At 41.3% G+C, this 288,358-nt stretch overlaps 2 protein-coding genes and 1 long non-coding RNA gene across 4 annotated transcripts in view; 1 reads left to right on the plus strand and 2 right to left on the minus strand.

The window, feature by feature from the left end:
- The window catches only part of LOC112955795 (astrotactin-2), a 172,190-nt gene extending 156,445 nt beyond the window's left edge, over positions 1 to 15,745 (plus strand). For both annotated transcript variants that reach the window (XM_026049158.1, XM_026049160.1), the window contains 3 exons: positions 6,923 to 7,023; positions 8,462 to 8,645; positions 15,282 to 15,745. In XM_026049158.1, coding sequence (XP_025904943.1) covers positions 6,923 to 7,023; positions 8,462 to 8,645; positions 15,282 to 15,519 — 523 coding nt within the window. In that variant the 3' untranslated portion in view covers positions 15,520 to 15,745. The remainder of the gene's footprint in view (positions 1 to 6,922; positions 7,024 to 8,461; positions 8,646 to 15,281) is intronic.
- A 12,083-nt stretch (positions 15,746 to 27,828) lies between these two features.
- Positions 27,829 to 208,102, minus strand: PAPPA (pappalysin 1). Its single transcript, XM_026049405.1, has 22 exons — positions 207,706 to 208,102; positions 180,261 to 181,329; positions 153,033 to 153,178; positions 148,276 to 148,569; positions 143,796 to 143,988; positions 137,288 to 137,409; positions 131,136 to 131,643; positions 114,246 to 114,374; positions 112,591 to 112,682; positions 100,745 to 100,941; positions 82,089 to 82,202; positions 81,464 to 81,599; positions 77,850 to 78,063; positions 68,888 to 69,056; positions 61,633 to 61,816; positions 58,935 to 59,145; positions 58,165 to 58,336; positions 54,252 to 54,399; positions 51,224 to 51,333; positions 43,792 to 43,863; positions 40,248 to 40,346; positions 27,829 to 28,503 (listed from the first exon to the last, which is right to left on the minus strand). The coding sequence occupies exons 1-22, from the start codon at positions 208,100 to 208,102 to the stop codon at positions 28,396 to 28,398; spliced, it is 4,884 nt and encodes a 1,627-aa protein (XP_025905190.1). The 3' UTR covers positions 27,829 to 28,395.
- Positions 208,103 to 248,675: 40,573 nt separating this feature from the next.
- On the minus strand, positions 248,676 to 256,262 carry LOC112955785. Its single transcript, XR_003250943.1, has 2 exons — positions 256,127 to 256,262; positions 248,676 to 248,800 (listed from the first exon to the last, which is right to left on the minus strand). It is a non-coding gene; the product is annotated as an uncharacterized LOC112955785 (long non-coding RNA).
- Between the last annotated feature and the right edge of the window lie 32,096 nt (positions 256,263 to 288,358).

Raw genomic sequence — 288,358 nt, forward strand, 5'->3', positions numbered from 1 at the left:
TAGAGCTCAGCAATGTCCCTGGCTGAGTCCAGCATTCCAGGCAGGCTTCAAATGCCCCAGCAGTAGCATCTGATTGCTGCAATATTTGTGATGGTGCCAACCCCAGGGAGGCAGCACGTGAATGTCCACTGCCCTAAAAAGCTTAGCCCACATCCTAAGCTGCAGGACCTCCCTGTTAGGCTGGAATGTGCCTTGTCCTGGTSCAAGGTACCCAGCTCACCCTGCTAATTGGCACCACAAATTTGGGCACAACATGACCAAACAGCCTGGAATTCAGGGCCCAACAAACTCACTGAGAAATCCTCTCTTTGCAAAAAATGTTCCTTTCTTATGGTTTGCTTGTTATTTGTGGTGAGGGTGTGGATGGTGTTCTCTGTTACCTTTCTTAATTATCCCAAATCATGGAGTCGCCAAMAAGCAATAAGTTAAACTACATTCCTGTGGCTTGTGTGGATGGCTGTTTTTCTGGTTTGGGGTGGTTTTTTTTGTTGTTGTTGTTGTTTGTTTGTTTTTTTCATTTTTACTGCAATGGTTTCTGAATCGGGAATGCTCTCATTAAAGACTTTCTGCGCTTGCCCAGACTCTGCTGTTGGCAGGCAAGTCCTGTTCTTGCTTGATATCTGTCAATGAAAGCTCCTCAGTGGCTCCTTCCCACAGCCCGCATGGTTGCACATTGGTGGGACAGTGTTGGGGTGGCCCCCTGGCCATGCTTGGGAGCGTACATTGTCTGGCCTGCAGKGCTCAATTGAAACATCCATGGTTCTTCTTCCATCCATCAGCATCCATGGACTCTCCCATGAGAGAGAGTCATGAGTCATTGCAACRTGAGTCATTCAGGGAGGCTATCTGGGTAAGTCTGTTGTCTTGTCCACTAGCCTGGGGAGGCCGAGATGGAGAAGGTCATTGTTGCTGTCTGAAGATCTCTCCCTTGCTCCTTYAGAGGCACTGTAAAAAAGAAACATGCATATGGGCCCCCCAACCAAGTCTCCCTTTCACAGCCAGCAAGCCCCACTGATTCAGAATCTTAAACAGCCAAATAAACGACACATGATCACACAGTTGTCTCCCAACATTTCTCACTCAAGAGCACCGTAAAGACATTAAACACTCCCCAGCTGTCCATCCTTAAAAACATCTGCAGTAGCGAGCCCTTCACCAGCGTGGCCAAGAGAACAGAGGAATAGAGAAGGGGAAGAACTGGGGAAGGATGGTGCTCTCCTGTGGTCTCCAAGARCAGAGATGCGTGGAGAGCTCTGGGCAAGCAGGATGCTGACGTTGTATGTACTTATGGGCATTGTTCCTGTTCATTTCATGCTGAACATGCTCGAGCCCAGGCATAATCTGAACTTTTCTGGCATCCCATCGCTCCTGCTGAGTCCTCATGCTGAGATCACTGTTCCTCGCGGCTGGCTCGGGCCAGCTGCCTCCCCTCTGAATGGAGGGGATGTCGTGGGGAGTGTGGGGAGGACGGTGGAGATTGCCAAGACCTAGTCCATGGAGGGCTTTTAAACAGAGATCTTCAAATTGTTTTTCTGATGGAACAGGAAACTAGAAGGGCTGGCAAAGTGCAAGTGTGATGTGTTTGTGTCAGCACACTGGACCAGCCTCAGCTGCACAGTGTTGGTTGCATGCAAGCCCCGAGGCAGACTGCTGTGGAGGGCCAGAAGAAGCTGAAACCAGAGGGGTGACAGCAAAATATGCACACAAAACCAAGGTGGCTTGCCCCAAAGAGATCAGAATGTGTGTTTGCATGAGTCACTGGTAGTACTAGCCACCCAAAGAGGCTAGAGCAGACCCTTTTTCTTCACCATGCTTTGGTCTTCACTCAGGAACAACTGGTGCTGTTCCCCACTTGCCTTCACTGCTATTGCAGAAACCGCCTTCCTTGGAAAGTCTGCTTGGAGCAGTGCTTTTCTTGCTACAAAGCTAGTGACTTTAATTCTGAGCCTGCAGAGCCAAAACCCAAAAGCCAGTGCTTTGAAATAACAGGCGGAGAGTAGAGGGACAGAGCAATAGCACCTTGCATGATGCTCAGGGCATGTCTGCCAAGCACCGAGGTTCTGCGGCGATCTGTGTAACACCTGATCCTGTGGCTGTTGAGCGAGGCACTGTGCCTGAGCTTATCAGCCAGGTTGAGCAGCCAGGAGCTGTTGGCAAGAGCGTAGCACTAGGCTGTTGTGGTTGCACCACCATGGAAACTGTGAGACAATATTTCTGCATGATGCTGGACTCTGGCATGTTGCTAGAACAGCATCTCTGCCCTGTCCCCTATTTACATGGAGCAAGGATCCCCTTAGCACAGTCAAGGTTTGCCTCATAGCTGCAGATTGCATGCAGCAAGCTGCTTGCGGACACGCTCCGTTACTTAGCACGGGTGCCCCACAGCTGGCAGGCGTGTTTATTGGACTCCTTGTTGAACCCTTGTGCCGGCAGCCCCGACAGCTTGTTTGCAATCCTGCATCTCATTGACCAGCTTGGGCCCAAAGCCCAAGAAGCCCAGAGGCTTGGAAAGGGCAGTACACCAGTAAAACAAAGAATGTTTACAATATCTCTGTAGGATGTAAAGAGATTGGCCAGTGAATGAAGTGAGGTCAGCCCTCAGAGGCAGCGGTCCTTATCTCCCTCCCCACGAATGAGGACCGTAAGTAAAACACTCAAACATCATAAGCATCATGAAACTGAGTTAAAAAAAAAAAAAAAAAAAGTGAGCTGGTGGTGGTGTCTTTAAGTAAATAACACATTCTGGAGTTTCGTTCTCAGTCTTACAGTTTTGTGACTTTAGGTTTTTTTCTGAGTTTAAAAAAGCTAGAAACATATTGTTCTGAGTTTTTTTGTGCGTTTTCTTTCCTTGTTTTTTGTTTTGTTTTGTTTTAATGAAATTAAGAATCTTCCACAATCACTTGATTCCTGGAACTGGAGCTTAAACCCCCTGCTTAATCTTCCTCTCCCAAGAAGTATCTTGCGCCTAGTGATAAAATCCAGGCTTTAGCCAGCTTTGGGTGGAGTATCTATGGGAAGGTGTTGTTGATATTTCATGAGGCCACATATTAATTGCTTTCTATCTCTCTGAAAGTTCCTGCTGGTCCCAATGGGTTTGCTTATAGTAGTAAACATTCGAGTGGCGTTACTTTATGTGACAGCCCAAAACTGCTGGGCTTTGCTGCAGAGGTGGCTGCATTTGTGAGCGTGGATAGGCAGATTGCTGCCAAGAGTGTATGTGCTTCCAGTGGTGAAATGCTCTTTGGAACCCCTTTGGGCAAAATATATCTTAGTATTTTGATAAAGGCAGAGTTCATATGTGATTTTACTAAGAACACTGACGAACAAGAGGCTTGGACATGAGACAGYAGCAGGTAGCCACAAGCGCCTTTGGAGAACGCAGGGAGAACATGAGGAAGCATATTGGGGAAGTGTATTGCTAAACAAAACACCTCTAGGTTATGAAAGACTCTATTTTAGATATTAGCTACCATATGGCTTTCCCGGTTGTCTGATGTAATTTCATGCACGGAGCGTGAGCCTTGGRCCTTTTGATTTATAGCCTTGATTTTACCCCAGATCTCCTTTAGGCAAAATACACCGAACTTCTCTTTGCCCTCATTCTTCTTTACAGATTATCTAAAGGGCCATATTGGGATTTGTATATTCGGGTGCAACCTTATCGATGTCTGCCAGAGGTTTCTCCAGGAAAGGAGAAGTAGGTAGGAACCCACTGTGATTGTGCCCATGCTGCTCTTTGCCTTGGGTGAGTGGACAATGTTACAGCAGTGGCAGACAGACATGTGCTGAACTGCCTCTGGGAAAGAGCAGGGCCTCACTCTGCCACTGATGTCTGCTCCTGCAGGCTGGGGTGTGCTAGGGAAGGGAAATAAACAATTAGTGTCTAGACATTGATGAAAAAAGATGAAGGATGGCTGATGAAAGTTCTGTAAAATTTTACAATGGTTGAATTTTTTGCACTTCTACTCCATCAAAACCAAATTCTGTAAACAAGAATTCTAAGGCAAGTGGGAACTTTTTCTTTCACTCAAGGCAGTCCACTGACAGGTACTAGACTTTAAAGTCTCTCAGATGTTAGATGAACAGTTCATGTGCCTTATGTGTGCTCTCACTTTGGGATGGAAGAGGAAAGCATGTAGGGTTTACACTGACTTTACACCCTCTTAATTGTCTATTTCTTTAAATAAAAGAAAGCCAAACTCAGCACTCTGTGCTGTGCAATTAACTGACTGTAAATGTGTTTTACCACAGAAAAGATAGATGGATGGTCAAGTGGTTTGAGGATGAGGTTGGAAGACATCATCTTCTGCATTTGCAAACCACTCATGTGTCCGAGTCTCTTGTAGGCAAAATGCTTCATCCCATATGTCTCTGTTAACCATTGATAAAAAGAAAAAGAGGTGAGCCATTAATACTACTGTGCTTCAGGGTGATCTTTTGGACCATAATTAATGTTAAAACCCTCTGAGATTGCCATTTGGAAGAAGCTGGAGAGGTGCTAGACTGTGTGCTACTGGGGCCTGCCAGCTCCCACCAAAGCTGAATCTGTTGGTGCTGCTTTCAAAATGTCGCTCATTGACAATGAAAGTAAATTAAAATTTTTTTGAAAGTAAAAGTAAAGTAAAAAAGTAAAAGTAAAGTAAAAGTAAAATTTTTGAAAGTAAATTAAAAATTTTCCCACATAATTCAACTTACAAGATTTTTGAAAGAAGACTGGTTTCAGATGAGTTAAAAGAGTTCTTTTTGACCAGATATCCCTTTGATATTTTTCCATTTGGGGTCTGTTTTTTTTTTTTTCCAAAATATCTGCTAAGACAGTGATGAAATGAAGTGCTTGTTTGTTGGCATATTATTGATTGCAGCCCCRACCATTGCAGCCGAGTGACTTTGCCTGCAGGCACTGGGCAGCATGGAAGCATGTAGTCCATGGGCTAACGTAGGTCTTCAACATCATCCAAAGGGCTGAAACGTGCTCCGACTCCCTGCCAAGCAAAGATGCTCCCTCTGACCCCATAGGCAACAGCATAGATGATGTAGGTACTAATWGCTGACTATTATAATTGTATTTTGATAAAATTCTGCTATGTTTGAGAGAAGTGCTCTGGAACCGATTACCACAGAGCTAATGGAGCCTCGCTAACTGAACCGCTGTGGTCAGAGCAGAGGTTACACATTAACTGTGCTCACATATTCCAAAAAGAAAATACAACAACAAAACCATGCAGACTAACTAATGAAGTGACCCCAGGATTGAAATGGAGATTAGCCAGCAGAATAAATATTCTCATTAGTCCCTCTTAGAGCTTGTCATGCCTGTCAGGGCAGAAGGAGCATTGCCTACTAGTTAGGACATGGCCAGAGCAGCAGAACTCCTTGGTCCTGTGGAAGAGATGAGCACTGGAGAAACATATTGAGAGACTTGAGGCCACCTTAAGTCTCTCATCTATTCCAAAAAGGAAGAGAGAGGGTGTCTCCTCCAGAATGGGATGTGAAGCACTGCTGTTAGACTCCTGCCCTGAGCTAGAATTGCCCCATAGAGGACCCTCCTGCTGTCCCAGTTGTTGCAGGAGGATGGCCCATGTGTAGGGCTTGTGAAGCCAAGCAGGGTGGACATCGCTCTATGGATGCACACACATGGAAGGACATTCTTCAAATTAAGGAAAATGACACCATGCCAAAGAATTAAAAAACATCTCCTTGCGTGAGCTTAGCACGTATGTCTCCTGCCCAACCTGGCTTTGGGAGTATGAGAGTTGCCTTCCTTGTGCACAAGTGGGTTCCTTGGCAACCTTTCAGGCATGAAGGAGTATTAAGGAAATAACATTAATTGCTCTGAGAGGGTATGTCCTACGCTGGGAAGTGCTGACAATTGCTACTGTGCAAATGTCATCTCTTATCAGCTGCATGCAGTGGGGAGAGAGGGAAAGGGAAAGGCAGGCATTGCTCCTGTCCCCACTGCAGGTACTCAGGAGTTTGAAGTACTCCTTTAAGTAAACGTGCATTAGCCTTTCGATCCTGTTTAAGCGTCAGCTGCTTTTATGGTGCTCTTTGCACTCACTCGCAAGAGCTACTCAGTTTTACCTTAGGATAAGGAGCTGGGTTGTGCAATTCCTTGTGTATTCCTCAGCACTGGCATCTCAGGTCTCCAAGGTGTGCGACCTCCTGCACTTTGTCAAAGCTAGCTTGAGTTGTCRTGCCTTTTGGGAGAGTGGGCAGAAGATGGTTATTCCTCCTGCTACGAAGTCTTCTCAGTTTGAAACTTTGATGCTGTGACCAGGACACTCTCAGCTCAGCATCCCCGAGTGTCCCATGCAACCACAGGCTGCTCCATGCTTCATCTGGTGCAAAAGCCCCATTTTACTGTCAGATACATTAATTCACCATTAATTTCAAGTGTGAAATTATCATTCCCACCCTTCTACCAACCCCACCCTCTTGAGGAAACAAGGAAAAAAACAACCTCAAGGGCTGGCTTGCAGGATGTGTCCAAGCTGTCACTTGTCAGCACAGTGCCTGCTTATGACAGGAGTTATTGCTCTTTTCTCTAAGGCAGACCATAGGGGAACCCTGCGTGCAAACAACACAGCACAGTCGTGTTTGCGTTGGTGCATGGCAAGGCAGCCCTGGGGATGTTTGTGTCCTGTCACAGGCATAAGGCTGTGGTGTAAAGCCCCAAAAACCACAGGGCAAGGGGAAAGGCAGCTTTGCAGGCATCGGGGACCACTGGGGCGCTGGCTTCTWTCCCATGGTTCTTTCCTGTTGAAGCCTAACATCGTCTTACTTCTCCTTGAATCGCCAAAACTGACTGACATGAACCTGGACCACATTTTTCTCTTTACTCCTAAAGGCCAGTTATTATAACAGCTTGCCAGCAATGGACTGAGGGATAAGCATGAATTTTTCTTTTTTTCCTGCCTTCCAGATTTACCCTATATGCAGTGGATACACGAGGGAGACACTCGGAGCTGAGCACGGTCACYTTGAGGACAGCCTGCCCACTGGTAGACGACAGCAAGGCAGAAGGTCAGTGTTCAGGCGCCTGATTTTCCAGAGCAAAAGCCATTTCCCGTTAACTTTGCATTTCCTGTATGCACTGTTCTCCCATCCTACTCTTGTCTCTCCCAATGTGCAAACTTCTATGTATTAGGGCACAGGCATATTATGCTGGAAATGGATGACAAATTTCAAGTCCCTTCAACTSCAGAGCTTATTTCTACTGTGTTCCTGTGCAGCCTCTCTCCCTGTGCAAGACCATGGGAGCTGTTAATTTGCGTCTGACTTAGGTCCCCTCGAAAAGGAGAGAGTCCATATCTCTTATTGCAAAAAAAAAAAAGAGATACTGTCCTGGGACAGCATGGTGGGAGCAGTGCATGGGACTATCGGGCTGGTGTTTTAGAGAATTAGTTTTAAAGAACTAGTGGCAGCTAGTTTGGTTCTGAAATGGAAACACAGATAAAAGCTTGGAGGTTTGTGTTTTCAGATTTTTTTCCCTCTCACTTCCTGAACATTTTACTGCCTTTAAATGTAAAAACATTCATCTAAATGTAAGGTAGGTTTTCTTTCTTTCATTCTTTTTTTTTTAAGCAAACAAAAGGAGGCTTTGATTGATGCCTTGTTTAAGGTTATTGATAAGCACTTCCAAGAAAAAAATGAGCAAAAATGAGACTAAAAAGAAGGAAATATTTTTTATGCTCTTTTCATTTCCAGAAAAGAGCTTTTTCTTTTACAATAGAAAGTACACCCTCTTGTTTAACAAATCTTTGAACTGCTCTTTTGGAATAGTCACAATGATGATTCACTGCATTCTGGCTAAATTACCATTTTGTTATCAGCAATGTCATTTTCTTTCTGTCCTTTAATAAATCATGGGGCCCAATTCACCAAACAGCTTATTTGCCCATATATCCTCCTCTTGCTTTTCCTAGCCTGCTGATTGTCGTCCTTTCCCAATAGTTTCCCTGGGCCTGAGCATCCCTCTTTCACTCACTTTCATTCCAAAGCTCTCCTTTCACTTCCGTGTCCTCACTGGTCCAGCAGTCCTCTGTGTGTAGTAGAACTTCAGAGGGTGCAACCCCAATCCCTTGTACTGCAGGAAGGCGTAGTAGCTGTGTAATTATTTTCCTCTTTGTGATTTAGGGAAGAGCTTGTCCATCCTAACTCGGCAAGTGAGGATGTGCTAACTGGTGGTTCTTGGCCAGCAAGTCTCTCCCCGCTTCTCCCACTCTTTTGTGGTGTATGGCTGGAGTTACTGGGGCCTAGCTCAGCACAGGGTTAGCCAGAGGCCTTGCTAAACAGCGTGCATGTTGCTGAGCACCACTGCAGGCAGCATGTGAGGAGCAGTGGGGAGGCCACCATCCCAGCCACTCTTCCCAATCTGCTAGTTTCCCCCAAAGACTCATTCTTCTCTCTCCTATGTTAGCAGGTTCTGCCCATTAAATTCTATCCCTTTGATCCTTTTCAGAGATAGCGGACAAAATTTACAACCTCTACAATGGTTATACCAGTGGGAAGGAGCAGCAGACAGCCTACAACACACTGATGGAGGTCTCCGCTTCCATGCTCTTCCGTGTCCAGCACCACTACAACTCCCATTACGAAAAATTTGGTGACTTYGTCTGGCGCAGTGAGGATGAGCTGGGGCCCAGGTAATTGTCCTTTCTCTTCCTTCTCCCTTGCTGCTTGACTGGAGTGCTGCACTGTTTGATCACTACCAACGTGAATCTCATTGCCTTCTCATGTCTGCAAGATATGAGAKATTCCCCCCTGTGTTGTTCACCAGACTGTCCTACAGTCCTCTGTGAGTGCAAGGACCCATTCAGGAATGGCTCAGATGAATAATTATGAAGTGTCCAGCAGCAGTGTGGCAAACCAGCCTAAGCTGGGTGGGAGATAGAGAAAATAAGGAGATGAGTGTATTGGTAAGGCCGTGTGAGGGTTCAGGGTCATAAATTAGGCAGTTGCAGAGTGAATGGACTGTGTGTAAAATGAGACTGACTCAGAGCCTCTTAAGCTGTAAAATCTTGGTAGATGAGACCATGGCTTCTCTGAGATTCATGAGTGCCTTGATTATTTGTAGGGTGGGTGGCTGGAAAGAGTGACTGGGGGAATGAAGCAGAAATGCAGCAGGTACATTTATAGTAAGGATGATGTGTCAGCAGCATGCATTTGATGTCAAGAGATGCAGTATGGAGGGAGCAATAGTCCCAGAGGTATTTCAGGACTATAGTATGTCCATCCTTATGTTGTTGTATCTGTACCTGGCAAATAGCCAGGTAAGAAATAGCATCAGCAGGTGCTCTTGGATGGAGGACCATGTCGAGGCACATAGTGCAACCCCCAGTATCATGCTCCCACAGTGGACAGATCTTTCTCTGTGCTGTTTCTACATCTAGAATAATTATGGAATTATGTCCATTCCCCATGGACAGTAAAGCAGAAGACCACCTGCCTCAGGTGTGACTTCAGGCACCTATTACAATCTGTTGTGGCTGAGGATGTGTATCAATGCAAATATCCTGCTGCAGGAAGATTGTTCTTGTGTGGTAACTGTGGTAATCCCCTAGAATGGCAGAGCTAAGATGCTAGCTAAAAGATTATTRCTTTCAACTGTAGCTTTACAATTTGATAACATGAAAGTAGTCAATGACTGAGCAATCTGCATGTGGTAAAGTTGGCTCTACTAAATAAGATGTTTTATGGAAATTTCCTTCTATATATTACTCGCTATATGTATCTGATCTGACAGATCTTTATCCTCACAACAGTAGATGGCTGCTATACATTTTGTAAATATTTCTGAGATTTCCTTTACTGCCTTCTCTCTTTCCCAAGACAATAATTCAGCCCTATTGATGTAGGCACTGGAAAGGTCTTCCTAAATTTTCATGCTGTGATGTGCCTGACACCATACAAGGATGCCAGTGAGGGAACAGTGCATYGTCTATTACCTATATGAAGTCTTACACTAGAAATGTGTTTTCTTTACTATAAATTAGGGAGGGAGGGCTTGTTAAGAATTGTTAAGAATTCTTGTTAAGAATTGTTTGTGTGATTATAAAGAACAACATTTCTAGAGGGACTGTATCTTCAAAACACTGCTGTACAATGAAATGGTTAATAAGCAGATCCTGAGAGATCACAGCAGTGGAGTAACACATACATGGACTACATCACATTCAGAGGGATTGCAGAGTTCCTAGCAAAGGCTCTTTAGCCMGACTGCCACATAACCTCAAGACCCCCTGGGATATGTTCAGTAGAAGCTGTAGCTCTCTAAATTGAGATCCTTCATAGGTTTCAACTAGCCTTGACCTCCTTTGAAGTTCTTTGTCCAGCATCTTGCCTAACATGTTGTTCTATGAGAAGATGAAGAAAGGAAACATGAAAGAATGGAATGAGATGGGATGATTAATTGCAGTCCATGAATAGCTGGCAAAGATTTTCCTTCTCTCTCCCGACTCTTATCTGCTTGTTGGACACACTGAGGATTTGTCCATAATACCAAGATGACAGTTCCTCACAGCAGTTTTCACTCTTCTTGGACATAAATCCAGGCTAGTCTGTGGCTCACCTCCTACAGAGATGACCTTGGTCGTAATTTCTGTGGTAGCTCATTAACCTCTGACAGGCAGCCACTGTCTCTTGCTTCCTACTACCTTCCTTCTCCTTTGATGACACCGCAAAGTTATTTGTCACTTTTAACTGTTCATCTCTATAAATCCTTGGGGGCCATCCCCCTCTTCTAACATGTTCTTATTTCTTCTGTTACTTGATATTCAGCACACTTATTTAAGGATATTATCTGGCTTGATACTTGCTATCTGGCTAAGACATTGCAAGGTGACATTTAAATTGCCCGTATTGCCCCACTGTATACCAAGTGACATTTGGAGTCACTGGTCAATTTTACTGCAGTCTGCCTTCCACAGAAAGACAGATGATCTCCTTGCAGAGATCACATGTCCTGTTACATACTTAAGAAATATGTGACTTACAGCCCAGAGGAAATGTTTATAAATGCCACTGCAGCCAGTGCCAGGCTCTGGACAAGAACGAAGCGCCATCATCCAGACTTAGTTCTCAGGAAGGTKGGACAGAAATGAAGGCACTGACAAAGCAGAAGGCAAGTAAAGATTTGCTAAGGGACACCATCTTGTAACACAATTTTAATTGATGGATTGCTCTCTTTCCCAAGGGGACAGTCATTTTTGTACCTGGAAATGTTTATCAGATGAGCCTCAGAATCACAGTAAATGTTCACTCATAAAAGCTGAGCGACAAGAGGGAAGTTGATTGCCTCCATGTAATAAATACATCACACTGGAGTCCTCATGAGCCCAGTTTCCATGAAAGCCACAGGTTACTGCAAACAGCTGCTTGTGAGAAGACACACAGCCAGATGTCCCAACCAGACGGTTTACATTAAGGAGACATTAAAAACTTAGCTCATAGGTGGCCCTAAACCAGGACTTTCTGTGGTCAGCAGCATCTTGGCACCTGGCTTGCTCTGTCCTACTAGTCTCCTGTAGCAACACCATCTTTCCTGCTCCCCCAACAGACACAAAGTGAATCTTGCAAAGTTAATTTGTTCCAACAGAACAGAAGAATTTGTCTAAACCAGTGAAGGTTTAATGCTACTGTGCATTCAGATCTTTGGATCTCTTCAGCAATGATGCTTCCTGACAGCAAGGAATTATTTTTTTATTAGTTTTTCTTATGTATTATTTTTACAGTCACTGCAGTCAGGGTCTTGCTTTCAGGAAGAAGAGGGAGAAATCAGCAGGAGGGTTAAGATCCTCCTTCCATGCCCCTACTTCTGGCTACCAGGAGCAACTGGGCTCAAAGCCTCTCCTTTTCTCAGGCAAGGGGCCTGCGCAGACAGGCTGTGGCAGCAGCAGGAGACAAGTRTCCTCAGCAGTGCACAATATCCCCAGCAGCTGCCTTTTGGTACTGAGGGGGAATGCAATGTACTGATGGGAGGCGTCGATAAGAGGCCAGTGAGTCCTGGACTCATTATCCTCCCAGACGAGGGTCTGACAGACCCAAGTCAGTTCTCAGTAATGTGGAAAAAAGCCTGAATTTATGGCAAAATCACCCCATATGGCAACAGAGCAGCCAGGCAGCCACCCTCTCCCTGCAGCAGCGCTGGGAGAATTATCCTTTCCTCCAGCCCAGGTGTCACTACTTCTCTGCTGCTTTGTGATTTCCTAACTTTCTTCTTGGTCAGAGAGAGCAGCATTTTGCTGGCTCTGAATAAGTTCTCAACCCGCATGAGCCATCAAGGTGAATAATCTGTGTTCCCACTGCAACTGGGGATGAACATGGGCAGGTAAATGAASAGGGGAAGGTGAAGTCTCTCCTTCAGGGAGCACCTGGTCCAGGCATGGCCATGTCTCCTGCTCCCCTGCATGTCCTAGAGTCAGACCTGGCAACTGAGGGGTCTCAGGGCCTTCACATACTGGGGAGGGAGGCAGACGTGCAGAGCAGCCACTATTTATAATCCCCCCTTYCATCATTTATGACTGCAGTTGTGACCTCCTAAATCCTTCACTTCAATGGAGACCAGAATCAGTTGCTGGCTGGCGCCAGCTTAAAGCAGCAGTCCCTGCAGTGTGACAGGCTGGGTGGGCACTCRCTAGCTCATGCAAGGCAGGGACAGCCCGGACTCGGGCCAGGGTTATGGGGCGAGGGGGAGGAGGGTTGCTTCATCCCTTTCCAAGCTTCAAAGCATGGGCAAGATATGGCCATGGGCAGCCATGAAAATGATCCCCCCTACGCACTCCCCTGCCGTCCCATCCTGATTCCTGCCCTTTAATAAGGCAATAAATTACTGTTCCTGGCAGGGATGAGGTTGGTCAGCATTTAGGAAGATTTCATTTCCAGTATTTGAAAAGGTGGTCGTTCTGACCCGTCAGCCCTCCACAGGGAGCACTTGGGTAATACCCAGGACTTGATTTATGGTGTTAAATTGGCAGCCCAAGAACTGCTTCTATAATTTATTGCCAGCCTTCACCAGAAAGCTTCTCTCTCTTTCCCACCCCTCCCCTCACCCGCTCTGTCTCTCTATTTCTCCTTCTTTATTTTTTTTAAGAGGGAACAGCTGACAGCCAAAAGTTAAATCTAACATTTACATATGACTTCATTAACCCCACTAAAAAAAATCTGAAAAATCTGAAAAAGGTGAAACCCATCAAACTGGGCCATTGGTGCTGTTGTGAGGATACTAGAAGTGACGGACTTGATTCCTTCCCTCCCCATTATCTTCTTCTTGTCCACGATGTGCTGTCCCTGTTGCTGTYGTCGTGTCCACAAAGGGGTTTGCATGCATCAGCATCCTCCAAGGGCCTGCTGCACCAAGCACACTGCAAGTGAACAGGTGTGCTGAGATCAGCTCCAAAATTAGCACAGCCTCCAGCAAAGTGGACATCAACAGCTCTAGGCGGTTTTACCCTGTATGTCTTACCACCATAAGCTGTTCCTCACACATGAGTATGTTTTGCTGGACATATGTAGTTGCATGCTGGGGAGCCCAAGCATTATTTCAGATGGATTAGGGACAAGCTGCAGTTACCCATCACTGTGATATGCCTCAAGTGCTGGTCATGGCCACTTGCTGTTTTTTTCCTATTTTGTGCTGGCTGATGAGTGGGGAAAACCTTTCAGCCTGGAGAACTGATCAGAGTGGAAAGGGGGTGCTGGGTTGACCTTCAGACCAGCGCATTGCCTGCATTGGCATGGTGTTCAGCCACCGAAACACCTGCTGAGCACAAGGAAATATCAGGGACAAAGTGAGCAAGAGTGAAAAATTCTCCTTTAGCAATAGCGATGATTTACATTAAATAAAAGTGGCTGTGGAACCCCAGYCTATTGGAGAGACTGTCATGGTTTGTCCAGCACCAAAGGACCTGTTCTTGGCAGTGTTACCTCTCTTGATCTTCAGTGGGAGCAAAGGAAGGTCTAGAAGGCTAGGTGTCTGCCAAGCAGAGTAGTGTGAGTAGAGATGTTCTACCATAGATTGGGCAAAGCTTAGCTCATGAAATCAGTATGTGTAGGTGTGTATGTAGGCAATGAAYAGGTAATGAGGTTCACATTGCCTCCCGGGGCTGACCTTTGTGTGTGAAACCAATGGACATGCACCACCTTCAGACTTAGCATCATCCCAGAAGGGTGAGCCCCTTGCTGATCTCTTCCCCTGGAAAAAGGAGTCAGAGCTGCTCTTTTTCTGGAAGGGGAAGGGTAGTTTTCTGAGAGCAGCTGTGATGATAGAGCAGTGGTTTGTTAGCCRTTCATCTGGTCATCTTGCTCTGGAGGGAGGGATTCGTAGTTGGCTGCGGATGCCTGAGTGCCCTTTTGCCTCATCTCTGTCTCTGCCTCTGCACTTTGGTCTGAAGCTCATGCTTCGATGACTCATGGCAAGTCCTTCCTTGGAATCTCAGTCAGTGGGATGCCTTTGGGTGTGCAGCCACATCAGAAATAGCTGCTCTCCCTCCTGACCGTGCAGCTCACAATCCATGCTGAAGCACCATAAAGCTTTCATAATCAAATAATCCCCATGTTTATGCCTCGCTGACTGACAGCACTGCCCCTCACATATCATTATCAGGAATTTACATTCCTTTAGGAACTACAAAATCCCCTAACCCCAAATCCAGAGCTTTCCTGTGGCACCAGAGGGAGAGGAAATAATCTGTGATCTTGAGACTTTCAGACCACTGAAGTAAACCCTCTTGCCCTCCCTTTGTTTGATTTAGCACTTTGCAGACTCCCACGAGGGGGATTCTTGGTTTCTTACAGATTTGTTTTGTCTTAATGTGTTGTGCTGTGTTTTTCATCTTCTCTCTTCTAGCGTTGGTCCTGTTAGGCCATTCACCTCCATGAGACTTGAGATCATGCATGAGGGGAGGTTGTGCTCATGAGTCAGGGGAACAGTCACAGTGCTGGGGGTCTCCCTCATGTGTCATGGGCCAGGAGGTAGAAGGGGCCCCAGCATACAGATGCAGTGATGCCCATAGCCACAGCAGCAGACAGCAAACCCAGGATTCAGTGAGGAGTGAGGTCCTTTGAGACCCATGACCCATCTCCTACATCAGTTTGGTGAAACAGTAGATATACTACAAACTTTTGTAGCAAAGCAGCTCTTCTCTGACTAAAACAGGGACAGCAATGGCTTAGGCAACAGGTCTCGTTCTGTTTGCTGCACGATAGGAGAACCTAGGAGTGTTGACCTATATTTTTTTATTTGCGCTCCCTTCCCTGTCTCCATCTCCGTTTCTGTCTTCCAGGAAAGCACACCTGATCCTAAGGAGGCTGGAGAAGGTCAGCAGTCACTGCTCAACCCTGTTGCGCAGCGCCTACATCCAAAGCCGCACGGAAACCATGCCCTATCTGTTCTGCCGCAGCGAAGAAGTCCGGCCGCCYGGCATGGTCTGGTACAGCATCCTGAAAGACACCAAAGTAACGTGYGAGGAGAAGATGGTCTCCATGCTGCGCAACACGTATGGAGAGTCCAAGGGGCGGTGAGGGACCGTGAGGGCCTGGAGCTGCGGGAGGCGCCGGCACTCCGAGGAGTCCAGGACTTGGGAAATGCTGAGTGTCTGCTGGGGCTGGGGGAAGGGATCGGAGGGGGTGGAAGGGGACAGCAAGGCAAGCAGGACTTTCCCTCACAGACAGCAGAGAAACAAGAAATCAGCAAGTTGGACTTTTAATTTCCTTTCCTTTTTCTTTTTTTTTTTAAATTTTTCAAGAGAACAAAAAAAAAGTTACCTAATTTGACTCAGCATAAAAATCTCTCCTTTTTAATCTTTTCTTACTGAATTTCCTGGACTACATGCTCCTAATCCCCCGACAGAGGCCGGAGCCGGCGCGAGGGCCGGCAGAGCAGAGCTGCGGCCCATGGCACCCTCCCACCGCAAAGGCTCCGGTGCCTCCACCAAGGGCTCCACTGCCGCCGCCGGGTGCTGAGACCCGTGTGGGAGCAACTGCAGCGCTGGGAGGCCATGGACACCCCATGAGAGCGGAGTCGCAGAGGTGAATGCCAGGCAGGTGCAAGGACGTTGTGGGCACGCTGTTTTTTTTAAATACACAGAGTTTACAGAACGGCTCCACACAGAGCCTTCGTTCACAAGGCTCCTGACAGCTTGTTCTGCGTATTAAAGATTCCTATTAAGTCCATCCTCACTGCTTCTTTGGTATTTCTTACTGTCATTGCCTCCCCACTGCTTGGTCAGTCATAGGGTCACATGAGGTGGAATGGATGGTTTGGTGCAGATACGTGACCAAGACAAGATGCTTGATTTGGAGACCAGCGTTGAACCCAAAAGCCAGACGCTTAGGGAAGGACAGGAGGAGAAAGTGCAGCCTCTGCACGTGGGGTCCTGTTCTTCCCCAACATCCACCTCATCCGCAGATGCCAGTGGGAGCTCTACATGTATGGGAAAGCCCAAGGAGGAAGCCAGGGGCTAAAAAGACATGGAGAATCTGGTTTCTTTTACTGTCAGATGTGGGTTAGGCTGGCCCGAGTGCTGGGTGGGTAATGGATTTCTCAGCCTAGTAGCCAAACCAAAAGGGTAGGAGGGTGAGAGGAAAAAAAGCAAGAATCGGATAAGCCTAAAGCTATTTTTTTTCCTTTTTAAAGCAAAGCAGCAAACTTGAAGGGACACTGGAAGGGGATGAGGCAACACTGTGGGCTGAATGAATCAGTTCAGTCAGCCCAAAGCAAAGTTTTGTGTAATCTTCAGGGCCTTTAACCCTTTACAGAAAACACAGACAAGCAGGAGGTGAACACCATTATGAAAATGTTCTGAAACCTAACRAAGTTCCAGGATTTAGTGTGGATGAATGTTAGGTGGCAACTTGTTCTTCTCAAGCTRAACCTATTTATCTGGTCTCAACTCAGCTAATGCTGATTGTTTCATTTTTTCACCCAAAATGCGCCTTTTTTTTTTTTTTTTTTTAAGTGTTGCTTTTTCCCTTCGGTTATATCTCATTTGTTTGGAATCAGTGACACAAGGGTGGGCTCAAGGCTGTCCCTCTCCAAAGCTGAGGTGATGATAGCTCCTGAACCAGGGGCCGTCGTGGCAGTGGACACTGCTGTGGTGTCACTGCTGCTAAACCTGTCTTGGCAGCACTCCTCACAGCAGCACTATGTCCCATTAACCTCTCCGGCTGTTTGGAGGCAACTGGACACCAAGGAGTTTGGAAGCACGTTTATTGGGATAAATGGGACCACTTCAGCGCCAACAAACAAACAGTGGGGTCATTTGGGCTCAGCTCCATGAATCCCTGACTCCTGTGACTCCCATTCTTCCTATGCACAAGCTGGGACTGAAGGATTTCTATGAGTTGAAGTGAGGCCGTGGCCCATGTCAGCTGTCAAGCCTTGCACCTCCAGGAAGGGGAGATGCTGGTGCGGGAGGAGGTGTTGGGGTGATATTTGTTCAGCTTTGCTATTGTGCAAAACAAAACACAGCAAAAACCCTTGAAGTGCAAATGTGAAGGCGTCAGGTGCCTGGACTGGTGTTTCTGGCACTGTGGTGTCATGCTGAGCAGCTTATTTCGTGTTCTGCCATGGCACAGTAGCTGCTCTACGAAGGTGGAGGTGCAGAAACAACATCCTCTCTGAGGAAGCCTGGATGCAGATGGACTGTGGCTGATCCGTCCCCTCCTGCCACCACAGAGCAGTTGGGCCATTCAGCAGGACTCAGCACCCACCAGGGACTTCCAGAGCCCCCGCACAGAGCCCGCCGGCTCCCAGCGTGGCGCTGCTCGCCCTACAGGCACCTTTGAGCGGCCTGACGCACTCTTGTTTTCTCAAGGCTCGGGCCCACATCCTTGTCTCCTCCTGTATTTTACAAACTGGGTGTTTGTATTTTGTTTTTTCTTTGTTTGCTCGGAGATGATTCATTTCTCCTCAAAGCCCTTTGCGACAGCTGAGAGAAACTCTGTGGTTTCCCTCCGGGTAAGCGCCAGCCGTGCCTGACCTGCCAGGCAAATCGCTTGTGTTACTGCAAGGGGCTCCAGGCAGCTGTAGGTGTTTCAGGGATAATGCTGCTCATGGCATTCCTGACTGTTGTGGTGAAAGGAGCTGGGAATATGGGACAGCAGCCACAATCCTGGCCTTTGAGCTGGATGTTCTTCAGTACATTCTGGTAGGGAGGCTCCACTCTGATACCATCAGCTTCCCTCAGCGATTCCATTTGCACCTCAGATAGGCATGGCACATGCAGGGCCTGCAGCGGGACTCAAGGGGAAAGGGCCAAGCAGGGCTATTTCTCCACAGCAGGTCTGACAGGTGGGAAGGAGACCTTGATTCCCGCTGGAGCAAAGTTGGAGTAGCTCCCTGGCAGGTTAGTCCTGCTGATGGCTCCRCATGGCGCTGCTCCTGCTTGTGCTGCTCCGTGTGCAGCAGGTGAAACATCTCAGCGTCGCAGGGAGGCAGCGGGGGCCGAGCTGAGAGCTGTCCCGGAGCGCACCTAGCACCCAGATCACAGCCAGGCCAGCACAGTGCGAGAGCCCCTGGCCTGCCAGGCTACCCTGGCGTTGTGTWCCGAGCCAAACAAAACTGAGGAATTTGTCGAGGTTACACATTCCCCAGCTCCCAGCTGAAAGGAAGGGCCTGTATTTTCTCTCTGGAAACTTTGGAGAATGTTACCCTCTGGCTTTCAAGATAAACAGTTGTAGTCAGAGCCTAGCAATGCTGGCAAAGCACTGCATGCTCTGCAGCGCGTGTGCCCACACACCAGCCTGGCTCCAGCCCCCAAGGGGAACCGTGTCCCTGCTCCAGGACAAGCGGCTCCAGTCATCTACTGCCCTGCTCTTCCAGTGGTGGAAAGCAAGTGAGGCTAAAAGAGCGAATCAGCAATTTTAATGGATAAACTTAAAATTTCTGCCCCAAACTCCTTCTCTTTGTTGCCAAATTCTTTCCCACTGGGTATCTTGCTTTGCTGCCAGGATGTGCTGGTTTGGAGCAGGCCTACATCACCATGCATGGTACCTAGAGCACAGCAGCACCCTGCACTGCTCTGCTCATCCTGGGCACAAGTAGCTGGGCCTGAGGCTTCCATGCTGCAGCTTATCATGGTCCACCTCATCATGTGCAGCTTGGAGGCAGTCAGGGAAGAACAGGGACACAGAACAATAGCCATTGTTCAGGCACTGGGCTCCCCACGCAAACCCTCAGCTCCGCAGCAGCCCCCGCACCGGCAGCCGTGTCAGCCTCATGGAGCAGGGGACCTTCGCCTGCCACTAGTGCTGAGCTGGGCTCCACAGCATGTGATGTGCCCGGGGAACGGGCGGATCTGAGGTGCCCTTAGGGAAGRACATGGGCTAGCTGGGTCTTCCAGTTGGTCCCGAAAGTGTTAGTGAATGCATTTGTTGGAGGAAGGGTGTGGATGTGTATGGTGAAGAATGAGTGATCATGGGTAGGGCCATGATCCAGCAGATCCAAATGCTGTCACACCATGAGATATAGGTGCAGTGAACACACACGCRCACATACATGCACGCACGTCAGTGAGACACTCAGTGACCCTCTCACCCGTCAAGCTCAGGTCACCTAAACCTCTGCAGAGAAACCACCTCCCACTGCTAGGCTGAGGTGCAGCTTTCTGGACATGCTTGCAAGTCTGAAGTCCCACACATACAAGCGGCCAAGGTGAGGAAGTCAGATTGTTCTGCTTTAATTTCTGCAATTTTGGCCCCCCTTCAGAAGTAACCTGCAAGGACAGAGTGCCCCACACAGCTGTTTAGCCTGGAGAGGAGGGCAAAGGGAAGGAGAGGTTTGACCTTCTCAGTAGCCTGAATGGTGACCATGCAGTAGAAACGTATGTGTTGCACCAATTGCCCCGCAAATTTGAGCATTTCCAGTAGTGCTGGTGGCAGCCGSAGTCCCTCTGCCCAGCAAGACTGATACAGCTGCCGGTGCAGGGGCTGCAGCGGAGCAGAGGGTTCGTGCGGGGAGCCCGGTGCCCGAACAATGGCCATTGTTCCAGCYGCGCGGCTGGCACTGGTGCTCAAGYCGCTGCTGGCTCGCGCTGYGCCRCAGCAGATGACACACTGCTTTGGGACAGCTTCTGCCCACGTCAGAGACCTCTGGAGTCAAGTGCTGCATTTACTTCTTTATTTATTTATGTGTTTGTTTTTTCCCCTTTTATCTTTTAATTTTGCTTTGTTTCATGGCAGACTCTCTGGAGGCTGGGAAGGGGTCAGTGGATGCTGGAGGCTGCGCAGCAGGGGCATCCCAGATCTCCTTCAGCACTGAGTGAGCAGAATGGACAAAGCCTTGTTACAATAATGCTAAAACTTGTAAACTATCCCCCTGTGATGTGCTGGCTTCCTCCATGGCTGGCAAACTGTGTGAACTGCACACGGTGGGCAGCAATGGGAGCTGGCTGGAAAGATGCTGAGCAGTGCTGGGCTGACCTAGCAGGTATTTCCACTGTCTTGAGGGTGAGTCCTGGTGCATGGGGCATGTCTGGGGGATAGAGACCTCTCTGAGGCACCATGTGTCAAGGGACTTGATCCTTGTCCAGCAGCTCCAGCGTTTCGCTCTGCGGAGGTCAGGGCAGCCCCTTCTGTGTTTTAAATGTCTGTGTGAAAAATTTTAGCASTGCAATATTCATGAAGTAGACACTAAAAAGGATTCCTTTCCTCTTCCTTTCTCCTAGCCGCCCTCCTGCCTTGCTAAGTGCATTTAGCAGCTGCTGAGGTGTGGAGCAGTTGCACATTATGGGAACCACAGTGGTGATGTTTCCACACCAAAGAAGCCTGTTGGTATTGGCAGAGCATCCCCGGGAGGTCAAAGGGCCAGGATGGGAACAGGGTTGAGCTCTCTGTGTGTATGTGTACGCACCGTGTACGCACACACGGTGCTCCAGTGCTTAAATTGCCATGCGCGGGGCACCCTCTCCTGMACCTACGCAGGTGTTTGTGCAAGGGGCTGCCGAGATGCTGCCACAGCCAGGCCAAGGTGCAGCCTGAGAGGATGTGATGCTGTGGGCAACCCTGAACCACATGTTTGTGCTGGGATTTGGCTGGCTCTGACTGGCTGGTGGCCAACAGGGCACGGACCGAGGGTGAGGGGTGGCATTGCTAAGGAGACACCATGTTAATAGAGCAACATGTTCAAAAGCACCTGGTTGCTTTGAGCATGTSTGTGTTGCAAGGTGCGTGTCCCCTAGACAGAGCGATGCTTTGAAGTGTGGCCAAAAATCATCTTTGTGTTTTAACTCATTAATAAATAAGAAATGCCAGCAAGCCTCAAGCATAAGCATGTTCAGCTAACTGATGAGCGTAGCCCAGCCTGAAAAACAGCTGAAGGATTTCACTGAAAAGCCCTTTAAAACCACTTTGTCACAGTAGTGTCACACAGGGATGTCCTGGGACATGAAATGGTGTTAGGGAGGTGGGCTCTTAGCTGCTTTAGGGATGTCTGTGATGAGGCTCCTGGGTCAGTATCTGTCAGGGCTAAATAGCGGCTGTCCTGCACACACATCCCCGACTGACCACAGTCTGGAGCTGTCAATTGTTGAACCAATTAACATTTTAAAAGTTGAATTGATTTGCCATTGCCATCAACAGTGTAAGGCAGCATTTCCTGCTCTGCCACACCAGCCTGTAACTAGGGGGTAGGCTTTGCAGGTGAGTCCCTGAGCACAGCTCTAAGTTAGAGGGGGATTAGACTAGGACTCCCGGTCTGTAGCATGAACATGAGCATGACCACTGGCCATGGGGATTTATCCTCACTGGATCTGCACAGACTCCTGATGCAGCCCTTGCAAGACATTGGATTAGCATGGGGCAGTGCGAACCCGGCTCTCACTTGACGGTTGGAGACTGATCTATCTTTAATGGTGTTTTTTGCTCATGTGTCCTAAGACTTGATGTATACGGTGCACTTAGTTCAGTGGCTGCGTGGGGTTCACCATCAGTCCTGCTTCTCTCTCAGGTAATACCTTTGAGCCCAATGAGTGAATTCCTGATGCAACACAATTTGTGGTTGACAGCGCTCCGTAGCTGGTGGAGGTGGTCAACAGAGGCCTTTGTCAGGGTTTTTTTGTTGTTATTATTTATTTTATTCCATACAATTAGAAATGCCCAACCTTTGAATGGTCAAGCACCTCTCCCATCAAACTCTGCATAGGGCAGCAAATGCACCAAGGGAAAAATGATCTGGAGTGACTTCTCCCACAGCTGCAAGAGCAGCCGCAGCCTGTGTTTGCCAGAGCAGGCAAAACAGGGTGAATTTGAATGTTTTTAAGTGTCATCTCTCTTTTGCATGTGGTTTAAATGCGCCTGCTGAGAGCTCAGCCCAGTGCCACTATGTGCATGAATGTCTTCCCAAGGGCTGCCCAGTTCTGACAACAAGATTGACCATGAGTCGTGGCCAGGCCATGCCTTGAGTTCTGAGCACCAGACCATGAAATATGGGTCTGASTTGACCTGTGGCTATGCTGGGCACTGCCCCCCAGCCAGGTATCTTACTCCCCAAGTCCTGCCCTAAAAACCCTGTTTTCTTTCCAAAACTCCTTGCTTGCTCCTCCCAAAGCCCCAAACCTGCATCAGCCCAGCCCCACAGTGTCCCCGGCGCACGGGCACCGGCGCAAATCAAAGGAGACATGGCGAGAGCAACCATCCAGTTCAGAACTCTTTAATACAAGCTTATATTGTTCGTGTTTTCTGATTCTTGGTTCTCCCAGCATCAGGGGACATTAACTCTCATATGTGTGTGAGCATGTGTATGAAGATATATACAAAATCACACAGTTAAATATTTAAGCATACAAGGCATTATATATTTATATAATATAGAACTTTAGGGTATAGGAATCGACAATTGCAAAATATTTCTGATGCATCTGACATAACTTTTCTTGAGTGAAACATGACCTGTTTCTGAAAGACCAGAGGAAGTTGTTGTTTATTTAAAGAAAAAAAAACCTGTATAAAGAAATTCTGTGAAAAATGATTTTTAAAAAAAAAGACCTCATGAACCAAAAAGGACAACTGTTAAAAACTGTATTGAAAAAAAAATAAATTAGATGAACAATTGTGTAAATATAAATTAAAAAAAGATGACAATCTTAATAAATAAGCTTTACTATTTACATCTTTATATATTGCTTGGAGACTTAAATTAGATCCGTTAAAAACAAACGAACGCAAAATAAAACCCAAAATCGGAGCAGCAAACGTACAGGCGTGAGGTACAGAATTAAGGGTTGAACTGTATTTTGCTTGGTTTTTTTTTTTTTTTCTTTTCTCTTTTATACAGTAGACCAGTAGAATTCTTGTGAAAATAGATCCTCAGCACTTCATTGGATTATTGGTTGACATGGCTTCCAAAAGGTGCCAAGAAGGATTCCATAATAATAATAATAATAATAATAATAACCATAATCATAATAATTATAACAATAATAAAAGATACAATATGATACATAAATATGGAAGAGCAGTTGGTAATATGAATACATTTTTCTCTAGACGAGATCACAGTTTTATTTGTAAATATTACACTGATATATATATATATATAATATTACACATATAATATTATATATATATCATATATATTTATATATATATATTTATATATATAGTATGGCTCAATCCTGCTCCCAGTGAAGTCAACAACAACGACAACCAAAAATCCTGTTGACTTGGATGGGAGCAAAATTCAGCCGATCATCTGCAGACAGGTAAGTAATTACAGAGGCCGTACAATGCAAACTCCGCAATGGTTCTGATTCCCTCTTTAATTGCTGGTGAAATGTTTCATTAAAGCCCTGGTTCTTTGCACTCAGAAGATGGAAACTGGTGGCTGAATTGTAGCCTCTCCAAATGAATGCCAAAAAACATAAAAGACCAGACCAAAGCAGAATGGGAACCAAAGACAATCTTGACTCATTAGCTCCGTGTCTCAGTCTAACAACAGGACTAACAACACCAACAAGTAGCACCAAGATTCTTCATCTAAAGTATGAACTTAGCTCCTGCTTCTGGCCTCAAAGGAAGTAATTATTTTTCTCAGGAAATTGATAAATCAAGTGAAAATGGGAAAATTCAGTTTGCCAGACCAAGATAGAATTAAAACCTTAAGCCTCACTTTGCTCCTGCTAAGATGACCAGAGTTTCTGAACCTCAGGAACTGTCCACCAGCAGCCTCCTATTGGCCAAATCACCTGTAGCTCCAAGGCAATATGYCCACCCAGACCTGCTCCCACTTCAGTCTTGGCCATGCTCCTACTGGACCCAGTGACTGAAGTGCTCAGGTGGGACCAGCCTCATCCCCCAGAGCTCTGGCGTGCACAACCTGCTAGGTCAACTGGTGGCAAGGGCATGTGAGGACCCTCAGGAAATGATGGGCTGGAGCTGGGGAAGGGGACCGTTTGCACCCCTGGTTCCCGCTAATGGAAATCACCTGTCTGATCATATAGCAGCTTTTCCCTTCCCCTTCCCTCTCAAGGCTCTCGCTAGCTGTTCTGGATTCAGACTGTGCAATGCTTCTGAGTGCAGTAATTAGAGCACAGTGAAATACTGGTTAAATGAGTATGTACAGTTGGATAACATAAAAATAAGCACAAATACACACTTAGAAAAATAATCTGGAAAAAAAAAATTAATAAACTCCCTCCCCTCCCAAAAAAACAACAATATACCAGGGGAAAAAACACCTTAGCCTTATTTCCTGGACTTACCACAAAGCACAAGGAAAACAAAACCAGACAATGTCATAAAACCTCATGGTACTTCTAGGGGAATCTATACTTAAGTATCTAGCACTCTACTCAGCTGGCAGAATCAGTGTTTTCCTTTCAGACACACAAAAATAGGCTTTTTTCTTTTTGTATTTGGATTATATAGTTGTATTTTTTTTCCATTTTTATATTTTCATCATTTCTTCCTCTCTGTAAAGCCTCACTAGTGATATTTTTTCCCTCCACTTGAACCAGTTGCAGCAAGAAACTTGTTAGTTGTTGAGTTTTTTTCCCTCTCTCTTTTTTTTTTTTTTTTTTCCCTTAAAACACAGGTAAAAACCTAGAACAAACCGACAGTTACAACCAAGTGAAACCGAAATCGGAAGGGAGGTAGCTGAAACCCGACTCCAAAATGCCCTCTGGTGCCATCCTCCTTTCTCAGCTTGGGAGAGACAGTGGAAGATGCAAGAAAAGCAAGAGGACACCAGCTCAGCCCATCTGCGAGAGGTTGGGAGGGAGTGGGATAGCAGCTGATAGGTTTTTTCCACCCCGTCACACACCTTTCACCGCTTTCTGCTCCAGCTTCCCTTGCTTTAGTCACTGGGACCACTTGTACTGAGTAGCAGTGGTCACCTGCAGCCAGCAGATTTGCTGATGGCTCCTGTGGGGTGTAACGTTGGCTCACAACAAGTGACAGAGACACCCTTGGCGCTAATGTGTGACCTGGACTTTATGAGCAGCTAAATTTCATATTCATGAGCACCTCTCCTGCTCATCCAATTGTTTTATTTTAGCCTATGTTCCCATCTTGGTGGGTGGAAGATGGCAGGTTAGTATTCCACTCAACACCCCATACGGCCTGATCAAACATCCTTCAGTCCCTGAGGGTCCTTCCTAGGTACTGCATCAGGCTATTAGGGCCCTTACAGTGGTAGATGCTGAGATGACACCTGGCTGGTCTTCCTCCAGTACAGAGTCCATGATGTCCCAAAGCTCCTCTCTGCTATCTGCTCTGGGAGATGCCTGCTGAAATTCAGAGGACAAGGTCGGGAATCAGCTTTGCCTCAATGAGACCTTTTCCTGATGGAAAAGTGCCATTGGTTTAATGTGACTCAAAGCAGCACTTCCTTCTGCACCTGAATCTGCCACCTCATTAGAGGAGATGGACAGTGTTGACATGGCAGTCAGAACTAAAAAAATGACAGCATGGAAGGCCTGTCTGTGGGGAAGGGGCTGCTCCAGTGAGCAATCCCCTTTGGACTGCAGGGCTGGAGTTGAGGTGTGAGACTGTGCTGGGAGAGGCTGCTGTCTCCCCCATGGTAAGCTGTCCTCATGAGGTGAGAAAGACTCCAACTCTGCGAGCAGATGTTGTGGCCCTCATTGGGTGGAAGGAGGTCAGCTGCCCCAGCGCTCCCAAAAGCCCACAGCAGCAAGTTACAACAATGCTTGCAGTGCCAACAAAAAAGGGGACCTTAAAAGAAGCAAAAGGGAGCCACCTCACACTGACTTGTTTTTGTTAATTAGACTCTTCTTGAGTGTCAAGAGGCAAAAGTGTAAGTCTTGGCCACAACCAATTTTTTTATACTGGAGGATGTCCAAATGAGCTCCTGGGAAAGATGCACAAATACACTGTGTCTGCCTTTCCTCTACACCTCCCACACAGTGGAGGCAGAGACATCGGCACTGCTCCTATGGCCAAGCCCACTCTGGGAATAACTAGAGGCTTCATAAGCAGGAGCTCTTCACCCTTTATTACAACCACGTCTCTGGGCCTCTGAATTTTAATTTTTGATATTCATATCTGTTTCATTCCAATAGAAACAACCCAAATGGTGTGCAATGCCCTTTCTATTTGGAGAACAGCCTTGCTTCTTTGCATCTACAACCTTGTTCRTTTTCTGTTTCTAGTTTTCTACTGATTTTTACATGCTTCTCTGTGAGCTAAATGATTTCTCTTGTATTTCTTCCTTGCTTCAATGCCTAAATATTCAATAAGCAGGAGTAGGAAAGTTCTTTCCAACTTGTTTTTTTATCCAGTAGACAGTACAATTCAGGAGATTTCCAAGGAACAGACAGAATTAACACTTGGAAGGACTTTTTTTTTTCAGATGTGTGCTCTTTTTAGCAGGAGCCTGAAGCAGCAAGAGACAAGCCCAGGCCACATTGTAGAGATCTTTGCGATTTATGTAAAATGGGTTGTAGCAGCAATGATTGCACTGGACATTGCAGTGACTCAACATGATGAACCCTAATGGTTAAAAGAATCCCCACCGGATTGGCACAACCTGTGCCCCTCTGGGCTACAAAGGAAGATAAAGTTTTACAAAAGGGAAGTATGAGGGTTGCCTCAGCTAAAGTCATTCTTTCCTAAAGATTACAAGCAGCTAATATCCTGGTCTCTCTAAGATGTTCAATGCAGAGGCCTAGCAGTTAAATACTGTCAAATATCGCCAAAATTTTAATACTGTCTCCAGAAGTCCCTTCTCCTTAGCGAAGTCTCCTCCTCCCTTTTCCCTCTCCTGAGAGAAGAGGAATATCAAGTAGTTGTTAGAGATATACCACCACAGAAGGGAAATACAAGAAGTTTAGAGAACCAGTTGGGTGGATGGAGGCCAGAAAGCAGATTCTTTTGGCTGGCTGGTGTCCTGTTTTCTTGCCCCAATGCTGAGGAAGAGCCCAGAGGGTTTGAAAGGCAGGCTGTAGATAAGCATTAAGGCAGACTGTTTGGTTGCTTGGGGTTGTTTTCACCCTGTCCTGACACAGTAAAGAAACTAGTTTTATGAGACATAGCAGCAGGAGTAGCAGCAGCAGACATGCTCAAATGACAAGTGCGGGGGGTGAGTTACCCTCTCTGTTCCTCAGAAACTATTATCCACATTCCTCAATGCCAGTCCTTAGACTCTCCACTCCCTGGCTCCACCACAGGACCACATGCCCACCTCAACACAGATATGCCCCAGAAGCCCTCTGGTTTCCAAGCAGGTTGCAGAGAAGCTTTCTGCTTACCTTTTGAGGGCAGCTGTAGAAGGAGGAGCTGTACAGAAAAGCCACTGCAGTGTGCTGAGCTCCCTGTCTGGAAGTAGCATTCCTGTGAGAAGTGGATGCCCCCCATGTTTCAAGCTAGCTGGGCATCTAGCAAGTCACTTGCCAAGATGCACAGTCCTGTGGAGAACCCACCCCAACCTCAGTGCCTCGAGCATGAGATACCTTGGCATTCAGCATCAGAAAAGGCTCAGCTTGGGAGTYCTCCAAGAACACAGCCTCTTCCATGAATGATCTAAGTTGTGAGTGCTGGAGAGGGGAAAGTGTTTTTGTGTCGATCATAGTCTCTCACTCTTTCTCTCTTTCCCTACTTACTTCTATAAATATGTGTATATAAATAGTTTGTTTCTCACCTTAAATCTAAATACAAACTGTTCAAATTAGGTGGGCATAGCATGCTGTTTTGATACATAAAAGTCTTCTTGACTTAACTCTTGGTTGTTTTTTCTTGTCATCACTATTTAAGATATAGTTAATACATAAACCTCTACTTTGAGTTCTCCTTGGACAAAAATTAAAGGCAGACTGGTTGAATTCTAAGGGTCCCTGGTGCAGAAATGCCATCCAGTTGAGCAGCTAAATGTTAAAAACGATACCAAAAGGGTGTCTCTCCTAGCCTGCCTTCAGCAGTGTAGTCTTCCTTTCCACGTTGCTGGCATTACCCAAGACTGAAGCCATGGGGGTCTTTCTGATTGTGCTCTTGGGCATTGGGATCCCGGCAAGCACACTCTCCTTGTAGGTCACAGGACATAGGGAAAGGAGTAACCTGGGGAAGGAGAAGAAAGACACAAAGACATGAAGGAAGGAACTCACTTTACTATAGCACTCTGAAGAATATATCAAATTTCTGGAGTGATATCCTCAGAAATCAMATGGAGTCTTCAGCTGCATTGTTTTTTACAGTGATTTATTTTTATGCTGTGTTAGTACACTAAGACTTCAAATTACCTACCTGTCCATAACAGAGGTTGTGAAATGTTTAGAGAAGCCTGTTCAGCTCAATCCATTACTGCTCATTAGATCCTCTCTCAACAGCTCACATCAGATATATGAACATAATTGTCCAAGGAGATGTTGTCTTCTTCAGCCACCCTAAGGCTTTTTGCAGTAGTTACCATTATGCTTGGATCTCATGATGTTCCTAACCTCTTCTGAAAACTAAAGCTTTCCACTGTAGGACCCTATGAGTCACATGCTGCAAAAGTAAATGTCCATCTGTGTATTCAGTTTTGAATATTCTTGGCCTCATTTACTCAGGAACTGAATCAAACACACTACCTAACAGATCAGCTGGACTGCAGTCCAGCAGAAAGAGTACCCTAAATATCTGCTGTGTCTAAGGTCAAGAGATTCAGTTAACAGGTACTGAGAACAGTTAATGAATGCAAGGTGAGAGACTCAGCCATGTGCAGATAAGATCTGACAGAAGCGTGGGAAAGAGCTGAATCAATAGCCTGCAGCTCCTGGCTAGCGGAAGTTGTTTTTGGCCTGTTGCATCATGGTATTTACATAAAGAAAAAGGGGTGCGGGTGGAAGAGTGTCTTGTTTGGCCTGAAGTGAATTCCCAAGAATTTCTCCCATCTGCACAAACTGAGCAGATGACCTCATTCCCCTCCTTTACACTCCTTCCAAAACAATGCCACAACCTGTTCAAATGTTCCCAGAGAGTGCTGCACGCGTGCACTTGGTCTGCTTCATTTGGCTTTGCTGCCACATGTTTGCTCTCTTTTATAAACACTTTTCTCSAGGCCATGAAGCCTGGGGCTGTCTATTCCCTATGTATCAACAACAGCACATCTGGGAGTGTGGACCAAGCACTGTTTACGAACGCATAGCTGCCATTTCCATCTAGACCTTCCATACGTGTGCCTGCATGTCCATCTACAGCATGCCTTTCTACTGACACATACAGGAACAGGATGGAGGGGGGCGTACGTATCTCTATTTCACAACCGGGGAGCCTAAGGCAGTGACATGCTGACAGTAAGAGACATTAAATATCCAATGCATATCACCAAATCAGGGTAAAGAGAGCTTCATCCCATTACTTGCACTAKATTCCCAGAAGACCTGACCCTCCAGGTAAAACAGGGTGAGGGCTCTTTATCAAGCCACAGCCTTGGTGACTTATAAGCTAAATAACCAACCAATGAATAATCTGGATCTACATTAGTGCAAATGTGGAGGTTGTGAAGGTGATATTCCAAGATGTTAAAAATGAATCATTTCAAATAATTGGACATTGAAGTAAAGTTTTTGAAATTGCAGAAAGCAATGAATTTAGGGCTCACTCGATCCATTCTAAGCCAGTCAAAGTAGGACATTTGTATATAACAATATACAAATATGTTTAGATAGGAAAATGGAATCTGTAAACAAGGAGTTTAGGGAGAAGGCTGGGAAGGGATTGTTAATGATGGAATTAAAATATTGAGGAGAAAAAACATTTTTATAGATGGAAGAAATTGATTTTTTTGTTGTTCAATGTAGAAGGAGTAGAAAGAGCATTCTGATTTAGATTAATCAGTTAATTTCAATCAATCAGTTCAGGTTTGACTTTCCACTCTAGGGCACAAGAACCAAAAAAAAAAAAAAAAAAAGCGAAAGTTATGTCTTGAATTAAATGTGTTCAATTGAGCTCCTTTAGAAAATGCCAAAACAAAACATTCCAATACATCTGTGGTTTTCCCACACACTCCTCACTTTCATTTTTTATTCTAAATTATTCAGTTCAATCTTGATTTGGCAATAGATTTGATCAAAAAATCCTCCCTGTAGTAAAATGCTCTAGCTGCTGGCTAGAGATGAAACCTGAGATCTTGATTCTTTTATTTGCCTTAATCAAGCTTTTTCCTTTCCCCGGCCTAATTGCATCTGTAACAATCTAATAAAGATGCCTAAGTGACCTCTATATTCAAAGGAGAGTGACAGTCTCAGAGAGTACATATTTTGTTGAGAACATAGGACCAAGTACACCAAACTTGGGCACTACAATAAAATGTCTAAAATTAGAGATGACTTCCCTATTGATCTTTGTCTCTGCTACTCTCCATGCACTAGGGGGTAATATTATTTCTTGCTGGCATGGAGATGCTATAAGTGCAAACATATCATCTGTGAGAATGTCAGATCCAAGAGTGAAAGCCTTGCAGGACAGTCTCCAAACCACCAGCTGTCATTCCCCTAACCTAACAGGCTATGCTGAAATAGTGATCGAGCATAGGAGGGTTTCTTCCTGATCAGATTACCCCTATTCACTTTATATGCTTTAAAGATATTTGCATGAAATTTATTTAGTACTATTGTCCAAATGCTTTCGCTTAGGGCAGTGAGTTTCAGAGATTCATTTTCTTTTGTGTGACAAGGCAGAGATTTCTGTGGGTGATGAGCATATTCATAAACTAGACAAGATAAAATTTTCCAAACAGTAGCAATACAGGGTTTTCCATTTTCAAATAAGTTATAACAAATGCGCATTTGAGATCTCCAGGGCCTGATCTCCACCTTCATTTAGGGACTCTACCCAGTACACCGTATCTATTTGAACTGTCAAAAGTAGGTAACTAAAAGAAATCTTAAAAGAGTTTGCCTGTCTTTTGTCTTAGGCTTGTACAGTGATAACCTCACGGAGTACAGAGCTATGAATAAAGAAATAGAAATATTATTAGAATTTATAAAATATAAATATAAAAATTAGAATATTACTAGAAATAATGATAAATGCCAAATGTTTTTCTGAGCAATGGTCCACTTAGGTATGGAACTCAGAGATATATACTACAAGATTAACTGCCTGTTTTCTTTTTAAATAGGTCTATGAAAGTTCAAATCATTAACAAAACATGCATTGCACTAAAATTTCCAGATGCAGCCATTGTAAAACAAATATTACAGACTCAGCTCTACTTTCCTCCATGTTCCAAGAGTTGCATTTCTCCTACATCTTCCCTTGTGCAAAACATGTCTAATATACAGTTGTGCAGGCAAAAAAAAAGAAAAAGCTAAAAATTAAAGGTAGGGCAGGTCTCCTCTCTTTGGTGAAACAGAAGGATATTGTCTCCCCAGACAASCTAAAATAGGCTGAGAAAGGCAGATCCAAAGAGCAGTTATACCTGCCTACATACACACACACCCCTACACACTCACACATCTACATTGTGGAGATGAACCAGAAACCCAGACACAGCTTGGGACAACACAGCACTTGGGAAATGTGGCTCACACTTCAGTCCTACCAGACCACAGGCCTATTTTCAAGATGAATGCCCCAAACAGGCATAGCTTAAAAGTAGTCTCTTATGGCATATGTTATATGGTACTCCCTGCCCTAAGTTTAAAGGGGCAATTGCACTAAGCAGGAGCWATGGATTGGATGTGAGGCTGAAAAGGAAGATCTGGACTCCTCCTGCTCTYTTAGTACAACCAATAAATTTCTCCCACAGCTTTGGTCACATTACTCCAGGTACTGGGGCACCATGGCAGCACAGACTGTATTGGAGGTATAGTTACCAATGCAAATGCTTGCTGAGTAACACACCAGAGGTCTGCAACACCTCTGCCTTGACCAACTCACTACTCATGCAATGCAGTATATGAACCCATATTTGTATCTGTGACAAAGAGGTGAGCATTCTCTCCCATGTCATATGGTGAAACCACAGAAAAAAATCAAGCTCCTACTTGGAAACAGGGAGCCATTTGGTCAGGAAGGCATGCTCCAAGCTAAGAAAACTAGGACAAACTGATGCAGAACTGGGATTCAGGTCACGAAATGACTCAGAGGCCATGAATTCTCATTACAAGACACCTATCTAAAGCACAAACAAGAGRCTCGTGATATCCAGCAAGAGATCCCTGGGAACTGCTGTAAAAGGCTGGTCAGTAGGAAATTGGTGACAATGTTGACAGGATGATAAGGATGGATGGGAAAACAGTTATGCAAAGGGATGGATCTCATCCCTTGCATACTCGTATCAGGTTGATCCAACTGTAACTCCCATGTGCAGTACATTTGCTGCTGGTTCACAGTGGCATCAGTGCAAGCAGAATTCGGCCCAGAGGGAAAGACATGGCTAGGAGAAAGGGGGAAATTTACCTCCTCTCACAGGGAAGAGGGGTACAAAGTGCTGTGTGCAAAGCCAGTTGTTATATTTCAGCTGAAGTGTTTGTGAAATCTCCCAGACCAGAATAACTGGAAATATGAAGAACCTGCTGCAGACAGACCCTCTGTGGGCAAACGCACAGTGTCAAGATAAGCATGGCAGGCTGTGCTAAGTGTCTCAGGCCCTGCCCTCCCGAGACTCTCACAGTTCAAACACCAGGGAGTATTCTGCTCCCTAATGACCCTTGTGGGACAAAATGCTTTTTCTAAGGGTCTTCCCAGTGTTTATTGGCATTGAGGTCATAGGGGCTGTTCCAGAGATAATGAAACAAGAGCGAGACCACTTTAGCTCTTTTCGCTGTGTGCAGGATTTACACCACACCTAAGTCATTGCTTTAACGGCCCTGGGAAACGCTACAGGGATGCTCTCATTTCRGTCCAAAGCATATGGTTTTGAAAGCTTGAATTTTGTTATTTGCCATAAATCGGGCATTTCCCCCATTAAAATCAGCATGCCTGGATGCCATCTCTCACATGGTAGAGCAACAAGATATAGCTCAATTAAAGTCAACAGACCTGATGCATCTAGTTTCTCAGTTGGGTATAAATCAAGAGCAACTCCACCAAAATGTGTGGAACCCCGGTGSCACAAAGCCAGCACGGATGCCAGGGAAAGCCCTGATGCAGCCCTCCTGCATTGGGATCTCAGTGCCACATCCTTGCGTCCCTGCCTGCACGCTGAGACAAACAAGGGGCTGAGCTGATCAAGGGAGCCCGTTTGCCAAACCACATGGAGCACAAAAGCAAGCAGAGCTTCTTTGCTCAGCCATCAGCCGTGCTTCCTACCCTTGTGCTACTGATTGTGCAAACATGAGTGTAATTAGTCTAAATAATCACCAAAGATTTAATAGAAGACAGACCACCCAGAGGCCAAATAGCTGGTGGTGTAGCAGGGAAGGTTTGTTCGCTGTTTTTTGTAACACTTGCTAATGAAGTGAAGTCGGGTAGCTAAGCAAACACCCTCCACTAGCACTTCCCCTGGGAACACTGTGTGTTGTGGGAAGTCCTATGTCCCCTGAAGCCAAGAATGTTCTCTCAGGATAGGCAACATGTGCTACTACCATCACTGCTTTTAATTTATCACTTAGGCTTAGGAAAGGCTCCCTGAGCTGTTGTGAAATCAGCTCTGAGCCCCCTAATATGCTTCCATCCCAAGCAACCATGACTGAAAATGCTCCACACATGGCAAACAGCTAGCCACTCACACTGTGATCAAAAAATCACGACTAAGTGAGTTCACTCAAATGGCTGGGTGAAAAAGCATGCTTGGAGCATGCATTAGCACTGAGGCACTTCCAAACATATGAAGCAACACTTCTCACTGTGTCCTTCCTTCCTCCGTGCTCACCCACCATGCATTGTATCTCTCCAGCTAATTATAGTGCTAACAAACACACTGGGGACATTCAAGATGTTCAGTATAGTTATCATGTCAAGAACATCAGTTCTTCTGGATAAGCATAATTTTCTCAGCCAGAGTGCTAAGTTATGCTGCTTACTATGGGAACTGCCTCAAAACCATCTCAGACCTGGTATTTCCCAAGCCAGGTCTGTGTTGCATAGAGAGCTGAGAGAAGGCAGATATTTCTCCAAAATACTGAGAGGTGGTTGTTTCTCTTTTCTTGTGACTAAACYTTTAGCAGATATCCTTTCTGAGGAGACAGGGACAGTCTTTGGAAATCCCTGCTGGAGCCAGCAGCAGTCCATCAGTTCAAAGCTTCTTTCTTTAGGCCTTGAATTCTAGACCTTAAAGTCTCTAAAGAGGTTTTGATAAGTTGCATATCTTTTAGATAAGCAAAGCTTTGGATGAATCACACATGGTTCTCTTCTACCACAAGGCCTCATTTGTTTTCTGTTGAGGCACCTGCTGTTTTTCCTCTCCAAGGTGTTGGACAGAACTGTCAAGAGGCTGGAGGGGAAGCATTTTAGATGGACATTTTTACCAGGATTCTTCTTATTTTTTTCTAAGTAATATAGAGATGGGGTAAAACCTAAGTGATGAAACTGAATGAGACAGGTTTGGAGACGTTTACTCCTACAAGCTGAAAAGGAGAGTTAAGCAAGATGAGAGCTTGGCCTTTTGAATGGTTTAGGTTGGGGCAAACCCAGCAATTTATGAGGATTTAATTTTGCCTGGACAAATTGCGGAGACCACACTGTAGGATCTTCAACTAAGCAAATATATTTTGATTGAAGTTTGGAACAAAGCACACAAGCAAAGCCTACAGAGAATCCTGGAATCATTATGATGGGAAAAGATACTCAAGATCAGCAATTCTAACCATAAACCCATCACCACCATGCCAACTAAATCATGTCCATACGTTTGTGCTTCTAGCTGTCCTTTCACATACCTAACATAATTATTTTATGTCAATGATAAACTTGCATGAGGGTGATTAGCAAAAATCTATCTTCTGTGAGGCCTTTCTAGACAGTCTTCTCTAGAAAGGAAAAGAGAAAAGAACTGAAGGAGAATAGCGATTGCAGAGAAGATTTCCTGAAGCTAATAGGAAAGAAGTAGCCATAAACACTCTCCTTGGATCATCATACAGTCCAGGAATTCCTCACAGACAACTTCCATCCTAGAGACAGACTTATTCCAAGGTTATTTATTTTTCTCATTTTAACAATGTCATGTATTTAATATTTTAATAAACAGTATTTTCTTCTATCTGCGGCAGGATACAAAGCATGAGAAGCTTCTTAGAATAGCCAGGCAAAAGTGAGTTGGCCACCTGTACTGGATCTGGAGAATAAAAAGATTAAAAGATTATGTGATTTTGTTTTTGTCCTTCATGGAAGACTTCATCCCCTCCAGATACACAACAGAAGCCTTCTCTCCGTTGGAGGTTTGGATGGCAGCGGCCTTCCTGTCTCTCCGAGCTGCTCCTGGGCCATGCACAGGGCAAGCTGCAAGGCAGCACAGCCCCTTCCYGCTAAATGCAAACTGAGCCGCCCTTACGCTGTTCCCCAGCGCGGCCAAATGTGCTCATGGCTGACCCATCAGCAACAAGTGGCTGCGTTTGACAGGGGCTGCAAGACATTGGGTCTCTGCTTCCTTCAGTGGCCCTCGTCTCTGAGCCAGCCCCAGACTCTTGGCTGCTGCACCAGGACACTGATCAATTAATGAACAGCAAAGAATTCAGCTGAGGAGTGCCTCTTTCTCCCACCTGCTGACTGCAATTGCCTTAAATTTATGCACAGAATATGCCTGAATTTTCCACTGCCATTTGTAGCATTCAAAGAAGGTTTTTAATGATTTCTTTTAAGCTCTCTTTGAATTGCGAATAGTAGAGGGCAAATACTCATTATTTCCTATCTAAGCAGCAGCCTTGATGGGTCGGTGATTGGTCAGGTAAGTCACACAGCTCTGTTCCTCTTTTGGTGCAGAAATGCACAAGGTCGTTTGCTGCTAACGCTCATCTGAAAAGGTAAAATGTGCTCCAAGTGGATGCTGAATGCTACTCAGAAAGGCTCCCGTGCATTTCCAGGCCAGAAAAACAGGAGTAAGCAAAATCTTGTATCAAGTCAAGGCGTGAATATTGGTTGAATCTTTAAAGTGAGTAAAGTGAATGTTGGTTGAATCTTTTATTTGCACACAGCCTGGTTCACAGCACGGTGTGCAGCTGGAAGTGTTTTTGGAAGGGCAGCGGGAATGCAGTGAAACTTAAGTCTTGACAGTCTGCGAACATTAAAGATCTGAAGTCAGCTCTTACTTGACTGTTAACTCCTGAATCTTCAAATGATACAATGTTAATCTTCAGTCCTTTCCTAAAATAATGTGTAGAGTTGCTATGTTCTGTTAAATGTGAACCATGTGTCACCTCAGCAATGGCTGCAATGGTGAAAAGATGATAAATCTAAGGCTTGTAAAATGTCCTGTGACACTATGGGAGAAAAACAGGTGTTGCCTAAATGTTAGACATTTATGAGTAAACTTGCAGGGGTTTTAAGAGACTGACACATCTGCCATATAGTGTGTAACCCTGAAAGAGAAGGAGCAACGCAGCCTCTTTCATGTGTCTCACTCTCTGTACAACTGTATAAAAATACATCCTCATCTGGTATTGCAATTAACAGAGCTGGGCTCACCTCTCCTTATGTTTCCTCCAGGTTTTTGGCTTTTACACCCAATGTGTATTTTAAAACTACGCCTTTTTAAGTAGGTGGCAAATTGCACTGRAAGGATTTGGTATGCGGAGTATTTTTATTCAGCTCCCTTTTCTCTCACCTTTCATTCTTTTCCCTTTGGAATATCTCCTTCGACATTCCACTCATAAAGCTCTTCAAAGGCAGTACTATATATTTGAATAGTGAGGCCTCCAATCTGTTCTCCAGTCCAGGGCCTCAGACAGGAAAATAACTTGCAAGGCCGAGTGCCAGTGCCCCTGCAGCCGAGTGTCTGCATCGCGGTCACGGCACGTGAGATACTGCCTGGCTCCTGGCATATTGTTACCCCCTTTATCCTATACATTTAATAAATTGGGAATTAGCTGTCTCCCTTTCGAATTTGGAGGCCAAAGGAGGTTTTCTTGCTCCCTTTGAGTGCAATGTTCGGCGCACAGGTTGTTGTGCTTGTGGAGAGAAATGGGAGCCGAGCATAGCAATTCGGAGAATGCAAGCAGAATGCATAGCAATCTGCTCTGTGCTTCTAAGACAGGGTTTGCAAAAGCACATCTAAGGGAAGTCTCATCCATTCTGCCACATTGATATGATTTGCAGGGAAGTCAGTGGAAGCAGATCTACCTCCAGAAAGCTTGGAAACCTCTCCCTTATGRGTGAAATGCACTAGACATGGGACCAGCTGCCTCTCTCTTGACCATTTGCCATCTGCAGCGGGCTGTTACAGCGGAGACCAACACCTGACAGGGCTACAAAACATGTTCACCCTCTTGGGTGGCCATTTGGTTTCTGGGTGGCAGCGAATCTGCAGATATTTTGAGGATGACTCGTCTTGCTGGTAAGCATTCATGACTACGCCTAGCCTGATGAGGATCCCTGCCCAGCAATAAATTCTGCTCCCAAACCTTAATCCTCTCCCTCTTCCTAATAATTCAGTATCTTTTGTGTCTGAGTCCTGTCCCCACCCTGACAAGAGTGTCCTTATGGCTGTTGTGATCTTAACTGCTGTCCTGATGGGGCTGGTTCCAGGCAATCCCTTCCCAGCTACCTCACTTCTATTCCTCTGACATCTCTTGGGATTTTTCATCCTTTACTCTCCAGCCTGGAGGCAGCTTTCATTTCTTGCTTTTTGAACACTCTGTGTTGTAGAGGACAAGGACAAAGCCATGCTGAGCTACCAGGCACTTCCAGCCAACCCCTGCTGCCTGCGGGCCTGGGACGAGAGCGAGCAAACTGAACCAGTATCTTGCAGCAGCCCCTGGGTTGCTCTTCCCAAGGAGGTGGCAAAATAAAAAAAGATCAGCTAGAAATGGGAAATTCTTTGTAGACATGATATGAAAAATGAGCTGCTGTGTGACCCTTCTCATCCTTGGAGTGTCCATATCCGGATCTACGTCTCATTACAAAAAGGAGCACCTTATAGGCTGCCCATGCCGTCCTCCACTCTTGGGGAACACGAATATTCATCTGCTACTGCTTCCCCTCCAGCATGCATTTCACAGGAATCATTGTAAAAGAAACACAGTAACATGGAGAGAAAATGTTTCCAAAAAAAACAGTGTTAGAATATACCTCTTTCCCCATATCTCACACATTGAAAATTTACTCCTTCCACTTGCCGAGAAATGTCATCTTCCGTACCCAGACTTCCTGGATGAGGCAGATACAGCTCAAAGCATTGGTTGGAGATACTTAGCTGAAGCAAGGAAAAGAATACTTTGCTGGAGCAAAAGCTGACTGAGAAAGGATGGCTTGCTAGTGAGAGGTATTCAATCCTCAGCTGCACTACAAAGAAAGCTCTTCCTTACATGGCTGCGATGGACATCGTTTCATATACTGAGCCTAATTTTCCTGTCTAGTCTCAAGTTCTGTTTTTTATTCGTTTATCGGATACTTAACACAGCTTAATTTTCTGCATTCTGATCTACACCCAAATCTTAGGGACAAGGCAAAAATCTTACACATCTAAGGCTAACATTTCTCTCCTGTCTTAGATAAAAAAGTTCAAAATCTATTCTGGTTAGCTATATATGAAATATTGCACTGATTCAAGTTGCAAGCTCCATCCCTCCAGTATCCTGACACTGTAGTATCTCTAACATTGGCCAGAAATAAGTGTTAACAGAAGTATACAAAATAGGTGATTTATAGAGAGATCCTTCCCTTGGCATACCTCTGAGGCTAAAGCAGTCAATGGTTTGAGCATTCTTGAGCCAGAAACTGCATCCAGGTTGTTTTTAATAGCCATTGATGGACATAGCCTCCATGAATGTGCTTATTCTCTTTTTGATTTCAAATATGCTTTTCATTTCGTCACTCTGTGGCAATGAGTTCTACTACTCAAACACACTTTGTGTGAATAAGCATTGTCTTTCAATTGTGTGGGATCGGCTTCCAGGTAATTCCCCTTCTATTTCCTTGTTGCCCTGTGATAAGAAGCAGTGGATTTTATTTCCCTAAGCATTTTCCCCTCATTAAATAATGATTCTGTAAATCTCTACCATTATCCATGCCTATTTTATTTTTTGTAAGCTTTGCAAGTCCAGATCTCTGTAGTTTCTTTTTGCATAAAAGGTATTTTATATTTGCAACCTGTTCTGCTGCACTTCTCCGCATCCCTGCATGCCTTGCTATATCCTCTGGGAGATGGGATGGTGAGAAAGGCATGGACATGTGGGCACACATGGATCCAAGTACAAATTCACAGTGATCCTTTTCTTTTGCTCTCTCTTTCTTTCCTAATTATTCCTAACCTCCAGTTTCCTTTTTTGAGCATGCAGTACAGGTAAATATACTCAGAGTTTCTGTGCAGTTCTATTGAGTATTAGGTGCAGCTAACTAGCAGCTTTCCTGAAGAACATGCACCAGGGTTTTGGAGCCAGCCTTTGTCTACTAAGCACTTAGGACACTATTTGCAATAAGAATGAACACTTCTTACTGCTATGTTTGAGGATTTACCTTGCACAGGTATAAGGCAGGCTAAAGTATGAAACACACACACAAAAAAAAAAGATTAGAGAGAATTTTAAAATAAAATAAGAACTCAGTGCCTATGGTGAGCTGATGCCTGTTGCACTTGATACTTCTGAACATCCTTCTGAACATCCTTTTGTATATCCTTCCGAGATCTTGGATCCTCTGTTCTTATAAAAATGCACTTTACCATGGCACAAAGCAGCACTCACTAAGAAATTCCTAGGGAATGGAGGAACAGGCACACATACCTTTTTGGTCTTGACTGTTGAGGCACAGCAGTCTCCACCATCATAGTTGCAGAAGGCTCGGTTGTTGATGGAGTCACAGTAGTTGTCTCCCATGAAAGGCTAGAAAATCAAAGAGCAGGAAAAGGCTGAGGACATGGATAAATCTATGACACAAAGCCAGAAGAAAATGCCTTCAAGGTGTCATACAGTTTGTAACATTACCAGTTTTCTGTAAAGCAAAAGGTATTTTTTCCTTCTTTCAAAGCAGACAGAAAAAAAAAAAAGAAAAAGAAAAGGAGAGAGGAAGGGAAATGATCCCTTGTCTGCTTTTTACATCCCACATAAGATGATGCCTAAGGAATATTGATACGACTAGGCCCAGAGACAGCATCAAGTCATCTAAAAAAGTGCCGCCTTTTTACAGTTTTAAAGAGAAACAATGTGGGACAAGAAGATTAGGTATAGCAGCAAAACTGGCTTGCTTTTAATAGTTGCAGTTTTCCTAACTGTGCAACAAGTGTCAGTAATTGGGTATACACATATCAAGAAAAGAAATGAAATTGCTCTGAGCTCATCACAGCGGACACAGGCTCTCATTCTCAGACCAGAAGTGACTGTGCATCATCCTRCTGATGACACAATCTGCTGTGCTCCACATCTCCGAGGTAGGATAATGGTAATTACTCAGAGAGATGTTGTGGAGAGTTATTAAAAATCATAAATTACCTTGGAAAAGAAGATGTGATCACTAACCTATGTACTGCATAAGAAAAATCATTTGCTCTACACAAGTGCAGAACGCTTGTTCAGTGTAGAACAAGCGTCATGCTGGGTTCCTGAAAGAAGTCATCTTTGCAGATAGAGCTGGGAGGCTCACCGAGGTTTCCTGGAAGTATTTATGCTAACTGCAGTACCAGGTTTTTCCTGATGATAGATACATCCAGTACTGTTAATGAGAATGTGGGCATCCTTTCCCTAGAAAGAGCTATGGCCATGCTTATCAATATTGAAATGGGTCCTGTTGAGTATTGCAGAGGCAGGCTTTCAGTGCTAATGTTTCGCAAATTTAAATATTTCCCTGAGGGTGCAGGAAATCGAGGCAGCCACAACAACAATATCAGACCRGAGCAGGACTACCAGAAAGTGACTGACTAATTGAGATTCACTTTTATAGTTACATGCAAATACTGCAAATGATGACAAGGAAATCAGAATTGTAGGGTGTGGTTCCTAGTCTTCTAAAATGACTTAACTCTGTTCTATAGGAATAGACTGATGGGCAAAGCTTTTGATCTGCAAAGATCTTTCCAATGTAATAAGTAATTAAATGACTTTTAAACAGATGGATAAATAAATATTTTTATGCCGACCTGATCATCTTCAATAATGTAAACCATGTTCAATCTCCCRAGACAAATGGATGGGCTTCTCCATGTTTCCCTAGCTATGCCTGCTTGTCAAGAAAAGCRTTCATTTAATTTTTCTTCCCTACATCACTACCATACACCTATGAACACTGGCAGACTACTAACTTATGGAAGAATACGTMTTTCATTTGCACTGTTACAACTCAAGCCATTTACAAGAACAAGACAAGTAACAGATATTCTAATATAGTACCAAGATCCTCATATGGAATATCTTGGAAGCGTGGTTGTTGAGGGCGAGATCAGTAGAGGTCTTCTTGCACAGCTCAGTGGTCCTACAGGTTTGGAGCCTTGCTCTCTCCCTGACTAGATAATGTAGTCCAAGAGGGACCAGTTTTCCAATGAAACATCTAAGATAACTGCCTGGAAGTATGTATCTGACTCAGAGACCTCTATTCTTGCCACTAGGGAGCGACAAAAAATCACACTGCAGCAGCTTATTTTACCACTGTAAATGCCAAGAGAAAATAATCCCCTGCTTAGAGTCTTCTATTCAGGGAATCCATCCTGATCCTAAGGATATTAATACATTAGGAACTATGTCAGCCTAATGGCCTAGTATTATTGACCTACTGGCTTATTATTCTCTGTTTCCATAGCTGTGAAAAAGGCTTGGTGAAGACTGAAATCTTCTGAAATCTTAATGCCAGGGAACAAGCTCTGGCCCATTCTTGGATCCTGGAAGCATCATGATCTAAAAATGATGCTAGAGGCCATTATCAATTGTCTGGGCAAAGCCTTCCAAGATGATAGATTGTGATGCAGTGACACTGCTGAATGAATGGTGAAAAGAAGAAAGTTTCTATTGATGCAGGAGAATCAGGCAATTAACAGTGATGGAAGGAAAGAAAATGCTGAGAGAAAGCATGTCAGTAATAATGGCTTCTGGTAAATTATTACATCATTGAGAAGTTTGCCCTAGTAATAACTATCCTTAAATGGCAGGAGAATGGGTACCCAATGGTGCATCAGCACCTGAATGGTATTTCTTAATGGTCCCTGGATGTTATTTTAGCTCTTTTTGGAGAATAGGGGCACCTAGCCAGCCTGCATGAATGTAATGTGTGAGATGGCTTCTGACWTTCAAAGCACTGACAGCAGAATGCTTTTCATTTAGGGAACAACTAGACAGAAACTATTACACTGTTGGAGAGTTATCACTCTCTTGGGCCTAACATTTGTATGTGAAGGAAACCTATCTTTCATTGTAAGACAATTCACACTGCACAGCAATGTGGGCTAGTATTTTGTGTCAGATTTAGGAGTCTTGTGTCATGTTCTGCCACTCTGGGCAAATAACTTCACTGCGTTGGTAAAATTGGGTTACTGAGCATGGAGTTAGGTGCTGCAGAAAGTCCTGAGAAATGCATCCAAAACACAGTTTTTCCACGGCCTGTCCATGTAATCAAGGCATCCGTCTACCCTTCTGAGGTTCCCCATTTCTAGAATGGACATGAAGCTCCCCATCCTTAAGGCGGTGCCATGAGGATTATTTTGTTCATGGAGGTAAGATAGTCAAGTGTTGGCATGAGGGAAACTGAATGAGTGCCATGATCCAGAAAGAGGTGCTCCAGGCCTTCTTAAGCAGTGAAATACTTTTAAGAGTTCTTAAACTTTTCAAAGACTGTTGCCAGCAGAAACATCACCCTTAAAAATAATTACTGCAAATAACACATAGCACCATAGAAATGATATCACTACTGAAAAACAACTATATGTTTTTTTTCTAGACTAGACAGTGGTTCATGGGTAAAAGGGTAGATGATTTGCCTGGATGTATTCTCCGACCAGYGGTATGATTCTGCTTCTGACTTTTCCAAAATGTATCTACCCACCAAAGTCTAGTCATCCTTGGAAGGAATTGTTCTTCTAATAAGTATATCAGAAAGCATATCAATTTTGCTGAATAACTTAGTCATTCAACTTCTGTAGAAGTCCTTAGCCTAGTAATGTCACCCAATCTCACTGTTGGGTGTCAGAATTAATGCAGAAAAATCACAATTTAATTAATAGCTTAGTCAAGGCAAAACACCATTTGCCCAACCTAAAACCCAGCATTTTTAACTATTGTAACTGCAGTGATTGTTATCATTTCTCAACGAATTCTAGTACTAGAGTACTAGAATTCTAGTACTCACCTCACAACCTTTGACACAATGAATCAGAGCAGGGTGAGGGTACCACTTGAGCCCGGCTGTGCAGACAACGCTCTAGAGGGAAGAGAAAGAAAATGAGGTTAAGACAAAGAAATCAGTGTACAGCCAGCATGCTGGTTTCTATGACTCTCCTGTACTTAACCAATGAAGTTCAGTTCCTAACACCTCTTGTGTTCTCAGGACCTGGCTGTCCTCCAGGTATTTACAAGAAGTGTTGGACTTGACACTTGAAATAACAGAACATTTGAGATTAAAATAATATTTAAGGTTCTCCTAAAATGTCATGTCCAATATTTCACTCATGGTGGGGGAACGTGGCAGGGAAATGCAAAGGCAGAGGTCCGCTGTCTAGCTTGTGAGTATGGGGGAGACATTTGGGGAATTCATTTAGGAATTTTTTTGATGCTGAAAAGCGCCAAAGCAGAGCACTGCTCTATTTCATGACCTCATACCTATGCTTCTTAAAGACAAAAAAAATCTAAGGATGAACCTTCAGATACATTTTTGTACCATCCTGTACATTTTAGATAAAAGAACCTTCCCTACATTCCTTCAAAACAATTCATATAAAGGGCAGCATTTTCTGTTACATTATATAATTTCTGTGCCAAGTATACTTACAGATTTTCTTTGGGGGGGGGGGGGGAAGGGAAGGGAGGTGAGTGCCCAATTATCCAGTTATGAATGAAAATGAGACACCAACCTGCCCAGTAATGACATACCCAAGGCACTCTTTGTTTGGCCACAGACATGAAAATGTTTATATTAAGAGTGGGCAAAATAGAGAAAGTGCTTCTACATCACTGACGTCTAGGTAAAGGGACTCTCAACTGTTCACCATGACATCCAGTACAACATTGATTTTGAGTTGTCTTCCACAGACGGGACACAACAATTGCTGCTTGGGCATGATGAACCTGTGGACACTTGCCAGAGCACTGGGGTAGAGGTTGGATGAAGGCCTGAGGGAGGAAGGGATTAATGTTCGGGAAGACCTGACGCACAAGCCATCCCTTGCCCTGTTTATTTGAGGGCTTATTTAATCCATCTGCAGGGGCACCTCAGCATGTTTTTACAGTTTCTGTCATTTGAGGCTTACCTGGCGTGTGCTAGAAAAAGGACTTTTATACTATCTGACTTGGGCTGTTTATCTTTCCAATACTCTCGGATTTTCCACTATTAGTCAAGCCTAGCTTGCCCCACCTGCCTTGCTACAGGGCCTGTCTGTGCGACAGAAGAGGCAGAGGAAAGGGGGAGGAGGATGTTGTTTATCCCTCAAGAGGGAAGCTGCAAGGTGCAGGGGCTCTGTGGTGTCAAACATTCCCCCAGTGTGTTCTTGACAGACAGCTGGAGATTTCTAGGCTGTTGCCTGCCACAAACGGCAAGTTATTTTTTCTCTCTCTTCTGTTTATTGCACTTCAGAGAGAAAAGAAAGGAAACTTTTCTAGGTTTCAAAATAAACAAAGCCAGTCAACAGACCAGGAAAGGGGAGAGTAAAGGAAGCTACTCAAGAGCATTTGAATCCAAGACTTAAACCAAAGGAGAAAAAAACCAGTTTTTCCTCTTCAATAAACAAGCCCAGCCAGACAATAAGGAGAGCAAGTGCACTGCCAAAGAGCCTCTCTGCTAAAGAGCATCACTACTTATACAACAGCTTCATACATGTGAATATATGTGAGAGTGTAGTCTAACAAAAGGAATCAGATAGCCTTGAAAAGGCAATGACACAACAGAGAAAAATACACAACCAGATGGTCAGACAACTATTTTGGCATGCTGTTGCCTACCTGCCTACGAGGCTGCTGGCAAGATAGTCCAAGAACTGTGGGCAGCATTGAATAGGCTCTTAGAAATGGATGTTTCCAAGTTATGATCAAATCCTGACAGTAGATGCACTGACTATTTCATTGAATCTATCAGTGCTGGAAAGSCAGAAGTTGTTCAGTTTTGTTCTTCCTCTTAAAGGAACAGACAAAAGGTGAAGTCTCTCCTATGATGTCCTGTCCTAGGAAAGCAGAGATCTGTGCTCTCATTCAAGGTCATCTTAAAACCCAGTGGTTAAATAGTCTTCTCCTAGACAGTCTCCCAGGAAAGGGTGTGCGGCCCTAGACCTCTCCGTAGCCTAGGCACGACAACTTGTCTTGTGCTAAATTAATCACAGGGGCAGTGGTGCATTGACATTGCTATCAGGAAACTCCCCATCCAAGTGAATAACCAGTGAGAATATGCAACCACAAACATCCCTTACCTCTTCTCCTCTCCAGCAGAGTCAGTGTATGTCAAAAAGATTTGGGATGCCAAAAGGACTCCATACTAGCCATAAGCCAGGCCATGACAGCAATCTTCAAGTGTAGCTGCAGGTTGAGCACTTCATACCACTCAAGTGCACTCAGTTCAGCAATCTGCCTTGGCAGAGGGTCATTTTTAGATACTCTTCATCACAGTGCTGGGGCAGGAGCCTTCCAAGGTTTTAGTCCTAGCTACACTGCTATCCTAGGATGATTCCTTTGGCAGTGAAGACGTGAAGACCATTAGGACTATATTAGCTAAATTCAATTCTGCTCCTATTCAAGTGTGGTCTAGAAAAAGTCCTTAGTTAGGGSCCTGGCTTTCTCTCTGGTTCTTCAAATTCTGAATTCACACTGTGAGACCTGTTTGCAGCCTCAGGTACCTACTCTGACATGTGTGGAGCAAAGGGATGGAAAAGGGGATGTGTGCAGAGAGAGAGAGATGAGGTTGTACAGAAATTGGGAAGGATTCAGTTTGCTGAGTATTTTGGTGCAAAGGCACCTTTTAAAGGGTGCTGCACAGAGCAACTGAAGAAAAAAAAAAAAAAAAAACATAAATACCAAGCAAGGGTATTGAAGGCACTATTGCAGGAGTCTTCTGAGCCAGTCTATTAAAGAACGCACTATAGCAGGAGCCTCGCTGGCCTGACAAGGATTCGACAGCATCAGAAAGAACAGAGAGGGAATGGGATTTACAGGGTCACCAAAAGGCATTGAAAAAGATGGATGGGATGGAAGGATCCCATCTTTCACTTGCAAGGCGGAACAAGGAGGGAATCCCATCTGGCTGTTGACTACATTAGAGCGAGTGAGCTCCATCCCGGCGCACCGTCCCGGCCCCTGYGGTGACATATGCCTTCCTGCTGGCTCCCGCCTGCCCCTCACATGTCAGTTGCTGCAGCACGGCTGCCCTCCCACTCAGGCCTTGCTGCTTAGCCTTGTATATTGACTTTGGTCATGTCCCCATCCCATAAATGCCATTCAGTTACATCTGTGGTTTGGTGGCTGCAACTCCATCTGTTGTGAAGGGAGAGGAAGCTGGGATATGGTCCCACACTAGGTAACAAAGAGCCAAGAAAGCAAATCAAGCTGTCATTTTCTCCTTGTGAGGGAAGACCCAGTGCCTCCGGTCACAGCACTTCCCTCCCCATTGTGGTGCTAACACAATGATGTCAACCATTTGTGGGCTGCAATGGGGATTAGGTTTCCCCAGGAGAGGCCTGTGGAGAGCTCTCATCCACCTAGATGGGTCAAGTGTCCCCCAGGGCAGGGGACTGGCATCTACTGGTCTTGTCTAACTCTTTCCTCGGGCACTAAATGAACATGACAATTAACCATGGGTTTAATATCACAGTGGTGAGGGGATCAGCAACTGCTGACAAGGGAGGAGAGACACAGTTCTTTGTGGCAGTTTCTTCCCGTAGTTGCAGACAGGGTGGGAACTCCTGGATTCTTTGTCGCTGCCCTGCTGCACTGCCATAAGTCATTTCACTGCTCCATGACATGGATTCCCTGCTGCAAGATGAGCCCAAAGCTCATAGCAAAGGCAGAGGGGAAGGAAAGAGCAAAGATGAAAAGCTGAAATAATTAGGGACAGATTCTGGTGGTTGACATGAGAGTACTTAAGGAGAATTCCCATGACTTATTCTGGACATGCAACGTCCTACCAGTTGCAATGCCTGGCTGCAAGCCATATGGGAAAAGACACCACTAGCAGTGGGGGGGCATCCAAGGACTACAGTGGGGCTACAGCCACACTTACTCCCAGCTGGCAGCAGAGCTGGGGCACTCCAGGGGCACTGTACTTTCAAGTCCATCACCTGATGCATGTGCTCCATAGCACCTGCCCTCTGCACAAAGTCAGGGATACAAACTTAGGCAACGCATTAGGAAATCCAAGAAGAAATTAGGTGCCTGCCCTATTTCTCTACAGTCAACAGGAAAGATGAGCCAAAGCATTTCACTGTGTTTCCACTGCCAGTACAGTCAGAGCTTGACAGCTCTAACTATAGAGGTCTTCAACACCTCGCTGCTCCTGGCACTCGGATGTTACATAGAAGTGGGCTAAAACGGGACAGCAACGAGCACTCCAAACATGGCCCACCACAGAACACCAACAGAAATGAGAAAGAGTTCAGGTGAATCTTTTTTCCTGCTGAAAACACTGATTTGGAACAGATGCACCACATTGCACATCTCCACTGATTTCAGTAGCTGTTTTTTTCAGACCCAAAAGAGCAAAGCAGTCTAAAATAATTCTGAAAAGCATATTAATATATTGACATTTTTCTAAATGAAGTGTCTGTTATTTCATTTATACTTTAAGATGACACTTAATTTCCAAGTTTGTTTTATTTTTAATCAAAAAGTTTTTAAAATCCTTGGAAGTGAAATGGTAAGTTACGTTCAAACCAGCATGTATCTCCTCCAGTTTTTTGGTTCACCAAAACAACCACAATTACAGAAAAGTCACTTTGGTTATTATTATTTTTTTTTTAATTTGACAGAACTTCCAGTGAACCAAAAAAAAAAAAAAAAAAAAAGTGATTTGCACAGTTCTGTTCTAACAACTCCCAGAGGAGAGATGAATCCCTCTTCCCATTTTGCTCCATAACAGCTGTTGCTTTAATAGCCACACACAAATATTTCTTTTCTTGCCAGACTTCACTGTGCTTTATCTTTGCCTATCTTGAATATTAGCTCCACAGGTCTGCCTTTATCTGTTTCTTGTACTGCACTGAATTYGTACATTACTGATGCCTAAAATTAAGCACCTAAAAATGTTCATGTCATTTACGTACTTTGACAGCCACAAAGATTCCTGCGTATATGCAAATAGCTGGTGTCTTTACGTACAAGTGCAAGCTATCACTGAGCACRGATAGATTTGCAGTGCACTGTTAATGCTACAGCAGCTTGGCATGGACACTTTCCACGAAGGCATCCTGTCTCTGCAGGGTCTCACTGACCCCACCAATGCTGACATTTCCACCATTTCAGAGTTCTGTAAAAGGCACTAATTCCCAGTCAGTGTCTTCCTCTTATCTGGACAGATTGATATGATGGATTTTGTTTTTCAGTGCCCTTCAAAAATTTCTGCYGTCTTGTTTTAGCATCATCTCCTTGATCTCATCCCTACCTTGAAAGTATTCACCTTTTTGTCCTGTGCATACCCTACTGCAGTTGCACAAGAAGAAAACGCTACTTAACCCAGCCAGTTCCCAAGGACACAGCCGGCTTTTTTCGAAGGAGGATGGTTACTAACATTCTGAACAGAGGTGCTTTCTCTTTGTACCCCTATTGCTCCGTTTCCTAATACCAGTACTGAGGCCCAAATCTCACACATTAGTTTGAGTGTTTCTGGGATCAGATTCATGTATTTCTGCAGTCTAAAACTCTTGCAAGATCCTCACCATAAGGGCAAAAACAGGACATATTTACCACTGCACACTTGGAAAGCACGAATTCTCCTCCATCCCTCATTCCCCTCATCTCCCCCTTAACTACTATATGTTTTCCCYGCTGCCTAATGAGCCCTCCAGAGACCTGCAGGTATAAAACTCGTTACAGCTCYCTCTGCGTACCAGCATCAATAAATGAAGGAGCACAGCAGAGAATGGGAGGGAAGCTGTCACTTTATTTCACCATGAATTACAGAACCACTTTAAAGTCTAGCGCTCAGAAGAAGGGCCAGTGAGAAATTGCCCCTAACACAGAGATAGCTGTTTTCTTTGTTTCWTGCCAGAAACTTTGCAAAGCCTAGGCTTAGGTAGTAATATAATCTCAGCATCTGGAGTGAATGGGAAGCTAGGAAGGACATTATGAGTTTGTCATATTCTCTGGACTTACATTTCTCACCCCTTTCCAGTATTCATTCTATTGCTCCGTATGGCTCTGTGTGAAGTAGAGAAATATAAAGTGGCTGAGATGTTCAAAGCTGCTTGCTGCCCACGGCCAAGGCCTGATTTAAAAATCCCAAACCCTGGGCACACCTTAGGCATGTGGAGAAGCAAATGGATTGTCAAAGCTGCTCAGTATGTACKGGGGCTCTGTCAGCTGCCCACTCTTTTATTAAACCTAGCTCAAAGTGTGCAAAACATGGGCTCATGTAAAGCTGGAGCAGACTACATCAAAGAAGAGTGTTTGTTCAAGCACCACCAGCAAGCTGCACTGTTTGCACATGATGTGCCAGCATCTTCTGACATGCATTTGAGCATATCCAGAAAAGTGAATACACCTGCATAAATACTGTACATGTACAAGTGCCTGTTTACATGCATGGCTAGCCTGGAGGGCATATTTATGTAGACAGCATGAGGGTTTTCATGAAGAAATGGAGTATATCTCCTGCTGGCATCCAAGAGCAGGTGTGAAGCCAACCAACTATTTGCTACAAGCAGCAAGAGTGTATYTGGGTGACTGTGCATGTACAAGGCATCCTACCCAGGAGCATGTGTCCTCACAGAGGCAGACAGAGAGCCATGCATGCTGGAGGATGCACAGGGGTGCTCGAGGGTGCTGTGAGTGGTTAATGCTGTCTGTGCATTTGTAGTGTACAGGAGGAAGAAGTGGTGACGTCTGGAATGGGCTGTGCTGAGTAGGCATCTATCATATGCGGGACAGGGGGAGCGGGGAGGACTCGATGAGCTCTGCTGGTTCAGGAAATGAAATACCCTCTGTATCAGCTTGTCATCCAAAAGCAGTGCATAAAAATGCAGCCCTGCCACCCAAGGTGTGCAAAATACTGAAGAGGAGAAAGACAATAAGACCTATCCTGTGCTCCTTTAATTTTCTATCATTAGTTCCTGTGTAAAAAAATCCTGTTTCCAGGAGATCAGACTCACTGTAGGTGCTGGTGGGATCTGAGCATGCTGATTTGGGAGCTTTATCTTGAAMTAATTTTTCCTGGAAAATCACAGAGAGAAACCCATATGCACAGGAAGGCACTACATTGCTAGAACAATATGTAAARAAAGAATAAAATTCAGGAATTCTTTGCCAAGGAGTGTAAGTTTTCTTCATATATTTCTTCTGATAGGAGAAACTGAGGTTAAAGCTACCTTTTTGCTCACTGTGTGTAATCTTGTAACCAGGTGATATAATTAGTAAATTCAGCAGGCACTGACCTTCACTCTTTGTGGGTTCATCCAGTGCTGGATGTCCTGCACAGTCTCGTTCACACGAAGAAGAATGGGCTCRTGACTGTGATCCAGGCACGAGGTGGTACACTCAGCGCCTGCACCAAATACAGAGAGGATAAAGTTAGCAGCTTCCTACTCTTTCAGTAGCTCAGTAGCCTTCCCATGGAAAGACAGGATTAGGGCTCCCTTTTCCTAAAGGGCAATTAGCAGTCAGCAGTAACTACCATGTATCTTGTAGCCATATATGAAACACYGACTGCATCCCACAACATCTCAGCAGGACACCATAGAGGTGGTAGATATTCTAGGGCCTTGTCTTATGAGCTCTATATCTAGGTCTTTCTTTGGCTATTAGCTCCAAGGAGGCAGTCAGGTTTTGTTTTTTCAGAAAGTCTGGAGGTCTTTCCATTTCAACTGCTCTTTCAAGTACAAGATTAAGGAGAGGCTGCCAAACTCATCTCACCTGTGACATGACAAAAATTTACCATTTCATCTGTCAAAGTCACAGGCCTTCAATAATAATGTTCTGGATGGTGACCAAGCCTAATGATATTGCAGATGAGCCATCACCTAAGCCCCGTATTTGATAAGAAGTATGCAGAGAGGTAATGATGGCTTTGTTCACACATAAACCTGCTTTTCCTCTGATTAACTGTCATGCCCTTTGGGAATCCTGTCCTTTCTTTATTAAAACATTCTGCGATACTCTGCAGCAATATCCCAGAGCCCTGCGGTGACACAACCATAAGCCCTAGTGTGTTGGACCATTACCATTTCCCTGCTGGAAAATCACTCGTGAATGGCACAGCTGCTGCAAACGTGTCATTAGGATTTCTGCACCCCAATCAGCACTAAGGGAGGAATTAATCTCTGCACTGGTTTGGAGAGCTGAACCTTTGGCTCAACATATACCTCAGCCGGGAAGGGCAGATTAGGTGTCTGAGGAATTAAGGAAGGTGTGTGGGATTCATAGTGACCACGACTGGATGCTATTATTTTCCCCACCTGCTTCTGCCTTCTCATATCCTCCCATGTGGAGGAGGGAGTGGGAACAAAGCAGCCCTGGGTTGTTCAGTCAGTGAGGCTCATGGGGAGCTCAGGGTTTGTTTTGCTTTCTTAGTGTGTGCAGTTGTGGCTCCATGGACTTGTTGGATAAGCGCCCATTAATATCGGCTGTACTGTGCATGAGTGGATACCAAGAGACCTCTTGGAAGGACATCTATCAGGCTTCCAAAAGCACACACACATGCACACACAAAGAAAACCCAAAACACCTGCTCCTAAAGGTGGTGCTGGGAGAACCTAACAAAGAGTGTGGTATGTCTCCATCTGCTGAAGATAATAGCCAACCACTGGCATGCCCTTCTGGAGCTCCTTGTGTAGCTCCAGCGAGCACCACACTCCAGCTGAGGGTCCACAGCACAGGCCTGGCCATGACAGCGAGTCCCGCGTCTCCACAAAGGCTATGCCGTCCTTGCTTGGAATTGAGCCCAGTGTCCTTGAGGCTGGGAACTGCCACCGCAGCGCAGCCATCAGCCATCCCAGCAAGGCTCGGGGGCAAGAGGGGCAGAGCAAGGTGGTCACCCACTGCGAACACCTCCCTACTTCCAGTGCACAGACATTCCCTCACACCCAGCATTTGGTATTTCTCTCCTTGGAAAAAGCCGCTCGCTCCTGGTAGGTAACCTCATCTCAAGGGCAAAACATCTTGCCACATTAAGAGTCATTGCAGCCCACTCGCTGGCTTGCGCACACTCCACTGCGTTATTTACACTTGCGGAGCAGGCCAGAATTGTTTTGATATATGATCTGTAATTGGCATCATTACAGAGTGGTGATCTCATCCAGGTTGTGTTCCCCTCCCCGGGGAGGAAGCGCCAGCAGGCATGAGGTCCCTTGCCTAGCAGTGCCGTAATGAGGGAGCTGCACAATGAGGAGCGCTCTCCAAGTTCAAAGGGACGGCATGAGGCAAGGAGGGGGCCATGGGCTGCAGCAAGGGTTGCAGGAAGGGGCCTCGCCAAGCTTGTGTTGCAAGCATGACAGCAGGGCCWCTTAAAGAATAGGGGCTGAAAATAGTCTGCAGTGTTTTTCTCCCTCCCCTGAGATGGCACAAAGTGAAGCTGAGCASAGAATGCAGCCCAAAGTGGAGCACCCTTTGCTGTGCACTAAAGCACCCCAGAAGATGACATGAGGGAGAGCATCTTGTACAGAATTGCCATATGAAAGAGATGCTTGCTGATCTCTTATTCTTTCTGGACAGATCTGAATTATCCCCCTGGACTGCCCTGCYAGCTCCCTGTCTTTCAGCAGCTGTGTGTGGCTGTGTGTGCTGGAAGATGGATTACAGAAGTGTATGAACAAAATCAGGTACATGTCGGGGAAAGGGTTAAACYGAGAAGCAGTCRGGGGAAGGGAAAACAAGGCAAGCAAGATGGAGGAGCTAAAGCCACCAGGCCACCACGAGGCAGCCGCAAGGAAGACCTGTGGAGGACCATAAATGGCAAGAGGCAAGGTGCCTTCTGGTGATGGGACTATTGCGAGTACGGGGCATGGCCCGCTCAGGTGTTACGGGATAAAAGGGAAGAGTTACAGCATTAAAGARGCTATTTGTTCACACCCGCAAATAGTCCTGAGCACTTCCTTGGGGGGGACGACTTACGCCACAGGTACAAGCTCTCTCCCTTAGTTTTGAGGACTGGCTGCATCTCCTGTGTAGTTTGGCTTGCTGGCTGTCCATTAAAAYCAGCTGGCCAAGAAGGGACACGCTGAAACTGGAAATGGTGCRAGAAGCAGGCAGCAAGCATATATGACATGACGCCTGGCCTCTAATAGTTTCACGTTTCCTAAAAGCAAAGGGAAATTGCTCCACAAGAGAAGTTGACTTCAGGGATTCCGGACTCCTTCCTTCCTCCCTCTCTCTTGTTGAAATCATGCTCCTCTTTCTCACTTCTTCTCCACCCGTGACAGTGTTGCATCCTGCCATGGAAGGTGGCCAGGACTGATGCGCACAAACCTATTCCATAGCCGCTGGAGCACTGCAGCTTCAGATGGCTGTTCAGCTGGGTGGGCAGAGCACACTGGCCCTGCATTTCCCTGCAGAGATGAAAGGAGCCACTCCACGTCCCATCCTTCCGGCASTGAATCATATTGCTACCACGGCCCTGGGAATGCAAAAGGAGATAAGGAGGATGGTCACAAAAACAATGGTGAGAAAAGCAAATTCAGTTCAAAAAGTAAAGAGCAGGCAGAGCCGAGTTAGGAGCTAAGTTCTACTGGAGCTGGGAAAGACACTAGTTATGACTGTCAGCCCTGGGAGGTAAGAAGGAATATTCTTCCAAAGAGTAAAACTAGCAGATTGTACTCGCACAGACATGCCTCTTCTGTGCAATATAAAGTTTTTATAGGGCTTTACCAGGTTCTCTACCTTAAAATGGACTCAGTCTAGCTACAGTAAAGATCCATTCACCCTATTTGGCCTCCTTGTTGTTGGGAGGCTTCTGTTGAATGCGAACAACATTTCTGCTTCTATTTTCTAACTAGTTACATCATCCTTGTCTTGGAAAAGAAGTGATCCCCAATGCCCATCTGAAGGTGAAACAAAAGCAGGACACTGAGCAGGGATGCTTAGCAGGGCAGAACGTGCTCTTTAGAGCTTGGTTTCCTTGAGTGACAACAAGCAAAGAGTCTGTGACAGACATGCACTGAGGCAGGTGTAAAGGAGAAAAAAGTCCTCTCTGTGGGAATAGTGAAGGAATAGAATATGACATTTCTCTTACAGAAAAGTTCCTCTGTACAATACTCAAGAATGAACACCAAAGCCCAAGGGGAAATATCATGCCCTTTAGAAACAATAAAGGAGTGCAAAGGCAATCTTTTGTCAGAACTATCCACATAGCATTGGGGATTTCTGCACAAGTTGTTCTGRAGGATATGTGAGTCTAACAACCACTGGATAATGTGGGACACTCAGCATGAAGGTACCTCCTGTGATTACTCTCCAAACCTCCAACAGATGCTAGTTTGGATTGTGCTGGGTGGCAAAACCATGGAGGATCTTTGCTTCTTCTTGACTTTTCAACACGCCATGCATGTTGCCTGCCATCTGCTCACCACAGTCTCGGAGATTATACTGGATGTCTTTGGTGATCTTTTAGCATGCTTTCTATTCTGGGATCCCAGACAGAGCCATAGTCACAGTAGACATGCTAAACTTGTCTTTGGAGTTATTGCCTAAGCCCCTCTGCCCTAGCACAGAGATCTGCACAGGTCTCTGGCACCAAGTGGAAGATTTCCCAGCCTTCAGTGTTATGTGCTTATATTTGATATTCCTGTGCTTCCTTTCTCAGCTTCATTGATGAACACAATGTTTAGTGAAGCTACAAAGTGATCTTATTGACAGGCTACTGCATGGGACCTGTCTTCCCTACTCTAGACATCTGCTCTAGAAGTAATAAGACAGAAGTAATTGACAGAAGTAATAAGAAAATTATACGAAAGGAAAACCGACCAGATGGACTCAGGGTGTGATCCAGTTTGGTGACTTTCACTTAACAGTCAGTTTTGCAGAGACAGATTAATTTAGGTCTGACTGCTCATTTGATTTGCATACAACATTCAGAAATGGAAGAGCTTTGCTCTAGATGGCAGGGTGGAGTACCTGCTCAAATGACCATTAGATCCTGTTGATTAATTCTGTATCTTTGATATGCTCTGAGATACCAAGCATACTGATGAATAATTATGGTGACAAGCATGGTGACAAATTCAGAAAGAAATTGCTAACTCATAAGTGAGCACAATTTGCTGTTTTAGCAAGTATAGTGCATTTCCACAGCAACTTGTGTGCTCAACTTGTGTTCAACCACGATCTTTAAAGATGAGGCATGAAGCTCGATTTATGTTCCTGGAKTTGGCTATGCTTGAGGTACTATTGTATAGTTACTTCAAGAACCCAGGATATCCATTGCTATAGTAACATCCTGTCCATCATTCCCTGTCTTGTAAAATCTCCTGTGAAAATCCCTGCTGGGTTGCTTGCTTGGATGCAGCTGCATTATCACCTTACATAGCTGAGAGAGACTTAGTGGGGTTTAATCCTTAAATAATTAACACCTTGCAAGTGGGTCTGGCTTGGGCCAGGAGTCCTTCATCTTTTTCTGTAATCTATTTTCTTGGATATCTGGAAATACCTTTCCCTGCAGATCCCTTTCTCAAGATGTTATCAGCAACTTTGCTTGCAAAGCTTTCCTAGCCTGAAGAGTGACTACAGTCTTCAATAGAGACATAGCTATATTTTCCAATTTCTACAGCTTACTTCATTATTGCTCTTACCCTGAGGCTATTGCTTGTACCTCTTCATGTCTAGCTCATTTAAAAACAAATAAATAAACTGATAATACCCGTTGTCATTACGTCAGTAGCCTTGCTACCCTGCACTAGTAGAGATGGTACACATCCTCCACCATACTGATCAGTGAGGGCAAGTCACAGGTGAACAAGCCACAGGTCAAATACTTGATAGCCTCCATGTGAACTGCACCTGTGTTCAATACTAGTGACTTTTCATAAGGCCTGAAATCTCGCATAAGTCTTATACAACAAGACTTTTTTCAGGTGCTCTGATACAAAAAAATCATGTATTCTGAGGTTCCGTCTCTCATTACGATGAAGCAGGCAGGTCAGCTCTGTAGAGAGAGCTGGTAGCAAGTGCAGTTTTCTCATCATATTAAACTTGATTGCTTTCTTCTGTAGTTGTAGCTTTTAATATTTGATACACATGTCAGAGGTGTCTTTCAGATTACTGGACCTAGAGCAGACCTGTCCCATTTTTAATATGTCTTCAGAAACTGGAATTACATTAGAATTTCTTTGACAGGGCATTCTCTGCACTGTTGATAGTAACGACACCTTCTGTATSCCCAACTTTGACTTCCTAAACGTATTAAGCAACAGCTCTTCTGGGGGAAGTTACTATCTCACAAACTAGAGGCAATAATTGCCTCTAGTGAAGAAAACCAAGCATTTCAAACTAGACATTAAAGGCTAGACCTGCTTCTGGTGTCAGTCACAGCTTCTAGGAAGTCAAAGGCAATGTGATGATCTGTATCAGATAAGAATCTGACCTCTGATGTTTAATGGCACCTTCACAGGCAGGAAAGCATGAAAGTTTAGGAACAGATCGGTCAAACAGTCATAATCCCTATAAAGTTAAATTATCATGTGACACACAGAGATATAGTGATGATGAGAAAAAAGAACKAGAGAGCATAGAAAGGTAAAACAGAATTAAAAAAACCCTCATGTACAGAACATGATAAGTGAATGAAAATGATATCTTACTTGCTTTTATTCATTACTTCTTATTTCCTCCCGTATTAATAGAATACCAGAAACCATATTTGGTAATTGTCAAGCTAGGTTATAGAGCCACTTGAGGCAGATCTTTCAGCTACTTATTCGTCTAGAAAACAGCAAGTCACACATTGCTAGTTTTCAATGGGTAATAATTAATACTATTACTACTGTGATAAGAAACAATAAATAAATAAATAACCCTACAGTATTTCTAGGCTCTTCACATAGTTAGTGTGTACCTGAATTGTGTACTTTCCTTATCTATCTCACTTCCCTTTTTCACACACACTGAGATATGCTAGACCAGCACAGTACAGTGCCATGAGGAAGGACTAAATAAGCTGCTCCTAAGGTGGCCTGGACCCCTGCCAAAACCCAGGGAATATGGTTTTGATCTAAAGTGCCCAACCTAGAAAGAAGAATTTCCACTCAACAGCCTATCCACTTCCAACACCCTAASTTCTGGTCTGACAAGGGCTTAAGGGAGTAGTTTCTCCAAGATAAAGGTCCTTTAAGGCCATATAGTGAWGACACACTTATATGTTTAGATTATTTGGATATGAGTGACTCACCGACTGATTGTCATCATCTTCACACTTGATCCTGCACTCACTGTTGAACTGGAAGCCATTGGAGCACTGGTAGAGCCCATGAAACTTGGAAGGTGGAGGGTCACAGGTCACAGGCACGCAAGCACCAGGCAGCCACGTGCCGTCTTGTGTGCACTGGATCTTAAAGGCTCGCCTTTCCATGCAGAAACAAACATGACCATTTAGTGAATAGCTGAGTTAGCTAAGACCTTCTAAAGCCTCTGAGCTGTGCTAGCAGGTTGCAGGAGGTGGCTTTCAACATATGGGCAACAGGTTGCGAATCTGCGTCATGGGGACTCTGAATGAAAATAATAATTATTTGCAAAGCCAACGTTCAGCTGCCTGGCCTTAACTCCTCTTTCAGCCTTGGAGACATAACCCAAAAACACTGCTTCCCAGGCTTGTGGGCTGTGGTTGGTTTGAAGTGGCTTTGTGCAGAGTCAAAAATATATGATAGCACTAACCCTTTCCCGAGAATTTTCAAAGGGGACTCCCCAGACTTCATATCAAAGGGCATTTCTAAGGTAGYGTCTGTTTTCTGAACATTGGCTAGGATTTCCAAAGGAACCTGGGAGAGTTAGGTGTCTACATCCTCTTGAAATTGCACAACTCTCTGCATAAGGGAATTGTCCCACAAAAATCCATACAACACATAAAGCTTGTTTCAAGCAACCAATCTTTTCTTTTTCCCAAACTTTTTAACCCGTGGCTTCCTGAATCATATTGATGCTTAGAATTTTTATTTTACGTACTTCCTTGCTTTTCTGGAGGATCCAGGGACATGGTAACCAGGTTTGCACTTGTATTTGCAAAATGATCCCACTTTGTGCTTATCTTCTCGGCAACGACTAGTCTGAAGATCTGCATTAGGAACTATGGAGGGTGCTCTACACATCAGCTCACACAGAGCCTCCGGAAAAGACCACAGCCCATCYTCCATGCAGGTCAAGTTGCTGTTGTTTCCTGAGAAGGACAGTGAGTAAAGTTAATAGCATTCAACTGAATAATTTTTTCCCCAAATGTCCTTACACCTGTAATATATCAAAAGCCACCTCAGTCCATTTGACAAATTCAGCTCTGAATTCATTCGTTCTTATGCATTTGGTCTTTGTAGATAATAGCATTAAATCATTAAGGATTCTGTTTTCAGGAGACAATAGGCAGACAGTGCTTATTTCAGGAAATACTGCAGCATAGGGAAACCACACTGGCTTTGTATTCTTTTATACTCCCATACTTTGTTGTTCTCTTAATCTGAAAGAAGACTTGCCCCCTACATCAACCCCCTTCTCTCCAAAGCCATGCTATTAACAGAGTGCTTGCTGCCATTACATCCTTTATTCTGCTTSTGTTATATCCCTTCTCTTAATCTATCCTTTTTATTCCAATTTTGGGCAGTTTGAAGCAGCATTTGTTAGTATTAGACACACTACTCTAACACAATGAGAAGCCATTCTCAGCTGGGGACTCTCAGTCTTTTGGGAGTACTRTGATAAATTTGGTTCAAAATACTCATTAGAAACTCATTTTCCTTAGGAAGCTTGCTTGGACAACACCTCAAAGGTAAAAGGTACAATACATTTATTTGCCTCTGCCATGACCTACTTGGTTTCAGCAAGTTAAGCTAAAAGTAGCCTAGTCTCAGTGTATTTTACAGTCTGTGATATTTTATACTGTATATCAAAAAAAGATATAAGCTTTTCCTAAGGGGAAAAAAAGAAACACAGCAATGAGCCACTAAGCCTTCAAAAATCCCTAATACTCTATTGAAATCCCTGACCATTGCTGCAGGAACTCTATTCAACCCACAACACATTTTCAATAGCAAGCCAACTTCTGAGTTATCCAAAATAATACTGACAAACTGCTGATGCCAGAGTAATGCCATCTCTCTAAGAGGAAAGGAAGAGAGCTGGGACAGGAGGCTGGAATTCAAAGAAGAAACAAAAGGCTCCAGAGGGCTCAGGAAGGTATGTGGAGGAGCCCTCTTAACCTACCCACAAAGATAAGAGAAGCTTTATTAAATCAACCTAGGCTTTCTTTCTCCCTTTCCCTATTGCAGATGATAGCAGAAGTATTTTGCACAGAAGGGAACTCTTTTCTAGASCAGCACCATGCTCCTTTGCTCTGACTCATGCATCAGCTCTGCAGACCAGCCATGGTGATATCATACTTGCCACTGCAAAGTGATAAGCTGTGACATTACCAACATTGGCTGTCATGACGTCAGTGATTGAATTAGGCATGAGTCATTCAAACACCGTTCTCTAGAAGCTTAGTGGCAATATCTATTAGTCATCACCGATGGCTGTACACCAAATTGTTCCTTTACTTCACAGCTCAGACAGTTCCCGGACAAAAGTGGCTGCACACAACAGCTGCACAGGGCCTGACCTAGAGATTCGGTTATCATCCCTCAAGCTCCCCCAAGGGAATCATTAGTTCATGTTCCTGTCACTTTTTACCCTCTGATGCATTGAATAAAAAGCACCAGTCTACCTGTTGAGGACAGTATTGCATTCCTTCAAGTTGCTTAATTTTACAAATACTTTTATTCCAGGCATTTTTTAACATCAGGCATTTTCAAGGAGAAACTGCTTCCTTACTGAAGATGAACTTCTTCATAACCAAGGAAGAGAATTCCTTTGATGAAAGTCTCCTTTTTGAGTARTTTTAACTTTTACTGTGGGTTGATTGGTTGGATTAAAGGAATGGAACTGTTTGGTTACACATGACGAAATCAATATATCCTCTCACTGAAATAATGAACAATTCACATGCCTCTTCTGRAAGATCAAAAGGGATAACAGGCCAATAAGCAGAAGAGTGGATAGTACTGAGAACATAATTGAGGATCTACGAGAAAAACAGCAGAGCAGGAGAAAGGAAAGAAAGAGGAAATAAGGAAGAAGAATATGTTATTCCTAGGAAAATTTTAGTGACTCACAAAGAAGGGAGAAGAAAGAAGTGAGATATAAAGTAAGATGAGTGTGGAAAAGGAGAGAGATAACAGAAGGACTAGCAAAAAAATGTGAAAAGGAAATATGCCACTGGAACGTGGGACCCTTCAGTCTTTTCCTGTTTTTCAGAAAACATGGAGCAGGAATACAAGGGAGCCATACACACAAAGCAGAGAAGGCCTGGGAAATAAGATGAGAGAGCTCAATTTGATTTATCCCCATGACTTTTCCATGTTTTGTTTGCATGGAAGCAATATTCACTGCTATTACTTCTAGGCCAGCCACAACTAACAAAAGGTCAAAGGAAGGTAATAGAAAGAGGAAAGAAAACCGAACTTCTAAGATAAATAAACCTTCCCATAAACTCTTATAATTCTTCATATTTAAGATATCATGAGTAATTCTAAAATAACAGGAATAATAACATATATTACTAGGAGAAGTTCATGTCAGCTGTGCAGTTAATCATTGTACAGACACTCTCTAGTACCTTTGAGAAGAGCAGGAGGTCGGCAAGTGAAGGAGCATTTCTTGCCAAAGGTGGTCCCCTCACTGCAGTTGAATGTGGCTGGGTAGACATGGTATTGGTCTGGGACACCACAGTCCACAGGCTCACAGGTCACCTGCTTGTTCCACTTTCCGTCTGTGCAAGTCATGATGATGCTGGACTCCATCTGAAAAAAGACACATAACTAAAGACATGGTAACCAGCAAGGGAGAGATCAAAATCATCTAAAGCTTCATAACATCCATTATTTTCATGACTCACAACACAAGCAAAGCTAAGGTTGATCATTGTCAATATTGTTTGGAAAGCGGCTACTGACAACATAGAGGTGTGCCTGTATGCCTATAACATATGCCTAACATATGCCACAAGAAATAGCATCAGAGGATCAACACGTGTATTTTTCCTTTGCAGTTTGGACCAAGCCTTTGCCCATAAAGAAACATCAGGTTGTTGAAGATATAAGTAACCTAATTTATTTTTTGCAACACTAGTAGTGAAGTTTGTCCCTTCCCCTCCAATCCTCATCACAAGGTGTGGAAGGAATGTCTTGTCTAACCTCTGAGGTGGCTGTTTTTCTGGATGCTGCTTAGTCTTTAGACGTTAATGAAAGCAATGCAGAGATTCTTGAGTTTGGTTACTTGGGATTCTTCAGTTTGGTTGAAAACAATAATATCAAAATGGATGGGAGTTTAACATCTGCTGCAGTATAAAGGGCTACATAACATGTAGCACAACATGGCTTATCTGAGTCACCTTCTGAAAAAAGCTGTRGAGCCTGCTGTTCCATCATGTTACCGGAAAGGAGTGTGAAAGTCTGAGCTGTTTGGATCTGACAGTTATCCCTGATCCTCTATCACCTGTGGAGCGATACAGTCACTTGCAGGTAATTGACCATGAATTTCTTGTACACTGTTAGGATCTAAATAAACTTGGCAAGAACCTGTTGGGGACTACTGTCCAAATCTCTCCCAAGAAGAGCCCATCAGCATGGGACTGAGGTATCAAGGAGGTTGGCCTGGGTCACACCAGCATCATCTTCAAGTATTGACAGGTGCTGCTATTGTTTCTATTATTGAAGTACTCCAGATGAAATCAKGGCATGCTGCCTTGGCAGTTGGGTGTTGCTTGGCATGCTTGAAAGACAGGCTTTTGTCTGGAAGACCTTGCAATGCACAGACCTAAGAGCATCCTGCCCATACTTTCTCCTGGCACCAGGTCCAGAAAGTCATGGATGGCAGAGGTTGAATACAGACTCAGTGCCTGACTGAAGGAAGGAAGGAAGGAAGGAAGGAAGGAAGGAAGGAAGGAAGGAAGGAAGGAAGGAAGGAAGGAAGGAAGGAGGCACCCTTCCAAGGCTAAGAGTAGGGATTTACCAGAAGACAAAAGGATAGATATCTGTCAGAGAAAGCTGAACAAATAATTATCTACTTTTTAATCTGAAAAAAAGACTAATCTTCTCCACATATGATTAAAGAGAGAGACAGAAGAAAAAGAAATATAAAGACCCCAACTACAAGATACTGTGGAAAGGGAAGACAGGAGCAAAGAATCTGACCAAGTTGCACAGCAACATTTTTATGCCTCCAAGGAATATTTTATTCAGGATTACTATGCTCAGGGGAGACTTGCACCACCAACCATTGATCAGCGTTTATAAAAGGAAGAGGAATTTTTCTAGCACACATCAAAGAGATGTGGATTCCCTTTTGCAAAAACACCCTAATGTTTTCAGCAGAAGTTCAGACCTGTCTCCCTTTGATATATGGTTGCATTTAGAATGGAAAAAGCAGTCCCAGAGCTGAGAAACTGGACACTTCCCAAGTGGGCACAAAATATATTTTTTAGACCATGGAGTTTATTTGAATAGGTAGCAGTGCTGATGAAAAAAAAAAAAAAGGAAAAAAAAAAAAAGTATCTTATATAGATTCAGAGTAGAACAACCTGGAATTCATGGAGTTCTCAGATGAGGTGACACACTGGGTCCCCATTTTCAATCATTTTGTTCCCCAGTGACTGTTAAATCTTTGTTGGTTATCAGATAGGCTTTACCATATATATATATATATATATATATGGGAATATATATATTCTGTAGATATAGGATGATGTGAAGATGCCCATGTTTCTACAGGAGGTTTCTGTATGATTCTGATGGCAATTGAACATGCAATAGCAGCATACTTCCATGCCTTCATAATACACGTATTAGCATTGCCACAGATGCCAGATATACTGTACTCTTCAGAACCAGTTTTAAAAAGAAAAGTGCAAATTATGTATTTCCCATCCACTATTATAGAGAATGTCTGCCATTTTTAAGGTGTAGCACCTGAATTAGTGATGGAGCTTATGGCTCAAATCAAGCRCACTGCATGCCTGTATCCTACAGATTTCCAAAGGAGGTGGAGATGATCTTGTGAAAGTCAAATTCTTAGTTTGGAGACCAAAGAAATCTGTAATCCTCCTGAAAACACAACACTGTAACTCTGCATTGCAGGCCAGATTCCTCCAGTACACACTGTTAGTAAATGCTATAATCAAATAATGTTTAAGCACCATGGCTGCTGGGCACTTTGGTCAGCAGGGAATTAAAGCATAAAACCAAGCTTATCATGGCAAGTGCTATTCAAATGTTAAAGAAAAAAACATGGATCTTTCACTGTGTTCTGCTGATGCTGGATTGAGGTTGAGTGCAGGGAAGACATATCAGTGGTAGGAGACTTAAGTCCAAGAGTTTAGTTGTGGATCTAGTTAGCCCAAGTTAATGCTTGTAATTCACTTGCAGTCTTCTTGAAAACTGTGGTACACTACAGCCCATTGGAAATGCAATGTGCCTCGGCCCATTCTCTCCATGGAAGCTATACCTAGTTGGCAGTATACTTCCACTGCACTTTATTGCTGCCTCTCTTCTAAACCTTGATGTGCAATACTTAATTTCACCATGTTTTTTGACTCTGTATTTTCCCCCACAGATCTTCCCCAACAAAAAAAAAACTAGCCAAATCTGGAAGAGTGACCTTCTATCCAGACCTTTATASCTTCTCCTCTCCTGATCACATTGGAAAACTTCCATACAGAGAAGGAGTAACCAAGTGGAGAAGACTCTGACTTCTCAGCTCATTCCAGTAATTTGTTCCAAACTTAATATGATAAAAGCTGAGGTTTTCAAGGTCGAAGTAAATAATGATAAATTTTAGAGTATATCTATTATTCAGTATCATCACTTCAACAAATACAAGCACATGCATTTTTGTAGCAGAACAGAAAATAAATTGCTTTACTGCAATGGAGGCAGAGATTAGTGCATATGATTGGAAACGAAGAGGATAGTTCTATCATGGAAATTACTGTAGATGGCACCCACAAGATCACAGTTTCTTTCTCTTGCAAAATCCCCCCAAAGGTAGGATCTTTGCAATGTTTGGTGGCATTATCCCAGCTGAAAGGCATGATCCAGCTCTCTGCAATGTCAGGTTAGAGTTCAGGGATATTTATCTGTGACTGGAGATTGAGCAGCACTGCCTTCATATCTTGCATTGTGTCTTTGCAGCAGTCTGCCCTTGCARATCTCCCACTCAAGGTCTGAGCAGGCACATGCTGCTGGTTGACATGACAAGGTCGTTTAGTTCACGGCAGTCCATATGAATCACACAGAATCACAGAATGGTTAAGGTTGAAAGGGACCTCTAGAGATCATCTAGTCCAACCCACTTGCTGAGGGCAGAATTTAAAGAGGATAGAGCTAAACTCTTCTTGGTGGTGGCCAGTGACAGAGCAAAGGGTAATGGGCACAAACTGAAACACATGAAGTTTCAATTCCATATGAGGAAGAACTTTACTGTTAGGGTGACAGAGCACTAGAACAGCTTGCCCAGATAGGCTGTGGAGTCTCTTTCTTTTGAGATTTTCCAAACCCACCTGGACGCAACCCTGTGTCATGTGCTCTAGGTGAAGTACCTGGCTTTCTCATCAGGTTTATTAGTTATAATTTTGGATGCTTTGTGCTGCTTTGACTAGCATCACAATGACCACTTTCCTTCACATACTGTTTTCCAGAAAAGGTTCATACAGGAGGGAGACAGAATGAGACAGGGTGAGAAGGAGACAAGAAAAGAAATGGGTCTCCAAAGATACAGTGTCCAGTACTGTGACAATCCAGTACAATGCAAACAAAAACAAATCTGTTGTCAGAAAGATTTGCTTCTTAGCACTTTTAACAGCTTGTGAAAATTCATGTCTCCTTCCTGCTGCCCAAGATCCCAGCCGACTCCTTCTTCAAGCGATGCTTCACGTGTGAAGTTTCCTCTCCTTAAAAACGAACAGCTGTGCCCTCCCCTCTAAGTATTCTTCCACTTCTGCCCACTACTGTGTCTCTAATTGAACCCACATGAGCCGTGCTTTCTTTTCCTGGCATGATTGATGATGCCTTTGCACAACATTAGGGGGCTGCTGGGTTTTAAATAACACCTCTTGACCAGAGCAGCAGTGGTGGTAGCTTCAAGGAGAGATGACAACAAGTAACTGAATGAGTGGGGCTTTCAGTGAAGGACAAGGCGGGGAGGAAAGAAGTGAAAGACAAAGGGGAAAAAGCTGAGGGAAAAATAAAGAGTGATAGCGTTATCAGAGGGGAGTGAGGAAATCAGGGGAAAATTAAACCTTGTAAGATCTTTGTGAAGAAGATGTATGAAGGATTTTGCTCCCATCAATATGCAAAACTTTTGTTGTTGTTGAGGTTCCTAAATGAGAGCAAAAGAGAACCCCAGTGCAATGGCTTGTTTCTTATTGTTTTGTTTTTGCTTTAAGACAAATGGCTTCTATTGCATGTAGTGCTAATATATTTTGGACTTGGTGATTTTATGGAGTTTAACAAAATTTGAGAACAGGCATTTCTCAGAGGGAAGAAATGAAAGATTTTTTTTTTTTTCCCTAGGAATGATTAAACGTGGTGGCTTCAAGGAGAAACAGAGGCCAGGAAGTTCAGCAATAGTTAGAATGATTTTCAAAAACCCCATAGATGTAAAAGATTGATTTAAAATATGACTTATGCTCCCAGATTTTGGAGGTGCTTTTGAAATTTTTTCCCTTTAAATCTCTGTTCACTCTTTTTGGAAGAAAAGTTGGTTCGGATGCTAAACCAGGGTGTGTTCACAGGACTGCCAATCATCTTTATCAGCCTGCAGTTGTTGTGGGCCACTGATGTTCAGCCAGCCCTCGGAGACATTGCGCCTTACCTCAGCCTCCTTCCTGCCCAAGAGTGTGAAACATCAGCAAGTGCAAAGCTACTTTGCTTTCTTCTTCTTGCAAAGGCCTTCATACTGTCCGTATGAGGGCCAACTGAATACCAATAGTGTAACAACCAACAGCTTTGTGCAAAGTTCATCATCACAGCACAAAGTTCCTCTGAACATGGACAACAGTCCACATGTCCTATCTCATCACCAAATGCCTGTGAKCAGAAGAACTGAAGCTGGGAAGCAATTGTGGAAGGAGCACAATGCAATTCAGTATAACACAATACAAGAAATCCAGACCACAGATTCCAGTGTATCTCAGATAATTCATTTCTTGCATGCAAGTTACACAAGTTCTGGCTTGAAGCACCTGACACAAAGAAATAAAACAAGATGATAGTGAAAGAAACTGTCCATTCCTATTCAGCAGATCTTCTAAGCACATGCGTGAACTTTAAAGCATGTGTTTAAAATGCTTCACTGATAGTGATATTGTTAAGTACATGCTCCACTCCTTCACCGATTTGAACAGCACAGAGGAAAACAGCCATAAGCTTCAGATTTTTTAACTGGTGGAAAAAGATGATAAAGGGCAAAAGCAGATCAGGGTGAGAAGAAGCATGTTGTAATAAGCACTGAATCATGTTAGCTAGGAGTGTTAAAATCCTCCACTCTTGTCATATGAATCTGATCAAGGCTTCGAAACCAGGGCTCTCAGAACAAAACCACAACGGAACAGTTGGCTGAGCCTCCCCAAAAGGTACTTTTTGCATTTAAACAACACAGCCCTGGTGGAACATACTTAGGCTGTTTGATTTGGGCTTAGATTCCTATGCGTTCAATGTACAGATCTCTTTCAACTATTTCCTGGTTCACACATTCAGACTTGTTTGAGATCTTGTTTTCCGTTCTGTAAAAATGCTCAGCTGAAGCTAGGGTTCTGGTGCTGATGCCAATTAGGATGGAAGAGGCCCAGCTCGTGGGGTCCTGTATTTGTTTTGTAATTGAGTTGAAAGGGCTGACTCATTCCCCACCCCTCTGTCTCGCCCCTCTGTGAGCTTATGAAGAACACAGTATTTCACAAACACAGACAGGCTGTGGAGAGCGGCTGCCTGCCTGCAGCCCCTACCCCGTCCCCAGACGCACAGGCTGCCCCTGCAGCACACACAGAGATGCACATGCGGGCTGCCACAACCGTGTCACTCTTACCGGAGCCAGCAGCATTCCAACAGTGAGCACAAACTGGAGCTGGTGCAGTCTGGTACCTACAGCAGGTCCATGTACCCTGCACACACCAACACTGGGACATGTCACACACAGTTTTGGCCCCAGCGATAAAGTAGCAGCATTCAGGGTGGGTTTTTTTTTTTTTTTTTTTTTTAAACGTTTAAAGAACTGTGCAGTTCCCCACAATATCCCCTCTCTACATCAATACATTTATGTGACTGCAGTGTTACTGCATAGCTCAGGGAAAACCAGTCAGCATCTCCTGACCCACTAGGGTGGGTTTTGGTGCTTTGGTTACATCAGAAAAGGTTTAGATGCTTTCTTCTTTTATGTCACATTTCTTTTTGRAATGTCACAGTGCAGTTGGAAGCAGATGGACTGAAATGTTGCAAAGCAGTTAAGACTTTGTTAACTCTAACCCAAGGAATAAATTTGAGAATTTTTGCCCAGAAACTGGTGCAAAAACAAACAAACAACATGGCTACCCAGAAAAACTCTATTGGTTGGATAGGATGGTGATGCCACAGAAGGCCTAAATACAGATTTAAACCTTTTGTGTTGAAAATTTCTAAATTTTACAAACATTTGAGATTTGCTCATTGCTAACACCTTTTCCTAAAAAGCGAGATGACTTCTATTCTGATTAGAAGAAATATTTGGATGTCATATTGCCACAAGGCTAAGCTCAGATGTATGATTTTAGGGTGGGTTGTTTAATTTCTCCATGTGTTTGCTCTTCTCTGTTTTGTGGGTCATAAAAAAACAGCAGAACAAACCTGGCTCTTGATGAGATCGTCATCTCGCTGGACTTGCAATATGTAACCTGTCCGGCAGCTCACATTGCACTGGGCACCGTTGTACCAGCCACCGCTGCTGCAGTTCAGCAACGCATTCTCAATCTCCAGCTTTTGGCAATCAGTGGCTTCGCAAGAGTAGTGGACACAGCTAGGTGGGAAACAAGAAAATTGTGTTTTAGATGCACAGAAATGTCTGGGTAGTACAAAACTACTATCTCTGATGGTCTGATTCAAACAAAATGTTATGGTCCATATTAAATTTTAAGTATGGAGACAGTCCTCTCAGCTAAAGAAGAATTAAAATGCTGCGAGGCTTAAAGTATGTGCAAATAGGTTTTGCTTCGTTAGGGACAAAGTTTCCTATAAAGCGATGTGCCTCTGATGAAAGTTAAAATAAGCTACATCATATGGTTAAATTCGTTCTAAAGAGGGAAAATCTTGCCTTGCTTCATCATCTGTGCAGGTACAGAAGAACTCAAGACACTGAAATTTATAATAAGAGGAAAAGCAATGAAACAATACGCATCTGAAATGGGCTGCACGCAAGATATTCCCATCTCCTAAAAAAAGGATTAACAGACACTAAAAACCCATCCACCTTACTAAGTATAGGACTTAGCACGTACATGGTGTTTTGTTGTGTTCAAACTGCTGTGCAGACATTAACTAATTAATTTTCATTACAAGCCTGTGAGACATCTGTGCCAGTATTGTTATCCCCACATTACTGATAGAGAAACACATCTGCACATGTCTCTGCTGAGCTACAGATCAAACTGCAGCATTATCCACCTCAACAACTCATTTCTCTGTCCCAAACCTGTATGGGAAGTGCCCACTGCCTGGAATTTAATGTTGGTTTTCTATTGGCAGCCCCTTTCTGGAGTGTGATGGGCCATAAACAACAACTGCGTTCAAAATGACACAACTCATTTCTTTATCTTGCATAAAGTAGTACTGTTGATGGGCTTGAGAAGGCAGAATTCTACCGCTACACTGTTCAACTAATCATRTTCTCATATGCAGCAAACTGCATCTTGTCTATCAATAGTACAACTGAAAAGTGATGCTCATCATTCTGGCAGAACAGGTAAGCCTTTGTCAGAGAAGCTTCACAGCTCTTGGTGTGTAGGGAAGGACTGGATGGCTTCCCAAGTCTCCTTCCTTCCCTGTGATGCTAGAACTCATGTTCCCGTTTGCATTAACTGCCACAAAAAGACGTTACCGTGCTGCACTGTGGGAGGCTGCTGATCCCATACTGAGGGTTTCATATCTATTTTCCAGTCACTGCAGCTCACATCCTGACAACACGAAAATTTAAATTACCACTGATTTCAGTTTTGATCAGTCAGTAAAATTGTGGATGAAATGGCTGAAGACACTCCAATCCAAAGCCAAAGCCCAACTGGTCTTCTCTTGTGCATAAGTGAGATGAGGAGAACAGCTATGCGCAGCAGTCTTGTAAATGACCAACATGAATCACCCAGTGGTGTGAACCACAGTCCTGATTTTGTGCTATCACATGCCAGCCTCACATACTGTGATCCTTCTTTGAATAAAGCTTGCTATTTCATGATATGGCTAGTTGAGTAAATTGCCAGTTAACATCAGCAAGAATGTCTAAACTTGGATGTTAAAAGCATGAACGATGAATATGGTACCTCACCAAACTCTCACTACATACCCCAGGTACACTTACACAGGAAGACTAACTCTTATTTTGTTCCCCTATGTTTCTGAGATGGGGAGGCTTCAATGTGAGTTCCTTCTGTGCCATGGCTTCAGTGACAAGTTGACTCACAGAGGAAAAAACATGAACACTAGTAAGAATGTCTGACCCAGGATGTCAAGAGAGCATGAATGACGAATCTGATACTTCATCAAAACTTCACTACATACCCCAGGTACACCTACCCATGAAGGCTGTTATTTTGTTCCTCTCTGCTTTTGAAATGGCGAGGCTTCAATGTGTGTTCCTTCTGTGCCATGGCTTCAGTGACAAGTTGACTCACAGAGGAAAAACCATTAAGAGTGTTGCCAAGCCATTCTCTGAAGYACATACTGTGAACCTTGACTGCCCATTGCAAAACTCAGGAAAAAACTGAAGTGCTTTTTGCTCAAAAGTTAGAAAAATAAGATAACAGAAGACCTATTTAATATCTTACGTGAACTAGTGTGCAACACTTCAATGTAGCAYTGGATCCAGTCTTGAATGGCTTCAGAGGAAAGGATAAAACTAAGAAAACCTTTGTCATTTGCACAGATGGAAATGGGGAGCAACATCACTGCAGTAAGGGGTGCTGTCCTTCAGTTCAATCAGTGTAAAGGAGAAAAAGGATCTGACTTCTTGAGTTCAGATCAGGACAGCAGATGAGAAAGTCTGAGCTTAAAAGTCCTACAGAACTGAAACACCAGACAAAGGCATTAAGAAACACTTATTGTGATGTTCTTCTTTCTGTTTACAAGTCCCCTTGTGGTCTTAGTAAATGGCCAGGGAACATTTTTAGCCAYCCCCTCCAGGCTCCAGATTATGCCTCGGTTAGCAGATCATCTGGGCAGCTCTCTCTGTCTGTAATTCTATATGAATGACTTCAGTGACAAACAATACAACCATTCACTTTTTGTGAAAAAACAACCACTGCCACCAAATGTTTCCAATTTAAATATTTCTGGTTCTCTAGCTACTGGTTCCAATTTGGTATCAGCTACTGTCAGCCGTAAATCCCTATGAATTTTGAAGTCATGATCCTGAATTGAGTTCTGCAACTGCAGAATTAACAAGGAGAAATGAATATCTCCACGTAGGAAATTTAGACAAAAGAACACATCATATCCATATTACAGAACTGTGGATTACAGAAGCTCTTGCAAGGGACCTGCAATTTAACAGTGGTTAATCATCACATGTTCCAGAAAYGATGCATTTCTTGGGGAAGAAACAATATAGAATATCTGAGAATGAAATCATTTCTACTTTAACTTATGTTGCTCCCTGGCATGGAACATCTTGAGCTTTCTTCTTACCATTCAAACATGGTGACATCATCATTTATAATGATCTAGTATTGGTGTCTGGGATAATGCTTGATATTGTTTATATTGTTGCCTCTGCCCCACAATCCACTCGTTCCTATTCTAATTTATTGCACTAGAAAAGTATGATTTCCTAAAGCATATCAAGGCAAGTGCAAGAAACAGTGAATTTCTTGCACATGTTCCAATGCCTGCAACATGTTAAAAATATAGATKAAGGCAGACTATTCTAGTGATTTAAAAAACTCCAAGTTGAGTTAATTTCACATGTAGGCTAAAGTTCTGAGCCAGTTCTTACTTTATTTAAATCCATTTTGCCCATCCCTAATCTAAACAAGCTCAGTCATTAGCCTCTAAATCTTTACTTCTCTGTGCCAGTATAGGCCCCAATTCAGCAAGGCACTCAAATGTGTGCTTAACTGCAGAAGTATGATTAAGTCCCATTGACAGATTTGACTACAAGGGGATGTAAGAACATAGCTAAGGGCTTTGCTAAATTGGGGTCTTGGAGGCACAATCCCAGAAACATTTGTATTTTAACATGTTTATAGAAAATTATGACAATTAAGTGGAACTCTTCCTGACATAAAAACAAACCAGTACTTCCTCCTTCAAAAAACTTATAGCAAGCCAAATGTTTTTTCCTTAACCCTGGGGTCAAGCACTTTTCCAAGAACTCATCTTAACACAGTGCCCTAATTATTTTTTTCTTTGCAATAGCTCTGCCACATGTATATGTATAGGTGAGATTAAAAGCATTCAGTGTACACTTGCATGTGATATGAGCCTGACYATTATCTATTTTACATAGGAAAAACTTCATTTTCCACAGCCCAGGCTAGCCTAGACTGAAGTATGCTTAATTTTGATTCTCTGTCACCCTTCATACAACTCACATAACTCCAACCTTCTAACATTATTTCTAAGGAATTTATCCTTGCAGTGGAATTGGCTTCTGCTCTATCTGCACAGATCTTTCAAAAGGCAAAAGCAGATTATCTCTCCTTAATTTAAACATATATTCACCACTTTGAAAAGCAAAAGTTTATAGTTACGTTCTTTCTTGTAGCTTCAGAARGTAGAGAGGTGTATGAACTACAAATTTATCGATGAATTTACTGTCTTTGGTCATCTGAATATATGTACTTTAATCCTTGGGACTCAGTGGGGACAGCTCAGTCTGTACCAACTGGCTCACAGGAAGACAGATCGAGTCCTTTCTTTGTACATGTTTGCCTTCAAATTGTCCATGGGAGTGATCAGAAGAATAGCTCTCACCAATGCTCCCTTCAGCAATTTCACTTCAGTACTGCTAGACTCATCTCCGAYAGCAATCATGGTGAAACCCTAATGCAAACTGGTGGGGCAGGAATGCAGATGGGTGCTGAAGTATACTGAAAATACTCGATATAGCCCCAGGTAAGTCACGGGAAAGGAAAGGTTGAGCTAGCGCACATCCTCTGCCCTWGCCCCACCACTGCAGGGATGATGGCTTCTGTCAGGGGACTGCCCTGCACTCTTGGGGTGCACTGTGTTGTGCAAGATATCCTTCCAGTGAGGTCCAGACTGAGCTGATAAAGCTTTCAAAGCCTCCATACGCCCTTTCAGGGGCTAAGCAATGCCTGTGTGCCTCAATGCTAACAGCCTGGAAGGTCTCCCTGCAAGAATGCGTTGAGGCAAACAAAGAAAACACATCACGTTCCAGTTTAATAAAAGCCAAATGATGCCATTTGCCAATTACCAAAATGGGGCGAAGGTTAAAAACCCGCTGAATTATAACACATGTCACAGACTAAAGCTTCTATGATTAACAGTTCTGTGAGAATTTCATTAATTTCACCAGAAGCAAGCTGACAGAGATTGTGCTTAATGACAGAATGCAGGGCAGGGGAAACGGTCAGGGAAACAGTGGCTGAATCAGTTAAGAAAAAGCTGTATTAAATARCTAAAAAAATAAGCCATGAGAAGATTTTTTGCCTATGTAAAAGAAAAAAAAMAGGAATTATAAAGGGTCATTGCATTTGCTACACTGCTCAAGATTTTTCTTCATCATTTCTTTTCAAGAAGGAGCTCAAACAATGAAAAAAAAATTTAAAAAAAAAATGAATTGGGTGAGCTACTTTTCTCTGAACCTTGTGCAGGGCCACCAAAAGAAGTAATCTCAGAGGAATGCCCTCTGCAGATGCTAGGTATGCTGCTGAGGAGGGTTTTACTCTGGCTCAGGTATGCCAGGAGATCCATTTTGCTAGTAGGAGCTTTAAAGAGTGCTTGGACAYAGCATAGTTCCCTCCTCAGAACCAGAGAGTTGAACTCAGGAAACTGAGGCACGTTAACCATGCTGAGCGATTTTTTACAATAGCCATGAAACACACAGATGTACACACTTACATTGCTACATAGAAGAGGAAAAACAAAATCTGCCCTGCAGAAGCCATTCTGCAGCTGTAACACTGTGTTCATATCAACAAGCCAAGATTTAATAGGAGTAGGTAAAGCAAAATATTTTCACTGTACTAACTAGAAAGCACTAAGAGCCATGCCAGCTGTATAACAAGCAAAAGTGGAACATGGATGTTGGAGAGCTGCAGGTAGCAAAACTCTACACCAAGGGAGGTGGGGCTCATTCTCATTGCAAACTGGGAGTTATTGGACAATCATAAAGTTGGAAACTGTCATGAAATGCAGAAATCTGGCAGCTGAAGTGGGATGTCTGCCTAGGTGTAAATGGGTGGCTTGTTGGGTACAGGTGCCCAGAGATGACAACAGCAGGAAGACGGGAAGTGGCAGGTCTGTAGGGTAAACTGGCACTGCCCCTGGGGAAAAGCAGTGCTTCCCTTCACTACCTTGATGGGGATAGGAGAGCCSCCCGCAAGATGATGCTTTCTACCTAGCAAAAAGGACAGAACTTTAATTTCTGAGGAACCACTGTCAGAGATGGTCTCAGAAAGCTGTGTTTTCACAGCACTCAAATGACCAAATATGGGAACATAAACCATTGCTCCTGTGCACCCAGTTTCACTCTCCCACTCACAAAGCTGAATAGGAAATAATAAAGGGCAATAACCTGAGCTATATAGGTGCAAAACTAGTGCAAGAGGAGAACTAACTGGGCAATTGCATTGGTTTTAAGGATGCAATGTGAAAATAAAGCATGTCATTTATACAACATGTCTCCAACAGTGAGGTAAACTTCTGTGGAAAAAATAAAAAGAAGCTTCTGGTCAGCTGCAGCAGAAAAGAACAACTGGAAAAATACAACTGGAAAGTACAGAATATTTTTTAAATCCTCTATAAGTGTCTTCAGACAATGGAATGGATTTTTTAAAAGAAATAAAGATGACTGAAGACAAGATTCTATAAAGTTCAATGGGACTTGCACATTTAAGCTCCATTTTTTCTTTTAAACTTTACTATACATTTTAAGAAAGAAGGGTGACTATACGTTCTATTTTCAGTTATTAAGTTGTCACTAACCCATGGGAGATATCCATTCACCCTCAAAATAAAAGCTGTGTTAACATTTAAGGGGTGATATATTTCTTTTCTTTCACATTTTAAAATCTGCACCCTAGCCTAGAAGTGCCTGTATGTGGCTATAAATTCTCTCCAACTAAAATAATTCTCCTTGAAAAGAGGGAAATAATATCTCTTGTAGAGAGAAGCCAAAAAAGGCGGCAAAAATATCCATGTTTGCCTAAGGAAAATGAAAGCCGCGAAGTTGATTCTTGTACGTAGGAAGGAAAGTTATTTTAAAAAATGATTAAATATATGATCATATCATGCAGATGTAGCCAGCATGGAAAGAGGACCAGGGAAGCACGAGGACTGACGATCCCTAGCTCTCAAAAAGGGTCTGATAGGGAGCGTGGGAGGCAGAGGGGAAGAAGGTGACTTAAATAACGGGACAGATCAGCCTCAAYACGCACCAAGAGCACTCTCGCAGCAGAAGACCCATATCCAGCTGCTGCTCTGCTTATGAATAAATTCAAAACAAACAAAACCTTCTTTCTGTGTTCATTCTGGACTGAGTAAATTAATGAAGCAAAAAAGATGGCAAGTGACAGCAAAGAGGTTWTGTGTTTGCCGGTTCCTGGATGCTTGAATATTTGTCTTAACACACATCTTTTCTACATTTTGGATAACTAAACTGCATGGAGTTTCTTATCTCTGGAGAGGAAAGTRTATGTGGCCACTCCAAATGATCCCATCAGAAGGCAGACTGGAATTTTTCCCCTATGCAGTCAATGGAAAAAAATACTGATTTCAATTTGCTTTGGATTGGTGCTTTATATTTGAGAGTTTCTGGTTGCTTGATTGATGCTAGAAGCTTTATGTTCAATTCAACATTGTTACCCCAAAGTTCTAAAATGTCACTGCTTTGAAGAAGCAAGGCTCTGAGKGAAGTTTTTGAGACCCAAGGGCTGAGACAGGTCAGTGAATTATGAGAACAAAGGGAAACAAACAAACAAAAAAATCAGGAAGAAARAAGCAAATGATGGGTGATTCTTCTCCAAGAAATTTCAAAAGGTTAGTTCGCTGTGCTGCAGAGGGTCACTGAAGCTTTGCCTAAAGGGAAAGCATTTTTTATTAAGGAAATAACTTTCTAAACACAGAGTACTTTTAATTTCATAAGTGAACAAATATTTCAAGTTCCTATTGAAAACTTGAGAGAGAGGAGTGTGGTCCTGTGTCTCAGCCTTCTCAAGCACTCTGTTGCTTCTCACTGTCTCCTTCCAGTGGGTTTTCTTGCTCTTTTTCTGTCTCTGTGTTGGGATTTGGCCAAACTTCCACAACTAGACTTCTCATCTGAAACTTGATCTTGCTGTCTTTGGGCCTCTGAATTTATACAACCTATTGCACAGAATGATCAGACGCCTTGAATCTAGGTCAGAACACACTGACTGGATTGATTTAGCTATAGATATACTCTTTTTTTCTTTTCTATTTTTTTTTTTTCTCTTATCCCCCTTCTCACCCTCCCCCCTTCTTGGAATAAAAGCAGGTCCTAAAAACAAACCAGAACATTATCAAAAACCTGACAGTCTGCTTAGGAGGCTGAGCAGAGGCTTGCTAGGAAAAGCAACTTGCTTTACTTTTGCTGCTGCTATAGTTTGATGCTTGCTCACAACTTTGAATTCTCAGAGAAAAGTGATTCTTTGAGAGGTTTTGCTAAATTCTCCCCACTTCTKCTTTTCAATGCCTTGCTGAAAGGAYCCCAGAAGCTGCTGCACCAGAGGCTGTGAAAGGTCACAGTCTCTGTGGGATGCTGTAAAGCAGCGCCTGAGAGGGCTTGGTGGTGATCTATTGATGTGTCTGTAATAACAACAAGAATAAAACGGTAGCCATAAACCTTTCATCCTGGGGGGTCCCACAGAGCTTTTCAGAGCGTTAGCCGGATCCATGGGGGTACTGAGAGCCTTTGCCCAGCCATAAAATTGACACGAACACTGGCTGCTGAGCACCCACTGCTGTGGGCTGAGCACCTTGCAGGATGTGGCCCCGCTGGGGCACAAGAATCACTTTGTCTCTGTGCAACCATTTCTGTGGGAGGTTCCTGTAGCCGCTTAACAGCACAAAGCAGTTTAGCTCGAGGACGAGGTGCGAGCAGCTAAAATGAGGCCTTATTGGGGAATGCATGTAGAGTTAACTGGCCCCAATTCCAAGCTWGGGATAAGAGAGGGAGGAGAAAGGAAGAGGAAATAATTCACTAGCAGTATCCTATGCGGGTTAAATGTCCCATCCATCCTGATCAGTGAGAACACTGGTGTTTTTTTCTCCAGCAACACAAAAGGGTCAGCAGGGTTCAGCTGCCTTGCCCCTCCTGGCTCCTTTTAACCTCTCGCTCGGGCCTGCTGGGGCTGGGGGCGGTGGGTGGCGAGGCGAGAAGGAAGCAGGCTGACAGGCTCACCTCTGCTCCGCCGGGCTGTAGGTCTGTCCTCGCTGGCAGCTGCTGATGGTGATGGGGTCGAAGTTGTGGAAGGAACGCAGGGCCACCCCGGAGATGGCCACAAACTGGGAGCTGAAGCTAATGAGGACAGCCCGGGTGTGATAAAAAGGGTGACTGAGGTCATGGATCACGGGGATAATCAGGGGATTGTTCCTGCAGCTCAGGACGTGGACACCTGCCAGAAGAGAGACAAGATCAGAGGAAGGGTCAGACTTAACACAATTGCTTCCCGAAGCCGTTGGCACTTCAGAAGCATTTCACCCATAGGAATGGCCCTATAGAACTGAAAAGTTATGGTAAGCTGCCTGGAGGGGCTTCCCAAATCACTCTGTAGAGCTTAGCAGAGAAGTATATCCCTCCAGACAGCTAAAGAAAGGCTGCCATTCTCTCTGCAAATGCGGTAGGCTCTCAGAGCAATTTCTTTAGACCATAGCTACATTTCTATTGTGCTCTGTTAAATCAGGAGCAACCATCACGGAGGAAGTGGAGTTGCACTATTGTAAAACTAGTCTGAGAGGACAGTTAAAGCCTTTATACTGTGCATCAAATGGCACCGGCAGAATGGATGGCTTTGTGTACAGCGGGCAGTTTACCAGTGGCTTGTTTGTAGCTGTGCATGTCATTAACACTCAGTGTTAAACTTTTTACATCAACTCTATGCCAAATGTGCCCAGTTTTGCTTTCGTTTGATTGTTTTCAGCCTTGGCTCCTTCCTAGAAAGAGCAAATATGGTCTTGGAGAGGGAGAAATGAGCGTCATGGCTACAGGGAGGATTTTGCATGTGACCTCCTTTGAGAATAAAAAAATTCAAGGTATCTGATGATGCTCAGTAGCCCCAGAGATGTGCTGGGGAGACTTCTTATCCTTCTTCAGTAGACAAGGCATGCAGGAAGAAGTTTCTGCCTTCACATAGGAGTAACTTGATTTCAGATGAGCCAAATCTATCTCAGGGCAAACTCAAAGGACAGACAACTGTCACTTGGCCTCAAAGTACATTAAATGAGATTCACAAGCTTGCGACTGGCTGCAAAGTCCTGCCTTCTTGGCTCCCTGCAGATCAGCTTGGTTCCAGTTCTGTTCACTTCACTGAAGTTCCACCAGCAACGAATTTGGCCCAAATTCTTGGACTACCCACTACACTTACAAATTTAAAAATAAAGTAGGTTCTATCTGTATGTTTAAATGGCTCAGGGATTTTTATTACTTTTCCCCTTTTTTTTGATTCAAAATCAAAAGAATAAAAAAGCTTTCATTTTTCCCCTTAGAAAGTGATTTCCTGTGAATTAGGACTTCTGATCACTGTCTTGAAACATCTATCTCCCATCTTCTGTTAAAAAAAAAATCTTCCTGTAATAAAAAGCAAAATAAACTAAAAAAGCAAACCTCTTTTTGTTTTGGTCTTTACCTGACCCTGAAATAACCTTCCTCTCTACTTGCCTTCCACAGGTCTTTTGATATCAGTTCCTTGTGGAACGGTGCACGTTTCTCACTTACAAACAGGTGCAGTTAATACTTGAAATCCCGAGTTCCCAAATTCCTTAGAAGTTTCTGCCTTCTCTGATGGAAGGCCAAAAAAGACCTTATGGTATGAGGCTGTTTATTCATTTCATTTTCAGTCATAGAACCAAGGTGGTGTCCACAATAAGACAGATCCACTGCAGATACTGGTGTGTTTTTTGCTCCAGCAAGGTAAATGGAGAGTGAATGGGGCAGCATTTAGCTAACCTGACTTCATTAAGAAATAAATAAATAAATACAAACTCATTTGAGGTAGAACATATTAGCAGGAGTGCATGAGTTTGAATTATCTTGATGGTTGCCCCTGTTCATTTAGCTCTGGACTGATCTATTCATCAGTCCTTCAATACCTCTTAAAATCTATTCGACATTTGAATGCCAGTTCCTCTTAACCCACATCTCTGAGGTGTTTGCCATCCTCTCTCCTAGGCAGTCTCAAAAGAAACCTCTCATTATTTCTGGACCATCCACACAGTGCAGCGAAGTGCAGTTCTGGGTACACTGCCCTTGTGCACTGTGCTGCACTTTAGCACGCTGTGGCCTGATCTRGTTTTATACTCGCTAATACAGGTACCAGTGACAGACAGGTGTGATAGGCTTTATGCAAACCAGCACAAGCTAAAATACTGTTACCTCATTCTAGGTCGTACTTTCAATTTGCTGCTGACTTCTGCTTAAGGCTGCCTGACAATCCAGTCAACCTTGCAGTCTCTGCATGCCAAACTTTTCATCCCAGCTGCAAGTTTCCAGCTTGCTACAGGAAAACAACCTAATGCTAAGCCCAGCTCTGCCTGAGTGAGAACTGCTGGGCAGACTAACCTACGCCTCCTCTGTGCTAAGAAACATTTCTCTGTGAATACTACAGGGGCTTTTCCATGATGAAGACAGCGTCTCAACTGTGAAGATTTGCAGGCATCAGTTTGAGGCATGCCAAACTCATTTTGCAACTTCTTTGGGGATTTCAAAACTTCGCCCTTGATTTCCTCTTTGCTCCTCTTTCTTGCTCTTTTCCTCTCACAATTTGTTTGTCTGTCTCTTTTCAAAGTGTCACATTAAGTAGTTGTTAGCATAGTTGTGTGTCTGTCACTCATTTCTCAGGGGGAAACAGCTATGTGCCACTGTTTTGCAAAAGGAGGAGGGTAAGACCAGTGCAGGGGTGCTGTGCAAACTATAACTGTCCTCATTCAACCTGCACAGCTTGTTATTATTTTGTTTGTGGGGTTTTTTTGTTTGTTTGTGTTTTGACAACAGACACCTCATTTTCTTTTCTTCCACACCCCACCAATATTATAGATTGCACAGGATAGTAAATTGCCTTTCATTTGCAAGTGACTCTTATTGTTTGCATAACTAGTAGGAAGTTGATATGAGTCTGAGCTTGGCAAAACTGTAAACTGGTAAAACAAAGTTGGGGGAGGAGGTTATTTTTCCCTAAAAATCACTTCACGGTGAACTACCTTGGGACATTAGTACAATTCGTACGCTCAAAGACACTCTCACACGCATCTGCTTGAGACCATGCATCTCCCACTCAGCCTGCAAGGTTCTGCAGCTTCATCAAACCTGAAACGTTTCACATGAAAAACGTTGGCCTAGATAACCCAAAATTTATCATGAAGACCTTGCTACTCTTCAAGGGAGGGAGGGAGGGAGAAAACCAGCCATCTCCTTGTGAGGCATCCAAGTGCCTTGGTTATGATCTGCTTCACTGGACAACAGCAGTCAAAGGTTTTCTTCATATAACTGGCTTAGCTGTCTTATCTGCAGCCCCTTCACAGACATTATAACAAAGGTTTTAGAAGACCCTGTATCCAGACCATCAAAAAACAATAGAAATCTCCCTTTATATATTAGATGTATTAGAGTATGCAGAGTATTAGATGTATCAAATGATGTATCATTTTCAATAGACTCTCAGTAAAATTCAGATCCTGATGTATTAAGCAAGCACTTTTTCTTTATGATTCTGGAAAAAACAAGCAGGAATAGATCTTGAACAGGATTAATAACAGATTAAGCAAACACTAGAGAGGGAGTTGAATAAAATATATTTTTACCAAGATCATGACTTTGTTCCTTGGTGTCAAACAGCTGCACACTGATGGTTTCCTGCTTCTGATCCAAGTAGTAGGTGCCATCAGTAACCAAGTGAACAAGAACCGCTGCGGCTACCATAGGCTGGGAAAAATAAGCCTAGGGGRAAAAAAAAAAAGAAAGAAAGAAAGAAAAAAGTCCCTCAAAAACTGAGATGGATAAAAGGGGTAGACTTAAAAACAAAAAAGCCAGTGCACAACTTTTAAGTAACAATTCCTCCTTTATTTTAATAGATAAATCTCTTCCAAACTGTGTTGCTTGTTGGAGCTMTTACTGACTGTGCTTTATTCAGTACAGGAGAAGCCTAAACCCAGATATACAAACTGAATAGGACTTGAGCTAAACTGCTCTGCGGCTGGAGGTTATAACTCCTCTGAAAGTCAATGCGCTTGTCAGAGAAGGGGACTTTACCAGTCATTCCCTAGATGATTACATGCTCATAGACTTTGTTTTGCTCTTTTGCACCAAACATATTTCAAAGAAAGCAGAAGCCTGGCACTATCTTACGATATTTCACCCATTGGAGAGCCTCTGAAGACAGACAAATAGGAAACTTCTGAATTACCTTGGCACTTGTGTCCTTCTTACCTTGAGCCAGAAATTGGTCTGAGTCATATGGGAATACTGGAAGTTGGCTGTGCAGGGATACCAGGCATACTGAGACACACCATCATTCAAGTCAATCACCTTAGTTCGGCACATCTGAGAGAGAAAAAGGAAATGCCAGAATGGATGTAAATGGTACTGTGAAATGATTATGACTGTTTACAGTGGGATAAATGTCCAGATACATTACTAGAATAAAATAAAATATTGTAAAGATACCTCAATACCATAAGAATTATTTCAAAGGTGTTTTTTGGGGTTCTTTCTACTCAATACAAATTTAAACATAAATGATCAAAGGACTCGCAACAGCAGGATGTTAACCAGAAGTTTCTTCTTGTACTTAGTTTACTACAATGAGGAATTCAAGAGTGTCTAGCTCAACTTTACTAAAGGGACCACCACCATTCAACTGAAATCAAAGCAATCATTACTCCTGARCACAACAACTCATGGCAGGAGATATCTGTGGATGCGCTCCACACTGCTCAAGTGATATCCTATTTAAACCTGCCTGTCACTGTAACCTCAGGAMAGCCACGGATGGCCATGCAAACTTGGAAGTGTAGCCAGGAAAGTCCCGTCTCTACAACTAAATTAAAGGAAACGCAAGGAGAGTCTGTAAGGAACTAGTTTCTGCAACTGGAGTAAACTTCTTCCTAAATCCAGCATTTTCCATGGCAGGCAGAAGTAGGATACTTCCTTTCAGTAAAGGACAAGAAGATTAATTCAAAATGTTGGCATGAGTGAAAAGCCCACATAAAAGAATTAAACTTGAATTTAAGTGTCAGAGAGTCTTGCATTGCCATCAGTATATAAGATGTGAAAAAGAAGCATCAAGAAATGCAAGGATTTACACTAAAACCACACAGATATGTGAGGCTGCTTTATAAAGAAGCAAACATGACTATAACTTTCATTCTCCAAAGAAGAATGAGCAAGAGATTGTCCATAAGACAAAAACTGTCACTGTATTAGAAGGATGCTTCCACCTGAAGGTCTCAGATCACCTTAAGAGCACCTGATAAGATTCGCAATATTTTGGTGACTTMGAGGGAATTCCTTTTGATCACAGTGTGTATTGGTAATGAGGCTACAAATGCAACTCAAGAGGTCAAAACATCTCAAATGGCTACTTAGCCATGCGACTAGCACATGAGAAAGTCTAGGACTGATTACAGAGATCACTTGCACTAGGTGCTAAGTGGAGTAATATACTCCCGGGAACATTATTAAATTTCTTTTCAAGACTAAAGCCTTAACTGAGCAACCTGATGATGATGTGCTGTCAGTAAAGACATTCCCATAAGCAATTTCCCTGATTATTAAAACAAAAAGAAAATCCTAAAGTGAAATGAGAGAATTAGCAGAGATGTTTTTAATGGTTTAAAATGCTATGTCCACTCAGTAATTATGCACAGAACTCCCCCCTTGGACTCAGCAGGCAAAGTCAAGCAATGTAAAGAGAGTCTGAGAAGGAGAAATCAGATTGGCCAAAAGTGAGGTAATCACTTCTATAATCTGAGTCTCTCAAGGTCTAGCACACAGGAATCTATGGGTAAAACATAAATCAGTTTTAATGGGCTGGAAGAAGATTTTTAGTTTATTTAGTTTTTAAAACAACTGGGACCAAGCTTCATTGAGGCAAGCCAGTGTATAGTGTTACATTTTACAGCAGAGCAAGGCTTTACATAAACTATCTTTGGCATTTGAAATCGAGTCCAGCAATTTGACATGTATCATTTCACAATTCTCTTTTCTTGCATTTTCAGCAGCCTGTCTGTTGTTGGGAGCATGGTTTTTATTTTAATACTTCTCCAGTTAGGGAATTTATCTTACCCACATCTGCAATTTATATGGTCACAGAGCACTTGGACATGAACAAAGGTCTCATTACTTTTATACAATTTTTTTTTCCTTAATCTTGTATCTTCTCCTGCTTTATTGGTCAAAAAGGGTGGTTGAAAGAAACAAGAGGACTGATGTTTGCTGTATTTTAAGCAAGGGTGAGTAAAAACCTGCATTAGGACTCAAACTTTCACCAAAAATTTGACTCAAACCCAAAATAAACCGCTGCTGAGGTGGTTTGGAAACCTCTGGTAACTTTTAAATGCCTTGTTTGATTTGTGTGTGTGTGTGTGTGTGTGTGTGTGTGTGTGTGTGTGTGTGTGTGTGAACTGGAGCACTTTCTGATTCTGCCTGAGACTATTAGTAAAAATCTTAACATTGCACAGAGTCTGTGTTTTAGACATGTGCAGCTCAGCTGTGCAGATTCAGTAGACTGGTCTACTGGGGCCAGGGTCAGGTAAACTACCAGGCCTGTTGAGGCTGATCAGCAAACAATTCAAAAGTGGTACTGTGTGAAAACAATACTTTATGAGAAGAGTAGGCCTGTGAAGTGAGAGAAAGCCTACTAGGCATGACAACAGGAGTGATTACAATGGCCTCTCTTAAACTAGCWGTTATCTAGTAAATTTATCTAGCTTAAAAAGGTTCTTTAAGATTTTCCAATAACAACTGGATTGGATAAACTGTCCCAGTCACCTACAGACACTCCCATCTCAACACCCTCCTCAACACACCTGGTAAATACACATGCTTTTCAACTCTTAACCAAATATTGAGTGTCACACAACTGCTAAGTTTGAGAATCACTTGCTAGGATAATCYTTCACACTTCTGCCTTTGAAGCATCTCTTAGAAGATAACAGCAGTGTGAAGGAACTTATTACTACAATTCCATCACTTCTAACTTGCAATTTAACGGTACGGAACAGTGGCATGCATAGGGAAGAGGAGGGCATACAGAAAAAGGGAGCATCAGAAGGTCCTGGGATTAGGACATGACAACTCGGTGCATTCCAACGGATTGGAAGACAGAGCATCACCTCTCTTCATGGCTATACATTTATAGAAATTAATGTGAATGAGTGTGAATGAGAAATTAATTGTTCCCTAATATCCTCCTGTCTGCTACAACCAGGCAAAACAGTTGCAAGCAGAGAAGATGGATGGATGTACTTTTCAAGGCAAATGCTTTAGTGTTTGGTTAACACCCTGAAATGAMAAGTGACAGAATCACACAGGACTCAAAAACTTTGTTCACTCGGACTTATACAGGTTCTTTGACCCATACAGTATTTGGGGTCCACAGGAGCTTAGTATCTGCTCCAAAGTAGTTGAGGAATACTTGCAYCTACTTACTGGAAGCCCAAGTCATATTTGTCCCTAGAAAGCTGCTTTCAATTAAAAGAGCTAAGTATGTCTCTTCCTTTCAGAGGGTTCTAATCCAGCTCGTCTCCCACTCACACATTTTGTACACAAAGATTGAGAGACAGAAGGAACAAGGGCAGAGAGCGCTGTGGTATTTTCCCACAGGAGGGAATGCCTGGAGGTTTCCCTTTGACTGATTTATACAATCTTTTGCCAATCACAGGGACAACATGTTCTTCAAACTGCCTCTCCCGTTTTCCCTGTCTTACTCAAGGGGACCAAAGAATGCGTCAGCAGAAAGAGAAAAGTGATATATCAGGAGATCTAAGTTCATTGCCACATCTAAAACACATTTACTATTGCAACAAGCGTCATTCAACTCTTTTTCTTCATAACCTTTAACTTTCAGGTAATGTGCGAAAATGTCAAGGACAACTTCAGGAAGCATGCTCCTGAATGATTCCCATCCATTTCTGACCCATGAACAAGAATTCTGTACACACAGAGACTGGGCAACATTATGCTCTATTGTCAGCCTCTGTCATTACAAGAGCAATGATGGCTTCCTTTGACTCTAGGCAATACTACATTATGTTGATGTTTACCTGTTGCAAGCAAGCCACAGGTTAAGGATTACTGATTAGCAGACACTAGACAAGAGCTCAACACAACTGCATCCAGTGCACAGCTCCRTAACTAACTTTCTGTTCAGCCTTTAGCTTCTCCAAACCTCAGAAGCCTGTGAGACGAGGGTCATATTTCCTTCATTACACAGGATAAAAACCACTTGAGGATAAAAACCACTAGTGGCAAACAGGTGCAAAAATGTAACAAAGGGGCAAATAAGCACACAGATTTGTGATGGATATGCTTCCCTGCATAAGTAGACACAAATAGGTGTCATCCAGCTCTGTCACTCCAATTGAGCAAGCACAGCCAAATACCACATACRACTGTTGCATACAACAGTGGCTCTTATCTCTCATGTTATTATATTAGTATAAAGTGCAGACAGGTAAAGCTGCTATTTATACTAGGGATGCAGACCTACTCAACTCTGGCACAGAGTCACAAAACTCATGTTCTGCCATTGAGGGGTTTACTCAAATGCATGTCTTCAAGCTAAGGACGGCAATGAAGAGCCATCACAACTCCTTTTCCATCAGTTAGTAGAGAGCAGTCTTCTTCTGGAGAARAACATTAGAGATGGTTATAATGTCCGCAATGGTAGACTGTTCCATCTCCATCTCTCCTACTGGTTGCCACTTCTGCAGCAGGAAAGTCAGACGTGGGTTTCTGTGTTGAAATAAGCTATACACTGTCCCATTTGCAAAACAGTAACCAGAAAATGTGCAGGAAAAGGATCTACTGGTAAAACTACATTACCATCTATTTCTGGAGTGCATATATCCTGAACGGGATAGTACAAGTGCACAGAAATACTCACTGGCTGATAGGAAACCTGTGGAGGCACAAACAGGACATAGTCTGCTGTTTGAAGATCCAGCTAAAGAACAGATATCAACTATAAGAATGAATCCTAATTAATGTACAATTTTTAGCTGGCTGCCCTGCAGAATGTTCTTTATATTTAACTCAACAAATGTCAGATGATCCCAACCATGACACAAGCGACATTTTAACGCATCATTGGCCAAAATAATCTTTACTTCTCCAATGTCACACCTCAAGGATGGCAGGTATCAAGAGGTCAGACTTCCAAGCCTCTTTTTGTCCTTGCAGACCTCAAGTTAATTTTACCCAAGGATGCAAAACTTCAGTACAGTTGCTAAATATCAGGAAGGTTCTTGCTTGTTTATTGCCCGATATTATAAGGCAGCTTGACAGCCACATGGATGCCACTCAGATCGCCTCCTGCACCACAGACCTCCAATCTGTTCTAAAAGCTGTTCCAGTGCTCTTCTCATTTAAGCTACGAATTGGGTTGAAATTACAGAAAAATGAAGTTGCCCATACTAGTGAGCAGTGAATCATTAAAAAGGCCACCATTTGGCTTTCAACAAACACCTCGACAATCATCCAATTTCTACAAGCAATCCAAACTTCAGGCGCTCACAGAGCTAAGAYGGAAATTGTACATGAACAGGTTTACTCAAGGGACATCCAGAAATTTTGCTCTATTTTTTCTCCTAGATTCCAGTTAGAAGTGTTTTAGGACTAGTTCCTTCATAAATATTGGGACTCTAGTATTTTCCAGTGCACTGGACTTGTCCTGTCAGAAGTATTAGCTCAGTGGTTGGCTGATAAACTTAGAAAAATCAGGATTGGATCATTTCCGGTTGGCTTCTGAAACTTAAGGAAAACATCCAAAGTTATTTTATCCAAACAGCTACACATGTCATATTTTTATGTGCACTAACCATGAATTTATAACACCTTGTTGTTGCAAGAAAAAAAACAAACAAATCTCCCTTCCCACTCCTCTCCAAAAAAAAACATCTCTGAGATTCAGCAGTAGCATAGGTTATAAGCAGGTGCAGATAAAAAGAAAGGTTTGTCTTTTTTCTTTCAATAATCTTCCTACTTATGATTCCTTATAGTCTGCTTACACCTTCTCCTCAGCAGCAACTTTTCCATACCTCTGATGTCCATAAACTATGCACCTTCCACTCCAAACTTCCCCTTGTCCTCTGCATCCAATTTCATCACAGGGAATGGCACTTTTAAGAGGGCAAGGAATATGTCTTTGAAAATACAGGTTTACTAAATCTTGTGCTTTGTCTGCTTTTGCCTGTTTTTATTGGGTTACTTAAAGGCCTTAGGGCAAAAGATGAAAAGCACGATTGCTTTCCTCCAGGACAAAGGCATGTAGGCAGGTGATCAGAAGAGAAGCTTTATCAACTGGAAGCTGATAAAACTCCTGGGGTAACACACGGATGCTATATTACTCCCAGATTCAGCTGGCTCAGAAGTAATAGGAAATCTCATCTGTCAATTTTACTAGTGTAATGAAGAACAGAATTTGGCCATGGGATTGGGAGGCAGATTATGTCTCCTGCAGGACAAAATAAAGTCCTCTTGCCAGTTGCTATGTTCACTTGCAGCACAACCACTTTCCATCTGGATCTGGAGCAGCTGATGGTATCTGGAACTTGTAGATTTAGCATTCAYTTATCCTATTACTACTGTTTTTTTAGCAAAAAATCTTCGAGTTTCAGCTAAAGGATAGGCTTTTTTAATTAATTTATGCATGTAAAAATATCACAGCTGCAGTATGGGGATAAATTCCTCTATAGTTACAATAAAAATGATAGCACTTGTTTCCAAAGGGAGATTTTCTTATGTAGACTGCTTGATGAAAAACAGGTCTCTGATTTACAAAAGAGTAGGAGAAGCAAAGGACCATTTTGTTTTGACATATAATCTGGGTGAGTTTCAGGAAAGCGAATGGGAGCTTCAGGGATTTTCATTAGATGATGGCCCAGATTGCATGTGTATCCAATGTGTGTTATTAACTTCAGCTTTCTCAAAAAAAAAAAAAAAAAAAAAAAAAAGCTATTTCAGGTCCAAAGAGTCTGTATGAACAAGGTATTTGAATTTTTAAATCATGCAGCTTGCACTCTTTGAGCTTTCCTTTGAATTTCTGGTATCTCCGAATTCAAAGCAAACTTCATTTAAAAACATTGAGTTCAAATGAAAATCACATAAAACCATAAACGTCACATGGTATACCTGAAAAAAAAGTWTATCAGTTCTGACTGGCCTTGTACCAAGTCCGCATTGGCTTTGACATCCAGCCAGGTATACTCAAAATATCTAAGATCTTAGCTGGATCTGCTGAGGTAAACAGTATGGAGTTTTGATTTTATAACAAAACCCTAGCCAGATGATTTTTGCATGGTTCAGAGAATCACTCCAAAGTTGTCACTCTATCCCAGTGCCACAAACTACAGGAAAAAGAACAAGAAAGAGAAAAAATAATTGTACAAATGTGATTTAATGATCAGCTTGCAACTTTTGTGCAAGTAAATAGTAAAATTTGGAGTTTAGGGATATAATTTGCACCTGTCCCTACTTCTTTTGCCAGTCAGCAGTGCACACTGAATAGATGGAAAAAGAAATGATAGCTCGAAGTTCACAGCAACACCAAACATAATCTCATATGAAGCACATGCAATTGTAATTGGACATTTTGTCAYGTGCTCCTTATTATTCATATCAGGAGGTTGCTATATATTCAACACAGCCATGGGACATAAAGATGCTCCTCTCAGACAGCTACATTGTCTATCCCAGCACCACTAGGATTTTCATCTGTAAGGGCTGATTCTCAGAATGAGCCCTCAATTGCATTCTGCTATTATGTTCAAATTACCAAATACTTCTAGGGTTACAAACAGCAGCCAAATGCAGTCTGCTAGACAGACAGCATGAAGAACATAACACCCAAACAAGACCTTCTCCCTTCACTTCCACAAACATGAGCCTTATTAAAGCTAGAAGACATTTCAATAAGCAGCAATAGCTCTTGTTTAGAGCCCTCCACACTGCTGCTCACCAATGTGTGAAGGCATTACAGACTGATAAGTGCTTTAGCAGACTGTATATCCATCCACTGGAGAGCAAGGTTAAACAAATACAGTAGCCAGAACATTATTGTTGGCTGCACACTCAGGTTCCCAAACTGCCTGTCTCRAACTAGCAAGGTCCACTGTAGCGAGCTCACACATGACTGCTGGCCAAGGCTGGCAGGGCGGGATGTGCTATGGCAAGGGAAAACCACCCCATTCCCTATGTATTTGCCACTGAATGATGAGAGGAGCAGTGCTTTGTTTGTTTGTTTGTTTTGGACAGGAGTATTTCATTTGGGAGAAGTTGGCATCTGTTAAAAACAGAATATGTGCCACACTTTGGGAGGCACTTAAAAACATATTTTCATACTATATTTGTGGATCCAACTCTCTGGACTCATTGTAGCGTTTTCTGGTTTGGCGAGACAAAGTAGGATTGGGCTTGTTATGATAGATTTGGTAACATCCCTACCTTCCTCCCTCAAGCTAGTCCTATAAATTTGCTTGAATGCAGAAAGCATACAGATAGGTAGAAAAAGCCCAAAAGCAACACAACAAACATCCAAAGACCTTCAGCTTGATGCAGAGTTCTCCATCAGAATAACACACTGGCTGAGGCATACAGGGATGCTTAGAAACACTTGGGCAAAATTTTTCACAGAAAGTGAGACAAATAGGAGAGAAAAAAAAAAMMCACATTTTTTCAACTAGCAAGGAGAAAAAAAATACAACACTCTTTGGTTTCAAGTACTGCAGGAGTGGACTTTAAATATCCCTCTACTAACCCTCATTTCCACTGAGCAGCCCAACTGTGTATCGGGTACAACAGCAACTTCCAGGCGATGTGAGACACCGCAGGTGCCATCACACTCTCCAAAGGTTGCTCGCTAAGCTTTGCCTCTGCCTGCAGCAAACAGCCGTGCAGTGGTTAATGTCAACTCTGACCACACGATCCCATTCAGGAAAGGTCAAAAGAGTGATTTTTCATTTAAAAACATCTGTGTGTTTAAAGAACAAAACTTTCTCATGTGCAGAAATCCAGGAGTTTTCAGTGCTTTTATTTTCAGAGTTAAAAAATCATGTTTTTTGGTTTTGTTTAGGGTTATTTACCATGCAAACACCCTGTACAAACCACACACAAGCCTCCACCCAAAACACAAGAATAACTAGAGGTGCAAATCTCTCCCTCAGCCTCCTTTTCCCTCTCGAAGCTGCACAGTTTTCTGCAGCATGCTCACACTGAGCTAGCCAGACACCCAGTTGTTGTACATCATTATATGAAGATGTACACATGCCTCAAATCCTAAGGGTATACGTCTGCTCTGGCCTGTCAACAGGCTTTAATTGGATACATCCAGGGAGACGATGCATTGAGAAGAGACACTCTGAATGCAACAGCAAGAAGGAAGAATGTGGTGGGGATGCTCCCGAGTGCAGCAGGGGCAAGCACCCATGCGATCACGTAGGAGGGACAGTGTGTGCAGTCGCAGGGTGACAGCTGCATCAYAGCCATCAAACCCTCTTGGTTTCCTATCCAACTGCTCAGCCACATGTCAGCATACACTGATTAAAATTAAACTGTCCACGGCTTGTTTTTCTTAGTACCTGAAGCTTGTGGTATGCAAATCCAAAAGTCTTCCCTGGATTTTTTGCAGTTGTCACTCCAAACCCACTGGCTAACAACACTCCTGCCATATGAGTAAATTCCTCGAAATAATTCGGACCATCCATCGAGGCTCTTTGTGAAATAGCTGCCAGTTGCTTCCTTTGGCACACAACCATTCACATCTACATCGAAGCAAGGTTTTGCTGCAGGTGCCTGAGGAAGCTCATGGCTTTTATCTAACCTCCAAGCAGCACTGGGGGAGCTGATAAGCTTCAAACTTGAGTGGATTAAAGCAGATGACCACTCAGAGCACTTCCTCCACAAATGTCTCAGGCTAGTGGGGAGTTCCCAGAAACTCCCAGCTGCTCTCAAAAGGAGCTACCATGGAGACTGAAGTGCGAGTATCATCTGTGAGAGGAAGCTCACGGTGTCTTCAGCCTCCCTGTCTCCCCAGAGTAATCTCTGAAAGGATGGAGTGGGAGTGAAGGGGATGGAGGAGCTCACAGCTGCTGGAACCTCAGCCTTTCCCATTAGGAACAACTGCTGGGACAAAGTAAAATTTCCATATGGCAAGGCTTGCCTTTGCAGTAGATAGAAGGCCCAGGATAAACACACTGCAGGGCACCAGGCAGTGATCTACTTTGCTGTAAAGGTAGATTTCCAAAGCTATTTAGATGGGAAAAAGTGCTAAGAAGGCTCAAATAGAGTTCCAAAAACAATCAATAGGCTAGAAACACAGTGACAGGTAGATGCTTAGGGACTTCTGTAAATCCTAAACTGCAGCTTTCACTGTTAAATGCTCAAGTACCTGGAGAATTTGGCTGTAATGGTCCTCAAAGTTCCCAAAGTGTTCAGCATAATGGCTTTGGTCCACTGTCTAAAATGGCTAGCATACCCAGTTGTTTTTCTGAAATGAAGGCTTTCCCCGGCAAGTAGGTACGTGCACACACAGATGATAGCACTGACCATGCAAATAAGGGCTTCTTGACACACAGTAAATGTTTGCAGCTGGCTCTAAGTAGAAATCTGGGCCTGTAGGGCTTCTGCTGACAGCAAAGGCAGTTAGGCCCATTTGCCAGATGGATGAATCACATCTACTTACCACATTCCCAACTGACATGACTTCAGAAGACACTGAATCTCAAACCTTACAGACAGTACTCTCAAAATTGAGATCTACTTCAGGGGTCTTCAACAGCAAGTGCTCTGAGACATCAGGATTTAGGAGAGACTTAGAGCAGCTCAAGAGTTCATCTAAATGGTTCATCCTTTACTTTTTTAAGGAAAAAGCAGCTGTTCATTTACAGGTGGGCACAGCAGTCTTGATTTGAGAGACCTTCTAATATGGAATGCTTTCAGGACAGTGCTGAAGTGCCATCCTCCAAAATTCATGCCTTTTAGAGACACCTCAAGGCGAACACCCCAGAATTGAGTGGCATTCGGAAGAGGTTTCTCATGACGATACAGGCTTACATGCCTACAGTACTCTGAACAAGTAGTGTGGACAATCCTTCATTTAAAAGAAAAAATAAATTCTTTACTGCTGGCATGAGAAAGTTTACTTTCAGGCTTAAAGAAATGATCATGTGGTTTTGAGGATGGCATTCCATTCAGCTGAAGAATAGCACCCTGCCTGTCTGTATATCTGTGGCTTTGTAGCTACATTACAATCTTGGAGAGCTCTGTTTACATATTTTACATGTTTTCTTGTGCAGAACATGAAACCAAATTACATAGTAAAGGCCATTATGGCTTCACTCTTGCACCCTTTTCCGTCCTTGCCTTCTGAACATTTGCTTCAATTCCATCAAAAGCAATCAACTGGGTATTTTTTAACTTTGCCTCATTGACTAGCAATGCTTTAGGCAGGTTTATTCACAGTTGCGCAGGGAAATCATGCAAAAGCTAGTGAAACTATATGACGGGGGAATAGGGAGAAGACGGCTGGGGCGGGGGTGGGATGGGAAATGCTGGGAACCCTTCATGCATGAACAATACAGACATGTCGATGCATTTATGCAAAAATGTTCTGCTCTGAATGGAGAGGGACCCAAGGCAAACAATCTGGATGGGATGCAGGGGAGCTATCCCACGCTTACTGCTGGACATGCTCTGCATCTAAAGGGTTTGGAGCAGCAATGGCAGATGGAGAGAGTGGMAGGTTGAGGGGCAAGGGCCGAGGAGGGGGGTCTCCTTTCTGACGAGTGCATGCTAACGAGCCCCGCGATTGTCGCGGGGTCCTGTTTTCCATCTCGCTGATGACAAAGAGGGTTCCAAGCTGTTTTCCATTACAGTGTGTAATCTAGGTGGCTGGCTAGGTGTACAGCAGATAAGACAATTAAATGATACATTAGTTCCTAAAGAAGCATATAATCCTTATTATTATCCAAGACAATGTTCCTTTCTTGTCTGTCTTCTCCTCACCTCTTAAGAACAGCAGAATTCTGCTCTCATTTTCTTAGTGGTAAATGTCTCCTTGTTCTAGGAATACAGGACAAATTTCCCAGCACCTGAGGATTTTGGTTTGACCTTCATCTCTGAAAAGGTCAGACTGAACCTCTCTGAGAGTACTGATGGCTGCTTTGCTCTCTGCATCATCTTTTGTTTCTTTTATCTATTTTCTGTACCGTACACAAAGGGAACACAGTGTACCAATCCCTGGTACTCACTGTTCTGTTCCCCATAGATGACTTGCATATGTGCTCTTGAAAAATTATTCTAAAAACTAGTGGGGGAGGGGTGTGGAAAGAAAAACATCCCTGGAGTGTTTGGTAAAATTGCTTGGAATCTCCTCCGACATCTCATTGTGTTCTCTCTGTCCTCTCCTAGACAAATCAGCCAGAGGCTACGACATCAGCCGTGGAGTAGGAAGGTTTACTCCTGCCAGGATCAAATTAGCACTGAAAGAAATGGAGGAAAGAAGGGAGAAGAGAAAACCATTTTTGTTCTAACAGGGAACAGGCAGTCAGGTGACGGACAGCTTGCTCTTTTCACCAGCCAACTCTGAGTATCCTGAACGGGTAGCTGTCTTTCTCAACCACCTCTCTGCAAACCAGTCTTCTTCACATCCCTGTGTATAGAAATGACATTTTTTTCTATTTCTGTTTCTCCTCAACAGTCCTGAGGTTACCACCTGTGGGCTCCCTGGCCTGGGTGCCCTCATACAGCCCATGTCTCAAAGGAGATGGAACTGCCTGGGAGATGGGAGAATAAAGACCAGTGGAATTACCCAAGAAAACCACAGCAGAGTCACAAACAAGATCACCTCCTTTGGCAGGAGGATTGCAAAATCCAGCTTTCCCAGTGAGACAGATGGGAAATAAGGTTTCTAAACATTTGAGCAAGGAGCCTGTGGAACAGTTTTCCAGTCATTTTGTACTGGGAACAAAAGCCAAATTGTGTTAGGATAAAGCCTGATTATTTAACAAATAGGATGATGCGAGGTGGTTCACAGCACTGAAACACAGTTGATTTAATCACCCCAGAAGCCCTTCCAGGTCTGTGTTCCCAGAAACCAAGCCCCAGCAGAATGTGAACAGAGTTTTTTCTTATTTTTTCTCTCTTTTTTTTTTTTTTTCCAAGATATGAACATTTCCTTTTCAAGAATTTCTGAACTTCCTAGGCCTGGCAGGATGACCAGGGCTTGGTGTTCAGTCCTCCAATAGTAGTATTACCTTTCTGAGCTTTGATTTCCCTATAAAAGGAACAAATGTCTTTCTCCTAGCAGTATGGCTGTAATAAGGCTTAATGAATCTGCATTCATCTGAAAGCTATGGCAAATGCTTAAGCCACAGATTCTTACAGGAAGGAACATCCCTTCGAGATCTCCAGCCTGGATTTTACCTGATGGTTGAGTCAAGGCTGGCAAATGACTTACATTTGATTAAGGCAGAGCAGGAGGATGCCCTTGGAGCAGAGCCTCTGCAACACTCTACTCTAGCTTTGTGGCAGAAGGAGAGAAGCTAGGATGCTGGTGTGTCAGGACAACCTCCTTTGAAGCCTCCAGGTGACACAGCAAACTACATGTTCTGTAGTATCTCAGAAAGAACTGAAATAAGGATTAAGATTTGGTGTCCCTTCGACTACATTTTAGTTTTGGAGCTTCTGTAAACTAAGCTGAAGCTTTCTGGTGGATCAGCCAGTAACTGGAAATCTGCTCAGATGAGTTCAGCAAACCTATATTCCTTTCACAGCAGAATGAGCAATGTCCAGTTCATCTTTTTCCAGAACTGGTCTCTGATCACTCATGGTTCCTCCATTAATGGCTTTTCTTAGTGGGATTCTGTTCTCATCCTCCAGAGATTAGCAGTTCAAAGTCTGTCTCTGCTATAAATAACAGAAACATTTGCAAAGCAAATTATCTTATTAAAAATGGGATTTTTTTTTATCCCTCTAACCACAACAAAACTCTTACCATTGAAGAGCAACAGGACATGGCTGAGAGTTGGGAAGTTCAAAAAGGGCCACTTGCAGAGCTGACAGACATTCATCCTCCCTCTTCTCCACAGCTCACCCCGAAGGAAAGGAATGGCATCTCCATTAAAAGTTGCAGGTTTCCTCTCTCTCCCACTCTTGTTCAAGATTACTCTATTTTTTGGCTTTGYTAGATCTTTGGGGAATCATCCTCAGAGTTATATTTATTGGTCAAAATAAAACTGTATGGCAGAGAAGTTCAGCCAGTTTTGTTCAGTTGTGTTATGGTATTTTCTTACCAGCTTTGGAGGCCTTGCTCTGCCATTTTATTTCTTCCACTATTCAGAATATTTCCCCACTCCCGTCTTCTCTGTTTTTGTGGGAAATTTCAGCCATACTTCAATTCTAGACATCTTCCTACTGCAGATGGAAGAATAGGCTTGTTGCAGAGTGTCTGCAATTATAGGAACTGCAATAGGGGCAGAAGGGGGCCTCTGTTTGTGGAAAGGGTGTAATAAAAATCCTCTTCCACAACTTCTTACTCCATAGGAACCCCTGTGGGGTACCCAGAGGGAAAACATGGTTTGTTAGTCTGGGAACAAAAATTAATCGCAGGTTCTGTCTGCGCCCAGCAGCATCAGGAAAGAGTTCCCTTTTGATTAACTAGGGCTGAACTACCTCTTCCCATACAGRGGAAAAACAGGTATTAGTAATGACATAAGGAGACAGATATGTAGTGAGTTGCTCTAATCAAACTCTGCACAAAAGGGAGGATATAAAAGGAAGTCATAACTATTAAGAGCCGGTCCTCTAAACTGCCAATGCAAACACCATCTCCCCAGCCTTATGCACGTGTTGCTGTAATGGCACCCTGCAAGTACAAATATAAAGATGCAACTATTATTTAGTCATCTTTATATTTCTCTGTTACAAATATTTAAAGACTCAAAGAGAAACCACAAATGAATCAGTTCTCCAGATCAGGAGTGACATCCGCAAGAGGTGAGAAGAAATGGCATCTCCAGCCTTGCACAATTACTCTGCACATGCCAGCCCACTGCAAACTCCTCTCTCTGAAACCATAGAGTGCCCAACAGAAGAGTTTCAAGGTAAAAAACCTTCTTGAAACCTGCCTATCCAAAGTCATCCTGTTTGTACAACCTACAAAAGACAGGGAGTCCAACACACTAGCTAACACACTCACACAGTGCTACCTGTGGCAAGAGAACATTTGTGTGCAATGAGAGCCCTGAGATTGAGCTCCTGAAGGTCCTAAAAGCCTTGATTTGTTGAACCTTCCAGGAAGGCAATGCCTCCTCCCTTTCACATTGGCCTCATCTATCCCATACATCTCTGCTAAGCACTCTTCACTGATGCAGGTCTCCCAGAGGGGGTCATCCAGGTAGGCTTTTTGGCTTGTTAAACTCATTGATCACACCCAAGTGTCTTTAAGCTGTCAACAGGACATATCCTACCCCCTCCTACTGACAGTGAGAAGGCTGTTCCTGGCCAGATCCAAACAAGTTGGAAAAGCAGTCCCCAGAGACTTCCAATAAGGAAAAAAATTGGAGTTATCCACAAAATAGATTCAAGTCCAAGCATCTTTTGTCTGTGTATTTATGCTTACTGGATCTGCACTCTAGCTAGTATAAATCTGCCTGATGCTACAGAGTTTTTGTAGCCTTTGTCAGCTTACAACAGCTGATGACTTAATGCTAGCATCAATAATCTTTAGCACAAGAAAGCCTCTGAGAAGTAGGCAGTGCTGTGGAAAACACCACACAACCGGCATATCAACATTGATAATATTTCACACATGGTGGATAGCAAACAGGGGCTGTTTACAAGTTCACAGCAAGAATAGGTGGAAGAAGAGTGGCCCAAGAGCCTGTAAATCCCATACTGCTGAATTTCTCATGAGGTCGAGAGCAGGTACCAAGCAGCATCTGCGGAGGACACCAGATTAGAAATCAAACTGTAAAAATAATCTGCATCGGTGCAAGTGTTTCTGTGCTGGTGTAATGCTGCTGACTGGTCCTCTTTGGCTTTAAATATGATGCTGTCAGTACTAAGAATATTTCTTAATCAGCACAGAGGAGTAGTTCCCAGGAAAGTAGAAGTGGCTGTCTATCAGTCTTGCTTCTGCAAGGGAAAGAGGGATTGTTTAAAGGGGGGCTATGTGACCTCTGCATTTTTCAAGTGTGTGTCTCTGCCAAGCCCGTGTCACTCTTAGCAAGCATTTTGTTGTTCAAAACAAATCTTATACTGTGAAGTTGTGGTTTTTTACATCCCTCAGTATATTGCTGATCAGCAGCTTAATATTAACAAGTAACAAATCAGCATATAAGATTCATTKATAAATAATAAGCAAATGGGTGCATTGTAGTTCTGAGGAGCAATCAGCCTTGGAGAAGGAGGCAATACCTTTGGTGAAATGCTAGTAAACAGAGCAGGAAAAGCAAACAAGTGTGGGACATGCGGTCTCGGAGGGAATCCTCCAGTAACAAGCAAGTGAGCTCAGACTTCTGCTCATAACCCATCCTACAACRTAAGCAACTGCATCTGGACAGATATTAGTAACACCTCAGTAGCAAGCAAACCTGTGATACTCAGCCTTCATAAATAGCCTAGGAAAAACTATGACAGAAATGTGGGCACAGAGAGAAATGGGCTTCAGATGGCTATAGAGGAGAAACATTTTAAATCACGGAAGACATACTTAAAATGCTTTAAAGCATCTTGAGAGTGTCAGGGCGATTATGAGAAATGCAGATGGCTAACAGTCATCTTATGCATTCTGTATATTACTGTGCACTGCACTCAAACATACCTTCCATGGCATTCTTGATGAGAAGCCAACGCAAATGCCACTCTGATTAATCAGGAAACTACCCAGCAACAACATAAAAAGTTTGCACAACACGAGCAAGCACACAACCTTCTCTGAAAGACCGCTGGATGAGAAAAGGTGGCCTTTCTTCTACAGAAAAAAACCCTAAGGCCCAACAGTTGTGCAGATAATGAAGCCAAAGTTTTACATATCAGCAGTCGTTACATGCAGTGATTATAGGAGATCTTAGGTTAATTTTCATCTTGTCCAGTCTTCTAGTTAACAGATTGATGACCTGCTGCCCCACCTAACCTCTCCAGAGTGACAAGTCAGGTGCTCTTTCACAAGCTCCGAAGCTGCCTTTTTCTTAGCGAAAATAAAGACTCTCTCAACATATATGACTATAAAGGTCAATGATGAAGCTCATGCACTGAAACTGGCGTAATATGACCAGCTGAGCTAAAGCAAAAATTCATTTTGCTGGAAGTAAATAGCACACTGTTATCTCTCCAGGGACCAGCCAATAACAGAAGGCATGTTCCCATTCACTACACCACTGCGTAATATGCTACTGTTCTGCCTATCAATACAACAGCCTTTTATTTATTTTTTATTAACAAGACTATACACCTGGGTACAACAAATATGCTTGAGTTGTGGCTACATTGTATAGCTTTTTGCTGTGTGTGTGTATATGTTGTCTTTAACTCCACACAACCATGTGTTACCTACCGCACAGSACAACAGTGGAGAAGGAGCAAATCAGAGCAGCTGTCTATAGCAAGTGCCTTGGGATAGGCACATGAAGAAGCACCTAAGCAGCAAACAGTGGACTTCAGACTAGTCAAGAGCATAGAAAGCCCAAATAATAAGCTACTAAGGCATTGGTAGGGGTCCAGGGGAAAGTTCCTTTTACAGTGTGAAATAATAAATGAGACCATGACAAAAAGGCAATACTGGGCGCAGGATTTTGTCTTGGTACTATGCCAACTAACCACGYTTTATGCATTTAAAGCTGACCTGGTCATTAATTTATTACAGACTTGTGCAATGTGAACATGGCCAAGTCTCTTGGATGAAGATGTTTTCTCTTGCAAGCCAAGTGGAAACGCTTAGCATTTACTATTCACAAAGAAATCTGCTTGTCATATCTGTGACACTGCACTCCTCCTTTCACTGCCCACTCAAGGCACCTTCCAGATAATTAGACTGGAAGAATGACTTTACAGCATCACACCAAAAGTTCATTTAGTCCAATAGTCTGTCTCTGCAGAGGGACAGCAGCAGATGCTGTAGGAAAAATATAATAAGCAGCTCTTGCACGTGACAATACTTCTCTTGCTGTAGCCACTAAAATACAACAAGCAACAGGGACTTTCCTGAGCCGGAGGGTTACATCTGGACTGCTGCATCTGCACTGTGCAGAGCTCTGTTTTCCAAGCATTTATCTACTATCTTTCTGAACTGATTTGGATCTAATTCTTGCAAGGAGATAAAGTTATAGTAAATTGAGCTATTTATGTTGCAAAGAAGGCATATAAAAAGAWGAGGATAAAACTAATGAATGTCTTTGGGAATGGATGGAACCCTTCTGAGAACAAAACAATTTGGGGAATTTTAGGAAACTGGGTAGCAGAAAGTACAAAACTATTAAATAAAAAGGTTCATTTGTATTGTTCAGCATTCACTAAACTCATTGTTAAAAGATAGCAYACCGTGATGTAACTGTAGAGAGAGTATGTCTAGTGTTTTAGGTGCTGATATTTGAGATCACTCCTATAGATGTTATTGAATCAAGCAAGCCACAACTTCATCCAGGACAGAAGTTTTTAAATGGATGATAAAAACAGAATTTAATTCCATTGCTACTGAACAGGCTCACTGAACAGCTCTCCTGAAGAGGAAAAATGCTGCCAAGAGCCTTTCTTAATGGAGCTATGAGGGTCACACATAACATCACACATGAATACTAAATATCAGTTTATGTTTATGAAAATTGCTCACTGCATTTTTTAAAGAGGGGAAAGGAATATTCTTTCCTTACCTGGGTTGCTGCTGGCTGACCAGTCACCACCCATCCTGGACACTGTTGGTCACTGTGATGTGAGACGGAAACGTTGGAAGCCCATTGATCGAGGAAGCCTTTGGGAGTGTAAACCCCACAGTCTTTGATGCTAGTCATTTGCTCAAATTCCTCACATACTCCATCCCCATCATGGAAATAGCATCTGCTGGGTTCATCTGTTAGAAGAAATCAAAGAAAAGAAGTCACAAATGAATTGCTACATGTATCTGAAGACTCCCTACTAAGACCTTATAGTAGCAGTGATAATGTATTTACTGGTCCAGGTTCTTTGGGGGAAAAGGTTTTACATCACCTATAAAACAAGTGATTTTAAGAAAGAAAGAAAAGTTACTGTTCGTACTGAGCAAAAAAATCCCATCTCATTCCCTAAGGCTTTTTTTTTTTTCTCTGCTTAATTTATGTAGAATGTAGATAGAAGAAACCAGACAAAGTCAATGTGGCCTATAGCACAATTCCACCAACTTAGAAGGGAAAAGGGCACAACATTGCCCTTTTCATTCTCAAAAATCATCCACAAAACAACAACAACAACTGCAAATTTAGGGACAGAGAAAACAGCCAAGTTCACAACCATAGTGACCTAGGGCCAAGAAGATCTGCTTTTCCAAAAAACAGATACAGCATGCACAGTGCGAGGGCAAGCTTGCCACATACACACGGCTTCAACCAGCATGACTCAGATTTGACCTGAAAGGATCAAACGCAGCAGGAGACTTTATTATCTTTGTCCATTTATTCTGTGGCTTCTCTAATGAGACTGCCAACAAAGATGCCAAATTTTTGAGGCTGTGTCTGTAACGCTGGCCCATTAAAAACTGAACTGAGATGCATCTACTCCTTTCAAACAGACTGCATAGCAATAATGACTTTCAGTCATTAGAGTACTCTGTGAAATGGAAACCTTTGACCTGTTGGTATCCTATTTTGTATTGTATTATCATTGCCAGTCCCCAGAGGTATCCAGTTCTGACAGCCTGTTGTATTTTTGTCTAGCAAATAAGCCTGCTGAAAAAACGGTAGGAAATTAGCCAGAGCTGCTAGCTGGACTGATGGAAATCATCCCTAAGGAGATTCTTGTCGGTAGCATTGGACTATCTCAAGCTAGGTGTCAGAAAATCCAACGGCTGCTCAATTTTGAGCTACTTCCAAACTGCTAAATCCYCTGTTTATTTTTCCTTCTAGTTTACACAGTGAAATATCATCATGAGCCAGAAAAAAAATCAGTTTATTTCAATTCAATTATTTAAAGACTCTCTCTCCTCTTCCCCTCTCTTCCTCTCAATCCCCTGTGTAAAATTCCAGGTCCTTAAGAGAATATGTGTTTGAAAGAATGGAGAAGTACATCAGGAAAGAATGCCATTCTGGTTTCATTTCATCAGTACCGCTGTGGCCAACTTGTGGATGTGGATAAGTGTACAGAATTGTGTATTTGCTGGACCAGTACTCTAAGCTGGTGAAAATGAGCCAGCATGAAGCTGGAAGCTGTTCAACTGTATAAGTGCAGCACTGTGTCTGAACTAATATTCCAGGGGTGGCCAAACTTCTTGACCCTACAAGTCACATCCTAAAGTCATCTTATGGCTGGGAGCCACTAAACATATACCACACACTTCGAAGAGCTCGGAGGAGGAGCAGTTCAGAGAGGCTTCACAGACAAAAGATGACAATGGCTCCCCAGGGTGTCCCATTACTCCAGGGTGGGAGTGGGCCAGGGTGGATGTGCAGATGGGCCCTAAGGCAACCCGGCAGTGCTGGCCTCAGCAGTGCTGCAGCTTTGCCTCCTCCCATGTCTGGATTGCCCAATAGCCCTGATGCCACCACAGCCCTGCTACCCGTCATATGATATCAACCCAGCTGGAAATGTGTACTTGAACTGCTCATGAACCAACCATATGTGCCCTGAGAGCCACAGTTTAGCCGTGCTTGTAATATACCTTATTTCTCAGCAGAGCTCATTAATGCTGGCACAGTGCCACACTCATGTGGCTCATTCATCCCTGGAACAGGAATGGTTTGTGTCTGGTCAGTTTAAGTAAGGGGAAGGCGAACATGGTGATGGCCACCAAGACAAACTTTTGCATCTCCTACCTCAAACTTCTGCATTTCAAGTTCTGCTCATCTCTCCTTCAGAGATGTATCAAAACATGGAGATAGATCTCTGCCATGTCCAGGAACCCTACACATAGAAAGTCATCTCACTCGTTTATGCCACAGCTGGAGCAAGAGCATGGGCAGAAATATTTGAGAATATTTGAGAATATTGAGAATATTCAGTTCTAGAAAGAATTGTGGTCAGCAATCAAAAATCTAAAAAAAAAAAAAAAAAATCCCAAACATATGAAAGTATGTACTTCCAGGAAAAGGAAAGAAAAAGATTTTGCCCTTTTAGGAAAAAAGACTTATTTCTGTAAAAAGAAAAAGAAGAAATGCAAATACCATATTAAAAAGATCCAAGCTTTGCTGAAAAACACATGCACCACTGGCTACATATTTACAGTGACACAACACTGGCAACCAAACACATTCTGCTACATATCCATGTTCGCAGAAACATAGATATAAAAACACATGTATGCTCACTGTATGCAACTCTCATGCAAAAATTCCACCAATAAAAACACACAATCAGAAACACACAGCCTAATTTTCAACATACGCATGTGGAGAGTATTTCCCTTGTCTTCCTGAAGCAGACTTATTTTCATGATAGGCACTGAAGCAAACACATTTATATAGCCAACATACTCCTGCACTGGCTCCAAATGTTCCCTTTTAATGTGATGATAAACGTAATGGGCTTCTGATAAGATCATGTGTTTGGGATAAAAGAATACTCAAGACCTACTCCAATCAGATGACTTAATTCATATTCACATGGATGGGAAGACAGCCTTTGAATAGCTGTGATCCAGGCCAGTGTGTGATCTTAACAGAGGCTAATTTGTTCCTGATTATGCTTAAGACCCCAATAAATCTGTCTGCTCGGAGTCTGCAAAACCCGAAGGAGGAACAGAATGGAGAGACTGAGATGTCTGAATTAAATGGAGACTGCCTAAATGATGAGCACAGTCTTACTGAACTGCACTGTCATGAACCTTTCTGCAGTCCTAGTCCTAGAGAGTTGCTGCACCCTGCTCTCCATCATAGGGTGGTTTTGCCAGCTGAACAATACTGCTCCTGTAAGCCAAGAGAAGATCAGGAACACGGCTGCTTTGGGGTGCATTGAAAAATGATGAGGAAAAGCAGCTTTACAACTGTAATTTTCCTTTAAAGAAAGTATGTAATTCCTACTTCTGGCAAGTAATTTGGAAGAATACAAAGAAAAGGAGAGTACATTTAAAGATAATGAATTTTCTGCTTGACATCAAAGAAAGGAACTTTTCCAGAGCCTTCCCAGCTTTTACTGAGGGGATCAAATGCCTTATTTCTATACCAGTGCAGGGTGTTTTTTCTGTTCTTGTCTAGCAATACATGAAATATGCCAATAATCTCAGTTATTTTCTGTCACCAGAGAGGTCCATAAGCTACAAAAGAACAGGTGAGGGTCCTGGTCGTGTCCTACTGGTCCCATACTGCCTGAGTCATACAAAACTTCTCAATATGATGTTGAAAATGTTTTGAATTGGATATGAAGCAGATGAACATGAAGTGAATCTGATTTGACCTCAAGGTAAAATGACTTCATAAAATTAAAAAGCAGTTGCCTGCAAATCCATCTTAAACCTAGCACAGCAAAGCATCCGCAGGTACAGCACCTGGCAGCAGGACATAGTGTCTCTGGAGATTTTACAACAGATGCTTCTGGCTCCTGAAGTCAACTCTGGCTATATTTGTTCAAGCAATTCCAGCTCCTTTTTTTCTGATGAAGCTTCCACTGAAAGCTCTGGAATTATGGAGCCAGACCAACCTCCTCATTTTGCCCTTGCTTTGTGCTTCTGGGAAAAGGAAATCTCYAGTTCCAGTCCAGTGTGATATCTTAGAAATCCTACTGTACTGTACTAGAAAATGATGCTACATTGCTCCTTGCTTCTTAAGCTGCTCAAGCACAGTGGAAAACATAGCATTCTGTCTTTAAATGCTCCCTTTGCTGGGGTTGAGAAATAAAAGCATGCATAGAGTAAAGCAGATGACACAGAGAATACCTGGAAAGTGCCTAATTCATGTCTGGATGAACAGCTAGCTATGTGTTATAGCTACCTGTTCAAAGCTAGGCCAGATMAAATCCAGTGAAACTAAAGCAGTCTGGTACACAATCAGGAAGCAGACGTGCAGCATGTACAATTATCTGTGATAGGCAGTTTTCTACATTATTATAAAAAATAATAGAGAGAAAAAGAGAGAAACAGATCCAATTCATAGCATAGGGCACATCTTCAGATGTGGTTTTTAATGTCCRAACTGAATGATGAAAGTGCTGGGGACACACGCTCAGCACAGCTTCCTGTTTTCAGCTAGAACACAGCGATTGGCATCAGCATAGCCTTCTTTTGTGCAATAGCTACTATTTTTTTTTTTTTTTAAGGCTAGACAAAAAAAAAGGAGTATTTTTAAGCTCAGCTGTTTATTTAGGGATGTTTCCAACTATAACAAGCCTCATACCACATATGCCGTCTTCTAAAAAAAAAAAAAAAAAAAAAGGCAGGGGGACAAAAATGCAGCAGTATTGTCTCAGAGTAACAAATTCTTGGAACACAGAGAGCTTCACATCTTAACCCCTGAAAGGTCTGTTCAAAGCTCCCGGGGAGATAAGGCCTTGCTGGCCTTTTCTAACACCGTGAAGGCCAAATCACAGAGAGGCCCACTGAAGTCAGCAACTTCTGTGGAAGCAGGACTTGACCGGACTGTCACTTAATCAGCACCTCCAGCTACAGTGTTTACTTCCACTGAGAAGAAGATACATATCCAGGGGTTTCTATTGCAAAAGCAGAAGTGGTTCCACTGCAGATCACTGGCAATAAGGAGCTGAGGGAGAGTGGGATCTGCATCATTTATTTCAGTGGACATTTCATCTTTGACTTCAGTGGAAACAGGGTGAATAACATGGCCTCATTCCAGCGTATCTGTTAATCTCCTCTTTAATATTGAAGAACCCAGAGACAGAGATATTTCCTGCTTAAGTAAAATATGAGAGAGTTATTTTCCTTCCTGGATATTCGACTTTGAAAAGAGGAAAACCATTACACCGAAACTTGGATAGACCTTTCCGAGTAAAGTTGCGTATCAATAAACYGTGACGTTTTTCTTCAATGAAATAAAACAGACACCTTGGAAAAGAACTAAATGGAGGTGTTGCAATCTACTGTGGAACATTCAGGGGCCTTGCAAAAGGCTTTTTCCATCATATATGACAATCATGTCTGAGCATCTCCTGATCTGAATAAGCCAGCATAAGGCATTTGTGGAGTACAACTCGCTCGTAATTCAGCTACTTTTTAGAAAATACATTCCTGGATTTGTCCTTTGTCTGGCATGACTTGGCTCATTGGTATGATATAGCGGTCAGAACACAATAATTATGCAATTGATCTGCGTGCTGCAGACAGATAAAATTACAACTCTTTCTCAGAGCCTGCAACTGAAACTTGATATTTCACCTCCAAGAACACAAGGCTTTGTCACTTAAGAGAAGGGATATTTTTCATAGCTGGCAGTGGTAGTAAGACCTTATCTGCTCTGCGGCTAGCCAACAGGAGCCAATATCACCTTCCCTCCACTCTGAGCAACCAAGTATGTTATAAAAGCACTACAACACACATCCCCTTCCCACCTAATCTTGTTGTCCTCTGTGTATGTTTGGACAAATCAGAAAAGTGGAGCTGATAATATATCAACCTTTCTTGAGTCCCCGAGGACTTGCATATATTTATTAACTAAACTTGTAGAATGTCAGATTGAAAGTTCTTGAGATTTCTGAAATGCAAGGTAGCAACACCTTTGACCAAGAAAAGGGATGACCGGTGTGTCCCTTATTGACACCTTTCCATGTCTTACCGGAAGAAACTTATTTACTTAAATAAATAAAGTGGTGCAATTCACAAAGAAAGACAAGACATGGGTTTATGGGTGTGGAGGGATGTTATTGCAAAGGCAGGTCTTGTGCTCAGAGTCATCCTCTGATCACAACGAGTTGCTGCTGAGTCATAGAGRAAACTCTATGGGTGAAACATGACTGGATATGGAAGACTTTTTGTCCCATCAAGACAATAATGTATGAAAGAAACAATATGCATGGAAACAGTTCTTTTGTTGGTATCTAATAGCTTTGTTGTAAAAACTGAAGCTGGATTTAGCTGGGCTAGAGTCACTGGCCTGTAGAAAAATATAGGCTAATACCAATCAGTCCACACTGTTCCCTCCTTTGTAGTTTGCTGACCAAGATGCCTGCTCTTTCAGCCTTTGCATTTCAGCAGRCCCTGCTAGGACTGCACTAGTAATGATGACAGACTCTGAAAATCMCTCTAAGAGCCTTTTCGACAATGTTATTATTATTAACTTGCCAAATGAGTGCTTAGACATTTTGGAACATGTATTCACACTCCCAGGAACTRCAGGAAACAGCATCACAGTATTTGCCTTCTTAAGCTGAAGGATTCACACAAACACTACTTAAACAGCCCCAGCCAGCACATTCATTGTTATTTGTTATGAAGTTCTACTATAGATTCTCAGCTTTATCGGCAGCAGTGCTCTTTCTCAAGGTGCTTGGTCAATGCTTTACACTTATTGACGTTCCATGAGATTTTGATGCAAGGTGGCTCAGTTTCTCACATGCAGTTGCTCTGCTGAAAACCTTCAGCAGGGTCAGCCAAGGCTTATTTACTATTCCTGAAAGAAGGCAAATCACCCTTAGCTGCTGTGTGGGACTGTGGTTTCGGCAGTTAAAGCTGCGTTCCTGTGCAGGGGCATGAGAAAGGGAGGGGGAGAGCGATGGGAGAAAGGCGCATTCTCAAAGCATGCCTACAATGAATACGGATAGTCATCCATCAATTTATTTTAAGCACATTACTCCTCTGTCAAAAAAGGAAAAAGCAAAAAGAAAGAAAAGACATATAAAATTAGGTTTGTGTCACTCATTTAACACTGCAATTTCCCCAGAGGATTATGCACTAAACAGAGATAGCAAGCTCATGAATATTAATCATTTCCCTGAATGCAATGCAGCCCTCCAAACAATAAGATTAGGGGAAAGTGTTATGCTTAATTTATGGATAATGGAAGAGGTAAAGGATAGAGCTCCCACAAAGGTAAGGCTCACAGCTGGAGGGAGAAGACTGTTATGAGGAGAGATCCAGATTTGTAAGGCAGTAAAACATTTGAGACCAAGCAGAAGCAAAAGAAAAGGTGTTAGAGTATCGCTGCCAAATTAAAATCATATTTCTCACAGAACAACCAGTAGTGAGTAATGCTTCAAGCATGCTAGAAATTGGTGGTAAATTCAAGAACTGTATTTATTTTCTGTTTTCTTTTACTTCATAACTTTTCTCTGCATTTTATGTCTCTGARGCTCTGAAATAAAACAAAAAAGCTCTTGAGCATGTGCCTACCTCCACACACACACATTCTTCTGTACGACCTCTCATATGTCTAAGCTGTTATACAAAAGCTTTAGCAAAGTGTCCATCAGACAGGAAAGATCAAGTATAGCTAAAACAAGATATGGTTAAYCTCCCCCCGCTCCCCCTTAAATTACCAGACAAACTTACGGGTAGTTAGAAGTTCTGGAGCTACTTTCCAGCTGTTCTTGCATATGTCTATCAGTCTTTACTCATCTCTTTTCATATTACTCTGTCTCCCTCTCCCTTCTTTTTATTGATCTCTGCATCTTTTCTATTATATCCTCCTCTCTTCAGGACTGGAGAGCTAAATCAATGCATAAGGCACATCACACAACAAAAGGAATGCTAATGAAAGCAGTCCCCTTTTTCTATGCACGTACATATATTTAGATGCATGTGTGGCAATGCATATGTGTGAGGGTGCATGTCAAGGACAAGAGGCTTAGCCACTTGTTAGACACCCATTTCTCAATCAGGTGGTACTCAATCAAAGCAGCACAACACAGCTCTAGGCTCCTGCCACTGCAAATCATAACATTTCTGACTGGGGCCTACTCTCCAAGGGACTCATTGGCTTGTACTTGGCAGAGGGCGGCAGTCACCACAAAATTCACAGTTATCCCATGGGTAATTCAGGAGTAAGGTGAATGAAAAGCAGATGAAAGGCAGGAGAGGGGTGCATCAGTCACACTGCGCAAGGCTTTGATTCACTTCTCTCTTACACTGCACAAGTCAAAAGGCAAAGTGAAACCTTTCCCTTCAGGACCAAATTCTGAGCAGAAAAGAGTAAATATGTAAGGGAGGGAAAAAAAGAGAGAAAAAAAAAAAAAAGACTACAGATGATGATAAATTTAAAGATGGAGAAGAGTGAGTATCCTGTTGCACTAAGGAAGTACACAGCCAGATGCTTAAATGAATTAATTAATCCCACTGTCACTCTACAGCATCTTGCAGGAGGAAAATRCTATTAATCTTATCTGTTTTCTTTTACTCGGCTTTGTGTTCAGAGAAGGCCAGGACAGCCTGACAGTAAAGACCACACAGTTGTCTTGCCTGCCTCCCTCCTTCTTCCCTCGCGCCCCTCCTCCCACGACGAAGCAGATTGATCCACTGTTATCTGATTAGAGAGAAAAGGAGGAAGGAAAATAAAAAGAAGGGGGGGGGGGAAGTCTAATTTTATTAGAGACACTAGTGCAAAGTGTCTTGGGAGCCTTATTCAAAGGAAAGTTGGATTAAAAAAAAAACACTATAAAYGTTATGAACCTAAAAGGCCAAGGGAGCTAGAGAGGCAGACAGACACCTGCAAATGGGCAATCTCCATTTCTGGAAATATTCAGAACTCAGCCGGATGTGACCGTGAGCAACATAATCCAACTTTGAAGTTGGGTCTGTCTTTGAAGTTGGCCCTGCTTGGTCCAGAGACCTCCAGGGACCCACTTTAACCTGAACTATCCTGAGATTCATTATTCTAATTCTCAAGCTTGATTGTGTTTGTTTGCTCCATTTCTGTTTTACCAAATGTGGTGGSGTAAGTGGTCTCTGCTTTGGAAGGAAGAAGCACATTTCAGCTTTTCTATTAAACTCCCTATTATGGATCCTTGATGCTACTCTTTTAGTCCTACTAGCACCAAAATGTTTTATCCTTTTTTCTTGCCACATATGACTCAATCCTGCACACAATTTTGGCAAATATTGTGTTTGCTACTGTCATCAGGTTTGCTGAAGTCTAAAGAATGTCCTGCAATAGTTCAGAAACATGCCTGGAAGGAAGTACTTGCAAGTTCAAACCTTGAGGCCCTYGTTTAGAAAAATACCTATACATGTGTTTGAGGCTTACTAAATTCTTTGCTGAAGAGGAATAACTCCCAAAGCTCTGAAAAGCTACATACAATATCACTACCAAAATAACACAGTTATTATCATTCTTGTTACATATACAACCACCAATTTTCCCAATGGCTTTTTTTCTCTTTTTTTTTGGTGAGATTTTAAATAAGTGATAYGCTGAAATACAGTGAAAATCAGGACTGTTCATTTCTCCAAAACATGAGCTAGCTGTTTCTGTCTAGCTCTTAGCATACTAATATATCCCGGTCTAGCATCTACAAAAGCCATCAGAATCTGTTGCAAAGGTATTACCTTCTCTGAACCTTTCCAAGGTGATGGATGGCACAACTTGTCCAAAAGCAATAGCASCTGGTCTACCCTTGCAGACCATGCACACCAAGGCCATCATGGCCACAACAGTATCACTACCAGAACTGTAGTGCAACAAAACCCTTTCAAGAAAAGGGTCCATGCATCTTTCTACTGATAGAGTTAATTTGATTTACCTAAGTGAAATGCTCTATTCAGTATTTCATAACTGAATCCTATTTCATTTGCTTTTCTTTTAAACCGRGACCTAAGCAAAACCACAAATTTCCAAAGCCTATGAAAAACAAATAGTTTTTTACCTCTGGAAATCCCCCTTCCTTTTCAACATAAGCAAATCTGAAAAATTACTTCCTCTGTAATGSAAATGAAAAATTTGAATTTATATTTTAGTTACTTCTTTATCTAATCCTATTGCTGTAAGGCAGGCTTTTTCCACTCAACCAGCTCTGTTGCTAGTACTGAAGATGAATGAGGACACGAGGATAAAACAGTCTTCTGTACTCACCTGTCAAGATACATCATTGTGTGCTACAAGATCCAGGCCACCTCCTTCTCTTATACCAGTCTGGGAATTTATTTGGTGCACACTGCAGCTTCTGTCCAGCCTACACAGCCAGGTGTCCTTGAGAATCAGTGCATGCATGTGAGAACCAGAGTCGCATTCTGGTCCTAACAAAAAACTGGGATGTGGACAAAGTACAGATCTGGTCCAGAGCACTCAGACCTGATTTTGAGCATGCTAATACAGATGCAATAGAAGAACTCCAATCCAAACTCTTGCTAGAACCAAAATCACCCTATGCCTGGTTTTTGGAAAACCTAAAACATTTGCATAAGTGTTTATTTCACTTTCAAAATATTATGACTAATATCTTTCAGTGTTTGAGGCTACAGTTCAGCAAGTTACTTAAAAAATAAATGTAACTTCAAGACCACCAATACTCACAATTAGCCTTGACCATAAATATTCTCAGATTTCAATAGAGCTATTTACATATATAAACACATTACCAAATCAAGCCTCAAGTCTCACAGTTTGGGATGCTAAAGCAAAAACGTACAGACATTATGAGGAGAAAAGCAGTTCCCAGCTTACCACCCAAGGGAAACTTGTTGCTTGTGAGGTCCTGTTCCAGTCACAATAAATAATTGTTTGATTACTAAGAAARTCCAACCTTGCCCACATTGTGTCATCTGCTTAAGACTGATGTCCTGGATGAAAGGCATGAAATCACTAGATTGGGCAAACAGAGCATTTGTTTGGTCAATCCAGATATGGAATCACATAAAATCTTTACAGGAATCCAAACCTTTACAAAGAGCATCTTTGGATTCAAATGGTCTGCCTGTTTCATCCTTTCCCAGACCTCAGTAAGCCCTGTCTTGGAAATGCAAGTCCACAATACAGGACTACTGCACTCCAGGTAGAGCGTAAATTAGTCTTCATTTCCTTTTTTTCTGTCCCTAACATTCCTAGAGAGTTTAATAAATATGTAAAGCTCACAACCACAGTCCAGCCATCCCTGATAGCTCAAGCATCTTCCGGCCATTGTGCTTACAGGTTTTGCTAATCAGAGCAAACCAGGCTTGCAAATGAAATCTGATTAAGTAGTTTTCACCTCTGAAAAAAGGGGATTAGTTAGACCTTTGATCCTCAGATATTGATTTGCAACTCAAAGGAGGTGTGACCTCAGCTGGACTTGCTTCTGGTCTCAGTCCCCTTCCCCTTTCACTCCTCCTCCTGTTTACCAGAAGAAATCAGTTCACGTCTTTCTCATATAGCCAGATCTAAAGCCTATTGAAGTCTCTGGAAAGCCACCCACTGACTTCAATGGGCTTTGGATCAGTCCCACAATGGCTAACTTAGCTTTAAGTCTTAGGCAGTTTCAAAGCCAGCAGAACCAATTTCCCATCAAAATGGSCAGAAGCTGGGAAGATATGTTCACCTTTCAAACCTACAAATTCCACCATTTTTTTCTGTCTTTTATAAAAACTCATTAGCTGATCATTGAAAATGCTGTTGATTTTTACTTGTGTTGGGCAAAGGGCTGTTGCCCACCATGAGTAGAAAGGTCTCCAAACCAGACTTACCAATGCAATTAAAGGATAACTCCTGAAGGCAGAATAAGGAGCAGCCATCACCATTGATTTTATTCATGTCATCGCATTCTTCTCCCAGATCTCTGTAGGCAGGACACACACAGGCAAAAAAGTCAGATGGCACATAGTACTGCTCCTCTACTCTTTGCAACTCCTCCRCTCCTGCAGAACCCCAAAGCTCGTATAACAGCCTTATGTGCTGACCCTGAAAACACCTCTCCCTTTTTCCCTCTGCCTTCACTTTTATCATTTCTGGTTCACAAGCTTGCTTGGCCACTTCCCTCCTGCACATGTGGACACCACTTGCTGTTCTCTGATGAGGATATGAGCAACTTCCTTCATAGCTGGTGTGGCTGCAACTCAGCAGGTGGGAAAAGCAGGACAAGGTCTCTGAAACACTSTGTATTAAATCTGGAAGGGCCAGACTGTGACTCCAGCATGGGAATAACAAGGTATAATACGCTTTTCCAGTGCTGGGCTATTCTAGGTGATAGCTCATGGAGGAGAGCAGTTGGCTGTGAGAGGCTGAAGTAGGGGAATGGGTCTAGCCTTGCTCAGTTATAGGGGCACATGGGGAGAATTGTGTAAACCAGACAAGAAGGGGTCTGGTGCAGCTGCAAGTGGGGCAACAACTAAGCTGTGACACAGTCTGGTTCCCGCTATGCTCCTGCAGCCCAGCTATTGTTCAGTGTTTGCTGCAAAGCCACAACTGATGTTTAAGGAATGTGCAAACATAACAGGAGAGGAAAAGTTATGGAAAGTAAAATTAATCTCTCTTTCTCCACCTCACTATTCAAAATTGCCTGGATTTGTATGTCATGTAATTGTTTTCTTTGATTTCCCTGCCTGCTGGGAACCATCATGTGAATACTTGCTGCCAGGTAAACTCATCTGACAGAGGTTGTTCCATGCAATTGCTAATCAGGATTATTTCAAGAAAAGAATAATGGCCRAACATTCAATTGTTGTTACTTCCATTATTTGAAAAATTAGATTGTCAAATGCTAGGAAGCTTTGAGGCAAGTGGCCATAAGGTCCAAAATAGCAAAAGAATAGAATCTAGAATAGTTGTAAGTGATTATTTTTAATTTTCAGTGGTTTGGGGATCAACAGGCGATGAAGGGAGGGGCTGATAGAGAACATACAATCTTCCTTCAGAGGCCAAATCTGTTGCTTCTAGATGAATCCAAGCTCTGGTGGATGGTCTAATAAGAGATTGCCCTGCAACAYGGCCCACCACACAGCAGTGGTCCACCTGTCCATCAGATGCCATGGTACATGCATGAGCATGGCACTGAAGACTCTGAAATTCTCCAGTAATTAATACAGCTCTATATAGGAAATGACATACATACACACAGAGTTATGCACACATATATAAACAGCATATAGTGTACTTTCATATCGATCCTGCTGTCTGGACTCCATTATCTGTACCTGTCTTTATCTACTGGTGCCAGGATAACAGGGCCTAGGTTCCAATTAAATGTCATCATCCTGGTAAACATCAAGCGCATGAGTCATTGCGTATGGATGAGGGCTGTCCTAAGCTAAGGAGACATCAGAGGTCATCACTTCCTTTCTAGTCTCGGATTCTGGCTGAGTAGAGGTGCTCAATTTTATCTGTTTGCTTGCTCGAGACTTACATTTGGATAATCCCGTCTCCACAGTATCCACTTCCAGAGACATATACAAGTGCAGGGGAAGGCTCACTCTCCTCCGTCCCGGAAACAATGACAACCTGGTATGCATATGTGGTCCTATCATTCAATTCCCTGTAACRCAAAATGAAATATGAATTGGTCAGTACAACAAAGGCAGTAACAGAGGGCAGAGAATGGAATGCTGAAATGTCTGTTGGCTGCCAGAACACAGGCCTTAGTTCAGTCGTGTCCTCAGGATATTCCTATATCATTTTGATGCAATTAAGTTTCTGTTAGGGGTCTTTTGTTCCTACAATCTGCTGATGAAAATCATGAATTTCAGTGTCTTGTTGCTCAGATCTACACCTACAGTAGAAATGGCATTATACTGATACCATGGCAGTGTATCAATCAATCAACATGTGCATCAGTAAACAGTAACAGCATTACTGGGAATCAATGGATTTGAGAAACTACTTCTGTGCTTCATTCTGCTTAGCCTTGGAATTAAACTTCTTCACTGGTGTCTCCAGAGCAGAGATAGAATTACCTGCAAGCTTGTGGCATCGTTCATTTAGGAAACTCAAATACTCTGCAAATGCTGATTACTTCCTCAATAACCCTAGACAAAATCCAACCACATCTGGAGCCAGTGGGAATATACCTACTAATTTAAGAGAGTTCTGGACTGAGAATATTTCCTTCATAGATAAATATTATTTACATATGGGTATCAAAACAGTGGACCTAAAAAGAAGGTATCTTCCTCTCCAGGAAGTCCAATAGGATCTACACCACTTTACTGGATCATGGCCTTAGTATTCATACAGACTCAAGAGTGAGATGATCTAAATATTCACAGAAATAATTATCAAACTGTTACAAATTTACACCATAAATCCTGTCCATCTGTGAAGGAGGAATATTTTTTATGTGCAGTACAGAAATATTCCAATCATAGAATCATAGAATGCTTAAGGTTGGAAGRGACCTCAGAGGTCATCTAATCCAAGCCCCCTGCTCCAGCAGGCCCACCTAGAGCACGTGGCACAGGGCTGCGTCCAAGCGGGTTTTAAAGATCTCCAAAGAAGGAGACTCCACAACCTCTCTGYGCAGCCTGTTCCAGTCCTCTGTCATGCTCGCTGTCAAGAAATTTTTCCTTAAGTTCCTGTGGAACTTTTGGTGTTCCTCAGTTTGAGGACGTTTCCTCTAGTTCTGTCAGTGGCCACCACAGAAAAGATGYCAGCCCCATCCTCCTCACTCCCTCCCTTGAGGTATTTATAGACACTGATCAGATCCTGTCTCAGGCTTCTCTTCTTCAGGCTGAACAGGCCCAGTTCTCTCAGCCTTTCCTCATAGGGCAGATGCTCCAGGCCCCTGATCATCTTCAAAGTAGTGAAGTTATTGAAAAAAAAATCACTTTACATTTTCTTGAATTAAAGGAGTTGTTAAAATTGAGTATCTCATATTGTATTGTACAACAAAACTGTTTCTTATAGATAATATATTTGCAAAATAACTACCACTGAGAAAACTTTATGCTTAAAACACAAGGACTTGATTTATTGTTGTCACACTATAAATGTGAAGTGAAACTCAGTGGACCGAAGCTATCACCCAGCTGGCTTGCTTATTCTTTCTTAATTTAATTCCTGTTGGCAATAGTCTGTATTTTCTGTTAGTTGCATTCAGGAAATTAGTCAAATTCAGGTAGCACAAACAATATCTTGATACAGATCTGGGATATATGTACATAGGTATCAGTATGAATGTTTATTCCACTGAAGTGACAAATTTCAAACTTCTGCCTTAGCAAGCTCCTGTTTAAAATAAATCCAAAAATAAATCCAATTTTCATACAGAAAAATAATATAGATGAAATTATGTAGGTGGTCAATCACACACTGACCTATAATAGCTGAGGATCTATCTAGATTTTACTCCTGGATAAATCTACAGATTAACATGGAATGTATCTGATATATATACTGTTAAAATGAAAGTAAAGATAAGCTTTGCTTATTATTGGACAGCTATTTCTCAAAACCATTTGTAAAATACTTAAGATTAATAAGTGTATTTGCAGAAATTTGCAGTGTGTCACTGGAGTACTGCTAACTGCAAAAAAAGGTTCAATTCTTAGAAGAGATAGTTAACAAGTGAATAGTTCAGGCAGTTAGAAAAGCTACAAAATAAATAAACGTTCTTTTCCAAAGAGCTGTGGTCACGCATGCAACTGTAAAATAACTACAGAAGCTCTCAGATTCTGCTTTTGTATGTGATTTCCACTGATATCCATAGGTGATGGTGGGATTCTGCTTAGAGCAGAATGTGTGCCTCCACAAGCATGTTTTAGTATGTGGGAGTGTTTGTGTATGCTTGTGTGTACATGTAAGCAAACGAAAAACAGGAGAAGTTCACATTTSTTTATGTACAGGGTGGGAAGTTGGCAGAACGTAATGGAAGAAGACATGGTACTAAAYTAAGCACAGGAGAGGATATGTTGGTTATGAATTATTAGGTGACTGGAGATTCATGTTTATGTGGGTGAATATGACAAAGAAAACTAGAAATGAAAGTTATTCAGTGGGGAGAACTGTAGCACATTTAATTATATGGACTGTGAACACAAAACTTAATATGGGCAGTGTCATACGTACATTGGAGAAAAGTAACTGCTGGTTTTGTGCCAGTGTGCTTCGGTTTAGTCCTGCCACCTGCTACGCACTAATAAAGGGAAATTTCCAACCTCAGTGTGCTGCTCACAAATGGAAAGCTCTTGCAGAAATGTTATGTCCTATCATGCGCACAATCCTTGTAAGTTAGTGATAGAAAGAAAGAAAGAAAGAAAGAAAGAAAGAAAGAAAGAAAGAAAGAAAGAAAGAAAGAAAGAAAGAAAGAAAGAAAGAAAAGGTCGCTTCTCAAAAAGTGAAGAATTTTGTGGATGTCCCATTTCCTGCATGTAGCATTTCATAGGTCTCAATAACTGGAATTTCAGATTTTTATGTCTTCCTTAACTTTTGGACACAACAGTAATACACAACTTCAGTATTCCTTCAGAGTATCTCCATTCCAGAAAAATATAGGTGCTAAGGAGAAGATACAATACTGAGGGCAGTAATCCAGTGCCATAGTGAAGAAGGAAGGAARAAATGAATCTATTCTCTCCTATATAGTTATGGATCACCAAGGTCAATACTACAGGCTGTATCTGGAGATGTCAGCAAGACAAGCTCTGCTCCAAGAAATGATAAAACCAAGATTTTGGCCATTTAYTGTCTCTCTTGCCTTCCCATGGAGCTGATGGCATACTAGAAGTGATAATGTGCTCCTTCCACTCTGTTGTCAGGTAGGCTCAATGCCCACCCAGTTTCGCATCATGCTTCTTAAGGAAATTAGACAGGAGAACATCTTTAACACTAAGGATATGAACAAACACACTTTGCAATTTATATCTATGGTCTTTAAATGACCTTTTTGAGAACTAAGCAAGCAGCTTCTGCCCATGCAGAGGCAGTTGTATTAAAGAGCAATGACTCAAGCCCTCTCTTCAGAGGGGGAATTTGAATGTACAGTGTTAAATATCCTAAGGGCTACATTCCTGTCTTCTGCAGCAATAGGGGGACACAGGGTCAGAAATAAAGAAACCTCTATTTCTTTTTCTGTTTTTACTGTAGAGGTGAGGCAGTTCAGTTCATCATCTTCTTGTGTGCCTCAGGACTCTGCTCTTGGTTAGCGTGTTCCTATAAAACTTAAAGGGGAAAATTATACCTCTGGGAAACAGTTTTCAGCTCACGCTAAGCTGAGGATCACTGAATTTAGAGGTGCACCAGGGATGTCCCATTCAACCTCAGATGCYGGCAGATTTGCAAGAGTTGATTTTGCCCCAGTCATGTCTACCCTATGTCCACTATAGGACTTCAGCACCAGAGGACACTGGTGTGATRCAGTAAATGCATGGAGGAAAAGCATGCAACCTTCACCCCTCTTCCTACTCTAATGGCAAACATGTTTTTCCTAGTACAAGTAACAGCAGAGGGATTTTTAACAGCATAGACTCTCCTTTCCAACAAAATTGAAAACATCCTTAAAGCTGATCCTAGCTTCTGCTATATGAGAACACAAATGTCCAGAAAGCAAAGAATGCAGACAGTGTTCCTGTTATTAAAGGAAAACACAACAAGGGGTTAGGCCACCTTCACTTAGATTATGGTGGTGGAAGGCACTGCTATGTGATGCCAGCAAAATCAGCACCTCAAGTGTCCCYATGAGGGACCATCTTTCTCTGACCTTAAATAGCCAGCAAGCTGTTGARCCAAAAGACAATGTTTTCAGGACAGCTATTCACACTCCAGAACTAGCCCTGATCTGCCTTGTTTCTCTTTAATGACTTTGCCTTTGCTCCTCTTCCCTAGCAAAGCAAACTTGCTGAGCAAAACAGGAAATTTGCTGGCAACAAACAGCAGTGACCCACATTTTCACTTGTTGTGCTTTCGATGAGCTATTAAAGATGCACTGAATACAACCACACATCAAAGAGCTGAAGATCTGTGTCATTCCCAGTCTCATCCTCCACAGCCTGGAGCTATCCAGTAATTTCCTCACGTCCTGCTCAGAGCCATACATAACCACCTAAACRTCTACCATCATTTACAGAGGGGCTGAATACCTCAAATATTCATTATATCAATGAAGAAGCGCTGTACCACTCAAAAAGGCTTGCAGCTTCTCAGTCCTGGGCACTGAGTTTGGACCTATTATTTCTAGATTATAAGACCTGAACACTATTCTCTTCAATGCTACTTAGAGAGTGTGTCATTAAACTGTGCTGGGTTTTATATCTCAGAAATGCCACCAGGCTGTTTGCAGGCTCCTGCATCTTCAGGTGCTCACAAAAGCTTCAGATAAAGAGTAACCTGAAGGATAAGGTCACTTTAGGACAGTCTGGAGAGACCTGTACCCTGATTCCCCTCGTTTTTCCTACACAGACATCAGTTGTATGGATACATCTCTTTTCCTCTTTCATCTTTCCCTCTCTCACACGTATTCCCCTTCMCCTTTCCTTTCTTTCCCTTCTTTTAATAAAAATGGTATGAGAAGCATGGCAGAAGATAATGAAGAGAATTCCTGTCCAGTTTTGAAATTGGTAGCAAGGAGGGGTAGAATACTGTAAACACAAGAAGGACGTAAAAAATCCAGAATTCTTGCAATGGGCTGTTTTTTCAGCTGTTGTCCTATCTTTTGCTGTTTTGTTAAGCCCAGCAACATGACAGGTGCAAAGGCCTCTAAACAAGTCTCGTGGACGCTGGGCTGACTCAGAAGACATAAATGCAGAGGGAGCAGCCGCAGAGCGGCCTTTTTCTTTCCCCACAATAAGATGCAAAGGCAGCAGCTTTGCTCTGTACCCACTGGCTTTTTTATGAAGTGTTTGTTTGTTTACAAGCAGATGAAAACCAAGCAGTTGAAGGATTAAGTGAACACTGATGGGCTTGAAGAGAGAATGGGGACTACGCTGGGGCTTCCAGCTTAAGTCCTAATTGGAACTTTTGGAGGAAGACCAACAGAGAACACAAGGACCTGAATAGATAATCTCAAGTGAGGACTTTACACTATAAAGTGGCTCCTCTAAGAGCAGCCTGGAGTCTTGCTTGAAAGCAGAAACACCAAGATGATGCTCAAAGTCAGCTTCTGCCTGAGACTGTATCAGAAAGGCATTTCTAGTAACACTCAAAAATAACCACCTTAACCACTTATGCAATACCATAAAAGACTCCACATGTTTGTGGTTGCAGTCCCATTTTTAAGCTGATATCAAATCAGTTAGAACAGGTAAAACATCCTTTGCTTTGTGAAATACTTGTGACAACAAAAGTCCACACCACCATTCATAATTACCACAAGATCAAAACAGAAAATTACTGTGCAGTTCTGCTCTTTCTTACACTCGTGTACTRAAGTAATAATAATAATAAAAAACAAATGTAGTGGCCTCAGAGAGATATTCCATATTTAAACTAGGGTAAATCAGCTTTTAGTCTGTTCCTCTCAACTATAAATGTACATACTGGCTGCTCAGCTCAGCACATTGCCTGCATGAGATGGCCTGGTGCAGTACTACTTGCTTGGATATGCTGCCTTGGCTCTGAAAATCAGGCTCTCCTTAGGACCTTCACCACATTAGACATTTGCCTTTTCAATAGAACTCTTTCTTCTGTCCTTCGTGTGAGAACCATAAGTTTTCRAAGTTCCAAACATACACATATACCCCACTGATTAACTCCAGCAGACTTTGATATAATCATCCAAGTATTTGCCCTGGTACCAATTTAAAACACAGTAGCACATTTAATAAAAACAAAGTTTGCAGCCAAAGCCTTAAAGACACATATATATATATTTTCTTCTTAAAAGAAGAAAAATAGCCATCAACAGACAATTTTCTGCTTTCTTAGTTAAACAAAAAGAATACAAATAATTCTTTTAAATGGGTGATATAGATGAAGGCTCTAAATGGCATCGGGTTACAAACCCCAGGATAAAACAAATCCTGGAGACCCGAGGGCCCCACATGGGTGTTTGCACCAGACAGGCAATTTCACAGGAGCCCACAGGTTTGGTGTGTGAGCACCTGGTTCCCATTAGAGGCTGGGAAGGCGGAGGGAAAGCAGTTGTGCTTGTTTGTTCATCAGTGCGAGCAGATGCTAATTTGAGATGTACGCACTGCTGCCGTGTGAAGTTCACATGCGAGAGGAAAGGTCTGCAGTGTTTTGATGAAGGAATGAAAGCTCTGGTGGATGGCAGGGCCTTTTTTTCCAGCTGCCAGAGATCTGCACGCTTCTACTGATATCCAGGGAATGGCAGCAGTGTGCACCATCCAGGGACATGGCCAAGTCACCTTGCTCCGGCATATTGGCATGGCAGGGGAAGGCAATAACCTAACTGGCAGGTTAGGACAGGTTAATTGCTATTAAGGCCATCATTGGCAGTGAAAACCCCATACCTGTTGTATCGTGCCTCATGATGAGCAGCATCCTATTACTCACCCTATTAATGATGCCCTGGCTGTGCAGCAGCTCCTTAGAACTGCCCACTGCTTGCCGTGTCCATGGCAGGAGCCACACAGGCTTTCACTTGATTTTGGCACCCACGCTGTATGAGGAAGGCCTGATTCACCCCATGCAGGGCCTGGGATCCCAGGAACTGCCCATCAGGATAGGGGACCACAAATCTTCATCCCCTGCAGGGAGCTGGACATGCGGGTCACAGCCTCGGCCCTCCTGTGTCTTRTAGCAAGACTCTGCAATCCAGTCAGGAATACAGCTCTTCCCAATTAGGGTCATCAGCTTGGCAGAATAATGTTCTTTAACTTCTTTGAATCCAGACTCGACCTCTAGGATTTCCTTTCAGTGATCCTCAGCCAAGACCTGATTTTTAGAACTTAATACCCTCATGTTGCTGTATAATCCTAAAGAAATGGTAAACAGAGCCATGCAAGCAGACACCCAGAGCGCCTGATCCAAGGACTCCTGAAGTCGGTGGAAGTTATTATGTGTGTTTTCAGTAGAGCTTAGACTGGGCCCCAAGTGAACACAGATGTTTGCAGTTTTCTCTGGTTTCACCTACACCATCCCTCCTCACTAAAATGCTGTGCTGAGGAGACTGGGCCACTCCAGAGGTTCTGCTCCTGGAGGAGGCTCTATGCGTGTGTCTCCRTGTGCAGATGCATGAGAGAAGACGTTCGTGCTCATACAGCACAGCAGCCACATGCAGAGATACAAAACTAGACGGACTAGATGGACTTTTGGACTAGATGATCTGTAGAGGTCCCTTCCAACCTTAAATATTCTGTAAATATTCTGTGAAAACAAGGTGAGGTGACTGCTTTGTAGGAGCATTTTGTCATTTCCCTCCTTAGCGGCTCTGTGTTTTGCCTTAAGCTGCTTCATTTTATGAGAAATCCTACTAGCCGGTCTCCAGTGGGTTCTTTAATGGTTTAATAACTGAACATTAATGAGCATATTTCTACTTGCCTCTTTCTAAAATCCCATCATGAGCTAATTTCCTCTACTGTCATTAGATCTGCAACTGGTCTTACATTGAAGAAAAAAATCTGTATCACCAGTACTGAGCTTGCAGGACCATTATTTTTGGTAGTGGCAGATAATTTGGGGTACAATTAACAGAGAAGATAGAGCTTTATTTCTACCTTGCCCCTCCTTTCACAGAAAGCTCCAGGAAAGTGTTGGAATGAGGAGAGCAGCAGATGCCCAACATTGCAACATATTTTAGCAAAAAGACTTGACCAAAAAGATTGGGATCAAGATTGGGAAAAGCAACTTCAGGTCATAGAATCATAGAACCATTAAGGTTGGAAGAGACCTTTAGATGTCATGTAGTCCAGCCTCTCTGCACATGCAAGGTCACCTATATCAAGTGGCACATGATTGCGTCCAAGCAGGTTTTGAATATCTCCTGAGAAGGAGAATCCACAACCTCTCTTGCCAACCTGTTCCAGGTGCTTTGGGCTCCTTGAGCACTCTCTGCATTGCATGCCATGGGACAATAGGCCTGAAAGGGTTTTTTATATTGTCTATCACTGTACTGCCCAACAAGGCATTAAGGCATGCAGGTATTCCAATAGGCACAAGGCATGCAGGTATTCCAATGCTACTGTGGCTTTGTTTTCAAATTCTCTCTTGTTCAATTGTTGCTCCAAATTTAACAGAAACTTGGAATTTAATTCCCAAGGAAAGATATTAAAACAAAGTGCCCAAGATATGATCAGACCAATCAAGCAATAAAATAGTAGGAAAATAAGCCATACAGGTGACCCTGATGAAAAGGTAGGTAACATATTTCTGCTTCTTCTGAGGTATTTCAGGCTTACTCCAAGTTTTACAAGAGAGTTATTTTAAAATTGTTGCATAACACATGGCTATCCAATATTTCTTTCTTCAATCAAGCAAAGAAAATGCATTTGTTATTCCTTGGAGATTTCTGATGCTTCTTATCTTATAAGAAGCCCAAAAATAAAAGTGCATATGAGAAGAAAAACATCAGAGAAAAAATATTATCCATGAGATAATGCACAGTTTAATTTACCACACATCTGAGACTTTCACCTGCAATAAATTATTTTGCCCAGCAGGAAAAGTCCCATTTGACCTTGATTTTCTTCCTGAAGCTAAAAACTCTGCTACTATTCCGAGGTCATGAGTTCAAATTCCACCCTGACTCACAGTGATTAAATATATCAAATTCTAATAATATCTATTTGGTTAATAATAGGATAGTGGTTAATATTCACTATTTCAGAGACACTTGTATAGGGCTAAATTGTAGTCCACGGGATTGRTCTCTCTCCAGCCTCTCTGCACAGCACCAGCAGCACACTAAAGACACAAATCCTATCTAGCAGCTGTCCTCAAGGAGGCCCTGATTGGAATAGAACTGGTAAAGCTGCTCCATGTCTCTCCCGAAGAAAAGTGTCATTCCAAAAATGGAGTAGTCCCTGTTCTCGGGCTATTCCCATCCTCTACAACTCCTTCCTTGAGCGAGGCAGCTGGGGCTAATTCAGGGCAATCCTGTTCTTCTAAGATAGACTCAGAATCAAACACTAATCCAAACTGACCTCTCTCAAGATCACAACACTCCAACTATAAAAAAACACCTTTTTTTTTTGGTGGTTTTTTGCTACCTTCTTACATCATGAGCAGTTGAGCCAGAAGGAGTTAAGAATTTTGTCAAGCGCCAGCTATAGTTGCAGCATTACATAAGAAACCACAACAGCTAAAGATCACAAATCTATCACTAGAGCTGGCGCCCACYGGCATCATCATAAAGGCTTAACAGAAACGCTGCCTACTGAATGGGCACGGAGTGTCAAATTGTTCTTTTTCTTCTTCAGGGCAGGGTTAAGGCAATTTGGCAGAGGGCACTAAGGGAAAAAACTACTGTATCTGTTGCGTGTGGGGGGTCAGGAAGCAGATTTCATTCTCTTGCAAAGATAACCTGGCACCTTCAACGAAGAAAGCAAGACAGAAAGCAAGTTATCAGAATGTGGCTTCCAGCTGTCAAGTCACATCAGTCAAATGGAGATGTATAATCCCTAGGAGCACAAGCAGTGAGAGCCTCTAACATTTAATTGTAAGCTCTTTGAAAGAGAGGACCTGGTGTTTTCTTCCACAAAGCGCCCCGCATGTTACTRGCAGCTATAAGTAATAACCACTACCTCGCTATTTAGTAGCACAACATACATACGTGAGGGAAACACGCAGGCAGCAAAGCCAAAGAGAAGAAAAGATGGAACACAAGTAGTTTTGAGCATTTTGGTGCATGCAGTGCGTTCTGCATGTGGACGAGAAGGGATATGTATTCCCTTCTGGCACTCATGAGCATAATTAGTCATCTCTGCTGCCTCCCTGCTCAGTCCCAGCTCCGAACACCACACGATGCAAGTGAGAGGTGAGGCCAGGTTGTCTGAGCAGAGGAAGGAATTTTTCCTGCAGCACTGGAAGCACGGATGCTGTCAGAGGAGGAGTCGCCTTTCCTCTGAGCCCTCACATCTGTTCTGACTATGGGCCGAGGACCAATTTCCTGTGGCTGGAAGAGAAGGTGTGGAGCAGGCAGCAGGCCTGCTTTCTTTCTTATTTTTCTTTTTAGGAAATGGCCAGATTCACTAGGTGAAAACAGTGCAATCAATAGTGGCTGCACGAGGAAGGAGCTGGCATTGCTGCCACTGCAGCATTCAAAACTCTTCACCGAGATGTAGATGCGTATATAAAGGAAATCTGAGGAAAAGCTGGTACACCTAGAGGTGAGAATAAAAATGAGGCAGGCTCTACCCATAGCGAAAGCACTACTGCTAATCCATTTAGGAATCTGGGTAAGGTCAGAGAGGAGCAACTGAAATGCTTATTCCTTAATGCAAGCACTCAGGGTGAAAAACTAGGCAAGAACTAGAATTGCAAGTACCTTACCTGAAACTGGATATCATAGGGGCAAGCAAAACTGAGCGAACATGCAGATAAGAGGGTGTTTGCTTATTGGGAAAGCTGAATATAACTTTGGCCATGCAGCAGGCCACATTAATGATAGAGTTACTGTAAAGAAATGAAAAAGAAGAGTGTGAATAAAAGTGAATGAATTCACATTGAACCTTGGTAAAAGTGATTTCACTGGAGATGAGCTGTAAACTTTCATATGGATAGAGATAGGGATCTCTTTAATATTACAAGAGAGAAGCACTATGGAGAACTGTGTAATTATGGAAAAGAAACTTCCTAGATACAGACTAGGAGAACAAATACTTTTAATAATGGCAGATCTCAGTACTGCTAGATGTGATAGCAGACATCAAATACTTAGGGAATCAACAAGAGATGACGCTACTTTGCACTTCTAGAAGCTACAATAGGATGGACTGAAAGAGAAATTCAGTTGAATTTGAAATTTCTTTCAGCTATCACTTAAAGGTTAATTACTTGCAAGAATGAAATGTTTGTTGAAGATCTGGATCCCAAGTCTGAAGTATCTGCAGATAAGACAGATTTGATAGTCAGAGCAACTCAACACAGAGAGGAATGGAGTCACAGTGTAGCCATAACTGATCTTCAAGACAGGATGTCTTGTGGTCATAACTGATCTTCAGGACAGGATGTCTAGAAATGGTGCACATGTTAGTATAAGACTATATCATATAATTACGAGACCAAGAAATTCTGAGTAAGCTGAAGTTCTTCACTTCAAGAGAGAGGGGAAGAAGCAGTTGAATTTATTTATTTAAGACAACTATGAACTGCCAATTGGATATAGCCAAACAAAGGCATTTAAGGTTCTTTCATGCATAAAGGAAAGGCATTTCCAGGACTAATAAGTGAGTATTCATGCCATTGCACAAGGACATCTGGAATTCTGTATACAGTTCTAAAGGCTGTCGGGAACCCAGATGTGTAGCATGCTGATATCACACGGACAACTTAACAGCTTTTGTAGATAAATATGGGTATGTGAAGAGCTTTCTTAATATTTCCATCCTATCTTTGATACTCCCCAATATTCCTGGCATATCGAGAGATACTTGGCATGGTAACTGTGGAGGAGGGGTGGTAGAAGATGATGATAATATGGGCTTCATTTTTTTGTGTTGGGAGAACATCCACTTAGTGATCTGTATCTTGTTTGGGTAGAAATATGGTGTTAATTATCTTCATGACAGATGGATCTGGCAATTCATTTCAGCTGCTTTAGATCATGCATTCCTCTGGCTGGTAGAACTTCGGAAAACAGAGAAATAGATCTTCAAGATGAATGTGAAGGAAGGAATGCCATAACAAGGACGGATGTAGCCATGAAATTTTAACATTGCATTCAGTAGTGACTTAAGTTTACATATCGTTATTGTGATATTCATACTTTTTAGACCTCTGCTTGCTAGGACCTGTGTCATGTAARTCAAATGTCCCCTTCCTATTGTGCTAAGAGGCTAAATAGTATGTCCTCAATAACTGACAACTGTCTGTAGTGAATTCTAGCTTGTCATGAGTAGCCACTGCTGATTCCCCTAATCTCCTTACTTGGTCAGATTTGTATAAATTTGCCAAATGTTTCATATACATTCAGACTAAGAACTGTTTTCTATCCACATCAACTATGCATAATCTAGGGTTTCTGACAAGTCACTTATCATACAGGTTTCTGATTGGAAACAAATCAGAAACAATACCAGAAACAAATAGCAAGTGCATCAATACCACAAATTTGGAAATAAACAACTGTTTAGGAAGAAAAGCATGAAATCCATCCATGAAATGCTATGGATTCATGAACAATGTCATTAAATATCACGATTCCTGACGATGACAACTTTTTGGCAATTCTATAATCACTTCTAGAAGCTCTAGTGAGATATGGATCSCACTGTCACTAGTGCCAAGTTAAAATGCAATAAATGACATAGAGTTCCTGAGTTTAACACTCTATGGAACCCCTCACAATAACAAAATATTTGAGAATACTGTATTTGCTTAAACAACAACTGTGCACAGATGATAGCCAGTCTTTTCTAATTATTATCAAGTGACAGAAAAACTGTAGTGCTAGAAAGTAGGTGGCCATTAGCTAAAGCTGAGAAGCAAACATATAAAAAACGCAGATTTGTCCCAGTATCTTCTTTTACTTTCTTTCTTCTTCTATATTTTTCTCTRAAGTATGAGTGCAGTATCTCTAGGTGTTTCTTAGGTATTAATACACTGATCTGTGTAAYGATAGCTAGGAAAAATATGTTCTGAAAGAGCATACTTGTGTATGCTAATGATGCTAATCTCTGCAAAACTAAAACACCAAGCCTTTGGGTTAGGATTCTTTCTAGGGCTATTTCAATCAATCCTTTATCTTGAAATATCAACAGGTTATCTTGAAATCAACAGGCTAATGCCATAAAAACCACCAAATCCATCACCATCTATCACATTTTCAGTTTCCTATAAAGGCTGTGGCAGAAACGGTGGAAAATTTTCCCTGTTCTCAAAAACATTTCCAGCTATTCTCACAGCTTTCCAAAATGAACCTTGGCATCTCTCACCCCTGCCAGAGGGGTGAGTATAGATCTTGCCAGTATACCCAGTTGTTCTCTCCCACCAAAATTAATACTAAGAGAACCACAGAGGAGCAGAGACAACTCACCCCAGACTGTCCTACTGCAAAAAATGGTGACTCACGAGACATGCACACACACAGCCCTGTACCTGCAACATCTTCAGGAAAGTTTGCTGCCTTAAGCTCCTCAATTTGATCTTAAAAAATTAACACTTGCTAAGAAGGCCTTCAAGTCACTGGTTACTTTCCAATTTCAACTACATGACAGTACAAGCATTATAGTAATGACAAAGTAAGGACAAAACATTACCACATTACCATTATCACCATCTAACACTTTTTTTCCCCCCGAAAGAACATCCGAAGTAAAACCCTCTATGCACAAGCACAACACAAATTTTGGATTAGGCTGTGAGCTGAGACTTTGAGATTTGCAGACAAGACTCCTTCCTTATCACTCCTTGTGGTGTGAAGACGCAGCAGTTCTATACTACATCTGGCCTGACCTTTTTCCTTCCCATTGATTTATTTAGGTTTCTGCTCTGTTCCTAGGTAGTAAGTCTCATTTGGTAACACAGATGCCAACAATTCTGGCTGATCACACTCAGTGGAAGTGAGTGAATCTTTTCTGGTTTCAGGAGGGTCCAAGGATAAGGTCTTGTCACTTAGAAATGAATGTCAGCTTCAGCTCGAGCCAAGAGCTGAGATTCAAATTCAGCTTCGGGACAGACAGGTCTGGCATTATCTTGCATGTCTTAATAAAACATTTCCACTGTTCTAGTTATTTCCTCTCAATTCCGAAGCACCCTGTGCTGACTAGGCAAAGGTTATCCATTAAAGGCTGTCTCTCCTCTCAGCTTAAAGAGAAGTTACCTCTCTTTGATGGGAGGAAGGTAGGAGAAATTAATTTTTCTTTCAGCATCACCACACCTGGGGAAAGGATCTTGTTCACAGATAACAGTGCAAGCAAATATTTTCTTTGGGATAAAAAGAGAAAGTGAAGATCAAGGTCAGAGGAGGCAAGAGTAAAGATATGCAACTGCCTTCAATATAACCTTCCATAGAACATGTGTGGGTGTCATTTTATTTAATATGGAAAACATGCAAAAGCATAAAGGAGGGGTAACTGGCTTCGGGCTCAGAGAAAGATAAAAAGGGCTGCAACATCTGGTTGCATAGATATACTGAATTTCGGCTGTACAGGATGAAATGAACCGGCAGATGAGAACAGGTTGAGAGAGACTGCATTTACTTCAACATCATATATAAGCAGGAGCATACCCCAGCTGCTCTATCCTTGACTTTCCTAACACATCTTCCCATCTTTCCTGCTTAGGCAGTATGAGGACTGTGGCTAGTCTTTGCAAAAGGTTCTAAGACTCACCTTACCTTTGCCCAGGTATAGACTCACCTTACCTTTACCCCAGCACACAGACGTTCACTGGCAGTGCAATGAGTTTGCTATGTCTGGCCCTACAACAKCCTGCATGTATAGCAGCAGTCTTTGAATGTGCATGGGCCCTTGTCGCCAACAGATCCGAATCATTGCTATGCACATATGTGCATGAAGATAAAAGCTCACTTGCCTTTTTTAAAGATTTCAAACATGTGCTGATGTCCTACATCAAAAGCAAATACACACAGTCAAGAATCTGCATCTGATTCCTTATTCAGTGACTAAGGACTTCATTTTAATTTTGCAAGTATCAGGCGCCTGGTTAAAACTCACTGTCTGGATTCTCTCTGCAGACACTGGAAAGCGCAAGCACTCTGAGGCCAGTTCTCGCAGAGAGATTTGTTAGGAAGGCTGTGTCAGCCTCCAAGAGCTCCTGTTTCTGTCTGTTGGTCTCAGGTAAAATCCAGAAAGCCCAATTTAAATTTTAYGTCTGGTTGTTAGTTGGCTATATAACTAGGTGAGACATACAGGTATAGAAAGATTACCCTACACACTATGTTCAACGCCACAATGGAAAATTGTCATTAATTTCTGGGTACTGTTTTAAGCATTTGAGCATCATTTTTTCTTCACTTCAGAGGGCTACAAACTACAAGCCACCCAAAAATCACAATGAAAGACATGAGATCAATGCTCAGAATACACGTTTTGTTTTGTTTTGCTTTTCACATTTTGTTACGAACTCAAAAATTGGGCCCGTTTCTGTGGGAACTTGTGCTAAGGTATGCAAATATTTCAAACAAAACTAGTCCCATTTTCCAATGAGAATGGGCCAGGTTTCAGGCAAAGATGCTTTCACAGCAAAACCATGGGAAAACTCACCATTTTCCATGTTTCCAATATGCCAATATTCATCTTACATGAAGTGCCAGTGAGTACTGGAACCAGGCTATGACCCAAGAATCCACTTAAGCACAAGCTTAACTTTCTGCACGTGAGTAACATAAGGTAGTCCTGGGTTTCATTTTTTTTATTCACTCTTGTTAGTCATCTTGAATTTTTAAACCCTCAGGAATAATTTGCATCTTCTGAGGTGTACAATTGAGCCATAAARGGGATGGTAGCTTATGATTACTGAATGGTTAATTAATCATTTTTATTATATTCAAATATGCTTTAGAAGAACATAATGATGTATGCTTCCTTGATAATAGCTGTGCTAATTAGATCATCTTTTCTAAATTACAGTGCAGTTTTTTTTAGCAGGTTTCCTTTAATCTGGAGTTCATTTTCAAAAGAGCTTCATGTTGTTCCTACAGATGAGTGAATCATTTCCAGGGAATTATGTTATGCAACAAATGTTTTTCTTCCTAGTTGTAGAACACCTATGGGTAGATTATGGATCTCCCTGAAATCATTAAATATTTTGAAGCTGAGCTATCTTCAAAAATCCTATGTTCTTTTACGAGATGAGTATAATTGCATTTGGAAAGAAATTCAGTCCCTACAACAATCACATTTGATTGTTGATGTAAGAATAGTTATGCTCCAATAGTTTGTGTTAGTGGCACATGAAAATAGAAAATGGCAGTAGCTGAAATACATTTATACATCACTATTTTTACAGAAATCTCTACTTTCATGTGTTCATACAACTAGCCAGGAAATCCCATGATAATTCTCAAGAACTACCCATGCAATCCCAGGCTATTACACCTGAGTATGACATTCTCAGTTCCACAGTGAAACTATGTGAATATCCTACCTTGGTGATACTTGGTAAATCTAACTAATTTAAAATCCCAATATTCAATTGCAATGCCAGACATTAATGTGATGACAAGTTTTGTTTTRTTCTCTAAATAGAGAATAGAGTTAATCTCCCCGAAAAAAGTACTTACGTGTCAACGAATCTCCTGCTGAGGTTTGAGATGACAACTGGGAAACCAGTCTGGAATTGAGGGTCCCGAACCACTTTGTACYGGATGGGTTTGCAGTCAGCACACAATGTGCTGTGGGGCACGGAACTCAGCATAGCAGCATCGATTTCTAGGTGCTCATCCAGAGTATAGATCTGGATACCGTACACCTCCTCTCCCACTTGTCCTGCATCCAGCTTTATGGTYAATGGGATATCACAGAAGACATTCTGTGGCCCGAGAGAAATGTTCTTCCCGCTGATGGTGAGCAATTTGATGTCATTCACTGCTCCACTGGAGTCCCAGTCAGGGGAAACAAATGTCACCCAGATAGTGAGGGACTCTGGAGTCAGGGGGTATCGAAACTCCAGTTGCAGGTAGCAGCCCTGTGGTTCAGGGCAGGCTGGGGGCACTGTGTGCTGGTTGACTGCTGAGTTGGGACTCCATGTTCTGACACTGGATTTACAAGGCTGCTCAACATCAGGGTGCCCTGAAGAAAGAAAAATAAACRAACAAATAAATGGAAGCAAGCAAAGAAAGGAGATAAAGAAGTTGGAAAACATGGGGTGTCACTGGCACCAGTCTTGAAAGACAGACCTATGATAGGAGAGCATGTATGTCCAACAAATCTAATTATTCACTTAAGCAGAAGAATAGCCAAGATCAGYATGAAGAGGAGGAACATAATGCAATGAATCATGAGGAAAAAAACATAAACACAGTATAAGTGTCCAGCTGAACCAGACACCAAAAAAAGGTACCAGTTATCTCATCCCATACTTCTAGCACCTTTGCTTTTTCTAAATCAGGGCATTTTCTACCTCTTCTGCTTGGTACTCTACCTGAGAAACCCACTTGCTTTATCTTAATTTCACCTCAATGCTCCTAGTTATTTCTTGTCTGTCACTCTAAAATACTGCCTTTTTTTCTTGTCTTTAACAAAGAAAAAGAACTTTTGCTAGTTCCAAGAAACTGCTGCATTATGTTGCTGAGAGACAAAATATTCAGTTCACTCCTACACCAGGCTCATCKACTATCTTGTGTTAGTCTCCTTTTCTTCAGATGCACATGGAGCACAGGTCTAAACTGACTCTCTACACTCTTCATGATGAAATAACAGGCACTTGTACTTCTGTGTTTCTCACCGTTGGCTACGTTCTGCTACATGGGAGGTATTAGTGAAAAATAATGAAAGCCACAATACTTGTTGGACTCCCAAATACTATGGTAACATTACAATCTGGCATGCAGTTATGGACTGTAAGATCCAGAGAGGTCAAATGGGTGGAACAGTTGGTAACAGGATCCATTAAGAGATATAAATTCCCTCTTCTTTACCAAATAATCACACACACACAAAAAAAGCAGAAGGCAGGACAGGGAGAAGACAAAGTATAGGAATGAAGAAAGAGAAAAGACAAGATAAAGAGCAACAAGAAGAGAGAAGCAGAGAAGGCAGAGAAAAGAAGAGGGAAGTAGCACACAGCTAAATGTAACCAAGGAAGAAAACAAGATAAGGCACTGGGCAAACATGAACGAACAGAACATCAGTACTAATTTAAAGAGAAAAGGGCAACATGTGAAGGTTATTCTTATTGTCTGTGATCCAACAAAGTGTTAGAAATATGCCTTTTTTTGTCAAGCATATAAAGCACAAGGAATTCTCATCTTCATATCAAATCAACTCAAATGCAGGATGATTTCCCTATATCTCAGGCAGTCCCTTCTGAGATCCAACGTAACTGACCTTCACATACACAACATTTACTGCTTCTCCCTCACCCACACATACCTCATAGCCCTCCTCTCCCCTTTGCATGCCGCAAAATAGTGGGAATGCCACTAACCTCAACATCTGGAGAGACCAAAGCAGTAAAGGATTTTGAAGTAAGCCAGAGTTTCATTTAACACACTCAATTTTTTTCCCCTGGCAAGCTTACAAGTACTCAGTGTATAAACATTTTGTGTTGCAAATACCCTAATCAACTCATGTTATCTCAGAACATTCACTGCTGTCCCCTGTGCTGGACTSGGCCCTCATATGACTCTTCTGCAGATTCACATCAAATTCATGACTGCAGACCAAAGAAGGTATTTTTAACACCAGGATCTCAAAGTGCAGTGGAAAGATTTGTGCATCTTGTTGATGCCTTCTCAGAGATAGAAAAACGGAGTTGATTCATGGTCACAACCAAAACATTTTTAGAAGTGGCCTCTATTTGGGTTCTTGCACATTCATCTCTGACGGATCAAGGCCTATACACCAAGGCAGTGAATGAACCTACATGTTTTGGTAGGACAGGGACTGATTCACTGAGTTAGGATGAACAGAACTCAGCCTGAAGGGAGTTTCATGCAGATCATTGCTCCACACTGAGTGACAGCAGCATTACCTGGCAAAACTGGTCTTCAGTCTTGCATAGACTGAAAGTCTAACCGAAGTACTGAGGTTAAGACAAATGAATCCCTTTTTTAAACATTGTCAGGATCATAGCCATGGGTAAGGAACACTCTTTACTGGTGGAATAGAAATAAARCCTCATTCCATAGAGCTCTAGTTTTCTAGAGATGAGTGAACACTATGAAAAATGAAGTTACAAATACTAGTATATAAAAAGAAATGATACAGTGGTGGTTGTAGCCCGGTATGCTCAGGTTCTGGAGATCTTTTAAGATCATCAGCAAGATTGAATGTAAAAAAAAAGGGATCTCCTACAACATCTTGACTTGCCAAGTGTAAAAAAGCACAAACATGAGGTTGGTGAGGATATGGCAAAGCCCATCTCTTATTTAGAGAACAGGCATGGCAGGCTTGGAGGGAGGTTTTCCCAAGCCATCAGCCATAGCCAAAGTACTGAACATCAGAGGAATCCTTCTTCACTCATGTGAAGGTGGAGAGAAGGAGCTAGGAACAGATCCCTCCATGTAGACAGAAACTTGAAGCACTGGGACAGGAGGCTAGCAGGGATTAGCAGCCTCTGGGACTGTTGCCACTGCAACAACCAGAATTCATTTGTCACATTTCTAATTTGATRAAGGCAAAAGGCCTTCCAATGTGACTCTAATGTCCAGCTGGGACACTCCACTTTGAAATACAGAAGGACTTGCTCTCAAGTGAAATATTAACCACTGATAAAAGTAGGGCATGAGATTAGCCTAAGATAGTACATTTTTTATATGTTTTTATGCTTCTTAGTCAATAGTGAGTCAAGCAGGAGGATTTGACTGCTATATGCATATATTACCAAGTAAGCAAAGATATCTGTTTGAGTTTGAGCCAAAACTGCCTTTATATATACAAAAACATTTGACTTGAGTTATGAAGGTGCTGTAAGTTTTATTTACCCAGCTAATGTTGCTTGTGAGAATCCAGGTAGGTTAGAGCTTTCCTGCTCTGTGATAAATGTAAGGAGTAAATTTGAACTGTCAGATCTTCAAGACCATCCCACAATTGTCTCCAATGGGCAAGCAACATCTTGTGCAAGTGGCAAAGGTAGCTAGGAAAGAATCCCAAAGTGCCTCAGCCTCGGATGTTGCCCCTCACCACACCTGGCAGGAGTATGGCACTATCAGGGGCACAGTCCCAAGGGCAGAATTTTGGAACAGGAACATTTCATACACAGTCTAGATCACAGCTGGTTTCAGCTACTTGGGGTAACAGTGCAGCACAACAGAGCTGTGAGACCTCAGGGCTTGAAATGGGACTAGCCAGGTTCCGGGCTGCTTTAGAGACATGTGAGAAATGTGGTTTTCTGGTAAGAAGCTGCATGAATACTATGAAATGTTTTCCATGAGAGTTGTCTCAGATTTTAAAATGAGTTCATTTTGGCCATGCTTATGCCTCTTTTGTATTCACTTTCCGTGAACATTCAAGCAGGGGAGAGTTACACACAGGAACTTGCAGAAAGTGAATTTACATGCTTGAGATAGACAATTAAAGAAGCCAGACAATGATCTAACTGTGCTATTTGTAACTCAGACCAAGTGCAAATAGGCAGAGATTCTGGATGTCAGAGAGTGTGGCAGTGATGACAGAAAATTACAGGGCAACAAATACTATGCATTTGGTGTATTTTCTACTTTAAAGGGGAGAAAACTTATTAATAGAGCAAGAGGACAGGAGTCCCAAATTTTCTTTCTGGCACAATGGTACAACAGCAATTGAATGAGATAGATAAGAATCAGACTGTACCTTTCATAGTTAAGAATATGCAGGCACACACTGTAAGAAAAGGAAATTAAATGCAAAACACAGCTGAGTAATAAATCTTAGAGAAGCTTAGTTTCTCTAGGAATGATGCCTCTGGCAAGACGTGTGAGATGCAGAAGTTTTCAAGTCAGGGATCATTGGAGAAATTTTCATGGAACTGCATATCTCAATAGAATACGCAGTTCTTTCAAAATCAAGATATTTTACAAAATTGGGTTGATTTGGTCATAATTCTGTTATAAAAAAAGAAAATAAAAATAAATTTCTAACAATATTAAAACATTATGTTTTGACATTTTTGGAAGAAATCATTTTGCTTTTTCAATTTGAAGCACTTCCCATTTTGATATTAATAATGGTTTCTTCTCTATATCCTTGCTATATACTAAAAGGGGGTATTGTGAAATGTCAAGTTCAAACCATTCAAGTGGATGAAAGATGAATCATATGAGCTAAACAAAACATTTTGGCCAGCCTGAAACACTTTTTGTTTTTAATTTTGCTTCATGGAGAATTTCAAAGTTTCTTTATATTTTCCAAACAAAACCAGGTTTCAAAGTCTTGTAATCCTTGGCTAAATGGAAATTCCAACTTTCATCCTGTACTTTCACTGCAAATGATCCAAATTTGCTAATTCTGTTTACTTGAGAATCCAGTCACACCTGTAGCTGGAGTGTTATTTCTCAGGATGGAGCTCTTTGACAAGAGCTGGTTCCTGGGTAGATGCATGCTCTGAATTATGTTCTGCAGCCTTGGATATCCAAAGTGGCTGGGGAGTTGGCATGAATGCCAGCCCCCATCAGACCCCAAAATCTGGACAGCCAAGCATGCTGCTGYCCACACATTATGTTCCATCACCCAGCTGGGACATGGCTTGCTACAAATGCTGACTTGAGGACTAGGAAGACGTCTGGATGCCACACTGCGTATATCACCTTGCTACGTTATATATAATGTTCCTTGTATAATAACTCCCACATACYTTAGTTGCAGGTGACATAAGCCCACAGTATAAGGTAGTATTTGTAGAATGAAGAGTTTGCAAAACCCAGCCAAAGGCCTTTTGAGTTCAATGAGACTACCTGTATGTTTGAAATAAAACCCGAGTCCAGGGTGTGCTGCCATTGCAGAAACAGCTAATAAGAGCAGAACAGCATACTCTGCTCCTTCAAACCGTAACTTGTGATTATTGACCTTTTACCTTCTATATCCTTAAACATACTTAATGGAAGGTACCACCCTTGCACATATGGAGGAGAATTAATGATAGAGATCTAATGGCATTTTATAATGACCTCTATAAAACCTTCTACCCTCCCTTCTACCCTCCATGTGCTCTCCATGAGAACAGCCAGAATGACTTCCAAAGCACCCTGAACTATACACAATAGGCTTGATTTAGTCGTCTGTGTTCATAATGCTGAGTAGCTGCTTAAAGGGCAGTATCTACTCTTTCAGTATGTTTACTGGTATAGCAACTTACTATTCAATGCAAGAGAAGGCAGCAGAAAACAGGCCCAAATAAATAAAAATGCAATTGTTCACTTTTGGAGTTAGAGTAGAAGGAATAAACAGCTTCCCTGAGAAATTCATATGGCAGATCTGAACGGTCAGCACTTGTTGGCACAGTACTGTTTTTTGAAACTCAGGTTCAGCTCCCTGAATTCATTTAATTCATAGTCAAGGTCAGAACACAGGTGCCAAAATACAGGTATTTCAGCCACTCACATTACTTCAGGGATGCAGGGTGTTCAGCTGTCCTTTGCCTTTGTTCATCTGTAGATACAATCATTCACTTTCTCCTACCGGTTGCCCCTTTCTCTGTGTCTCTCCATCAGCTCTGGCCCAAGTCCTCCCCCTTCTCACCCTCTGCATCTCTGCCCCGCCATTGAAGAACTGTCCAAGCTCCAAAATCATGACTCACCTTCTGCTTCTCGTGGGCTCCAGTGTCCCGAGGGATCACACGGCATTGGGGAAGAAGCACTGAACGCATATTGCACCAGGACTCTTCCTTCTGCRCAGAGATCACATGCTGATCCCACTTCTCTAGGAGGCCAGGAAAACAGGAAAACACACCAACTTAGTAACAGCTGAATGAACTGCTTATTCAACTATATTAAAAGCAATAATGCTTAGAATTCAGTTCCACTTAACCCTCTTTCCTTATGGCACTGACAAGAGTATTTTCTGACACTGACCTTCTGTGCGTTTGGGCTAATGGCCTGTGAAGACTGCAGCTGTGTGACTCTAGTATAGAATACAAAATGATAGCAACCTGTAAAATCATGCTCAGCTATATTTTTTTCCCCTTGCACTGCAACTAGATCAAACTCTGACAAAAGAAGATATGTGCAGCTAAGTGGTTAGAGCAGAGAAACAGGCCTCAGGAAATTTTGGATCTATTTCTACTCCCACCATGGATTTATTGCATGAAATCATAGTATCTCCAGAACTGTGAAGGCCTTGGGCATACAGTTGATTAGAGGTGACAGGAAAGTTTCAGACTGAGAACATCACAGACTTGCTCTGCAGAGTCATGGCTTTTCTAAATATCCAAGTACCTGAYCCTTGAGATGTATCACAACTCAGATCACTAGAACTATGGAAAACAGGTCAGTTGTGACCATATGAAAAAGAGCATGCCCTGAATCATCTTCACAGTGCATAGTGGATTTGGTACTCGGCAGCTTTGGCAAAAAGAGATTGGCTCTTTTTTTTTTTTTTTTCCTATCTGAAACATTGTGTGGGCCCATGACATCGGATGGTTTGACATGGCATGAAGACACTTTACTGACCAATGCCAAAATTCCTTGAATATACCTAAAGCAATACAAGGTGCTGTCCATAGAGAGCTATCAGCAAAAATGGTTCAACAGGAAACCATAGTTAAACACTGATTCATAAATAATTTTGCTAATAAACTCACAAGGCCAGCACTTTAGCTGATACAGAGTGGTGTGACTTTAATGTYTCGCCTAACATTAAACTGATTTGTATCAGCTCGGGATGTGGATGCCTAATGTTCCATGGAGTAGTGCAATTGGAATTGTGTACAACCTAGCATGTGTGGTTATTCATGCTAAAAAGTTGCTGCTTACTCAGAAATCATTGTTGAGCTTTAAACAATGCTGATGACCCAAAAGGAAAAAAAATTATCATCTGATCTTAAAGGAACAAATCCATCTAAGAAAGGACAGAGGTTTGGGGCAAACACTTTTTGTCTGACACATAGTACATCCTCTAAACTCTCCAAGTGAGCATGGATTGAGTCATCAATTATTACAATCAGCTATGCCAATCTGAACCAACTCCCATTGTGTGAGTTATCTCAGCAATGTTGTGAAGGGCATTTTGATCCTCAGTCAGAAGTCAGTTAGCGAGGACAGGGCCATGACTGTAAATCTACTCTCTCAGCCATTCCAAGCTTTGTGTTCTAGCTTTCCTTTTGGTGTTAGAGACGGTAACCTCTCAGCTGCTCTAGGGTTTAGCATCCCTTATTTGTTGACAAGAATTTTTGTGAAAGTCAGCTTTCTGCTGGCTTAATTAGATGGAGAATACTTGGAACGAAATCAGTTGTAAAACACAAATCCAATTCAATATGGCCCACAGCCATCCCTGCAAAGACACTGTGAATGACTGAACTTGCAGACAGCACAGAAAGGGATGCACCTGCTGAAAACATGCAAGGCAATTAAATGTGACACTTAGGTAAAACATAGAAAACAAAGCAAGGGTGCCCCCCACTTCCTTTCACTATCTGTAACAGTCATAATGAATAAATCTGGGCAAGTTGTGAATTATCTTCTGTTTCATTTTATCCACCTGTAGTATTAGCATAGTACTACCTCATTATTTCATTTCTCAAMTACGTACTTAGTAGTGATTTGAGTGCCTCACTCAGCTTGCTCAATTAACGGAGGCAAAACATTTTAAGAACTTGGAATAAAAGGCACTGAGAAATCCAATTGAGAGTTATTACTGTGCAGTTGTTTTTTAGATGCATCCAGTAGAAAAAAAAAAAAAGGATAGAAATCCCTGTAAAAATACAACTTCAGTTTCTCTACAAAAAGACTCCTGTATTAGTGCTCCGTCCTGGATGAGAACAGGACGTTGAAAGCCAAGTTTCCACAATTAGGGCTACTTTCTACTCAGATTAGCAGCTATACAATTTCATCATAGGCTGCCATTATGGAAAAAACTGTAGGCTTATGGACAAACATTTCCTTTTACCAGCAAGGACTTGGAGGTAAGAGAAATCACAAGGAGCATCATGTGGGAAAGGCTATGAGCAAACTTTCTCTTTTTACTTTTCCAATTTGGGAGCCAAATTCAGCCCTGATGTAACTCCACTGGCTAARAGGAGTTACACAGGGTATGATGATTCCTGGGTTAAAGCTTTTGGTCTGCAAACTTTTGCACACAAATCCTGCAAGTAGCCATGGATATCAGAACTAATTACAGGTTTACAGGTTTACGAAAAGCCAGATACTTATATCTAATGCAGCCACTAACATCAGATTCAAAATATGAGTGTAAAATGTTTCGAAACACTACTAATTAGGAACAAAGTATATACATCTATGCACAGGACTCCCTAAAGTACAGGGTAATGAAAAATCTAGACTTCTCTGTTTCCTAGTAAGCCAAGTGCTGGGGATATTCCATCTTATGAATTTCAGAGAACAGAAGGAATTCATTCCTACAGCGTTCTCTTTCAGTGAAATACATTTATAAAATAAAGGTTACTGGTGATGCACGGGCAACTCTTACCACAGTCAGCATCAGTTTAGTTGGGAAACCAAAGGAAGAGATCTGTCATTCCTTTCACTACCAGATACCTCGTTATAAACTAGATTTTACCTGCTTCCTTGAAATTCAGGATTTGTGCCCTGCCCTCCAAGGCACTGGGGCACTGCAGCAAGATTTAAGTAAATAATAATMAAGTCCAGCTATCTAGATCTGGGAACCATACTGACCAAAATATTTGCTTGCTAGGAATAAGATATCATCAGATKCATGGAAATTTATGCAGTCACCTCAATGAAAACTTGGAAGAGTAGATACACTCCAAGTTTTCTGCCCAAGCAGAAATTGTTGCCGAGCCCTGTTACAATAACTGTTTACATCCTGCCTATGCATATCAAACAGTAGACACATGAATGGATGCTTAGCGACAGCAGATGAATGCACCTAATAGATGCAGCCAGGAAATGAATAAAGGTTTATTTTTCTCACTTGTCTTTCACTTGTTTTGTTGGCTTTGTTATTATTTTATTGTGACATATTATACGCRTATGTGACAATTGTGATACTTTTATTGCAGGAACATGCAGAATGGCTAGTATTCCAATCACATCTAGAGATAACAGGAAGAATATAGTTGATTACTAGAGATGTTTAAAAGCTCARCCAGCTGCAAGTATTTAGGTTTAAACTACTTTTGGCAAATTAACTGCAGGTAAATGATGCTCTAGAGCATCAATCAATTGCATACACTATGTAGATAGGGAAGGTCTGGCAGGAAGATTTCAATTCTGTGCAGAGCTCAGGTAGCTACACTTGCTAAGATGCAAGGACCCAAATTTACAAAAGCTATGTTAGAATTACTCTTTATTCCCCATATTCACAATTTTTTTTTATAAATGAGGCCTCAAGAGAAAAATACCTGATACTGTGGCACATGTGATGAAGTTGCATTTAAGCAGAGAAAATGTATATGGCCTTTAYTGCCATGCTCAATCTCCCTTCAGCCACAACTCTGTAAGGATCGTAACTTCAGATAGAGCACAGAAGCTGAATTTGGTTTTGCATGAAACTGAAGTTGAAAATGTGCTCCAGGACCACACTGATGTGCTCCAACTGCTAATGCCATTCAGGCCCTGGGACCAGATTAGAGCTAGTATGAAGTAAACCTCCCTCAAACACATGCAATGTTGACCTCAGGTCTTCATTAACAACTGTTTTGCGCTGCAGATCCGCYTATATTGGACCACAATACTTGCTAATGTAGCTAGAGCTAGTCATCCTTTTAAGGTCCTTTTACACTGTCAAAACAGCATGGAAGGGGCCTCTGTGCATTAGAAATCAGGCCCAAGGCACTCAGCAGTTGAGTATCAGTCTTCTGTTTTTTATATGAATAGTCCCATTGAAGTGAATGAATTTATTCATTGAAGTGAGGCAAGTAAAATTTGGGCCATGGTGTGCACTTTGTGTAAAAATATCTGCAGAGATTTACAGTATTCCCACACACAGATAAGATTATACTTAGCCAATTTTACCTCCTACTTCTCTTGCACAGTGACCCAATTTTGCAAATTGACACAGGGACGTATCTTTAACCATGCAATGCTGGATACGTGCGTACTTAAAATTAAGCACATGAGCTTTTCTGGTATTAGTCACTGTAATACTGCTATTATGTTTGTTTTGATTAATACATCAGAAGTTCGGGCTTATTTTAGACATGTATATATTTCAGTGACATCTTAAAGACGGTCACAGAAATACTTCTGTATCTCTTAGTTTCAGGAATTTCATTTTAACAAAGAATTAGACTCTAACTACTTGAGACTGTCTCTGAACTGATTATTGAAATCACTTCAGTAATAATGAACACACGGACCTGAAATCCCAAAGGATATTTTTCAAGAAAATCACTATTTATTTAACATATGATAACTCTGTTATGAAATATTAGATTTAGCAGGCTATCCATTTTATGTCATTTAAGAAGCAGCTAACTAAGAGTTATTAAGAACATATTGATTGAGTTATAAGAAATATGTAATACAGACATATTTGGTTACATAACAATTAACTCTATCAATATGTTTTAAGAGGCATTTGGTATTTTTTTAACACACAGTAAGTACCATCTGAAATCTAAATTAAATCATTAAAACTTAAGTTATCTATAACTGAACATGAGCTAAAGATTTTTTAACTAATTTTCATTACTTCACATATTCCTTTTCACATATAGGTTATAAAATCATTTTGCAATATTTGTACCATTTTGTAATATTTATAAYATTTATTTGCAAAATAATTGCTAGACTGCAATTAATACAAATACTTGTCAGAGCACAGGCCCCTTGTATATCGACTCCTCAAATTACCTGATCTTTCTGTTTTGGTATCAATCTGCAAAACAAGAGGAAAATCTCCTCTGAGCAGATGATGCTAGTTATCTGCACGCTCAGATCTAGTGCAAGTCGGGCACTGAAGTAGTCAGGGTGTCCTAACACTCAGCATTGGAAGAAGTCTCATCCATACTGGAGACAGTGGATTTACTCAGTCTCACTGAGTAAATCAGCAGTGCTGAGACGGATGGTAAGCTTGTAAATTTGGCATCCTTTGATCACTACTACACTGTGATGTACTGCAGTAGTCCGGAAGAACACTCAAAGTTGGTTTATTATAAAATAATGAAGGAGAAGATGGAGATAAAATATAACAAGGAGAGGTGTGTTACAATGTGAGAAGGTTGATTATTTAGGAAGATCTTTGATAGGACTTCTCTAGCTCCCATGGCCCATTAAAGCAATGCCTAAGAGTGTTTTAATGAAATACTTCCTTGCTCAGGTTACGCTTGAGATAAGGTTTCTCTAGTTATGTGTTGCASTGTGTTGCAGTTTTTGTCCACAGTCCTGGATGCCTGCTAATTTTGCTTTTATGTCTGTACCAGCTGTGAACATGAACACTCATGCCAAACGAAACACCGTCCACAAGATGCAGGTAGATGACACACGCAGGATATTCTGGGTTTTGACCTACCATCTTTAAAATGTATTGACATGCAGGCAGATTGTAGAACAAAGGGACTGTTTTTTCATAGGTAGCCCTCCCTTCTCCTAGAGATTGTTAAGCAGACAGTCTGCACAGGGGCAGAAGTGGCTTCATTTTCTCCTCTTGACTAACTACTGCAGATCATCAAGTACAGTCCTTTGACTCTGCCTTGCTCAGCTCCCATCACAGACTTGCAGTTCAGGGTACGTGGCAGTGTTTGTCATTCTCCCAGACCCTACCACCTCCTTGCCCTGTGAGACTGTAGTGTTCCCTTGCCTGGGAGCCCCATGTTGTCACAGGAGCATCGGGCATGAGGAGGCGAATTTTCAGGCAGAATTGAATACTACCAGTATCTGTGAGCAGCAACAACAGCAGGAATCACCTGGCCAGAACCACTGATTGAAAAATTCCTTCTGTAATGTACGGAAGAAAATTTGCCCTTTATATGGCAAATCAATGGCCCTCAACAGAGTGCTACAGGCTGAGAAAGGGACAGCAGAAAACAAATCAGTAATCTCTTCAATATAAGTCAGTTTAGGAAAGCATCCTTAAACCATACAGGACAAAGCACATGTTAAAAGTGCTTTCCTGAAGTGGAGACCTGGTTTATTTTCCTGAAAGAGTACAGAGAAACATGTGATCACCTTTCAAAGAAGTGTCCGTCAATGGGTGGAAACCACTCCAGGGTGATGGTGGAGGAGGTTCGAGCCACAATCTGTGGGGCAATTGCAATGGGAGCTGGTTTCTTGGTGGGCTGCCAGCTTTGATACACAAGATCCAAGTAGCAGTGCATCCTGGCCACTTGGTTGGGTGTGAAGGAATTGGTGCAGTCATCATCTGAAATTAAAACAGACATCAAGTCAATGATGCAGGAGATAAGGAAAGAGCAAGAGTGGGAATTATGATTTGGTGAATGTGAGCTTCTTGCATGCCCTGGATGGGTTCTTGCAGCACTCAGAACTTAATGGCCTGTGAACAAGTTAGTGCAGTTGTCATTGCTGGAGGCAGGTGAACGGAAACCAAAGTTAAAAAGGAAAAAAAAAAAAAAAAAAAGTACATTCTCTCCATTCCAGGTCATGTGTGAAGTACCTAGATGTCACCTCAAGACAGGGAACAGAGACAAGGAGATGAAAAGCCAGAATGCCTCAGTGCAGCACCTTCTAGTCAGAACTGGGGCTACTGGTAAACATTTGAAGTTGGGAGATACACCTTGGGAGATGTGTCTTGGGAGACATATCTGAGAGGGAGAATAAAAGTCTATTTCACTAAAGGACTTGTTTATTTCTATCCCTCCCTTTTCATGTTGCGTACATTCATCTGATTCCTTTTCTGGAAATACGCTTTCCACACAAACATTTCACACTGCTCTTCAGTATCTGCCCATTGCACACCAGCTCAGCATTATCAGGAAAAGCTACTGTCTCATGGGGTCTTGTATGGAAATAAGGTGGTTATCTGGGGCTTATTTTCTACTTCCAGGTGCAGTAAGGCAGCATTTTAACACAGGTGAAAAAATGAAAGATGAAAATTTTGCTATGGGAGTAACTTGTGAAAATAAAAGAAGGCCACTGTTAGGATAAAGCATTGACTGAGATTCATGACAACTGTGTGAAATAGACTTTAACAGATTCCTTGGATTTAAAAAATACACAAAATAAAAATACTTTTATAATAATATATTTTTGTTAAAACTTCTGAATGAACAAAATCATATATAAAATGTCTTGCATTGTATATAAAAATGATTTTAAATGAGAAATTTTCTGTTTCAGTATATCAACTTAATTTCCTACAAATATCCATAGTACCTTCATTTTTTTCTGTCTTTTTTTCCCAAGCATGGGAATTTAGGATTAAGAACATACCTAGCAAAATGAGTTATCAAAATGTTCTTTCTGAACGCTCAACAATCTTAAAACTACAGTGCCCTGGAGGGGTAGGAAATTGCCATTTCTCTATTGTACAATCACAAAAAAAAAAAAAAAAAAAGAGATTGTACAAAATCATCCAGAAATGTTATGATGATGAAGAATCTGATGTTAAAACCTTAAGCAGTTTTCTGATACTCTTCTCATCAGATGAGAAGGCTCTTGAAAACAGAGTATTTCTTCACACAAGTTTGCAGAGCTCCTAGCCTCTGCGTACTTCTGCAATAGAAACACCAATGACAGTTTTGCATAGGTCAAGTAATACACTTTTCTGGAAAAATGCAGGTCACCACAGGCTTTTCAGGGAGTCACCTGTGTCTTCTCACTTTGATACTGTAATAGTGTTAATAGCTGCTCAGATGTCTTCAGGYCTATGCCCTGAGAAACTCAAGGGGAAAAAGAAACTATGAATTTGTTTCGAAGAAAAAAGGTGAATTTCTTGATTAGTTTAAAATTTTACCACATTTTCCTCAAGACACAAGCAAGAGGAGACGGTTTTGGTTGGGATCCAACCAAATTGCTCAAATTACAACCCCAAATACAGTCCTACTGCTGCTAATGCATTAAGGGCCCCTCAGAGCATATGTTCTCCTGTTTTTTCAAGGCTAATKCCACAAAGCAGCAAACATCCCCTCATCTAACGTTCTCATCAGATAGACTGTCATTCTTAGCTCAAAAATATCTACCAAGTCCCTTTGGATATGCAGAAAGATGCTTTAATACAACATCTTTGGATTTCCTCAATAATTACCAATGGCCTATCCCTGAGCATGTTGTATAAACCATAAATATTCTTCACAGAAACCCCAAAGGGGAGAAAGGCCCTTAATAGCCTTCATAAAGGAACAATAAAATATATATAGGACAAAGCAGGGAGTCCTCAATCTGTCCAAACATCAGAACAGACTGTGTCTTGGGGGAGGGAAAAGGGGGAAAGCTGAAGGAGAAAGATGTTTCACATGAATCACTTGATTTCAAGAAGGATTCAAGATCCTCACATGATATAAAAGTTAGAAAAATTCAAGAGACTTTGCTACGATTATTGCAACTGAGTTCAGGGGCAAAATACTCATTTCACTGAGTGGTTTAAAATAATAACTTTTTTTGTGGTGGGGGCAGGGGAACAACATGGCTATTTGGACTTATAAAAAGAATACAAAAATTTGTCACACTTCTTGATCTTCTGGACATCATTGCTTGAAGAAAGCTACCTTTTAAGTGAGTGCTTTGCTGCAGAATTGGAGGTGACTGGAGAGATGGATGCTAAAGAGGGACWAAAAAACATAGTATGATTAAATTCTATACAAGCAGCAAATAAGAAAGGAAAGAAAGGCAATGTTTAGAGCTGTGTGACCTCAACCTAGATATTTCAAAGGTATTTCTACAGCAATCTGATATCCTGATATAATTTTTATTCCACTGGCAACAACAGAAAAGCAAACAGGTTCATGCATGAGCTCAAGAGATGCCTATCATGTCACTTCGTTTAATTTTTCAAGAAAAAATAAATGGTTTCTGCTCACAAGACCAGCACATCTTTAGTCCTCAATAGATAGGTATCTGTGTGATCTGCCTCTATGCGTCATCTTTAGAGGGAGTTGGCATGGCAAGTTTTCTTTGGATTAAGAGACCATGGCATTTTAAAGCATGCTTGATCCACTCCTTTTCCCATATATATAAGTGGATTTGGTAGAGAAGTATTAGAATCCAAATGGGGAATCTACTCATGTGTGGTATTACCATGAGAATACATGACACAGTGAGACTTTTTGCCCAGCTGCATTCATGAAAAGTGAATAATGTCGGAGAGCTGACTCAGTGTGTACATGCTTGTCACTGAATACAAGAGAGCCAAGTATCAGTTTAATCCAGTCTTATGAAGGGCATAAAACCATTTATGTTGTAAGTCATTTCAATTTGTGCCCCAGCTGACATTAAACACTTTGCTTTCCTACAGTTTTATTACAGAATAAGCACTCTTACGACCTTTTGAGTGGGCAATCTGTATTTCTGCCTGTAGTATAAAGGTGCCCTTCAGTGGTTATGATTGTACTGGCCACCTTTAAAATAYTGATGCTGCCAGCTCAGTGTCGAAGACCTTCATCATGACTAGGCCCTGTGAGCCAACACAGGAGGAAATACTGCCAAATGCATCACTTGTTTTCTCTGCAAAATAACACAGGATTATTCATTTTTTCTTGAACTTCAAAAGATACAGAATGATGCCACCTCTATGTCTTTCTGATGTGGAGAAATAAGGGTCTCACTCCTACATATGTCTGAAGGGCAAACGTGAGGATCCCCTCCTGTATTTATCTGATGGGCAGGGGTTGCAAGAGCTTAACTTTCTCTCTGTGGTATGCAGTGATTTCCAGTTCACATTTGCACAGGAGATTTCTCCCAGCATAACTCTGTCAGTAGGAAATGCTGTGAACTGGCATCTTCGATCAACACAGCTGTGCCAACAGAAGCCTCTGGTGTATGCGGAGCTGTAACTACAAAATCAGGCTTTTACTGATAAGGCTGTTCCACTTGGAGGGGCATTTTTACTGCAGTGGTACAGAGCCTCCCACCATAAATCAATGCAGCACTTTGGTATACTTTTACCTGAAAAGAATTCCTGATATAGGGCCTATCCCAGTATTCATGCTCTGATGATGAAACTTAAGAGATGTGGATGATTGYAGATGATCCACAGTGATCCCAAATGCAACAACATACATAGTATTTAAACAGACACAGACAGGCATAAACAGTGTCTCATTAGCRGCTTATTGGTAACAGGTTCATTCCACAGCCTTTTAGGGTATCAATATTCATCTGACATTCAGCAGGAGGCACATAATCTTTGAATTGGAGTTTTTTCAAAGGAGCCCTCATATTCACAACCCAGAGGAACAAGGTATCTGGTTTGTGGTAAAATGTATAGAGCACTTTCTTAATGTTAGTCTCATTTCTTCCCTTTAACTAGTTTGGTAAAGCTAGGGGAAAAAAAATGACAAGAACTGTGAGGGACTCCTAAGGTCACATCCTCATCAGGTTCRGTCTTAGATCCATGGATCTATGTTCATGATCCATGTTAGCATAAAGCTCCGCATGAAACAGGCTGCAAAAATCAGATGTAATATTGCTGTTCCTTATTCCCACCCAACTACAGCCCCAAGCCCCCAACAGCAAACCAAGGGAGGCTGAGTACCTGCATAACTCATGAAGTTCCTGAATGGTGTGTTTAGGAAACTGTGAAAACCGCACGTGTCATTGCCAGGTCCAGGATCACCACACAGCTTGTGCTTAGGAGCAGGGTTGGTATCACTGCAGAGGTCCCCAGTCTCAAAGGAGGGCTCAGTTTCCATGCATGGATCACTGCAGGAGAGGATCTCTGAGATACCTCGGAAGACGTGATAGAGTCCCAGGCTATGCCCAATTTCATGGATCATTGTGTGCGTGTGCCCAGGAATTCCATAGAAGGAGGGATTCAGCACAATGCCACCTACAAGGGGGAAAAAAAAAAAAAAAAAAAAAAAAAAAGACCTACATTTGCCTTGTCTCTCAGAAAAAGCAAGAGAAAGGGTAAGGGAGTCTATTCTAAGGGCAGATACACCAGCAGTTCATTTCATCCTCTGTAGTATGAAGCCTTTTAGTACAATCAGGTGCATCTCCTCACAGAATCTACACAGCAAGGCTTAACTCCATCCGTCATTCGGGATTCTGAGGACAAGGAATCAAGGGGAAACTCCAGTGTCCTAAACCAAAACACAGTGACAAGAGTCTCCCTAGTGAATACARTCAATTCCGTTTATTTCTTTTTAACTCAGACACAATTCGCATGTGAAATGACCTCAGACAACATAATTTCAAATCTTGTAATTGGCTTAACTACAATGCTTTCTTCCGGATACATTTAAGCAATGCACTTCATACCTAAAAGTGAATAAAACATACCTGGAATATTCACTGTACAGTATTCTGGTGGGCACAGATACAACAGAAACCTACTAACTTAGGATACACCCTAAGAATCACAATATGTGTTGCCAATACTTGCAACCTAATAGCTAGACAGAAAAAAAAGTAGACTCGCACAGTGCTAGGATGGGTAAGATTTTAGCAGGATGTGCTCTGATCATATAGATGGCTTTGAAGTAACTGCCATTAACATACTCTCTTCATAGACCAAGTGAAGCCTAGTTTGATCTGAACTGTCTGTGACAGTACTGCACAGTCCACTAAAGAATATGCATAAGTCCAATGTGTCAAAAAATGTGAAATCCTGGAACATGATAGTTCTAAAAGATTTTCATGGATGTTAAATATATGCAAAGAGATGGAATGGTGATATTTTTATTGTGTGAATAATGAGATGTGTAGATAACCAAATATATTGGTGAGGCTTTATAGTATATTGAATTAATCTTAAAAATTATATTTTTAGCTCAACTAAATAGACCTTTAGATTTATGATATGCCCTATTCTCTATTTATCTTGTTGACTTCAACTTTTCCAAACCTTTTAACTAAAACTATATTGCCTACCGAAAGAAGGGGAGACTGCTTTGGAAATGAAGTAACAGTAAAACATTTTTTGGCTATAGAACASTATTAATTTAGTGTCTATGAAGAGAGAAAAGGTTTTGGCAGGAGGAATTTTATCAGTGACTCTAACAGAAAAGATGAGATCATCAGATTCTGACATGCCACAGACTCTTCATTCTCATCTGCTCTGCAACTTTTGTTGCAATAACCATAGAATTACAGAAAAATAAGACTGATAAGATCTCAAGATGTCATCTAATTTATCTCCCAAACAAAACAGGACCAAATAGGTCTATATCATACCTGAAAGGTATTGRTCTTATATCTTTCTATAACTTCTGATGACACAGCTATCTCAGTAATCAAGTTAAGCACTTGGTATCTTTATGGTTAGATGGATTTTCCTAATATCAAATCTAGGTCATTTTTTTTTTTTTTTGAAATTGAAGTTCATGGCTTCACGTACCACCTAGCACGGTTACAAAGAACAGAAGAGTCTTCTCTCATTTCATCAGCTTTTATGAGTTTGTCATCCTGATGTTGTTTGTCAACAATCCCGCAACAGGTTTTTTTTCTTTAGTTTCAGTAACCTTAATTCCTTTAACGTTTCCTTGTAGCTCAAATCTTCTTCTAGACTTTCCTTTGATTTTCYGAGTTTTCTCATATTTTCCTTCAAKTTCAGTGTTAAAACATGACTCAGTGTTCCAGCTGAAATGCCATTAATGCTTAACAGAGAGGAAGGACTACCTTGTATRTCTTGCAAGGACACACATTCAGATGCAAGAGAGAGAAGAAAACACTTTGTCGTGATATACATTAATGCATGCACACAGTGCAGAGAAAGGTCACATGTGCATGCATAAACACACATAAGGATATCTATATACTTACCTACATACAAAGCAATGGAATTGCAGATTGAATGCAAAAACAAAAGAGGGAATTAATCGCACTCCAACACCCTGCCTATTACAATACATTCGTACTACTTGCAATCACATGCAGAGTTTGCACACTCCTTTTCAGGGCACTGAACCAGTCAGTCCTTAYACCAGTTCTCTACAGTATACTGACCTATGATTATGCAGCTATTGTGATCCCTGTATTCTCTGCATTCCTCTCTTCCCCTTTTCACAATYGACATTTGATTCTTTCAGTGCTTGRCTCTACCCAGGTAGATTCATTTACAACCTCAGAGTAGTTGGCTATACTGGGAAAGGGACTCGTTCACAAAGATACTTTTGGAGTTTGTTTTCCAGTTCCAAAAGTATTGGCAAAATTCCTCAGCAGGAGGTACCTTCAAAATAAAGGTTGGCTAAATGGTTCTGGCACTGGACAGCCCAGAGGCACTTGTAGAGGGTGATTTTATTTTTTCTTTGTTGAAAATTTATATTTTTCGCAGCTGTCAAGAATCTAAATCAAGTGCAGAATCTAAATCTAAATCAAGTGCAGTTTTACAGAAAAGATAAACTCCCTCACCCAGACAATCTCTATTCCAGCCTTTAGATCTGCACCACAGGACATATTTCATATTTTTTATTAAGTATATATTGGATTTATAGAAGAGAGTAAAAAAGATTAAAGATGAATTCTTACAGACCAAGCACAGGTCTGGGAGGGCTATTATGAAAGGAAATTGTGATCGTTATTTATTTATTTATTTATTTATTTTCTTTTTGTTCTGTCGTGAGTCCACTTTAAACTGTTGGCTAAAGCCTTTTCCTTATGAGATTTTGCTTTGGTCCATGAATTCTGTCAATACACTGTAGGAGCTGAATTTAAATTGTTTTGCTTACGCACAATATTGAAAATGGGCTTAATGAAGTGACCGAACAACTCATCAGGGCTTTGAGGAGGTTCCAGTCCTTTTGCAGAAGCATCTTCTTAGTGCTCTAGAGTTTTCCCTTTTTCTCTGCTCCCTTCCAYGACAACATTAAGAGATACCATGAAAACACTCATGTGGGGAAGGTTGAGATTTCCTATGGCYTCACTTCATTCCAGCAGCAACGTTAACAGTTACGTTTCTCAAAGGCGACCCAAACTGTTGCACAGTCACAAGTAAACAGAGTGACTGCAGGGYTGGCCTAGGCATTCGAAGTTCCTGTGTTGCAGGCTCTGCCAGCGGGAGCCCATGGAGGTGGTGCTGTATGCATGGTGGAGTGGAAGGGGCTTCATTTCCAACCTTGCTCCGCAGGAGCCACTGTTTGGACACGTCAGGGCCAGTTCCTAGGAAAGGGAATTTTGCTCATGCTTCTTTTGGAGMAGATGCAATCCTAGACGCTAGATATAAAAAAGGGAGGCCAACTCCACCTTATTGGTTTATCCATGGAGTCCCTCAATTAGGAAAAGAAATGGCCATAACAAGATCTTAACATCTAGCTTTGTGGGTAAATGTGTTTTTGAACCTAAAAAAGCCTCCCTGACTCTAATAGTTTGAGTGTAAGGCTYAACTCCCAAATATGTTTCAAAACAATGCACCATATTTCCTCTCCTCATCTGGGCTTGGATTTACATTTGCCACCCCTTTTTTTTTTGTGCTCAACTTGGATTTATGTAAAAACTGCTAGAAATAACCTTTCACAAAGATCAAACTTGGCCTAAACTGGATTTCTCTTCCAGTCTAGGAAGGTCTGAACAAGCTGAAGAAATGTCCGGAAAACTTGCACRAATCCCTGCTCTTAAAAGATTACTGATCAGATTTGCAGCCCTAGGGAGGTTCACACAGTCAAGTATATGCAGTCTCGGTGGGTGCCTTCTGAACCTTTTGAGGTTCATTTGATATTGGGCAAGGAACAGAGGTCCAGTGGCACTGCAGKTGTTGGGGCAATGACTCACTTTGTAGGATGCATTGCTTTGTCTGGATTCCTAGCCTTCAGCAGCCGTATTCAACAACCAAGTTATGAAACACACAAGACRATCTGCAGGGCAGTGAACTCTCTCCAGTTCCACTCAAATGAACATTAGAAATACAAGGATCTCACAGTTTGCTCTTTTGGCAAGGAAAAACAGCATGTGCACTGTATTTTGTAAGGAAAATTAATTGAACACAAGCTAAATAATGAACAAAGGATCATATCATAACAGGCTAAGGTTAATCTCTTCTTTCTAGTCTGTTCCCACCTATCCCCCCAAACTTCTTTGCAAAGTGCTCCCATGGAGTGAATGCCTTGTAAAGTAGCTTCACTTAAAAGGTGAAATACTTTCAGCTTGACATCATTTACAAATACCATAATATGCTTTGGGTTATAACCTAATATTTTCCTGGTTGTGAGCCAGTATCTGGGAATCGTGAAATACTTTTTTTCCCCTGACTATATATTAGAGGAATGATAAGAAATCAGAACAGAGCTTAACACATATTTGTCTTTCTTAGTGCCTCACAAGAATGCTTTACAAAGAGGAAACATCTTTATCACTCACCTAGATGCATCAAGGCTTCCTTGTCCCAGGGCCAAGTTGCCACTCCAGCCAGCTCTTCCTCAGAGGAGTTGGCAAAGAAGATGTTCAGGTGCGTGGATCCATCCAGTTTGAGTATGTTCTTCAGTTCATTGACATCTAAGTATGCTCTGCAAAAATAAAAAAAAAATCTTTTTTTTCTAAAGATGATACAAAAAGTAACTGAGTATTGAAGAAATGCTGCAATTCAGGCAAAGATCTTATATATCTTTGATAAGACTGGTACTCAGGATATCCTGAGTACCAGTCCTCTGAAATACTTTAATAATCCTCCCAAACTTCAATTACTTCACATTCATATAGGCAATCTCATTAGAGGTTTTCTAGCCATTGATTAGCTAAAGCTGCAAAATGCAAACATAAAACCATCTACATTCCCAAGATCAGTATAGGACTGTATTTATTATGAATGCAATTAAGCATGTATTATGGTCAATAAATCTTTCTGTATCAGCAGTTATCTTGCACATTTCCTCTAAGCTRTTTATTATTGTTGCCTATAATTCTCCTTCACAATAACAAGTTTCATGTCTTCAGGCTAGCCCAGTAACAAGCACCAGCTCATGAAGCTGTTCCTTCAACGTAAGCATCAGCCACTCATGCTGAAACACACATGGTCTAGTTCTCACACAGGATGTGTCTTAGTGAATTGCTATTTCCAGGAAAGAAAGTAGTGCCAGGGAAATAGAAGTAAGCAAAACAAGGTTAGATCTTCTATATTCAACCCCTGCAAAATAATAAGCAAAACCAGTCAATCCTACAAATGGGCAAATATATTACTGACAGGCAAACTCTTTTCCTCCMAAATTCCTGACAGGCACAAAGATAAAAATATGGAAAGGTATGAAGAAAAACGGACCCAGTTAGGAATCCCAGTAGGGAGAGCATTTGAGTCACACTTATTTTTAAAACAGGACTCGCAAACCCATTCACACGTAGCCTCAGCCTGACCATTTGTGTCAGGCACTGCCTAGTGGCTGGAGAACGTTCTTCCTCTTCTGCCACTTGCAGAAGTCCSCAGGAAAAATGCTCTGAACTGAATCGTTGCAAAAGTCAGCATCCATTCCTAAGAGTTTTGCTCCTTTCTGTCTTGGGAGACAGATGGAGTACACATTACTATAACTAGAACAAATTTCTACTGGAAAAGCAGGTCCCACACCATGAATTCCTAAGGCTGCTTACAGGTCTTCCCAAGGAGAAATTCCAGGAAATAAAAAAATCCACCACTGGCTCTACTTTCAACTCTCAAAGTCTTGTCTTTGTTCTCCTTTTCCCCCATCACAGTTGACACTAATTAGCACCTTTTTAGCTTTTGGGATGTCTGAAGACTACAGATCAATTTGTAATCAATCCCCTAAACTCAACAGCCTTTGTAAGTACTTTTGACTCTCCTTTGGAGGAACAGCCTTTTCTCTACTGAATATAGAAGAACCAAGAATGCAAAAACCTATACTATACTACCATAACTGGTTCCAGTGGCACCATGACATTCTCTCCCAAAACAGAGCTGGAAAAAGTGAAGTGTAAGAGAAAACTCATATGTTCTCTGTCTCTAATCTACCCTGTATCCTGGTATTAAGTTTTCTACCAACACAAGATGTAAAATACAGATGGGTTGTACTACCTTTGCTTGCCCAGTGGACATTACACAAAGAGAGATCACAAGTGTTTGTTACTGAGTGCTAATTGCAAGCTTAGCTCACCAGATGGTAAGGCAAGAACAACATTATAGCATGAACATGTTGATACTTGCTTCCCTAAGTCCCCCTTTCACATGTGCAAGGGTGTGTACATACTCACATAGCTCTCACAAATCAAAAGCACTCACTTTGAGTAAGCAGGGTTCCCTCCTTATATACTTTGCAAGGCTGTCGTTCCCAGAAGGGTAAAACAAACAAACAAACAAACAAACAAAAACAAAAACAAAAACAAACGGAAAAAAAAAAAAAAAAAACAGGGCAGTTGGCTCAACACCAGGATCTTTCTGTCCTTCCCTGGAGGACTCCCCAATGGAAAACACATTCATATTTCCACAATAGTTTCCCCTGCCACTTGGTTAAGTCATTGCCTCCAAAATAGTTCATGGCTGGGTGTCCCCAGGCCCTCGCTGACTCATGGAGGAAGACATACTCTTTGGGGACACCAATGGAAGGGTATGTTTCCATTCCATACAGTGTTTATCTTCTGATCAATGTGGATGACATTCTGAAGGACAGGTCAGCACTGTGACCCCTTACACATTTCTCATCTCTCCACTGCTCCCAACGCATCCATCCTTCCCATAGCTCCTCAAGCATGCTGTGCATGTATCTGCCCAATGTTCTGAGCTTGTACTTAACTTAGTTCCAGGATCTTGTATCTTAAATCTTTTCCAAACMCAGACTCATCACTATATGCATCCATGAGCAATAGCACAAAGTGCTTCTGTGCATTTCTGAATAAAAGTATAAGATTTAGTATTAGACGGAAAAAAATGTGATAGAGTATATAAACAGGACAATGCATATGTTGGCATGTGCAAGAGCATCAGTACAGGAGCAAATTAAGGCATAAAAAAGCATGTGGAAGTGACGTGGTGCTTTGTGAGAAACAACAGGGCAGAAAGAGAAGCATTGTGTAACTCAGTAGAAAAATGTTTGTATGTTTTATATCATTGTGGGAAAGAAAGACCCAGTGTTTGTGTTTGAGACTGCTGTCTTTGACTGTGGATGCAAGCATTTTATGGTCAAAGTAAACCCATATAGTAGTAACTACTAACTAATCAATCTACCCTCCTGAGGGTTATCAGTTTTCATCCTTTTTCTTCTCCTATAGTTTCAAATGATTTAAACTGATATGTCTCTTATTTTGCCTACTGCCTACACAAGACATCTATATGCCCCATCCCATTCTCAGTGCATGGGCACACTTACTCTCACAGGTATTTGTATGCAGACTAAGTGCTTCAGCATCTAAGGCTATTTTGCACATTGATTATTACTGCAGGCAACATGCAGAGCAGATAGTATTTAACTGACTCACCAGTGATATCAGTGCATCACCAAGACTGAATTCATATCTAATATAAAACCACTTTACCATGTACATTTGACTTGGTTTTATAGTTTTCCTCTGACCACTACACCCCTGTTAGTCAACATAAGTTGTCCTTTGAATGGGCAGATTGTGTTAAAATAGTGTAAGAACAGAATACTWAAAGATTTTTTAGCCAAAGCTCTGCATAGTATTGGGCGTAAACAGATCATGCTTGCTTGGGAGGAAATAAATGTAATCTCTTTTGTAAAAGCACACTGTAACCCTCAACACATAAACCTATCAAGTCTTTAGTTTAGTCAAATCCTTTGCAAGTGTGTGAACATGTGCCTGCATGTGCGTGCAAGCACTCAGCTATAGAGTGTGCAAGCAAGGGTTTGGATTGTGCATGCATTTAAGTCAGCCAAGAATGTGTACAAAAGGGAACCTAAATATATATGTGTATATATATGCATGTGTGTGTGTGTGTGTGCACACATGTGTGTCTGCATGTAAGAGATAAAAACACAAGCTGGAATTATGCCCTCCTGTTCCTCCCCATGTTTCTAATAACCTCCCATCCCCATCCATCATCACCACATTCCTACACACAAGGAGGCATAAATTAACTACTTTTGAAGTTCATGTCCAACTACGTAGCCGCAGGCAGCAGACCCAACAGTTACCAGGTCAAAATAGTTTTCAGTTATTGCGTTGTACTGGGCTGACTCCCCCCTGCTGCTACAGCTGCTTTGTTATCGGCCCAGACTATCTGACCCAGTGCAATCTGTGAGCATTGCTTACACTTCTCAAGGTTATGTGGGTCCCCTGATAGAGGACATAATGTCTGTCACATGGGCTTGTGCCAAAGAGAACCAAAGAGCCCAGCCTCTCCAGCAGTGCCAAACTCACATTTCAAAGACATGAGTGCAGTCTTGGAAAGGGATCAAAGCCTTTCCAACTGTCATTAGAATATTTCCTTTATGCATCTCTCTGTGAGTGCCAGCAACATATTTCATAAAATTCATTGGCTTGAGATGGTACCTCCAATATAAACCTGAATGGGGGAACTGTCAGGGCAAGTCTATGTGGAAAACAAAACAAAACCCAAAGCACAACAAAACACATGTAATTCCTGTAATGGAAAAAACATACGATGCTGAGAGCATGCCTTGCTCAGGAAAGTCTAATGAGCCTATTAGTGCATCATAAAAGGTCTCCATTGCTAGAATCTGTTTTAGACATAGAAATTCTATGGGCTGCTTAAAGCCATTTGGGACACTGAATCATATCAGGCAATGTGTACATTCCCACACAGATCTTTGCACAGAGGTATTTGTTCAATGCACTTTTCTTTTTTTTCCCTCCACAGCAGAGCAAATAGCACTCTGGAACTGTACTGTACAACCGCTCACCCTTATCCAGCAAGCCCTAGACCTTAATCAGTAATACACAACCCCTACAGTACTCCAGTTTCAATCTAATGGAGTCCTTAGCTCATCTAGAAATGCGTGGTGACTGCCTTGCCCTCCACTCAGCATTTCTTGGCAGTCATACAAGCCATTTTCCCTAGATCTTGCTCATCTATCAATCCCATTTCCTGTCAATTTGGACTGGAGAAAGCGGGACTTGGCCACAGTCAGTGAGGCAAAACGTTCACCCAAGACTTATCTGACAAAGCCACCCCTACCCTGGCTGTGGGTGTTGCTGCGAGGGGCTCCCTTCTGCTCTCACCTCCAAATCCAAGTTCAGCTACTGTTCTCCCTGATTTTTTTTTTCTTCTTCCACGCATGGTGCCAAAGAGAGCAGTTTTACTGTGTTCACCTAAGTTGAGCTGAGGTGTAGCCTCTTCTTCTTGTGGTTGTTTTCACAAGGAAGACAGAGCTTTCCAGCCCTTATTGTTAAGAAACGTTCTGTACTGTCTGCTCTGAGTTGTTCTCCATTTGACTTTGTTTTGCCTTTTTCCTTCAAAGACAAGCGTCACTTTACAGCAAGAAAACAAACAGAGTATTTAGAGTATTATTTGTAGGACCCCACACAAACACGGAGTAGGAACTCAGTTATCTGCTCACTGTGGAGTATGGTCTCCAATTGCCCAATGGTTTTTTTTGGAACAAAAGGCATTGCATTTCATCATCTCAAAAAAAAAAAAACAAAAACTCTAAAACACAGAAAACAAACTAACAAACAACTCATTATGCCAGTATCTTCTGCTGAGAGAAATCAGCCTCAAAACAGCCCCATCTTCTCTCTTTATATGCAATATTCAGTCCTTTACACAGCGGATTCAGCACATGGCAGCGCAGAGCAAATCTGCTGGGAACACAGGAACTGGGTACAACACTGTTCCTCCCCACATGCATTTGTTTCTCCTTTTATTTTCATCTGATGCTCTTAAAAGAATCAACAGCTCTGCTAAAATCAAGGCAATGAATACAGAAAATATAGAAAAATTTTTTCTGGCAGCCTGTGACTGTTGCTGGTGTGAGTCCCAGTATGTTGTTATTGATAGGGCTCAATTGTGCCCTCTTAAGACCTTTGGGCTCTGACCCTGGCACCTAAGATTGACTCTAATTTTGCAGTGCCAAAGATGGCAGCAGCTGGTATATGAGCAGGTAGTCACCAACCCTCTGTCCCATTTGTTCAAAGTCGCTTTACATCAACAAGATTTTTATCTACCTTCTTCCTAAAGACCATGCTTGGCAACGACTGTGAAACCACTCCAGCAACTTGCATTCAATGTTTTTCAATATCTTTAATTGAATAAAGATTTTTTAATATTTTTATTGCAGATCAATATCTTTACCTCAGATCAATATCTTCTCTTTTATCAATATCTCAGAAAGATTTGCCTAAGATTTACATGAATCTCTTTTGCTGCAACAGAAGTGCATTATTATTTGTCCCATTCCTCACAAACATGGAGACTGGGTGAATCCCTTCTTCTTTAAAAAACTGAAAACTCATGTCTATCAACCTTCTTCTTTTTTCTAGGCTAAAACATTGATTTTTTCATTCTTTCCTATGGTTACACTTTCAAGATCTTTAGTCACTTTTGCTGTTCTCATCTGCTCTATCAACATCTTTCTAAAAGGCTGGTGGTCAAGCCTGGAACCAGTCCTTGAGCCAAGAAGTTATCAGTGCAATATAACTGCAACATTAGATCTGGCTATGAACCCTTGCCTAATATCAAATGTACAGAAGAGCTTTCAGAGCTACAAAAAGCTTTACTATTTTTCTTCTTTTCTGTCTAAAGACTTACCAAAAATCTCAAAAAAAGAGAAAAAAAAAAAAGGAGGAGGGGAGGACAATCTACAAACTCTCTTTACTAGTTTAGCAGTGGACTTTTAAAATAATATTTTTGCCTGATCTAATGTTGAAGAGTCATCTTCATGGCAAATTTAATTTTGTACTCATTTTAGATAGATTGCAATAAACCATCTGAATCAGGAAATGTGCTTCATCTACATTTAGTTTAGTGTTAATTTAAGACACTGGTGTAAGTGTAATAAAAGTCATGCTAATTTACTGATAAAGGTATAAATCTTTCAGTGACTGGGATAGAGCCTGAAATAGTGTGGAGCCAGAATGTTAGAAGTGAAAGATTTTAGTTCCCAATTTAGATCCAGATCTCTGCCTATGTTCACACAAAAATCCAAATGTGTAATTACAATTCTCCGACCACTTTCAAAGCAGATCATTGTGTCCACAAGAATATACTGCAATTATCGTCAGCTTGGCAGCTTTTAAGTGTTGGTCTATTTACTGCGGCAAAATGTCATCCAGAGCCCCCAGATTTGATCTCCATTCCAAGAAAGAAGAGAAATATAAATATTTGACAAAGAAAAAAAATTAGAAGGATTCAACAAAAGACACTTAAGATAATTGCTTGAATATATACCCAGCTTCCTGGGTAGATTTTGCGAACCTGTGCTGAACTCTGTATCACTGYGATGATACCGCTAATGCACTCAGGTTCGCAAGTTAAAAGCCAGCCTAGGCATATTTGTATCAATGGCAGGTCCTACAGTTGAGACTTATCTGACCAACGAAGATTGTAAAATAAAAGTCCACGTGGCTACAAAACCCTGAGTATTCTGTTCATCTTGGGGTACCCTCCAAATTACCCTCTTCCAAATGGAATTAATTCTACTTTTATATTAGTGACTCAATTTTTACTCATACGGTGAAAAAAATCTTCTAAAATATATAAAGAAAAATGGAAAAATTGGAAGATATTTTACTCGGTAAAATACAAGATTCATTTGGCTCTGGATATTCTTTATTACTCTTATCTTATTCTACAAGTTTATGAGCAGTTCCTTGGCCTAAAAAAGGGAAATTTTACAAACATTGGGTGGATTTAGTGTCAAGTCATCAGTTTCAGGAAAATATGTGCCATGAAATGTTGGCTTTCCAACAGCACTTCTAGACAATCCTAGAAATATGCACATTTCCACTATAACATTGTRCACTATTACTTTATATGGCTGCAAGAAAAAAATACATAAAGCAAATTACTTGCTACTAAATTCTGAAAATCAGATTAGCATTATATTTTATAGAACTCTGTTGGTGCACCCCAACTCAGCTCTGTCAGGCTTTCTCATAAAAGTCTCCTAAAAAAAGATGCAAGCATATTTTACATAATTGCCTATAGGCAGTTTCTGAAGGTTGTAAATGAAATATTTATTTAATGGGCTGAACCACAATAACATGTCTGAATAAATTCAATCTTACCATTTTTCCAAGCCTAAGTCTAGGTCCTCTTTCGTTTTGGTTCATTTGAGCTTCCACACTGAGCCAACTTCTGTTCTCATTGGGCTGAGCACAAAGTATCAGCACTGACTGTGATGTATTTGCTCCAGTGTAAATCTAGAGTTAGTCAGAGCAAAATTTGATTCTCAAAGTGCAGCTTCAAATCCAAATCTCAAAGGAAATCTCAGTTGCAACGACTAATTTTTTGCCCAATTTCTGGCAAACAAAACCTGCTTTTTTAAGGAGCGAGGCGGGTTTCCTCAGATCTCCACACGGATTCTCTCAAAGGTTTGTAAATCCTTGCCAAATCCTTCACAAACCTGGGCTAAGATTCAGAAATACAGTGAAAACAGATTTTTTTTCCCCCCCAGCACTTTTGCTGCTGGTTCTGGCCAGAATAAGAAGTATGGAGGCTCAGAGAAAAAGAATGGGGAAAAAGATGATGCAAAAAAATTTCAAATGTCAAGCATATTCTGTTTGAACTCTGGGCAAAAATTTGGGGTAGTTGTTGGTGCACACAAAATTCACACCCTCTCTTCCTTTCTCCACCACAGCTCTACTGCCAACAGGTAGACGACACATACAGGTGTGCTACAGATCCTAAATACGTGACTGCAGAGTCTTCTCCCTTTAAGGTGCTTACATCCATGAGCGAGGCAATATTAGACTTCACTCTGGTACTGAGAATTGAAAGCCCCCATTTCTTTTGCACAATGATAAAAAGTAATTAAGCTAATGAACTGCACAGACCTAGGAAAAGAAATCACACCTGCTTAACTTTCAAGGACAAGAACGTGAAGAATAAGCCTTGGCATAGCAAACCATGATCAATTTTAACTTCTGAGACAGTGAGTAGAATTAAAATATAGCAAATTTCAAGAAGAATACTTTTAAAGTAGTAAAGCATTATGATGTGTAGATGCATATTTTGCTGACCTTCGAAATTAGCTACACTGTCACTTTTATTTGTTTTGATCATCTCTTTTCCTTTCTTTTGCTACTTTGGGATTTTTTTCTCTCTCCTTTTCAAGACTAAAGCCAAATGACCCATGAGAAATGTACTGTAATTTCTCTCTTATCCATCCTTCATCTCCATCTGATATTCCCTCTGCCCTGGTTACCCTTATGTTTTTCCAGACTCTACAGGCTGAACCATTGTAACAAGGAGAAAAGTCAAATGATAAAGAAGTGTCATAAGAATATTTTCAGGAACAAGTTCTGCTTAAAGAGGCTTCCTTGACTGCTTTTCCGAAACCTTTTTGGCTGTAGCAAACCTCATTCACATACTTGAGAATTTAAAACAATATAGGAAGGTATATACATTTTAGGCTATTTTAACTACCGGTTATACTGCTTGGCACTTCCACAGCGCTTCCCCTCTGGGCCTCAAAACGCTTCCTAAACATGAGAAGAGAAATTCCACTCTGGTCAGAGCCCTGACACAAGGCCCATGCACTGCTCAGAATCCTGTCCAAGGGCTTAAGTGATATTGTAGCGAGACAAGAGACCATGCACTGGGCCTCCCCTCAAGAAATTTTATCACGACTAAAGAAGCCATGAAATAGGCAAATGGAATCATTTTCCTTGTCAGACAAATGGGAAAACAGAGGTACAGAAGTGCAATAATTTGTACAAAGTAATGTAATCATTCAGTAYGACAGCTAGGATTAGAAGCTACATCTCCCGAGCCTATGTTCTGTGATAATATGGATCATCTTTCTTTTAAATAAGTGGTAGCTTGTGATATTGATCCTCCAGGTTTTCTGCAGTCTTACTTTTATTTTACAGTCTTCCCATTGTAGTTTACAATCTCCAGGATGTCCTGAAGGTCTAAGGTCAAGAGATGGAAAGTACGAGTTCCCTACAATATGCCGATCCTCTGTGATTCCCTCAGCTTCACCATTTCTGAAGAAACAGCAGGCACATTTAGCTCATAAAAAGATTTTCTTACGGAATCAGGGCTCTGCTTTCAATGAGTGAGCAGCCACCATTCTAATAATATTTGGCAGTTACATACCACCTCTCATCCCAAAGAACTTCCAAGAACAACCAACTGATACGTGTGTAGCACACTGCACAATAGTTCAAGCAAAGGACATTTCGGTTTCAGTCACCAGAACAAATCTGATTTTTTATGAAAAGCACCAGGAATGCAGTCTGTCATGACTGCCATGATCCAAGTCAAGTTAGGTAGTGACTCTGTTAGTCAGACTGGAAGTTACAGATGAAGAGGAAGCTTGAGTCTTTGGCACAGAATTTTCTTCAAATATAGGAGGATCTCAGTACAAATCTAAAATAAATTTGTCTAATAAGTCTCATTATTAATATTAAACTCCATTTGTATCTATCTCTTCCTCATCCTCATGGGTTCTGTGATCCATATTTTCAAGACTCTACTCTCTCCAATTTATTGACCTAGTAAACAAGTGTCTTCCTGGCAGGACCCTTGGGTGTCAGGTCTGGAGACAGGTTTGCTGCTTTCAGAGCTCAGGAAATACGTCATCTTCCCTCTGCTCTCCAGYACACCTAAAACATAGGCTTGCCCTACTGCACGGATCCTGCTCTGTGCCAGGCTCAGATTTGTCTGCCTATGCCAGGGGCCCTTGCAGTAAYGAATCATGAGCAGGTGAAATAGGCCAGGACTCTGCCTAGCACTCCAGTGCATCACCTGCCACAAGAACATTTGGGATTTTGAGGACAAAATTCAGGCCAGGGAGCATCACGATCGTGAGGTGCTCACAGCATCTGTCGGTTGGACTGCAATTAGTCCTAGCTTATTCCAAAGGGTGACTTGCTGCATTCTCCCTACTAGGCTTTGTAGGTGGAATTTTCAAGTTTTAGGACATTTAGCTATCTCCTTTAACATCTCCCCTAATTAGTACACAGAGAAAAAATGCAGGATGAAAAAAAAGGAACAAGATCAAAATCTTTGTTCCTTTCATCTCATTTTTTGACACTAATCCTCCCTGCACATAAACCTCATGCCACAGAGAGAAATATACATTGCTATTGGAACAATGAGTGACTTGGAATCAGGCCCACAGCAGTAAAATATATATATATATATATATATATATATAAAACAAATATAACCACAAAGGACCTAGCATGCTTATTACAGATACTTCTGTAGTTGATGGGCCAAAATAACCGTCTCAAATATGCATCTTGCAAAACATCACTACTGCTTTAGAGATGCCGCTTCTTTTCTGTTTTTGTTTTTACAACTCATGAACTTCCAAATCGCATTTCTTAACCTCCTGGCAGTGTTGTGCTTAATGTTGGTCTTCCTGCAGTGGACAGATTAACAGTAGTTTACAGTTAGGCTAATCCTAGTTTTCCTAAGAAAGAAATGAAAACCTAATTCAAGTGAGTTTGGTTAAAATTTCTTCTTTCATCGTATGCATGAAAGGGCAAGATAAGTGAAACTGCAAAGAACACAGTCTTGTGATGGAAACCTCCGAGACAGCAAATATTATGACACCTACGAAGGCTGGCTACTATTTCCCAGTAGTAAAGAGATTGCAAGGAAACAGAAAACAGCATTGAAAGAAAAAATTTACATGACAACATTTCAGTTTTGAAGTTCCCAGAATCCATAGTAAATTGCCAGGTGATCTGACAGAAACACCAGCACGCCTGCAATGGAAATAGCTCAGAGTTGCTGAAAGAAAATGCTGTGGATGATGTCTTTTCTAAATCCAATTTTTTTTTTAATTCTTCTTCTTGTCCAGTACGAAGATAAAAAAGAAAGGAAACGAAAGAATGGGAGAGAGGATTTAGGACTTTGTCAAGTGAGAGAGGAAACGTGGTGGCAGCACTGGCTAGTRACAGACATTGCTAACATAAGCAACTCCCTAGCATGAAAATCCCAACCCTCATTTCTATCTTTCAAGCTTAAGACAAACACAGGAGAAAAGATGCAAATGTGCCTTTTCCAAGCACCCAGAATCTACTCCCTGTTTCGGATTTTCCCCATACAGGAGCTGGATCTTCTGCAGGGATACAAGATAAAGCAAATAGCATTCCACATACATGCTTTGAAGAGCTGAAACTTCTTGAACAGAAAAGCACATCAAGCATAAGAGATCTCTTAAATAAACAGTGGGCAGCTGACATCTCAGATGCCGAGGTACTAGGCAGATGGAAGGACATTTGTCTTGCTTCACATATGGATCTGCTAACACATATCAGAGAGCAGGCATTATCAGTCCAAAACATAAGACTGATTGTAAACATTCCCTGAAGGATACATTTCCCAAAACCCTACCAAATTGGACTGGAAGCCTATAAAAGGTGCAGTACTGATCCAACATGTAACAGTAAACTATAGGAAATCACACTCATATATTTGGCCTTCAGACATGATTGTTCTGGCACCTGCGSATCTACTCAAATCAAACACAGACCCCTAGCAAAGTGCTACATAATGCTCTGTTCTCTTTTGTTGAATACTAACATAAAAAGGGGAAAACTCTTTATTTTCCTCCATGACGGATTTCTTGATCTGCCTTAAGGTAGGCAGTCTATGAAGTTTCACTTTTGCCTTCCCTGTGAAATTTACTCCAACACTTGAATACCTCAATCATGTATCAACTTTCACTCTGGTTTATTACAGAAACTTTTGTATGTCATTAAAACCTGCCCCTCTTACTTTTCTACAGGACTTAACTTGAAGAGCACAAATCTAGCTTCAGAAAAGATCCATCCAAAATTACAAGTTGTCATTTTTGTTTACCAATTCACCCATAGAGACCCTAATTATACAAACTCAATTTTCTAAAACATACGTTGAAAGGAAATGCGTTGTGTCTCCCCAGTAAAGAGAAGGAGTACCCAGTATGAATTCCCTCACCTTTACACCTCCACTGATGTGAAGCCAAGTATATCTCAAGAACTTTGTAAAAGCCTGCATTGCTATACTGAGGGGAGAGGCAGTGCAGGAGACGACATTCTAGAACTACCTTTTGTACTCTCTCTGGTGGTTTTCTAGATCTAAACTGGAAGTGCTTCAGGTATCATTCTGTGATGAAAGACAGCTTTGTATCTGATTAAGTCAAAAATAATAAAAGGGTTGAGCCTGTTTTTTAAAACAAAACAAACCATTTTAAAGTAAAAACATATGAATAAATCTGTGTACCAAAGTAAAATTCTTACAGGATTTCTAAGTAAAGGAGAAGGAAGCTGGGAACTCTTGGCTGTTATCTGAATCCAGCTCAGTGCAAGGACAGAATAAAATGGCACAGATATCCTCAGGCAAAGTGGGAGAAACACCTTGGCATGTCTGACAGAAGTATTTTACTCTGTATTTGGAAGTTTATCACGACTGATCAATTCTAGAAGAATAAGTGAGTGAGCTCTGATGTTTGGCACTGATGCAACAGTGGTAAAAGGGCTGGAGGCAAAAGGGAAGTAATGTTAATAATGCTCTGAACTGCTGCCATCAATCCTTACCCAAAACATTTCTTCCACTTACTCTGTTCTGTAACAGCAATGTTCTTCTGTAGGAGCCTAGTTATTCCATTTCTGTCTCAGGAAGCCTCTCTATCTCACTCTGGATACAAAGATCCAAGCCAAAGACCAATGTCTTTGGGAGTTCAAACTTYCTACAGACTTCAAAGAGCTTAGGATGAGTAATTTATAACATCCTTTTTCTTGGAAGTGTCCAGGAGGAAACCATAATGTACATTCGGAATATTCTCTCTATAAAAATAGAAATGATTGAATAACTTTTAAGGAATGCAGTCTGATGGGGAAGCCTGATGTAAAGTGTGCAGAACGTTACAAACCTATTTTCAGCCTCTAACCTGAGGTGCTCTTCAGCATAGTGGAAGTACCTACCTCTCCATATTAAGGACTTYTAGATTTAATTCTTCATTCACACCTGTGCTGGGGGTCTGTACCTGCCGAGAGTCAATGGCATGACTGTTCCCCTAAGCATCCAAGCAACAACTACAAACAGTCAGTACTTATTTGTAAGTGCTTATAGCAAAGGAGAGCTGCAAATACACACTTTTGAAGGAATCAGCAACTCAAAGAATTAGTCCTTGACGAGCAAGCTATACCAAAAAAAAAAAAAAAAAAACCAACCTTTAATCCATAATGCTAAGCCCAAACATATTCTCATATTTCTTACAAAATAACTTTATTTTCATAAAGACTTCATTCTTAATATTTCTCAGGTGTTCATACATTTCTCACCATTTGTCTGGTGCTTACCGAGACTGAAAGCAGTCTTAAGTAAAAAGAAGTAATATAACACCTTCAAAACTCACAAAGATCAGAAAATGACAGAAAAAYATTATTTTGCAAGTGTTCCTAACCAACTTTGCAAACCAAAGCAACTGAGTTTGAAAATGTTTCCAAACTCTGGGATGCTCAGTTGAAACAAACTACGTTTTGGCCTTTCTGAGGTCTACCCATACTCTCTAAATGAGTGTATCATATTTCTTTATTTACTTACATTTTTTCACCAGTTAATCTCTCCTTGTCTCATTGTTAATTAAACAAAGCAAATAAATAAGTCAAACACAAAATAAGTTAAGAAAAAGCTTTTAAAAGGGTAAAAGGGATTTAAATGCAATCTCCAATTTAAAGCCAGTGGGTATTGCCTCAAGCATATAATTTCCATTTCTCCCTTTGGAAAGTGCACAAAAGTTATGCAGATGATTACAGTAATAGGTCTATTAATTGATATCTCCTGGATTTTATTTTGCTTTTTAAATCAATCTCTGACTTCAGATTGCGAAAGCAGCTTAAATCGACAACCTCATTTCTTTCTGCTCAATGCTTCCTCACTTGTCTTCTTGGATACAAATATAATTTGCAAGTCTGACAAGGGCACAAGGCTTATATTGTATCATGGAAATTAGAAATGAATCAATAAGCAAAGAGGCAAACTCCTGATCTGCTAGTTCCTATCACACMGTGTGGAATTCTTCACAATTTCCCCTAATCCTGGGTCTAATCAAACTGAAAAGTCTTAAGGGTCACGAATGCCTGTGCTTCCTTTTGGTATTTCTTTCACAAGTCTAATCAAATCTCAGAAATGCTAATATTTTCTTTCTATGTTTCTCATTTTTATCCTTATTTGTGCTGCCTAAGGTTGAGGAAATAATTGAACAACATCCTTCATGTGATGGGGRAAATCATTAATGGAGAAGAAATGCTGGCAAGAACCAAGAAATAGATTAAATCCCCTTCTTGGCACATTCTTTTTATTGTGTCTTTCTTGACATGGAATTTTCCTGGCATAAGTCACACAGGTTTCCCTCTTCCCCTCCACACCATGCTGCGCAGTTCCGTGTTTTGGTAAAACTCATCTATTAATAGTTGCCCTCTGTGGCTATAAAAAAATACCTCAGTAGTCAAAAGCCAACCCTTGCTAGGGAACAGCTGTGGCTGCCTGAACGCACACAGGGCTCAGCATCACACAGCAAAGCTGTTTCTTGGCTCCAGGTCAGAGCAAACTGATTAAATAAGGCCATAGTCAAGTTAACGGAAAAGGACCTCATTGCCTGCAAGAGAGGGAGACCGACTTCAGCATAGGCTGAAGAAACATCAGGGTATTTCCATTTTCTCACTGACATTTTCTTGTTTTAAACTTAGCAGTCCCCTCCACCCTGTTTTCCTCTCTCCATCCTTTAGCCAAATCCCAATAAACTCTTGTGCTTAGACAAATGGAACAGAGACTTCATCACTGCTCTTGTGAAGAGTCGCAGGGTAAATTTTAAGGACTACGCTACTTTTCTGCCTGATTGATTTAACTGATTAAAGCATTTCTGCTCTTCCTGTGCTTTCACCAGCACCCTCGCTAACTCTGGTGAAATTCAAACCAACCAGCTGCAGTTCCTCTTACAAGTCAAGGCTGCAAACACACACAAGGATGTTGAGTAGAGTATACTGGAAAGGGTGAAAGGAAAGGCATATTTTCTCCCAGCAAGGGATTTTATCCATCTAAATGAAAAGTACTCAGCTCTGCAGAGGATGCAGGGAATTTCCCATCATACGTGGGTAACTGCCCCGTTGCACCCAGAGTACCTCAACTTCCACCATTGGGTGGAACTTCCATTGGGTGGAACTGCCACCCAATGTCCAAGCAGTGTCACAGCACTGAGSGTCTAAAAGCAAATGGTACAGAAGTCTTTAGTCCACTGGAAATAAGGCCCCTGCTCTCAACACTTAGAACACACCTGGTCTGAAACTACAGGCAGTTACAAAGTCAATAGTCACATAACTTCACCACTTTCCAAATTTCCCTGGGGATGTTTCACTAATGTAAATTCTCCCTATAAGACTGATATAAGTGATTTGAAAAGCCAACAGAGTCCTGTGCTAGCAAAGCCAAGTGCCAAGCTTTCGACTGAAGTCCTCTATGAATTGTTACTACAAGGACATAGCATGAAAAGCAAAAATTCTTCCATATGAGAATGTCAGTATAGCTCTAAGGATGCATTTTGAGGTAACACAAATAATTTTATTCTCCAAAGCCTTTTAATTCAAGATCCCTCTGCTCCAGTTGCCCTCACATAAATTAATGATGGAAAACCCTTTCAATATCTAGGGAAAAAGTTACTTTTAAAATCATTGCAAGTGTTTGTTTTCTCTGTTTACTCTGGAGAAGGGAAGGCTGAGAGGGGATATGATTAACATGTATAAGTTCATGAAGGGACAATGCAGGGAAGAAGGGGACAAGCTCTTCTCAGTGGTGGCCAGCAATAGGACAAGGGGAAAYGGGCATAAGCTGAAACACAGGAAGTTCCATCTCCAGGTGAGGAGGAAGTTATTCACTGTGAGGGTGACAGAGCAGTGGAGCAGGCTGCCCAGGGAGGTTGAGGAGTCTCCTTCTCTGGAGGTCTTCAAAACCCGCCTGGATGCCACCCTGTGCCACAKGCTCTAGGTGTGCCTGCTGGAGCAGAGGGTTGGATTAGATGATCTCTGGAGGTCCCTTGCAACCTTGAATATTCTGTGATTCTGTGATTGTCAGTACATTCATTCCAAACTTCTGTTGTTTCCACAATTGTTCTATCACCAGTCTTATCCCACAAGCATAAACAACAAATGTGGATTTCTTCTGGGAGCAATGAATGAAAAGAAAAAACACATTTAACAACAAACAGCTCACACATACCAATGGCCATGAGTAGATCTTCAGATAGAATTTATGTAAGTTGTCCATATTTCCAGGTTTTGTTATATGCTTTTTAAAATCATCTGTGTACCTTCTAAAATAACTAGTCTGCAACACATAGAATCTATCTTTCACTCAGGTGGATCAGCCACAAGGGACTTTAAAACAGCAACAGAAAAAAATATTGAACCTAATTCTCCTGAAGAATTTCAGAAAGATCAAATTAGGCCAGAAACTCTGATCTTGATTTCAGTGGGATCCTTTCTAGCAGGGGTCTCTCTAGCAGGGTCCCTCTTTAAAAGAAAAAGGAAATTAAAAATGAAAAACAGCACAAGGGAGAAGTTAAGTATGTTCTTCAAACTCACTTATGCCAGGAAATTTAGAGTTAAAGGTGAAACTCCACCCTAAAGAACCCCATACTAGAGGTATTTCAATGAACAAACATAACATGTTCTGAAATACAAAGACCCAGTAGGGTGCACCTAGGTATGGAGTTTCAGCGTTTACTCTAAATTTCCTGGCTTTTTACAGGTTTATTAGATTTTCGTACTCCAACCATTTAAGTACTCCAGAAAGTTTCCTCAGTGAAGTTTTCCCTGGATATTTCTGGAAGGTGAGAACAAACACACGGATGGTGGAGCAACCCATCCAATATTAATGAATCTGAAAATACTTTGTGCAAGTTYATCTTAATTTGGGATGCTAAAATTGGTAGTTTCAGTTGAGTTTACCTGAGAAACTCCAAAGCTGTAAATCTACACAGAACAAAATTGAATGACAGGATTTCAAATACTCCTAATCTTCGTCCACTGTATGTTATGCATGCTTCAGCCAATACTGCAACTGAGCAAACAAGGACTTTTTTATTGACAATAGCCATTTATATTCCTAGTCTAAACATCCTATAAGATTGTGGAATGGGGAGATATTCATCTTACTTCCCAGTGAATCTGATGCTAGTCAATGAAAAATGACTGCTGCTATCAATATCATGCTTTTCTACAACACAGCTTTTATGAAAACTCATAATATTCAGTAAATATTGAAGTGGTTTCACAGTACCTCATAATAATCCTAAAAGATCTGTCACGAGGCCATGCATCACTGCCTTTTGTGATAGCTCTAAAGAAATTACAGCCAGCAAATATCTGCAACCCTTCTGCTCACCTRCAACCTTCATCCTTTTGATACATACAGAGAGAAACTTTCAAGATTGTATAGGATGAATTCAGTGGATATTCTTGATCCATAGCACAGTGGAATATTACACATGTGCTTTAAAACTGGCCTCAGCCATCAGTGTGCACAAACATACTTTAGCAAAGGATAGACCCAAAAGTGACAGGACAACTCCATGCTGTCCTGGTGCTGTGTGTGAGTAATAGTTCATTCGTTTCACGAAAGTTGAAAAGGAAGARACATTCCCTTATTGGTTTTTCTTTAGCACCAAACTGTGCAAAAGTGAGAGACAGTACATTGCACAACAGCAATGGGGAAAGAAGGAACAGCACCTTCCTTCTGGCAGGCAACCAAAGAGRCAACCAACGACCTAACGTATCAGGAAATGATGCCAAAGAAGTTCAGACAAAGGCGGATAACACAAACTGTACTTAGTATTGCTTACTACAGCCCTGCCTCTGCATTCCCCTTTACTGTTTTCCAAGACTTTCCTATTTTTCTCTCACCTCTCCACTTAATTAATGTGCTCCTCACTAAGTTCTAGCTATTGAATTTATATACACAGACTCAAGTCCCCTGCCCCACACTTAMCTCTTCTCACACCTCTGAAACCGGGCCAAAAAAGTCCACAAAAATCACAAGCAGTGGCTCACTGGGAGAAATCATACATTTTGGATCAAGTGATAAATTTGGGGGAAAAGAAAGGACAAGATTTCAGATACATAAATGCTTCTTTGGGTAATTCTCTTTTTTATCCTAATATTATTAGTTGACGTAAGACATCACCTATATCCAGAAACCTGCAGTAGATCCGAGTTTCAGCTATCACAGCTACATTAAAGACATTGCTACTCCAGGAATCAGAGCACTGTCATAGTCATCTGTCAACTGTTCAGAATGCGCTGTTCAGAACTGTTCACAATTGGGAAGATTTCTCAATCTTCCTGCTATATCTATTGCAGGTGTAAGCAATCCTTCTGTAACATAAAAAGTATTTTACTACTCAGAAAGACTGATTGCTTGTAGAATCTGGGTTTTTGGGTTTTTTTTGACTAATCACAATTTTGTGCGGAGTTTCTCCCCGTGGCACAAAGTTCACAGCTACTAGGCAAAACCACATTTGCTGGACCAGTATTCATGCCTCTGCTCACATCAACATTTACAGCTGAGACTATATAAAGAAAATTCACCTCATCCTTCTCACCTCCTCTCCTTAACCCTGCGAAACCACTATGCGAAAGCATCAGAAATGCTGAGGGTTTGAAGTGTGACTGCATAGAGCAAAGTCCCCCAGGACATTACACAAGTCAGCAGCCTTTCTTCCTTAAAGATTTCTGTATATTTCCACTAACAGCAAATAGTGAAGAGATCTTTAGGAAAACAAAAACAAAAACAAAAGYAGTAGTGCAATTATCTAAGTAAAATGGACAAAGTGGTCATCATGCTTGTGGATAGTGTAAAGAAAATGTGGTGGAGGTGCCTGGTCCATATTTCCTCCAAGGACTGTAAAAGATAGGATGGGAAATGCAAATGTATGAAGTAATGCACCTGGTTAAGCTTGGCACAGAAATATCTTTACATCTCTCTGTGTGTGAAAGGYGCAACCTCCTGAATTTGCAGAATGCTCCAGTTGCTGCTAATTAAAAACACAATTCCTCACATYCACTGTTGAGGAGAGGTTTTACCCCCATGTATCTAGGAGAAAAACATGCTGATTACTCTGAACTCCATAGTTCATATCCACATTTTAGATAAGCTCAAACTGTGTGTCTGTGCATGAGATAGCATAATGAGAGATCATCAACAAAGAGAATAAATCAGGTTAATATATACTGCTGCTTTTCAGGACATGATAGGGACTCCATCTTGTTTGAACAAACAGCATCTAGTAATAGAGTTGTTGGATAGCATCCGTGCTTGCAGGGCAGCCAGGCCTGACAGGCTCCTTATTCCACAGCAGCAAGAAGCAAACTTGGGTCTCACTGAGTTTGCAACTTCTCAGCTTGCAAAGCCTCGATGTGGGGTTACACAACGGGAGCCAAATGGGGYTGTGTTACTGCGAGAGGGTGCATTAAAGCTTTAATCTACTGTCTACCACAWGGATTCTTAATCATCTTGGGTAGTTTACTTCCCAGATTTTATAGGTTGTCTTCATTCCAAGCATCCYGCAGTTTGACCAGACAGTGATCTTTTTACATGATGGATAATATCCACGAAAAAAAAAGCCAGGAGTTCTATGAATCTGGGGGAAAACGTGTTTCTTAAAAATAAAAGAAAAATGTTGGAAAAGGTGACTGTGGGTCAAGCTACATCTAGCAAACTCCTACTGTTTCTAGGGTGTGCAATCGTATGCACAGAAATAGCTTCTTTAGAACTTCAGTCTATATCAGAATTCAATACTAGACTTATAAATGTCAGTTGTTAGCAAGGGAACAGATGTAACTCTTCCTAGCTGATTAACATCCCTGACATCTGGAACAGAGGATGGAATAAACAGAGAAAAGAGAGGATTTCCTGTTAGGACTTAGCTTTTGGGTGCCAATCACCAAGCTACAGCAATTCTGGCCTTGTGAGTGCCACTATTCCACCTTATAAACAGTCTTAGAGAAGCTGCTAAACAAAGAATTGGACATTAAACATTGAATCTCTAGACAAAACTTTAGATATTTGCTGTATGCCTGGCTTGATACCTGTGTAAATGCAGGAGTCCTTGATGTCAAGAGCTGCACAATAGTCTCTTCAGTTCAGAGGATTAAGTCCTCAAGCTTCCTGAATTGAAGATCGTTGACAATTTTGTCCTGTTTCCTTCAGTGTTTAGGATTAGGTGGAAACTAACTCCTTTGTTGGGAATCAAGTAGTGTTTCTTTTCACTCTTATAACCTCTAGAAAAGGTTAGAAAAGGACAACATTTATGCCTCCCACCTCTGGAATAAATTGTCGGCACTTAGCAAGGAAACCTTGTGAAAAGGCTTCTATTGAGAAAGAGAGAGAGAGAGAGGAAGAAAGAAAGAGAGTTAAGAGGCTGATTCATCTGTAGCTCGGAGGAGGAGTCCTGAAATAGCCACTCTTCAGTTATCTGCATGTGGATGATGGAGGATGTGGATTAACCAGAGCCTCCTTGCTCTTAGTGCTAGTGGTGTGGCCTACATGGTATAGCATGGTACACTCTGCCATATGCATTGCTATTGAAAATCTTCACAAAAGTGTCTACAGATTTCTCAGACATATATCAGAGTCTATTTTATGTACGATTTGAACATGTCAATGCACTTRATCTTTAGTAAAGCAATGGATAGCAAATGGATGCAATATCACACTTCACAAAACTTTACAATACAAGCGATGGAAGGAGCCACAGAAAAGAGTGGGATCAGCAGGAATACTGTACTTCAACTTTTTGCTTCAATGTCAAGCTGAGTGTGCAGGCACATGGCATGAATAGACTCTGGAGCTTGCACATCCCATCCTTGCCTCTTGCTTAGRCAGAAGGAAAAGTGTGCTGGAGCCTACAGGGCACACATGGATATTGAGAAAGTCTGTCCTCAGAGTCAGTTATTCCCGGAGGGATTTCCAGCTTGCATTCAGTAAATTGTATGAATTGAGGTTGTTTGAAGACACTCCAGTAACTTCTAATCTTTCAGGAATTTCATCAGTATTTTCCTAAGAAAGCATCAGATCTTTCTTATCTATCCATGCAATCCTGTGGTGGTCTGATGTGCAAACTTGATATTACAGAGAAGAATGTCTTTACTAACCATCATATGGCACAACAATTTGCCACATGAAATGGCACATGCAGAACATGATTTCCTATGGTTTCTTGATGTTTACTTTAAGCTTTCTGAAAGGCAGCCAAAGTAGGTGTCATAAGCCCAAAGCCTTCCTTATTTTGTAACCAGCAATACGCCAAGCACTTCTAACAAGTGTGTCCTTCTTTTCTCCTTCCTTTTGTATAGGGGCAGGCTGCATAATCTTTAAATGTTCTCATTTTCCCAGAAATGCAGAAATAAAGAAAAGTGGAACAATATTTGCAAATCTTGTTCTGGAACTAAATACTTTCTGCACTATTCTCATGAAATTAATAAAAAGAAGTTAGGCAGATGTTCTTGGATAAAGCCTGCTGTGCGGATAATCATTACCAGTCCTTTTTTTTTTTTTTTTTCCTGTAGGCTATTAAAAAAGAGAGGAGAGATGATCTTGTTGGTACCAAAATGTTTACAGCTCTTCTGTTCAGCAGCTCCCAGAGCAGAGTCTCCAACCATCTATGTGTCCTTTCRCACTGCTGCTGTGGCAAACTTTACTGATGTGTCACGGTACTCATATCACTGAACATCGCTTGATAACTGTCTAGTAGCAGGTATGGACAACATAGAACCTCAGCTCTTTGGAKCAATTTATTTTTGTAGAGGTGCCAAAAGGAAAGGCAAGGGAGGAAAACAAAACAAAACAAAAAAATCTAATTCTGGAATCTAAGTACACAAGAATTGCACCAGGATACTGGTGTACTGATATGATATGAAACTGGGAGGAATAGCTGATAGCCCCGAGGGCTGTGTTGCCATCCAGACAGACCTGGACAGACTGGACAACTGGGTGGTAAGAAAMCTCATGAAGTTCAACAAGGGCAAGTGCAGGGTCCTGCACTTGGGGAGGAATAACYCCGGATACCAGTACAGATTAGGGGTGGACCTGCTGGAGAGCCGCCCCACAAAGAGGGACCTGGGTGTCATGGGTACAACAAGTTGACCATGAGGCAGCAGTGTGCCCTCGTGGTTAAGAAGGCCAATGGGATCCTGGGGTGCATTAAGAAGAGCGTCTCCAGCAGCTCAAAGGAGGTGATCATCCCCCTATTCATAGCCCTCGTAAGGTCACATCTGGAGTACTGTGTCCAGTTCTGGGCTCCCCAGTACAAGAGGGATGTGGAGCTGCTGGAGAGAGTCCAGCGCAGGGCTACGAAGATGATCGGGACCTAGAACATCTGCCCTATGAGGAAACTCTGAGAGAGCTGGGCCTTTTCAACTAGAAGAAGAGAAGGCTGAGACAGGATCTGATCAGTTTCTATAAATASCTCAAGGGAGGGAGGGAGTATGGGCCAGCCGCTTTTCTGTGGTGGCCAGCGATAGGAGGAAACGGCCACAAGCTGAGGCACCAAAAGTTCCACAGGAACTTAAAGAACAATTTCTTAACAGTGAGRGTGACAGAGCACTGGAACAGGCTGCCCAGAGAGGTTGTGAAGTCTCCTTCTCTGGAAATCTTTAAAACCCACTTGGATGCAGCCCTGTGCCACRTGCTCTRGGTGACCCTGCGTGWRCAGGGGKGTTRGACTAGATGACCTCTGAGGTCCCTTCCAACCTTAAGCATTCTATGATTCTATGATATCTGAAACACATCTCTAGACTACATGACCATTTTGTCCAAGATGGTAAAGGGATCACAAGGAACTTACAATGCAAACTGAAGGTGTCATGATATTGTTGCACTGCCATTACATCTGTGATTGAACTTACTTAATCAAGAATTAAAGTTCTTTTCCCTTTCTTCTCCTATTATTAGACTGAACTTTGACAGAGGAAATACCTGGAATTAGATGTGAACTGAAGAGATGCCTTCATTGATGTGGTACAAGGCCTGCATCAGAGGTGACTGAGGACTCTGCCAATGAAAGTGATGATAAAAGGGGCTGGTGATGCAAAACGAGCACAGATAGTGCCAACTGAGTCACAGCTTTTGATTGAGTCACCAATCGGCAAAAGAATCTCTCTTGGGGATGGTGTTGAGGGCAATGCTAAAGTCAAGAATAAGGTTTGAATCTTCACCCTTTTAGACAATGAAGGCCTTCCTGCCAAAGCCACTACCCTAAACCTGCACAGTTAGCCTAAATATTCAAAGCAAAGGTCAGCCTTTTAAGCTCACTGATCAAGGAATTCTACAGGCATAACTGCTACATTTTGCCATACTAAGTGTGAACATTTATCACAGTGGAGACCACAAGCTCAGCCTAAGGACAACACCCAGTGAATACAAGCTCCACAGAGAGTGAATATCTTTTACTGCTCTTCTTGGTTATATTACCAATGTTCAATAACAATCTCTGCACAGTTGCTGACTTGAATATCAATCAGAAGGAGATATTTCTCAGACAAAAGGAGCACACAGAGAATTTGTGAGCTCACTGACATGAGATGCAAATGCTCCAGACAAATTCAGCAAAGAGGCTGTCCCCTAAAAAAGCATCCACCTGCACCTGAAAAGTAGGTATGTTATGTTAAGGTAACTTCACATTTTGGAAAACAATTTCTTGCTTGGACTTGTGCAAATACATCCTGTACTTTTAAAAACACTTCATTGGAATACAAACAGCTCTCTGTGTCAGAATAACATTAAGGTACAATCTTCAATCTGTCAACCAAATTTTAAAGTATTTTCTTGTTTCATTTTATATGACTATTACGCTGGCCACAGTATAAGTGATAAAAGACTACCAAAAAATTAAAAGTAATGTAATTTTCTAAAAATTTTTGTAGCTGTGTTATAACTCTCACCTTGAGTTATCAGAACTACAGKGCTAAAAATCCAATTTCCATTATTCCTTTGAGGATATTTCAATAGTTATGTTTCTCTCCAGTCGAACAGTACTAAAAAATTGGTGCTTTCTATATTTTCAATAATTAATATTTGAACAATTTCCTAATTTGAGCATTGTTCAATGGTAACTAGCTGCAATCAAGCTGAGCTATAGGGAATTATTACTATATTTCAAATGCAGCAAAGTATTTTTTTTTTTTTTTTTTTTTTTTTTTTAAGGATGCACAGTATTTCTTCAAAGCTTAATTATGTGTATGTTAAGCTTCGGTTGAGCTGATAATATTGTTTAAAAACTCCTTTCTAATAAGATATTTACAAATATAGCCTGGATTGATATAATGAAGGGGACTCCAGAATAGCTCGTGCTTTCCTACCTAAACTGACCTTTTGTGTTGACAACACTGAGTGTTCTGACCACCAGCTGGCTTCCCCCCATTATTCCATTAACTGCCCCACAAAACTATAATGGAAGGTAAGGACAACAGAGTTTCATCTGCACGTTTACTTGCACACTATGTGCGTTTATATCAGTCCATGTTCACCAATTCATCCACAGGATGTATTTTTGGTTAAACATAGTAACTGTTCACTGGAAATAACCAACAGCAAGATGAAGTAATTGTAGCTATGTGGTAGTGAATTAATTTATTCAGAGACATCTTCCTTCAAATTACAACAATTTAAGGAATGGCAGCATTTTACTAACTCATGTCAGCTCTCAGAAAGTGGTCCTTTCATCAACGATTGCAGTACCATTACTCTCATTTTCATATGCATAAAAGCAGACACAAAAGAGGTCAGATACCTGTCTGCAACAACACTCAAAAGGACTGTGGTACTCACCTCTCTTCTGTTACCAGTGAACTCAGTAGTCCTCCAAAGAAGTGGTTAAGGAATCATAGAATTCTTACGGTTGGAAGGGACCTCTAGAGATCATCAAATTTTTCCTTAAGTTCCTGTGGAACTTTTGATGATTTAGTTCATGGCCATTTCCTCTAATCCTATTGGTGGCCACCACAGAAAAAAGGCTGGCCCTGTTCTCCGCACTCCCTCCTTTGAGGTATTGATAAACACTGATTAGATCCCCTCTCAGCCTTCTGTTCTTGAGGCTGAACAGGCCTCAGCCTTTCCTCATAGGGCAGATGTTCCAGGCCCCTGATCACCCTTGCAGCCCTGCGCTGGACTGTTTCCAGCAGCTCCACATTCCTCTTTACTGGGGAGTCCGGAACTGCACACAATACTCCAGATGTGGCCTCACGAGGGCYGAGTAGTAGGGGAGGATCCCCTCCCTCAACCTGCTGGAGACGCTCTTCTTAACGTACCCCAGGATCCCACTGGCTTTCTTGGCCACAAGGGCACACTGCTGCTTCATGGTCAACTTGTCATCCATCATGATGCCCAGGCCCTTTTCTGCAGAGCTGCTCTGCAGAAGGTCAGTCCCCAGCCTCTATCGWTGCCTGGGGTTATTCCTCCCCAAGTACAGGACCTTGCCCTTGTTGAACTTCATGAGGTTTCTCATCGTCCAGTTGTCTGCTCTGTCCAGGTTCCTCTGGATGGCAGTGCAGCCCTCTGGGGCATCAGCTACTCCTCCCAGTTTGGTATCATCAGCAAACTTGTTGAGGAGGCACTCTGTCCATTCATCCATGTCACTGATGAATAAATTGAATAAGACTGGACTGAGGACTGACCCTTGGGGGTCACCACTAACTACAGGCCTCCAATTAGACTCTTCACAACTGATCACCAAGCTCCATTATCCATCCAGCTCTTAATCCACCTCACCRTCCACTCATCTAACCCAGACTTTCAGAGCTTGCCCATGAGGATGCKGCTTTTGATGGTGTCAAAAGCTTTGCTGAAGTCCAAATAGATGACATCCACTGCTCTCCCMTCATCTACCCTGCTAGTCATTCCATCATAGAAGGCTATCAGATTGTTTAATCATGATTTCCCCTTGATGAATCCATGCTAACTACTCCTGAGCACCTTCTTGTCTTCCACATGTTTAGAGACTACATCTTGGATGAGCTACACTAATATAGTGTTAAGGATATGCAGTAACCTATCTATCTTCAAAAATGCCCTACCAAATTTGTCTATCTAAGAGTGTTTATGTTCCATGCCTGAGAGGCTCTTCCTTCACTAAACATGATCTTTCTATGACATCGAGTCTCCACTCCTAAGAGTCTATGATTAAAATAATTTAACAATGCTACAACATATTGCTAATAACCAACAGCTAATGAGTCTCCCAGTTAGCCATTTCTCTTTTTGACAGTGACCTGCTTTAGCGTAGATGAGGAATGCAGATWCAATTGTAAGTCACTGTTAAGACCATTTCCGAGATTGCCTTAAAATAGTCACAATGTGAGGCAATTATTAAGAAAATAAACAAACAAACAAACAAAAAAAAAACTCCAAAGCCCACAATTCTACTGACAAAAGGACTGAAAAGTCTGGTAAATATCCAGACAGATATTCATTAATATGATCATAAAGGCCTTGTGCACTGAAAAAAAATTACCTACCTGTACGGAGAATATGGGTCAAAGCATGTCTTCGTGACTTCTGTTATCTCTGGGTTACAGCATTCCCCACCATCAAAGTTGTACCTCTCATAATTACAATCCATGTCACACACCCCATTCTGCTTCTTTTTGTTGAAAAGTGCATGGCGCACGTGTCGGCAGTCCCCTCCGTCGTACCCGGTCAAGGTGTGGTTGCACTCAGGATCACAGTTCTCGTCTCCAATCTTGCTGATGTCGCAGTTAGCCAAGATGAGTCGGTGACGAAGGGAAGAGTTCTTCACCTCCAGCACCTCTAATTCCCAGGTGATGTTGTAGCGGCTGAAAGCCTCATTTAAGTGCTGATGCTGGAACTCAATCTGCTGCTGGCTGACAGTGGGGTTCTGGTGCTTATCATCATATAGATTTACCACACGGTACCGAACGATCTTGTTGCGGCGGAAGCTTGGGAGCTTGTTGTAGCTACCAATTACATCCATGTTGTCACAGACTGTCTGTCCACAGAGAGGAGGGTCTAAGCTGGTATCCAGCAAATAACCATGATGATAGCTGAACTTGCTCTGAGGACTGCTGCCATCCTTCATGGGAGACCAGGTGTTTTTCACATTCAGTAAACTGTCTTGAAGAACTAGCTGAGGTAGAGGCATGTCTTGTCTGTGAATTGCCTGGCCCATGTCCAGYAAGATCTCCTTCTGAGACCGGGCTGTCCTCCAGAGGCTGAAGTGCTCTATGTAACCCCGATAGTTCTGGTTCAGGGCATTTCCTCCAACCATGAGCACCTTGCACTTCAAGGTCAGAAGACTGAAGATGCTGCCCACTTGGTCTCCACTTGTTGCCACCTGGGCACCATTGACATAGAGTTTCATCAGGTGCCCATCATACGTGGCAGCTAGATGCACCCATTGGTTCGGGAGGTAGCTGCGATGTGCTGCAATGGTGGTAACTTTGCGAGCACGATCCGTCTTCAGGGAGAAGAAGTAGCGAGGGTCTCTATTCCCCTGGTCACTGACGGTGTTAATCCCCAGGACCCATCCTCGGTCACGGGAGGTGTAAGAACATTTGTCATATAGTCCTATGTGCCCCCAAAAAAGAAATATGAATAAATAAGAGTGACAGAACAAATAATGAAATTAGCCTTTAAATTTTATAAACATATAGCTCAATATAAACACACATTTAGCAGCAAATATATGTATTTTAGTCATAAATGTTTATATGTATGCCTCTATACATTAGAAAGATGATATACAAGAAAGATATTAAATAATCTAGCACATGATTGCAGGAGGTCATATACAACTTTCTATTAAAGGTCAAGACCTGCTAGCAATGTGTATGAATGGGATTCCCCTTCCCTGTATAAGGACCAGAACCATTTTACACATTCATAGAATCATAGAATCATAGAATCATAGAATGCTTAAGGTTGGAAGGGACCTCAGAGGTCATCTAGTCCAACCCCCCTGCTCACGCAGGGTCACCTAGAGCACGTGGCACAGGGCTGCATCCAAGCGGCTTTTAAAGATCGCCAAAGAAGGAGACTCCACAACCTCTCTGGGCAGCCTGTTCCAGGGCTCTGTCACCCTCACTGTCAAGAAGTGTTTCCTTAAGCTCCTGTGGAACTTTTGGTGCCTCAGCTTGTGGCCGTTTCCTCTAGTCCTGTTGCTGGCTACCACTGAAAAGAGGCCGGCCCCTCCTCCTCACTGCCTCCCTTGAGGTATCTATAGACACTGATCAGGTCCCCCCTCAGCCTTCTCTTCTCCAGGCTGAACAGGCCCAGCTCTCTCAGCCTTTGCTCATAGGGCAGATGTTCCAGGCCCCTGATCATCCTGGTAGCCCTGCGCTGGACTCTCTCCAGCAGCTCCACATCCCTCTTGTCCTGGGGAGCCCAGAACTGGACACAGTACTCCAGATGTGGCCTCCCCAGGGCTGTGTATAGGGGGACTATCACCTCTCTCGACCTGCTGGAGACACTCTTCTTAATGCACTCCAGGATCCCGTTGGCCTTCTTGGTCACCAGGACAATACCTGTATATAGTTATAACTTATATATATATATAGTTATAACTAAYAAGGCCCAGAAGAGAACTAAGTATGACATCAAGCTACTGCACAGTATGAGAAATGCTGAGCAGATATAATGTTGTTGGGAGGATCAAGCACCCAATCTGACAGACTAAATGAGATGTGATTAGTCCTCTTCAGATTGCCTTAAAATTCAAAGCCAATAAAAACTGGTAAGGAAAAGATGTACACTGTTATACTAGACATGCTGTTCAAAGTACATACAAGACCAGGAAAGTGCAAGAAACACACCTGGACACACACACGTGTTTGAAAGAGATTCTTGCCCCCTTGCATACACATTTAATTGGTATGGCAATTAAACTGGTGAACCAATTAATAAGAATTTAGTGTGCCACAGAGAATAAATAGTAAGGATTTCTCCCATAAATTTCAGATCCACAGCTAAAGCTCTCTCTCAATTGGATCCTTCTGAGCAGTAGGAAGAGCTCATGCCTTTCCAAGTTTGAGACATGAGGTCTGATGAGTTAAAGACCTACATTTCCTTCTTTCAAGTCTTAATGGCCAAGGGCTGCAGCTAGACTGGAAAAATAATTGTCAGAGCCTTCAGCACCAAATGGCCTTTCTACTATCAGTACATAGAAAACAAGTCTTTCTCCAGCCTTCACTTCCAAAAGCCTAACTGAATATCATAAATCTCTGACAGTTCAGTCTTCRTGAAAAGACTAAATATCCCCTTACCTCACCCTTGCACCCTAACCCTTGCAGCACTACAACCWAATAACATCTTCTGCTTCTGACTAAGTTGCTCAACAGCCATCTGTTAACAATCACTCATTAACAGCGCAGTCTTGCCTAGTATCAACAGAGCAAAGGTTACAGGAGCATTCACTGTATTTTCCTTCCCTCTCCCAGCACCCACCTTCCCCCTCTCCTCACACCCTTCCCCTCTACTCCTCCTCCCCCTGCAAAAAAGGTCTTCTGATGGGAAAGCTGAAAATTTTCAAGCAGGCCTTTTTTTTTTTTTTTTTTTTTTTTTTTTTTTTTTTTTTTTTTTTTNTTTTTTTTTTTTTGCACACTGGTATTTTGCTAGGGACTCCACGCTCCCCCTTTTCCTGTTTCCTTTGGAAAAGAGATCCCAGGGTTCGGAAGGTAATGTGTTTATTCATCTGTAGGGTGCACACAGTTCAAAACCTTTTTAAGAGCAGCTTCTAGTTTATATTGCTACTTCTGATCACAAGAAGGAGAAGAGGAGAAACAGGGAAGGAAAAAACAAATAGGCTAAAAAAAATGTCATTTGCCATTCCAGCGAGGAATTACCTGAGAATTTCTGGAGCCAGAGATCTCCTAGCTTTTTGAAATTTTCTTTATGGAATAAACACATTTATAGATATTTTATTTTCAGATATAAGAGATCTCATAATTATCTACATTTTCATGAATCTCAAATTGAGATATTGACTAATGATAGTGAGTGGAGAATACTGTAGAAAATGAGAAGACAACCAGTAAGACAAGTCTCTCTCCCAAATGAGATTAAAAAAAAAAAAGTTATAAAAATGAGATATAAAAAATATAAAAAAAAATATAAAAAATATAAAAAATTTCCCTCCCAGGGTAGCAGGGAGTCCCCAGGAGCTATGCAAGAATGGAACCTGTTGTCACCAACTGTGAAGAGAAATCTTTGGCTTTGACAGGAGAGAGACAAGTTCTCCTCCTCTGGGAGGGAGACATCTATTGACCTCCCCTCATGCCCAAAAGAACATTGAAAAAATACTGCGCATAGATGTAATGGCATCCCTACAATGCCAGGTGAGGAAATGGAATGCTCCAAAATATTCTCGTGCAGAAAACTAAAATCTGGTAGCAGTCCATCCTGTAAARTGAATAACTGTTTAAATAACTTTATATTTTGTTTTGAGTGTGGGAAATACTAAAGAGGCAAAGTAAAAATATGTCATATAAAAGCTACCTGCTATGAAACAAAGCAACTTCCCTTAAAAGAGGCCATTTAATGAGAAGACTATGATCACTCWTTGCAGTAAGACCATGTGAGTTGGTATTAAATTTTTCAGTAAGTTTTTTGCCTGCCAGGGAAAGCTAACCTGGTGAAACAAACAAACAAACAAAAAGGTGGTACCAAAATGTCCTAGTCCTAACAAACCTCTCAGAGAAGCTGTGGGTCTTCAACACAGCTGGGGGACCTCACAGGGCTACCTTAGCTGTTCTGAGCAGTAGCATAGAAGTCAGTCCTTTCTTGCAATGCCCCTGCCACATTTGCAGCCAGGATCYGACTCCTGCAGGTACTATGGCAGATGCATGTGCACTAGCTGCTACACTTGTTTTTAAAGCATTGAAGATCTCTGTTGTCAAACAGAGGGCCTGGAAATCCTGGAACAGGCTTCTGTGGGCTCTAGCTCCAAGGAAGTCCACCCTACTACCTTCAAGAATTAAGTTTTTGGCTTTTTGTACTGATCAGYGCTGTAAGTTGATCAGTACTAATAAGTTACAAAGAACTAATTACAAAGAACTAATAAGTTATTGTGCAATCAAAATTCAGTTTCCTAGCCCTCATTAAAGAATATCATCTTTCTCTGAAGGGCTTCATGATGCTAGTGATTGACCTTAGCTGAACAGATGGAACTGCTGAAGGAATACTACAGAACAGTTCGCCCTTACCTTTGAGCCTTTAAACTCTGATGTGATGCAACACATCTTGAGTTTGGCTCAAACAGCTGCCATCAATTCGGGACTTACAGGGAGCCAAAGGAGGGCAGAAAAAAATAATAAAAAAGGGTAGAAAATAATAATAATAAAAAGAATAGCGACAATAGGGACACCACTGAACCAATGCCAACATGAAAGCTGCTGAACTAAAACAGTCTGCTATTCCAGTTTCTTATATTTTCTGGTTTAGGGCAAAGGTCATTACTGAATCCATATACCACATATAGTATTCTTTTCTCAAACTTTTACTATTACAGACATCCAGCTCTTGATAAAAGGATGCATTGAACACAATCTCTTCAACAGCAAGACTTGTTTCATTTCTGAGAGAAAGGAAAAAGTAAGAAAAGGTTTGATAAGAATCCCACACTCCCAATAACTTGCACAGTCGGACTAGTTCTTTATGACCTTCTTTTGCTTGTATGCTGCATCTACTTTCCCAATTCTTCACTTACTTTTGGCTTTAAACTAAGAAACCTCTGGGTAAGGGAGTGTCACTTTTCCGTTTTGTCCCCAGGACAATGAAACTAATTTCATTTGAGGCTTTGGATGTCATAATATGAGAATTCATTACTTCTTCTTTGACAACTAATAAGGGCAAAGCCATTGGAGTAGGGACATGGCAAATAATTGTCAGAACTTCTGAAAACTGAATAACTTGATGTTTTTACAATTTATTTCAATTTAGTTGAAAGGTTCCATAGCCATGAGTTATTTCTTGCGCCTAATTAAGAACATTCTATACTGTAAGAGGCCTCTTTTACCCCAAATAAGTCTGTTTTGGCACAAAATCACCCCTCACAATGTTTGACACTCCAAATTTCAAAATTTAGTTCTGACCACAACCAGTATTCACATGAAAAACATACAGATTTGAGATTCTCATTTACACTRAGAATTCTTTACAATAATGTGGCACAGGACATTTTTAGCTACTTTATGTTCCTTTAAAAAACAAGAGCAGTGTAAGGAGGCCTCATGTTAAATGAGACTCAGGCCAGCAACTACAAAACCACAATTTGGCGAATATGGCCAAAGCTTCTGAGCCAAGAAATGGTGTGAATAAAGCTGATATTTGTTTTCCCCACAGTAATTAGATTTAAAAAAAAAATTGTACAAGTTTCATACAGCAGCAGTTTTCCTCACTTCTGCTTGCCTTGAGTTGCTAGAAAGGRATGGAGCTATAACTAAGAAAAATAGTGATAGCGTTTGAAATCTTTAGGCTGGATTTTTTTTTTTTTTTTGCCCTTAAAACCCTTTTTTTCTGAAGCTCAAGGAATTGAAAAATAATTTTATTTTTTGTTTGAAAAAGAAGAAACACTAATTCAACTTTCCAGTAAGAGTCACTAGTAACCTTCTTTCCCCACAAAGAAATGAGTCAATTTTTAGAGAGTGTAGGAATAGCATAAAACAGTGTGTTCATGTATGCTTAGCCAAAGAGTGACTGAGGGGCCAAGAAGTTCCTCCTAGGATAAGTCCCATTCCTTATCAGAAAAGTAAATTCCTAGGCCTCAAAATAGTGGGGACAGCTGTAAAATTTAAACCCCAAAGGCCCAATGCCAAAAGCCAAGTATAGTAAACCAGAAACACAGTATTTTTTTTTTTTAAGCAAGGAAAATCTCATTATTAAGTCATTATTAAGTCAAGAATATTTCTTTTTGGTTACTGACCCACAACTGCTCCAGTATATACTGTTCATCACACCTGACCTTTTTCTGAAGGATCTAAACCAAGGCCAATATAAGATTTATGTCCCATTTTGTTCTGACAGATAGGGATTTTAATAGACCTGCATTCTCACGGGCCCTACATGCTGGACAGCATTTGGCAGTACAAGCACAACATGTAGCATCAGCTGCTCGATTTTCTGAAGAAAGTCCTGTGTGAGGACACAAGACATTGTTCATGATGCCGAGAATGGAATAGATGTTTATTACCAGCAGCCGTAGAGAAACGGGGACTTACAGCTAAAGGCTGCAGCTACTAAAGTCGCACATAAGTAGCATTCTCTGTGGGCAGAGTTGGAAAGAAGAGAGGCCGAAGTAGCCCATGCAAGCTGCTGTAATCCATTTTAATATTATCAATAACAGACTCCAGGCCTCCCTCAGTTACTTCAGTGACGTTTCTTGCATTTTGCTAACAGCAATCTTCCTGGTAATCAGCCCAGCCACAGAATTACCTAAGAATTTAATTTGTTATTCAGAAAAATACTTTGCTGAGCAACAGCAAAGAAAAGGACTTTTTTTTGTTTTACTTTCCAGGAGCCAAGATGTGGGGGGAAGGGAAAGAAGAAGGTCACTTCGAGTTTGAACACATCAGGTGTGCTGCAGAGCCCAGTATGGCCTTGCAAGGCAGAAGGGAAAACAGCCTCCTGCACTTCGGAAATTTGGCTGTGCCTGTTTTGCTGGAAGACTACAACCAGAGGTGACAGGACTCCGTTATGAAAGGGGAATTTAGGTCAACAATCAAAGCTGCAGTCAGGGGGCCCAAGAAGAGGGAGCTAAAGGTTGGAGCTGTTTTTTTCTTTAGCATGCTTTAATCGTTTAGTATCAAAGCACAGAGGAACGCTTGAAAGAGCAAATATTCTACAGGAACCTATAGAAAGCTTTTATCTGTCCAGAGGAAAATAATTAAAACCGACAGATTTGGGTTAAGTATCCCCATGTTCCATGCAATTGGTTAAGTCAGCGAAGATCCACTGGAGCAGTTCTTGAGTTCTGCACTGGATATTTCATGGTATGAAATATCATGAAATGTTGAACCCAATACAGTTTTACAAAGGGGAGAAATAATCTCTCTTTTCCTTTGCTGTGATTCTCCTAGATCCCGCTTCCTTCTATAATAGTTAAATAATTCAAAGTCCAGAGTACTTAAGACAACATCTCTGTCTATACCATTTACTATATAGGTAAGAGGCCTCTTGAGGTCTCCTGAGACGAGGAGTGGCTGAAGTTAACCACCTGAGACTTGCTCAGGTGGCAATATACTACTTAAGCAAGGAAAAAGAGGATGTTTCCTGCTGCTATCAACATAGCTGAATTCAGACTAGATACTATCATTCCCAAGCAATGCAATAGGATTCATACCCAAGACAGAAAGACGGAGTTCTTTTCATTTTGACACAAAAGACAAGATGCTCATCCAGAAGAAATACAGAATTTAATATTGCTACGCCTATGTAAACTTGAGATTTTGGCTTAAGGCTCTCTATGATATCAAATTCTTATATTGTTGTCATTTAGCATTACATTAAATGTATATTCGATACAATTTCTCAGATTCCCATTAGCACATGTGCTCAAGGAGACACTGTGAAGCCTGCAAACAGAGGTTAGAATAGGCAAAATAACGAAACATGAATTTGCAGTGGCTGGTTAGTTATGAACATTACATAAATCCTTCCTTTTGGATAACAAAATAACGTAGGCTGTAACAGAGCAGCTGCTGGCACAGACAATCATATTAGCGGCACTTTGCTGAGCCTATTGTAAGAATATCCTTGCTAACAGCATATAGAAGCCTATCGCAAACAGATCTGCTAGGGTGGAGTTCATGAGAAATTATTAGATTGTGAGGGATTTTAAGCAGTAAGTGAACACACAACACTGTGTAATGAGATGGCACAAATGTGTGGGCTTTAGTCCTTGCAGTGCTACAGCATGGTCATCTCCTGAGTGCTCTTGCTTTTGCAAGGGCACCATTGTATACAAGTATGAGCGTAAACAGGTATTAGTGAGAAGGTTTCCTTCTTATCTGGATCTCCCTGAGCCTTTCACAATAAAGCTGCAGAACCAGTGGAGACTGGTACTTGCTTAGCAAACTGTGGCTGTTTATGATCTAATAGTCAGGTTTGGGGAGGCTTTTACACAGACAGCAAAAAGCACATCCGTAGCAAGGGTCAAACTTCAATTCCCTGCTATAAAGTCCAGGAACACAAGAACACTCCAGAGAACAAGGGTAAGGGTTTTCTATATATCTGCAAAACATTTCTCCTACTTTGTTCTCAAGAACAACAGAGTATTTTTGGCGGAGAAATAGAAAATCAGTATGTTTCTACATTATTAGGAATGATCAGAATATGTGCACACATAGAGACAGTATTAAGATAGTATAGTTGGTCTTAGTTTGGCTACTACTTAACTTCTCCAGATAAACTCTGCATTCATCAGCAYGTTCCTTTAGGGAATTAGTGGTGTACATAGTAAATAAGGGACCATTTTCATGAAATTTTATTCGGACAAGAATTCTATTTTGGGACTGCTAGTTGTCGACATTCTAGTGTGACCCAGTGATTATAAAGCAGAGTTTGGAATTTATGAAAACCCATTTATCCTTCAAGGGTATCCTTTAAAACAGTGGGAATGAAGAGCCTTCAGTAAGTTCGCTGGTGTGACTAAAAGGGACATGAGTACTTCTCGGCTTCAAATCTTATCTATGCTCACTAATCAGCAGAAAGGTTACAAACTAACCTTTCTATTGTAGCCCACTCTGTATTCACATTTACGGAAAGGTAACATGACACAATTCTTATTTTAAAAGTGAATGTCRCAACGCACATGAATACATATCAAGTGGCGCATATGAAGGCAATGAGCACACAACAGGAAGCCCACATGTGCTTACAAACAGGGACATAAATACAAAGCTGTGATAGCAGAAGGGATGCCTGATGCACAGGCAAATGTGCCCAGGGATAGAGGCACATGCATGGTGGAACACATGTTACCACTGTTTCCACACCTTCACTTCCCTGCACTTTTAGGGGGATAGTAATTAACCATCAAAGCCCAACCTAGAAATTATTTACCTTTATACATGCTAGTTAAGGAGTTGCTTTCCTCTCTAATAGTTAATAATGACAGTTGCTTTAGAGCAAATACAGAGTATCTTTGGAAGCGGCAAACACCTAACTATCACAACTTTCATGCAATCTAAAAAACAAGGTGGTATTCCTAGGCTCCTTTTAGCAAACAAAAGAGAGAACTGATCATAAACTGGGTCGAGATAGATCAGTGTACCTCGGAGCAGATCGGATGGCCACAACTTCCCAGGAGGAAATGTTGTCCTGGAAGGATTAATAGGGGTACATCTGTGCCATCAGCAGCCCTGTACAATACCCATCAGCTCTCTGGGAGTTCAATATGGCATTTCCTTTTAAAATGTGCTTTTTGCTTGATGAGCACTGAAGGTAAATCAGCTCCAGCAGTAGCCATGCCTGTAGCTCCGCTGGAAAAATGCCATATGTTCTGCCCTCTGAAMCCCCCTGGATGGCCACAAATGCAGAGCAGCMAGAAGTGGAGGTCTAGGAACGAGGTTGGCTGGGATGCTAATCACAATACATATCAAGGCCTGAAAGGGAACGACACAACTTGTTTTGCTTTTCAAATTCCCTTGTAACCGACCCTTGTGGCAGCTTTAAGACTGCCCTGGAACCAGCTGAGCAGTTACTGCTCCCAGCTGCAGGGACAAGAGACTTTACGCCATTGCAGAAGGGCATGTGCGCCTGCAGGGGAGGTTTGGGCTGGAGAACAAAGAGGGAAACCTAATGGAACCTAAACCGAATGTAAYGACCAGTGAGGGGGGAGAACCTTGCAGCCTTTCCAGGATCAGACAGGCCAACATCCACATTACTACAAAAACAAAACAAAAATTTCTATGAATGCAAACTAGGACACCCTGTGAGGAGACTGTAAAAATCACATCATGATAGCTTAGATTTGTCTTTGTAATTGAGGGGCATTTCCACATGAAACAGTTCTGGCTATTTATGTGGATTTGAGAACACTCTTGTGTAGGTATTTTCTGAGTGAAAAACTGAGTAGTTCCAGTGCATTTACACTGATTTTTACCATTCAAGGTCTTGGCCTCTGTGAGAATTAAGTATCTTATTGCAAAAATAAGCTTAGATCTTATCCAGACTCAAATATCTTATTGCATCTGGCTTTCCCATAAGATTGTATCTTTTCTGTAATAATAGAAGCAACTGAGAAATGCACCAACTTTAAAAGAAACGGCTTAAATCCAATACACAGAAGAGCATGCAATAACAGCAGACAGAACAGAGTTGATGTGCCTGTATTCCTGCTGTCACTTTTGAAAAGGATCCCGGGCCTTCTCTAATCATGACTATTTCATGCCTCAGATTCCCCACTCCATACTCGCATACAAGTTCCAAACCCATACACAAACCACAGAGATATTTCTGCTTTCTAGGAAACATCTCGCTGAAAAAAAMCGCCTCTCTAATAGGATATAACTACTATAGTATGCATTCCTGATAGACTGTAGTCCCCACATACTAAGTGTATAATTTTAGAGCTCCATTTTTCTGCTCAGTTTGAATCCAATTTCATTTGTTTGGGCATGATTTTCCCCTTGGAAATACCTGAGCTTGATTTACAAGTACAAATAAATAGACTTCTGAAAGAAAATTCTAACACAGATCCATGCAGTGCATTAGAAACGTACAGAAACACAACCACACATGCTAAACCAAAGGCTGTAGCTTAATTCAGCCTTTAGTTATTAAAGGACAAGATGGGACAGTGATGGGCAAATCTCCAAAAGGTCATAATGCTAGCTTGCTTTCCATAAGCATTGCCAAAGTCAAATACTTCTCAAAAGTAATTGACCTTCTCAAGTCTGTAGAACTGAGAGAAAAATGTAAAAGAAAAAAACTACCTTGGAACATTTTTGGCAATACTTGTATTTAGTTGAGCAGCAGGAAATATTATATATTCAACCTTTCTTATGTTATTTCAGCCCTTCCACATTTGGTTAAATCTGTAACCAAAGAAATGAAGATTAACCAAGTAGTCTGTACATGTCCTACCTTCTGTGTACCTGTGCATAGGTATACAAAGGCACATGGAGTTGAGGGCRCAGACTGATACATTTTGGGCCCTTGGCGTAAGTCTGAATTTTCTAGAAAGGTCCTCAACTGGAGATGGCTCAGATGATATGAAATCCTATCTCAAGCGCTTGAGATTTTTGCCTAATTACTGTCACTGGATCTTTGTTCTAGCCTCCGTTTGCAGCTTGATCAGTGTCTCAGGAATAGGTTACTTCAGCATCCAGTCTCCCWACCCTTCTGGGCTGCTCTTCTGCCCGGATGGGACCACATAGCAAAGAGCTGACAAGCAGAAGTCACCCCAAGCTTATTCTCTGCTTCTTCACTTGCTTGTTTTTAATGGATGTTGCCTGCATTAACTTCATATTCCTGACATTGTCAATGTCCAGCTTCTGGCAGGAGACCTTACATTTGCTCCCTGAAGATCATATTCTGGAGGCAAATTCTTGGCCTTGCTGAAATCAACAGCAAAATTCTATTGTCTTCAATGAGAAGAGATTTTGATCTTGCCCTTTAGACAAACACAGTAGTCTTGGCAGTGAAAGGGGAAAGCAGAGCCACTGCTGAGGAAAACCTTCAGGGTAATGGTGAGAATGCCTTCTAAATAAGATTAGCAGCATCATATGAGACTCTGGGCCAGACAGCTTAACCAAACTGATACCCAGGAGTCCCATCAAAGATCTAGAAATGTTATGTTGATTATAAATATCCTACCAGTGTCAGGAAGAATCCRAAGAAACAGTGAAAAAAATAAAGGATTTGAAGTCAGTATCCTAGTGCTACCTGCACTTTACTGCTTGGATTCAACTACATTTTGCAGTAGTGGCTGAAAAGTCCCCAAGTGACTTACAAGCACTCAGATACAATATGGTGAGCACTGAATTATTTCCTCTTTGAAGAAGAATKTGTCACTTAGAAAAACACTGAATAATGATTTAATATGATTTAAAACTTGTTGGTGAAGGACATTCCATCACTACACTTTGGAAGTTTTTTTTCTAATGAGGGATTACTCTCATGTCTAAAAAAAAACCACGTCTCCTTTCTGTTCTGAAGTTACTTAGCTTCCATGTGTATTCACTGGATTTACTCATATCCTCTTCTATCAGATTTCTACCTTTCAATTATCAGATTAATGTTCCCCAAACATGTACTTAAAGATCATGACAGTCAAGTCACCTCTTAATCTTCTTGAACTGATTTCTTTAAAACTTGTTATAAATCCCATAATTATTCTTTTTTCTTTTCTTCTCTAAATCCTTGCTTGTATGACATGATTTTTAAATGGTGAAAATGAGAACGGGACAAAGTACTTCAGCAGGATTCACCTCAGTGTCAATACAAGGGTAACATAACCTCCCCACCACTGATACTTCCTTGTTTACATAGCCAAGGATGACTCTAAACCTTTGGCCAGAGCATCACATTAGCAGTTCACATTTATCTATCCTAACAGAGGGTCACTCCTCCACATTCAGCTTCCAGGTGAAAGACCTTCCCCCACCACCCATCCTTTAAGCATGACCCACCTCCTGTCTTTCTATATGTATGACTTCACACTTGGCTTTACTCTAATGCATACTGTTTGCATGTTCTCAATTTATGAAAACACCCAAATGAGAGTCCTGTTTTGGTCATTGTTTACCACTCCCTGAACTCTGCAACATCTGCAAATTTTATCAGCACTGATTTTATGTTTTCTTTCAGGTTGTTGACAGATAATATTAACTAGTAAAGAGCCAAGATTGCATTGTGCTGAATAAGAGGGAATGTGGCCAGAGTCACACTGTTCAAGCAACATCTCTGTTTTTCAGCATGGGAAAATAAATACCTGTGATACAAATGAATACGAGCTTCCACAAGTCAAGAGAAAAAGATAGGAGAAAGAGATAAAAAGGAGATTGGCAAGATCTGCCTCCTGCTCTCTCTTAGGTATTCCATAACCCATGTTATCTCTCTGTAGCAGCACAGCACTGCAGGAATCTAACACAACTCTGGCAAAGGGGACTTTTTGCCTACACATATCTTTTTTTACTGGTGTAACAGAGGGGCATTTGCCATTTACAGCACCATACCCAATCAGAGCACTGCGCTGGCACTGCTGTTATTACCTTATGCTAACACACAGTAGCTCTCTGAGGGCTGCTAAGAGCCATTATCCCATCTTTACAGATGGAAGGGACAKGGAAGGCATTGAAGGCACCTACAAGCAGCTGCAAAGCACCCTCAAGCAACCTGTGCACCTCCCACCACTCTGCCACATTAGTTTAATTAGTAAAGAAAGCAGCCTGTCKTACTCTCACAAAGCAGTTTCATTATTGCCCAAACACTCTTTTTCTCTCAAAAGCATCTAATTCATTGCTGAGAGCAATTTATTACTCTGTTCTCCTCCTGAAACCACCAGCAAAAAGCAACCTATACCTTCTGCAACTGCCTGTATTCTCTCTGTCAGCCACTCTCTTTTTTTTTCCCCCTTTTTCTTACAAAATGTCTATTGTAATGCTCTTCTAATAACTTTCTCATGAAACTGGGTGCCTCTTCAAGCCTGCTCTGTCACCAGGGTTTGACAAGTATTAGAGCAACCTCACAAGGCGGCCTGTGAGCTTGTTAGTGCAAAGGACACCATGTGTTGAACACATTGACAGCTCTCAATAAATAACATCCCTGCCGAACAGCTGGTTGTATGGCTYGGGTTTGCGAGAATGTTGTCCACATTGCCTACTTACGTTCATCCTCCTCAATAATGCACTGAAGTTCCTGTGCATGGGGGGAGGAAATACATCACTTCCAGAGACACCAAAGGACACACACACAAAAAAAATCTGAAAACAAGTTTAGATCCTGACTCTTAAGTTTATGGCCCATTTCAGACATACAGTTGTGCAACTGCGTGCTGATTTCTTGATACAGGCAGAAGAGATGGTCACACTGAGGAAGGAAGGTGAAAGATGTGRGATGGTGGGAAGAAGGATCCTCGCCTTTCCACTCTCTCTCATTAGAAACATAGCCCCCCATTTCACTTACTGCTTTTTTAAGGGTGAGAGCACAGAAACTGTTAGACGAACCGTTGCCAAACTACAGTTTTGCCCTCTCAATGTGACAAAAAAAAAAAAAAAAAGCACAGTCAGGGACATAAAGGTCCTTGTTTTTCTGCTGTGCAGTCAATGCTTGAAGCAGAGGGAATGTGGTTCAGTGCTTAGCTTCTTGCAGCTCCTAGGAGGTGTCTAGTCTCCACAAGTGCCCTGGTCACCCTTCTCTGCTGAGATCCCTGCCCCACAGAAGCCAGGTCAGAGAAGAAACCCAGACCCCGGCAGTAGCATGTTGCCTCTGCAAGATCCATCTGCTGTTGCTTCCCACATCCCTCTCTGGCCTGCTCCACAGAGCCTGCAGGTGTTTGGATACAGCTGTCTCCCAGGAAAACTGGTGGTATGCTGATGCTTAAAAAACAAATAAAGAAAAAACCATAGTATATGGTGTACAGCTGAAGACCAGCCCAGTCTGGGCATTACCTCTAGTGAGACACAGAATGTAAACAGCCCATTTGATTAAACCATCTCTAGCAAGAGGACTTTAGGGAATTCCAATCTTCCCTAGCTCAAACACATGTAGAAAATACATTGGTACTTGGCAACTCATTAATCCAGAGCTCTTCAAAGGGCAAGAATGATGTGCTCAAGAAAGCTCACCAGTATAAATAAGACCAATTACATTTTCCTTCTTCCCATCCTTTTTTTTTTTTTTTTTAATCTATTCAAGGGCACAGAGATGGTGCAACAACTGATAAACTTTGCCCATGCTGAAATACAGAATTCTGAGTTCTGAAATATCACTCCTGTCTTCCCCTTGTTGSGGTGGAGAGATCACACTCAAACAGTCCCCCAGATAAGGCTATAAATTACATGCCAGAAAATATTTGTACAATAAAAGAAACCCCTTTTTCAAAAAGAAGCAACAGGTAAGACTATTTTAAACCATCACATTTGAAGGCACAGAGATTCTATTTGCACTAGAAACATTTTGCAGTACGTCTAATGTTTCAAAACCAGAGCTTTCACATCTATTGAACTGGAGAGAACACTTCTACTCCAAATGTCTAAAATGTCTACCTTGAGGATTGCTTCTCTTGCCAGATGTTCATATATTTTCACCCAGATCTCAAAGAACAAAATCAGCACTTTTCCAAATCCAGACTGGGATGTCATTTCAGCAGCTCTAACGCTGAAGTCACATCAACTCATTACAACTATTCACGGTGCCATGTACATTAATAACTCGCTTTCACAGTGTTCTTCCTTATGATATCACAAAAATTAGCAACTGCTCTACCCTAGGAATATGCAGCGGGAATGTTTCCTGAAATATGCCATCTAGAATTGCCATCCAGGGCATGCTGCCTGTCAGACATCATGGAAACAAATAGTTCCAATTCCTGCTTGAGATCACCAATATGCAGTATTTTAAGGCACAATCCAGAAGAAAAGAAAATRGACTTTTGCCTGCGCTCTCCCTGCATCAGAAGAGGTGCTACCTGGGGCAAGCTAAAATATTCCATGTTTTCGGGCAGAGAGCACCATTAGCATGCCTGTCTGCTCCTAGCTCCAGAGTTCATGGTGACTGCAGAGCCCAGAGCTATTTGCTTGCTTGGTTCCTGCTCACTCCTGCATCCTTGCACTGGCACATCTGTGAAAGAAAGGTGCAAGACCAGACACATCAGCCTTTTGCTCAAACAGGAGTTTCATGAAGCAGGAACATCATCCTTTGAGTTATTTCAGTCCTTTTACATTTTTATAGCCTTTGCACAACTCAAAAGCAATAAATAGTTTGTCAGGAGTCTGGATCTAGATTTTTTTTTTTTTTTTTAAGAAGAAAGAAAATCAGTGGACTTCTGAGAAGGACATTCTGCAGGTTCATTTGAGTTAGTCTCCTTGCTTGTGTTCCTGAATAGAGTCCAGGCTGATCATTATTTTAAAATGAAGTGACTCTAGAACTTGACCCGCTCTTTTTTCTATGTTTGCCATGACAGAGAGAAAAGAAGAAAAAAAGACATCATCAGAGAAATTCCTATAAGCAGATGTGTAGTAGGAAACATCCAGCAACCCTTCTAGGTCCAGCCCACAGACCGGCCCTGATTGTATGGTTGATTTTCATTAATTGACTTTTTTTCCTCTGAACTTCCTCAGAAGTCTTTTTTTTTTTTTTTTTAAATAAACAGATGAGGGGATATTATTCCTGGACGTAGGACAGTAGAGGAGGAGGTAAATAATGAGTTTAGGCCAACAAGACCAGAGAAGAGAGTTTAAAAGTGTTTGTTGCTTGAAACACAAAGAGTTCACTTTGAAAATGGTATACAGACTAATTTTACAAGCTACAAGAAATACAAKAGGTGTATGTAAAAAATGCTCTGAGAAGTGAAAACAACCCCACATTGTCCAAACTTTTCCCACCATAACGTTACACACCCAAACTAAACCACCTACAGCAGCAGCAGAGGTTGCAGATTGTTCTCCATGGCATCCACTTGTCAGCTTGTTCATTTTCCCCATTGTCTGCACTCAAATTCTCCTACATGTTCACTGGTCTGGAGCAGCCTCCCCTCACTTCCTGTCCAAAGGAGTTACTCTAGATTTACACTGGTGAGCTCGACAACAGAATCTGGCTTGTACTGCTTACCCTTCCCTCTGCCAAGTACATGTTTCAAAATCCTGTGCGTAATACATTTAGTTAACATTTGCTTTCTSTCCCAGTGCTCTTTTTCCTCCCTGAACATCTCCATTCATGAGCTCCAGCACAGGAGGCTTTCAATTCTTGCTGAGTTTACACTGGAAATGATTTTCATTAAATTATCACTGTTGAAAGATGCAGTTTTGACCTTGGAGAGAAGGCTGCTCTGTTCTTCCACCAGACAGATGCAAGGTRAAACTGCAGTAATGCAAGCTTCAGAGTTCAATGCTAACACCTCAATCTTTTCAAGCACAGATGCTGCGGACCTCAGAACAAAATACAACTTGTGCAGATCATAGGATGCAGAGCTTCCCTGTTGATGCTATCAACAGAAACAGCAGTTGTTTAACTGTGAGCACATGTACCGGATGATGATCCCTCCCCAAAACAGTCAGCTGTTATTTGGGCTCTAACATGTGGTGTGCAAAGCCCCTCTGCAACCACTCACCTGATCCACATCTATGTGGTGAACGAATTGTTTTGCCCTTAATTAACACCCTAAGCTATCTGCGGCCAGATTTTCAGCACATCAAGATGCTTAGCAGTTACAATATACATGTTTTACAAGCTGTTTTTGCAAGGGAATACATTAATTARTGGTAATATTAATTACCAAAACCATCAAAATATTCAAATATAAATAACAGTCTGAATTGAGAGTCCCGAGTAAGATTTGCTTTTCTCTCCCATATACAAGACCATATACTTTCTATTTTCAGAAATAAAATAATTTGTAATTTTTCAAACATAATGAGCATGCTTGGGTCAAAGGTGTTAAATTCAAGACCATTTCGAAATAGCTCATGTCTCAAATGCCAACAGGTCTCCTTCTGTCACTTGTCCTCTATGTTGCTAGGGCATGAGACCAGGTAGAAGAGTCCATAATCACACTACGAGCTCAGCACCATGCACTGTAGTAACCCATTAAAGAACCATGAACAGCTACAAGAAAAATATTACAGGATTGAGAGTACATTGTCTTCAAATGGAGGACAATCCAGGCTGAGGAGTACCCATGATCACCACTATATAGAGTTTAACAAGAGGCCAAGTCTGTGGACTGCTGCCACTTCTGTCACCGACATGCTGCCACATCTCTGACATCGGATTATCTCCTCTATTTCCCATTTTAGAGGACAATGATCTTCYATACCTTAGAAACTCATGATCGCCATTTGAAAGTTTCTTTGAGATAATGCTCAGGGCCGCAAAGCACAATCTTACTGCAATAATAAAAACACTAGAATACGTTAGAACAGAAGCAAAATAACCAACATTCAACACTAAGACAAACCAGTAATAGTGAATAGCCTTTCCTTTCCATCTCGTCCYCTTTCTGTCTTAAATAAAACAAAAAAAAAAAATCAATAAGAATTCTTTCCTCAATCCAATGCACTGATATTTGTGAATATGTTTCCAAAACAACAAAGAATAGGCAATGAAGAAAACGAGGAAAAAAAGGAGCCTGCAGCTTATGCATGGTGTCTGGTGCAGGCCTCTTCTCCCAATTCCATGACAGCAGAAAACTCCCAGGAATCAGATGAGAGAGGGTCAGAGATGGGTCAGAGCAGAGAAATCCATGTGGGAAAGTGATTTAAAGCAAATAATGAGACAATAAATTAGATAAGGAAAAGAAAGAAAAAACACAGCAGAAATGAGGAAGGAGAAGAGATAAAAGGTCCCTAAATATCACTCAAAAGGAAGACTCAAGGAAAACCTACAGACCCTAGGTCTTAATCAGCAAGGAACAGAGTGGGTTTCTTCTCTAACACCAATTATTTTGCTTCCATGAGCTGGTATCATATGTCTTAGAACCTTTTTCACCAGGCCAGTTCCAGATATTTTGTGGTTTCAGTTCACCCCCACTGCCCTATCAGTGAGAACAACTGCACACTCCTTGTTTGTGTACCACTCAGATGGTTATTAAACAGAACAATATCAATAATTCCTGGAAAATATGCATAAGCATATGCTTGAGAAAGCGCACAAACACACAGACTTCTTATCTGCTGCTCCTGTAGTATTTTGCACAAAGGTTGGCTGAAGGTCTAGGTCTTAGCTGCCAACCCAGGGGTTACCCTTCATCTGTGAGGTGGGGATGCTACCCTCCTGTGCTGGAAGAGGAACAGAACTTCAGAGAGCTCATGGTTATCAATGGAACAAYGCTTGCTTGCTAGGGAGGAAGGAAACAGACTAATTCTCCCTAGCTGAAGACAGGAAAGAAGGGGGAATCAAGAACACTAAGAATACAATAGTGATAAGAGAGTGTGGAGGGACTGGATAGAAAAGTTGCACACTTAGACCACTTATCAAAACAGAAAAATGGAGATCATCTTTTGAATAAGTATTCATTTTAATCCTGAAAAAAAAAAAAAAAAAGTCTGAAAGAGACACAAGCCAAAGATTGGATTTGGATTATAGTGAAAACATCTAAAATAAACATATCCCCTTCCCCAGGCCAATTTCTCTGACATTAAGGCTTCATATTTTTTCTCTTCTTGCTTGACTTCAATATCCAAAGCAAGACAGAACAGCAAAATAATGGATGTTAGTGCAAAGACCATGGAAGAATATGAGCTGCACATGATGGATTCAAAATTCTCCTAAATCAGAGCTTAAGTCTACCAAAGTAAATGGCATTTTCCCATGATCTTGAATAGGTTTAAGATCATATACATGTTACTTCTGTAATTCTAACACCATGAATCCATCCTCCTTCTCACCAAGGGAAAATCTGACTCATATTTATGTTTGTTCACATTTTTGCTATGATACATACTGTACCTACACTTAGGTGCTGGCAAACTTATGTATGCGAAGCAGTTCTTGACTAATCAAATTGTTCTTTATGACTGCTATGAATAAACAGATCAGAATGCAAAGTTCCGGGCTAGATTTTGATTCCCTTTTTAACTCATCTTTTTGAATTTTGCTCTACTCCTGTTCACAGTAAGAATACTTTGACTTTATGTGGCTTTAGGGAGACCAAACTATAATAGGCACTAACATTAAATCAGAACAGTTTACAAGATCTGCCACTTTTGTCAGAATATGTAGGAAAATAAACAAGCTTCTTTCCTTCATCACAGGAGTTTAAATGCTCTATTGATCTGAGGAAAAAAAAATCAAAGATGCTTTGGAAATCTTGTGTGTATGTGCCTGTACACTCACATTATAGAAAATGAAGAGAAGATTAGGGACAAGCACAGAAAAGCAACAAAACATTTATTTTCCACAGAAAGCTGAAACAAAGAAYCACATCCACAAATCATCTAACCTAAGGCAAGGAAATGACTTTTCTGATGCACTTTCATAAGATTTAAAGACGTACCTCTGTAACAAGTGAATATATTCAGTCATACTATGATGACATCTAGGAACTGGTACACAGACTAAGATCAGAAAAGAATGGGAAACGTTTGACCAAGTATGTTTTCTAGGAAAAAAATAAATTAATCAAAACAGACTATCTGTGGAAAAGGATCAGTCTGGGCACATATTCTAACTAAAATTTCAATATACGTTTCACAATCGTCAAAATGCCTGATTTAAAAAATACGTATATATATAAATAAAAAGCTTAAAAGAAGATATTTTTCTCATAGTTAACAATTTTCTAAAGCAATACCTTGCATTTTGAGGTTCTTAAGAACTGTTAGTCTGTCCCTCTCCCCTCCTGTCCTATATTATAGCAATGACTTTTAGACTCAGCTAAAGATCTGTGGCCTGCGCTATATCAGAACATACAATGTGAATATTCTGTGAATGCTTGGACTAATTATATAATATTATATCCGTCTCACTGAAAAGGGCTGAATCTGGCAACCCAGGGGGTCCCTTCTATGTCTTTGCTCCTATAATTTCTATCAAAGACAAGAAATGAGGACCTGAACAAACAAAGGCTAAAACTGGAGGCAAAACTATTATATGAGACCATTTCAGCTGACTTCAGTCACTAAAGGGTTTTTTTTTTTTTTTCCAATATATCTTTTTGGAAAAAAAAAAGTCATTACAGTTTGGCTTTTTATTCTGGGACAGGCCAGTGTGAACAACCAAAATCAAAGGCAAAAGTGCTCAGCAAATGGTCTTGAAAGCACCTAAATACCAGGTCCTGCAGCATTTGTACTGTACAGCTCCTCAGAAAGAGGTCTCAGAATGAACCTTGGTTGCATCAAGCCTTGGGAGCTTGGCATCTTTGTCCTTGCTATGCTGCAGCAGGACCCCTTCTAARGCATTTCACAACCAAATTGCTGTTCTCACGTGATTTGGCCCTTTGGTCCCATCCTGCATTTTAAATAGGTTGGATCCTAGTGACCAGGGCACTTCCTTGTATTCTGAAGACTYGATTTCAATCCTTCATCTAAGGTATTCAAGCTCACATGTCCATCTAACCTAAACATAGTGCTAAACACTAAATGCTATTCTGRGTAGAAATATTTCTGACTCCATTTGTTGTGTCCCTGAGGACAAAAAAATCTTATTATCAGTGAGATGAGAGAAGAAAAGAAAGGAGAAACACAACTAATGGGCCCTGCTGTTCACATCTGCTGGTGGGTTCTGGTCCTCGTTGTTCAGTGTTCCTGGCAGAGAATTTCTGCCATTCTCAGCAAAGGCAAACGAGCCTAAGAAGCCATGATGTGGGAAAAACATGATCAAATTCCTGTGCCCCGCTTTTARAAGAGAAAGCAACTTGTCCTGTTATTAATGAGAAATATCAGTCACCTACCTTCATGAAGTGGTTTGGGGTCAGGGTCTCAACCACTGAGATGCTGAGTGAGACCTTAGGGACTGAGGATTAAAGCAAATCCCTCACTTAAGACTGTGACCAGCACCCGGCGTCGCGCACAGCAGGTGCTGGCAGCAGCTATTGCTCTCCAGCTAGCAGCATTGGGTCCCCTCCGCTGTGTGCAGCACTCCACAGGCCAAGCAGGGCCCTCTCCGGAGAGAAGCTTTCTTGGAGCTGGATCTGCCTCTCGGCAAATCCACAGGGTAACAAGGGCTCCACAGGCTTCTCCTCAAGCCCACTGCTTAGGCTTTCCCTCTCTGCTTCTCCAGACTTTTTCCCTGAATCCCTGTGGAGAGCCCCATTCCAGGTCTCTCTGCAAACATAGTCCCCTAAGCCTGCTTTCTGCTTCCTGCAAGCTTTTCTAACTGAAACATGGGCTAGCTTGAAATAAATCAGGCCTAAATGAAACTTGGAGAGGCCAACTCAGCTTGTGAAAAATCACAGTGCCTGCAGAATAGCCATATGTTATTTAGGAATCTAAATTTACCATCCCTCACACATAAAAAGTCTAACTTCCTTCTTTTTTATTACCACTTTATTGATTAGAGCAGCCCACATGTAAGTGCTTTAAAGAAAAAAAAAAGTTATCCTCACTGTGTTGTTCTGACTCTAGTCTCTAGCTTTTTAAAGGAACAAGGCAGATTGAAACTGARAGCCTCAAGAGAAGAAAAATTCTTTTCCTCACTCTAGTTTTCAAATCCTGTCCCAGCTCCTGCAGGATGAGGAAACTGAGACATCCAAATATGAACGTTCAGTAAGAAATGGGCTGTGTCCTATCTGCACAGCGGCCTATTTGTCATGACTTATCCAGATTCATAGYCATCAAATGCCTAATCATCTGAACCCTTCTGCAGGGAAAATCACACTGGATTGCTCCTGTGCTCTCCTATAATCTTTAGGAGCAGCGTATCAGTGTCTAGGCACCCTGAAAGACCATCAGCATAGGTGTTTGAACTTCTATTGCTTGCCGTGTCGTTGCTGCCACGAAGAGAAGCAGGGCACTGCACCACCCACAGCTGTCCAACAGTTATTCTCCTCTCTGCATCATGCCCATCACTCCAGTATCTGGGCATATGTGAGCCCCCTAATTAAATGACAGAACTAGAAACTGCTACATTTGACTCAGATGTTCTCTCATCTTTCATTTTCTTAAAGATCAATCCCCAAACTTCAGTTAAAAGATAACAAGCTACCAAAGAAGAGAAACTACCACATTATCTACCCAGTTATTATTTTAATGCTAATAAATATTGATGTAAAATCTATATTGAAGAGTTACTCAAGTTCCTAGGATACCTGCCAAGAGTCTCAGCTCCCTGGGACAGGACCCAGCTCACTGATTCTGCTTGAACTGTATTAATTCAGTAACAGATTCAAAACCTATAGGAGGAAATTAAATGAACACCAAAACTAAATGCAAGTTCTCAAATCCCGCAAACAGACCTCTGTAGTGTCATTTACATTATCTTCATAATTGCCCAATTATTGGGTTCCTGACACAGACATTTCTCAGTCCGTTWTATACACGGTCTGTGTCTTTAAGTGAGCTCCACTCTGCTGATTTTGGCATTTCTTCCCTTTCGGATTCTGATGCAATTTTACTTTCAGCGAGGACCGAAGCTGGGAAAACATAGGCACTCCCTTACATATGAAGCTTTATTAAGTTGGGATCGTGCTCTCTGTTGGCAGACAGGGGAATAGAGAGACAGAGGAGAATGAATCAGGGAGGGAAAAAAACAAAACAAAACAAAACACAAATAACTTTCACTCTTCAGAGGAGGCATGCCTTCTTGCTCTGGCTCCYGCTGCCGATCATTCATCACACTCTTCTCAGCTAGTAAAGAGTCAACATCTCATTTCTCTGAAAACATGATCTATCCCATTCCTGAGCTTTTAGAAGAAAACACACTGACAGGGACTCTAGAGGATCCTTTTTCTTAGGCTGGAATTGCATTTCCACAGTAGAACTGAAATATCTTTGATTACAACAGAAGCAAGGTCAATGGTGCTTTGAAGTGTCTTATTTTGCATGGCATGTGTATTATCTAACTCCACTACAGTCTGGACTTTAACCCTTTTCTTCACAGCTAGAGAAGCATTTGAAGACTCTATCCTGGAAAGCGTGCAAACTTGCATGATTAATACCACGTGTACATGTGTGTATGTGCAAGAGGGATGTACTGTGCTGTGTGGTAGGTAGTGTTTGTCCAAGAACTGTGTGGCCCAGGGAGTGACCCAAGAACACGCCGCTTGAGAACTGCCCGCACAGTGCGAGTCACACCACGGGAGCTGCAGAAATTAAGCACAGCTCAGCTCCGAAAATGCTTCTGAGCTTTTGCGTAACACAGATCAATGGGTCAGACTTCTTGTTTCCCAACAGCTTTCCCTGACAAATGCCAGAACAGATATCAGTGAAGTCAAGCAGCGCAGCAACAACATCAGTGCCAAGCAGTGTGAAAATTGGCAAAACCTGGCACCAAAGACTGCCTGTCATTAGAGACAGGGCATGGCCCAGTGCAGTGACGAACCCGCTTAACAGCGCTGTAAAATTAGCCATTTATGAAAACAAATTGAATATTGCAGCAAAGSGTGACGTAAGGAAAGTTGGCTCCAGAAAGAAACAGAAACTCCCGTAGCCTAGAATAGCAGAAGAGTTCCTTTGAAACAAGGCTCAAACATAGAAGCTCGTAACTACACAGATTCTACATGAGGTCTTTAAAAGACAGACAGTCTTCCTTTACAGGCAATGCTTTTGGCTCCTATATCACTCACAACTACTACTTAAATGACCTGAGATGAGCCTCAAGGAGAGACTGAAAGAAGCAGCCAGGAGAGGTAGAGGGGAGGAGGTAAAAAGTAGATGAAGATACAGAAAGGACCCCCAAATGAGGTGTTTTCCAGTCAATCCAGACCCATACAAACACACAATTTCCCTCCTCCCATCTGGGATGGAAGTTGGGAATAAACTCGCTTCTCACACCATCAGCAAATTTGCCCCTGTCCCTGCCCTGCATTTTAGCAACCAGAAGAGCCTTTGATTTCAGTGGGGTCCCACAGACGCAGCTCCAATGGCAGAACAGGGCTTCTCAGTCTGTCACAGCCCAAACAGTGAAAATGAGAAAGCCAAGTATTTTGGCAGCCAGAACCCTTGATTTCCTCATTGAGGGGAGTGTAATCTCTCCCTAAGCTTGCTGCAGGTCTGGGAGGCTGTAGTGTGTGGAGGATACTCCAAGTAAGTTCCTCTTGGATCTCTTCCAGGTGTTTACACACAGAGCCAAACCTGGCTGCTCTTCAAGAGTGTGTGTATGTGGCGGGGAGGGAGAAGTTTAAAAATAAAATAAAATCAAAGAGTCCTCCAGAGCTGAGCAACAAGGTTTATGGTGCTAACTGGGGCATTTATTTTCATTTTTAACAGTGGAATGTTATTTCCCTGCCTAAAATGGGTCAAGTGTTTTATAGAAGCAACAACTCAACCTCCCCCATCCAATTAAAGCATTTTACTACAAATGATCTTTGTGTATGTGTGTCCAGATTAGCTATTGTGTGAGTAACAGGTATTTGTACAAGAGACAGACACAGTGTCTGAGGTGCTGGATTAAACATATATAAAAAAATTAATTGACCAACTGTGCTGACCAAATGATGAGATCTATGCAAGCTCAAACTCTACCTTTCCTAACTTTAAGCAGAAGCAGTTTGAGATCCAGTACTTGAGTTCAGACTGGGAAACAGAAGAGTGGAGCATGAGAAAGGGAGGGGAAATAACGCAAGTAATACTCTGCCTCTTCTATGAAATCACTCATCTATCTGTCCTCCTATAGGCAAAAGGAAGACCAATGCAGACCCTGCATCTCCTACCCACCCTGACAGCCACACACACCACATCTGCCTCTATAGAAGCCAGCAGAGTAGATAGGATTGGAGAAAGTTAAGGGAACATATTGCTAAGTTCATCTTAGTTTTTGTTTTCCTTAGGACAAAGAAACTTTCTTGAGGGACAACAGTCCTGTAGGTCAAGGATGGGGTGGTCAGGATTAAGAAAATAAAGGACAGGGATGTGGCAGGGGAAAGAAGGAAGAGCAGCACTTGAGGCTCCTCGGGTGATGGTACCACCATGACAAGTATCTGGTGCATTCTTGTAGGAAGTGACTTCAGTTAAAGGGAAAGGGGAAATCCTCCCTGTCTCTTTAAGGCATCCTAGGACATGGAAACTTTGTACTTTCAGGGAATCTCCTTGCCAAAAGAACTGTAAAACATCTCTTCCTCCTCCCCCCCATCCGTTTCTCATTTTGATTTGTTTTCCTTTTTTAAAGGGCATTTCCATTTTCTATGACTTCCTTCAGAGCAAAGATGGATGTGGCGTCATTTGTAAGTGTTTGTAGCCCTCCACAAAGTATCCAATTTCATGACAACTTCACTGCACTTTATCACTACAGCAAGGAGAGGGAAGGAGGTGGCGGCAGGGAGGGGGAGAGGGAGAGAACACAGGGGAGAAAGGAGGACCCAAATTCACGATGGGCTCRTAGAATTTAAATAAGAAAAGTRCAATATTCTTCATTATTTCTCAGCTCAGACAGCTTAGCCTGGTAGAGCTATTTGACTGTACAATCATTTGTGCTACACTTGCCATTTCTAAGAGGGGACAAAAATACTCAACACATCCTCTAGCTGCAGTCTAGTCCCAGCCCTAACTGAGTGTCAAGGGGTTGGGAACTTTCTAAACTCATTTGATTCATTTGAGGTTTCACAATAGCCAAAAGTTCCTTTATAGCTTTTTGGAAACCACACACTAACATAGTATCTAAAAAAGGTAACAATGAAATACATTAAAGAGCTAATAAAATGAAGGAAATCATATAGGGACCTTACACAAGTATTTCTTTGCAGACACACATTAGACAGATTTCTTTACATAAGTCAGACATGCACACAAGCTACTTTTAAATGCTGTACTTACAGTTTTCCAATCTGAGGAGTATTTTACAACCTACCATTAAGAACTCCCTTTCTCACTTGCATCTTACTCCATGCAAACAGAAATACAGAAACTACTTAGGATACTGCCATTTCCCTATGCAAAACTTTATATAACTTTTTCTTTGAGCATACACTTTCGGACAGCTTGCCAAGCTCTGCTATTTCACCATATATACACATAATAAATGCAGTCGCATGTGTTTACACATGCAGCTATGCATTCACGCATGCTGCACCATACACACATGTATTTACRTATACATGAACATATACTATACACATGCACGCCTACAGCAGGCTGCTCTGCCCGCACCCGAGACGTTACAGGGATGCTACGGCTACAGGCACAGCGAAGTACCTACCTGCAATGACAGCCGGAGATCTCTGTCCTCCCTCAGCTTTCAGCCACACTTGCAAAGTGAAGGCATCTCTGGGCAGCTCAATATCTGCTTTCAGCCGCAGCTGATCACCTTGTCCAGTGAAATAGAGCGCCTTGCTTGGGGTAAGGGACTCCTCTTCGTGCTCTGCCTCCCGCTGTTGCCTCCTGCGGGGGACATGCCCAGGCTCCCGAGCAGCTGTGGAGCGCCTTCCTCGGGCTAACCTGGTGGCACAGGTGCCCGGGGCAGCGGAGCGGAGCTGGCGGGTGTGCCTGGTGTCCCTTCTTGCCCTGCGGGAGCGCTCGTCCATCCCACATTCGGGTCCACTGGCTAGGGCTGTACAGAGAAGCGCAAGAGGCAGCAGCAAACTCCAGAGCTGCATTTCCAATCTTCCCCCCCCTTCTCCCCTGCAAATCCTCCCGATCTGCCAGCTTTGGGCTCCTCCTTGCCTTGACTTTCTTCTCTTGTTCACCCTTCTTGGTATTTGCTCTTTTTATAACCCTTCTCAGTTGCTTTTTCTTTTCTTTTTTTTTTTCCTTTTTTTTTCTTTCTTTTTCCTGCTTATAGATTTTTTTTTCTCTTAAAAAAAATAAAATAAAGCAAAACTCCTTCTTGGTTGAAATGTATTTCTCTGTTCTTCCTCCTCTATCTGTCTTCTTCTCCTTTATTCCTCCACAGCTGGAATTCCTCTCTCTTCTTTTCTCTGCTGGATTTTCTTCCCTTTATTTTTTTTCTTCTTAAAAAAAAACACACACAAAACAAAACAAAAAAACAAAACACCCCCCCAGCTCTCTCCAAGACTCAGACCCACTGATTTCCCTCCCCCCAAAAGATGCTCTAATCTATTTATTTTTTTGGCCTCCTTTATAACATAAGCCACAACCCCCTTCTTCCCCCCAACCTCCCCCCCTCCCTTCTTCTCCACAAAATGAAAGAAAAGAGAAAAAGCCCCTCAGAAGATGAGTAAACAAGAATATGCTAATCTACTCTAGGGTGCTCCACCTTCCCAATTGAATGATTCCCATTAAAACTGCAGGGATCATGACTAATCAATCAGCTTGAAGGAGCAGATAGCTCCAGAGGTTCAAACACTTTTGCTGTTTTCTTTTTCCCCCTTCTTTCCTTCTCTTTCTTTTTTCTCCTTCCACTTTCCCCCCGTATTTATTTATTAAAAAAGAAAAAAGACAATTAGCACGAATGGATCACTGTGATAAAAATCCTGCACCCCTTTTTGCAATTTCCCCAGCTTTCCTTCTCAGTCCAGTCCAAAATACACATTCCTATTTTTTTTCTTGGCAAAAGAGAAAGCTATTTCTCCTCTCAGACTCCCCGTTGCACTTTGCTGGTAAACCTTATGTTCCTCTGCAGCACATAAAGAGTCTGGAAACTTGAGTCTCAGATTTTTTTTAATTGCTTTCTTTCTTTCTTTTTCTCCTTTTCACGCTCTCTCTCTTTTGCCAATTCTTTCTTTTCCTTTTATTATTTTTTTAAAGTTATGCAATCAGCCAGGCTCCCCCTTTTGTGGTCCTCCTCAGTGCAGTTGTGTGCAGCTAATCCAAATGTTGTTGCATCAAAGGTTCCCATCAAATCATCAGGAGCTAAAAGGAGAGAATCTTCTTGAAGAGCATTTGCCTTCCAGAAGCTGTAGCAAAAGAGCAGGATTTTGCTTCGGAATGCTTCCAAAGTCTCCTGCTTCTTTTTCAAATTATAATTAAATTTAAATTTATTTTTTAATAATAATAATAAAAGGATTCTTAATTTTACTGGTGGGTTGAGTCAAAAAATTCTCAATATTGTTAATTTTTCGGTCTGAGGAATTCAGCTCTCCTAGTTTCCTTAGCTTAGTTGTAGCCACAGGTAAGATTCTGGCCGCTTGCTGGTTTGTAGATCTCTGTTTCTGAGCTGGGACGTTTCTTTTTTTCCTCCTTTTTATTTTTTTTTTCACTCTTGAAAGATCTCAAAAGCTCCCCCTGATGGCAACAAAAAGGATTTTTCTAAGTACTTAATAAATGGAAATGACTTAGCTATAGCACTGGCTGAATCTACTGCAGGCTATTCCATTCACAAGAAGTCCAGCAGAACCAAGCTGAATCACACCCAATTCATTCACAAACCCAGTAACTCATATTACTCTCTTCTCATACTTAGCAGTCTCATATTGTACTTTCCTACAAACTTTTACCAGCAGTCACTGAAAAGAGAGTTCTCCCAGGTTTATAATTTTATTACCTCTGGAGATTACCCTATTAATATAATGAGCTTGTTACAGCTACTGAAACTTAAAAAAATGCTTGAAAAAAAATCAATGAAAGTGATTTTTCAACCAGGAAAAAATTCTTCATATTTAAAAGGTGTCTGAGTGATTTTTTTTTTTACCTCTTAATTAGCAATCATTCAATCGTGAATTTATTTGCAGAGTTGTTGGATATATCCATGATATGCCACAGAAATCAATAAGAATTACAGCTCATAAGCCCCTCTTTAATCACACAAATCTCTCCTCCATAATAGTTCTACTTGCAAAAAAAAAAAAATAATAATTACAACATGCTGGTGACATATATAAAAGTTTTAATGCAAGATCTCAAAATGATGAAGCTTCTCAGTAATTATGAAGAAACTGTTAGCAAGCAAACTACACCATGGTCTGAATTCACATAAGCGTCCTGACAAATGCAAAGATGCTTACATGTATGTGCTTGCTCTGCAGGAATAATTTAAGAGAAAACTGCATATGCACTTTACTAGTACAATACCAGTACAACGCACTTTACTAGTACAATATAACACCTAGAGGACAACCTTAATCAAACGTAAATTCAAAAATTTAAAATGAACCTGCTCAACTTCAAATAACATAAAAAACTAATCCAAGGGTTTTTTTGATGCCTGAGATAGCACTTTATCCACTTGAAAAATCAGTCTCCTAAAATCCATGGGAATTTTGCCCATGTGGAGTCTGGAAGAGGAAGCTGTTTTKACTTAAATAGTGCAGTTTCCTATTTTTCTAGTGGAAAAACCTAATTCTGTGAAATCAAAATATTTTTCGGAACATTATGATATAGCTGATATCATCAGTAAGAATCATTGAAACATTTCAATTTGATGGGACTGTAGCATTTTCTCTTGAACCTATTTGACCTTTTATCTCTTACAATATCAACARTAAAGACAATGAATCTCTGTGACCAAAATGCAACACTTCAATATGTTGGTTTGCAACTTCAGTAACAAATTCTGTGGAACTCTTGCTACAAAGAAGAGATCCATATCTCAGCTTTCTGTTCAGACTGTAGACATAAGAAAATAAGAAATTTACTTCTGGAGCACAAATTGCATGTTCTATCATGTTATTGGTAAGACACAGCAAAAAGAAATTGTGCCACAGAAACTCTTCAGTCCTGAGTGATAATGAACCAAGAACAGAGGAAAGATGTGATTTAAAAAAAAAAAAAAAATGAGTAAAGATGAGATTCCTTCAGTGTGTGGGTCAGATCTTACTTCCCTGACAACAGATGAAATTCTACCCTGCACAGATGGACATTTATTCTCTGCTTAAGCCAGTAGTTAAGTGATGTACGGGCTTTCTGGCAAGGGGTTTTCTACCCAAGGAGAATAATCCTCCTGTTGAACTCAAGTGGAGTAATCTCCCAAGTAAAGGGAGCAGGATATTGTCCTGCATCTAGAGATATTTTTGCAAGGAAAAAAAAAACCCTAGATACATATTTAGAGACGAGAATTAAAATAGCTATATATGATATTATGCCAAAAAACAGTATTGAGCTACATGTTGCATGCAGTCATTATAAGCAGAAATACTCAGCAGGAATCTTAGCTGAAGCTGCCAATAACTCCCAAGTTCAAGACTGGAGCTGACTGAATAAAATCATGACAAATAATGGTTTTGTCAAATTTTGACTTGTTTTTTTATTTGCAAGTCTACAAAGCCTCTCAAATATATTTGAAATTATATGCCCACTCCTTTCTTATATTCAGTATTTCTCTAAGGATAATTAGCACAGAATTTATTGTAAATGTACACATTKTCACATTTGTTCTGTGTTAATTAGGTGAGGAAGACACACAGCATTATTTTTTGTTGCCTGCAGATTCAAGTTTAATCACTCATGATACAGCAATATTACTAACTTTACATAYGATGGTAGATTCCACAGTTTGCTTTTTTCTTTATCAAAAACATAACATTGTATCTTTGAATTACTCAAGTGAAGGTCGATTAAAACCAATGTTTCTTGAAAGTTAAACTAAAAAGTCTGCCAATTACAGCTGAACTGAGGCCCTACTATTCGGAGTAAGTATTTGTACATATTTGTCCTCACTGTGCAACTCCATTAATCACAGCAGAGACTTGTACGATTTTTACCCCTCAACAATATTCCAGTCAAGTCTATCTGAACTTGGCCTGAGTTGAAGATCACTGAACACACATTCTAACAGCTAGTATGTTCATAATTAGACAGGACCCAGACATCAGATTTTAATGCAATGTGTTGGATTGAAGGAATATTTTATGTAATCAACAATGGTATGATAGGAATCACACTGCCTCCACAGAAGAGAGAAGGGTGAAATCCAAAATGCTGAGAATAGTTTCAAACCAAAAGGGATTTTGGCATTCCAGATTGTGAAGTGCATAAAAAGCCACATCTCTTATAAGACAGTGCCATGCATTTGGTGTCCAAACAATGAGAAAGAAGTGGTGTGGTGTACAATGTGGTTATCCTTTTCAGGCCATGAAAATGCAGAAGTACTACTAACCAAAACATTTAACAAGAAAAAAGTCAAACATTTCTAATCCTAGAAAAGTTTTAACAGAAGGCCTAACTTGGACTCAGTGTTATTTTGCCAATTCTTTTTAATATTTTCTGTTCTTCATCTTCTTAATATTTATACACAGGACTTATGCTGCCTCCATTATTACACTCCCTGTTTATAAAAATTCTGTTTCTCTGCTCTCACCCACCTATGTATTCATAATACCATATAACTACATTAACTTGAGTAGAAATCAAAACACTGCTATTACATATCTTCTTAATTAGTACATGAAACTCTTCTATTGCTAATACCCCAATTGTTCCATATGTGAAATACACGTTACTTTACATCAGTAAAACAGCTTCATGTCAATTTGAAATACAGCTTCTAATCCAGAAAAGTTACTGAACAACTAAAAGCTCCAATAAATGACAATCAACACTACATATGCATATAATTGATGGCTTTATAAAGGTATCAGTAATTTTATAATGTAATTTGCAGTCAGTGGCTATAAAGTCCTATTTAATACTGGCATACCATTCTTTTTAGCCCTGCAGAGAGCTGTATTTCCTAACAATACTATTGTCTGATTGCTTGGAATTCAGTTAGCTTATCCTTCAAATTTCCCCCATGAAATATCATATTTCTAGAGAAGTTACATATTCTTTGTATTTTTTCATTGTACTCTTGAAACACATTCCTGGCACTAGCGTAATATTTTCTATTCTGAAACATTTTGGTAAGAGTAACAAGACATGCTTCCCACTGTAGATGATGTAAACAGCAAGACACATTTTTTTCTCTTTAATTAGATCATGTAAAATCTGATTAACTCCACTTACATCAGTGGGACCATTCTGATTTCAATGGTATACCGTAATTATGAATGTTTGAGATAGCCTACACAGGTGAAATCCCGGCTCAGGTGAGGAGAAAGGCAAAGCAACCATGGACCTCAGCCATGCAGTGTCCAGTCCCCTCTTCCATGCTGTGTCCCAGCAAGATGTGTGCACAATGTCTCTGACTGCAACACTTACATGAGCAGTAAGTACCCCAGTGAGGCTGCAGGGTTAACTATGAAGCCTTGTCCTCCCCCATTGCACTTTGGCAGGGCCATATTCATACTTGGGAGCAAAGTATGCGCAGCTTCCTAAATCAACAGACTGATGGGGGCAGCAAAATCACAGCCTAAAACAGAAGAAATTGAGAGGAGGAAAGGCCTCCTGGGTCTCACAGAAGCACCTAYAGCACCATGCCCAGCCTGCCCCATGTCCCTGTGGTGGTACAGGGTTTCTCCCACTCACACTTGACAGGATGCAAACACCCCAGCACCCCAAGCAGATAGTCATTGCCTTGTCCCTCTGCTGAAAGCCCACTCCAAATGCTCTTTTCACAGGGAAATGGCAAGGAGGCTGAGGGTGCCCAGCAGCAGAGGGGCAGAGGAGACCTCGCTGTGACCATCCTTACTTCTCCTCATCCAGCAAACAGCACAGCATATTCCATGAGGCCCAGCACCCCATGCGGACCCTGCTTGCAAGTGGCAACTCTTTTCTTACCTTGAACAGAAATCATTTAACAATAAGATGTCTATATAAAAAGCTTTGGAACATATCTTGGTTGATGGGAAATGTCACCATTGCAGTGCTTGAGGGAGCTACGGCCCCTTACACCATCCTGTCCCTCACATCTGGTTTGCACTGAGAATAAAGTACAGACCATGGATTAAGTTGGTTACAGCTTTATTCCCAACTGATTTGTTGCACAGGATTAAGACTCCAAACAAAAGCACAAATATTCTTTGCCTCACTTTTCCATCTCACTTAAGACTAATAATATGTGCCTGTCTCACAGAAGTAGTTTTTAAAAGCCTGTTTGCCTAGACATTTAAGATCTTCAGGTGAAATTGGAATGCTGAAGTGCAGAAGTGCAGAACATTATTTTGATCAGTTTTTAACTTTTTGGCTAATGAGGAATTTCTGAGGGCCTATGAAGAGGTGAATCAGATGGCTGCTCTTGAAATAAACAGGTGACACTCAGGAAAGTAAATGAGTAGAGACAGTGATGTTCTAGCATGAGAGACGTTCTCAAACCACCTCATCTGAAGGTTACATATCCTCCACTGTTTCTTGCATTGGGTCAAATGCTGAGGAAAGAGATCTGGAAATACAGTGTTCTACCTGGAAATACATTTACTTTATCAGGATAATTTGAGTTTGCATGAGTTTCTGAGGGGACATAGTTGAGAAGGAAAGAGGAGGACAAAACAGGCAGTCAGGTGATAACTGAAAAACTCCATGTGATTTGCATCTCTGAAATACTGTCTAATTTTGATCTACATAAGAACAGGTTAGTTATACTATAGAAGAACAGCACAGGACAGCTGGTTTATTCACTGCCCGATGACTTATAGGCTATACGGGCTGCTGTATGTGTAGCATCTCACCTTCACTGAGCAGCCTTAAACCTCACAGTGATAAATCAATAAAAATCCATGGGATCCCTGAACACATACTGAGGTCAACTGGGGCTAAGTTCCTCTCAAAGTGAGGTCCAGGATCCACAGGAGCATCCAAGCTCCAAAACCATAGACAAAAACCAAATCGAGAGTCAAAAAAAAAAAAAAGGTGAGCTGAAGAAGCAATTTCAGTGAACCAAAGACTTATCAGATAGCACAGGACAGTCAAAGAGCGGTAAGATGGAAAAGACAGGGGGCTTGGTTATTACACAGGGATCTCCCACATTTGTAAGTATTAGGTACATTAGCAGATACACTCCATCCAAATAGGCATGTATCCACAACACAAAACCCACCACCACAGTTGCTGCTAATTAGTCACTATCCCACCAGCAAGTCTCAACACAGAGGTCAAGGACTGGGTGAGCCTGGAGCCTGAACTATGCTCTTAGACCTACTAATGTTTTCTGCACAAGATAAATAGTGTGCATTGCTGCAGAGAGGGTTGGAGGGCAGACTGCACTGGGAAGGCATATGGGGCCTTTGCTAGTTGTATACCTGTTCTGAAGACATATAGAGGGCATCATCCTTCCAGTGCTCCGTTCTGACATCTTCCTCTAGCAATGCATCACTTTTAAAGCACTAAAAATAGAGCTTATTATCAGCTGTTCTGGAGAATAGCCTGGAGAAGGAATCCAGTGGATATGGTAGAGCTCTGTCCAAGCTCTGGAATGATCGTGATATTGGTTTCTGGTGGACAAGTGTAGCCAGAAGGTGAGAGACAAAGAAAAGGGCTCTCAGCCACCCAGAAAGTGAATCAGGATATTGTAGCACTGCATTAGAAGAGTCACACAACCAGTTCAGAAAGCTGGAAGAAAAGTGCAGTGCTGACACCTACGTACTCATGGGGTAGGACCTCTTGTCCTAGACAGGTAGAAGAGAATACTCAGGAGTAAAGTAGAAAATTCAAATARCAAGACGTAATGTGAAGGCATGTTCTGGAAGCAAGTTGAACATACTCAAATGGTTTTCCTAAACCAAATTTTGATTCAAATGTCAGTATTAGCAGGATTAACGACAGAAATCTGTCGTGTCCTGCTACTGAAGAACATAAACAAGCAAATGATAAACAAACTGATCAGGAGAAAGGCACAGAATCTCAGAATCACAGGTTAAGGTTGGAAGGAACCTCTAGAGATCATCTAGTGCAACCCCTCTGCTCTAGCAGGGACACCTAGAGCAGGTAACAGAGTGCTCTCTAGAGAAAGACACTGTGAGAGACACAATAGAGACACTGTGAGTCATTCTGAAGTACAGAAAACCAAAAGACAGCATTCAGAGAAAACATTTCTTTGCATTCCAGAGCTTTTCTCAGTGATATGGGATTTCCCTTTCTGCATTCATTTGAATGGTATTTGAAAAACACAGCTGCAAAGACCCATACCTTGTGTGAAAACACAAAGTATGGAGCCAAATGGGGAACCCTCTCATGCAGGCTGTTACAACCTTCAGCAGCAAATCTGAATTCAGCAGATCCTCCTGTCTTTAGAGCACACAGGACCCAAGCTAAGCCCTCAGTTCTGTCATTCTACGATTCTGTGACTCAAATGCTCTCAGATTTCAACCACCCTCAGATCTTAATCTGGATTTGAGTGCTTTAGATCACCTGTACAACAGTTAAAGAGCAAGTGCTGCCTCAAGCTGACATCAGATGTTTCATCAGTCCAACCTCAATGCATCAGGCACCTGAACAACCTCTGCCAAACTGGGGATTTAGCCCTGGAACTCAGAGCAAAGCAGAGAAGATCTGGCATCATCAAGTAAAGTCATTATCCACCTGCCTGGAAGGTACACCCAGTCTTTGCAGTCATGTGCTTTGCTCAAGAATCTGAAAGTCTCATGACTTCATTTGTCATCCCCTTGCACCTGAATAAAGAACACAGGAGTCCTCCCTCACTGATCTCAATCTCCCTCAWGCCAGACTTGCATCCCAGATGCTTCTTCTTCCTATTGCCCCTTCTTTCCTCTTCCCCTCTCCCAGCCCAAATACGCTGCTATCAGAATCCACTGAAATTAATTGATTTATCAAAAGAAAGTTCAGGCAAGGAGGAATTAAACAAAAACATTCCACTCATACCTCCCAGGCTTCTCAGTAGAACTGAGATTCCTGAAATGCAATAAAAAAACAAAACAAGACAAAACAAAATGGAAAAGGGAAAGAAGAACAGAAAGGGAGGAATCAGAAGACAGAGAGACGAAAAGAAGGAAAAAAAAMMAAMCMAAAMMAAAAAACTTAACAACAAAACCTAAATAAAGAGGAGGGCACAGGCCTCACTAAAATCTGCAGGTTGAATTTCTTTATTCTGTTAGAAACTTGGCACTGATGGCTTTCTGTGATATGTCACTGCATGAAATGAATACAATATAGCAAGCATTATAGGAAACGATTGCCATATGTGAGACTGGTGGCAGCCTCCTCGCCAGCTTTCCTCGCCACCCCCTGTTGGTTTTGTCTGCACTAAAGCTGCGTTTAAGCTAGTGAAATCCATCTCTATCTGTCTTAATGTATAAATACATTTTCAGCCAAGACCCACCACTGGCTGCACTCATACAGCAAGCTTCCATCAGAACGTCTAAGCACGGTTTTGAATTCATCCCCAGTTCATCGTTAATGCATTTAACAGGATTTTCAAAAGTCCCCTTTGCTCCCAGAGGTGATACCYTGCTCTTCCCAATGACACTCTGCAGATCTCACTGGTGCAACACAGCTCGCTATCGACAGCAAAGCTCTGTTTGCCCACTAGCTTAGAAGGACAAAAAACATCATAGAGACAGTAATAAAGGCTACAGAGAACTGGATTTGAGAAAAGTAAAGCATTGTTTGTATTGCAGGATACTTCACATATCCTTGGGTAAAAATGCTTGCTATTATATGAGCACATCTGTGTACAGAATTGGACACTCTAGATGGACTAGACTGTTGAAATGTGTTACCTGAAGCAGTGGCAGTTCAGCTTCACTGCTTCAACAGGTAATTGAAGCAAGGAATATGTGAATAATTTGGCATAAAAATCTCAAGAGAATAAAAAATCCCTCAGGAGGCAAAAACTAGAATTGAAATATCATTTTTTTTCCTATAGCAAAACAACAGCCTCTTCACTCCTTTGCCACCATTGCTTCAAAACAGAAGGAAAGATTTATCATATGAAAACCAAAATAATACGCAGAAATATCCTCTAAAGCTAAACAGAGACAGATCCAAGAATTCTGTATGAATTCATTAACATTCTTAGAAAATATTTAAACCTGCAGACTTCAAATCAATTTTCTAAAGTAGATTTCTAAAGTGTAATACAAATCTCATTGACTTCCATAATTTAAGGCATTTTGTCAAAAAGGTACATTCTGCTGTTAAATGCTATAAAAGCTTCCCGGAAAGGTTTACAATTCTTTCTAGGACACCAAAATCTTTTCAGTTTAGGCATTACTAAAATGTTTGGACTGATTTGTATTTGATCAGGCTTGAGACATCAGAATAGTGCTATGAACAGTTACCATGAAAAACAGGACTCTTTTCGCCTACAAATGAAATCTGCTTTGCTAGAAGCTTTCCCAGTATTTCAGCACTTAAAATGCAGTATGCTACAAAACAGTGTATGATTTCCAGCAAATAATGTATGGCCGAGTTTTAAGGAAAAAAAAGAAAAATTAAAACCTGTACTTGGAGTTCAGAGTAATTACTTCATGGGGAACATGGGGAGCTCTTTTGCTAAAGGTGAGTCGATAACCTATATTTATAGAACAGAATTGTATAAGTTGGGATAAACTACCAAAACCAATAGCCTGACTTTGGTAATTGGTAATTTGGTGTCTAACTTTCCAATTATTTCAGTGGAAGTGCAGAGCTTGCTGTACCTTTTCCAACCTCGCCAGGTATGGGCAAGGTTATGATGTTTATCTAACTACTTTTGATTACCTTCTGTGACATGATTCGTTGGTGGGCATCACGATCTTCTAAGATGAACCTTCATTCCTCAAAACCTTACCTGCAATTCCAAGGACGGCAGCACTGGGCTGGGCCCAGATGGCCTAGACAGGCAACAGTAGAGGTACTGGGATCAAGGTGAAGCAGGCAGAAGCTTGTGCTGATGTGCACCACACAAGTTTATATCCTTTTATATCTAGCATCTTTTGCCGACATTAAATTTACTGAAAATAAAATCAGAAAAATACAATTTAAAATGAGAAGGATTATCAAGTTCAGAAAACCCTGCATGCTATATTGAGTTTTTGTTTCCTAGTTCCTTGGACTTATTTTTTATACTGCTGATTCTAACAATGGCACCAAATTAAGAGAGAGAAGGAAAAAAACGGAAGAAAAATATTCCCCGTTTGTTTAGATTGGGTCACATAGTAAAGCTAGGTTTTAATTTTGTGCGAAGATTGGCTTTAAGAAGAAACACATTTCCAGAATTGTTAACTTACAGCATGGTGCAGCTTTCAGGATACAATGCCAATTCCCTCCACCCTGCCCTCCCCCAATGCCAGTGTCTCTTTAATTATTTTTAGATGATTTTTCCATGTTCTCAGCTAATGGGTAACAGATCACATTCCAAATTATTCTACACCCTTATTTATTCAGCATAGGAGCCCTTCTCTGAGCATGGTCAATGGGTTCAAAAACAGAAGCAGAAAGTTTTCAGAGTTGACACCTGAAAGCAGCAGCTCAGGTTGAATCCTGATCCTGTGTGCAGCCCAGGGCTTCCAGTTTCAGCTGATGCTCCTCATCAAGCTCAGGATGATCATACAATAACAGATCTGCTTGCCTTTCTCTGTTCCCTCACTGTCTCTACTCCCCTGAATTAAACTCTAAGAGAGGTCCCAGAAACTACAGGTACCACTTCAATGGCCATTCAAAACATATGGAATAAATGTACTTGTGCTATTTAAGGTGTTCGTGGTGATTAAAGATCACTGAATGTGTAAGAAATCACAGATACTCCTGACTCATCCTCAGCCAGAAAAGATCATGAACTCTCCAAACAAGCTGTTTTAGGGGATACTAGGGACAGACAGCCCCGGCAAGGGTCTCTGTAGGAAACTGGCTGTGACACTGTAACTGGAAGCTCTCCACTACTCTGGTATTAGCCTTACTCTTTGGAAACCACCTCAAGAGCAGCATGTTGTCTCAAGGGACCTCAGAGCCGCTCCCATCATGGCCTTCAAGGCAAGGGAGATGGCCAGAAATGGTGTAGGAGGCTACACGGGTGACGAGCCCAGCTGCCCAATGCTGGGGTCTTCTTGCTGAAGGAACTTGTGCTTTTTCTAATGACAGCTCTTCCCAAAAGGGCTGCTGAAGCCAGCCTGCTTTTCTTTCCTCCATAATCACTTTACCAATATTTCAAAGGCATTATGTAACTGAAATAGTGTAAAGTTATTGCTACCGACAATGTCAATAAATCATTAACATTTCTTAACAGGAACAGCATAACTGTTCATGTCATGGCTGTCTCATTCACTTTCAAATCAAAGCTTTCAAATTAAATATTCATTTAATATTAAAATATTAATGYAGTCCCACTGTTTCTGTAACAAATATTAATTTCTTATGGCATTTCCAGGCAAATGCATATATTAAAAACTTCATCTCCCACAAGAGGTCCCTCAGCTTTTCCTTTGACTCTTCCAGCATTATCCTCCTCTCAGGCCAGAAGAGGACTTTGAATGGAAGACAAGGAGGGGTTGCCTGATGRAGGGGAAGCAAGATAGGTAATTTAATTGAAAGTGTACCCCATTTCTCCCCTCTCACATAGTCTCCCCACCCTTAGATCAGACTATCGAAGGGTGCCATTACATCTCCTGCCTACAGAATGAGTCATTCATATATTCAGCAATTCCCGTTGGAAAAAAAACAGTGAATGTCTCTGTCACCAGAGCCCATTACAGAAATTAAACTTTCCAAATCACCAAGCAGGGGCGAGATTTAAAGTCTTTCAAGGTGCATGCCTGGGCTCTTTAGTCTCAGTAGAAACGGAATTGACTTGACAATAAGCTTTTACAGCCTTCATGTCTAGGTTATGCAGCACACACACATACTCTGAATAGGAAGCAGCTCAGAGTGATAGAGTACTTCTCTCTTTTTTTTTTTTTTTTTTTTTTTTCCAGTGGTTCATTTCAGGCAAAAGACAATGAAGTCTGCAGTGATACTCCTATTGCTATAGCATAAGTTGACATCTAACAGTCACATAAAAAACCACATCCCTCCTTCAACATTGGCTCCAGTAAGATGTCCTCACATGGAGATGCAGCATGCAGCAAGTTGGGGCARAGCTGCAAGCCAGGAAGGAACCTGCAATACTCTAAGTAAAACTTCAGTATTTCAAGCATTTTTCTTTATAGGCAACTCTGATTGGGAAGATCCAGAAAAAAGGCTGGGGTTACTTGTTGGTAAATGGCAAAGCTATAACCTCCTTCAGAARGACTAATTTTCTATCCATTTTACTACAATCATTTCTATTGCTTGCAGCTTCCTCATCCCTCCTCCTGGGACCATTAATTCAAAGTTACTTTTCTTCCTACTGTGGAATAAAAACTCTTCAGCCTTAAGACTCTTTGGTCATTTCTCTCACTATTTTCATCTCTACTCATGGAACTTGTTTTTTTTTCCTTTTTTTTTTTTTTCTTTTTTTCCCTCAAAATACCTTGGTTGTATAAAATTCATTCACTTGTTCAGAAGAATGGAAGTTATTCCTTGTCTCAATATATCAGTAAGACCAGTCCTCTCTAGTTAAACATATTAGCCTGTGAGGTCTTTGGATTGTGGATATTATGTAACTGGTATTCATAACTGGTCTGAAAGCAGTGATATTCAGAGAGTGACTTCAGCTATTCAGAAGATGAGAAGGAATGAGAGTATGGATATGGCCATGAGTGTTAAAATGGGATCTCACCCTCAGAGATTCCCCATCACATGTGGAATCCTTGTAATTGCATAGGATTAAAGTTAGGAAGAACCATCTTTGACAACAATGATCCCACAAACTTTTTTCACTTAGAGAGAAGTTAAAAGGCTTGGTTCATCTGAGGTGGGTTACATGAGGTTGGCAGCATCTTAGTGAAATAGTGCACAGGTAGGCTAATAGTGTGGACCTGAACAGTGGGGGATAAAATTAATCCATATGTTTGTGTTTCTGCTTAGAAATCTCGCTTTCAAAGTAAATTCCATGCAAAGACAGTCTTTGGAAAGAGCTCACCTGGGCAGAAATTAATGGCCTGTGAATCCATGGCACAACTCCATGGCACAGTGGCACAACTATTTAATGCAGTGTCAGACCCTTTCCTTATTCTCATGCTAGGTATGACCATCAACTCCTGAAGATTCACAGAAATCCAGCAATTCAGTCAGGCAAACATCTGACCGATCGGTGCTCCCTGCATCCTCTTACTTCTTGCACAGCTCATCACTCTACCTAACCTCTCCATAATCACTTCCCACTAAACTCCATTTCTCTCTGATCACTTCACTTTTGCCAACATTGTTCCTTTACATCTAGCCCCAAATACAATATTCACCTCCCCTCTTCTTTTCCTTTCTGTAATTGTTTCTTTCCTTTCTCATACTGTCCAACTCCTCCACATTCATTTTGTTTCTCCGATTACTAGCTCTTTCCATTCTCTCCCCTCATCTTTCCCACTTCTAAATGCTAACTTTACATATCACTTTGCCCTTTCTCTTTCCAAACCTAACACAGGATCCAGGTCCATTTACCATCTATTTTACATCCTCCCTATAAAATATTTCCTGATGCTTCTCCCTTTTTATTTTTTTTACCTCAGACAAAGGATGCTACATAAAAATAAACTACATCCTTTTTTTTTTTTTCAAAAGTCCCTGTGCCAATTTACCTCGCTCAGCCGTGAGTTTTTACAGCTCACCATAAAGCCTCCTCCAGTCCCATTATAGTTGACTAAAGGAATAAAACATGGTTTGAAAATAATCCTAATGCCCTTGCATTACTGATTTTCTCTTGTGTACTCTTAAYCAATTTAGAAAAATCAACTCCACCACCAGGTTTTCAGTGAAGTGCCCAAAGGAGAGAGGGGAAGGCAAAGTACTTCAGGGAGCTCCTATTACATTCATCATGCAGGTGGGAACTGTCCTGTCAAACTGGCTGTCAGTCCTCTTTTGACCACTGCCTCACGCCAACACTGCAGACTTCCTCACAGCTCTTGTCCTTGCACAACCTGCCAGTTCTGAGACAAAATCCTTGTGTGGGTAATGGCACCTTGCTTGCCTGGCAGGAGCAGAGCACAAAACGCAGCTCCTTCACCTTGTCCTATGAGGAGRGAGGCCCAGTTGCATATTTGCTTCCAGTGAGGGCTCCATCACACACTTTTGAATGACATTGGGCTTGTTTTCTGGGCAGAGACTAGGGATCGTGCATAGAGGCCTGCAGAACATAAGTAACAGAATAGGAGAAAATGTAAAAGAGTCTCAAAAAGAGAGTCTGAAGGTGGAATAGGCCCCAAACTTGGCTATGGAACCAAGCGGACTCTGGCATCTCGGGGCCCTGCTCGGAGGACGTGTTTGGGGATGGGCCTGCAGAGCAGCTAATAGGGGCAGCAGCACAAACACAAAGCGAATCAGAGCCACACCTCACTAGTGGCTGTCACCAGCTCCTGCTCTTGTTATGCAGGAGACTCTAGCATTAGTGGGAGGGTTTACTGGGTTGTGGCCAATGTAATGATTGTTGTGGAGGATATTAGGTGTAACAGGATGTTTTTCTAGAAAAGGCTGAAGGCAGAAGCTATGCCATTACTTCCTTTCTTCCACACCTCCACTAGGGATCAAAACAGATTCCAAGGTGGGGGAAAACTTTTGAACATGCAGTCAGTAACTCCTTCTCACCCATTCTGAAGAAGTTATTTAAAAATACTAATAATTGTATTAGGGATGAGCACATTTTCCAGCTATCCAAATCACTCCCCCTCCCTAATGCTGACATTTCAAATAGACTGTTACAGATTTACACCATTACTAGATTAAAAAGATGTCACACCGCTTCAGTAATAAATGCAATTGATTTCATTAAATGAAAAAAAAATCCCTTGAAAATAATAATTCTACACTTCCACATTCTCTGAATTTGCAGCATGAGGTAAAGGCAAAAGAGAGAAAGCATTTGCTGGGAAAGCTCTGTATCTCATATCAGAACATGGATAACCTTGGTTCAAAGTTTTTCTTACCTCTATTTGATGAGTCTTGAAAAATTTTTATAGAAGAGAAATTCAAGATCAGCAAAATCCATACTATCAGGGATTTGCAACCTTCTCAGATGATATATGAATTCTGTTCCTTGGGAAAAAAAAATCAAACATTTGCCACTAAAATGCCAAATCTCTGAATAAACACAAGCAAGATAAATAGCCACAGGACTGTACAAGATCACAGCACATAGTCAAGCCATGCAGGCATGCGGGCCTATCAATCTTCTCTGATTTTGTCTCTTGTCATGGCCTCTCTTGCTGCCTCAGCTGGGTCTCAAACTATCAGTATCTTCAGCTTAAACCAGACTATCCAATACACTGTMTGCTTAGGGCTTTTTGGAGTAACAATTGGCACAAATATCACATTGATTTATATGGTGTATAGACAGAAGATCTTGTTTGTCCACACTAGTAAATGCCAAATTCCCTTACTCTTAATTTACCTCACTGGTAGATTTTACACCTGTGCTCTTGAACTCAGTGCACAGATCCATGCACCCCAATAGGAGTGGAGAGCAAATGAAGCTATTCTTTGCATCACACACAGCTGAAGACAGATTTAGCTCCAAATTTAGTAACACTAAAATGCATTATCTGCCTTACTAGAGTGAGGCCTCCATGTACTACCAAAAATGTCAAGTCTTTTTGTGTGGAAGTTTGAAAGTTTCACATTGAAATACCTATGATATTTTTTTTCTCCAATGTATAATACAACATAATTTCCTTCTTTACTTGTTCCTGGAAAGAGATGACTACTTTGGATCAAATATTTTAAAGATGAACCAGCAAGAAAAGAATTAGATTAAGTAACTAAAAAATAAATATGAGAATTTATTAAAGCATATAGAAAATCTACAATTTCTCATAGTAGATCTATTCTAATCAGAAATAGTTACACCTCCACTTCATTTTAGAGTATCTAATGCCWACACCGGATACTTTATTTTGAATTGCTCAGGAATTACTGACTGATCCAACGCCTGGCAAGAGAGTGCAGCTGACATCATCAAGTTTCTCCACATGCTGATTTTTTCCCTGTGCAAAATTCACAGGATTCCCTCTCTAGGAGATCTGGATACAAGACAGGCAGAGGAAAATACCTCCGATACTCTGGTTACCTGGGCCTCTGCTTTCTCTGGGTGTAGTTTGGAAGACACTTTCCAGAGACTTCCCCTGGAAACCTACAGTCATCCTTGACTCTCTATTTGGTTCAACTGTTGCTTCAAGATGCCTTATCACAGTTCTCCAAGGCCCACCTTCATTTGCAGTGTTTGCCTAACTGCAGCTAGTTGATTCATTGCTGGAAAGCTAACAGCAGATTTGGGAGAAGATATTCATTTCTTAAAATTATATGACAGGTTTGAAGAAGCATGGTGGTGTTTTCTGTGCTTTCAGTGTAGTCCAGTCACTTTCTGGTCACACTTAAGGGATAACTTATTCCTTCATTTCCAGAAGTTAATAGAGAAGACCTATTTCTTCTTTCTGCAAGGGAATTCCTAAAGGGCAGTGTCCAGCTCTACCATCTTGATTCTTACAGGACCTGTTTACAAAAGAGGAATCACCTTACAGAAAAAAAAACAAGCACTAGACCTAGGGAAGATGTTCATTCCATTTCTGTGCAGGAAACAATTAAATACTTTGCTATGCTATCAATACACTTGGTCTATTTTCAGGAACAAACCATACATTTTTCCAGCAAATGCACTTATTCTAAGCTTGTTTGCCAAGTGGAGTGCTGTTGCCTCCCTCCTTGATTATGGTTCAGAAAAAGTGTTTTTGTCTTAAATAGGAAAACACATGGAACAGATTCCCTGGCTCTTCAACCCTCACAGGCACCATTGGTATGAGGTTTATCACTCAGTGAGGGGATGAGGGAGGAAATAACTTTTTTGGATGTCCCTTGTTACAGTATGGGCAGTCAATAATAATGTAAGATAATGCTCAATGAATTATCTTTGACAATGTTTTACAAAACCATCGCAATGGTATGCAAGTCAGAGAAAAGAACCTCTAGGCCAAATCCCTAGAAAACATAAATTGATTTATACAGAGGATATGCCTCCTTGCCTAGAGCTTACAGAATTACTCATGCCAAGTCACTTCATAGAGAAGTTTGGGCTTTGTTGTTGTTGATGAACAAGTTAGAGATAATATTTTTCTGCTTTCTGCAAAAGAATAACCTCATGGATCAAACCCAGCTCCCATGCAGCTCCATATACTACCTCTAAGTCTCCAGGACTAAACACAGTGCCTGGATCAGAAYCTACTTCCTTCTTGCTAGAGAACTGTAATAGTCAAGGCCTTCAGGTAAACCAGATAAGGACTCCAGGCAAATCAAAGTCCTCTACCCCCTTATTCCTGAGAGGAAGAAAGGAGCAGTGTATTTGCATCTCTGTGTGATTTTGGTGTGGTCCACAGAAAATTGATTTCACACTTCCCCTCAAACTTCCCCAATTAGCTTTTTTTTTCATTTTGACCTGCTTTGTTAGAGCAGGGTTAAAGGTGTGTGTGCACACGAAATGCTAAGCTATGAACATTCCYCTGCCCCCTTCTGGAATTTTAGATGAAATACTGTATTTCACTGGCAGAGCTAAAGAAAGTGTTACCTGTTTCTCTCATCTGAGAGTATGAGAAACATTCAGAGTGGGAACTCTTATCTCCCAAAATTGCTGAGGGCTGACCTGAAGGACATGTTTCCTTGAAATGGCACACAGCGTATTGCATCAGGCTCATACCTGTCCCAAGCTGCACTGAGGGGTATGTAGAGGATGGAAAAATTCTGCCAGTGACCAAGTTGTGAGTTCAGCCTCCCACCATAACCTCATTATCTGGGGCCTTCCTAAGAAATTGAGCTGTGGAATTTCCACCGAAGAGTCCCTCATGTCTCCTTGGTGCCCAAGCTGGACTGCATCGTCACACATCACGATGGGCAGGGATGCAAGTGCATGAACCAAGCAGCAGCTCATCAGGATTGCCCTTCCAAGGCTTYCATAGTCTTGCACAGAAGGAAGCAGTGATTCTGGCAAGAAGGGAAGGGGAAAAGCTAATTTTTCCACCAGAGAGAATAAAATGAGCTTAGGTGAGCATGTGAGGGTGTCTGGCTGGCAGACAGGCAATATCAGATGCAGCCCAATGAGCTAAGCACCATGGCCAAGAAAACAGTGGGATTTATATTTTAAAGTGCCTCGTTAGATCAAATGTTCCCAGCCAAAGCTGAGCACAAGTCTTGTGGGGAGGAATGTGGTGGGGGCAGCTGGGAATCTGGCAGCTGTGGGATCTCTGGGGGCTACAAATGAACATGCAAATTTCTATATTAAGCAGAAAAAGCATCTAATAGATGAAAATTGCTCCAGCTTAATTGTTAGATAGGCATGTTTGTTAAAATACAATTTAAGCAAGATCGTATCATTCTTCCTCACTCAAGAGCGTATGCTTGATAACGTCGTTTGTCAGCAGCTGCCTATTATGTTAAATAGCTGAGGAATTGCTGGATATCTTTCTACTTAGATAATAACATTAGACTTTCTTGAAACATTTTAGAAGTCTGACTAATCTCTCTCTATATATATTTTATTTTTTCTAAAGTGAATTTAGTGCTGGTGAAAGGTTCCAGATTGACAGCCCTGGAGACAGGGGCTGATTGCTTATCCACATAACAGGTAGAGCCCAGACAGCTGCAGCACATGCAGAGCTGCCTCCCAGCCACTYGATCTGGCTCTTTGCACTGCCCTTTAACATCAGCAATAGCAGCTTTAAGGCTCTGCAGCACAAGTGATGAAGTGGGGCATTCATACTGCCTTGTCAGACTAATCTTCTAGGGTTCCCTTTGCAGAGGGGTTGCTACACTAAGTCACTCTCTAGAAAAGCTAGGCTGAAAAAGGAACCTATCTCAGTCTTCTCTCCCTCTTCTAACTCTTAAGGGAGTMTAGGGACTTTGTGTTTCTGAGGGTGCACATGGGGTATTCATACAATGGGGTGTGAATTCACACCCATTTACATCCCCTGAGAAATGACAATTCTTTTTGCAGATGCCTTTCACTCTTTTACAAGCAAAACAAATAACCACAGCCTCAAACAAGTCCGGAAGTCCAGGCCTTGGGAAATGTCTGCAGTTGAGAACTGGTAAAGTCCCCCAAAAAAATCTTTGGCTGGAATTGTCTAGAAGTGCAACAACTGGAGCCAACCAAATCACAGAGCGCTTTCTTGTTTGCTTCTGACATGTGCAGAACTGAAACCACCTGGATGCCTGGACAGTCATCAGCTGGCAACAACACTCAAGACATCCACAAAACCAGATGCATTTGAATGGCAATGTAGTTACAGGAAAGCTGATGATAAGTGGTACTAAAACTATCCACATCCCTGACTCACAACTTCACTTCCCGTTCAGCTCTCACTGTTGGGCATTCCCACACACTGAAAAAAAGAACCCTTATTTGAAGAAAGAATATTGTATTGCAAGATGCATGGCAACTTGTGGAAAAGCACTGCCTTCAGGATGCAAATGCACTGAACTAGTAAAGTCCTCAAGTGAACCACATACTGCAGTTGGATCTCTTTTCCTTCTTTCAACACTTGAAGGTCTGCTTTGACATCACCTACTAAATAAATACAGCACACGGAGTACACAAGCAAAGGAGCAGGAAATCCAATCAAAGCAGAGATCTGGGTGCTATCTAAAATAAACAAGARGGATATTTTCTTTGGCTGTCATTCCCATTTTCCTTTGTAGAAATAATTTCTCTCTTTTGATGCCAATATGGCCAAGCAAGGAAATTACAAACTAACAACAGGCAACTACTACCTATTAGTGGAAAAGTCTTTCCTCTCTCTGTACAACCAACTCCCTCCCATATGAATATGTGTTCATATTCACACTCTGCATTRGCAAACTGGCCATTATATTGGAGATGGGAAATTTCAGACATCAATTCTTTTCAGCAAACAGAATTCAAAGCTATTCTAGGGAAACCCATAGTAGATAAATGACCTTTGCTCAACAATACTTAAGTTGCTCTTGAGAAACTCTGTAATTGTTAGAAGAGGGAGGGTAAACCACAAGCCTTAACAAGAAAAGTTTTATACAATAGTTCCTTGTTTCCTCAAATTCTCTGAAACAAATATCAGAGCAGCAACTTCCACATTTTTACTTTATTCTATTTTGAACCTCAGAAGGAAAATACATACATTCACAATCCTGTCAAAGTATATGTACATACTTGATGCATGCCTTATKATTGTGATTTCAGTTAACTGGAACTTCCAGTATGCAAAGTTAAGTTTGTATGCAAAATTCTGTACTGAATTGGGTTTTTGTTCTCTTATATACTTCTTAAAATGAAATCGGAGGTTATCAGTTTCATCGCCTRTCATGGAAACATTATGATTGTGAATAATTTCTCTTTTATTCCAAATATTGACTATTCCAAGGTACATAGTTAAATTTGCAAATGCTTTGGTTACAGCCTTAGGGAATACACATCCTAAGTGCAATGAGCTGAGCTCACTCAAATCCCCAAATTAATTTGGCCTCCACACCTTTGCAAATTAGGTTACATATTTCCATGCTCAAGTTTAAAAGCAAAYCTGTAAATTTAACACTTAATATTTAAACAAAGTGTTTAATGTTTACACAGAAAGTTTTCTTTCTAAATTTCAACYTCTTCTTAAGATAGAAAGTTGCAATGGGTGAACCTCAAACCATTGGGAGGCTGGGTTCAGTTCAGAAGCCTCTCCAAACCTCTTCTGGGTTTAAAAAGCATTGACTTAGAAGCCTGCAAGAACATGAGTCATCTGGATGCAACTCTGACATTATAGGCCATCAAAATTTGAGTGATGGTCCCCAAGTTCTCTTCCTGATCATCAATTTTGGTATTGCTTTCAAGTTTAATGATGCTGAGTCACACTGATGATAAAATCTTTGGAAAACCAGTTTAATGTGCTTGCAGAGCCAGAGCCAAATGTAAGTCTGTCTGAGCCATGCCCTGATTTGCTCCTATTTCAGCCTACTCCAGTCTACCCTGGAACATTCCCTGAGGCCAGGGCTGATGCAAAGGTGATACAAAATTAATAGATTTGCATGCAATATCCCCCAGTCCTCCTGTTACCAGGAGTATTCTATAAAGGCCCTAAAATTCACCTGCAGCACCTCTCTGTCAGTTCAGTTTATGTTAAGAGCTACAGAAAGATGTCAGATCAAACCTTTTGGCTAATGCAAGATGTAAATAGTTGATGTGGTAGAGTTATATAAACTTATGACAACTACCTTCCCCCAAACTACACTCCAGAGCTCAGCAATACACCATGGAAAGTGCATTTTTCACCTGGACTAAATGTACATCCACTATAAAGAACAAGCTGTATGCTAGGCAGCCATCCTTAATTACATAGATCCAGGGATGGCTACCTCCTGAGCCTTAAAATGCAGCCTTGGATAGATCTGGGTGTACTCAGGGATCTTCAAACACAGAACCCTTGTTTTGTTAAAATTCTTGTTATTCTCCATTAATCCACCAGGTTGAGATATCTCATCTCTCTTTATCTAGCTATTTATTGTAGGATGATATGATCCACCATGAAATTATATAGGCCTTTAAACAATATAAATAGTCTTAGCTGAATGTCTCAGAAATAATAACCATTCTTATCACCGAGAGATAAAGGAAGMCAAGAAAAGTTAATAAAAAGAGGAAATAACCAAACTTTCCGGAGCCTAAGCCAAACTTGATACAGCTCAGGCTTTCAGCTAAATAAGTTCACCTTCAACTTCATTCCTAATAGAAATAAACCCCAAAAGTTATCTGGACACTATGAGTTCATCAAAAAAGAAAAAAAGAAAACCAAACCAAACCAAACCAAACCAAACCAACAAACACTATTCCCTGCACACTATTCCCTGTCTGTACTTAAGGCCCACTGACATTGCCTGGAATTTTCACTGACCTTATCTTGTTTCACATTTGATTTTCTCTGTGCACATGGACTTACCTGATATCTAGGCCAGCCTTACTCCTCTGCAATCTTGCACTTTAGGGCAGCGGAATGTGGTTATTCACATGCTTGGAGAAACAGGAGAKGTCTTTCATTGACAGACCATCAGGTTGCTTTGATATGGTGATTCAACTGGGGACATACTCGCTCTTAGACACTTCTGCTTAGATTGTTCAAAACAGACACAGAAAAGTCCAACATAGCCAGAATCTATGAAAAAAATTACTGTCTTTAAGTAATGGTAGTAACATATATCAGAATTATCCATCATCTGTGATACTTCAGGAATTTCTGGACTCATTCCTGTCAAACTTCAAAAGAAGAAACCCCGACTATGAAAAGATATGTTATGTTCTCTGATGTTGACATTGAAAGGATCAAATTCAATCTATAGAACAAAAAATAACCTATTTTTAGGCCYGCAACCTCTGGTAAATTTTATTTATGTGACTTTAGGTGATTATTTTTCCCTTTTGATACCATTTTCAGTGTATGCCCTTCATATCCCTCGTGGAGCCAGCCCAAATGTCACAGAGACTATTAATGGTGTATACTTAACACACATACTTACAGTATGTTCATTCTCAGGGAGACTAAACATTATTGAAAGGTTACAGCGTTTATTTTGATGTATGTCTGTTTAACCAATTCTAGAAAATGTCACAGAAACACCAAACGGGCTWTCCTTCCCTGTTCCTTACAAACCATTATGAGCTATTGATTTTTAAAAAGAAATCCTCCCAGAGATCAATGAGAAATTAAAAAAAAATAGCACAATACGGTTCATCGAGATGGTTCTAAAGCACACTAAGCATGTTACAAGTCAGAGAAATATTTTCTTTTCTCTCTGTAATTGTCCTAAAACAATTTTCCAGCTTTAAGTCCTTCAGTCTCTGTTGACTTTTCATCAGTTTCACAGGTCATCCCTCTAGTACTAATAAGATATTAGAAAGAATCAGCAATTTCATTCTTCACTATTTTGATTCCCATTTACTTGGATGAATCTGAAGGTGGGTTTTCTGCCTTCATTGGGGCTACATATAATAGTCAATAAGTAAAGCCTTTCTTGTGGCAGAGTCCTTAACAAGCAGCATAAACATGAAGAAAGCAACAGATGTTTAAAGCATTGGTTAGAATTAAAACTTTGATATATCTCAGCTGCTGTTTTAAGTGGATCTAACCATGCATCCAAGTTGCAGGGTCAACCCTCTTCTGTAACAGCGGAGTTTAATGGTTCCTCTGTAGTGACTAACAACCCAAACTGACTCTTACATACCATTTTAAGAGACTTAGGGAAGACCTTTAGAAAAAAAAATACAGTTTCTTCCTCCTGCCTCAAACTATGTGTAAAATCACAAATTTAATGCTAGGGAAACCCCACATCATAGCTCAACTGACTGCCAAAAGAGGCAAGGGCATATGAGGCAATCAAGTCAGGCAGCAATATTTATCATGTGCTAGCTCTACCTTATTTTACTRTATCTTAGGTGATGATGTTATAGAACATACCCAGTGCCATGAAAGCATAAAAATGGAGCACTAGCATGAAAACTGTTTACACAAAGACAGAATCATAAAGCTATAACTAATATTTAGAATATTAGGAAAGCTAATGAATAGGTACTTTTAGTATAMCTCTCCTGTCCAAAAATACAACTTTCCACTTCCAGTCAGCAATTAAATTCAATGCCTTTTCTTTATGCAGTGAGAAATTAGCCCAACTGGACTCCGTAAGCAAAAGGTCAGAATAATTTAAGGAAAACTAGGCTGTCCTTCCCTCAAAYATGTCATTGCTCTGACAGCCCATCCTCGGACTCAAACCTACCGTTTTTTTTCTCAGAAACTCACCTTCAATTCAACCCACCATTTATTCCCTGCTCCTTGCCTCMCAGCTAGCTGCCAGCCAACACAGACATTCTTCTCAAAGGATCTTCTCAAAGCTGGACAAGCAGGAGCAGCAAGAAGACTTGTAACTGCGGGCAACTAGGAAGTTGTGTCAAAGGCCTCATGTCTGGTCCCTTAATTGGTCTCTAAGAGGCCTGTAATCCTATCTGWGCCTTCTCCAAATGGAACAAAGTTATATCTTGGGTGCGATTATTTGGGGTAAAGGAAGAGTCTGGACTGAGGACAGAGGAGTCTGGAGTAAGGACAGTAGAAGTACAATAAAGGACAGCCAGGTCTCCATCTCAACTACTCTTCCTGCTCTCTGTGGTCTCCCTGCAATCACAACCTTCACGTCCAYGGCCATCAGGACTGTTTCCATTAGAGCAAGCCTGGAGGAGAGGACAAGGGAAAAACTTTGTCTTTCATCAGAACACAACAAACCATAGTCCTCAAGAGACGACCTTGAAAGAAATGCCCATCCAGTGCAGACAGCCCTGTGGTCCAAGGCAAAGGCAGTTTAGCAGCAGCTGCACAAATAGCATTGGCATTTCCTTATTGCCAAGCCTGCAACCTTCAAAATAAATAAATAAATCAGAAAATAAGACTGGGAAATATCTCCTTTGTCACTCCCAAGGAAGTCATAGAGAAGGCGGCACCTACCACTACCACAGAAGAGAGTAATGAGGGTAAAGGTCTCCAAATGTCTTCTTGCTTCCATGTCCACTTCAGGCAAATTTGTCTCATGCTCATGAGCTCTTGCTCTGGTGGAGTCTTGCTGGTGACTACAACAACTTCACCTGGGGACCACTACCCAATGGAGGCTCACAATGACCTAGTCCCATTCTGGCATCCCATATTCTCGTTTCCTAAGAATACAGGGGTGGCCACCACCCCTTCCCTCCACTGGGACACCCCCAGCATAAAAAAAAAAAAAAAAAAATTTTATTGTCCCAAAAGTCAGACAAAACATAAAAGCAGAAAAACTCAGCAACCCAGCTAGAATAAAATAGAAACTATTACCAAATCGAACACCAAGGCTCTTAGTAAACACTAAAAAGTAAATATTTTCATAATTCATTTTTCAATTTCATGCCACCTCTGTCCTAATTATTTGTGGCCAAGATCTTGCCTTTCAAAATGTTACAAGACCTTACCAACACCACAAGGAAAACCTGTGGGAGAATTTGCACACAGGACATCCATGGCCACAAGAAACCATGGGCACAGATAAGCTTCAAAAAAGCTTAACAGCTTTTCCTCTGAACCAGGCCTCCAGTCTCTCTGAGGTACCCTCGCTCCCCTCCACTCCTCCTAAGCATGAACAGAACTCAGCCCTGGCAGAGCTTGCTTATAGAGTATATAAGGCCCTAATGAGTGTTAGAAGGTTGTTCTATGTGTGCAGAGCTATTTAAGCAGCGCAATCAAACAGCTGTGTATTTTCTGACCATCTCAGCACAACAACCTATGTCAATACACGGAGAGGAATGCAGAGACCTAAATGGTGCCTCTCAACACCCATCTGTTTTTCAGAGTAAGCCTCCCTGAACTCCTCTGTAAACTCTGAGCACACTGAATGTCCAATCGAGGGCTATGTTTTATGTGAGTGCTTTAATTCCAAAGTAAACTCTTTTGCCTCAAGAAACATTCAACAGAATAAACTAATTTGAATTGAGCTTAGTTTAATCTTTCTGGGCTTTTCATTGTTTTGAACTGATCCCAGAAGTGGAAGTCTGGTTTAGGCATTGTGTTTTTGTTTTGAGTTTGCAGGCTCTGGGAGGTTTTCTGAGATTTGCTGTCCACAAGCCAGATTCCTGGATTTGACAAGTTCTGTTTTATGCTACTTACACTGCCACCTGCACAGAGAGATTTAAAAAGCCAAGTTCCCTGTTGGTAAAAGCAAAAACAAGCAAACAAGAAGTTTTGCTCAGGATAGACTGAAAGAAAATTTTCCTCCTTTCCTAATATTAACTTACAGATGCATCCTTCCCCATTTCCCTATGCCCTATCCTTGCACCTGGCCATTTCCTTTCCTGCTCACAGCACACTTACTTCAGCCCTTTTAAATTCTCTTAGCAAATAAGTTTTCTTTGACAAACCCTCTTTTACCAGGCATACTATTTTGCTACTGCCTGCAGGTTAAGTGATGGGGACATGGCCATGCTGGTTTCTGCAGAGCAGCATAACGGTGTGAAATCCTATTTACTCTTACTAGCCAAGGATAACTCTGGGACCATAGCAGCCCCCTCAAGAGCCCAATGATGTGATTTGCCCAATATTCAGGCAGAACAAGGCCAAACTTCACTGCCTGGTTAAGTGACTCACTGCTGCTGTACACGTTATCCTGCGCAGGGTCAAGGAGTGGTTTTGAAGTCCTGATTCAAAAAGTCTCTTGAGCGGCTGTACAGACCACAGCTGGAACAGGAAGGGTGGGGAGCAAAAGCAGAGAAGAATGAGATTCCCTACAGCCCAAACCCCGCAGCATCATCCAGGATATTTAAGAGTTAAGCCTAAGGTACACTTCTGCTTCAAATCTGAATTTGAGAGAACCAAAGGTCAGGAGATTGGAACCTTTGCTCAGCGCTTAATAACGTCTGCCAAGCATTACTGTAACAGCCCAGCTTTCTGAGTATACTACAGTCACATTAATGGAAAAGAGGGGAGAAAATAATTAGTAATTCCTCTGTATAAAAATAAAAGCCAATAATGTACTTTAAATATACAAGTTGTTTGGAGAGGTAACCTGACATTACATCTCGGTATGATGATCCAGTATAGCATACAACTCAGAACACACTGTCAGTAAAAAAAAAAAAACACTGTGTTTTTCTAGCCTTCTTATTCTTTCACAGTTGTATGACTATTTAGAGTAAGTCCCCAAAACAAAAATATAATAAAAAAGTAAAGGTCAGCTGCTAATAAAGGTTAGTGGGATCTTTCCTTCAATCTCTGTATCCTTCCTTCCCACTCCCTCCAGCTCTACCAGTTCAGATAAATCAAGATGAATAAGCACATTAGGATACAAGAGCAGAACAAGATGACTAAGAGCTTGACGTGTAATAATATGTCTGTACTGTAACTAGACATAAACCTTTTAAAAATTCAAAATAGGTGACTCAAAGCTATGAAGACCTTTCCAAACACTATCCAGAACAAAAAAAAAGCCCCACATCAGAATATTTTCAGTTAAGGTAATTACCTTTAAATAAAGCTGCTTATTATTTTAATTGCAAAAGCAGCACCACAGCTCAGTTTGGCTTTGATAATGAGGCATTGACTGAGAAGCATCCAGGACATGCTCTGCCTTAATTTGACATCTGTCTCCCTCCAAGTCACTCATTTTCACTCACTATAGATATGCAGACTGTTATTTCAAGCAACTCCAAATTAGATACTGTCTCAAAAGCAACTGGCTTTTGTACATAAATCACAGCTTCATGTAAACACTGGAGAGCTGGTGAGACTATAGAGRAGGAGGAAGTGCCAATAGACTAGAAAGAAATAATGGTGACTTCTGCACAGCTGATACTGCCTAACTGGGGACTAACAGCACAACTTGCTAGTCTCAGCGTAAAAGTGAAACTCCATCTTCTGTGTGACAGACATGAGTAAAGTCATATATTGCTATGAATGGCACCCATTCCTCAATCCCATGGAGTAACAGCTTCACATACGACACTGTTTCACTATCAACTTTCAGCTAACAAGCTTGTAGGAAGACACACATCTACATAACACAGAGCTGAGAATAACTGTGATCAGATACATCCTAAAATACCTTTTAAAATGGCAGTATAATTGAATATTTAATCTACAACTGACAAAAAATAATTSTACATCAAGGTACTCCTGAAACATAAGAATGTAAAATAGCCTTGCTCCAGGCCTAATCATGATTAGATGCCTTGGGTGAAAATGAAATACATTTTATTTATGTTACAAAACATGGATAAATAGAAGTCCTGGGTAACAAAAAGTGAAAAACTTAGTAGGGAATCCAAGATTTACCCTATTAATCATTGATTATTAAGAAGAGCAAAACATAAAATAGTTGCTTTGTTTCCTTCAGTTTTTGAAAGCAACAGCACCAACAAAAACGTAAGAAAGTATGATAAAATAGCAATGATTTTGTAGAAATTACATCTACAATGTATATGGTTAACCGTACATTAGGATGGCTCACTTCCTAAACGGAAAGGCTAAGTTGTGCAACATTTTCTTAAGCATGGAAGAATTACCGACAAAAGAAGTCCCACTGGTGTCAGCAGAACTGCTTKCAGGAGACACTCATCACGGGCATGAGTAAGGGGCTGTCAGTCTGACCCACCAGCTTAAGTGATTCAGCAGGGCTTCAACTTTTCTCTTGGGAAGCTACACTCAGATCATCYGAGTTGGAGGTGGAGAAGTCCAGTTAGATCATGAAGTTCATTTCCTTGCCAGTACAGGTTTGTCTCCAAAGACATTTTYTAGGATTTTGTCCAGTCTTCTTCAGAAAAAAAAAAAATCAACATTTGATTCCACCAATATCTTCAGCGAGAATTTCATATCCCAGGACCCTTCACTTTTCCTCTCAAATGTTTCCTCATAGTTAACTTCACGCCACTTTGTTCCTGTTACTCCATTTGTAAGCTCAAGACTGTTGTCTCTGCAGAGCAACAGCATAGAGGAAAAATATATGAAGATTCATCTTGTCTGAACTGCAGCTACTTTTTTGGTCATGGTAAGATTTCATTTTATGGGAAAAAGAAGATGTCAGGAAACTGCATGTCCTCCTGGACCTGCATGATATTAGGACAGTTTGGTCATCAGCTCAGTAGATCCTTAATAGGTTTCTGCTGTCATTCTTCTGCTTTTCTGTTTTTTTTGTATCCTCTACATCTTGCTCATTTGATTTGGGAAAATTTGGGAGAACCTGCCATCTCTCTGCTCTTTCCTTGTCTGCAGGTTTTGTATCTTCCCCTGATATTGTGCACTGGCTTATTTAGCTTGCACTGCAGGCACTAATCCCAATCACTTTCACTCTTTTTTTCAATGTTTGCTCCATGGAGTCTCATTTGCCCATGTTAATATAGAACTTTTCTCTTTTTTGTGTGCTAAACTTAAACAACAAAACAATCAATGCATGCAGCAGAGTTGCCTCAATCTATTTATGTTGTCCTTATCAATCRGTTCTGATCTCTTGTATGAATCCTGAAACTGTTACTGAGAAATAACACATTCTAGCAAAATATAAATCTATTCCCTTCTACTAGCTACAGTTATAACCTAAAACAATAACAGAAGCATTAGATACCTAAAGTAGACATATTTGTACTAAGAGCATTCACCATTCCAATTGCATTTTGAATCCAAATAGGATAACCTCACATTCACCTTTCCTTTGGACATTGTCTCCTGCCACTTACCCTTGGCAATAAGAGGTTTCCCTGATTTGCTCCCATATTCATTGCAGATCCTTGCAAGGGCTTGTGACTGAATCAAGTTTTCCTTTTTCTGGCTTATTTTATCCCATCTGGGCTTAAGAAATGGGAAATCCCCAGCATTCTTTACAATATTTGTAGCACTAGGCCGCTTTTATGACATTATCACAACTGGATCATAGTTCAAGATTTTTAGACATGTCTCACTATTAGGATTTTTTTTCATGTATTTTTGCCCAAGTTGAACCTGAGTGTTTTTTTTATTTTCTTTCCATTACTTCTAGATATAGTTCTCTTGGCTTAAACTAGACATTTCTGCTTCTCTCTTGCACTTATATGCTAGAAGATAGATATCATATATGTACTTTGCCATTTTAAACCAAGCAGCCGTATTTAGTTCTTTTTAACTCCCCAGTCATAAATCAGCCCCCCATGTCTCCTTTGCCAATGTCAGGAATGTTTGCCTATGGTTCCAAATGTGAAATATGATATATTCCTGTGTTACTAAATAGCCTGTATCTGATTATATAGAGAAGAAAAAATAGATTCAGAAATTATAGGAAAAGGAGAGACAAATATCCTCCATTAGGTAAAACACCCACGAACCCAGAGTCTCATGCCTTGCACTACCTACTTCAAAATCCTTGAAGAACTTCAGAACTAAGCAAAGCCATATCAGAATACCAAATAAGGCACCTAATCATTCATGTTGCTTCTGACCCTTGCCATTTGGGATCAGGGCTTTTCCTTCCTTACACTCCATTAAATGTGTTTTTAATCTGCTTAAATTGCAAGATAACATGGCATAAYGTAAATGGGTGTTTGACCCAAGTGATTTTTAAAAGACCTTATTACAAAGGTGGTTCATGGCCATTCACTCACGAAAAAGGACTGGGCTACATTTTGACTTGACTTCACACAGGCTCCTAGTGGGGGACAGGAAGAAGAGAGGGCAAAAATCCTTCTCCCACATTGCTCACTATACACTCCCTTCTCTCTTCACACATCCTGCTGCAGGAGCACCTGGAGTCCAGACTCTACCACTGTTTGTCCTGCCTGTGGAGCAAAGCCAAAGCTGATCCATGACAAGGCTGCTGCCCTTTCCATGGATGTATCTCTGGATGCAGAAGATGCATCTCTTGGAGGAGACAGAAATGCTGCTTCTGCTATGCTCTGTCTGAATCTGATCCCAAGGAGCCTCTCACATCTGTACCCACGTGCCTAGATGGTGCAGCTCCCCACAGTTCCCTTTCATCCTCCTGTTTCTAGTGGGATGACAGGTACAGAGTAAAGTCCCTTGGACTAGAGCAAATCTTGTGTAAAAAAAGTAAAAACAAAAAAMCCCTTTATTTCCTTTTTTTTCCTTTCTTTTTAAAGAGCTAATCATTAAACTTCCGTATGTTATTAGGCAAATATTATAGTACCAACTTTGAGACAAAACAAGGGTTTTATTCTTAATCTGTTTCTTCCACTGTTCGCTTGTTTATAGGATTCAGTAATTCTCATCAAGCCAAACCTGGCAGTACTAACTCTGATCCCACGTTCAACAAAATCACTGTTTTGTTTATATATCCAGGGGGACTTTTCAGAGAAGGAGAAAAGCACCTCCAGTATGTTAATTCCAAAGTACTCAACGATTAATGAACTAATCTTATTACACGTGCCGGGGGCGGAATCCTGCTAGACGAAACCTGAGCTAATGAATTAAAGCCCCAAAACTACTTTGGCTGCATAAAGCTGCTTTTAATTTTAACTAACCTTTCAATAATAATCCTTCAGGATTTTTTTTCCATGATGCTTATACTTTCTGAAGATATGTTACTCCTCTTGGATACAAGCTCCTTTGTTATTTTATTTCTTGGAAATATTTAGCAATGTCCCAATAACTTTCTTGTTAAAAGTGTATTTGCTTTTCCTGTCCTGAAGGCTGTAGCTGAGTTTTTCTCTCTCTATGGAAGGCCTTTGGCTTTTTACTGAATTTTTACTGCTGGGAGTAAACAAAGAATAGAAATGTTTCCCATGTGTTGACATAATGGTCACATTGTAGGAGGGTAGCAGGGAGGAAAGTTGTGCCCCTGACATCATGGTAGAAGTGCCCTTTTTCCACAGTTAAAAGTAGGTAAATATATTATGGTAAATAAAAACCAACTTGAACTTTCACTGGAACTTCAAAGGAATGCCAAGTCCCATGTTATTATAGAGTTGAAAAAAGACCAATTAGCATTCCACATGCCTAGAGACATTGGCCAGAAATATACTGAAATTATGAGCACCCTATCCTGTGGAAAAGGGAAAATTCTAACATAGGGCCACCCCATAACAGTCACATTCTCTTGTGAATACCTTATATGCCATAACAGCCTGCAGTAGAGGGAACAGAGATAGATACYCTGCAAAAAAATATTTACAATTGTTCATGAATAGTATGCAAACTCTAATTAAAAGACTACTAAGGGTCTAAGCTAACAGATGGTGTAAATGTAGGACTAGATATTCTCTTAGCATTTTCACAAATTTCCATAATAAAAGATGATCAAGCTAAGAACTTGTGCCAGCATATATTGGTTGACTCACGAATTAATTTGCTGGTATTGTCTTCACTTGAAACAATTCAGTAGTTTATTCGGTAGTAGCTTTATTAATGAGATTTTAGTGTCTTATTATGCAAAACAAATTGTGAATGAATAGTTAACATGAACAGGTCATGAAGAACCCATTAACTCACCATGATCAAAGCACTGACAAAGTGGCTATTTTACTGTTGGGGAAGGACCAAAAAAATTCCCTTGCAATTTTAAACCAAGACAACTACTGCTGTGGAAAACCCCAGTACACAGGGAGGTTTTCCGGCATGTAGCTTTCATGTCAATACAGCAAGGTAGAGTAAACCCTAGTTCAGAAGAATTGGAGTGGATCTGTTCAAAAACTGGAAATGAAACATTCTCCTATACTCTGTCTACTCTACAGTTTCACCTTGAGATATCTAGCCTCACATAAAATGATTTCTTTATCAAGCAAAGGTTACTGCAAATTCAAACCATGCTTTGCAAACAACTGAAACCATTTGAAAAAGAGATACAACTTTTCCCCAGAAACAAAAAAGTTAAAGAAACCCCAATAAATATACAACACCCTCCTGAACCTCTCTTCGTGCGACACACACAGGTACCACAGTCATTTCATTTGGATTCAGCTTACRCTTTGTGATAGCTTATATTTATTTTACATTTTTCTGGTACCAAAACATCTTTCAGCTGCAGTTTTCAAATACTCTGAGTTCTGCAAACACATTTTTCAAAGCCAGGAGGACACAGATAGGCAATTTCTGGTCGCAGCCTTAAGAGAATCAAAACACCAATTAAAAGCTAAAGCTAAAGTCTAGCACACCAGGAAAAGGAGGGCAGAGGAAGGCAGGGAAACACATATATAAATAAATGCATCCATTGAGATTATGTCCATATACTCTAGGCACATCCTGACTACTATGATGTGGASCCTAAAATATAATCTTTCAAGAAAAAAATGCCATGCCATTCATTGAAAAAGCACTCACCATTGAAAATGAGGCAAAACCTGCCTTACAGAAAATTTTAAATGTACAAAATCCAAGATCATCCTCCATGTGCTGAGCTGGCAGTGATTTATCAGCCCTGGGCTCCCTCCTGGCTTTGCCTTTAAGCTGCAGTATGACTCTCAGGCAAGTCCCACCAGACTCCTCACATGCACTTTGCCTACCTTGAGGAGAGCACGCCGACTGTCGGTACAGCACCTAGCAACAGGGCCTGGATTTCCATGGAAATTTCAAGGTGCTGGTAGAATATATGTGTTAGTACCTTAAGTCTCACTTTGGACTGAGCACTACCGCATAGACATGTTCAGGTCTACTGGAGAACAGGAGAACTATTTCCTCATGGCTGGTCTGTCTCACAGACAGTGAAAGTCTTTGGCAAAGTATTAAAAACCTGTTGAAAGGAAACTGGAGGGCAACAGGGATGTGTGTTGTGAGGGACTCCTCTAGCTTAGAGAGAGAAACCAAAGTGCTGCCGCTCCTACAAGATGGGAGATTCAAAGGGGGACCTTCATGCAAAGGCAGGGCATACCCTGCTGAAAGAGCAGCAAGACCCCACAAGACMAAGCAGTTTCAGCCACCTTGAGGAATGTTCCTGGCTTAGAGGGCGTTCTCTCCTCCTACAAAACCTCTTCACCCCTAGAAAACATGACCTCTAAGATCAYGTTTCTGCTGGCAAAGATGATCCACGATTTTTTCAGGCAAGATGGCAGGGGTGCGAGGAGGGACCTGCGGGCTCCATGCTGTCCACTCAGGCTGTGTGARGAGACATAAGAGTTGTTGTAGGCAGTTCTGCAGTTCAGAGCTCCTCACATCGAGGCAGGGTGGGAGAGAGCGCTACGGGCTAGCATAGTGAGCACAAGCTTTGGCAGGCATGTCTCAATCTTCCTCCCAAGACGCGTGTGCACACACAGGTTCCTTCTACACGCTGCTGTTGGCTATTTCGGTTATTTTTTCCCCAGACTCCCCCTCTGTCAGCTCCACAAAATAATACATAAGTATGTGATACCTCAGAAATTGGACAGCGCAGTTGACAGCAAAATACCACTATTTTGAATCTGCTGGAAAAACGGATTATAGATTCTATATTTAAATAAAGGTTAGAACAATAAAGCTGCACATTTTTTCCACAGTAATTCTCACCTTTGCAGACAGCAAATGCTGAGTAACTTCTCACCCCTCCTTGCCCTCTCCCTCCCACTTCTCACACTGGCAAAAGGCTTCTTCGTTCCCTCATGTTTACCGAGCTCCTGCAGCGAAGGCAAGGAAGCCACAAGGCCACTCTTTGACAGAGGTCATTCCACTCGTCACTGAGTTTAAAATAAAAAATGAATTAATACRAGGGGGGACAGAGGCAGGCACCCAAGTCATGCGCCAGGGATGGCGGAGGGCTTTCCTTCACACGCTCCAGGTTTGCGTTGGCAAGATTTCCACTGACGTAGGACCTGCCCAGGGGTACAGATGTGCTGACAGCCAGAAGCTAGGCAAAATATATGCATGCATGTGTGCATGTGTGTGTGCGCACGTGTCAGAGAGAGAGAGGGGGGCCTGAACGTATTTTTAGGTGTCTGGAGTTTCCACGAGGATTCCTAGCTCTCTAGTTTCATGAGGGTGTGTGTGCTTTTTTAAGAACAGGTCATTTAAATTTGTGGTTGCTTTGCTAGGTTGCTTTACTTCTTTTTCCTCCAGTGAGAGGCTCCTGACAAGAATAACAAACCTATTAAAGCAGCGTGCAAACCTGCCATGAGGGAAGTCTAAGGGCTGGCCGGGAGGCCAAGACTGGGGTGGAAAACACAGGCTGTGGTGGGTGAACCAGGGAGGTGGGCAACAAGCAGGACATGTTAGGGCCTTTCCTGCTTTCTCCAGCCATCCTGAGGCCGATTCATCCACTTGTGATCCAAACCTGACCGTTTTCTGTACACATAAACTTTCAATACGCTCTGAAATAAACAATATACATTAATGTTGAGCTCTCACGCCAAGCACTGCAATGCTCTCACTGGGATCTTCCAGGTTTAAGCCTCACATGGAACTTGCAACTGTCCAGTGATTTGGCTTGTCAGATCACTGGCATAGTCACTTGTACACATTACCCTCCCGACCCCAACATAACAACCCAGCCTCCTCCCACTGGCTCAAGGAATGGCTTTTTCCCCTCCTCCCAGCTCCCAACACAGCTAAACTGTCTACTTACTGTTCCCCACACAGCAGCAGCAGCTGGGAGCATCTGGCATGGGACATATGGAATTTAATTTCCCAATATTTACATAGATTGGAACAATTCTGACTCCAGACTTCAGAAGGGCTGTTGCACCAGACCTCAAGGCAAAAGCTTGCAGTTCATTTCATTTTCCTCCTCTTCTTTTGGCAAATGAGCTGGGAATACCAGTTTAAAGTCTGCATGGGCTTTAGGATGTTGAAAGATACTCAAATCCTTGATCTGTAAGGCTTACAGTGTAAATGCTGCTTTTTGCTTCTGGGGAATCCAAAAAGACTTTTAAGAGCCCTAGCCACTTTTTTTCAATGACCTTGACTAGATTTGAAACAGCCCATTTGAGAGTTTCACACATGTGGCTATGGATAAAAGTTTCTTTGTAAAAATAAAAAAGCTAAAGGGAAATATTTGGTCATACAGAGGAGAAGGAAAAGGGGCATGTCTGGTTTCAAGCCTGCCATTGTGGCTGTGCTACTATAGAGCACAGAGTTAAACCAGGACATCTTCCTGGTGCAGGATGGGATGCTGCAAGAAAATAGCAAAGCAAAATGAGGCTGAAACTCTCTATTCCTCTAAAGTTGCTGGTTGTCTTTACTCCATTGGTCAGCTACTATCCATGACATTTTTCACAATTGCAGAAACAGAGACTTTAATGGTGATGGAGTCCATTATCAACAAAGAATTGCCAGGGATGGCAGTACACCGGTCCAAATCTGCAAAATCTCTCTGGTAATAACACTTGAACAGAATGGCTTAAAATTCCTGCTGCATTTTAAGGACGTCCRCAACAGATTCGTCAATTAGAAAACCAGATAGGATGTTCATCCTCTGTATAGCTATATATAGCTATATATAGAAGTGAGCAGATTCTTCAAATGGCATGGTGCAAATGTGAATATCAGCCACATCAGTCATTGAGCTGCTTCACTGCATAGCATCCGAGAACTTTACATGCTGCATGCAACTTGGCAGTAAAATCCCAGTGGCTGAGCTAGAAAGACACTATGGTTTCCTGGGAGAGTTCATCCAACAGAAAATATGCCTCTCACTTGGTGTAACACATTTTTTAAGACAAAGGTAATTTAGATTCCTAAGCTCAAAACAGCAAGCAGAAAACTTGCAAGAACTCTGAAGGCACATCAGTTGATTCCTTTGAATTCCCCAGGCTCCTCAGGCTTTGCTGCTTTGCTTGCTCAGCTATTCCAAGAGAAATGCTTAGACAGCCTTGGAGCTGCCACTGGAACTCAGGTCTCCTACCACTGGCAAAGGCATATTTTACAAGGCCCTAGATTTCTTCCTCTTCCAAATCCAGTGACTCTTGCAGTCTTTTCAGGACACTGGGGAAACTAACTTGAGCACTGGAAAGTGCACCCATGCCAAAACACCAAGCTCACTGGGCTGAGGCTCCCACCAAAGAAAGGGCCAATTTGGGGAAACTCACCCACCCTGAGAATCAAGTCTTCCATCTTATTCTAAAAATGACAATTGCTTCAGTAATGTCATTCAGACATAGCCCTCACTAGAGAGGATTTGCAATACATAAGGCAGATGTCCATTTTTGCTAAATTAGAACAATTGAGACTAGAAAGAAGTTTAAAATCCCCACTTCTAATTGCTTATTTAATTTGCTTGTTAAATTTGATTTTATACTTATGTGCCAAAGGATCTCCTCTTTATAGACTTTTAAAAAATCTAATAACACATAGTGTTTTAATACTGGGTTCGTTTAACTTTTGCTACTCTATTTAAAGGATCTTATTATACTTTTATTGCTATTAAATAACTGTATTCTCCTCATGATTATTTTACAGCACTCTAGACAGTTGGTCTGGATGCTGTCTTATTAACTTTACCAGGTGGTAGAAATGCCAATTCTCCTCTTTAATATCTGGGATTCAGAATATGTGGCAGGGCTGACCTCAACATCTCTGATGCCCCAGAAGGAACTACATTATATCACTGCACAAGAGGTCAGAGATTAGASAGCTTTTGGCATGGGATTTTCACAGTGTAGATAAAAGCATCACGATTAAAAATGATGCTCCCTGCATAACACTGCTGTTCCTTCACTTTCCAAACCCACAAGAGGCTTCTTTCTAGAGATGGGCAAAATAATCACTCTATGGTTTATGTAATATTTGCTGTGTAGTTTTAGGGTTTTTCAGGATAAAAGATACTGTACTATAGTCAGGGTTCAGGACAGGTTGTTTAGCATTCAGTAAAAATTTGTACAGAGACAGGATAAAAGATGGTCAGATGCCCGCCGGCTGCTCTAAATTGGTGTTTATAATCTCTATATGGGATTTATACAATCTTTATTAGCTTAGTTTCCAAACACTTTTGTAGTATTAATGTATTTGTCCTCATAAATCCCTAGGAGGCAAGAATTCTAAAAAGCAAACAAACTAATCAAAAAGTCAGAGCATACAGACTAAGAATGAAATTCTGAGCCATGACTGCAAGTGTTTCCMCTCTCACTACCTAATTTGGGATACTGCAAACAGCACAGACTTTTTCCCCCTAATCTCCCAAAATCTCTAAAACCTACCTCTCCAATCACTTTCCTTCATCATATCTTGTTTTTAGGACTCAAAAGCTGAACCATGTCACCTTGACCCTCAAATACCCATTAAACATTCTGAAAATGCTTCAAGGCATTCTGTGGCAGAGTAGGGAATAAAATGCAAGTTTCTTGTATCCAAGGTCCCTTACCCATAGCCTGCTGAAGGATATCAGAGCAACCCTGCCCCACATACTGAATGGAGTCACACCACTAAAAAAACAGCGTAAGACATAATCAACCCCGCAATGTCCCCAAACATTCTTTGTCCCAGAAGAAATACAAGGTCAGCTTTCTAAAGGACTTCAGCTCCAATGTAGGCATGAAATGCAGATTGTGTTTTCACAAGTGTTCTGCATGCAAGTATTGAGCTCTTCTGAAAATCTGGACCTTATTTAGATGAGTAAATGAGAGCCAAGCTCTTTTTAAAAAAGGATGTTTAATAGTGTCTGCTCCCTCCTATTCTTAGGCGTCTAAGTAAATGGTGCTGGCTTTGGTGCCTGGAGCTGCTGGTGCATGACAGGTCACTAGTTTTGTCATCCCAGGAGATCCAATGAGTTGCTAAAATGTTCCTGAAAAGCCAATAAAGCAGACACACAAAAATAAATAAATAAATAAAACAACTTCGTGCTTGAGCAAATGTTCAGGGAACATGTTTTCATAGGTCTAGTATGAGCTGGTTAAAAGTCAAATCTGAGTGCTGGTCTCCTGGCAGCTAAATCCATGCTACAAAATCCCATTGCCTTAGTTCACTTCAGAAGTGTCTCAGATACTCATTCCTATATCAGTGGGAAATTTGGAAGTAACCTTGGATTTGCAGTTTCCTTTTGATAAATGTATTAAAAATCTAATATAACAGCCTTTTATATCATAATAAAAATACATGGAGGATTAAATCCTGCCTAACTCTTGCTGACTTGGAAGCAAGTTTGCATGCTTTCCTCACATTCAGATTTGATTACACTAACTCTTAACGTACAGTTTTGCCAGAAATGTTTTTATTAGAAGAAACTGCACTTGGTCAAGAATGTGGCAGCCASAATGATCTCTGGCATGCATGATAACAAGCCTTTTTCACCAGTCTGAGATCTCTATGTGGGTTTCTAATTTCAGCTGGAATTAAGTTGAAAAATTGGCTTCTGGATCAGCAGGAGATTCGACAAGATTGTAGGTAATGCTGGACCTTGGAAATCTTGGACAAAATACTTCTGGGCAAGGAGCATTTTGCCTTATAGTCCTCAGCTGGGAAGATCTCTGCCAGAGTGTACTCACATTCACTCTTAACATTCCTCCTCTTGTTACTAGTGTGTATTTTACTCGTTAAAAAAGTTTTTTAAAACCCTTTCTTTCCCAAAATAATTTGGCTTCATATGCAATTGTACTATCTATCTCAAACAGTTTTAAAAAACTACTGATAACTTTGTGAAGGGCTTTGAAGTAACAGCTGCAAAAGAAACTGCATACATGAAAAGACATTGAACGGTTGACAGTTTTGTGTGTTGTTTATTGGCTCCCTTTGTAGTACTACTTAATTTGGTCAATCAACCAGATATATTGCTGAAGACATTTTTTGTTGTTTTTTTTTCCTCATGCAAATGCACCTTTGGCTTTATTCACAGCTAATATGAAGTGAAGCAATAATACTTTTGAACAGTAAATTATGTTTATTGCATTCCTCTTTTCTTCAGATGCATAATGTTAAATAAAAAATACTGTAATGATTCAAATTGCTTCACTTGGAAGTCAGCAAAAGCCAGGAGAATGCATTTCCATGTGTTTGCCTACTGAGTCTCCATGTTTTCCTTAGGGATGGAAGGCAGAAATACACTACCACTAAAATGCAAGACCGGAATTAACACAATGAAACATGAAGATCTAMATCTTCTAGTTTAGAACAGAATTCTGCAGCACTGTAGGTTCTGAGGAGGACAGGCTGTAAGATCTGTAAGTAAATAGAAAAATAAGGTGGGTAATTGAGATTAAAATGGGTAGGGTGAAGTTTCTGAAACCAGCCTAGAAAGCCTATGCTTCACTTCTTCTAAATTCCTGATGAAGTTGAAAGGCACTTTAATTACATGATCAATACAGTTTCAAGGAGAGCACAGATGCCACAATGACTCTGAGGGCACAAACATTATTTGAAGGATAAAAGGGAATCCCATTGAAGACAAATCTGAAATCTCTGTGCTGGAGAAACCAATCAATGCCTGCTCAGGCCAATACGTGTTAAGTTTAGAAACATTTGAAGACATCTGAAATGGAAGCATTAAGACAATTATGCAAAACAGCAGTTTCATGCATCTCTTTGAAACCACTCAGTAGAACAGAGCATCACCTGCAATTAATTCATTGATCCAACACAAAGCAGGGACCTAAAACCATTATTTGTTACAAGATCATAGGATTCCTATTATGCAGAATAAGGCTTATAAATAGGCTGTCTTCTGCCTCAAAGGCTATTTGTTCCTTTGACAGGTTAATGAAGGCTTTCTTTTTCAGTGAGAAAAGTTGAGATCCAATACCCCAAGAGAGACCTTACACTCTCATACTGCAGTGCTAAGTGCAAAACTAGTCCTGACTTCACGAAATAAAGCAATAATCCATAAATACTGCACATATAGAAAGCATAACAGAACAAGAGCAATGATCCTTATAGATAGATCTTTTAGTTTTTAGATAGAAATGCTAATTTGCTAATTTGCTAGTTGTGGACAACATCCACAACTTTCCCAATTCACCAGAAGTCATTTCTATCCAAGTGACTAGACACTGAATGCTTGGGAAGGATGTAATCATATCCTCCCATCCCCAGCTCTGAAAAAGTTAAAAGACGTCATCATGAAAGGGAACAAAAAAAAAATTCAGAAACTCAAAAAAACCCAAAGTTATTGAATTGTTATTGTCAGTTCCCATTTGTTGGCCAACTGTAACAAAAAAAATATAGATGGACATGAGCAACGCCCAGATTTTCCAGGATGGAACAGCACAAGGCTGTCAAAAGCAAGGCTATCACATTTTCATCCTTTCTACAAGAGATAACCACATCATTTATTCACTTTCAGAGCATTCTGCATACTAACATCCCTGGGRTTTGTAGCAATTTGTAATTTCTCCATCGTATAATGAAAAAGAGTGGTATCATAAGGATCAACTTTATGAAGTAAATATAAACTGAGGTTGGAAGTAGGTTAATTGATAAGGTTAGAAACAAGGAGCTGAAAAAGAAACCTTTTTCCCCCATTTTTTTTTCCCGACCTAACATCCAAAATCCTCTCTCCTTGAATTCCCTCTTCCACCCTTTTCCTGTTCTATTTGACCAGTAAGGTCTTCTTGGCAGTATCAGACTACACACATATAGCAACCAACTCTACCAGACACACCACTCCATATCAGTTCAGCTAAGGTCTTGCACAAAGGAATACCCCAAAAGAACCATGCTAATCCTTGTTCATGTCTCACAGAGATTTGCTGAGGCTTTAAATGYAGCAAGAAGCAATGGAACTTCTGCTGAAATTCAACAGAATCCAGGTGCTTGTTTTTTCTAAGTTCCTTAAAATACCACAACCATCATTAAAATTTCAAAGTACTTTTTCTCTCATAGTTAATTTCTCTTGCCCAGAACTAGCCCAAAGCTAAACTTTAAGGACTAGAGATTTAAGGGTAGAGACATCCAACAGAATCATAAAATATGTCCCCCCAAGGTCTACCTAATTCTGTGCATCTATAGAATGAGGACACTGCAGGTTTTTATTGCTGATGAACTCCAAGAGCAAGAAATTTTCCCTGTACTTATTGAGAATGATAAAGATGCAAGTGGTGATTATTAATGTGCATCTCATACATTTGCAATTATGTAAATACATATGCAAATGGAGCACAACCTTTGGGCTCCTGTCATGTTGCCAATGCTTCCCTCTGTGGCACAAATTTTTAATATGCTCTTTGCTTCAATATTAGATCTTAAAAACAGGGCCCAGATGTTGTAAGACTCTGAGCAACTCTCTGCCAGTGCTTAACTGCACGGGGCTTCCTTTGCTTGTAACAGATGCACAAGTCTCCTCACACCCAGGCWCAAAAACCTCACTGGGGCTGGCTGAAATGACACCCAACTTACCACTCGCATGGGAGATCTGGAGGTAAATCACAGACCTATGCAGATCAACAGTGAGCACTGCCCCAGTTCTCTGGGTCTGCAATCATTCCGGAGATTATTTAATGCAGTGGCGCACAGTCAAGCAGGAGCATATGCCCCACCTTTCTGGTTAATTAAAGCAGAGAATGTAATTGGTAATTTGTTTAGGGGTTCTCTTGGAATACTGAAGAATGGACCTGCCACAGGAGTCAAGGTGATGTACTGCATGTGTCGAGGTGAAACTCTATTTGAATGCACCTCATAGCACTGGGCTTAAAGCAACAGCTCTGCCTCTGCTGCTAACCTCTCTGCACAGGAACTGCTGAAACAGGATTAACCTGCTCCTAAAGGAATAAAACTGTTGCTTTCATTCTTCTCCAGACATACACACAATGAACGTCTTGATAAATGAACATTATAAACTTCCTACAAGAACTGTTGACTATACATCAAAGTTATTGCACTTCCACGCCCCAGTTGTGGGGGGAACCATCACATGGACAGAATACAGTCCCCTATTGCTGAGGGCCAGCAGGAGCTGGGAGCATTTCCCAAGCACATTTCTCTCTTCTGAAGGTGAGGAGTGAATTAGCCAACCTAGACGGACTGCTCTCTCTCCTTTAGCACTCTTCTTTAACCAGACACCCTGGTAGACCTGACACAGAGATGACATAGCATCATGCTGCAGAAAGATGTGAAAGCCCCATGTTTTCTTCAAAAGTTTTGCAAAGGTGTAAAAAGCAGAGGGCCAAAGCCTCTGCCTCCTAACTCAGAAATAAAAACTCTGATTTTATTTCAGGCTACCTCTCAGGTTCAGTGATTTTACTCCTGAAAAGGAGCAGGTAGAGGYTGGTCTCTCAACTCAGAACTTTAAAAATGGAGCAGGAAGAGGAGTGACAAGGCACATGCTTTGCTGTTTTGTTTTGCTGTTTTTTTTCCTGCAATGCAGTCTTTGCCTTGCGTTCTCTCTCCTCAAGAGATATTGAAATACAGATGGGTTTGACTCCCATCAAAAAGTGCTAAATAAAGACCCAGCTCGCAAAAGTGTGGAGGTGAAAGCATTAAACTTGCAAGGTGAGTACTGCTAAGGCAATCTCTGGATGAGTGTCCAAACATATCCAGCTCCTATGGACAATGTCCATAAGGGAGACATTGTTAAGAGAGACAGGAACCAAAAAATAAAGTAAATAAAAAAAATCAAGAATCAAAACAGGGGTTAAATCCAAAAAAGCCTAAAAAATCTGTGAAAACATTTGGCAGAATATTTTTAAATTTTCTGTGGTGACTCTGGGACTGCAAGTGTGGGTGGAGGTGCAATATAATCCCTGAAGATTTTTTTTCCCTGCCAGTCATCTGTGAGGCAGTGTCAGTCCACAGAGTTTGCTCCTGTGCTCAGGACGGCAAGGGACTTCAAGTCATGGCCACAGCTAGGAAATATTGTGCAAGCATCTTCCAGACAGTTTGCTCATTGCCCCTCTTGTTACAGCAGTGGCAGACCAGTCCCCCAGCTCTGCGGTGTTTGAAGCATGTGAAAAGTTTCTTTTAAAAAGGATCTGGATCTCTCCTCTTAGAATGTCCCCCAGAGTTATGTCCTGTTCCAAACTCCCAACGGTGCAAATGTCATATTCAAGTCTGAAAAGCCACTTTAATAGTGGTGGGGTATCTTTGAAGAATCTTCCCTGTTCTCCCTGATCCCATTAGTTTAGGCTAAAAAGTAAGACAGTGGCAAATATAAGCAGATAATCCAGAATATTTTCATAAACTTTGTGCTCATTTGTTTTCTAATAAAATTCTWAGTGAACACTGTGAACCCTTGATGAATGGCAGCTTCCCCTTAGCTGCTGCAGTGCTTATTGCTCTTGTGACCTGGCCGTCACCAGTCACTGCCCCTCTTGCCATGCTGGACACTGAACAAGCACACGGGGGATGGAGAAAAATGGAGAAAAGTGGGCCAAGATCAAAGGAGCCCTTCTCAAAGCAAGAACTGGAAATCCTGCAGCAATTGATTGATTTAGTCAGATTTAGTCAATTGATTGATGTCTTCATCAGCTATGCTAAGCAGTTGAAAGCAGTACATTGTGCACCTGCCAAAATTTTTCATCACAAGAGTAGGGACATCTAAATGTGCCGGATAACACCAGAAGCGGAACTCTGAAACACTGCAGCATTGGAACACACTGCTCAAGTCAGGCCCTTGGGTGAATGTGTATGCTTAAATTACAATTAAACTCAGGWGCACCAAAGGGGCATGCCTGCTCCAAAGACATCAGGAATCTATTGCCTGCCATAAATCTGGGCTGGAAATTTTCTAGAGTACATATATTACTCTTACCCTGACTGCTGGTGTATTCCTGTTGTCCTATGTCCCTTGAAGGCATCTCAAGATTAGTAGAGAGTCAGCAGGACATTAAACTAAATTTTCAAGGCAATTCCAGGTCTAATTTTGTAGCCTTTACAATCCATTATGAGAATTCTATTTTCAAAAGATCTCATAACAGAACCACTTAGAAAAAAATCTTTTTGGCCCATGCAACTAACTGCATTAGTTGAACCGTTATTCTTCTCCCACCAAATAGAATAGAACACCGAAATCCTGACAATATACAGATGGTCTCAAAATCTGGGCTTGCAAAATGCCAAACACCTTTACATCAAAGCATAGTTGTATTTTTAGGTTTTTCCATTAAAAATAAATTAGAGCATATCAATAAAACTCAGAGATTCTCTTCCCTTTCAGATGCATTTGATTCATATCAAACCCCATATGCAGGAAGTGTGTCTAAAATGGTTCAACCAGTGCATCCACTTAGACATGCTGTAAGGGCAGTGCTTTCTGAAGTGCTCAGCTCCTGTCATCTCCTGTTGAGACATGAGTTTATTATTCAAAAAGAGCCTCACACTACATGCATTGCCACACAGACYGCATTGGGAAAAAATAAAACACCAGGAACCAGAACAATGTCAACTTCACTTCTGTAGCTCTTTCACATTCACTTTTAAAAATGAAAAGTAGCAGGCCTGTGAGGCTGTATTACTGCAGGTGCCGATTCCTCTATCTGCATGTGAACTCAAGTAACCTCTTATTCATCCAGGGCCTAAAATAGGAAGGCACAGTTCTGGACAAGCATATTGATCTGGATTCCTGTAACTATCCCTTTGAAACACAAATAAACTATTGTTAAAAAAACCCAACAGATCTCAGTGCGCTCTGGTTCTTTTGCAATGTGTACTATCTGACTACAATCCAGCGTCTTGGCAATGGAACAGCTAAGCAGACATTCTTCTGAGCCAGCTCTAATGTAAAGGGAGGCCAAGTATGTCTTTCCTTTTGTATTTACAGTAACAGTTTCAAATTTCTCCACCGCTGGGAGTGCTGTTTGGAGCAGCTGGCAAGAATGTTCTTATCTCAAAGTACCACAGTAACTCCAGGAGAAGCTCAGCTATTTTGCCAGAGCTGTCAGGGAGGACCTTCTCACACACCAATATGCAGTGAGTAGTTTTGTGATGCTGTTGCAGGCATCGAAGCTGACAGCAAAGACTGTTTCTGCCTCCTCCCACAGCAGGACTATCTGCTGATGGATGGCTGGGCTCAGCTTGGCTCTTGTACACTGATCTTTGGAGTGAGGCTCTCTAGTCTGCCTGAACTGTGCTGATTCCTCTAGAAGAGGAAAAACAAGTGTAATGTGTCTCAGAATTGATCCCTCAGAGATACAGGTATACAGATGTCTGATCTAACAGAGCTGCAGTGCAACCAGGGGTATTTGGGCCTGCAGAATCTATCAAGGAGCGACTGAGGATACGACGTGTCCCATCAACACCTGCTTTATGAGGCAATGATAGAAAGAATAACCAAAAGCTTTCAAGGCCTTCACCACACCAAGAAACATACAAATAGGGCTGTTYGATGGTAGTTTGCCAACTTTAGGACTGCATCGCACTGGAAAGCCAACCACAGTGCATTTYGAGCTGACCCAGCTGTACAGCACACAGCTCACCTCAAGCTCGCCAGTGTAATGCTGTTAGAGAGAAAGGCTGGCCACTGTCTTTCATGATGATTTTGAACATCTGAGCAACAGAAAGTTTTACTGCTGATGAGTTTGACTAGAATATAAACAAGAGCAATTTTCCACTGCCTTGTACTATGGATGGACCCATGAGTCTCAGCAGTGTCTCAGCCAAGCAAAGTATCAACAGGCTATGGATTCACAAGCAGAAGAGGMCTCGGAGCAGCCAGCTGGCCAAGCAGGACGAGGATGACCATTTTTAACACAATGCAGATTAGTAAACCTGCTCTGGGATTTTGAGGACTCCCACCACTCTACTCATCTTCTCTGAGCTATTAAATGTGCACAACAGCTTGGAACCCAAGGACTGACCATTTGTGCACTGGAGAGCAATCACGCAGGCTGTGCAAGGAAACTGCTCTGAATCACTGCTAGCAGTGAACTCAGCTTACAGAAATTTGAGAGTTCAAAAAGCGTGAAAGCAGACCATGCCCTTTACCTTAAAACAGGGCACAATCACCTCACTACCATTCTRTGTTCTCAGTAGAGGAGTACCCAGATTTTGGCATAAAGCCTTAACCTACCCTTTTTGTTTCTGACATCTTTTCCCCCAGGATTCAGACTTTTTCTTTTTAGGGTGATAATTCATTTAAATAACTAATCCTCCACTTTTTACATATAATGTTAGACCACTATCCACATTTATATGTTGTTAAGCCTTAGGGGTGTCAGCTAAGATCACAGAGACATTGCATACAAACAGTAGAAAGCAGTCCCTGCTTCAATGAATTTACAATCTGAACAGACAAAAGACAGGAGAAAGGAAGAATTATTCTCCAGGCCTCCTCAAAACAGCCAATAAACTTACCCCGCTTCCTGCTGACTTATGCTCCAGAACGTCAGCTTTCATTAAAAAAAAGCAACAACAACAAAAGACATTTCTAGCTCCTGTGGTTGTAAAGAGACTCTTGAAGACACATTAAATCAATGCAATCTCATTTACCCAAGTATGCAGATGACTTAGGAAACAGACATATCCATTCATCTCTGACAGGGCCCAAAGAGTTACAAATTTCTGCAGCAGTGGAGCTCTCCATTTCACTGCAGATACCTTTAATCCATATCTTCCTACCTTATTTGGCTTGACATGAAGTTGTGCCTTACTGTCCTGCTTTCCCACTTCAGATCTTGGTTACTAAGCATATTTCTGGCACCACCAAGCAGCCAGCAGCTAAGAGTTTGGGGTGTCAGAAGTATTGTGCTTCCTTCTTCCATCCAGTGTTATAAGAAGCGCAGCATGGCTAAAAGATCGGAACATGAAGTGAGATGTAGCTTAGCAACTCACAGYGGAAGACAGTGCTTCTGAACAGGAAGCCTGAATAACACTGGAATTAGGAGCCAGAGGAAGGGGTGAAAGGAACTTAAGGAGATGCTTAAGGACTTAACACTTAAAGAAAGCTTAAAAAGCACACATTCTATCCACAGCAACACCTCCTCTTAAAGCATATGTCCACATCMATGCATCCATCATCAGATGATGCCACATGAGCATCCCTACTGCATGAAAAGGACAGCTCTTGTGTGACTTAGAAGCTAGTGCTTGAGCTGAAACTAGATCTTCCTGAGTGAAAACAACAGCATATCCATTGTATTACTCTTTTTTTTTTTTCCAATAGTACAAACTGTATGGCAATAAACCTTATCTGTACAGAACTACATGTGCAGAAAGCATTGGCAGACATGCAACAAGAACGAAAATCCAGGCCTATCTTTTATTCTCATCCGAAAGGAACTAGCCAGTGAAGGTGACGTGGAGTGGTGTGTTCCAGCTCCCATTACATACTTGGGAACACACTGGTGCTTTCACCACCTGCTGGCACGCATGAGACAGATCTAGTTTTGCAAACTTCTCCTGCTTTGCCAGCAGGAAATAAATCTTGTGGTTTTAGAGTTGGAGAGTGAATCCATATTCAGTTAGGAATTTATGGTGACTTTATGGATCCCACAAATGCTTCACTACCACCATTTTCTGGAAAGTGTACAATTCCTGCAGTTCATTCACTGCATTCAATTGCATTCAATTGCCTTTTTTTCAGAGAAGCACTTCTAATTGCTTTTTTACAGATTTGGGTTTCTGTAAAGAATAGAACATGTCTCAAATCATATAAAATGTTACTATAACTTTTTTCAATTATATAGATAGATAGATTTAATTTTCCCAAAGAGYCAAAATTCATCCCTTGTGTAACTCCAATGGCTTCCCACCAAAATGTATTAGACACGATATTCATGGTGCTACAATACAAGCAAAGTAGATACAATTTCTACCACCTAACAAAGGTCTTTTCCCTTCTGCTGCAATGAAACCAATGAAATGTATGGCACTAAGCAAATATCTATGSAATCTGTGTTGATTTGCAGAAAACTAAAAACTGTTAACAACCTCTGTATTCCCATGGCTGTTTCTTTTTTTTCAGGATTTTGTACACATACATATCAGTCTGATATATATATATACACACACATATATATATATATCAGCCTGATATATATATATATATATATATATATGTATATGTGTGTGTGTGTATGTGTGTATATCAGACTGTTGAACTCTTTCCCTGGGAACAATTTATACACATTTCTTCACCACAAGCAGAATAAAGCCAGCATCAATTTTCTTCCTTTATATTAGCCCCTCTGGTAAGTTTGTGTTAACACAAAAAGAATTGCCGCCTTCCCAGTCATTTCTTGCTATATGTAATTTTAAGAAAGGATATAACTCACTTTTCAGAGAAGGCCTCATTTTCACACACATATTCTTCCACTGCCAAAGACCTGGTCYGATGGTTCTTGCTTTCTAATACGGGTCCCACTGAAAATCAGGTCAGGTTGCAGCTGCCCCAACAAGAATGAGAGGCACATTGGGAGCCCAGCTGAAATGCCTCTACGTAAATGCACACAGCATGGGGAATAAACAAGAGGAATTGCAGGTGTGTGTGTGGTTGCAAGGCCATGATCTCATTGCAATTACTGAGACCTGGTGGGACAGCTCCCATGACAGGTATGTGGCCATGGAGGACTTTAGGCTTTTCAGGAAGGACAGGCCAGGAAGGCGAGGTGGCAGAGTTGCTCTTTATGTGAGAGAACAACTGGAATGAATGGAGATGAGCAAAGGGAAGGATGGATCATGGGTAGAGAGCCTGTGGGTGAGGATTAAAGGGCAGGCCAACAAGGGTGACACTGTGGTGGGAGTTTACTACAGGCCTTCTGACCAGGAAGAAGAAGTGGATGAGGCCTTCTACAGGCAGCTACAAGAAGCCTCCAGATCACAGGCCCTGGTCCTCCTGGAGGACTTCAGCCACCCTTATATCTGCTGGGATAACCACACAGCCAGGACCAGACAGTCCAGGAGGTTCCTGCAGACCACTGCAGATAACTTCTTGATGCAGGTGGTTGAGGAGCCAACAAGGGGAGGGGCGCTGCTAGACCTGATACTGACAAACAGAGAAGGTCTRGAGGAAAATGTGAACTTGGCAGGCTATAAATCTGAGAGTTGGTACTTGGCATCTTTGTTTGCCTCTTTGAATGTCACCCTGAAAATTAACAAATTCTTTCAAAAGTGACTTTTTCCCTCAGAAGCCACAACAGAGGATGCAACCAAGAGATTCACATAGCTGAGGGGAGTCAAAACTTTTGCCTTTGTATCCCAGAATGAAACTGAAAGGAAATAAAAAAGKACTATTTAAGGAGCAATAAAAACAGTTAAAAGGAAAGGACTCAGTTAAACAAAATAATAGGGCCTCACATAAGACATTTTTTTTCCCCATCATCCTAGTCATAACTTTCCTTTTTCTTCATGAGTCTTATATGTTCCACTCTCAGAAATAGCGTTATCCCCAACTTACTCAAAGTAAGTTTGGGKAAACTGGGGCATAATAGAACCGAGTTATTTTTGAAAGGCCATGCAAGGTTTGTGTGGCAAAGCAAGAATAAAATATTTACAGCATTAAATATCCAGTCTTTTCTTCCTTAAGGCAATAGCAGGCTGAGAGGTCTTGACTTTGAGAGGCTGAGTGAGCTGGAGAAGAGAAGGCTGAGAGGGGATCTGATTAATATAGAATCATAGAATCATAGAATCATAGAATGCTTAAGGTTGGAAGGGACCTCAGAGGTCATCTAGTCCAACCCCCCTGCTCACGCAGGGTCACTTAGAGCACGTGGCACAGGGCTGCATCCAAGCGGCTTTTAAAGATCTCCAAAGAAGGAGACTCCACAACCTCTCTGGGCAGCCTGTTCCAGTGTTTTGTCACCCTCACAGTGAAGAAATGCTTCCTTAAGTTCCTGTGGAACTTCCGATGCTTCAGTTTGAAGCCATTTCCTCTAGTCCTATCCCTGCCCACCACTGAAAAGAGGCCGCCCCCCTCCTCCTCACTGCCTCCCTTGAGGTATTTATACACGCTGATCAGGTCCCCCCTCAGCCTCCTCTTCTCCAGGCTGAACAGRCCCAGCTCTCTCAGCCTTTGCTCATAGGGCAGATGTTCCAGGCCCCTGATCATCCTCGTAGCCCTGCGCTGTATAAGTTCAGGAAGGGAGAATGCAGGGAGGAAGGGGACAGGCTGTTTTCATTGGTGGCCAGCGATAGGACAAGGGGTAATGGCCATAAGCTGGAGCAAAGGAAGTTCCGTCTCCAGGTGAGGAGCAACTTCTTTACTGTGAGGGTGACAGATCAGTGGAACAGGCTGCCCAGGGAGGTTGCAGAGTCTCCTACTCTGGAGGTCTTCAAAACCCRCCTGGATGCCACCCTGTGCCACATGCTCTAGGTGTGCCTGCTTGAGCAGGAAGGTTGGACTAGATGATCTCTAGAGGTCCCTTCCAACCTTGAATATTCTGTGATTCTGTGACTTTTACAGAAAATCTGTCTTGACAACTACAGTAAATTAGGATCAGCTACCTAAACAACATGGCACAAATCTATCCCTTACAGATTGAGAAACTGGTAGATTTGGGTGTTAAAACTCATGGAAATCTCCTATTACAAAGCCCCAAAGCTCATGAAACACATCTGTTTTTTTTTTACGGCCTGAGATCCAAATAGCTGTGGTCCATTAAAACTTGGGAGTTTAATAGATTTAGCAAGGAAGAGACAAGATTGATTCAAGAAATGGAAGCTTTGGTATGAACTCTGTGCTGATTTCAGATCAATGAGCCCTTGCCTTCCGTATCAGACTAGTTACCCTCTTGCCTCCTTAGTTTTCATGGAAGTTCATCATGGAGAGCATCACCTCTACAGGGAAACTTAGTAAACTGGAGCTTAGGCCCTGGAAGTCAAAACACTTAAAATACAGCTAAAATAATATCAGGTGCATTCTGGTATCCTGCATTACTCCCTTATTAGCCACGGTTCAACCTGGACTTTTGCAAAATTTTTAACTGGAATGCCAGGGCAAGTGCCCATGGGATAAAATCTCCATGATTGCRAGTCAGTGTGAAATGGAAAAACAAAATAATTCAGTCAGTGCTGGAGGCACAGTGTCCCAAAAACCCACACCACTGAAGTCTACACAGCCCTCCCCAAGTTGACCTCACCTGTGCAATACATTCGTGTCAACGGGCAACACTTTTCCAAGAGAGTAACTACAAAACAAAATTGYGTGCATTTAAAAATAAATGTGTTGTTAGTAATTTAAGCAGCATCAAAGAGCCAGTATGAGTACTCTTGCATACATTTTTCAACCAAACACAAATCTATTTGAATAGATTTCTTGTGTACTGTTATTTATGTGGGGAAAATATCTACCAATTCCTGGGCTGATGAGAGCCCATGCTTTCCTTTCTAATCTTAACTGCCTATTATTAGCARCCATGTTTATAGAATAGCCCCTCTGCCGTATATATCCCAAGTATTCCAATTTTCCACTCTGCATGGGTATGTGGCAGAGAAGACACAGAGCTCTCAATTACTGGCATTTCAGTGTGCCTTTTGCAGTACACTCCTACATTTGGGATAATCTAATTACACAGGGCAAAAACCTCACCAACCATATATTTTCCTTAGACTCTTGCCACCAGCTACTTTTACTCCTTATTGAAACAGAGTGCCCCTCTTTTATTTTTTTTTCCACATCGTTAAAAATTTATTATTTAGACTGTTGATGACATCATCTGGAAAGGGACCCAGGCTGTGGTCATCAGGGCCTTTTTGTACATAACAGAGAAGTAGTTTGTCCTCTCTCCCTTGCAGATCATTAATTTTTTAAGTAGGGCTTTGCTTTACATACATACAGCTCATTTTGATTTCAGCTGATGAGTCACAGGAGCTGTCTTTCAATCAGGTTGGATGCCCCCTGTGCCATGCTTTCTGCCCAAATCAGCATGAACATCTCTGATGAAATTCTGGCTTCAGGCCTCTGCAAGGAACAGCTGGGAGTCTGTGTAAATAAACAAACAATTSCATTTGCAGGCTCTCCAGTTTTGTTCCCGGATGTGTCCTGAAACTATTTGGAGACTAAAGGCCTGGCCCTGAAGGTATTCCTCAGAAAAGGGATCTCACCATCTTTGCTCTAGGATATTTTGCTTAAGGGAAAATCAYATAATGTGGCTCTTCTACAAGAACACGAGCAGTTTCACCCTGATACATACACARCTCACTATTCCACAGTTTTTTTAAGGTAACTATCCAGTGAAGCCTGGAAGTATGCTCTTGAGATCTGTGGTTTCCTCTTGTTGATAGCTGCTAGTCAGTCCTCTAAATTATCTGTAGGATTACCCAAAGGGTTAACAAAACAAGTGACAACTGTGAGTATTCACTGCTTTTGTCCTAGATGTGCTGGGCTGGGCACAGTAAAGTAGAGAGATGGGTGTACGAAAGCATTTGAGCTCTGCACCCCACACTGGCAGCAGGAGGAGTACCCAATGTGCAACCCAGAGACCTCCAAGAGACCTCAGTTTTCTTCGTCCTCAGGAGTGGGAGTTCTGGCTGGAATAATTCTGCATTCAGCCACTTAAACTTTAATCTAACTCTAAATCAAAGGAGCTGTAATTACAAAATGTATTACTTGGTCACAGAAGGAGCATGATTTTCCCCAGTTCCATCTATTTCTTCACCCTTTAGTATATGCAAATCCCTCTATTCATTTCTGTTATTTAAGGTAGTATGTTTAAGGCCGTATGTTAAGGCAGTATGCAAGTCCCCTCAAATAAATCAGATTTGGGTGTTCATCTTTGAGCTTGGGTGTACATCTGGATGTCCACAGAAGCACATGGGATCACAACAGATATGCTGCCATCATGGAAATGCAAAAATGTTTTAATAAGACATGTCAATTTAGGCAAAATATACTAGCTGTACTTTATGTCAGAGATAATGCAGGACATGTTTAGAGAATGGGGTGCAAATACCACCTAAATTCAGATATCCATCTTAGCCTAAGTCACAAGCCTAATTTCTCTAGACTTCTTACATGGTTAGTGAGGGAAAAAAAAAAGAATACTTGTAGAAGGCAAACAAGAAAAGAACCTTAATTTATATGCTCTCTTCCTCCATGGACTAAATGGAGAAAGAAAGCAAGGAGGGAGACTCCTAAATGAGATGTTGCAAATAGCCCCAGGAGGGGGCTACATAGAGGAGACTCTCTCAAATAAATGTCTGACCAGGGCAAAGTGTTGTTCGACTAGCGTACTGAAAACTGCCATATAGAATCTTTAAGGAGCACAAGTGACTACAGCTTTGATTTTAAGGTTTCCTTCAGGCAACACCCGTCCTCAAACTGTAATGAGCCATGAGTTCACTCTGAAGGACAGTGCTCCTCGTTCARTCATCTCTAGCTCTTACTTTCTGTAATATCTTGTTTTTCACTGAATTTTGCATAACCCAGAACAAGCCTAGCCCTTAGCTTATGAGCACTCAGAAGCTACTSAAATCCTAGATGATATATCCAGAATTAAGTTTAACAAAAGGAAACAGTATTATTTTATTGTGTAGTTATATTATTACTTAGCATTTTATTTTCCACAGTATTCAAGCAGACAGGATTGCTCAAGTCTATACATAGAAAACAGTGTCATATCTTGCATGTCAGAAGAATATGAAAAGGTCAGAGATATAAACTGGATTTATGCTCTAATTCTTTCATGGACTCAGTGACCCACTAACACAGTTCAAGTAAGCCCTACTGAAAATACACAGTGCCCTATTCAGTCTCAAGATCACCACTTCCCGGCCCCTCAATCCAGCTGCTTGCAGGTCCAGAGCTCATTCCCTACTCTTCAAGCTTCCAAGGGATATTCCATAGAGCACTCAATAATCCTTCCTTTTTGGCTGAAGGAAGTGTAACAGATGGGAGAAGATGAAACAAAGAGCAAAAGTAGACAGCTAAATCACACACATTTCATTGTACTTAAATAGAGTTAAGAAAACATAAAGTACTTTCCTAATATGGTTTCTCCAGAGAAGGACAAGTGCAGAAAATGGAGGGAAAAACACTATCTGCCCATAAATGGAAAGGAGCAACCTACAAGACAATCTCTGGATAGAGGGAGCCTCTGTGCTATGGAAATTCTTGAAAAGAAATCTTCATTACAAATTACAGCAGAATGTCAGCACTCATGCTCACTGGAGTCAACACTGATTCTTCATCTCAGCTCTACTTCTCCCATTCACCTTTCAGGTTCCAAATACTTCTTTTCTATACCTCTCATTACTCTCTGTCATCCCTGCAACTGGCAGTCTATGCTAGCCATGGGCTTCCTGTTCAAAGTCTGTCTCACAGCCTCTGCATGGGAACATCTCCAGTATCTGACACAAGCTTCTGAATCAGGCCTTAAGTGTGTTGCTGGAGGAGAGAGGAAGGTTTTATGTGCAGCAAAAAGTAGTTAAATGAATTAGATTACGGCTGTATTAATTCAGGGCACCCACCCAATCCTTTCATTAGCTTGATTCTCCTGCTACTGTAGCAATCTATAAATGTTATAAGCTTTAAATGTTCTATGTACTTTAAGCTTCATAGAAGACTACTACTATTAACAGTAATACAAGTTGAGAGGAAAGGAGGATGCTATAGAGGGTTATATATCAGCCTGTCAAAGCCATGAATACCCAATCTTATGCCAAACATTCCCAGAACTTCTGATCAGACTCCCTAAATACTTCATATTGAACAGCTCCCAAGGTGACATCTAAGGCTATTTTTCCAAGGGAGCCCTGGTTCCACCAGCAGTGTGTAAAGCCTGCCACCTTTCTGGCTATACCCTGCCTAGAAAGGAAGCCTTACAGGACTGTGAGTAGGTCTCAAACACTGAGCAATTCAGCCTAACCCTTTCCCCTGCAAGCCAGACAACCACAATCGTGTGGTTAGAAAGCGTTACTTGAACTTCTGAACTCTACGTTTTTCTTTTAGGTGGGGAATTAAGTGGACTTAGTCATACAGAGCTTCAGTCAGGGGTCTTTGAAACCAGCAGTGGTAATGCTTTGTGTGTATCTATGGGGAGGCATTTTTTCCTCTTAGACCTGAATTCCATGCTCAATTTCTCAATGGGAAAAAAACAAGAATGAGGGCAACAGCCTTCATAAGAGCTATGAAATCACTTCTTCCTAATTATCATTGGAGTCTCAGTAGCAAGAGATCATCAGATCATGACCTAAAAACCTTTTCCAGTAATAAATTTCTAGATAACTCCAGTATYAGGTCTGATCTCATTTACTGGAGCTGTGCTTTTTTTCTTCATTTTCCTCAGAAGAGTCTTACAGAAGAACAGCTTCTTTACAGGCAGTACCGCAAAATTACAGAGCTTTATCTCCGGCATGGACYGACCATTTAATTCCATGTTTACATCTTTAGTTAAATGGGTAAACAAGTAATCACAGTAATTTTAGAAACCAAATTTCCATGAACTTCTATGTAACTAAAGCAGAGGTGAAAGTATATATTCCTCCTGTTTTCCAGGAATAAAGCCATGCTCATTTGTTACCTTCCATAAAGAGGATCAGAATGAAAATTAATCAGCAATAGCTTCCATCCCACCCCCTTTTTTTTTTTAATGAAGAGAGAAGCTCATTTTTTTTCTCTTTACCAATATCTGTGTTACCTGCACATGCCCATTCTCAGTCTTCCACTCAACCAACAAAAAGTTTCAAAAACATAGTTTCAGAATAAGATCCATTTTGTTACCAAAACATGACAGCCATAGTGGAAAGAAAAACAGAAGCACTTGCTCACGATAATAGCTCTTTTCCTTTCCTCTTAAAGCAACACAATGAAGCAATTACTACACGCTCTACTTCCATGGAGCCTTTCTGCCAGAGCAATTGGTGGGAAGGCTTGGAGGAGGCTGGAAATGTGTCAAAAGGAAAAGAAACAACTCCTACTAGATATGATTCACAAACAATAACAACAAAAAATATCTGTGTTACCTCTTACTTTTCATAGGATGAGGACAGGTTTTCCATCAGCAGGGTTTTTGATCAGAGGAACTTTTCTGTAATGGGACTGATGACATAGGAGCTTGTATGAAAATAGGAAGGACTTCAAAGGTTACTGCTAAGCTGAGTCTTCTTTTACCTGAATTGCTGTGGATTCTGAGAAAACTCCTTGTGGTAGCTGGAGGATGTACCTTATGGGAAATCCTGTAATTTACTAGAGAAAGGAGAACACATTCATAGGTAATTATCTCTCTGGAACTGAACTGAAAGGAGAATATATGAATAAACATAGAATATTYCTTGTTACGTGAGCCACTGTACCTAGCACACAAACATGCGCAATCTATAGCTGGACACAGTACCAGGGAACCAAAATATTAGACCACGGAACATCATATAAATTAGATTATGGAACATCATGTAAATATGTCCTGTCTCCAAGCATCAAATTATATGAACCATTAGACCCACTTMATATATGTATATTCTAAAACATTTTTTAGTTCTGGTAACCTTCAGCATACACTTGTGGTACAAATACACCTGTTAACTTGCATTTATTTAAAAGTATTAAAGGAGGAATTGGCAACAACTTCTGTATTTTGACTGTTTGGCATTTTCTTTTTAAAAGATTATTTAAGTCTTTTTGCATAATCTTAAAAGAAAATTGTGTGAGACGCTTCTAGAAAATTGTGTGAGACGCTTCTATAAAATTAAATTGAAGGACAAGCATGTGGGAGAGAAATACTACTACCATTTTTTCTCCATGTCAGCAAGCAGTAAGAGTTCAATGCTTTGTATTATAACACATGGGAAATTGTAATTGTCTCATGGACATGAATGTTTGATGAGACATATAGCTGAGGTTAGAAGTGTCTGAGACTTCTGTGCTATCCTGTGGAAGTTTTCATGATATGCAGGTTGTTGTACCTCAGCAGGGAGCCTGATGCTGCAACACTGTGTGCAGTTAGACATTGTGGTAGTCTGACAAATGATCAAATTACTGTATAATGCATTTGGTGCATCCCAATATGAGGTTACACATTTATACAACTTTCATTCAGACATACAACTTGTAGACATGTTCAGAGATGTGAGTGGCTGCATCTTTTAAAATCAGACCTTTTTTTCTTAGCATCAACAAATACGCAGGCTCCCTTCTTCCATCCCACAGCTATGCTATATTACAGCAAGCACAAAGATAATTTCATACACAAAATGCACTTTGGATGAATAAATAACATGTAGCATGAAACTATAATGTGTGTTACTATTAATATTAGTATAAATGTTAGTAYTCTCCAACTTTTCCTTTTATAAATAACAGAAAAAAATGTGAGAAAGCTTAGACAGTTTAACTGCCCTTTCAATGTATACATTTTAATGGATCGATGTGCCACAGTATAGGTGTTTATTAATACTAGGCTAATAGAAATAGACAAARATAGATCTGGATAGAATAATTCATAAAAGAAATGTAACACCTACGCCATTGTGTGGAATAGTGGATGTTGACAAAAAAAAAATGTCAGGAAAGTTCATGAAACTGTTGCAATAAAGTTTCTTGCTTGCTATAAAATACAAAGTTTTAACCTATAAAATGTYATTGCATATCTACATTTATTTCCTACCTTATCTGAAATTGCTTGAAGACTTTGTATAGTGAACAGTAGGTGATCAGAGAAAATGGGAAGCACTTTCTGACCTTTTTTCTTTCTCTAAATCTTGAAATTTTGATGGGATAAGAAATTTCTATTACTTAGTCCACCAATGCGAGATCAGGCTCACCCAGATCTGCCAGATCTGACCCAGTCCATCCATTTGTGGATATACCACCTCAAAAATCCCATGCTGACAGACAAGAAAATTCTCATTGAAATGACTATGTGCATCTTTTGCACAACTGTTCCTGTGACTGGTACCTTAACTGAACTGTAAGAATCATACCTGTCTGGCTCAAATATTTAAGAGCATATTATCTGCCAATGCTCACAGAAATATAGCCATATTCACTACTGCCCCAAAAGTTCTGCTGATTCATTGCTGATCGTGCTTTCAGTTCATTAACAAATAATTAGCTTTGTCTGAAGCAAATACTTGCAAATAAAATCACCTTTTATGTGAGAAGATTGTTTTATGTGTTTCGTTTTTATGACAGTGGGAGAGATGTTATATGAAAAGTAGTTCTAGGATGGTCAAAAAGAATTGCAGTTAATCTGCCAGAAAGAGTTATGGTAAATATTGTTATTATGATTATTAATGATTTATAAAGCACTGTAAATCTTCACGACAGCAATTACGATGCTTTGTATATATAAATTTGGCATTCTGCATTTGCTCTTGGACTCTTCTTAGATCATTAGGAAATTAGAGGTCATGTCATTGGTCACTTGGAAAGTGACTTCCTGCAGATTTTAAGGCAATTCTTAGATATGCCGTCATTATAAAAAGGTATTAATGATCTCTCACCAGACAAACAAGCTCACATGAAGGCTGCAATTAACAGCCTTGATGTACAAGTAAGTGACCCAGTGCTGCAGAAGAAAAWGTGACTTTGAAACCCCTTTTCTATAAGCCAAAAGGAAATATAGTTTGGTATCCCTGGGATTAAAAGTGGCAATCTGAGGTCCCACAATATCTAAGTATGTTGGTAGAGTGTCTAAAGATAAATTGAACCTCTAGAATTCATTAATATTGAGGGGCCTCCTCCAGGCTATGTATGACAATGTATTGAGAAAGACAGTGAAATTGAAATGATTTGTAGTTCTCCTGTTCATCCTCTGTGCAGAGGAAATTCCCCAAGAGAGGGGTTTACTTGTTCCCAACTGCCTTTCTCAAGGCTTAAACTCTGAATTTTGAAAATCTGTGATTCCAGGTAGAGTATTCCCATACAAAGTATGGCTTGCTGTTAAAACAAGAAAGAGGCACCTCCCTATCTTCTTTTACAGGGAATCAATAACCTTTTATCTGGCAACGGTTCAACTGCATCTGATGTTCTGCCTTCTTTCTTGGTAGATTCTATGTCTGGTGATAAGCAAAAAAGACATCACAGGTCAATTCCATTGAAGATTAAATTCAAGTATCTTCTGCTCAGATAAATATACCATTTCTCCAATTAAAATGACAAATATAAATAATTCACCTATTCCTTCTCTCCTACTAGAACACCCTACCTTTTRTCCAAGCCAAGAGTACTGTTCTTCCATGGTAATGATGAACCAGGGGAGCAMGCAGTGTGCAACCACAAAACAGAATATAACTCCTTTAAACAAACAGAAGCTTCAGGTGGAACTGCTGATGGTGTCTGTGAAGATAAGTGGTAACACTGACATGGAATCCGACTGCTCTGTGCTGGTTAAACAGGGAATGCTCAAGGAGTACCCAAGCTATGACATGGCATTATTTCACTAAGAAAAGATAAAAGTTAAAGCAGTTAGGTATCTTTTACCCACTCTGTGATGACTGAGTTCAAGAGCCTCACAATTCCAAACATCGGAGTGATAGTTTTACAAGAACATCAGAAGCGTGAGCCTGACCAAGCTTCCTGGATACATACGTACTTCTCCTACTAGGAGCAGAAAGTGGTTGCAGGCAGCAGCCATTGGGAGCTTCCCAAGAGAGTATCTTTCCTGAATTACGAGCAGGCCCACACACACATACACACACTCAACTTCACAGTCCATTGCTTTCCCAGGAGGGGAGTCTGTGCTGTCTGCACCAAGGCAATATATCTCTTTATGGCCTGCCAGTGACTTTACAGATAGATAAAGAAAGCTTTTAAATCAAAAGGAGACAGAGCAGAAGAAAAGGTTTGGCACTCCAGAACACACACTGCTATTTACTTTTTTAACTCTTTCTGACAAACAAGAAAGCAAGGAGTTTCTTATGCAGCATCTCCAGTGGTAATCAGCCAACTACCACAGGAGAAACAGGCAACCAAAGAACAAAATAGCAGAGGCCTTCTGCTGAACTTGCTGCAATAACTTCACGGCTTTCTTGCAATGAGTTGTCGAGTACTACACACAGCACTCCAGATAGGGCCTCACTAGGGCTGAGTGGAGTGGGAGGATTACCTCTCCATCTGTTGCAATGCTTTTCCTAACGCTGCCCAGGGTACCACTGGTGCTCTTGGCCGCAAGGGCACATTGGTGGCAAATGGCATATGATATAATCTCTCTACAGTGATAACGGCATATAATATGCCATATAATATGCCGTTACATGGCATCATTTCTCTATAGTAAGGTGAGGGCCTGCATTGATTGAAAACAATCTGATAAAAGGATACTATGCTAAATTGAATAGTAGGATAGCCAGTTTTATGGTGTAACAGTCTGAATGTGCAAAGGAGATGCTTTCAGGTATTTGCACAAACTTCATGCTAGAGGAAAAGAAACCAATCCAAGCATGCCAAAAAAAAATTACCTGTATGAACATGTACAGCTCCTGGTTCAAAGCCTAGAAGGCTTTTACTTATACAAGACGCTGTATTTTACAAGAATGAAGGTTCTTTCATTAAAGTGCCTGACCAAGCAAACTAATCTTACTTCTACCACCTTCCCACATCCTAGCTCAAGCCAAGCTGTTATAATAGAAACAACAGTTAGTTCAAGTGGTTGCATGAGATGATTTGAAAGACTCAGATCTAGAACCAGAATGAGGCTGAAAAATCTTTCCAAACTACCTCAAAGTTCAGTGCCTAAACTCAATCCCACTTCACAGCAGCTGAACCCCACTATCTTCAGTGCAGCTATTCCCAATTTACACCTACATAAAAGAGTCCCAAAGCCCAAACTCAGCATGAAGCAAAAATGACTCTCCCTTTGGCTGTGACCTCGATTCCCATCAAAACAATCCTAGAACCTCAGCACCAAAAGCTGCTTCTTAGTATAACTTCTTGCTTCCACAATTCTTCTCATACATGACTTGGAGTGCATAAAAGCAGCTACACATTCTTTTGATTTCTTTTTTAATTATTATTTTTAGTTTTTTTTTCTATGATCACAGCTGAACTTTCTACTGGCCCAGAGGGAGCAGAAAGCAATAACTTTAAATGGCCTCATAGATGCGGCCATGGCCTCGATCCAGCACTAATTTCCAGTCTTGCTATGCTGAGGAAAGAGGGTGAAAAAGAGGGTGGGGGAGGGAAAGAGAAAAGAGAATGGAAACCAGGAAAAACAGAAATATCCCTTAATGTCAGTGAGAATTGGAAAGTCATGTTAGTGGTTTCAGTGACAGGTTTAAGTTTCTGTTGAAAAAAGAAGAAGAATTTGGAATATATATTTAAAATGAGATTGAATACTTTTCCTCAGACAAAGAATATCCTTGTTACATTCAGGTCTTTGCATACTGCAGGCAGGATGGAATTTTACTGACCAAATAAAGCATCATCACTACTTGAGTACAACAAACATTTGTAAAAACATATTAAACATGTCATAAATTAGTTGAATTCGGGAGTCTGTAAACACTCACTTGAACTCTACAGGATTTTACCAACACAACCAAATATCTGGACCCAGAATATCCCAAGTTCTTTCCTCAACCTGTTAAGACACTGACTTTTTAACTCCTTTTTTACTTGTAAAACACTTCGGGCCTCCTTGGTCTACTTGCCATTCTTTTGCTTGACAGTGAATGAAAATTAAAGCATTTGGGAAAAGACAACATTTTTCAATGCCTGCTTCTCAGAATTTTTCACTTCCAAAGTTCTTGCCCTTACAACTATTGGCAAAAAAATGCATTTAGAGTAAGTACTAGTCACGATAAAGTATAACTTTATATTGTGCAGGGAACAGATGCAAATCAAAACAAAAATCCAAGAGGAATTTAGCARGGAAATATGGAATTACCCACATAGATTTTTAGCCAAAAAAATGGAGATACTTTTGTAGAGAACACTGAGACCACAAATTCRGTGAACCAAGGCCCCAGGTCTGCATTAATGACATGCTCAGCTTTTAACACAAGCTATTGCCAAAGGAAATGCAGATCTGGCATTTAGGCTCGACTGATGAAGAGAAGAAGAGCTGTTTCCTTTAAATAGGTGTCTCCTTAGTTAGGACACATGGTGCTCTTGGGGAAACTTGGACACACAGCAAAACAACTGCTGTTTGTCAGCACAAAGTGACCAARTTAAAAGGCGCTGGAACTCTTCTAATTTTTTCCCATTGCATTGCTAATCCACTACCCAAGCTAGGCTCAGTTTGCAGCCCTGCTCATCTTTTACCTTCATGCACAGAAATCCTGATAATAAGGCAGGGCAGAGACAAAACACAAGTTAGAGTTCAACATGATACTGTGAACATAGCACAGAGTTAAATGCTAACCAAACTGGCATGTATTCCAGATTTGGTGTAAAGGGAGGTACACAAAGCAGCATAGCATGCTCAAAAGTGTGAGGATATACAAAACAACAACAACAACAACAACAAAAATAGCAACTTAGCACACAATGTCAAACAAGGGACAAGGAAAAGAGATCCTACATCCTCATACTATCTTGTCCTTTATGTCCTGCACATACGTCTTCCAAATTTACTGCAGAGAGACGCCTGGGACAAGTGACTTTTTGTTTTGATGCTTCATGTCTTGCTTCTCCTGGAAAACACTGCAGGCTGTGCCACCTTCCTTCAACTAGTCCTCAAGCCTACTAGTCAGTTTTACTGCCTTGTCTGATGCTAAACTGAACCCATATTGTTAAATCAAGGCCATCAGATAGAAAGTTTTATTTTTGATGAAATGGCTAATAGTAGGTCCCACATGACTGTCACTGAAACCAAAGACACTGTTGCTACTACATTCAATGCACTTCTATTTGCCTATGGAAAATCCCTGTGAGACCCTGAAATAAAGACAGAAAATGGTAAATGTTCAGAAATAACTATGATAGGAACTCCTTTGAACACAGTTGTAGGATTAATGCAACAATTAATGATGAATGACAAAGCACTCCTTTGTCCTCAAAGATATTGCTCCACCCTCCACTTTTAAGTCCTTGAGGAGAGCAATTTCCTAACTCCTATTGATTTCTCATTGATTTAAATTGGAATTAATGCCCAGATGCATTTCAGATCCGGTCCAACGTAGCTTGGGAACCTAAGAATCATCTACAAGCTTTTAAATGCTCAAGTAACATTTAAATATAGAGGGACGGATTTTTTAGGCTCTTGAGCACCTTCTGAACCTGGACTCCAATTGTCTGCTTCCTTAATACTTGACCCATTGACAAACCACTAAAAATCTGGGCCAGCCTGCCTAAATCTCCCCCGTGCAAACCTTGTTCTTTGCATGCAGAAGTACCTAATGCCACATGCAGAATGACTATGTGGAAATAGTATTTTTATTCTGTGGCAGTAATATAAGACCAGCCTTTGAAATGTTGGCCTTAGGACTAGATGTTGCTTCCTAATGTGAATGTCCATCTATTCCCTCTGAATGCCTATTGCTCTAATTGCCTATTGCTCCTGTCTGATGCCAAAGAGCCCCTCATGAGACTGTTCTTTTTTCACCTGCCAGCACAAGGATAAATTGGGAATAATTCCTGTAACTTCATAATTTCTGGGTATGATTGTAAGCAGAATCCAGCTGAGTTTGTTCAAGTGAGCTATAGGTCTTTTTATTTTTCCTTTTTTTTTTTTTTTTTTTTTTTAAAAAAAAGGTAAATAAACACAGCCAAGTAACAAAAATAGTCCTAGTATCTCCACATTTGATATTAGCTGTGGGCCTATGCAGAAACTGAGGCAATTTGGTCCAAAAGCAGATGTTAATGGCACATCGTGCACTGCAGGTCCTTGGTAGTAATGGACAAGCTGTGCTAAGAACACTGCAGATCCCAGTTGCCTTTGAGGAAGGTTGTCCATGGGAGGGCAGGCTGTAAGTTATTTGGGACAGGGACCAATTAAATTTGTCTCTGTCTGTACATGTCCATACAGGATGCCAATATCCAGGCATGCAATTTCTAACCACTAACAGTACTTGGAACAAAAAAAAGGAATGTGGTAAGGAAAGATCACACTATAGAGAAATTTTATGCACGAGTTTGAGGTTTTCTAGACTYCATTCCTAGTTGTGCCAGGCACCCTTAAAAAAAAAAGTCACTTGAACACTTTGAAGACTCTTTTTTTCTGCCTATGAAATAAAGTCTAATCACATGGCCTCCTGTCTTAAGAAAGCTTGTGAGACTAATGTTTTTAATGTGCTTTGGGATTTGCAAACGGAAGGTACTCAGTTACAACACACAAACAAGATGCACAGCTATCATCTGGCTTTTAACTTATATTGGGAAAAGAGCAGATAAAAATGCATGAGAGATGCTGCCCGGGAAGTGAAGACAGTGAATGAATGGAATCGTATCTCCTACTAATTCCAGCTCAACAAACAGCTCACCCAAGGATAGCAGAGCTTTCCAAAGGAGCCACCTATTTTGAGTTTGTCTAAAGCAATCTGGGCAGGTCCAAAGTCTGCCAGGCTGATCTTATGGGGAAAGGGGTAATTGTTTCTTTTATTTTTCATCTYTTCTCTACAGCTTCTTCCTGACTATTCTGGCTGCAGCCACAGACTATTCCTCTCGCCTCTTACAATTGTTTCCCTGCGCTCTTTATGGTTTATGTTTTTTTTTTTTCTTTCCCTTAAACTGAAGCCTGAAATATGCTCTGAATTAAGAAAAAGCTCCATGCACTTGGGATTGCACTGCTGCTGAACTGTTCCGTGTGTGTGTATGTGTGTGTGTGTGTGTGTGTGTGTGCGCGCGTGTGTGCGCGTAACCTTCTGGCCAAAAATGCCTCCGGGGCTCTCCCTAACCGGTGAGGTCCCAAAAAGGGTCTGCTCTTCCCCACTGGTCACCAGCTGAAGTGGTTGCGGGGAGAGCTTTTCTCCACCCCCACCAACATCACACTCCCTCTCTAGCACATCTGTCCAAGCCTGCTCACTTCTGGCCCTTTGCTTCCCCATATGCTACAGGCATTTTTTGGCCTTGCTGAATCCTTAGTGCATTAAGCGGGAGGCCCCTAGTTCAAAAAATCTCCCCCACTTATAATAGGTAGTGCAGCAGTAACTCTGTGTGCAGAGGAGGGATGAGAAGCAAGAATTACAAAAAAAAAAAAAAAAAAAAAAAAAAAAGAAGAGAGAGAGATGTGTGTGTGGCAAGGGGTATGTCTCGCCTGTTATCTTTATCAGGAAAGAAGTACATTTGCTGAGGGAAGGTAACACATAGCTTTGGCTTCTAACCTTTCCTGTTGCCTGGGCAAAGTGGGAGTTACAGAGGCTGCTGTGCATAAGCAGGATTCAGAGACAGAAAAGTCTCCTCGGTCGACAGTTTCTGCTTCAGTTTTGGGTAGTTTGTTCTGTGATGAATGCAGCTGTGTAGAAAAACAACACACGTGTGCAGGCACACACGAACACAGATGCTGACATCCCAAACAAGAAATATTCTGGATATCGCTTTGCTTGGTCCCAAGTCTGAGACTGGAATCTGGGAACTGGTCAGTGCAGCTGGAAATCATCTTGTCTGGATTGTGCTGGTCAGGCCCTAGTCTGAGGGTCGGGCTGAGGCAGCCAGCTACACTGTGCACTATAAGACCCTGCTGCAAACCCACAGTCAGGCTACCTGCATCTTCAGTTAGCCCCGCTGGAACCCCTACAGCACTCAGAAGGCTGCCACTTTCATCTGGACTGGGCGCTCAGGACCTTTCCCTAGCTCTTGGTATCTAGATGATTCCTTCCTGCTGCTCAGGCATACTATGGGAAGCTGCAGAAATGACATGGGGCTGTTAATGCAGAAGAGCTGTGAACCCCAAGTTCTTCTCTCAACTTGTCATTAGGGTGATTGCTACCTGACTACTTAAGCTCCAATTTACAGCTATCCTGCATACCTCATACTGCGGTGAAAAAATTACTATGGGTATTTGGTCATAACCATGTTTTACTTTCTCTACTGTGTTTTAGCTTCCTGTAGATGAGCTAGTTAGACTTCATAGAGACCACGGAATCCTTGCGAAAACATAATTCTGAGTGGAACAACAAGGAAACAGATTGCAAACCTCTCCACCCGACTCAATAGGATATCATACAGAAAAAAAAGCCCCATTGAGGTCAACACAGACTATTTCTGATTATCCCTAAATTATCCCTAGTCTCAGCAATGAGATGTTCATCAGACTAGGGAAACTGTATGTGTCTGGGCCTCTTCTCTTGACAGCACTTCTATTCACTTTTGTTTCAAGAAATAATCTGTGATTTAAAAGAGAGGAATCAATTTCCATGAAGCAGTGTTCACCTGCTAGAGAGTGGTGGGCTTAGGAATGGAAAGTTGTATACATATCATAACACTGCTCCCACTTGATGACAGTTATCTAGCAGTCAACTGTAAATAGCAACAAATTAAACAGTTTAAAAAACTAAAAGCATTTATTATAGCATCAATCACAGCTTGATGAGGCACAAGATTAAAACAAAGGTATGGAAYTGAATGAGAACCCACAAGCAACTGCTGCAAAAGACCAAGTTTCTGATGTAGGAGGTCACAATAAAAACAACTGTTTCTTTGTGCTGGGATTGTGCTAGGAAAAATGAAGTACTGTTATATACCTGTGAATATGAAGTACTGAACATGAATTTTGAGATTAATAATGGAGAATAATATATAGAAAATGAGATCTGATACTGAATTGCAGGAAGTCTAGGAGGGAGGCAGGTTAAGCCAACCACAGTAAGTTCACTGCATAGAGCATCTAGTCAGAAGGACAGACAACCAAGGCTTTCTTGGAAGGCCTCTTTGTGTTCAACTCTGTGCTCAACTCCAAGTCAAAAAAAAACCCAAAAGACCACAGAGATATCACATGGAACAAGTATTCCTAATTGTGTATGTTTAGACAATCAGAAAGGAGACACAAYATTCCTTACAAAACAAGAAGGATATTGTAGCTGACAAGCTACCTTGCCTAGAGGCTTTTGTTTATAGAATATATGATCTAGAATATTCTTAATGAAACTACTTAATCTACCTTATTCCTCACCTACTCTAAGAAGTGTAATGATCATTTGCCTTATGAGAGTGTTGTATGCATAAGGTCTTTTATGTCCAGTAGACATTTAAATATTTCTATACATTTAAATACTTCTTACCTCTCTGGAAACGAGCAAAGGAACTATCAACACTACATCTACTTGCTAATCCCAAATATTTTATTGAAGCTCATTTTTAAATGCACTTGGAACAACAAATTAAGAAATACAGCAAGACAATGACTGAAAATGCAGCCTAGTAAATTCATTCATGGAGAGGGCAATATAAACTATACCAATTCCATTCCTCACAGATGATGGTCTGAATTGTTTTTTAAGACCTGCAAAAAAGCAGACCTAGTAACCTCCATGTACAGCTTATTTGAAWCCTGAAATATCCTTAAAGCTAGAAAGCTTTTTCTAATATCTAGACTAAATGTTTTCTGCTAAAAAATAAGCCAGTTATTCTTCTCCTGCTCATTGTTGCTATGAAGAATAATTCATCACCATTCTCTCTCTAGGCTTGTTTTACATATTGGAAGAATGTTATCACATCCCTGTCAGTCTTCTCTTCTCTAGACTAAACAAATCCAGTTCTTTCAATCTTTCTTCATAGGTTGTTTTCAAAACCTCTTAGCATTCCTGTAACTCTTTTCTAGTTCCTTTCCAGTCTGTCAAAATTTTTCTTAAACTGCACAACCAAGCTGAACATAGCCAAGGCTATATCAGGGTTGTATGAAAAGGAAAATTCATCCCTCATCATCTACCCACAACAGTGCTGCTAAATCTCTCCACAGTATGATTTGGCCTTTCTGAATGATATTATATCATAGTCATTCCATATCTTCTAAAGCATGTTTTCTCTTGCTAAGTATTTCCTGTTTTGCATTATCTTTTGTATTTGCATTTATATCATTAAGCTTTGAGTTACACTAGTCTGTTGCCTTCTGGGAGCTAATTTCAAATATCCAGGTATCAAAATCATTTGGAGTTCTATTCCCCTTTCCTRAAATACTGATAACTACCCAGCAAGACCTCAGCAAATTTTTAGTGCACACTTTGCATATTGTCCAAGACAGTAATTTAAGTATTGAGTACTTCCTGGCTCAGTGAAAACACTGGTGGGATCCCATTTGACATGCCCTCCTACCTTGACAGCAAACTATATTTTTTGAATTTGAATTTACTACAGACTGTGCATCCACATTGTAGCTATCGGAAATATAACACATTGCTACACTATAAGGTTGCCATGAATGATAGCATACAAAACCCTACCAAAATCAGCATGTGTTGAATCTACTATTTTGTTTTTATTTATTAAGTCATCTTCCCTGTAAAGAAATTGAACTTGTCTAATATGATTTGYTCTTGACAAATCCATATTTGCTGTTTCATGTTAACTGCCTATTCTCTGAATGCTTGTAACAGCTAATTCTAGAAACTTAAAACTAAAGTTAGCTTTWTTCCATAATCCCCCTGGTTCTCATTTTCCCCTACTTAAAAATAGGCACTATGTCTACCCTTCCCTGCGCCTCTGACTCTACCATGGTCATTGATGAATTCTGAAAGATCATCTCTAATCATACTAAGATTGTTCCAGTGAGGTCACAAGGTATTCCAGGGTAGATTTCATCAGGCCCTGCTGAATTGAAGAACATCTAAATTATTTACATTTTAGCCAGCATAGTCTTTCACTATTTTAGATGATAGCCGTGTTAACACTTACTGCATTAGTGTACAATTGCAACCTAACCTTTTTTTTTTTTTTTTTTTTGAGAAACAACCAAAAAAGACATTGAAAAGTTCATTCATTGTGTCATTTGTTATTTCCTCTCCTTCCTTTTAAAGCAATGGACTAGCTACCCTAACATTTGTTGTTTTCATGCTTGCATTTATGTTTTTAAGGATCTTTGATTCAGGGGCTGATTTATGGAGGGGTAAATTAATGCAAGCAGAAGATCAGTGTTATCTAGAAATGCAGATACCATGAACAGATGAGTTGCTGCATAATTTTTAGCTTTGTAAAAAGCTCAGGGACCATTAAAAAAAAGCAACATTTCCTTGGAAATTAACAGAAGTCTGAACAGTATAAATACATGTGCAAATACTTTGCTGTGTTTTAAGGAAGTTTATCAAGTAACTAGTATACTCAAGATTGTGTGTTTGTTCCTGCATCTGTATATGACCTGATGAGCAGAAGCATATTTGAAAAGTAAATTAAATTCTAATATGCACAATATATACTTTTCATCTAGCTGACCAAATGATCTCAAAATGCATTTTCCCCAAAGATACCGAAGGAAAGGAGGACAATGACAGAAGTACACAATGCACTTTAAAAAGCAAAATAATTCAAGTGAAGTGTTTTTTTTTTTAAGTGTAGCTGTTGGCAAGAGATCCTTGGAAGCCTTGCGAGTTTTATGCAGTTTGATGATCTTTTAATTAGAAATGGCTGAAATTTGAACTAAAGATTGTCTGAATGGAAAGGGGAGGCTTGCTTCTGCCTGACTTTGCCATGTAAAACAGGCTCATGACCAAATTCTAATAAACTTGATTTAGAGTTGGAACACCAAATGGGCTGATAGCACAGGACCAAATATTTCTCATACAGCACTGACTAAACAGAAATTCTCCCCAAACTCAGACCAAAATATACTTTGAACAGGAAAAGTGCTAAATGGTTCAGAGCAGGTTGGAAAGATCAAGAAAGGAAGGCCAGAGAAGGCTTGATCTATGGAGGCCATAAAAAAAAAAAAAAAAAAAAAAAAAAGGAATTGGAAAATGAAAAGTATCAGACAATGGCAGAAGCTCGGGAAAATATCTGTGAAAAAAAAAAGCCCAGATGACGAAGATGATGAGAGAAACTACTAAAACCTGTAGGTGCCTAATTCTCCTTTAAGGTCTCACTCTAAACTGTTAACTGGTTTAAATGGCTGTTACTCAAGTGAGGGCAAAGAGACTATGGATTTGAAAGGCTGTGTTGCCAATTCCTTCAGGCAAGCTGAATCCTATAAACATGAAAGAAACCTGTAACTTAATTTTGCTTGCCCATMCTGGCACAATGGAACATCTTCTGTCTCCTCTTTGTTAAGTCTTAGGCCACACATATAGAAAATAAACTGCAGATTGCCTGAAATCACTGCAATTCTGTGTGCATTTACAAGTGTGCTTAAAGGAGTTCCTGAGAAAGTTCCCTTGTAAGAACTGAGGCTCTTTATCTACTTCCAAACCATACCTGAAAGCAATATGTTTACATCCTGCATATACATTTAAACTCTTTTCCTCCTCTTTGAATTTCAAGCATCATTTGATAAGCTCTGCAAAATATTTCAGGTTGTATTTAGTCTGGAACAACACACGCATTGTGAATAGATTGTGAGCATGCAGGGTGAAGCAAATCACTGAACATGAGACACATTAGCAGTTATACTAGACAGCCAATCTATTTAAGTCTTCTGCATTTCATTGTGATTTAATGTAATTAAAATATGKTTTTTTTCAGTRTATTACTTGGAAATAGGATTTCCTTTTCATCTTCAAKATTATTATTATATTTAAAGGTGTTTCTGTTTTTGACAAAAACCCTCAACACTTTGTCAAGAAATTTAAAATTCTAAGAGTAATAAGGATCATTCTTTCTTCTCCTGATGCTGAAAGCCACAAAATATGCAAATTCCTGAGAATTCAATGTTAGGGACTCAGTGAGAGCTAGTGGAAGTCTTTAAAAATGTACAGATCCAGGACATTGTAATTTTCTTCTGGAAATATTAGGCAAAAATATTAATTGCTAATTGTTATTTCCCTTTACATTATCCATTTAAAGGAGACACTTGCTATCTTTCAGGTCCTTCTGCATCCTATGAATTTCTTTACTGCTCTTATAAAACACTCATACATCTTTGCTGATTGCAATCCCTTCCTCCAAATAGAAAATGAGATACTACGGAGAAGAACTTCAGATCTGCATCCAAAACTTGTGTGCAAAGAYGTTCCAGGAGGAGGCCACGCTCACACATGGGCAGCAGCCACACCTTTCCAAGTGCCTTCGCTTCCCGTCTTTATGACGTTATCACAAGCCAAACTCCTGGATGTGGTCTGGGAAGATTCCAAAGTTGCAAATAGCCTAATGCAAAGTAAGCTGGGGACGGGGGCAGAAAAACTATGAATTGCATGACAAAAGCAGAACTGCTATCCTGAAGCTTTTGATTTTAACCTTTTTACTTCAGAAATCTGAAGATAAGTATCAGCAGCTGGACACTGAGAGAATCTTAGTCATAGAGCCTGTGTAAATACTGAGGTTTCTAAAGAATGAACTTATGTCAAACAGCTTTGTGCAAGGGGGATGGGAGGAAGGAAAATTGTGCATTTGCTGCAACTCTCACCTCCCAAAACATTTGTGGACATGTCTGAACAGGCCTGAACTTGCTGAAGGTTAAAGCCAAAAGAGAAATTTCTGCCTTTTTCAACTGGCCTCTCTGTTTAAATTGGAGTGATGACATCAGAGGAAATGAAGGATTACAGACGGAGAGAAAGAGGGGGAGTCTTAAGAGACTGAGACCTGCTAACTGCAGAGAGCTGCAGTTCAGCTGGCTTTCACAGATCAAATAGCTCAGCTTAAACTTATGCATAAGCTGGCCCCTTCTCCAAGGGTGAACAAGAAATCCAGTCCCCATGTTCAATTCATGGGGTGAACGGAAGAATGATTTGATTAATGCATGTAGACATATACGTGAGGGGAGGGATGGGAAGAAAGAGATGAGAAAGTGCTCTCTGGAGGCTCAGTATTAATTAAAGAGTGCTCTCTAATGAAATAACCATCTACAAAACTGCATTCCAATTACAAGGTCTCTTGTAACAATTTTAGCATCTACCGCATATGCTGCTCCTGGAGCTTTTCTGCATTAAGCCAGCCAAGCTTCTTGCCTTCAGTCCCAGGGCTCTCCCATATGGATTCTCAAGCCTGCTTGCTCCCAGAGTCACCTAACAGGGCCAGAGCACCACATCCACCACAGGTGAATATAGCCAGGCTTGTATAAAAGGAGGGTGCTTATATTCATTAGAAACCAGGGGCTGATAGTTAAAGACAAATAGGAGTTAAAGTCTTGGTGAAAATCAGTGGGAACCATGGTGTTAGCTTAGCTGTCTTCTTTAAATGTGGCCTTTGTAGCACAAGGATTTWTGTATTGAAGACTTGTGCATTACAAGATACACTCAGATTGTAGGAACAATAARTTTATTTAGTTTTCTCTTTATTATGAAAGACTTTGGAGCCTCCTATAACTTTAGGCCTGTGGGTATAGCCCTACACCTGGCTGCAACTTCTTTTTCAGAACCCAATGTTCCACTTCAGAGCAAGGTCTCCGAAAATGGATTCTGTTTTAAGTCTTCCCCAGTCTAACATTAAAAAAGCTTATTTAATTGTTTCAATTTTATCAAATCACATTTTATTAGAGTGTATAACATCAGCTGGGACTGTGGTGGAATTAAGTTTTGCCTATACTGCAATACTTATTCTGGTACCTTGCAGCATGCAAGTTATTACAATGTGAGGGAACTAACCCAGCTCCATTTTTTCTTGCTGATCAGAAGGGGATAAATATAAAATGCTTTTGAGGACTGAAAGACAAAACATACCCCTTTATCCAGAACACAGATCCTGTGAAAGTTGTTCTAGCCTGAAAGGTTGTTTTTTTGCAACRTTGTTTTACTCAAGAGCTTTATAGTAATTGTTCTGATCAGCAATAAGTTCTTTGCTTTTCCCAATTTATGGGCATTATGTAAAGTAAAAGGACAATGAAGTAAAATGAATTTTGTCAAAGCCACCAATCCATTACAAAAGAAGATTCATTGCATAATGGATGCCCTGTTCCCCATTGGGACAGAAAAATACCCTGGCTACAGAATATTTTTTTTKGTTGTTTTTGTCTGTTTGATATCTGATGCCTACCAGAAGGATTTGTAAAGAAACCTAAGGCATTTAGGCTTTCAGTTTAATGAGATTTAAGCACTTCTGCTGGAAATGTTTGAATATAATAATCTGCTACAGACCAAACAAACTACAGAGTTTTAATCACCTCCAAACTSTGATACCTTCAACAATAACATATTGAAAAACAATAGAAAATTGGGAAGCTGGAGGCATCAGAATGCAAATGAATCCTTCCATGCCCTGACTTCCCAGACTTTGCGAAACATTGAGATTATTAGTTCTCAATGATTACAAATGGGGCTGCAAATACCAAAGACTTCTGAAAGTCAGCTCTCAGCTTATTTTTTTTTCCATATACTAGTAGATGGTTTGAAGAYGTGATGGCTGCAAAAGCTCATTTGAGGAAGGTGAAAATTCCAGAAAACAGAGATTTTAAAATGAAYAGCCATCTGGTAAGCTTTGAGACTATTCTATCAGGCTAAGTAAAGGCAAAGAAAATCCCAAACTAACCAACCACACCAAAAAAACAAAGGTAAGTGGAAGACAGTGAAAGAGAAAATACAAACAGGCTTTCTCAAAATAACTACAGCTCTATGACATTAACTGAGAACAACAGAACCACTTGGTGCCTGACTCCACTGCCTTTGCCTTTACTCTCATGGAGCAGTCGCATTATGAATCAGCCTGCCTCTGGAGTCRGCTGTTATTTAATTTCACTGGAGGGAAAGGGCAGAATCAAGTCAGTAAATACTATCACATTTAAAGATATATTTTGTTATGTTACATGAGAAATGGTAGCATGGAACTGCAGGGAGCTTTCAGATTGATAAAGCTGTTATCATATTTCTGTTTTTCACTGGGGGAACAACAGCACCAAGAGATCAAGGTCATGTTTAGTAGAGAGAGCTTAAAGGGTATTTTAAAGATGTATAAGTTTAASCATATGTTTAAATGTTTATCTAAACTAGAGACTCTGCAAATGGCCTAAGACAATACAGATCAAACAAAATACACAGCAGTGAGCATCAGTGAGTCACAAGTAGCAGTTCAAGGCCATAATTGCAAAACCATCAACTCTTTGCAGTGATAGCTCTATGAACATCATCATCTTTTTTTATATTATCCCTAAAGAACACTTATATCCCTTGTAGTCCATCTAGCAAAAGAAAATAAGGAGATACCAGTTCCAAGTTCTTCCCCATTTCTTATCTAAATACAGCCTCTTATCTCATTAAGAGTGTCACACTGTCCTAAGCCACTCATCTGAGCAAGAGATGAGAGTATTACCTGAGTGCTTCAGTAACTCTCCTAGACATGTCTGAAGCTCTCAAGACTAGTATTAAATGCACTAGGTGTTTCTTCTGCATTACTCAAATCCTTCAAGAAGTCAGAGTGAGAAATTAATATGTATTCTATATGTCAGCTGGTTATATCAAAGCCTATCTGTGTCTAATTAAGGAAAACAATCTGCCTATGTGAAGTTAACAGGAAAGCTCTAAACAGATGTTGATTAAAAAGTGCCTCTGTAGAGTACTTTTTGAGAGGTCATTTTGCTGAATTTAGATTGAGATGGATGAAGGTGAGGTATTTGGCAGTGAATTGCATCTTTGAAGTGAATGATGAGATCAAGTTTTAGTATGGAAGCACAGAGGTTGCAGTGACATTCATCTGTAGGAGAGGCAAATGGAATTATTAAGAGATGGACAAACTAGTTCATACTGTTTAAAATTTAGACTGTTTAAAATGAGTAGTCACATTAACTTTAAAGTTGCATATGAAGGTTAGTCTGAGTCATGGGAGAGAAAATTAGCAAACTTTTGGTTGGAACCCCAATTTCCATTGAAACTTTTAAACAACGAGCCTTACTCCAGATTAAATTCTTCCTTACCTCTAGTAACATTAGAGAGAATATATCCCATTAAAAAGTTCTTCACAACTCTCAACGTACTATTAAAAGTCAATCCGTTAGACAGAAAAGAATCTTTTTTTTTCCTTATCTCCCCAAAAATACTGGCAGTGAAAAAAGCAAACAAAGTTATTAGCTTAAATGATTTGCAGGGGATGGGCTCTGCCCTCCGATGTTGAAAACAATACAGTCCTGCTGAGCAGAGAATTTGGTCCATGTATTGAAACCTTAATGGAGATTAGGCCTGGGATGGAACAAAGGAAATGCCACAAGTTCCTCTTTCTTGAATAATGTTTGTGATCTTCATGACAATTCCAATAGATGTATTATTTCTCTGAAAACATCCCACTATGCTTTATAATTCCTTCTGCAATAGCCATAATTTACTGATAGCCAGAAACCATTAGGTGGATATGGTCCTTTCCCTTTCGCTTTTGTTGAAACAAACAAAAATCCAATGTTCAAAAATGAGCTGCAGAGAGGAACTCTGCTGAGCATTTGACTGTAAATGAAACCCTCAGTAGCTTATTGCTTGGAAGTGAGAGCAGAGATTGAAAAGTAAGTGCACTTTGTCCAGGACAAAGAATTGCTAAAATAATTTCTGACAGCCTTTGCCAAAGCACTGCAGTCAACAGACTTGGCTAATCCACCCTGATAAATGCGAAAGTTATAAAAATAAACATCTTCAAAAGCAGCTGGGAGCTGGCCAACAYGAACAATCAGAAGAAAGCCACACTCCACTCCCCTAACCCTGAAATAGTCAACACTAAAAATTACCTTTCTTAGGATATTTCTAACAGGCCCACACAAACCTTGTTGGCCACCAAGCCATGGACATTTAACTTCTGAGTAGCCTATTTCCTGCTCTAAAAGATTATTGGTGGGTACGARCAGTACAACTGGGATATTTCCACAATTCCATTATCCAAACACCCTGTAATGGACTCCATAGTGAAATTGCTGTACAGGACTTTCTGTTGGGCATTGCCATTGCCTCTTCACAGAAAAAGACAGGTGCAACAAGACTTGACAAGACTTTCATATTTCTATGTTGTCTACTGTATTACTTCAAAAAGTAATACAGTTCCCTCTTCTGGGAAGCCGAACTTAGTTCAAAGCATATTTCATTAAGTACAGAAAAAAATGTGGTGGGGATAAACTTATAGGGGAGAATACTGAAATAGATAATCTATCTGAAAACTGTCCTTTCCTTTGGCCCACTTCCCATGGAGATTTTCAGTCTTATTTATTTGGTGTTGTWAATCTCAGAGATGTCAGTGGACTTCTTTGCAAATTCTAGAAGAAGCCAGAAAATAAAGATGCTAGTACTTTTAATGAAATCCTTGAATTTTATGTAGGTATTTTTGCAATGGCTTAATGTCTAGACTCTTTCTTGGAATGAAAGCTCTGGATCATTTTCTCTTTTTTCTCCCAAGTGCTGTCCTGCCCACCTGCAAGGCTTGAAAAGCCAGCATCTCAAACTATATTCAATGGTTTCTCTAAGTGTATACCTTGCTTTCAAATTTTGTATTGCAGGATTATACTATGAAATAGGTGTAATCACCATTGATTTTATCCATTTCTAGCTCTGTTTTGTGAATCTTCAAAATATCATAGGCCAGCAACTGATTTCCATCTCACAACTAGGCTTTTACTTCTTATTTCATGTATTTTTTCATAGAAGATTAAATTGCCATCTCCACATAGTATTGCTAATATTAGACTGATTCCAACTTTAGACCTGTCGAACTTTGATTTTGTTCTATTATTACCACTTGACTTCATTAGATGATGTTCTGCTGACCTCTACATATCAGTACATCACTAGCTTCACTGTAGTCCTCCTAATACAAAGCTGTGCTTTGGTTTACTGTTGAAATGGTTTTGCAGATACTTATTTTCATGTTGGTTCAAGAGAGTTCCCTCTTTCCTTAAGCATTAGCAAGTTCTGTTTGAAGTCTTCAGAGACAAGGACTCAGCCAAATCTAAGCCATGCCTTAGTGACAGAAAACAACTGTGATTGCTTAAGCAAGTTATATAATCAATAGCCTTTGTGTCCCCACATGCTTGCTTACTCCTCTGTTCTTCAGCCGCCACCTCCAAGTACAAAGCCAAAGTACAAGGTCATAGTGGTGCTAGTAGACAGCACCATTTACTAGTATTACCCATTTATATTTGGAAACAAAAACTTCATCTTCCTTCACAGATCTGGAATGAGGTCCAAACTCGCATCTCCATAACCTTAGTAATGCTACCACAACACCTCACTTGTGCATACTGAGGTCCTCCCCATCCTGTCTGCAGAGGAACTGCTAACATACTGCCTCTCACACTTCTACCAGAATAACTTGTCCTGCAAAAAGAGTTTTATAGATGTTAGCAACTGTGGTGTCACTGCATCCATAATAGGAACATGCAGTGATTTATCTACAAGTGGTTCCAAACTATTCTTCTGTATTTTAACTACAGCATCTAAGTTTATAGTAGAGAACAAAGCCATGGCAGCAATGGTAGAACACTTGTCAGGTAGCCCTAAATCTGGGATGCTTTAAATATTGCTGGAGATGGCTTATTTATTAATTGATCGTATAGGTTCACAGAGTTTTTGTCTATTAATTTATAGAGTTGTTAGTCTTAACTAGAAACAGCATGAGATCATCTGGAGAGGGAACTGAGTATCTAAGTCTGGGATGAAAATGGAAGGCTTAAATTTAGAGAAAATTTGGGTTACCTTTGGGGTAGGTATATGTGCCCTGATGTGGCCATTTTATTCTTTCTGTTTTTTATCACTAGCAGCAGCAAAACTTTGCAGAGGTTTTTCAGACATTGTGTCTCCACTTATTCATGGATTCTTATCTTAGAGTATTAACACTGAAATGATATTATCAATTAAGAAAGGCCAGCTCATTAATTTTTTCCCATAATGCACTACTTGAAGTGAGCCCAAATGACAGGAYAGAGCCCTCGGAGCACAGAGATCATTTCTTACATCTCCAAAGCTCTGCATCTTTACATCACTTCTTTAAAGGAGGCACGAAGCAGGAACTAATATATGCATGTCTTAGCACAGTACGTAATGCAGTGAAGCCTTGACCTTGTTCAAAGTTACTAAGTGCTATTAATATATATAATGGAAATACATATGAGCCACGTTTTGCAGATTGAGCAACTTGAGACAGAAGACCCTGGTGTGATTTGTCAGGACTGACAGMGACCCAGATATCTTAACAATTCCTTTTATTCTAAGCCCCTAAGTTCATTCCTATCCATCGTATGGCTCCTGGAGGAGAAAAAAAAAATCTCTAAAAATGCTCTTGCTTTATCAGCAGAAAGAGGGCAATAACAAAAACAGCTCAGGCCAGACAAAAGCTAATTGAAGCATATGAGCTCAAGCAGATACGTAGATGCCTTAAAATAGCCCAGCAAAACCAAAGGATGAATCTTCTTTGAAGGCTAGAATACCCAGACAAGAAACTGACAGTCAGGCTTGAAGTGGCCCAAGATAAAGCATTTCCTGGGAGGTCAGCCACCTGCTTCAAATCTTCTGAAAGGACAATGTGGTCCACTGTGCTGAAAGCTGCAGTGAAAAACATATCCCTAAATCACTTTCCTATATGAGATGGTTGCATAAACTTTCCAGTGGGCAGTCCCGAGCCCTACCATACTCTTGCCTTAGAGTCAGCCTCAAATATATGTATGAGATCATGGATATGGAGGTGCTATTGATGCTGCACTGAAGTGACCTTCTCTAGAACCTTGAATATAAATGGAAAGCACTGTAGGCGACCAGACAAAAATTTGACACATTGCCTGGAGAGAGAACAGACTGTTTCAGTGCCTGAAAGAGGAATGCTGCATGGCAGTAAGTAATAGGTAGYATGCATTAAACAGAATCTCTTTGGACACAGATCTGGGGGATAAGTTTTCAGTGTGACATTGAATTCTTCAGGCACTRTAGTAGGCTTAGGTTCTCAGAGGAAATTTGCTCAGAGGAATATAAGCCATTTCCAAGCATGAACAGAGTACATTAAAGCTCTGACTCAGGCTTTGATTCAGGAAAGCACTTAAGCATCCTTCTTGTAAAGGGATATTTTTCAGTGTT

Source organism: Nothoprocta perdicaria, unplaced genomic scaffold (assembly GCF_003342845.1).
Source record: "Nothoprocta perdicaria isolate Ctin4 unplaced genomic scaffold, notPer1 scaffold_6, whole genome shotgun sequence".
NCBI lineage: Eukaryota > Metazoa > Chordata > Aves > Tinamiformes > Tinamidae > Nothoprocta > Nothoprocta perdicaria.